The sequence below is a fragment of the Cupressus sempervirens genome, chromosome 10 (assembly GCF_028749045.1).
Source record: "Cupressus sempervirens isolate cs-2001-9-10 chromosome 10, ASM2874904v1, whole genome shotgun sequence".
Lineage (NCBI taxonomy): Eukaryota > Viridiplantae > Streptophyta > Pinopsida > Cupressales > Cupressaceae > Cupressus > Cupressus sempervirens.
In genome coordinates this window covers 657840865-658129222 of record NC_143127.1, presented here as the reverse complement: position 1 = coordinate 658129222, position 288358 = coordinate 657840865, and the positions used below count along the sequence as shown (strand labels likewise).

The 288358-nt window shown below is 34.0% G+C and overlaps 1 protein-coding gene across 2 annotated transcripts; it reads left to right on the top strand.

Annotated features, from left to right (window-relative positions):
• Positions 1 to 252761: 252761 nt before the first annotated feature.
• On the top strand, positions 252762 to 256062 carry LOC149535549 (uncharacterized). Of its 2 annotated transcripts, none has more exons than XM_089806962.1 (4): positions 252762 to 253276; positions 254633 to 254665; positions 254958 to 255128; positions 255649 to 256062. In XM_089806962.1, exons 1-4 carry the CDS (start codon positions 252943 to 252945, stop codon positions 255876 to 255878), a joined length of 768 nt encoding a protein of 255 aa, XP_089663088.1. In that variant the 5' UTR covers positions 252762 to 252942; the 3' UTR covers positions 255879 to 256062. The 2 variants fall into 2 exon arrangements, with proteins under 2 accessions (XP_089663088.1, XP_089663087.1); XM_089806961.1 differs by having other exon boundaries at positions 255637 to 256062.
• Positions 256063 to 288358: the final 32296 nt, after the last annotated feature.

The following is a 288358-nucleotide window of genomic DNA, read 5'->3' as shown; positions in this document are numbered from 1 at the left end:
TTTTTATCTCAAACTAAGTACACCAAAGAAAGGCTTAAGAAGTTTCATATGAAAGATTGTAATCCGATGGGATCACTAATGGTCACATGTTGTAAACTTACTAAAATTGCTGATTCACCTAATGTTGATCAAATAATATATAGGCCTATGATTGGTAGTTTGCTTTATCTAACTACTTCAAGGCCTAATATTATGGAAGTTGTGTGTCTTGTAGAATGATTTCAATCATCACCCAAGGAATCCCTTATTTATGGTTAAGGAGATTTTTAGATATATTAAAGGTACTAATGATTATGGTCTTTGGTATCTTAAACATGATAATTTTAGATTTGTTGCTTATACTCATTTTGATCGGAATGGATGTCTTGATAACAAGAAGAGTACTTATGGGGATACAATTTTTTTGTGAAATAGGCTTGAGTTTTGCCATAGTAAGAAACATGAAACTACTACTATTTCTACTATAGAGGTTGGATATATTACAACTTGTTCTTATTGTCAACAAGTTCTCTAAATGGTTCAAACATTGTTAGAAATGAATGTGACCATTTCTAAACTTGTTTCTACCTTTTTTTATATTAAAACTACCATCACTATTTCTAGGAATCTAGTTCTGCATTCTCGTATGAAGCATATTGATATTTGTTATCATTTCATAAGGTAGATTTTTTTGAATGGTAACATAGCTTTGGATATTTTTCCTGTTACTAATTAGTTGGTTGATATCTTTATAAAACTTCTACCATTGGATGTTTTTGAAGGTCTAAGAACAAGATTGGGGTTGTTATCCCTCTCTTCTCTTGTATAGTCACCTCATAATGTGATAGGTTATAGGGGAGATTTCATGTATATTATTTTTTGTTTGAAACCTTTGGTAAGTCTCCTTTGTCATTTATGTCAAGGGGGAGAAAACATAATGCTTAAGACACAAGTATGGTGAAACATTCAAGCAAACTTCAAGCATGATAATATTGGTAAGCATTGCTAATGATGTTTTTATATGATATGTGATGAGGAGGTATGAATGTGATGTGATCGACATAGACATATGCAAACGAGTTTTGTGGTTGTCTCTGACTAGGGGAACTTTGCTACAAGAATTGACATCAATGCCAAAGGGGGAGTTTGTTGAACCTTTGATTTTGGTATTTAATTTGATGTCAATAATGCTTAGTTTATGGCCTATTCAAATATGACCTTCATAATGGATAATGCATTTTTCATTGGTTCATTGAATTTTAGAGGAGGTTGAACTTCATGTCACATAAGTAACAAGAACTTTGCTTTGGTAATGGAAAGTTATATAACTAAGCTCTCTGAATATTTTGTTAATCAATAGATATCAACATATATTGAAGACAAATGATTTGCTAAATTGATTTTTTTTAAAGATATGGTTCTACAAAAGAAAATTACGTATTTTCTTTTGGTTGGTTGAAGTAAAATGTTGAAACCAATTCTTTTATGAAGTCTACCGATTTAATGCTAATTTGAAGATTGTTTGGATTATATGAAGCTATTGATTTTTGTCATTCAAGTGCATGAGAAATTAATTTTAGAGTTGGAATTAACAGTCTTAATAATATTAAATTGGTTCAAATGTATTTCCTTTAAACATTATAATATCAATTTAATACTTTTCTTTTTACAATAAGAAATTTTAAAGTTTTTAGAAGAAAAGGTGGTAGTTTTATAATGATCAACATTATTAAGTGTTGGAATATTAGGAGAGGTAGAATGTTGAGAGGGGGGGGGGGGGGTGTGAATTAGTATCCTCTAAAACTTTTAACCTTAAACAAATTTAGTGACACCCTTATCCTTTTCACAAATTGGTAATCTTAATACTTTGTACATAAAATAACTTTATCTAATCTAATTTGCATCAACCAAATAAAATCATAAACATAAAATCATCACACATAAAGTAAATATTTGATCACCCAGAAACCCTTGGTTAGAGGGAAAATTGTGGTAGGGATGGTACCCACAAATCCATCACTACTACAGTAAGAGGGTGACTTGTTAGGGCTACAATGTTGTGTCACTTCTAGTGACTTACCCTATTAGGTGTATGGAAGCAAATCTTCTAAGATCTAGCTTCTTACAACACTATACTATGTGTGTACTTGGTTAAGATATTTTACATAAGAATGTTAAGTCTACCTTCTTCAAGGTTAACAACTTACTATGTGTTTAGATCTCACTTCTTCTCTTTGGATTATCACCTCCTATGACTGATCTTCAATTCTTCTTCACATAGTTTGAATCTTTGACCTTTGATGTCCTCAACACTTCCCTCTATCATAAAATTTTATCAATAGCAAAAGTAACCCTCTTTCTCACTTCATCAATAACTTTAAAATGGTTCCTTATAGGTCCTTTTATAGTTTTATTTTGCCTCTTCAATATTTGACCTAATTAGGGTTCAGGAACTCTTTAGAATATATTATTGATCAAAATCAATGATCTAGAATAAGCCACATTCCATATTTTTCCTTTCTATTTTTATATTGGCCTTTTCCTACCTTGGAATCATACACAATCAAATCACATTCTTCAAGAAATCTTTTCAAGTATTCATCTTGATCTATGGGAATCATGTTTCCTACTTGAGAAAATTGTTACACATTTGATTTTGTGCCAATTCAAACATTTAGATGTTCTCTATTGCACTTAATAAATACTTCTAAACTTTATGTTATCACTCAATTGTACCTTTGCTCGGTGATGTCTTTTGCTCGGTGTATATAAAAATACTTGGTAAGCACTGAGCTTGTGTATAACTATAAAATAATTTTTTCTTCACCTTCATTGAGTGGGCAATGTAGTGACTTAGTTAATATTCTCACCAACTAATATATCCACTTCTTCTATAATCTTTTTGACACTAATTAGCAACATGATTATATATGGGAGTAACTTTCTCCCCCTTTAAAATTAGTGGCAAAAACATTACATACAAAAATATATACAAACTCCCCCTATACATATACTTCCTCGATAGAAACTATTTTTTAAAATTATTTTGTTTGTTGCATTATATCATTTCCTTATAACTCCATAAATAAACATAATCCATACAAACATATCATTTCCCCCTTTTTTGACACTGATGTTAAAACAACTTCAACAATAAAATGAAAATACTTACTTTAAATGCAATCCAAAGTGATCAAAAAACTCTTTGTGATTCTTCACCATAATTTCTAGTGTATTATCCCAATTGGACTTGATCAATTCAATACTCTACTTGTCTATCATCAGTTTGGCCGTGAGATCTATCATGTGATTAGTAATAGATAGGCTCAGGGTGGCTATGAGATGCTGGCAATCTTGATATGATCTTGCATAACCTCAAGATGAGGTAATAAAAAAACTTATATTTAATTGATCTCAACTCTCAAATTACTCTCTTCTTGTAATAATTCATGTTGAAATCATGTGAGAAATCTCACTCGAAAATAGTGCAGTGATGATATGCTTGGATTTGTGTTCAATTCATCTGCACTTGCCTTCATATCATCACTAACCTTTTGTAATTTGTTCTTAAATTCACTTATAAGTAGGGGAATATCACACAATTTTTGAAACAATATTAGACCATTCTTCACAATACTCTCCAACTTGGTAATATGCATAGACAATACCACTTGTTATATAGTAATTTCACTAGCTATTGTCTCCAAAACTTTTCGCTCAAATTTATTCTCTACTTTCTCCACAATATTTGATTAGGTATCAATTTATGGTGCATTAATCTTGTTAATAATTTGTACTAATTTCTCTAAAATTGATGTCTTTTCATTCAATAAAATATTTGGTACAACATCCAACAATATGTCTTTCACATTGTGCAATACTTTCTTTTGCTTATGCTCCTTTCTTAATCTTGCTTGCTCCTCTTTCCTAGCACATACCTCCATGTAGATATTAATTCTTTCTTCATCCAAAGTATTTGGATCCCATGTTGGTATAAAAATCACTTCATCTAGAGTAACAAGATTAGACTTGGTAATTGGTGCACTCTCCTTTTTATTCTTTGATTTCTTTCTCTTGAAATCTATAATATTGGTACTCGACGATACACTTTGTGACATAGGAACTTGTATTTTGAGATTTCTCCATTTAGTTTTAACTTTTTTTTTAATATTTCATCTCATTTATTTTTGACCCTAAAGATAATATAGTATTGTCAGTTAGTGAAAAACACTTAGTCATTTACAAGGCAGAGTTATCCTCTCAAAATTGTGACCGAGTGATTCTATATAGGTCAAGCTATGTAAAGGTGAATACGTATATAATGAGTTATTTCTAAGCATTAGTTATTTCCAAGAAAACCAAGTGTCGTCGAGTACTCTAGTGGTTGTTGAACTTTAAAGGAGGCAACATAAGTTGAGTGATATAAATGATGAGAAAAACAATTGAATCCAAGAATAGCATGAGCCGAGGGACAACATGAAGAACTAGTATGCGTCAAGCATCAAGAATCTATTAGTCTTGAGTAGAATAATTTTGTGTAAATATTTGGAATGGCACAAATATTGATGTAAACTATTTTTTCTGAGTTGGAAGAATTTTGTTATGATCGAGGAGTTAATCAAGGAGTTAATTACACATGTAATTAAGGATCATCAATCCCTATGTGTGGTGATTAATCAATCAAACAATTAGGACTAAAGTACAAAAAGGATGAATCTAGATCATTGGTTGATATCTAGAAGCTTCACCAAACAACTATTTAAGAAGGTTTCTTAGAACTAATTCTTTTTGGTTGCAAGTTAGAAGTTTGGATGCGAAGCTAAAGGTGAATTCAATAAAGTTGAGTGTGGAGAAGTAGTGAGGGGACTGAGCAGTGTAGAGAGAAGCTATTGAAGATTTATCACATATAGGTGATATCAAATTGTAAATAGAAGATCTGTTATCAGTATTTAGAGTGCAAACTTAAGGATCAAGGTACTGATACATTTTAATAGGCATTTTAAGTTAAATATCTTAACAGAGTGGTCCTAATAGGTCTATGTAAATCTCCTAATAGAGTGCTCACTTATTTGTGTAGTTAAAATTAATTAATCAAGGTAGACTGAATAATTCTTGTAAGTTCTTAATAGGGAAGACCCCTCAAAAGGTAAATCATCAGAAGTTATCAAACTTTGTAGCCCTAATAGGCATACTTTATTGTTGCAATAGTGAAGATTTTGTGGGTATCATCCTACCATAGTTTTACCTTATCCTTGGAGGGTTTCTACATTACCAATATTTTTGTTATGTGTTGATTTATTTCTTACATGTTTTATTCATGTTATTAGATGTTATATTTGATATTACATGTTGATATATTATATTGCATGTTAGATTTCAAGGTTAAGGTAGAGATGTGTGTGGTGAATTATGTAGGAACATGGTTTATGTTTGAAGTAGTACTTTTTTTGAAGATTCTAATTTACCCACCCCTGCTCTCATCATCTTAATTTCAAACAATTGGTATTAGAGCCTAGTTCTCTAAGCAGAAGTCTAACCGGTTGAGATTCAAAGATCTTGGAGATGGACGCCTATAATTTGGGAAAGGTTTTTGAGAATCAAAAGATTGATTTGCAGCTTGCATTTGAGCAAGTCAAGGTTGCAAGGGAGGAACTGAGGAAATACCTAAAGAGAAGGAAGGAGAAGAAAATTCAACAAAATGACACCTAATACAAGGAAGAAAGCATTGAGGACTTATGTGATGAAGGTAGATCTAGTGAAATTGATGCAACAATAGTAGATATGTTAGAGAGGAACAACATCCTGAATGAAGAGGTAAGAGCACTAGAAAGAGAACATAAAATAAAATCAGTAAGCCTATGTGAAGTGACTAAATAAAAGAAAAAAGGTTGAAGAAGACAAGGTAATGGCTGGAGAAGACAAAAGGCAGATGGCTACAAGTCTTGATGAAAGGATTAATGAGGTACAAAGGGTGACTCACAATCAATTGGTCAATCAGTTACTAAGTGTCATTCATGAGATTTCCAATTTGAGATCTAAGAAAAATCAACTAAAAATTGAATTGAGAGATGAGAAAGAAATCATGGAAAGAATGAATGGATTTGGAGAGGTTATGAGACAACTTGATGAACAACTAAGAGCACAAAGGAGACCTGATGATACTACTAGACTATGTTATAGTGAGTTCATATAATCTACTGAGCAAGGAGAGTCCTTAAAGCATGGAGAACAAAGGAATGCTAAGAACAAGAAGCCTACATGCTACAATTATGGAAAATTAGGTCACACAACAAACATTTATAGGAGCAAAATTGGTAAGTCAAATATTAAGCCTAAATTCAATGGTACTTGTTTAAATTATAACAAGAATGGACATCAAGCACATGAATGTAGATCAAAGACTGGTAAGAAACAAGCTACAACTAGGTTTGAAGGTTATTGTTACACATGTTAAAGTATGGTCATAGGGAACAAGATTGCAGATCTAAAGCAAAGAACAAATGGACACCTAAAGGTCAAGACAAAGCACCTAGGCAAGGTGATACCATAAATTGGGATTACAATACTTGAGTCAATTATCAATTTTGTGGAAAGCATGGACATCATGTAGAAAATTGTGCAAGGTCAGGAAATTGGAGAAATTTTGGACTAGTATGTTTTAATTGTTAGAAGGTTGGTCACCTAAGCAAAGATTGTATTAATCGAGCACTAGCACCTAATGTTGAAGAGAAAAATGGAAAAGCGAAGGTCAATACTAAAGAAGTGAGAACCCAAATGAATCAAACATGGAATAAGAAAATTGAAGAATAAAACAATTAAAATGGTGAAGTTGTGATCACTGAATCCAATGGATTAGGTGATTCCCCCACCTCAAACTAAACAAAGAGGTATGTATGGAGCTAAATTTCAAATTTCTAGATTATACATTAGCTCCTAAGATTTATTGGATAAAAGGTCCAAATCACAATGTTAGTAGATGCATAATGACAACTATGAGATTTAAACTTTGTAATGTATTTTGGTACTGAGCTAAGGCATTGACTAGGTAAATGGAGTTTGGAAGTATTTTTTCCAAGTTTTATAGAGATGGATGAGATAGTTGTAGTTTACCCACTATATGTACAAAGCAATGATGAGGCCCTAAATATGAATTTTTGTACTATATAGTGAATCTTATGAGTTATTTTGATCACACAACATTTGATATTTCAAGAATAGGAGAGTCCAAGCAAATCCAAAGTAGTTTGAGAAAGTTTGTAGAGGATCTAAAGGCATGCCATCAATATTTGAAGTGACTTGTGAGCAAATTGTAAAGGCCAATGTATGCAAAAGTTTTTTTTATCAAACCCTAGTTTGTTAGAATGACATCAAGTTCATCCACAACTAAGAAGAAGATGGATTATAGGTTACTAAAGCTCAATTATTTAGGAACGATGCATGTTCCCCACGCAAAATTAAAGCTTATCCTAAAATAGTGATGAAGGGTGATTCTTTGGGTGCTTTGTCATCGATCCCACCTAGGGTCATAATAATTCATGATGTGAGAGCATGTTATATGTGTAAGATAGGTGAAGTAGGAGATTTTGAGTTGAGAGTGACATATGATAAGTTAAGTGTGAATGGACAACTAAAGGATGAACATAAGATTGTTGTTGAGAAAAGGTTGACTCATGCCCTAAATTTCCCAAAGAATTTTGAGATATAATAGATTAAGGTTGTTCTGAGTAGAATTCATGGCATAAAGTTATGGTTGGAGAATGAACTAGTGAATATAACTAAGCATATTATTTACTGTGTTATAGGATACCCTATTATGAATAGGGTTAAAACCATTTGCTGCCAAGGAAGAGATGCAATTGAGGCCAACACACTGGCTAAATGGAACAATAGAGAAATGAAAATATCTACCATTGAAGATGCAGATGTAGAATTTATTGTCAGAATCATTTCCCACAAATTTTATCAATCAAGCCAACCTGATAGTGTGCCATATGTTGCAGTAGATTTCAGATGGAAAATTATTAAGAAAGATTACAGTTATAACCTAGCAGACCTCCAACTTACATAGTTAGCAGAGAATTTGGAAAGTGTAAGGAAAGCAAAGAAAAATCTATGTAAGTTTGGATCTCTAATAGTTTGTATTTTCCTTTATGTGCAAAACATGTTTCCCACCATTAGCAATGTATTTTGGGATAAGACCAAGCCACTCATCCAACAAATTAATAAGGGAACAATGTGTAGATAAAGATTCAATAGTTAGAATTAGAAAATTGTCTAAGTATCAACTAAGTTATCTTGCAAAGGAGATACAATTTTGCTATGTATAGTTGACTAAGGCATTATGAGCATGTGCATAGTTAGGTACAAATAGTAAAAGATATCAAGATGACATTTTCAAGTGTGCAAGGTAGTATGGTTACTACAAAAGAAGTTATGACAACTTTACCAGTTGTGGTAGTATATAGATTGAACATAGCATAACAGGAAAATGTTAATTGCGAGTTAAGGATTATTTATTTATTTTATGACTACTTGAATAATTAGGGACAAGATCCTAGATGCAACCCTAAGAGGGCAAGAGTTAATTTTGCATTTTACCAAGCGTGTGAAAGCTTGAAGGTTGACTGAACAATATTTTTGTGACTTACAAAGGTATAAAGGAAGATTGCAATATGTAAAGTTAAGTGTTCTTCTGATGAAGACTATGCAAACTTTATGTGATGCAAATTCTGATGTAAGATTAGAGGATTGCAAGTTTTGTGATGAGCAATAAAGGAAAAGATTAAATATTGAAGATATTAACATTGTGAAGAGGTTTTGTAATTATCTCTTGTAGTGAAGAACTTTATTATATATTGTATGTTAGGGCAGTGGAATCTTCTCGCATACATTTTGTATTTGTATTTAATAACTCCTAATAGGGTTAAGGCTTGTAATAAGGACCAAGACACTATATAGATGTAATAGACTCCTAACAGGGTCAATATATTTAACCAGATACTTTTGATTAGTGGAACATTTTGTGGGTACCATTCGCACCAGGGTTTTCCCTTGGCTAGGGTTTCCCTAGTTAACAAAATATGGATTTATGAGTTCTCTTATTGTATGGTTATGTTTAATGTTCTGTATAATTATTTTTCTTTCATATGTAAGTTATAAGACAATTAATAAGATCTAGTTTTGGGCTAAAGTTTGTAGAATACTGATTCACCCCTTCTTAGTATTCCTTATTTCTAACAATTGGTATCAGAGCACAGTTACTCAGAAGAGGCCAAATAGCTTGAGTAAGATCCATATGGATATGGAACAATCTAGAAGAATCTAGAAGAATCTCTTGAGCAAATTAGTATCTTACTAAAGAAAGAGATAACCGAAAAGAAAGATATGAAGATGTAAAAGACTACATTAGGAAGTTGAAAGACAAGATTGATCATTTTAAATCTAGAAAGGAACCTAAAGATCAAACAAAAGATAGTGATGAACTTTCAAGATTGATGAAAGAAAATGAGATTCTGAAACATGAGTTGAAGATTACTGAACTTAAGCTAAGCTCAAGGAAAGATAATTGGAAAGTTGAGTTAGGTCTAAAATCTGAAAATATAGATCTAAGATCTCATCTTACAAAAGTGACATTTGAACTTGAATCCATCAAGTTAGAACATGCAAAAATTGAGAAGTATAATATGACTATGAAAGGAGATTTAACCTAGACTAAGAAATAATTAGAGAAGTTATATTCTAGTAGTGAGAAAATTGATGAGCAACTATATTTTCAAAGACCTTCCTATGATAAGACCGGTCTTGTATATTTTATTGGAGAAAAGTTAGCCAATAAATTTAAAGCAAGAAAGGAACTAGATCTAGTTGTTGAGCATCCTAAACATAAGAAAGATGAACAAAATAATGTTGAATCTAGTCAATCTAAAGATTCATTAAAGGAAGTTGAGCAAGCAAATCAACTTGAGAAAATTGATGAACCTGAGCAAACTGAGCAAGCTGAATTACCAAGGAAGTGATGTATGAATTTAAAGGTAGATGCTTTACATGGAATAAATTAGTCATATGAAAAGAGATTGTATAGGTTTTGGTCATAGAGAAGTTGATTGTAAGAAATCTAAATTTGATAGTAATAATAGTAATAGTAGAATGTTTAGAGGTACTAACCCTGTAGGAGAAAGAAGGATATCCAATGAAGGAGCTAATGGAACAAAGAACAACATTATTTGTTATAGATGTAACAACCTCAAGGACACATTTCCAAAAATTCTAGAGCACCCGTTAACCAACTTGGACCTAATTATAGGAACAATGCACTCGTATGCTAGCTATGTAATAACTTTGGTCATATAGCAAAATTTTATAGAATGGATATGAGGAACATCAATAGGAACCCAAACTGCAAAAGGAACAACAACCCAAATGTCAGAAGGAATGATAGAAACAATAACAGTCAAAAAGATGAGTTGAGAGAACATGTGGAAGACTTCAAAGAAGTATTTGTCAAAGAAAAAGATCCATCAAACTCACATGTAGTATTGGAAGAACAATCATTTGATGCACCTAAAGGGAGACTAAAGTCACCAATCATTTGTGATTTATCCTATTTGAATTGAGCATCTTTTATAATTGAATTAACATTAGAAAGACATAAAAGGTAGTAGAAGTGGAATTATGACTTGCACAATTGGTATGAGGCATTTCATGATCCATTGAAGCTATGGCTAAGAGCACATGTGATTTGGAGATCGTATGCATATGTACAAAAGAAATCAAGTCGAGTGGTAATCAGTAATAACTTTTTACGTATTACATAAGTGTGCAATTAATGTAAAGATTGATTTGGTAAGATTTAAGGGTTGTGAATAAGATCTTGAGTATCATTTGATCATGCAAAGAGTTAAGGAATAGTAAAGAGTGAATTGAGAGAAAATTGAGAGCAATTGAAAGCGATTTGAAGTGTGAAGTTTAGAGAACCCTACATTTTGCGTAATCAAGGTATTTTTCTATTTTCAAGAGTTTGTTTGTGAAGTTGAAATCAGAATTTTGATAAACATGGATAAGTATTGTATTCATAATATTGAGGAATGAGCAATACCTAAATTAAAAGTCAATCCAATGAAACCCATAGTGGATGACCCTAGTGTCATATTTTGAAAAGTTCAAGAGAAAGTTATTTACTTGGAAGATATAAGTAGCTATACTAGAAGTAAATTTGAGTTTGTAGGAGAAGAATATGTTTCCAAGTAGTTCAACCTAATCTATAATTAGGATATGAGCTTTAAGAAAGAGTTTGATCATTTGAAGAGCAATGACTTAGTGAAGATTTCTCATTTTTCTACGAGTTTGACAATGAAGAATGGACTAAAATCATACTTAGCAGAATTCATGATGGAAAGTTTTTATTAGGGGATAATATAATTGAAATATCATCTAACCTAATTCATGAAGTTACTAGTTTATGCAATGAGGGTAGTATACTAGTAAATGAGAAAAATGCCAAGAATATGGTACTTGACAACACTAAATCTGTCTATAATGGAAGAGGGATAGTGATAAGCAAAATCAACCAAGATGATGTTAGATTTTTCAGTATAATTATTGTAACAAAGATATTCTCTAATTCAAGAAGTGATCACATGGCATCATGATTCATTCAAGTAGCCTACAAAGTTTATAATGAAAGAGAAAAGGTTAATATGAGTGAGATCCTAAGAGTGTAGTTCATTGAGAACCTTGAAAGGATCAAGAAAGTTAAAGGTAGTCAATTTAGATTCCAATCATTAATAACTCAAATGTTTTTCCATCTGATTACTTAGTGGTAATAAGTGTACCATGGAAAAGATATCTAAAATAATGCATAACAAGTATCCTATTGATAAGATTGTTGACACTGTAAACCTTATTATGAAAACCTTTTGAAATAAAATGAAGGGAAGATACAAAATACCAACCACTATAGTGGAGAAGTACAACAATGATATTTATTTCATGATTGATTATGATTATACATATATTGAGGTAGTTAAGCCTAGAATGTTGTATGTTGAGCCACATGGCTATGAAGTGATAGAAGAGGAAATGTAGAGATAATCCTCAAATCTAATAAAGATGAAGACTTTGATAGGCTTGGAACATATGATAAATTGATGCAATCAGTCAACCAAGCATAGATTGAGAAGACAACAAAGAAAAAGGTTGAAACAATGATGAAAAAGGTCATGTAGTAAGCAAGAATGACAATAGAAGAGGTGAGTGTAGTAAGGCAGACCATCATAGGTATGATATAGATAGGTCAGCAAGGGATGATGCATGTATCACCCTTGTCTGCATCAGGACCATCTAAGGGAGTCACAATAGCATCACCATCTACAACAACACCTATAGCACCATATGCAACATTATCTTAGGATCAACCACCTATTACAGCTGTAATTCCACTATCTAAAGCATCAAAAGAAGAAGAAGAAGTGGAGGTAGTTGAAGTGAAAATAAAATTAGTCAGATTTGCTGAAGTAAAACAAGAATCCCCTGATTCTCTTAGAAAGAAAAGAATGAAAGCTATGACTAAAGGACCTAGAAAGATGTACAAGGAAATAATGCCCAATATACCTAAGAAGAAGATGTGGGGTCAGACAAAGCCTGAGAAACCAGTGGAGAAGCAACTAGAAGTTGCGACCACAAGAAGGAAGGCATGGAAGCCTAATATTGAAAAGCTAAACAACACAATCATTGATGAGGGTAATTTTGTGCAATTAAACAAGTTTTATCATCTTTACACCAAAATTGATAGGTTGGAGCTTGAGAATGCCATTATTAGACACATGATATTGTTTAATAAAAAATTTAAAGACGTTAAGGATGAGATACCTAAGGATCTTTATGAGTGGATAATGAATAAAAGAAAGAGAGTAGTTGATGAAAATAAAGGCATAAGAGAAAACTAGACTAGAAAACTATGCCAAATTGATAGTGGTGAAAACCTAGCCATCCTAATGAAAAGTATTGAACCTTATCTCAGGAACAAGACAAGAGCCATATTGATAATGTAAGGCAATTATGAGGAAGTCAATGGAGAGACATAAAAGGCCATTGTGCAAATGATGATACATTTGAATAAGGCAATATTAGCATCACCTCAAATTACTTTATCTAGCATTGTAAAGAGGTTTTGTAATCATCTCTTGTATTAAATAACTTTATTGTATATTCCATTTTAGGGTAGTGGAATCTTCTTGCACACATTCTATATTTGTATATAACAACTCCTAACAGTATTGAGGCTTCTAACAAGGCCTAAGTCCTCTTACAAGGACCAAGACACTATAAGTATGTAATAGACTCCTAACAAGGTTAATATCTTTAACTAGATACTTTTGATTAGTGGATCACTTTGTGGGTATCATCCCCATTGGGGTTTTCTCTTGGCTAGGGTTTTCCTAGTTAACAAAATATGGTGTTATGAGTTCTCTTATTGTATGGTTATGTTTATTGTTCAATATAATTACTTTTCTTTCATATGCAAGTTATAAGGCAATTAATAATATCCAATTTTGGGCTAAATTTTTTAGAATACTGATTCACCCCCCACCTCTCAGTATTCCCTATTTCTAACAGATCTATAGAAAGATGGAATTTTGTTTTGCATGGATCCTAGCTCCAACTCAATTTATTATTCACATATCAAATTCTTACAAGGGAAGCAGTTAGAACTTTAACAAGAAGAGTGTCATTTAAGAAATGAGGTGAATGAAATTCAAGTAAGGTTACTACCTCATATGGAAGTCATGCAAAGGCACATACAAATTGCTAAGGATCCTATGAAGGATCTTCACTTATCTATTATAGATAATATGGTGAATCTAGTAGCCAAGATATAAATTGAAAAATAAGTACTTTACACTTTGAAGGCCAATTGGGACAACACAATATCAATTATTATTAGATTGCACCATCCATTTCTAAAGGTATTTGGAATCCTCTTGGAACCCCAATTGAAAATTTGGTCAAAGTCACAAGTGACAAAAACAAGGGGGAAATAAGACCATTGCATGATCAAGTAAGAAAGTGTATGTGTATATGAAAAATACTGATCATGTATGTATGCGTGTATTTATTTTTGGAGTAATAAGGAATTAGTTTTTCTGATGCTCAGATGTGATATATATATTTGAAGTTTTGGAATGACAAGTTTTGATCATGACAAAGTGTTTTTGCCACTAATGCCAAAGGGGGAAATTTTTGACCCTAAAGGAAATCTAGTATTGTTAGTTAGTGCATAACACTTAGTCATTTACAAGGCAAAGTTATTCGGTCAACACTATGACTGAGTGATTCTATATAGGCCGAACTATGTAAAGGAAAAGATGTATATAATTAGTTGTTACCAAGCATTAGTTACTACTAAGAAAACCAAGTGTCACCAAGTATTCTAGTGGTTGCTAAGCTTTACATGAGGAAACATAAGCTGAGTGATACAAAGTTTGAAAAAAATACTTGAAGCGAAGAATAGCATGAGTCGAGGGATAGCAAGAAGAACCAATATGCGTCAAGCATTAGGAAACTATTGTTGAGTAACACAGTTTTGTAAAAATATTTGGAATGACACAAAAATTGATTCAAACCATTTTTTTAGAGATGGAAGAATGTTTTTTTTATTGAGGTGATAATCAAAAAGTTATTACACATGTAATTAAGGATCATCAATCCCTATGTGAGGTGATTAACCAATCCAAAAATTAGAAGGACTAAATAGAACAAAGAATGAATGTAGATCATTGGTTGAGATTTATAAGCTTTACCAAAAAAAAAATTTAAGGAGGTTTTTAAAACCTAATTCTTGTTGGTTATGAGTTAGAAGTTTGGATGCGAAGCTAAACGTGAATTTAGTGAAGTTAAGTGTTTAGAAGTAGTGAGGTGATGGAGTAGTGCAAAGAGAAGCAATTGAAGATTTATCATAGAGAGGTGATATCATAATATAAAGAGAAGATATGTTATCACCATTTAAAGTGAAAACCAAAGGATCAATATACTAATACATTTCAACAGGCATTTCAGGGTAAGCCTCTTATCAGAGTGGTCCTAACAGGCCTACACAAATCTCCTAACAGAGTGTTCACTTAATTATGGAGTTAAAATCCTTTAACTAAGGTAGATTGAATAAGTCTCATAAGCTCTTAATAGGGTAAACCTCTCATAGGGTATATCATTATAAGTGATAAAACTTTGTAGTCCTAACATGCACACGGTGTCATCTCCAGCACAATTTTACCTTCACCTTGGAGGGTTTTTGTGTTACCAAATCTTTGTTTTATGTGTTGATTTATTACTTAAATATTTTATTAATTTTATTAGATATTATATATGATATTACATGTTGATATATGATATTGCATGTTAAAGTTAAAGTTTAAGGCAGAGATGTGTGTGGTGAATTATGTATGAACATGGGTTATGTTTGAAGTAGTAAAAGTTTTGAAAATTATGATTCACCCCCCCTCTCAGCATCTTACTTTCCCTATTAGATTTATAACATTACTATGTGGATCATCTATAGAGACTACCATGGGTTGTACACATGGCACTACATCCATGCTTTGTAAAGTACTAGCAACTTCATCTTTCTTTAGTTCTTCACATACTACATTTCGAATCAATGTCGCATAATTTACATTTATTTTTTTCTTTATGGTTGTATAACTTGAAGCCATTGTTGAAAATTAGGGTTTTATTAAATAAGCACTCACACTTTTCTTGATTGTGTTCAAATTCACTTTCGCACTTGTAATTCTTTAATAGATTTGCACTTACAAGCTCTAAAATTCAATTTTTCTCATAGACAGCTCAAATTCACTCTTTTGTAATTGAAAATATAGATGTACTGTAGCCAAACGAATTAATTTTTCCCTATTTAATACACAAACTATATCTTTTAATGCTCATTGGGGAATAATAAATATTGTGTACCTCATACTCAGTTATGCATCAATTATTAGAGCGGGGTTGCCGTTGCACCAAAAGATTGATCTGTTAATACCCGATACAACCACTCAACTTATAGTACATAGGAGGCAGTTAAGTCCTTGTCACCAATCCCAAGGGGAGCATTAAACAATTTTCCAACAATCTCCCCCTCAACGTTACTCGAGGGTCTAAGGATTAAAACTTGTGACCAAGCTTTGATACTACTTGTTAGAGTGGGGTTGCCATTGCACCAAAAGACTGATTTGTCAATGCCCAATACAAGCACTCAACTTATAGTACACAAAATGTGGTTAAGCCCTTGTCATGAATTTGAGGGGAGTGTTGAACAAATTTCCAACATCAATTTTGTCACTTTCTTGATTAAACTCAAACTTGGTTAACAATCCAATTTTACCAACAATTTCACTAGCTTGGTTAACATTCTACCTTCAGTTATCATCCATCTTAGTGTAACTTGTCAACTTCTAAACTCCATGAGTTGTTCTTGTGCATAATTCATCATGCCAATATGGAATTCCTTCCATTTTATATTAGGAATTAATGTTAGATATATCAATGATAATCCAATTCCATACCTTCTTCCAAGGTCTAGTTGGAAGTAGAGGTTTCATCTAATCCATTAGATGAGGTGTTACCATTTATTGAATTGGATGTTTCATTCTCTTCTATCTTCCTTATCCACTTATTGTTCAATTTTTCACAAACTTCATCTACATTGACTTTTCCTTTTCCTTTTGGATCTTCCTCCTTAGGTGCTGACACTAGGTACTTGTAGTTCTTTCTTAGGTGACCAACCTTGTGGAAATGATAACATGCCATTCCAAGATTCTTCCAATTACTAGATCTTCCTTCAAAATGTAATCTTATGTAGTTAGAATAATTGTGACCATATTTTCCCTATGTAGTGCAAGAATACCATGTATTATAATCCCAGTTGATTGTATTGCTCTATTTTCTTGGTGATCAATTACACTTCTTTTGTGATATGCAATCTTGATACTTATGTCCAAATTTATTGTAAGTATGAAAATATCCATTGAATGCATACTTCTTAGGTGAATGATTGAACTTAGATCTACACTTATATGCTTGGCGACCATGCTTATTTCAATGATAATAGTAACCATCAAACTTGGGAGTAACATTGGACTTACTAGTTTTGCTCCTGCAAACATTTCTTGTGTGTCAAGGATTTCCACAATTATATCATGTAGGTTTCTTTAGCTTTGGATTGGTGTACATACTCCTTTGTTCAACTTTCTCTGATGATTTTCCTTTCTCTCTAGTGGAATTCTTGATATAGCCTAGTCTAGATGTATCTCTTGGTCTCCTCTGTCCTCTAAGTTGTTCTTCCAGTATCTTGATAATTTCCTTTGATCCCTTTAGTGTCTCATTTTTTTCTTTCTTAGATTTCAATTCACTCTTCATCTTTTCATTCTCAGTTCTTAATTCCACAATCTCTTCCATCTTTCTACCAATCTCATGATTTATACTGAGAAGCTAATTTACCATATCATAATGGTTCTGAGTTAACCTTGAGATTTCTTCATCCTTAGCATCTAGTCTTATAGTGATTTGTCTCTTTTCTTCTTCCATCATTTTCTTTTCATCCTCAGCTTTTCTCTTTTGTTCCATTACTTCACACATCATGGTAGATTTTAATTCTTGTTCTCTTTTCAGTGCTTTTATTTGCTTGGTAAGGTTGTGATTTTTCTCTGGTAGATCAACTATAGTAGCATCAGATTCATTAGACACATTTCCATCAGATAGTTCTTCAATCACTTCTTGATAATTTGTTTCATTAATTTTTTGATAATTTTCCTTCCTTCTAGTTAGTGATTTCTTAAGTCTGTCTTTCATCTTATTGATTTGGTCCATGATCATCCTTAATTTCAATTTTTGATTCTCAATGGTTTTGTCAAGTCTATACCTCTCCATGTGGTAAAACCTTCAACAAGAGAACCTATACTCTGATACCAATTGTTGGAATACTAGGAAAGGTAGGATGCTGGGGGGGGGGTGTTGAATTAGTATCCTCTAAAACTTTTGACCTTAAACAAATTCAGTGATTCCCTTATCCTTTTCACAACTCCGTAAGCTCATAATCTTAATACTTTGTAAATGAAATATCTTTATGTAATCTAATTTTCATTAATATGTAAACTCACTCATAAACATAAAATCATAACACATAATACAAATATTTGGTCACATAGATGTTATAATGAATTAGAATAATTGAGAGAGGTGGGGGGGGGGGGGGTGTGAATCAATTATCCTTAGGTCTAGATGTACCAATTCAACTTTTGGACACATCGAACAACATAAAAAAACTCATATATTTATTCGATCTCTATAACATATGCTCAATAATTTAAAATTTCATGCATTTACTTAACTCTCTGTTTCTATTATGTGTGGACTACCAATAAATAACTTACTATAAAATATAGCATGTGAAACAATAACATCCACATTTGAAAATAACACTTTTGACACCAATATTCAACATAGAAACCTAATTTGGGAAAAACCACTAAGTAACATGCTACCAATTTTTTACTCTTATGAAGTGAGCTTGGTTAAGAGCCAACCTTATTAAAGGTTATACAACACATAGTTAAATGTGACCCCGTTAAAAGATTTAATCACCCTTTTAGGAGTGGCCTTGTTAGAGGACTTTGGAATATTCCATTATAATGTCACCTTGATTAAAGGATTTACAAAATGACTGTTAGGTTAACCTTGATTAAAGGATTTTGGACTAATACAATGGTTGGAATGTAATAGTAGGTTTGATTTGTTAAGTATGACTTGTTGATTTGGTGGTCAGCACCTCCTTCAGGGTTCACAACATGGCTTAACCACCTCTCATGGATCTAGGTAAGTCTTGTGTTTGTGACGTTCATTGAAAGCTTGAGCTTTTGGTGCAATGACAAACATATCAACAATTGGTATCATATCCTTGGGTCAAGAGTTCACATCTTGGGAGGTCCCCTTCATTCTATTGGTGTATAACCTTTAGTGCTAAGGGGGAGATTGTTGACTTGGTGGTCAACACCTCATTTAAGGTTTGCAACATGGCTTCACTACCTCTTGTGGATCTAGGTAAGTCTAGTGGTTGTGACATTCGTTGAAAGCTTAAGATTTTGGTGCAACGACAAGCATACCCACTTTGCAAATTCAGATCTCTGTTCACTCATTTGCTAGTTCATTAACTAACCTTCATTTAAATCTTCATCAATGATATGCTTGGCACCTCCTCAAGAACTTAGACTTCAAAAAATCTTCACACTTCACCTCTATTATTTTTCTCTCCACATCTTCTCACAACTTCTCCTTAAGATCACTAATCGACCATGACCCAACCTTCCAATTTATTCCTTATGCCTCCTTAAATAGTTAATTTTGATCTTTTTCCATGTAAACATCATAGTCGATCCTAGGGTTGGGTCATATTCATCGAATCCTTCCATCTTTTTGTTCTCCTTCTTCTTTTAGAAACTTTTGATCAAATCCTTGCCTTTGATCATGTAACAAAATCTCTTCACACATTAAATATGTGAACTCATCAATCCTTATCTTTCATGTTCTTTGACTAATTCAAAATTCCAACTATGTTAGCCTCAAAATAAAATCTTTCTCAAACTATAACTCTTGTTGTCACTTGACAATCACTATTTTCTCTAGCTCGATCATCACTATGTAGCTCAACAATCACAATACTTTCTTACTCGACATCAACATGCTCGCTCGACCAATACTACACTCAGTCACAACTACACTTTCTTGGAAATAACTAGCACTTAGCTTGAACTATTTTGCTTTACCTTTACTTAGGTTCCTTAATCTTCTTCTTCAATTCCTTTATTGACCGTGTAATAATGATACTTGATCAAGCTTATCCTTATGAATTGTTTCAACTCTTAGCTTGATCTAATTGTCTTCTATACTCCATGTATTTATTGGACAATGCATTATCTTGTCAAGGAATAACTTATCAAGTACCCATTATATTTTCATGATACTTAACACATCTCAACTCAACATTTCACTAGGTCATCTCATGATCTCTTCAGTTTGACACTATGTCTCACCAATAGATTTGACATCAATGAGAACATAATAATTTGTCCAATTGTAGTTTCCAACAATCTCCCTCTTTGGCATTGATGGTAACACCTACACCTCATATACTTCTCTTACTGTACTAGTTACCATGCAATCCAAAAAGCTTCAACACTGTATAATGTTTGATTCCTCTGTGTTTATTTTCTCTCTTTCCTAGTTTCATTCTAATTCTCATTCAATTAATCTCAGTATGCTTCTTTTATCAATTCAACACATATACTTCTTTGTATCAACCTCAACACATACAAAAATTATTCTCAATGATCTTCTTAGTAAGACTCTCCCTCTTTGATCTTATCAATGTCATACTCATCTCCCTCTTTGTATGATAACTGTATATATCTCCCTCTTTATGTCTACTATATGGTAACTCAATAGTATTTATCCTCCTCTTTGAAAACAATACCAAAGGCATACCATACACACATCTTCATGTTGCTATGTTGACTAATACAACAACATCATTTCTCCTTATACTCCTTGTAGCTTCTACTACTGATAGTTTAGTGTCTTCCATTTCACACCTTTAGGTAGCTCCTAAAGTGTGGCCACCTACATCAATATTCATGATATTCTAATTCCTATAGATTGATACAAAAAAACATATATGCTTATTTTTCTTCAGGTAGGGGGATGACCCCTAAATTTCCTCTTAGATACTAAAAAATATCCTTAGGTAGTGCCTTAGTAAATATGTCAGCTAACTGTTCCTTTGTGTTCACATATTCCCGTCTCACTTCTTTCTCTTGTATCAACTCTCTCAAGTAATGATACTTGATCTCAATATGATTAGTCTTTGTATGCATCACAGGGTTCTTAAATATGTTTATAGCACACTGTTATGACAATAAATCACAATAGGTTCAATTATCTCTTCCATCATGCCTTAAAATAATTGGTTGATCTATACAATGTTTGAACTATTCATTGCTACAATAACATACTTAACCTCTGTTGTAGATTGTGAAATACAGTTCTACTTCTTACTTGTCCATGAAATTAATCTTCTACCCAAGAATAAAGCTCCTCCACTTGTGCTCTTTTTGTCATCAACATTTCCTACCCAATCAACATCTGTGTAAACTTTTAGTTCAAATTTATCACTCCTCTTGTACCATAGGCCATGGTCTTTTGTTCCTTTTAGGTATCTCACTATCCTTTTTATTGCAATCATATTATTTTCTCTGGGATTAGGTAATAATCTAGCAACAATTCCAATAGCTCATGTAATGTCAACTCTAAAAATACAACATATTGTAGTTTCCCAATCATAGACCTGTATAATGTTTGATTCACCTCAGCAGAATCATCATTCTTTGACAATTTATGTCTAGTCACTATTGGAGTTCCAACTAGTCTTGAGTCTTCCATACCAAAGGTCTCCAAAATTTTGTTGATTTACTTTGATTGAGTAATGAAAATACCTTTATTCATCTGATAAACTTGCAAACCAACAAATAATTTAATCTCTCCAAACATTGACATTTCAAACTCTTTTTTCATTTGATTAGAAAATGAATTGCTCAATCAATCCCTTCCTCCAAATATGATATCATCAACAATTTTTTTAGTTAGCAATATCTTGTTTTCAGCTTCACTTTTTAGATACAAATTGCTATTGTCATTTGCTCTTGCAAAACCAATATTTACCAAGTAATTGTGTAACCTTTAATACCATGCCCTAGGGGATTTCTTTAAACCATATAAATATTTGTGTAACTTACATACCATATTCCTTTTGTTTGGATCAACAAATCCTTTAGGTTGTTCATTGTAAACTTCTTCCTCAAGAATTCCATTAAAAAATGTAGATTTTACATCCATTTCGTACACTTTGAATTTTTTGTAAGCAACATATGCAAGAAAATTTCTCACTCCTTCTAATCATGTGACTAAGGGAAAAGTTTAAACATAGTCAACACCTTCCTCTTTTGCACACCCCTTATAAACTATGCTTGCCTTGTCCCTTATGACTTCACCTTTCTCATTCAGCTTGTTTCTGAACACCCCCTTAGTACCAATCACATTTTTATCTTTAGGTCTAGGTACTAATGTCCTTGTTTTGTTCTTCTCAATCAGTTCAATTCATTCATTCATTGCCTTGATCCAATCTTCATTTTCCAAAGCATCTTTAACAGATTTGGGCTCAAATTCACATAATACACATGTGTCATTCTTCAATCTTCTTCTTGTCATAACTCCTAAATCTTTATCTCCATTAATTTATTCTAGTGCATGATGTCTCCTTACATAATTTTCAACTATAGGTTCAAATCTTGGTTCCTCTTGTTGTTGTTCACTAGATTCTTCTTATTTAGTATCTCTTATTCTCTCTGGTTGTAACTCAACTTCCTCTATCTTTTCTTTGACAATTCATCAAATCTAACATTTAAACTTTACATAATTTTGTTTGTTTTATAATTCAAACACTTAGAAGCTTTTCTATTAGTGGAACAACCTAGGAACATGACTTCATCACTTTTAGCATCAATTTCTTCTTTTCTTACATCTTTCAATATGTGACATTGCTTCAAAAGACTTTAAAATTATTCACATTTGGTGTATATCCATACCATATTTTCTTTACTTGAACTTGGTTTAGAGTATAGATTGCAGTACTAATAGCCTCTCTCTATTACTTCTATGAAACATCCTTCTCCATCATCAATGTTCTTGTATAATCCATATTATATTTGTTCCTTCTTTTTGCTATACCATTTTGTGGTGGTGTACCTATTGCACTCATTTTCCTCTTGATTCCTTTGTCATTGAAAAACATGTTGAACTCATTTGACATGAACTCAACACCTCTGTTTGATCTCTGACATTTCAAAAAAATTCCCCTTTCTTTTTCAACTCTAGTAGGATACCACTTAAACATTTGAAATGCATCAGATTTTTCCTTAAGAAACATCATATTGAAAAATAATCAACAAATAGAATAAAGTATTTATCACCATAATAGTTCTATATTCTAGTAGGATCACACATATCAGTATGAACCAAATCCAAAATCTCATCAAAAGAATATGTCTTTCTCTTGAAAATAGACTTTGTCATTTTACCCATTTGACATTGTCTGCACAACATTTTATCAAGTTTTCTTAATCTTGGTAACCCTCTATCTCTTCTCATTTTACTAATGCTTACCAAGTTGTCAAAATTAACATGACATAGTCTCTTATTCCATAACCAAACATCTTTACATTGTGCAAATAGACAAGTATCTTTAGATAGGACTAGATAGAACAAGTTACCTCTTGTTTTATCTCCACTCACAACTAGTTCACCAGTTGCATCTTATATCTTTGCCTTTTTTTTCTAGAAATCAACTATGTAGCCTAAACTTATCAACTGTGCTACACTCAACAAGTTATACTTCAAACCATCAACCCATTATGCATTATTAGACTTGATCTTTTCATCTAGTTTAATTGATCATTTACCTTTTACATAACATGGTGCATCATTACCAAACTCAACAGTACTTGTTAGCTTAAAGAATAAATTTGACAACTGAGTGTCAATACACTTAACCAAGATCAAGAGTAAGTGTTGAGTAAGATAAAGTGCCAAGCTATAACAAGTGCCGAGTGTAATAGATGCCGAGTGTTAACAAGTGTCGAGTATAACAGATGCCGAGTGTTAACAAGTGTCGAGTGTAACAGATGCCGAGCTATAACAAGTGCCAATTGTAACAGATGCCGAGTGTTAACAAGTGCCGAGTGTAACAGATGCCGAGTGTTAACAAGTGCTGAGAGAAACAGGTGTCGAGTGATACAATTTTGTTTAGGTGCCGAGCTATCTAGGAAATAGCATGTGCCGAGTATCAGCAATACTTCAGGAGCCGAGTAACTCAGTAGATCAGCATAAAAGTTTGAAATTGCACAAACTATGATGCAAACAAAAATTTTTTTTTTGCAGCCGACATAAGGTAAACTTCGAGGTATTCAATGATAAAATTGAATCTTTTATTTTTCTCGTGCAATTCACATGCAACCAATAAGAAAAATGATAAAGGCATGCAACCAATCAGTAAAAGACAAGTATTGAGCAAGAAATTGAGATTCAATATGGATCGTAGATCCAAATCAAACCCTAAGTCTTTGAAGTCTTTATAAGGAAGATGAAATTTCATTGTAAATATATGAAAGGACATACAAGGGTTCATAAGCAAATATGATTTCAGAAGCAAGAGTTATCAGATCACAAAGGATCAAGATCAAGAGAAGGCAAAAAAGGAGCCTGCATTCAACAATCAAGGATTGTAATCTATCAGGTTTATTGTATCTAATACTCTCTATCAATTGTATTAGAATGAAAATCCTATGGTGATAGGTTAGCTTTACAGCTATTTTGTAAGATCCTTTTGATTAGGTGATTAAAATCCTTTAACAGGGTGACACTTCATGTTAAGTTTTTGTAAATCCTCTAACTAGGTCACTATTAATACAGTGTAAAGCCTTTAACAGGGCAAACCATCAGAAGTGGTTGAACAATATTGCTGCAGTAAATTTTTGTGGGTATCATCCCCACCCCAGTTTTACCTTCTTATTCCTGGAGGGTTTCTGGGTTACCAAATTCCAGTGTTATGAGTTATTGATGCATGAGTTTTGTTACATGTTTATTTAATGTATTTACATGCATGCAATTTACTTTAGGTCAAAAGTTTTATTGTCTAAAGTGTGATACTTATGATTCACCCCCCCCTCTCATAAGTACTCTTTCCATATTTGAATATTCCAACAATTGGTATCAGAGCTATCCAGGTTCTCACAAGGAAAAGCCTAACAGCTTGGAGGAAAAGATCTAAAGATGGAAGCTTTCAAACTCGAAAAGATCATTGAAAATCAGGTGATAGATGTGCAACTTGCTCTGCATAGCTTGGAAGAATTCAGAAACAAATTGAGAAACTCATTAAAAAAGAGGAAGGATCTAGCCATAGCTGAAAATGATATACACTACAAGGAGATTGATACCACCAACATATTTTCCAGTGGAGACACTAAAGAGTTTGATACAGCAATAGCAGAACTGATGGAGAAAAATAAAATTCAAGCAGATGAGATAAGATCTCTAAAGATGGAACATGAATCACAGGCTATAATGATATGTGAAATTACTGAACAAAAGAAAAGAGCAGTTGATGATAAGGTCATGATGGAAAATGACAAAAGGAATCTTGCAAACAGACTTGAAGAAAAATGTACCGAATTGACTAGGATCTCAAACATGCAGATGGATACACTTGCTCAAATGATGAATCTTCATCATGAACTCAATATGAAAGATATTGAGATCTCTACTTTGAAGATGCAGAAGGAACAAATGCAAAATGAATTGAACAGAGAAAGAGAGGTGGCAGAAAATCTCAACAAATCAAGTGAAGCCATCAAATATTTTGAGCAAATACTGAAATCTCCAAGATCAATCCATGATACAACAGGTCTTGGATATAACAGCACTGAAGTAGGAGAATCATCAAAGAGTACAGAACAAAGAAGTGAAAAAGGTAAAGATGTTAAACCTACATGTCATTTCTGTGGAAAGAAAGGACATACATCTAATGTCTGTAGAAGCAAGAATGCCCATCAGCATGACAAACCCAAAAGCACAAATCATTGTCATAAATGCAAGAAGCAAGGTCATCAAGCATATGAATGTAGAACCCAAACTATCAAGACATCAAGATTTGATGGACATTGTTATAATTGAAAAAAGTATGGACATAGAGCTTTTGAATGTAGATCAAAGTCTATGTGGACAGTAAATCAACCAGCAAAGACATCAAACCATGAATTTTGGGATTACAACACCAGGTACAGCTGTCACTATTGTCAAGAATATGGACATATCCCATAGAACTGCATAAGAACGCATTTTAGAGGGAACTACAAAAGATGGTTGAGTCAAACTACATGTTTTAGTTGCTTAAAAATTGGTCATGTCAGTAGGAATTGCCCAACAAGGTCAAAGGCATCAAGTTCTGAGTTCAGCAATGGAAAGGCAAAGATAGATGTTGGACATATCAGAAGTGAAATGAATAAGACATGGAGAAAAAAATATGAGTATAGCACATCAAGTACAAAGATCACTTCACCTAATGGGTCAAGTGATCACACTTCATCAAATTAAGCAAAGAATAAGTGTGTGGGATTGATAAACAAAGTTACATCATAAATCAGTCCCAAGACATATAAGAACTGCAAAAGTGAAATCAGCATAAGCAAAGATGCTAAGTCAAAATTGAGAACTTTTAAAGTTGCCTTCAGGAGCTGAGTTGCTAACAACGACCGAGTTGATAGTTGATGCCGAGCTATGAAATATCAATAGGAGCCGAGTAAAGTAAAACACAATGGGAGCCGAGTCATGACAAAACTTTTCAGGTAACAAGTAGACAGTTGGCAGCGTACTATGCATTTATTACTCTATTTTGAAGGGTACATAAATCTGATTTTTGATCATTTTCCCACCATTCGAACAAGAAGCAAAGCCGAGAAGAGCGAAGAAGATCAAGATCAGCTCAGAAGCCATTTGTGAAGATTTCAACGGTGATTCAAGACAAGTTTCATCGATTAAAGGTATTTTTACTTAAGTGCCAAGCTATGTAGGACTTATAAACTTGTTTAAATCATAAACCCTAGTTTGGAAAACAATGGCATCTAGGTCAGGAACCACTAAGGGTACAGAGAGTCATGAAGTACAGTTGGTCAGCAACGAAGTTAAACAACCTGAATTTAAGCCCATTCTAGAAGTAGCATACAAGAATGATCCTACATGGGCATTATCAGTTATTCTGGATAAAGTTGTTATGGTCCAAGATATTCGCAGATGTTATAATTGCAAAATTGGTGCCATAGGAGACTTAGAAATCCATAATGCATATGACAAACTATGTGAAAACAAAGTACTGAAAAATGAGTTTTCAATAATAGAAAGAAAAGGATTAACCAAAACCCTAGCATTTCTGATTGTTTTCAAAACTGAATGGGTACGGATAGTTCTGAGCCGAATACATGATGGAGCTTTTTGGTTAGAGTCAGGGCTAGTAAAATTTACCAAGAAAACTGTTCATAGGGTTACTGGTATTCCAACCCTAGATCGGCCAAAGACCCTACAAAGTGACAAAAGGGAAGTAATAGAGAAAAATACAGGTGCCAAATGGAACAATAGAGGAATGATTATTGACATAGTCATAGATCCCCTACTAGATTTTTCTGTAAGAATCATTTCACATAAATTCTATCAATCAAGCAGGTTAAACAGTGTACCTTGTATAGTAGTTGATGTTGCATACAAGATAATCAAAAGGGATCACACTTATGATTTGGCAGAGCTCATGTTTCAATAGATTAATGAAAATCTAGGAGCTATAAGTAAGAGCAAGGGAGCTCAATGCAAATTTGGATCAGTTTTGATGTGCATGTTTTTCTATTTGATGAAAGAATTTCCTTCTATGGGTAAGGTAAGATGGAATCTAGAGAAAACAATTGTTGAACAAATTAATGGATACATTGAATAGATGGGTGAAAATTTTGATGCCCAAATGACTGGTTATTTTGAGGACTTCAAAAAGTCCATGAAACAAAGAATGAGAATTCCAGTCTCATTGACTAAGAAATATGAAAAGGACATTTGTTTTCTTGTAGATGTAGATTATACCTACATACAAGCAGTTATACCTAGAGTAAGATGGCTTAGGCCACTAGGTTATGAAATTGATGTTGATCAAGCCTCTGTAGCAATAACAACCCTACTTGTAGAAGAAGCTGATAAAAATGCAAATTTTTTTGGAACCTATGATGTTGTCAAATCAAAGGTGATAATAGATTTGAAGACTGCTTCAACAGTAAAGAAGAAAGAGAAAATGGTGAGACAAATCAAGAGAAAATTTGGTGTGGAAGAAGAAGGAACAATAGAAGAAGAGGGAGAAGACATTGAAGAAGAAGGAGATAAACTTCAAGGTCTGACTCAAGGGTTAGGAGAAGATAAAGAGGAAAGTGCTGAGGTAGAAGAAGCCAAGAAAGCACCAGTTAAGAGAAAGGCCACAACTCCTTCTGCTCCTAAATCCAAGGGGAAGAAAGTAGCTGCTCTTGCACCAAAGAGACCTACCACAAGGGCTGTAGCACAAAAAGCCTAAGAAGAGGCAAAAGGAAAGAAGAAAGACTCAAAGAAGACTGCTGCTGAGTCAAAGAAAAGGAAATTTATTCCCTAGCCTGAAACAGATGAGGAGAAAACAGAGTCAGAGGACAATAGTCAATTTCAAGTGGTAAGACACAAACCTTAGACTGCTGTTGATAAATTATGTTTAAAAATTAGGAATAATGATTTAAAAGGTTTAAAGAACCTGAATTTTTCTAAGCTCACCAAAGAAGAGCAAAATAAATTAGAGGAATCTGTGTATGCTATGATGGCTGAATATAAGCACACACCTCTAGAATTAGATGAATCTATGCCAAGAGAATTGTATAAAATTGTAGAGGATAAATGGCATTTTTGTTTACAAATGGAAAAAGAAATAAGGGAGTCGACATTAGCCAGATTGTTTCCTGATTTGACTAAAGATCAAGTAATAAATGCAGTAAAAAGGCATAATAACAGATTCACTCCCAAGTATAGAGCATTCAACATATTGCAGAATAAAATTGAAGAGGTAGTTACTAAATCCACAAGATTGTGGAAAATTGTTTATAAGAAAATATAAGATGTATATAATGAAGAATATAAGGCAGAGGCAAGTGCCAAGACAAAGGAAAAGAAAGTATTAGAAACCAAAGAAAAAGAGAAGGAACTAGTGGAGAAAAAGAGTAAAGAAGAAAAGGAAGAAGAGGCTCATAATGAGGAGAAAGAGGAAGAGAAAGATACAACTGAGCCACAAGATCAAAGTATGCAAGACATATAGGTATCTCCTCCTAGTCCTCCTCATGCCACCATCACACCTGTAGATAACATAAAAATAAAAGATGTTACAGACACTTCAAATCCAAACATCAATCCATTAACTGCAGAGGATTTGGAAATCCTTGACCAATCATCACTAGTAGCAAAATTAAGCTCAAATCCTATATTGGTCAGTGTTGATGAATTACAGAATCCAGAAGTTAAAATAGAGATAGTCAAGGTAAAAGCACAAGTGCCACCTTTGACCATACAAACTACTGGTATTCTATTTCTTCCACCACCACCTCCACCAAGCATAGTCACTTATACACTCCAAATGCCGAGTACAGCAGCAGGGGAAATAAAAGAAACATTAGAACAACCAACAAGTTCAACCCCACCTAGCAATAAAAAAAGGGATATTCAAGTTGAAGAAAAGGATGAGACAAAGAAGAAGGAGGAGACTGCAATACAAACACTGGTTGCATTACCAAAATTTGGTACTCCAACACAGACTCTTCAGCAGCCGAGCACAGATGGATTACAACTGCAAATCAGGACACTAGGCTCGAGCTCATCAAAGGTAGTCAGGAAACTTCACTATGGAGTTCCTGAGCTTGATGAAGAAATAAAGATCCCATATTATGAATCTAGCACTCTTACTGAAGAAAAGATTAATGAAATTCAGAGTGCATTGGACAAAAGAAGGAGACAAGAAGCACTAAGAAAAGAATACAAGCATAAGCTTACCTTGAATGAAATTAAAGATATATTCACGGAAGCCTTTTTCTTACAATCTCCAGATGAGTCAAGACCAATTATAGAGCAACTATTTGATATAGTTGACTAGGTGACTAATGAAGACCAGGAAACAAATGCCAGATTGCTTGAATGGTAAGAAAGGAAGTTCCAAGGTAAAATAAATAGTAAAATATCCGGTGATATAGCACTATCACAAGAAGAACTAGAAAAGAAAGTTATAACAGTCAAAATTGTACTAGGAAACATCTTTTCCCTGTACAACAAGTTGTGTGATTTTTCCACATTCACACAGGACACTAGCCAGAAAATACTAAGCTTGGAAAACAATCTGAAAATTTCTAGCATGCAACTCCCCACAAATCCAGCTCAGAGTGAGAAGCATTTTGTCCAATCGCTTCACACATAAAGAGAGTTAGCTATCTTAGCAGCAGAGGAGGCAACCACAAAAGCTAAATTGATGCAAATTCAATCATCAATAACTCCTCATTTGGAACTACTTCACAAGGAGCAGATAAATGCAGAGACAATCCTCAGGAAAGACCCCAATCTTTCTTCATCTGATGGACTTGTACACCTAGCAGCAGAGATTGCCATCCAGCATAAGACATTGGATGTCGCATTAGCAAATTGGGATGTAGCTCTGAAGGTACTCCTTGAAGTAAATAGCACATTTTTGGCTAATTATGGTATTTCATTATAAGACCCTTGACATAAGTGTCAAAAAGGGGGAGAATAAGTAATAAGAGAGTAATAAGAAGTGATTAAGTAAGGGAGAGTTAAGTACAAGAATGAACTGATAAATATGATAAAAGGGGGAGATAGAAAATTTTGAGATAGCAAATTTTGAGGTAGCAAATTTTGAGATAGCAAATTTTGAATGTAGGATAAATTAATGAGTCACAAGGATCTTAATTAAGTGTTTTTTCCACTCATGTCAAAGGGGGAGATTGTTAGCTTAAATAATAAATTTGACAATTGAGTGTCAATACACTTAACCAATATCAAGAGTAAGTGTCGAGTAAGATAAAGTGCCGAGCTATAACAAGTGCCGAGTGTAACAGATGCCGAGTGTTAACAAGTGCTGAGTATAACAGATGCTGAGTGTTAACAAGTGCCGAGTGTAACAGATGCCAAGCTATAACAAGTGCCGAGTGTAATAGATGCCGAGTGTTAACAAGTACTGAGTGTAACAAATGCCGAGTGTTAACAAGTGCCGAGAGCAACAGGTGCCGAGTGATACAATTTTGTTTAGGTGCCGAGCTATCCAAGAAATAGCATGTGCCAAGTATCAGCAATACTTCAGGAGCCGAGTAACTCAGTAGATCAGCATAAAAGTTTGAAATTGCACAAACTATGATGCAAACAATTTTTTTTTGCAGCCAACATAAGGTAAACTTCGAGGGATTCAATGATAAAATTGAATCTTTTATTTTTCCCATGTAATTCACAAGCAGCCAATAAGAAAAATGATAAAGGCATGCAACCAATCAGTAAAAGACAAGTATTGAGTGGGAAATTGAGATTTAATATGGATCGTAGATCCAAATCAAACCCTAAGTCTTTGAAGTCTTTATAAGGAAGATGAAATTTCATTGTAAATATATGAAAGGACATACAAGGGTGCATAAGCAAATCTATTTTTAGAAGAAAGAGTTATCAGATCACAAAGGATCAAGATCAAGAGAAGGCAGAAAATGAGCCTGCATTCAACAATCAAGGATTGTAATCTATCAGGTTTATTGTATCTAATACTCTCTATCAATTGTATTAGAATGAAAATCCTATGGTGATAGGTTAGCTTTACAGCTATTTTGTAAGATCCTTTTGATTAGGTGATTAAAATCCTTTAACAGGGTGACACTTCATGTTAAGTGTTTGTAAATCCTCTAACCAGGTCACTATTAATACAGTGTAAAGCCTTTAACAGGGAAAACCATCAGAAGTGGTTGAACAATATTGCTACAGTAAATTTTTGTGGGTATCATCCCCACCCTAGTTTTACCTTCTTATTCCTGGAGGGTTTCTGGGTTACCAAATTCTAGTGTTATGAGTTATTGATGCATGAGTTTTGTTACATGTTTATTTAATGTATTTACATGCATGCAATTTACTTTAGGTTAAAAGTTTTATTGTCTAAAGTGTGATACTTATGATTCACCCCTCCTCTCATAAGTACTCTTTCCATATTTGAATATTTCAACAGTACTTCCATTATAATATTCTAGCTTATCAAACTTACTTGTATCACTAGTCATATGATGTGAGCAACCACTATCAATTATCCATCTATCATTCTTATTTACATTTAAGATCAATGGAGTTTTCTCATCTTCATCAAAATCATCTTTCATTGAAACATAAATAACTTCTTCATCATGGTCATTAGAATTATTGTCAAAACCATACTCTTCAACAATATACAAAGAATTCTTACCTGTATCCTTGCAGTCTCTTTTATCTTGTTTGCTCCTTTCATCTCTCCTTCCTTTTTAATTGAAATCTTTCCTATTATCATTTTTGTTAGGGCATATAGCTTCAATATGACCAACTTTTTTACATGTAAATTAAATAATAGGAAGTTTACCTTTGTATTTACCTTTTCCTCTAGGAAGTCTTCTTTCCAATAATGCTTCAAGCTCATCAAGGTCATCATCCAATCCATTGTCGCTCACTACATACTTTTGTTTCTTCTTATTCTTAGATCCATCAAGGGTTAGTTGGGTTTTAAATGTAGATTCAATGTTAGTAGGGGAGTAATTATAAAACTTTGATAATTCAAATGCAGTAAGTCTACCAATCAAACCATCAAAGGTAAGATCATTACCAGGTGTGCATCTCAATTCTTAAATTGTAGATACTTTGATTACATAGATAGGATGTGATGTCCTTAATACCTTACTTATTACAGTCTCATTAGTTATATGTCCTTTAGATCCTCTAATAGAATTCACCACTTCTTTGATTCAAGTACAATATTATTGAATATTCTCACCTTACTACATTCTCATGTCATCAAAATTTCCTCTTAAGCTTTATGTCTTAGCTCTAAACACATTCTTTTCTCCAGCATGGATTTTTACTTGTCTCACATTTTCATAGCAGTAGCGAATTCCTTTACATAATCAAATTATGTATAACCGAGTGCTGTTGAAAGTTCAATCATCATTTGGTTGTGCTCCTACTTCTCTTTCATTGTTCAACTATCATAGGTCTTGGCGCCTCAATGTAGTCATTGTCCAATTAGAAAGATGTGGAATCTCAAATTCTAGATAAGTGCAATCTCATTAGCCTTTTCCATGCTGGGAATTTGTCCTTGTTTGGCTTAGGTATCTCTCTCTTATATATCTTGATCTTTGGCTTGAGTTCCTTCAAACTTTCCTAACAAGAACCAAAGCTCTTATGCTAGTTGTTAAAATGATTTAGAATAAAGGGGGGGAGGGGGTGGATGAATCAATTATACTCAAGACCACATTTACTAATTCAAATTTTAAAAACTTCAAACAACTTCATCAAACTCAGATACCCACTTAGTCTCTATAACATATCATCAACAATTTAACATTTCGTGCAATATCTTAACTCACTGTCTTTATATATGTCGACTACCGGTAAATAAACTACTATAAAATATAGTATGAAAAATGATAACATCCACACATGATAATAACATTTTTGACATCAAGATTTAAGGTGGAAACCTAATTTGGGAAAAACCACCAAGTAACATGCTACCAATTTTTTACTCTTTTGAAGTGAGCTCGGTTAAGAACAAACCCTGTTAAAGGTTATACAACACACTGTTAAATGTGACCTTGTTAAAGGATTTAATCACCATGTTAGGAGTGGCATAGTTAGAGGAATTTATAACATTCCATTAGAATGTTTCCTTGATTAAAGGATTTATAAAATTATTGCTAGGTCTATATCACTTACAAATCATTAGTGTCAATGGAATACAATGATCGGACAAAACACTCAACACAAATAATAAGGTTAACTCCTATGAATGGACAAAAGGAAACAAGGTAAAAGAGAATGCAAACCACATGATCAATATTACAAGCCTCCTTTGATGAGTAGATTCATCCAAGATGGTGATATGTGTGCTCAAGATTTCTTCAAGCCTTCAATGGATGGGAGCCTTCCAGGTATGAAACATGGTGTATGAGGTAAGTATGGATTCTTGCATGGTAAGGGTGTGATTTAGTGATTTTTCCTCCAAAGGGGCATTATAATTTTGAGTAAGAGTTGATGATGATTTGTGATGGGAGAGGGGTTCATTTATAGGCTTAGGATGTGAGGATGGAGGTCTAAGATGCAAAGATGGAGGAATGCAGAGGGAGGGCTAGGATGCAAAGAGAGGGAGGCACATGGATTGTGCTTCTTCAAATCCATAGCCTTGTGACAAGTGTCAAAAGGGGATTGAATGTGAGGGGATGGTCAAAATGGATGGTTAAAGGAGTTATGAGGGAGAATGAGATAGAAGAGGGATGTAAGAGGCTTTAAATGCTTTGTACGAGCATTTAATTCCTTTGTATAGGAATGTAAGAGGGATGGGATGGAAGTTTGACCTTGGTTTGGCTTAGGAGTTCTTAAGCCTTTGCTTAAAGTTGTTCACATGTTTAGGAAATGGATTAGGCTTAGCTTAGGAGGGGATTAGGAGGCAAGTGACATGTTAGAGGGGTGCTAGTGGGTTGGCATTAATGAGGTGGGTTAATTAGTTGGCTAAGAGAGGTTAGCATGCGTGAATGGGTTGGATTTAGCTAATGATAAGGATTTAGGAATAGTTAGAGGTTGGGGATTTAATTTATTAAATTATTTATTTAATAAAAAGGAGATGTGGAATTAAATAAAATAGGCATGGTGCAATTGTTTAATTGAATAGGTGAATAGGGATATAATTGATAATTAGACTTTTTATTTGTCATTCAATTTTATCAATTGGACTATAGTTAATTAAATAAATAAATAAACTAGGGGATGACATTGAATTAATTAAATATTAAATACTTAATCAATGATGTCTTTAGAGATGACTAAATATGGTTACTTAATTGATGTAATTAGATTTAAGTCTCTACATTTTGCCCCTTTTTGACATAGTGTTGGAACAATACTATTTCAAAGAAGTTTGAAGATAGATGACACAAAGAATATTTTTAAAGAAACAAAGTTTTCCTAGCCTCAATAAGATAGAGGAGAGACTAGACTGTGTGATGCCCCCTCAAGAAGGTGGAGGGAGATGATGTGGCCCGATGGCTTCTTGAAAAGTATGAGAATTTGGGGCAAGAGGGAGGACTCAGATTGGTGAAGAGAGGATTAAAAGGGACTCAAAATCTCACTATGGGAGAATGAGACTAAGGAGAACCATGTGCATAAGAATGACCATGGGTTAAGGAATCAAGTTGGGGATGGAGGGGGATTAGCTTTGTGAAATGAAACCAGGGGGGAGTGACTATGGGAAAAAGGGATTTTTGGAGACTTTGGATAGTCGGGGGACTGATGGATTTGCTAGACCATGGTTGTAGGACTGATGGGATTGGATGGTTGGATAGGGTTTTCTCTAGGAGCTGGCAGGATTTTGAAAAGTGACTTGTCTCTATGGAATTGGAGGAGAGGGCGGGATGAAATCCATTGAAGCTTGAGCATGGGGGTGTTCCAAAGGGGAATACCACCATATAGTTGAGAATTGAGTTTGATATAGAAATATTCTAGACATGCCAAGGTTATAAAGAACATCAAGGACTTTTCACCAATATTACATAGGACTGACTCAAAACAAACACACAAGGATTGCCCTAGCATCACACATGTATCCTGGAGGAATCATAGTGGAAACAACACTGTGTAATCCAAAAACAAGCAATATTTCCCAAGTACATCATGCAACCACAAGTGATCACATGTTTGGAATATGCAAGGGTCACGTCCAACTGACTCACAAGCAAGCAAGAAAGAGACAAAAAGACCTTGCTCTCAAATTGCTCTATTTGTAGCACACCATGATATAAAGTGATTATGGTGAATTTGAGGAGGAAACAACACAAATCACTTGGAAAAAATACTTTAAGAACCAAACTGGAAATCCCAAAAGTAAAATAAATTGAAAGAAAATGCAAATCTATAAAAAGAGAACCTTTTACCAAAGAGATTGGTAGGACTGGATATTGACGGACCAAGGTCAAACATGAGGAAGGATGCATCTTGTAAGGACCTATTGTTAGTATCTAGGACTATGATAACATGAGATGGGCAATTAGAACCTTTAGGATAACACTTTGATGACAAAGGATCTCTTATAAGGATGCGTTAAAGCACCTAACCAGTAGAACTACAAGGTGTGACTAGACATGAATTGACATGAAAATTGAGACATAAAATGGAACTAAGCTAAGGACTAACTCTAGGATATATAGAAAACTAACCAAGATATTTACAAGGATCATTGTACAAAAGTTCAGTATGATAGGATAACATGATGGATATGCTAGAGTACAATGTGAAACAACTCAGGATGAGGAGAACATAAATGAGATATGGTACACATATTATAATACAAGGGGTATGATACATGAGATAGGATACATAGATATGATACACATGAGAATTCCATGATATAACACACTGCTATGATTTTGTCCACTACTCAAGAATTGGAATAGTGGGATTGATAATGTTGTGATGCTAGAACATCATGGGAACATGGGGAGATGGATGAGTGGATCAGGCAAGAGGGTGGGAGGGTGTGGATCTTTGATAGATAATGGTAAGGCCAAGTACACATGGTGCCTATTGCTATGCTTTCACTAAGGTACCTATCCAAGGTACTTGAATTGCCAAGTTTGCACCATTGGATGCTTATTTTTCTTTATTATTTTCTTGCTTTTTTCAAGATTACCAGATACACTAAGGGGCTTAGGCATATAATTTCTTGAGCTGAATGATATTGGTGGGATAATTCAAAGTTTCACCTTCTAGTGTTGATAGATGATATGCTCCTGAGCCAAAAGATGTTGTGACAACATATGGACCAAGCGATGTGGGCTCAAACTTGCCCTCTGCTTGGACTTTCATGTTTTCTTTGAGGACCATGTCATCAACTTGAAATTTTCATGGGTGAATTTTTTTCTTTTGAAGTTATGCCTAAGGAAATTCTAATAAACTATGGGGTGGTCATAGGCCTATGACCTTCTTTCATCTAGTAGGTCTAGCTGGGCGAGTCTAGCGACTCTGTAGTCCTCATCTGATATTTGTCCTCATAAAGATATGTGCAAGAATGAAAGTCCAACCTGAATAGAAAAGATTGCTTTGGAACCATAGAAAATGGAGTATGGAGTTGCATCTATGGATGTATGGAATGAGGTTTAGTAATCCCATAAGGCTGATTTGATTTGTAGTTGCCAATCGTGACCAGAATCATTGACAACTTTCTTGAGGATTTTGAGTAGAATTTTGTTAGTTACCTCAGTCTAGCTATTACATTGTGGAAAGTATGGGCTAGATAAATGGTGATGAATGTAGATGGAGGTGCACAACTCTTCCATATTGAGGTTTTCAAAGTTACCTCTGTGGTCTATAAAAATCATAGCAAGGATACCAAAGTGGCATATAATATGGTAGAGGATGAATTTAGAGACCTAAACTCCTATAGTAGTAATAAGTGGGACAACCTTAACCCACTTGGTAAAATAATCTATAGAAATGATGATCCATTTGTGGCCTTCTGAAGATATAGGTGTAATGACATCAACAAGGTCGAACCCCCAACATACAAATGACCATGGTGGTGCGATAAATTGGAGATCTTGAGTTGGAACTTGTATCAAATTTGCATGTTGCTAACATTGTAGATGCCATTTGAAAAATTCACAAGCATCATGTTCAATAGTAGGCCAATAGTAACCTGCTCTCAAGATTTGTTGTGCTAGGACTATATCGCTCATGTGAGCATCACAAAGTCTAGAATGTACCTCTTTTAATGCCATAGCAACCTCACTTTGGTCTAAACACCTAGAGAGAGTATCATGATAAAATTGATGATATAGGGTGTTGGCTATGATAGTGTAGTGAGATAAACATGAATTTTGTTGTACCATGGGGAATGGGGATCAACTAAGACACATACTTGTGTTGATTCATCATTTTGATATGTAGGCTCGTGTAGCTACTTGACTAAGAACTCATATTGTGTAGCTTCCTAAGGAATTTTCAAGATCGAACTGATAGTGGCCATTGCATCTACAACCTTATTTTATAACCTTAATACCTACATAAATTTGATCTTTGTGAAATATTGCTTCAATTGATCAACCAATTCTTTGTAGGGTAGTAGCTTGTCATCTTTTATTTGGTATTTATGAAGCACCTATTTGATAATTAGTTGCGAGTCTCCAAAGACCTATAGCTTTATTATGTTCCATTCAACTATTTTTTTGAGCATTGCAATGAGAGCCTAATACTTTGAGATGTTATTGGTGCATTGGAATCATAGTTTTAATACTTTGGGAATGTAGTCACCTTGAGGGGTAAGAAATAGTATTCTTGGTCTTGACCCATGGGAGGTATAGGATCCATCAAAGTATAGCTTCCATGATGGTTGTTCTTCTATCATGTAGAGATGTTCATCTGGAAACTCCATAACGAGAGGATAAGTATTAGCTAATAGTGTATCAGCCAAGTGATCTGCTATAGCTTGTCCCTTAATTGCCTTCATATTGATATATTGGATGTCAAATTCACTAAGGAGCATGACCCATTTTGGTAGGTGGCCTATGAGTGTTGTGCATCATAACATGTATTTTAAAGTGTCAATTTGGAGATGAATTGTATAGTATGACTCAACATGTAGTGAAAGAGCTTCTGAGTGGCAAAAACCATAGCTTGATAAGCTTTTACCATAGGAGAGCAATCAAGCTCGTAGCCACCTAGAGTGTGACTGATGTAGTAGAGGGCTATTTCTTTGTCCTTGTCACCAAGTTGTGCTAGAAGTGTGCTCAATGCTATTGGAGTAGCTATTATGTATAGTATCAATGGTCACCTAGCAACTGGAAAAACTAAGATTGGTGGATTAGCCAAGTATTGCTTGATCTATTCAAAGTTTTGCTGACATATAGGATCCCATCTAGAAAATTTTGATATTTCTTGAGAAGATGTGTAAACAACTGGTATTTATCTTCTAGCTGTGAGATAAACCATCCTACTAATTGTAACTTACCCTGGAGAGTCCAAAGGTCCCATATTGTGATACAATAAATCCTAGGAGCTTCTTAGATGTGATTCCAAAAATACATTTCTTGGGGTTAAGCATGAGGTGGTACTTTTCTAACTAATCAAACACTTCTTCAAGGTGAGATAGGTGATCCATGGCATCAACAAATTTGACCAAGATGTCATCTACATAATCTTCAAGGGTTTTATGGATGAGGTCATGGAAGATGACTATCATAGCTTGTTGATAGGTTGCTCATGTGTTCTTTAACCCAAAAGACATCATGTTGTAGCAAAAGGTTCCCCATGGGGTGGTGAATTATGTTGATCTTTTTCAGCTATCTATATTTGATTACACCCAACCAATCCATCCATGAGGGATACTAGTTCGTGAATAGTTGTGAAATCCATAATCATGTTGATATTTGGCAAAGGGAAACCATCTTTGGGACAAACCTTATTGAGGTCCCTAAAATTTGTACATATTGTGATATCACCAGAGGGTTTGGTGATGGGTACCATGTTGGAGACCTAATCTAAGTAGTCAATTGGACGGATGATCTTTGCTTCTAGAATCTTTTCTAATTCTACTTTGACTCATAGAGTGACCTTGGGATGCATCTTTTGGAGTTTCTTCTTGACAGGCTTGACCTTTGGAGCTACTACCAAATTGTGTACCACTAATTTAGGATCTAGTCCTGGCATGTCCTGATAAGACCATACAAATTGACCAATGTTTTTTCAAAGTACCTCAATGAGAAGGTTTGCTTGATCAGATGGTAAGGATGCTGCAATATATGTAATCTTAGGTGTCTTTGTAAGACTGATATTGACTGGCTTGGTGTCCTTAGTTAGGATTGATAGTACTGTAGACTTGTGATCTTGTGGGGGAAGGAGGAAATCTCTAGCTTTAGGTGCCTCTGAGAGGTTTTCACTATCAGATACATCCTTTATTTTTATTTTAGTTTTGATTCATTCGATGGTGCTCCAGAGGAGTTTTCACCAAGGGATACCTTTGTTTAAATTTTTTTAATTTTGATTTTCTTTATTTTTATCACTTTTGTGAATGGAGATCTCATCCTCCCCAAAGTAGCCCTTTGGGTCCAATTTGTAGAAATAAGGAGATGGCAGTGGTGGCTTTTGTGTGGTATTTCAGCTCCTATTAATTTGAGGAGTGTATGCTTTGTAGACAACTTGTCAACATGGATTACACTTAGTTGTTCCCAATTAATGAGTTCAAGATAAGTGAGGGGAAGGTCTATTAGGTTGATGGATAGTTCATAGAGTACATAGGCTCCTAGGATAATTTTGTCAAGGAAAATATCATCATAGAATTTCTTTTCAACTTCTTTAGAGATGTCTTCAAATTGTACAAGGTCCTTCTGGATGTTTAAGAAGGCTTGACCATCCTTAGTAGTTTCCCTAGTCTTGGGGAGTCCATAGCCTAGACCTTTCTTCTTCTCTTCTTTGTATGCTTCTAATGGTTGTCTAATACCTGATTCTTTGTGTCCTAAGATGCCTCCTTGATAATCACACTATTCTGTAGTAAGTCAGTGTGAGTGTGGATATTTCAATTTGAAGTAGTCAAGGAGATGTTTATCTTTTGGAGGTAGATCTTTGTATAACTATGTATTGATATCAGGGGCCATTTCTTTCCCATTGAGGATCCCATTGGAAACAAATATGGTGGGCTCTATTTGTTTGAGTTTAAGAGTTGTGTCTTTTTTATGGTCCTTGATAGGTTGGTTCCCTCAAGTATGTGGGTCAAGAGGTAAAATACCTACAAAAATGCATCTACGAGACTATATTCACCACAACCTTGGTATTTGATCTTAACAATGGAGAGTGTGGAGGCTATGATGGTGTCAGGATCATGGTAGGTATTGGAAGAGTTAGTGATGCTGGTGCCAATCACAATTCCAAGTATCACATTGCAATATATAAAGGGTTCTAGATTGATGTGGATGGTTATCTTAGTACAATGACATGAAAATTTGACACACTGATGATAAGTGGATGGAATTAACTTCATTGTGTGAATATATGATTGATTGAGGATGATATTAAAGGGTAGGTTAGGATCAACTGCATGGAAAAAAAATTCTTGAGTAATGGTTCTAACTCTAATAGGTAGCAAGATGGTTCCTTCGGTGGTTCACTGCAAGTTGTCATAAGCTTTGATGGTGATGACTTCATTTATGATGTCTTCCTCAGTGTAGCCTCCTTTTTTGATGAATTTTAACATACATAGGTTTAAGGCCAATCCATTATCTATCATGACCCTCTTGATGACAAATTTGGAAACCATGATGACTATGCCCAGCGAGAGGATGTGATCTAGTTCAACTGGTGGGATATCAGAGGGTTTGAAGGACAATGCACATGAGGCAGAGAGATGGCCTACCAAATCTCAAAATTTTGTAGCATTGATATTAGCAAGGACACAAGATTCGTGAAGTGCACTATCAAGGATTTCTTTGTAAAGTGGGTTAGTGTGGAGTAAATCTAGGATGGAGATTTGGGCTAGCATATTTCCAAGATGTTCCAAAATATTGTATTGTGTTGCTGAAGGAGTGAGCCTAGGTGTAGGTGGCCTGAAAATGTTGAGTCAAGTTCTTCATGTAGTGACTACACATTTATTATCAAGGCTTTTGATGTTGATTACATTAATAGAAGGTTCCATCTAGGATAGGAAGCTAATCAAGCTGCCATAGTCTAGATATGTAGAAGTGTAGTCTTGTGATCTGCCATGATTGTCACCTTGCTTGGTTTGGGTATTATTTGTTTGGTTGGTGTTATTGTTTTGTACAGGTGTGTTGCCCACATTTTTGTTATTGTGTGGTGGGAATGCATTTTGATAGATCAATAGTCTTTCATTAAGAGAGGTTTGTTCTCCCATTGTGATTTTCTTACGATCGATTAGATCTTGCACGTAATGCATATGAGGGCGAGATACCCTTTCACATGATAAAATTTGCAAAACTCTTTCTCTCTATACCACGGTGCTTTAGATTGGTTTGGGTCTAGCGATTGTGTTTGTGGGTAGTGGATGAGATTATCTTTTGCCAATTGTTTTAAAAATAACATCTAGCAATTCTCCCAAGGGAGTGTATACTTGGGGTTGTCTTGGGACCCATGGTTTTGGTTTAGCTATGATATTGAGAGCATTGGTTTGATTTTTTGGTCCCATATAAGTGGGTGCTGGTGTGTTATGTTGATATTGATGTTGCAAAGGTTGTTGATTTTTTTTGATAGCATGTGTTTGGTTAATATGATGGTTGTTTTTGTTGGGGCATTGGTTGGTAAGGAGTGTTTGATGTGCTAGGTGTGTACCGACCACTTGGACATCTCACGTGTCAATGGAACCATCTGTGACAATATTCTTGTTTTTTTTCTAGCATCATGGTTTGTCATTAGAGTGTCCTCACTCTTGGTTATTTTCTTTATAGAGCTTTATGATTCCATCATTAAAAAACCCTTGCTCGAAGTCCATGCCTTTCTCCTTGATCTCTTTGTATGTTTATAGGTAGTTCATGATCATGTGGTGAGAGAGTCTAGGATGTGCATTGTCAATGAACATTTTGACAAGGTGAAACTTTGATATTTTATAAGAAATTTGTGTTGTGAGAGTTTTCTACCTTTGCAAGTAACCAATGAGGCTTTCACCCTCTTTTTGTTTGGTGTGGACTAAGTTGACCAGAAATGACTCAGTTTCAACAAGATGGGCATATTGTGCCATAAAGGATTCTAAAAGATCAACAAATGTATTTATTATGCCCTGGAGTATTTGATAGAACCATTCAAGAGTAGGACCTCGTAGACTTTTAGGAAAGAGGTGCATGGGGAAGACATCATTATAGGCCACTTCTTAGAAATACATGTAAAATTCCTTGACATGCATGATGGGATCTCCTTTCCCCCTAAATTTATCAAACTCAGGGATCTTGAAGTGCTTAGGGAAAAGTGTCATTGTGATAGCTCCATCAAATGGGTATGGACAAACATCTTAAAATTTGAAGGTCTTGGATTCAGTTCCGTCTTTGATGCCTTCTGGGCATTCTTCATTTCTTCCCATTTAGGGTTAATAGGTTTTATTATTGATGGCCCCATTCCTAGTGTCCTTGATGCAAGATATGTGTCAGATTGGGCAGGTGAATATGGATAGTTTTGATGGGTGTACTATGGTCGGTGGAATGTAGATTGAACTATTGTTTGAATGGGATTTAATGGTTGTTGCAGTGGTGGTTAGACATACTACTACATATGCTGGGTAAAATTGTTGATATCATGGTTTTTGTTAGGGTGGATAGGCATGGGAATACTGTCTAGATGGAATACTTTGCATAGGTTCTTGTGCATATTGCTATTGAGGTGGTTACTGTTGGATAGGTGTGGTGGATATATTGGTGCTATGCATTGAGATTGCACATTCTATCTAATGTATGTTGGTTGTGCTCCTACTTGAGAGGGAAACTAAGTGTTGAGAGGTGCTAAATAGTTGATGTAGAGAATTGTCCCCATTGTCAGTTGTTGTTTCCATGGTATCATTTAGCTACTTCCTAAGGGTGGCATAGAAAATTAATTGGTGATTTGTGGTAGCAGATTGGTTGGTGGTGGTGGTGGTTGGTGCACTTGGAAGGTTAGCATGAATGAATTATTATTTGGGAGGTTTGTGGTCATCCCATGTGATTGTCCAAAACTTAAAGGACCGAGTGGCAATGAAGTGGTGGTGTTTGGCATAGATGCAAATGGACTAGGGGTGATGAAAGGTTGGTTGATAGGACCTATTGGTGGAATCCCTACAGTGAATTTCAATGTTTATTGGGTGTTCTATTGGAATGTGTTAGGTGCACTACTGGTTGGTACGTATGAAGTGGAAGCAACAATTTGGGAGGTGGAAAGTCCTATAATGTTGAATGGAATGGATGTGAGTTGTGAAGTGGTAGAAACAACAGTGATGGAAGTGGTTGTAGGTGAGGGTTGTATGATGGTAGGTTGCTGAGATGTTGTGTCGACCAATGACTATGTGATGGTGGGTTGGTTACTTTGTGGGATGAGAGCACTGAGCTGGGTAGAGGGTACATTTGGATCTAGAAGTTCTGGTTGTGCTATTTGATATCTTCTTTTTGGTATGAATAAGGGTTTTTTTGGATCAAATAGACCAATGGGTGGTGGTAGTCTTCCAAATAAGGGATGGGTAGGACTTGATATGTCCAAAAGTGGTGGTCTCCCAAAGCTAAAAGCGCCAACATTATCTCTTTGAAAATTTGGCATGATGGTATCTCTATTTTTGTCTAAATAGCATTGATAAGGGTTGCATGCCCATGTTGATTCATAAAGGCATATATGGCTGCTAGTGAGGGACCCAAATCTTCTATATTTTGTCGTGGTGGGTCATGTGTGATCACAGATACCCTCGGGTCTGGTTGTGTACTAGTCGGGCGACCGCTAAGACTAGGGTCCATGTCCTACTTCTTCCTTTTTTTCTTGAAAAAAAGCGTGGTAGGTGGCATGAAATGATAATTATCCTAAGGATGAGATGCAAGATGCTATGAAAATGGGTGAAAATATGTGAGGAGGTGTTTGCTAAGCTTCCTAAGGATGTGACAACTATAAGGCAAGGATTTGCTAGGATTTAGAGATGTATGATAGATGTTGGAGGATCTTACTTCTAATGATATAATATCTAGGGGACCTAAAGGATTAGTGATGTGATGTCAAAGTAAAATAGATGTTTTCCCTACTTGTAATCTCAAGATATGATGATAATGTCAACTCTAGGATGGACTTGTGACCCTTCAGAAGACAAATGATGATCAAGTGTGGAGCCCAACTTTTAGCTCAAGGTGATGCGGGATACAAGTGAAAAAGATAGACTACCCTAGAAAATTCTTTAGTCAAAGGGATAATTGTAATGGGATGATGGATGTAGGATGTAGGATAGACAACTCTAACAAAGTGATACCAAATGTTTAAGGATTGGGAAGATGATCGAGAATTTTGATCTATGATAGGATTTGGACGGTGATGGGTTTTTTAAAGAATGATCTAAGGATGATGGATCTAAAAATTCATAAGGGGGATAATAACCTATATGATAACCCTAAGGGATAAATATATGATGTGATAAGTGCAAAGTGTGTGTGGAAGAAAAGGGACCTAATCAAAGTGGGTGTAGCTAGTGTAGTTAATGCGGCTTTGATTGACTCAACATCTCAAGGTTATGTTTTGAATCTTTTGGTCCACTTGGTTTGTAGGGAAACCTCAATACCTTGTTTCCCAATTCTATCTAGTTTCACAAGTCTTGGATCTAGTGTGTGTTTCTTGCGTTCTGCTTCAATCATGCTATATATTGCCAATTGCTTAAGTTTGACCTTTTTAAACTTGGGTTTTGGTTGGTTTGATATGAGCTTTCCACTAGGTTTATCTCAACTTTGGTTTAAGGTAGTGACTACACTAATTATGCCTTTTACTTAGGTTAGAAAACATGAATCATTAGATAGAAAATGAGTCTAAGTGGGTAAAAAAAATGATCTTATCAATGAAAGATATAATTGTTTAGTTTAGAAATGCAAGAGGTAAAATGGAACAAACTAGACTTAGGGTTGTTGCAAATAGACTTGCTAATAACCTTCCAAAAAATAATGGTAAGACTCTTTGATAATATATAGGATGAGTGAGAAAACAATCTTTCAAAGGGAAAAGCAACTTTGAAAGTGACAAGTAGATGATCTCTTTAGCAAAAGGAGTTTGATATAACCAAATGTGTATGTTTTGATAAATGTTTTTCATGAGGTCATTTCAAAAATAAGATAGTTCAAGCATGCTTTATCCCTATGGCCAATTTGGTTTCAATGTGTTACTCATTAGACCTGCTGAGAGGAGCCCATCTTAATGTTTTTTGTATCTAGTGTGATATTTCCCTCTAATTGTAGAGGTAAGTTGATACAAGAGTCAATTAGAAAACTTACACATAAATGATACTTCAAGGTATGACAAATAGAAGTCCCCCTTCTATGGGAACAATGACTCTTGGGGATAAAATCCAAGTAGCCTTATGCCTCTACCAAGGAAAACACATATGTCAGGTAACTTTAGAGAAGCCTTATATTCTCTGGCACCATGAGTAACACACAAAGGATAAAAGAGTAGCTACTAATTGGTTTTTAATAAGATCTATGGAGTTAGGTCAAATGGTTGTTATGCACATGATTCACTTAAGAATCAACTCCAACCATGCTGAAATCATGGGAAAGTTTTCCCACCTTAGGCTACCATTAGAAACACATCACCCAAACTTGTCTAGATGGAGAAAAAATATTACCTTTCTTCCCATTTATATACCAATTGGAGGGGTTTACCGGTTTGAGCTTCTGTCCAAGGGGAAGACGCTTCCCAAAGGATGATGAACTCACTAGAAGCACTCCTAGATTGTCATAAATGATCTTGCTGATAACTCTTAGCACATGCATCATGTATTTTAAGGGTTTATACTTTGCAAAAGAAAGAAAGATAGCTTTAAATCACACAAAACACTTGGTTTATTCCAATATTTGAAGCTTTCAAGTTTTTTTATCTATTTTTGAAAACACTTGTGATTAGCATAAAATGTTTATTCCAACTTGATAATGATGGTCAACAAAGTAAAACGAGTCAACATAATAATCTGTTCATGAAAAGATTTTGGAAAAGGATGATAATAAGAGTGATTTTCCTTTAGGGCATTTGAGACTTTGTGATTTTTTATTAAGCCCAAAATTGAAATCTGTTGATTTATTGATGCTTCGCATTGATGTTTTTTGGTTTAGGTAAGGTGCTAGGTTCACCTTCATATATATAGACAACTTTCTATAATCTTCATGTTATTTCTTGCATTCTTCTTCATTTTTCTCGACAAATTCATCAACTCTAACATTTTCACTTTCCACAATTTTTTTTTAAAAATAATTCAAACACTTATAAGCTTTCTTCTTAGTGGAATAGCCTAGGAATATGACTTCATCACTTTTAACATCAAGTTTTCCTTTTCTTACATCTTTCAATATATAACATTTTCTTCCAAAGACTAAAATAATTTAGATTTTGTGTATATCCATACAAGATCTCAAAAGGTATTTTTTTCCCTTTCTTCACTTGAACTCAGTTTAGAGTATAGACTATAGTTAATAGCCTCTCTCCATTACTTCTATCAAAAATCCTTCTCCATCATTAGTGTTCTTGCACAATCCATATTATATCTATTCCTTTTTTTCTATACCATTCTATGGTGGTGTCCTTGGTGCACTCATTTGCCTCTTGATTCCTTTGTCATTAAAAAATATGGTGAACTCATCTAAGATGAATTCAACACCTACACTTGTGCTCTTTCTATCATCTAAATTTCCCACCCAATAAACATCTATGTAAATTTTTAGTTCAAATTTGTCACTCCTCTTGTACCATAGGCCATGGTCTTTTGTTCCATTCAGGTATCTCAGTATCCTTTTTACTGCTATCATATGATTTTCTCTAGGATGAACTGAGAATCTAGCAATAGGTCCAACAACTCATGCAATTTTAAGTCTTCTATCTACAAAATATTGTAGTTTCCCAATCATAGACTTGTACAATGTTTGATTCACCTCAATAGAATCATCATTCTTTGACAATTTATGTCTAGTTAGCATTGGCATCCCAAGTAATCTTGAGTCTTCCATACCAAAGGTCTCTAAAATTTCTTTGATATACTTTGATTGATCAATAAAATAAATTTACTCATTTGATAAACTTGCAAATCAACAAAGAATTTAATCTCTCCAAACATTGACATTTCAAAATCTTTTTTTATTTGATTAGCAAATGACTTTATCAATCAATCCTTTCCTCCAAATATGATGCCATCAACACAAATTTCAGTTAGCAATATCTTGTTTTCAACTTTACTATTTAGATACAAATTTCTATTGTCATTAGTTCTTACAAAACCAATCTTTATCAAGTAATTGTGTAACCTTTAATACCATGCCCCAAGGGCTTGCTTTAAACCATATAAATCTTTGTATAACTTACATACCATATTCCATTTGTTTGGATCAACAAATCCTTCAGGTTGTTCAATGTAGACTTCTCCCTCAAGAATTCCATTCAAAAATGTAGATTTTACATTCATTTGGTACACTTTGAATTCTTTGTAAGCATCATATGCAAGAAAATTTCTCACTCCTTCTAACCTTGTGACTAAGCAAAAAGTTTCACCATAGTCAACACCTTCCTCTTGTGCATACCCCTTACAAAATAGTCTTTCCTTATTCCTTGTGACTTCACCTTTCTCATTTAGCTTATTTCTAAACACCCACTTAGTACCAATCACATTTTAATCTTTAGGTCTAGGTACCAATGCCTTGTTTTGTTATTCTTAATTTGCTCAATTTCTTCATTCATTTCCTTGATTCAATCTTCATTTTCCAAAGCATCTTTGATGGATTTGGGATGAAACTCACACAATAAACATGTGTCATTCTAAAATTTTCTTGTTGTCATAACTCCTAAATATTTATCTCCAATAATTTTTTCTAGTGCATGATGTCTCCTTACTTTTCTAATATAGGTTTAGATCCTAGTTCCTCTTGCTGTTGTTCACTAGATTATGCTTGTTTAGTATCTCCTATTCTCTCTGGTTGTAACTTGACTTCCTCTATCTGTTGTTTGATAGTAACATTCTGTGACTTGGCTCCTATAACTTGATGCTCGATAGACTATTAATGCTTAGTAGAGCTCTTATGCAAAACCTTAACAGTGCCTAGTTGTTGATTCTTGCTAGGCATCTTTTCTATTTTAGGTAGGGTGATAGGTTCACCTTCATAGATATATACAACTTTTTATAATATTCAAGTTCTTTCTTGGATTCTTCTTCTTTTTTCTCTGCAAAATCATCAACTCTAACATTTACACTTTCCACAATTTTGTTTGTTTTATAATTCAAACACTTATAAGATTTTCTATTAGTGGAATAATCTAGGAATATGACTTCATCACTTTTAGTATCAAGTTTATCTTTTTTTACATCTTTCAATATATAAAATTTTCTTCCAAAAGACTTTAAAATAATTCATATTTGGTGTATATCCATACCATATTTCAAAAGGAGTTTTTTCCCCCTTTCTTCACTTGAACTCAGTTTAGAGTATATACTGCAGTACTAATAGCCTCTCTCCATTACTTCTGTGAAACATCCTTCTCCATAATCAATGTTCTTGCACAATCCATATTAGATGTATTCCTTCTTTTTGCTATACCATTCTATAGTGGTGTCCTTAATGCACTCATTTTCCTCTTGATTCCTTTATCATTGAAAAATGTGTTGAACTCATCTGAGATTAATTCAACACCTCTATTTTACCTTAGACATTTCAAACTCTTTTCTGTTTCTTTCTCAACTCTAGAAAGATGCCACTTAAACATTTGAAATGCATCAGATTTTTCCTTAAGAAACATCATATTGAAAAATCATCGATAAATAGAACAAATTATTTATCACCATAATAGCTTTTTATTGTAGTAGGACCACACAAATCAATATGAACCAAATGCAAAACCTCATTAAAAGAACATGTCTTGCTCTTGAAACTAGACTTTGTCATTTTACCCATTTGACATTGTTTGCACATCTCTTTATCAAGTTTACTTAATCTTGGTAACCCTCTAACTCTTCTCATTTTACTATTTTCTCATTTTACTAATGCTTACCAAGTTGTCAAAATTTACATGACATAGCCTCTTATGCAGTAACCAAACATATTCACATTATACAAATAGACAGGTATGTTTAGATAGGTCTAGATAGATCAAGTTACCTCTTGTTTTCTCTCCACTTCCAACTAGTTCACCAGTTGCATCATATATATTTGCCTTTTTGTTCTAGAAATTAACTATGTAACGTAAATTTATCAACTATGCTACACTGAACAAGTTATACTTCAAACCATCAACCCAATATACATTATTACACTTGATGTTTTCATCCAGTTTAATTGATCATTTACCTTTCACATAACATGGTGTATCATTACCACACTCAACACTACTTCCATTATAATGTTCTAGCTTATCAAACTTACTTGTATCACTAGTCATATGATGTGTGCAATCGCTATCAATTATCCATCTATCATTCTTACTCACATGTGAGATCAATGGCATTTTCTTGTCTTCATCAATATAATCTTTCATTATAACATAAATAACTTTTTCATCATGATCATTAGAATTACTATCGAAACCATCCTCTTCCGAAATATAGCAAGATTTATCACCTTTGTCTTGTAGTCTCTTTTATCTCTATTGCTCCTTTCATCTCTCCTTCCTTTTTACTTGAAATCTTTTCTATCCTATTTATCATCTTTGTCAGGGCATCTAGCTTCAATATGACCAACTTTGTTACATGTAAATTAAATAATAGTAAGTTTACCTTTGTATTTTCCCTTTCCTCTGGGAAGTCTTCTTCCAATAATGCTTCAAGTTCATCAAGGTCATCATCAAATCCACTGTCACTTGCTACATACTTGATTTTCTTCTTTTTCTTAGATCCATCAAGGGTTAGTTGGGGTTTGAATATAGATTCAATGTTAGCAGTGGAGTAATTATAAAAATTTGATAATTTAAATGCAATAAGTCTACCGATCAGACCCTTACTAGGTGTGCATCTCAATTCTTAAATTGTAGATACTCTAATTGCATAGATAGGAAGTAAAGTCCTCAATATATTACTTGTTATAGTTTCATCAGTTATATGTCCTTCAGATCCTCTAATAGAGTTCACCACTTCTTTGATTCAACTCCAGTACTATGCAATATTCTCACCTTCTTTCATTCTCATGTCATCAAACTTTCCTCTTAAGCTTTATGCCTTAGTTCTAAATACATCCTTTTCTCCACCATGAATTTTTGTCAACTCGTCCCACATTTGCATAGCAATAGTGCATTCCTTCACATATATTGAGTGCTACAAAAAGTTCAATCATCATTTGGTCGTGCTCCTACTTCTCTTTCATTTGTTCAACTATGATAGGTTTGGCACCTCAATGTAGTCATTGTCTAAGTAGTAAGATGTGAAATCTCAAATTCTAGATAAGTGCAATCTCATTAGGCTTTTCCATGCTGGGAATTTCTCCTTGTTTAGCTTAGGTATCTCTCTCTTATATATCTTGACCTTTGGCTTGAGTCCCTTCAAACTTTCCTAACAAACACTAGAGATTTGATACCAATTGTTAAAATAATTTAGAATAACTGAGAGGGGGAGGGGAATCAATTATCCTCAAGTCCATATGTACTAATTGAACTTTTAAACACTTCAAACAACTTAATCAAACTTAGATACCCACTTGGTTTCTATAGAATATCATCAACAATTTAACATTTCATGCAATATCTTAACTCAGTATCTCTATATCTGTTAATTGTGGGTAAATAAACTACTATAAAATATAGTATGAAAAACAATAACATTCATACATGATAATAACACTTTTGACATCGAGATTTAAGGTGGAAACCTAATTTTGGAAAAACCACCAAGTAACATGCTACCAATTTTTTACTCTTCTGAAGTGAGCTCGGTTAAGAGCCAACCCTGTTAAAGTTTATATAACACATTATTAAATGTGACCTTTTTAAAGGATTTAATCACCTTATTAAGAGCTTCCTAGTCAAAGGAATTTAGAACATTCCATTATAATGTCACCTTGATTAAACAGTTTACAAAATGAATGTTAATTCTATATCACCTATAAATCATTAGTGTCAATAGAATACAATGATCAGACAAAACAATCAACACAATTAACAAGGTTAACACCTATGAATGGATAAAAGGAAACCAGGTAAAAGAGAATGAAGACCACATGATCAATATTCCAAGCCTCCTTTGATGACTAGATGCATCCAAGATGGTGATATGTGTGCTCAAGCTTGCTTCAAGCCTTCAATGGATGGGAGCCTTCAAGAGACGGAACATGGTGTATTAGGTAAGTATGGATTTCTATATGGTAAGGGTGTGATTTAGTGATGTTTTCTCCAAGGTGGCATTATAAGTTTGAGTAAGAGTTGATGATGAATTATGAAGGGAGAGGGGCTCATTTATAGGCCAAGGATGTGAGGATGGAGGCCCAAGATGCAAAGATGGAGGAAGAATGAGGGAGGGATATGATGTAAGGAGAGGGAAGCACATGGATTGTGTTTCTTCAAATCCATAGCCTTTTGACAAGTGTAACAAGGGGATTGGATGTGAGGGGATGGTTAAAGGAGTTATGAGGGAGAAGGAGTGTGGAAGAGGGATGTAATAGGTTTTAAATTGTTTGTAAGAGCATTTAATGCATTTGGATAGGAATGTAAGAGGGATGGGATGGAAGTTTAACTTTGGTTTGGCTTAGGAGTTCTTAAGCCTTCCTTATAGTTGTGCATATGTTTAGGGAAGGGATTAGGCTTAGCTTAGGAGGGTATTAGGAGGAAAGTGACATGTTAGAGGGGTGTAAGTGGGCTAGCATTAACGAGGTGGGTTAATTAGTTGGCTAAGATAGGTTAGCATGGGTGAATGGGTTAGATTTAGCTAATGATAGGGATTTAGGAATAGTTAGAGATTGGGGATTTAATTTAAAAAAAAAAGAGTTGTGGAATTAAATAAAATAGGCATGGTGCAATTGTTTAATTTAATAGGAGAATAGGGATATAATTGATAATTAGACTTTTGATCTATCATTCATTTTTATCACTTGGAATATAGTTAATTAAATGAATTAATTAACTAGGGTATGATATTGAATTATTTAAATATTAAATACTTAATCAATGATGTATTAGGAGATGACTAAATAAGATTACATAAATGATGTAATCAGATTTAGGTGTCTACAAGGTGAATCTTGATTAAATAATTTTAGGTGTCTACAAGGTGAATCTTGATTAAATAATTTTGGACTGATAGAATGGTTAGAATATAAAAGTAGGTTTGATATATAAAAGAACAACTCACTTTTCAAATTTAGATCTTCATTCACTTATCTATTGGTTCATTGACTATCCTAATTCACATCTCTATCACTGATCTGCTTAGCACCTCTTCAAGAAATCACACTTCACAAACTCTTCACACTTCACCTCTTCACAATTTCTCCTTAAGATCACTAATCAACCATGAAAAAACCTTACAAATCATTCCTTATGTCTCTTTAAATAGGTAATTTGATCTTTTTTTGCTTAAACATCACTGTCAATCTTAGGATTAGGTCAACATTATCAAATCCTTTCTTATTTTTGTTCTCCTTCTTCTAGAAACTAATTCTAATTAAATCCTTGCCTTAGATCATGTAACAAACCATCCTTATGTATTAAATATTCCAACTCATCAATCCTTATATTCCACACTCTTTGACTAACTTAAAATTCTAACTGTGTTAGCCTCAAGATGAAATCTTTCTCAAACTTTAACTTTTGTTGTCACTCAACAATCACTATATTCTTTAGCTCAGTCATCACTGTGTAGCTCAACAATCACTATACTATCTCGCTCAACATCAACATGCTCGCTCACCCATCACTATGCTTGGCCACATCTACACTTGCTCATACATTTTCTTGGTAATAATTAATGCTTTTCTTGAACTATTTCAATCAACTTCGATTGAAGTTCCTTAATCTTTTTCTTTAGCTTCTTCATTTACCATGCAATACTAAGACTTAGTCAAGCTTAGCATTTTGAATTGCTTCAACTTTTAGATTCATCAAATTTTCTTCTACACTTCATGTATTGATTTAAAAACATATTATCTTGTCAAGGATTAACTTGTCAAGTGCCCATTGTATTTCCATCATACTTAACACATTTCTACTTTAACCTTTCACTAGGTCATCTCATCATCTCTTATTTTCAAATCCTATTCATCAATCAAATGACATGGAACTCTAAACTATTAGTAAATTTCTCTCCAATAGGTTTGATACTTTATCTTACCAATAGGTTTGACATCAATGAAAACATAATAATTTCTCCAATTTTAGTTTCCAACACCCTCTTTCTGTCTTTGTGAGGGCTTGAACCTGTGACTACATTTGATCTTGGGTTTGTAAAATTACACACAAACCTCTTTAACAAGTGTCACAACATCCCAATTTAATATTGCACCTTTCCTTGGTCATTTCTTTATTATGCATTCCATGGTGTCCATTAATCTAAGAAATCAGAAAAAACAACAACAATAGAAGCTTACTAAGATTTGGCAAAAACTTGACCTTTTATAACGAGCTTGAATACTATGTCAACAAAGTTTTTGAGGAGTTGAAAATTTTTCAGATTAGGCAAATGGGTTGAATAGTTCTAACCAGTATAAAATAAAGAGACTTAAATTCCAATGGAAGAGTTCATTGGTTCATAATTTAATGACTCTCTATGAATGGCTCTTTGAATCATTCATCTTTTCTATGATGTGTGATCCCCATATTGATTCGATGCAAGATAAATTTAATTTGTTTACATCCTTATTCTAATGGATTCCTTGTTTCTAATAGATCTTGTCATTTATTTTCATTTCTTCCATTTGTAGCTTGGCTCTGATACTATGTTGAATTTCTGGGAGGAGCACTACAAATATAATGGCACTGCCATGTTTTTGGTTTTCATTTTTCAAATGCAGCCTCCCCTTATATTTATAAGAGAGTAAGAGAATAGAGATGCCCCTTCATGGGACATGTTTAGTAATTATCATAATTAAACTCTTACACACACACACACACACACACACACACACACACACACACACACACACACACACACATCTTGATGCAATTTATCCAAGTAAAGCTACAAAAAATCAACAAAAACAAAAAATAGTGTGTTGTTGCCCAAATTTTTGGGCATGACACTCAAACTAACCCATGTATACATACTAAAACTACTTGATTAACTAGTAAACCTAGTTTATTGAAGTAACCATTTTTATTTTTCTAATATCCCCACTTTCCTCCTAATCACTCCCTAATCTAAACCTAATCTCAGCCTAATCATTTGCACAACCTTAAGAATGAGGATTAACCCAACTCAACTCTTGCCACATCCTCCCACTCCCCAACCCAAGATCATTAATGTCTACCTTAAATGCACTAATACATCCTCTACACGTACCAAATCCCTCATACACCTTTGTCACCTTTACAATCCCCAAAATGGTTACATTCCCTCCAAAACCATTATCCTCTCACATAAATTCTCCTTGTGACACTTGTCACAAGGCTATTCATTTGACAAAGCACAATCCATGTGATCCATTTCTATTGCATCTTGGCCACTCATAAGAATCTCCCAAGTTTGCATCTTGAGCATTCATTTCCATCTTGTTTTGCCTATATATTGAACCCTTCACCCTTCACAAATAATATACCTTCATATGCACTATTATCATGCCCATTTGAGAACAAAAATCATCACTCATACCATTATAATGCCAAAATCCTCTCACATGTATACATTGAAATATTTAATCCTCCATCATAGTTGATCTTAATCCAATCCTTTAAGCATTGAGCATCCATTGAGCATACAATCCTTCACTTGGACTAAACCCACATATCAAAGGAATTACAATACTCTGTGAGGTATTCATTTTGGTTATTTGAAGCTCTTTTATGGACTTTTTAGTATATGTTTGAATTTAGTTTTTTTCTTAAATATTTAGATTAGATAGAAGTATATTATTAAAACTCACATTCATTGCATAATGAACACACAATTAAAATTCCTATCAAGATCTCAATGTCATTCCCTTGGTTCAAATCAAGTAGGAGGAGAAACAATGTATTTAAGAGGATAGTATTGAATTCAAATGTAAGGGAGGGTATTCCTTTCAAAGAAATTTGTTACAAAAGGAAAATGTAGAAACATGAATACAGGAAATAAAATGTCTCAGGCTTGAATGGGGTTTTTCTTCCTCATTCTATTTCCCCCAGTGCCTATACTCTAAACAGAGATGTAAATTTCAATTTGAATAATAATGTATATAGGGGAATTTTCCTTTTACCGATAAAAAAAAAAAATCTTTCCCTTGGAAAAATTTGGGCTCTAATTTCCTAGGATAGAATTTCAACTTCATTCTTTACTTAGGAAATGAGCTAAAAGCTTGGAGGGGATGCCTGGATGATTGAAAAGAATTAGGGAGTATACTGTCTTAAAATGGATGCACTTTATTTTGAGACCTTTTAGCCTTCCTTAGTGTGGTTTTGGTCTCTTTTTCTCCTCTCCTCTTCCATTTCATGCTTCTTCATCATCTATTTCCTTTTAACATGGTCTTCTAGGTATCATTTTGATACCCCTTTGACCATATCTCATGTTCAGTTCACCATCTTCCAATTTCACCTACACTAGCTCAGAACTTTCTATGATACCTAGGACTAAACCTCCAAGACTAGGTTGACTCAAGTCAACCTAGTCTAGATTGGGTCAACCTAGTCCTCCTAGGTTGACCTAGTCTTGGACTTGGCTAACCTAGGTCAACTTAGTCCTTGACAGTTTCGAAGCTCGGGGCCTGAAACACCTCAACGATTTAATTAGTTTATGACCATTAGCCAGTTAGCCTAAGTTATTTTACCACCCAAAAAGTAGTATAAAAGGATGCTTTGGAGCTTCATTTTCATATCTCATTCTCAATTTATCTCATCTCCACAAGAAATTATTCAAGGTGTTATTCAAGAAAGCATCTTCAAGCATTCAAGTCTAAGCATCTCCTTCTTGCATCAAAATTCATCCTTCAAGGTGGTAGTGGAGTTTGGCTCTAAGGAGAAGATCCATCATTCCAATCCATACAAGTTCCTCTATTATTCATCCATGGCATGTCACATACATTTCCATACATGAGGTTTTGGATTCTTTGATATCTTTATGGTTTCTTTGAGTCAAGGCAATTACACTTACATACTTGATCACATATCAAAGTCAATTGTATCTTCAAAAGTAATTGTATCTTTTACTCACTATTATTCAAATCTACTACATGAAATAATTTAATTTACATTTATATTTGTCAATTATGGTTAATTCCTTAAGCTAGGGATTTACCAAGGAAAGCCCTCATCAAACCCCAACTCCAAACCTTTCTTTTCTACCTTGATTATCAGGTTGGGAGCAAAAAGGATTATAGATCTAGAACCTACTATTTGCAATCTTTTTGGAGTTGTCTGTTGTGCATTGTCAGAATACGTCAACCTAGTTGTAATACATCTTCCCAAGTCGACCAAGTCCTTCAGTCTTAGATTCTAAGGAGATTTCTAGATTTTGTTCCTTTCATCATTTCATTATGAGATCTACAAACATACATTCTAATATAGTTTAGATCTGCAAGTTTTGGAGTGAAAATACATCTTCCTCTACATATTTCGAGGTCAGTCTTTTATATTTGATTTCCTTTTGTTGGTGTTTGAAACTATTGAGCAACAAAATGCTCAATATCATAGTGAAATTACTCACACAATCTAAGGATTAGCCAATTCCTAGTAGCAATTACATGAATAAACCACTTTGACCCAACTTCATCAAAACCAATGGATGGTTTCCTACTCTTTAGGTTCTGCTAAACCAAGGCGGGTATACCTAGGGATGATTCAAAAGCAAACTATGGTATGAAATTATCTTAGTTTCATTCTGATTCTCATCTTCTACCCTCAGGCACATACACAATTTATCACTTTTCTTTAAAAGCTCTCAGATCTATATGCATCCTCTATAAGCAGATCTAGTTATAAATCTCCTATAATTTACAAATATTCCTGGAAATAGCATCTACCTAAGACTCAGGAATTAGATATAAATGAGTAGTGACCATCATTTTATAACTTGTAAACAAATTGGAATGAAATGATTTTGATTTTAAAACTGATTTGATATGTAGCAGCAAAATTCACCCTTGCTCACTTCCGACTTATGTGACCAGTGCTTTATCCATTGGGCAGATCTTAACTATTGGTAGGAGATCTAATTCAAATAACTTGTAAATAAATTAATCAATTGTAATTACCCATTTCCATTCTTATGAAGTATCCTTTTATAAACTCATAAACCCTACCGATTCATTGAAGCATTTCTATAATTCCTTGAATTAAAAGCAACAGTGAAATCAATATACAACCCATCCAGATTACATTCAGCCAAGTTAAACCTTATTTAAATGACTCCAAAGTAGATGAATCCATAAAATAGAGATAGAAATTGATGACACAAATATAGTGTAAATACCCCTTTGTATTATCCTTTTAGATGACTAATACAATGACCAATAGAAATCAATTGAAAGCCCATAACAGATTGCTTTTTCTATCATTTCATTATATTATCAAAGAGTACAATTGGAAGAAAACTCAAAACAACTACATACTATTGGACTGACTGAATATACTTTTCTTGAAAGAAAAAAAAATTCTACAAGTTTTGGACCATCACATTTCCTTGAAAACTCATTTATATAGACATGAGTTGCAACAAGCAAAGGGAAAATGTGATTGATAGGTGTCCCTCAAAAGATACAAAATGCAAATAATAGAAAGGTTAATACATCGAACATTCCTTTGTGGGCCTCTTTTTGTTATTCCACTTGAACAGACAAAAGTGTTACCATCTAATTCTTTAATTACTTTGATTCCTCGAAGTAAGTGGCCATCAAGTTTGAAAGCGACGAGTCATCTCTAATTACCTGCACACTCACTTTAATCTGAGGATTTTCCTTGTCTTCATCATTAACTGTAAGGGTAACTTTTACTTTTGCACCTTATTCCTCCTCATCATCTTCTGCTTCATCATCCTCTTCCATTTGCTCCATAGACATAAATTTATCTTTCCACTCATTCTAGGTAGTGTCCTCTGGCCAATCAAAATTCAGAACCTCTCTTTGTACAGTTATTAAAGAGTTTGCAACTGCCTCTATATCAACAAGGTTTTTCCTAACATCATTATAAAATAACTATACTTTTACCAGCTCCTCATTTTTCCTTGCCCATAAAAAATGACCAGTTTCATTAGTAATTTTATCCATCCTTTCAAAAATAATTTCATCTAATTCTCTTTTTCACTCCTCTTTTTCTTTCACTTTATCAACACTTTTTAGAGCACAGGGAAATAAATCAAATTTCTCTACAAAATAATTGGAAAAAAAAAAGTTAATCTTTTGTGGAAAGAATCTTGCTTATCATCAAAACCTTGCAGCTTATTTAATAAATCAAAGATTTTATCTATCTGATGATATGTTAGTTGAATAATAGATATACACATAACAATGATATCTTCATTTCTCTCTGTCCATTTCTACATAAGGGGTTTGAATGTAGCTTGATTTTTCCTCAATTCATCCCTAATGGTGGAAATCCCTGATAACAAATCAAAAAATGATTTCCATTCAATTCTATCTACCAAATACATGACACCATGCCTCAATTTTTCTTCATACTGGATCATTTAGTTCCACATATAGTGCATACAATTTATTCTTCTCTTCCTCAAAATCCTCTATGGTATAGAATTGAGGCCTTTCTAGGGTATCAGGTATCTCAATAATTGGTGTTGATTTAAAAGGCTCAACAGGTGGCCGTGGGGGGTATGCAATCCTGGGTTTACTAGACTCTCCTAATTTTCTTTTCCCAAGAATCTTCTCCATTTGAGATACTTTGTTTTCTAATGAATGTATCTACATACCCCTCGCCTCATATGCTTTCAAAACTTCTTCAAACCTAGCATTGAGTTGGGAAAATCTTTCTTCTTCCTGACCAGATACAACACTGCCACATTTCAACATTTCTGAGGCCATTCCAATTATCTATTTACTACCAACCTCACCAGCCCTGAATACTGTCAATGCACTAGTATGCTCTGCAGTAGAAATTTCCTACATCCTGGTCTTATCCCTTTTCTCAATAGACCAAATTAAAAGAGCTCGGTGGTCATCACTAAACTTGACTCCTCTATGAGCCTGTAGTACCTCTTCCTTGGTTTTAAATTGGACATCCTTTTGTTTTCTTACCAAATAAAAAACTATGGCATTCAATATATCCCATTTTGGTAATATAAGGACTCCTGACTACTTAACTATTTGCCTTCTGGCCTTAGGTGTAAATTGAGCAAAATCATCGAAAAATTTAGACTTTACCTCCTCCTTAATAGCAGAATCCAATTTACCAAGTTGTTCTGTCTTTATTTTTTCACAAGTTTTCTCAAAATTGCTTATGTTTAGCCTCCACAAAAATTGTGCAAATGCTCTAGACTTCACAAAATTCTCATCATTAACAAACCTCTTAGAGGCTTGGGAAACTATAGGGTCAATTTCCTTACCTTGGTAATCAGCAACAGTTAAATCCAAGGAAGGTGTAGGAGGTTCTTGTGGCTCTACAATCTCCAAGTCTGTAGAAGTAACAATTACATCCCCTTCTCCACCAATTTGTCTAAGCTATTCCTTTAAAGATGCTCCATCATCGATCGGGATTGGGGACTAGCTTGGGGAGTATTGTTCTACTTGAGAAGAAGAAGACCCCTACTCCAATTTTTTCCTTTTTGGAGCACTAGCTGTTGATGGACTTTCTAGTCTTGGCCTCTGATGAAGGGGAGCCTATTGCACACTTTGAATCATCACATGGCCTACCCTTTTCTGCAAGGTATACTGGCCCAGAGCCACTATATTTTTGTTGCTTATCTTCCTTTGCACTTCTGCAGCCTTGTCTGGATATGTCTCAACATATGTGGCTTTCTTTTCATTCATAGTTTGGATGATCACAACAAAATTATTCATCAATGCTTGCATTTTGGCTCCCCAATATTTTTTATCTTTCAATGGGTCATAGTGGGGGTCAAAAGCATTAATAAATTTTAAAGTGTTACTAAATACTATCCATTTTTCTTTTCTCAATTCCTACTCTTGTAAAGAAAAAACATTCCTAATAACATCCTTAGGATACTATACCTGGTGTACTATACAAGCAGCCTTTGTCCTCTCTCTTAAGAGATCATAGAAACCTTCAGGATCAATAAATATGGCATGAGACTCTACCATGTTGTATCTATCCAGGAATAAGTTAAGATGTTTCCATCCTTTCTTCACAAGAAAAAAATCATGCACTATAGCAACAATTGGAAAGAATGTACCCTTCTTTGGCAGATCTCTTTCATCAATAGTGCCTATCTGCCATAATAATTCTGCTATCCCTATTTTCAAAGGCACATGGAAAGGTAGAACATGAGGCTTTCCCAAAAAGCCATATACTCTTATTATTGTTGAAACATTGTAAGGGATTATATCCCCCTAATTATGACTAACCAATAGCCCTTTTGCATGGTCCTTGGGTCTAACCAATTCCAGTAGTGCTTGTGGAATCCTAGGGCTATCTCCTCTCAAGAGTAACCTAAGCTTTGATGCAAAGTATCTATCAAATCTCACATAACTAGCATCTCTACCTTTTGAAGTCATATCTACATTCCACAACTACACTGGATTCCTCTCTCCATCCCTGGTTGTTTCCAGTTCCATACCCTTGGAGAAAAAGGTGAATCTCTTGTACAAGCATACATGCATAAGCAATGAACACCAACAGAATGGTTTGTCCACTTTTCCCCATGCTATCCCCACCAAACCATTGTGAATCTCCTTTGCAAGGAAAGTAGAAAAATCTAGAATAGTGCTCATCCCAAATTGAAGATTTTGAGGCATTATGAGGACGATTGAGCCTCGGATTTGCTTGGCTTTATCCATTCCAAAAATCTTGCAAAGAGAAAAATACAATGCCTGAGCCCTAAGGTTAAAATGCCTTCTTAGTAATGGTTCAGGGATGCTGGTTGTAATCATTGGGAAAGTACCAATTTTAGTAGCATGCTCTTGCAGTGGCCTTGTTCTTATGTAAACCCTTTGTGCATCATACCTCGCTTGAAAGTCATCCATATCAATAGTTTCATGCACAACATGGTTAGGGTTGAGATTGAAAACTTCTCTAATTAATTCAGGGCAAACCCTAAAAAGGTTTACTCTAGCATGGTTATTTACCCACCCCATAATTGGATCATATTTCTTGGCCAAATCCATCAACAAATCACTATCAAAGAAAATTGTGGGGACTGTTAATTTACCAATGTCAAACTCCCATACATTGCTCATAGGAGTGTCCAATTTTTGCTCTGAAAACCATTTTCTAAACAACTCTAGACTTCGCATGGAGACCTAGGCACCTTGTACCCAGTTAGCCTTGTTATAAAAACCCTCTAATATGGCTACCCTAGGGTGTTTAGGAATCAACTCCCTCCCCTTTGTTATTTCATGTACAAATAAAGGAAATTGTTCTAAAAAGTCATCATGTATAGAGCGTTTTAGATAATCAGTCTGTCCAGTAAACTCTTTACGTGGAGGCATTTTGAAATCTTAAAATTTCTATCTCACCAAAATCTTACTACTTAGAAGCTTTAAAAGCACTTACACACAAAATTCTACTTTGCTGTATGAAATTCTTTGCTACAATTCGCTAGATTTCCTTGTGAAATTCTATGCCTTAGCTCCAAATTTTTTTTGTATTCTGATAGCCTTTTGTAATTTGGTGATTCAATAAATGGTGAGATCATGAATTATATTTGAGCATTGAACTCACACGAACGAGCTCTAAACCAAATTAACTTCCATTAGCCATTTTTTCTCAAGTTGCATCAGAATTTCAAATCTCATTTGTCGATTTCACCAGATTGGATGACTTTAATTCAAAAAAGTAATAAGATTTATGTCCTTAGGAGTAGGGCCATGTGTCACATTACCGCTTATCCACATTGCTTAAATTTCTTGCATTTGAAAATAGTAGGTAAGCGCCAATCGTTGATCTTTGAAAGATCAATGGTGACACTGATTTATAGTTGACTAAGGCCCAATCATCCATTTTAACCAATAGGAAGTCTCCATGTGAGTCTATTCCTTCTGACAACCTCCATGCAAGCGGGTCCCATATCACCTCCTGAGCGAATGAATACTTGATGTCATTTTTTCCACATGTCAAGTTGGCACATTTTTGCTTTCCTTATTGAATGAGCATCTCCATATTGTGGGATTGCACTAGCCGTTGATCTTCAAAAGATCAACAGTGACACTGATTATGCCTTTAATCCTTCTGAGTTGGGAATAGTGATGTCACCATGGACATGTGTTTGCATGGTGCATACCCACTTTATTTAAACTTCATTCAAGTTCTCAGTGCAGGCAAGTGCCATCCATTGATCAAGACAAGATCAATGGTGTAAGAAACAATCTACACTTTATGGTCACATCATCCACTTGGACCAATGAAATGAATCTGCTCAACCCTCATGCTCTAACCCACCTAACTATTGCATTAATTTATGAGGTTTTTGTGCCCATAGCATAAGTACTTCTAGCTAAGCACAAGTGGCAGACCACATGGCGTGACTCATCTTTCTTCCATAATTTGGCCCCACGGTGACACGCATCGCAAAGGTGCATACTCGCATTCCTTATTTGACTTGCAACTTCATAATGTGGAATTGTGCTAACCCTCGATCTTTGAAAGATCTATGGCTGACAAGGCTTCACTTCCATTTGGAAAACAAACTTCTTTAGTAGCACATCTGGCAGTACATATCAGTGATCATTTTACAGTGTGGCACACCGCAACATACATCTAGAGATTCTTGACCCCACCTTGCTATGTGTCAAAAAACCACTTACCCACATTATTTATCTCTCATGCAACTTGAAAATGTGGGCATCTGGCCTTAGATCTTTTGACAGATCAACGATTTTAGAATCAGGTGTCTTGAATACCACATTGGTTGAAGTGACGAATAAAAACTTCCATCTATTCCAACTCATTTGACACTTGCCACAAAAGACATATCAACATCATTCTTGGGAATGGTGGGCCCATGGTGTCAAGCTGTGCCACGTGTCCTATACGCTTCCCCACATTATTTAATTCTCGAGCACCTCCTTCTTGCAGGAAAGTGCTAGCCCTTGATTCAAATAAAATTGATGGTTGACGCTTCTTGGTGATAAAGGCATATCTCTGTTAGTAACTCAACTAATGACATCATAGGAAATCCAGAACGTGTACTAAAAGTACTAACAAACTTGCAAAAGTTTCTGATAACTTATGACTCCCCACAAGCTTTACGGTTCACTAAAACTTAAAAAAGGCAAGGGCTACGTGTCACCAAGTCACATGCCCGCATTATTTATCTACCTTGCATCTCGAAATTGTAGGAATGTGATACCCATTGATCTGAATAAGATCAATGGTCACGTGAAATATGTGTTATATAGGATATTCCTCAATAAAATATAGAGCCAAACACAAAAAGAGCATGGTCAATAAGACTTAAAACAAGGCTTTTAATAAAAACATGCTTGCATAAGCCTAACCTTAGGATAGCGTGATATGCCTTAAAATTATTTTTTCTGAAAAAATATTTTCAAAGGTTTTCAAAACTAGGGTAAAATAAGATAAGGCATTAAGGTTCTTACACACTTAGGATTTTTTGAAAAATTTGCAATGACACACCTTGAGAAAATGATAGAATTCAAATAACATTGAGACCAGGACATGAACTAGGGCAATCTAAGGGTTTGAAAAATACAAGGAACAAAACCCTAATTTGCAAGACACAAAGACTCAAATGATTTTTCACTAAAAAATTTCCAAAATTTTTGCATTGTGAAAAATTAGATCAATAGTGGCTCTCTCTGGGGATGATAGACTACTTGAGTCTATGCAAGAATTCAGAATCTTTGGGAGAGCAGACCACATACTTGGTACAGGGATGACAACTTTTTCAAAGAGAACCAGGCAACACACATGAACAAGAAACAAGAAACCAGACTGTATAGAGAGACTATTTACAAGGATTTATAAAATATACAGAATGTATAGTAAAACCAAGAACCCTAAAACTATTGTTCATGGAAAATAGATACCTTTAAGAAAAGTACCTCTTCAAGAATTGTCCATGAACTAGCAATTCAAGAATACTTCCAGTTAAATCCTTCAGAAAATGTGAATCTTCTCCATTTTTATCACAAATGTTATATGGGCCAAGCCAGATTGGGTCAAATTTACCATGCTTTCCTTTATCTTCCAGTCTAGCATTCCACATCAGTACCATGTCACCTATTTCAAATTTCCTGTCACTGGCTCTTTTGTCATACAAATGCTTCATTTGTAATTGTAACTTGGCATTTTGAACAGAAGAATCTCTCCTTGCTTCTTCTAATTGTAAAATATCATCAATTCTGAGTTGCATCTCATCAATGATGTCATCTTCATATAGTTGAACAAATTTATACATCTCCTTAGGTTATTTTGTGGGAGTCTAGCCTGTATACCATAGACTAAATCAAATGGGGCACATCCAATAGCCTTTTTCACGGTAACCCTGTCAGCCCACAGGGCTAATGGCAACTTTGAATCCCAGGCCCTCTTGTTTTCCCCCAAAATCCTCTTGATAATTTTCAATATACTCTTATTACTAGATTCAGCCTAACCATTACCTTGAGGGTGGTAGGGTGATGATGTGTATTCTGTAATACCATACTTTTTACAAAAATATTTATATTCCTCTGATCTGAAACACATGGCATTATCAATTAAAATCTTCTGAGGGCATCCAAACCTAATTATAATATTATTCAGGATGAAATTAATCACCACCTTTCTTGTTGCATTCCTAGTAGGGATTGCCTCAACCCACTTGGTGAAATAATCAGTAGCCACCAAGATCTAAGAATGACCTCCATTGGACTTGTTTAGGATTAATCAACATAGGTTCCTTTTCTTCTTTAGAGGGAAGAAGGGAAGGAACCTCACTAGGTTGAGAGGTATTGTTGGTTAAATTTTTGTAAGATATAGGTAGCAAAATAAAAAATATATAGAGGTTTAGGTGATGTAAGAAAGAGTTTGAGTCAAAGTTAAGGAAATGGAACATCCTTAGTATTAATAAGCTCACAAATATTTAGGATTTTTACTTATTATATGATCAAAATAGATTATCTCTATGATATTATGTTGCTAGAGGTATGGAAAATGAAATTAATCCTAAGGTATTAAAAGCTGATCGATATTATGCATAATAGTCACGTTTTATCTATTACAAGGGAACTTAAAACACTTATGAATTTAGGAGAGGATGCAACTTTAATGGAGGTAAGCCAACAATTTTATTTATTTATTTGAAATTGATTGGAAGTTGGGATGACCAAAAAGATGACTTCTATAGTTTTACCATAGAAGTAATAGAAATGATTAGAAATTATTGAACCATATGTAGGATAAATAAAATTATTGCATGTTTAGAACCATATGTAGGATAAATAAAATTATTGCAAGTTTAGATCATACCATCAAGTTTCTCATAGAAATGATGTTGCAATCACTATTAAAATGTTTAGAATAATTGAAAGGGGGTGAATCTGTTATCCAAGGTCTAGATGTACCAATTGTATAAACAAACACTTAAACTAATTCAGATCTAAACATCCATTAGCTTGATCTCTATAGTAAAATTTCAGTAACATAAACTAGTAGTCCATTGTCATGTATATAATAGACTTGTAGAATGTAAACATTAACAATAAATCATCACAAATAACATTCACACAAGTTTGACAATAGGATTTAATGTGGAAACCCAATTTGGAAGAAACCACCAACAACATGTCACCAATCTTTCACTCTTCTGAAGTGAGCTCTATTAGGAGCCAACCCTGTTAAAGGTTACAAAACACAATATTAAGTATGACCTTGTTAAAGGATTTGATCATCCTATTTGGAGTGGCCTTGATAGAAGACTTTATAACATTCCATTAGAATGCCACCTTGATTAAAGGATTTACATATGACTATTAGGTCAACCTTGATTAAAAGATTTCAATACTGATACAATGGTTATAAAATAACAACAAGTTTTGATCTCGAAAATACAACCCACTTTGCAAATACAGATCTTAGTTTGGCTCAAATGTTGATCCACTGACTAGCCTTTATTGTCATCTCAGTCTCTTATTTGCTTGGAACCCTTCAAGCAATCACTCTTCACCTCTTCTCAACTCTTCTCCACCTTCTACTTAAGTTTTCCAATAAATAACATCAACAACTATCCCAACCTCATTTAGGTTACCCCTTGTACCTCCTTAAATAGGTAATTTTGATCTTTTTCCTCTTAAACACCATCGTAGATATTAGGGTTTGGTTAGATTCATTGAATCCTTCCAAAATTTCATCTCTTCTAGAATATTTTCTCTAAACTTATTCTTGAATCCTTGCATAGAAATGTGTAAACATAGTTTCCCTTGATTTAAATATTGCATGTCATCCATCCTTATCTTCACCATGCTATACATATTCCAAGAAATCAACTCTATCAGCTAGAAATCATGATTTCCTCATAAACTGTCAAAGTGTTGTCCCTCGACCAACACTATGTTATGACACTCGATCATCACTAGATTAATTTTTTGATACTAACTTTATATTTTCTACATATACTAACACTCAGTCAATATTGATGCTCAATCAACACTACTTTTTCTTAGTACATATTGTGGCTCAGTCAACACTAGCATCATTCGATATACATTTCAAGTTCCTTGATCTTCTGCTTTATTGTTTGGTGAAGCCTACGCATTTGGTCAATATTTGATCACTTCTTCAAGGATTCAGTACAACTATCTTTCTTACTTGTAACATGATTAAAAAATCACTTTATCTTGTCAAAGTCTAACTAATAAGGTGCCCATTGTAATTTCTTCTCATAACTCAACCTTTCCTTTGGGTGCTATGACCAACTTCTCAAATCCTCTTCATCAATCATCTAGCTATGGCACTCAAATTAGATAGAAAATTGCCTTACCAATACGGTTTGACATTAGTGAAAGCATAAAAATTGTTCCAAATGTAGTTATACACAATCTCCCTCTTTGACATTAATGGCAACACCTCTAGTTACCATGCAATCCAAAACATGTACTGCATTGAGAAAACTCCCTTTGTGTATAGTATTAGATCTTCATTAATATCCTTAGTTTCATTCTAATTATCATCCATGCAACCCACATAAGATATGATTTCCCTCTTGTTGGTCACTACATAGGTAACTGCTTCAATATTCTCCCTCTTCTTATTTTCAAGACATGGTAACTGAATCTTTGAATTTTCTCCCTCTTTGACAATAATGCCAAAGACACTTTATCTATCTCATGCATCTTTTCCATGTAGAAATATTCATGTCAATACTGAATTCATCATCTATCATCTATGTATGATTGATACAACATTCTATCCTTCTTCCTCCACTACTACTTTAGGAAACTCCTAAAGTAGGACTATTTGCATCAATTTGTAAGATATTTTGATCAACCCATTTGATGCAAAGCACCATTTCAGCTATGATAATCACCCCTAATTTACCTCATATATATTCATGAGTATCCTTAGGTAGTGCCTTATTGAATATATTAGCTATTTGATCCTTAATTTTCACATACTCCAATCTCACTTCTTTATCTTGAACTAGCTCTCTCAAGTAATGATACTTGATGGAAATATGCTTAGTGTTTGTGTGCATGACACAATTATTTGATATGTTTATAACACTAGTATTATCAGAATAGATAAGAAATGGATCAATGATCTCTTCCTTCATACCTTTCAATAACTGCTTGATCCATATGATATTTGAACAATTCACTATTGCTACCACATAGTTAGCTTCAACTGTTGATTGAGAAATGTAGTTCTACTTCTTACTTGTCCATGAAACTAGTCTCTTTCCTAGAAATAATGCTCCTCTACTTATACTTTATGTGTCATCAACATTTCTTGCCCAATCTGAATTAGTAAACAATTTCAGTTCAAACTTATCATTCTTCTTATATACAATCCATAGTCTTTTGTTCCTTTCAGATATCTCAATATCCTTTTCATTGCCATCATGTGATTCTCCTTGGGACTTGTATAAAATCTTGCAACAATCGCAACTGCTAATGTAATATCAGGTCTATAGTGATAACATACTATAGTTTTTCAATCATTGATCTATACAATGTTTGGTTCACATCAATAAAATCACCATTCTTAGATAACTTATGTCTAATGGGCATAGGTGTACTAACTAGTCTTGAATCTTCTATTCCAAAAAATTTCAATATGTCCTTCATATATTTGGATTGAGCAATGAAGATAGCTTTTTTGATTTGATAAACTTGTAAACCAACAAAGAATTTGATCTCACCAAACATAAACATTTCAAATTCCTTCTTCATCTCATTTACAAATGATTTGCATAATGCTTTCTTTCCTTCAAATATGATATCATCAAAAAAGATTGTAGATAACAATACCTCATTGTTACTACTAGTCTTCAAGTACCATGCTCTAGGGGCTTGTTTCAAATAATATAGAGCTTTGTGTAACTTACACACCATGTTTTTCATGATAGGGTCAGTAATTCCTTCAAGCTGCTCTACGTAGACTTCTTCTTGAAGTATTCCATTCAAAAATACAAATTTTACATCCATTTGGTATACCTTAAATCCTTTATAAGTAGGATATGCAAGTAGTGTTCTAACTCCTAATCTTGTAATGAGGGAAAATGTTTCCCCATAGTCAATTCATTTTTCTTATGCATATCATTTGCATACTAGTCTAGCCTTGTTCCTTGTGACTTCACCTTTTTCATTCAGTTTGTTCTTAGAATAACCACTTTATTCCAATAACATTTTTGTCCTTAGGTCTAGGTACTAGTGTCCATGTTTTTTTTTTCTCTCTATCTACTCAATTTCTTCATTCATTGCTTGAATCCAGTTCTCATTTTCCAAAGCATCTTTTAATGATTTGGGCTCAAACTCAAAAAGTAAATATGTATCACTTTCGAGTCTTTTCCTTGTCACAAAACTAGATTCTTTATCTCCAATGATTTTCTCAAGTGCATGATGTATTCTCACATATTTTGTTAGTACAATTCTTTCATTCTATTTTCTTCTATAGGTTCATCTTGAAAAATGATTTCAAGCTCATTTAATCTTTTTGGTTCAGGTTTTGGTTCATGTTCTGCTTTCTTGGTATTGTATTCCTAATGTTTGGCTCCTTTTGCATGTACCTTAGTATTATTTTTCTATTACTTATCACCCACAATTTGTTGTTTGGCAACTTGTTTTTGCAACTCGACGTTCTTATTTTGTTGCTAATTTGTATCTTTGTTCTCTTTCTCAGGTGTGGTTTTGGGACCACCTTCGTTCACATATATAAATGTGTTGTAGTCTTCAAGTTCTATTTTACATTCAACTTCACTCTTTTCTATATATTCATCAACTTTCACATTTGCACTTTCCACAACTTTGTTAGTATTAGAATTTAAACACTTGTAAGATTTTCTCTTAGTGGAATAACCAAGGAATATGCCTTCATCACTTTTAGCATAAAGTTCATCATCAAAAGTATCACTATCACTTTTCACATATTTTCCTTTTCCTTTCTTGCTAAGAACCAATTGTGATTTAAAAACATATTCAATAGTGTTAGGAGTGAAATTATCAAAATTTGACATTTCAAAAGTAGCAAGTCTACCAATCACACCTACTAGAGTTAGGTCATTACCTAGAGTACATCTTAGTTCTTGTATTGAAGAAGCCCTAATAGCATAGATGGGAAGTAGAGTTATCAATACTTTGCTAACAGTTTCATCATCAATATTTCCATTGGCTCCTCTTATATAATTTACAACCTCTTTGATTCTTCCATAATAATGGACTATGTTATCACCTTCTGCTATTCTCATTTCATCAAACTTACCTCTCAAGCTCTCTAATTTTGCTCACAAGACATTCTTGTCTCCTCCATAGATTATTTGCAGTGTATCCCACATTTTCTTAGCAGTCTTGCAATCTTTTATGTCATCAAACTTGGCATAGCTTATGGTTGATGCAATCTCCAACATAGCTTGGTTATGGTCTTGCTTCTCTTTCAACTATTGAGCTGTTAGATGAAGAAATATTATCTCCACATATGAATTTTCCTCAAAATGTATTGCACCATCTCTAATTCTTGCTAGATGCAACATCATCAAACTTTGCCATGGAGGAAAGTTCTCTTTGTTCAACCTTGGCACTTCCTTTTTGTACATCTTGATCTTTAGCTTCAAGCACCTTCAAAATTTTCTCTCCAAGAACCAATGCTTTGATACCAATTGTTAGAATGTTTAGAATAACTAAGAGGGGAGGTGAATCAGTTATCCAAGGTTTAGATGTACCAATTGAACAAACAAACACTTAAACTACTCCAGATTTGAACATCCATTAGCTCGACCACTATAGTAAACTTTTAGTAACATAAACTAGCAGTCCATTGTCCTAAATATAAAATAATTGCACAATGTAAATATTAAGAGTAAATCATCAAAAATAACATCCATACAAGTTTGACACTAGGATTTAACATGGAAACCCAATTCAAGAAAAATCACCAGCAACATGTCACCAATCTTTCACTCTTTTGAAGTGAGCTCTGTTAGGAGCCAATCCTATTAAAGGTTACAAAATAAAATGTTAAATGTGACCTTGTTAAAGGATTTAATTTCCCTATTAGGAGTGGCCTTGTTAGAGGACTTTAGAACATTCCATTTAGTGCCACCTTGATTAAAGGATTTACATATGGCTGTTAGCTCAACCTTGATTAAAGGATTTCAATCTTGATACAATGGTTAGAAAGTAGCAATAGGTTTTGATCTATAAAATAAAACCCACTTTACAAATACAAACCTTAGTTTAGCTAAAATACTGATCCACTGACTAGCCTTCATTGTCATCTCAGTCTCTCATTCACTTGGCAACCCTTCAAGAAATCATTCTTCACCTATTCTCAACTCTTCTCAGCCTTCTGCTTAAGTTTGCTAATCAATAGAATCAATAAATACTCCAACCTCATTTAAGTTACCCCTTATACTTCCTTAAATAGGTAATTTTTATCTTTTTCTACTTAAACACCACCATAGATACTAGGGTTTGGTCAGATTCATCAAATCCTTCCAACAATTCATCTCTTCTTTTCTCTTCTAGAAACTTCTCCAAACTTCTCCTTGAATTCTTGCATAGAAATGCACAAAAATAGTTTCCCTTGATTTAAATGTTCTAGGTCATCCCTAATTATCTTCAACATGCTTTACATATTCCAAGAAAACAACTTTGTTGGTTGGAAATCACAGTTTCCTCCAAAACTATCAAAGTGTTGTCCCTTGGCGAACACTATGTTCTAACACTTGGTCATCACTAGATTACTCAGTCACTACTAACTTCATGTTTGGTATATATACTGATACTTGGTCAATACTAATGCTCAATCAAAAATACTTTTTCTTGGCACATACTATGGCTCGGTTGACACTAGCATCACTTGACATATATTTCAAGTTCCTTGATCTTCTGCTCTATTGCTCGATCAAGCCTATGCATTTGTTATCTTTGATCACTTCTTCAAGGCTTCAGTATAATTGTCTTCATTAATTGTAACATGATTAAACAATAATTTTATCTTGGAAAAGTCTAACTAATCAAGTACCCATTGTAATTTCTTTTCATAACTCAACATTTCCTCGAGGTGCTTTTGTTATGACTAGCTTCTCAAGTCTTCTTCATCAATCATCTAGATATGACACTCAAACCAAATAGAAAACTATCCTACCAATAAGGTTTTTTTGGAAATTTGGATAATTAAAATAATTTGGAATGATTTTAGAGTCATCATTTATGGAAATATATACCTTATTTTAAAGAAGGTACTATGTACAGATGAAGATTTTATAGTTAGACATGAAAAATTGTCTAAGTACAAGTTAGCTAGCTAGCATAAAAGAAATAGTTTTGATGTGTATAGATGATAGAGATATTATTGGTACATGCATAGTTAGGTACAAACTATATAGAGTGTTAGGATGACATATGTAAGTGCACAAGTCAGTATGGTTAGTATGAAAGAAGTTATGGCAGTTTTCTAGTTGAGGTAGTGTACATGCATAACAAAGCATAAAGGTAAATGGGTATTTATGAGTTAAAGAATTATTTTATTTATGAAATCATTACTTGACTAATTAGGGAGGACATCCTAGATATTAACCCTAAGAGAGAAAGAGTTGGTATTGCATTTTTTCGAGCATGTGAAAGCTTGAAGGCTGATTGGACATTTTTTTTGTAAAGTGTAAAGGTGTAAAGGAAAGAATGCAATATGCAAAGTTGTGTGTAAGTTGGAAGTGATATGCAAAATTATGTGAAAGCTATATGTATGATATGCAAACTATATGTGATGCTGATTCTTATGTATCATTAGACGTATGTGAAGAGCAGCAAAGGAAAGATCACATATTGAAGATATCAACATTGTAAAAGAGGTTTTTGTATCTATCTCTTTTGTATCAAGGAACTGTATTGCATATTGAATTTTAGGTAGTGGATTCATCTTGCATACATTTCTAAATTGTACTCCTAATAGGGTTAAAGAAACTCCTAACAAGATTGAGGATCTTAATAGGGCCTAGTCCTCTAACGTGGACCAAGACACTATATAGATGTAATAGACTCCTAATAGGATCAATATCTTTAACCAAATATTTTTGATTAGTGGATCATTTTGTGGGTAGCATCCCCACTAGGGTTTTCCCTTGGCTAGGTTTTCTCTAGTTAACAAAATATGGTGTTATGAGTTCTCTTTATTTATGGTTATTCTTATTGTTCAATATTATTAGTTTAATTTCATATGCAAGTTATAAAGCAATTCATAATATCCAGTTTTGGGCTAAAGTTTGTAGAATACTTATTTACCCCCCCTAGTATTCCCTATTTCTAACAATTGATATTAGATAATAGTTACTCATAAGAGACTTAACGACTTGAGTAAGATCTCTATGGATATGGAATAGTTGCAAAAGAATCTTGAAGAAGCTCTTGAAAAGATTGATATTCTCATTGAAGAAAGAGATAACCTGAAAGAAAGAAATGAAGATGCAAAAAACTACATTGGGAAAGTGAAAGAAAAGATTGATAATCTCAAATCCAGAAAGGAACCTAAAGATCAAACAAATGATAGTGATGAAGAATCAAGATTGAATAAAGAAAATGAGATTATGAAATATGAGTTGAAGATCATTGAATTAAAATTAAGTTTGAAGAAAGATGATAGAAAAGTTGAGTCGGATTTGAAATCTAAGAATGCAGATCTAAGATCCCATCTTACAAAAGTGACATATGAACTTGAATCCATCAAGTTGAAACATGAAAAACTTGATAAATATAATATTATTGTGAAAGGAGAGTTAACCTAGACTAAGAAACAATTAGAAAAGTTATATTCTAGTAGTGAGAAAATTGATGAGCAACTATATTTTTAGAGAACTTCCTATGATAAGAATAGTCTTGGATATTTTATTAGAGAAAAGTTAGCAAAGAAATTTGAAGCAAGGAAGGAACTAGATCTAGTTGTTGATTATGTTGAACATAAGAAGGATGACCATATTGATATTGAACCAAGTCAATCTAAAGATACATCAAAAGAAGTGTAGTAAGCAAGTCAACCTAAGAAAAGTGATGAACCTAAGAAGACAGAGTGAGTTGAATCACCTAAAGAGGCAAGGTATGAATTTAAAGGTAGATGCTTTATATGTATATGAAGAGAGAAAATATAGGTAAGCCATTCAAATCTATTACTTATTTTTGTTGTTATAATTGTCATGGTTTTGGTCATAAAGTAGTTATTATAAGAAACCTAGATTTCATAGTAATAATAGCAATAGTAGAATGTTTAGAGATACTAATCCTATAGGTAATGAAAGAAGAAGATACAATGAAAGGGTATCTAATGAAGGAGAAAATATAATGGAACAATAAGAAAAATTTTGTGTTACAAGTGAATTTTTTTTGGATACATTGCCAAAAATTATAGAGCACCAGTTAACTAGTCTGGACCTAGTTAGAGAAGTACACTAGTATGTTAGCTATGCAACAACTTTGGTCATATAGAAAGTTTGTGTAGAATGGACATGAGGAATATCAATAGGAATCCAAATTTTAGAAGGAACAATAACAAAAATTTAAGAAGGAATGATAACAACAATAATAGTTAGAAAGATGAATTGAGAGAACATGTGGAAGAATTCAAAGAGGTATTTATCAAAGAAAAATATCCATCAAGTTCACTTGTAGTATTAGAAGAATAATATTTTGATGCAAGTAATGAAAGATTGAAGTCAACTATTGTGTGTGATTCATCCTATTTGAATTAAATTCATATTTATTGAAGATTGAGTACTAGAGAGATGAAACTATAGTTAGTGATCAAGTTAAGAGTTGCAAGGTTAATATGAAGTAGAAAAAGACATATGGAAGCTATGGTTAAGTGCATAGATGATTTGGAGATCACATACAGTTATATGAAAGAAAATAAGTCAACTAAAAAATAGAAACAACTTTTTATGGATTGAGTAGTTGCACAATTAATGTGAAGATTGATTTGATGAGATATAAGCCATGCGAGCAAGTTGTATTACCATTTGATCATGTGAAGAATCAAGGAGTAATAAATTGTAAAGTAAAGGTATTTGAAAGCTAATTCAAGGTAATTTGTAGTGTGAAGATCAGAAACCCCTTAGTTACACATTGAAGCGAGGTATTTTACTCTTAAGAAAATATTTGAGCAGTAAATTGTGTTAAGAACCCAAGTATTGAAATGTATAAGTCATTGATTTATAATGTTGAGGAGATAGCAAGACCTAAGATGAAGATAAACACTTTGAAACAAATAGTTGATGACTCGAGCATTGCATTGTCAAAAATGCCTGAGAACGTCATTCACTTAGAGGATGTGAGTATTTAATTAAGATGCAAGTTTGAAACTATAGGAGAAAATATTTATGAGGAATTCAACCAGATTTACAACAATGACATGAATTACCAACAAGGATTTGAATACTTAAAGAAAAATGACCTAGTTAAGTTTTTATTTTATTATGAGTTTGATAATGATGTATGGACTAAAAGGATATTGGGCAGGATCCATGATGGGAAATTTTGGTTAGGAGATAATGTGATTGAAATCTCAACTAACCTTATTCATGAAGTTACTAGATTATGCAATGGAGATAGTATACCAGTCAATGAAAATAATGTTAAGAAGTTGGTTCTTGACAACACTAAATCTATTTATAATGGAAGAGGGATAGTCATTAGAAAAATCAAGAAAGATGATGTTAGATTCTTGAGAAGAATCATTGTAGCAAGGATATGCTATAGCTCTAGAGAGGATGATATGGAAAAAAGTTTTATACAATTAGCTTATAAGATTTCCATTGACAGAGAAAAATTTAATTTGGTAGAGATTCTTAGAGCACAACTAATAGAGAACTTGGAAAGAAGCAAGCAAGTTAAAAACAACTAGTTTAGATTCCAATCCTTGATCACACATATGTTTTTCCACTTGATCAAGAGATTTCCATTTATGTAAGTTTCAAAATTAAATAGTAGTGATAGATGCACCATGGAAAAGACCTTTGATATATATAACAGACACCTTATTGAGAAAGTCAATAACATTGCATATCTGATTGTAAAGACTTTTTAGAATGAGATGAGGGAAAGATTTAGGATCCCACCTTCCATGATAGAGAAGTATAAGAATGATATATGTTTTATGGTGGATAAATATTTCTCATACATTGAAGAAATCATACCCAAAATATTATATGTTGAACCATTGGCCTATGAAATCACTGAGGAAAAAATTGAAGGTTATATGAAGATAATCCTTAAACCTGATAAGGATGAGGAATTTGATAGACTTGGAACTTATGAAGAACTGATTCAATCAACTAGCCAAGTAGAACTAGAGAAGACACCTAAGAATAAAGTTGAGACTGTCATGAAAAGAACTATGCAACAAGATGGAATGACATCAAAAGAAGCAAGTGTTGTAAGAAAAACCATCATAGGAATGAGATAGATTGGTCAACAAGGGATGATGTATATTCCATCCTTGGCATCTGTAGAACCATTTGAAGGAGTGACAATGGGCACACCAACTACTATAATACCAATTGCACCATATGCAATAATGTCTCAATAACAAGCACCTATTACACCGACAATCCCACTTACAGAGTTATGAAAAGAAGAAGAAGAAGCAAACATAGTTGAGGTGAAGACGAAGTTAGTAAGATTAGTCGAGGTAAATCAAGAGTCACCTGACTCTCCTAGAAAAAAGAGAATGGAGGCGATGGCATCTGGATCGAGAAAGAGGCATAAGGAAATTATGCCAAGTTTACCAAAGAAGAAGATGCGAGGTAAGGTAGAGATAGAAAAACTTGAAGTTGTAAGCTTAGGAAGAAAGGCATGAAAGCCTAAGATTGAAAAGCTAAACAACACAATCATTAATGGAGGTAATTTTGGCTAGTTAAATAAGTATTATCACTTATATATAGAAATTGACATATTAGAGCTTGAAAATGCCACATGATACTATCTAATAAGAAGTTTGAAGATGTTAAGGATGAAATCCCAAAAGATCTCTATGAAAGATTGTTAAATAGAAGGAAATGAGTAGCTGATCAAGACAAAGGCATAAGAGAAAATCAGATAAGAAAGCTATGCCAAATTGACAATAATGAACACCTAGCCAACTTGATGAAGATTCTTGAGCCCTATCTTAGGAATAAGGCAAGAGCCATACTAATAATGGGAGATAATTATTAGGAAGCCAATGAAGAGACACAAAAGGCTATTGTAAAAATGATGATAGATCTGAATAAGGAAGCAACAACACCTCAAGTTACCATAGGAAATGACTCAATGCAAGTTGATAGAACAAAAGTGATAGTTGATACAAATGAGGATCCTTTTAAGGATTATGGTACAAATATTGTTGGCAATTTGTCTAGCAATAATGTCACCATAGAGGATGCAAATGAAGAAGAACAAAAAAGAAAGAAGAAGAGGAGAAAAGAAAGAAAGATGAGGAGAATAAGAAGGAAGAAGAAGAGAAGAAGAAGAAGGTAAAATAAGAATAGGAAAGAAAAGAAGAGAAAGAGAAGAAGAAGAAGGAAGAAGAGGAAGAAAGAAGAAAAAGGAAAGAAGAAGGAAGAAGAAGAAAGGAAGAAGAAGGAAGAAGAAGAAAGGAAGAAGAAGGAAGAAGAAGAAGAAAAAGAAAAAGAAAGAAGAAGAAGAAAAGAAAAGAAAAGGAGAGGAAGAGAAGAAAAAAATAGAAGAGGATAAGAAGAAAAGGGAGGTAGTAGAGAAGAAGGTGAGTCTATGTAGCTCATCTAGTACACCCCCAACTCTTATAGCTTTGATAGGATCAGATGATGATGATTAGATTGAGCTGATCTCATCTTTGAGCAAGATAATTGACAAGAACTGAAAGGTGAAGAGTCTGTAAAGTTCTCTTATGGAAGTCATAGGAAAACTTGAAAACACCTTGACTGTGAGATTAAGAGAATTAGATCCAGAAGAAAGAGAAAAAAGTTTTTGTACAAGCTTTTGAAGCGAAGTTTACAAGTTTTTTGATGTTGTAGCCATCCAAGCTCAGACAAAGCATGACACATAGATGTTTGACACTATTTATCAAAATATCAGAAATGACCTTGGAGCTCTTGATTCATGCATCAAGAAGCTAAGAAGGTGTGAATAGGAAGGAAAGACACTATATGCCAAATGAACATTATCATTCAAGTTTACCAAGGATACAAGTGATGAGCTGAAGAAAAAGCATGAAGATCGACAAGCATTGGTAGATCACCTTCAATAGCCTGATAGAAAAATTGAAGATATTAAGGCTCATATAAGGAAGACTTATGATGAGATACGTCTTATAGAGATGAATAGAGAAAGGAAAAAAAGAAGGTTCTCACGTTTAAGAGAACACTTATCCTTAAAGATTAACACACTTGAGTAGCACTTGGAAGAATGTATGAAAGCAAGGACATCTTTTGATAAATTTTTAATTTAGATTTGAATGTTGTGTAAATAGCATCCTATGGGTTGTGTGCTCTGCTCAGTATCTTAAAGGGAGTTAAGGACACATGGGAGAAGAGCTTAAAGAATATGAATGCAAGTTTTGATGAGTACATTTCATGTCTATCTACCTAAATACAGAGGTAAAGATCTACAATTTTGACTTGTATGTAAATTTTGACACCTTTTTCATTGATATCAAAGGGGGAGTAATATAGGAAATTTGTATGAAGTATAATGTAAATGGGAGAGACAAAATAGTTGAATAAGAGTATGATGCATATACAAAGGGGGAGTAGTAATCATTTAAAGTAACATAATAAGAGATATAAGGAAAGATGGTTATAAATGTAATGATCCACAAGTTTTAAAATTTTGTAAAAGTTTTTGAACCAAATTTTGGGACTTAGCCAATTTTCTCATATGTTGCCATAAATGCTAAAGGGGAAGATTGTTGGAAATTTGGCTAAGTAGGATAAGTTGGAATAATTTTACAATTTTCATTTATGGAAACATATACTTTGTGTAAAGAAGGCACTATATATAGAAGAAGATTTTATAGTTAGACATGGAAAATTGTCTAAGTACAAGTTAGCTATCTAGCAAAACAGAAATAGTTTTGATGTGTATCGATGAAAAAGATATTATTGGAGCATACAAAGTTGGCTACATATAGTACATAGTGTCAGGATGATGTATGTAACTGCACAAGTCAGTACGATCAGTACAGAAGAAGTTATGGCAATTTTACTAGTTGAGGCAGTGTATAGGTAAAATAAAGCATAACAATAAATGGGTAATTAAGAGTTAAGGAATTATTTTATTTATGAAATAATTACTTGAATAATTAGGGATGAAATGCTAGATGTTAACCCTAAGAGAGAAAGAGTTAGTATTGCATTTTTCCAAGCGTGTGAAATCTTGAAGGCCGACTAGACAATTTTTTTGTAAAGTGTAAATGTATAAAGGAAAGAATGAAATATGGAAAGTTGTAAGTTGGAAGTGATATGAAAACTTATGTGAAAGATATATGTATGATATGCAAAATATATGTGAAGATAATTCTGATGTACAATCAAAGGTATGTGAAGAGCAAAAAAGGAAAGATTAAATATTGAAGATATCAGTATTATAAAAAAGGCTTTTGTATATATCTCTTTTGTATCAAGGAACTGTATAATTGTATATTGCATGTTTCGGTAGTGGGCTCATCTTGCATACATTTTGTAATTGTACTCCTAATAGGGTTGAAGCATCTTCTAAGAGGGTTGAGGCTTTTAATAGGGCCTAGTGCTCTAACAAGGATCGAGACACTATACAGATGTAATAGATTCCTAACAAGGTCAATATCTTTAACCAAATAATTTTGATTAGTGGATCATTTTGTAGGTACCATCCCCACTGGGGTTTTCCCTTGGCCAGATTTTTCCTAGTTAACAAAATATGGTGTTATGAATTCTCTTTGTGTATGGTTATTCTTACTATTTAGTATTGTTAGTTTACTTTCATATGCAAGTTATAAAGCAATTAGTAATATCCACTTTTAGGCTAAAGTTTGTAGAATACCGATTCACTGCCCCTCTTAGTATTCCCTATTTCTAATAGGTTTGACATCAATGACAACATAAAAATTGTTCCAATTGTAGTTTCCAACAATCATCTACTCTAAAGGTTTTCTTTAGTTATCATATTCACCATGCATGTAGTGCCAAAAAGGTACCCTGAGAATATATTTATTTAAACCTTTAAAAAAATGTAAAGAGGACCATTAGGTGCCTTAATTATCTTACTAGGATCAATGATAATGCAAAGCTTGTGTTTAGATTTGAGTTTTAGTTTGGGTGGAGATTAATCAATGAGGTTAACAACATTATATACTTTAAAACACTTATTACATATTGTCCATTTGTCTATCTATTGTTATTGTTAGAGGACTTCTCTCATTTATATTTTCTCCTATTATGTCTACCTTGTTCAATCTCTCTTTGCATATTTTGGATCTAGTATTTTGTTTTCCTTTTTCTAATAAATCTTGACTCTTATTTTCCTCTTTATTGTTTATTTTTTCCATGTTTAATCATTTTGGGTTGATATATTGATCCTTGATTGCTAATAATTTTTGTGAAGGATCCTTATTGTTTTCCTTTATGTTTGGTAATTACTTTTCTAGATTGTTCTCTTCATCATTATTAGCTTGAATTATGGGTAATGCACTTTATTCCATTTTAGTATTATTTTGATCATAATCAATATCTTGTGTTTACACTATGTTGCTAACCATTTTATCCATGCTCCTTAGATCCTTACTAGTATTTGTTATAGTAGATTGAATCATATGTACTTTGTGTTCCTCTTCCAATAAGATTAATTGATCACTTATATCTTTTTAATTAAGATAATGTGTTGAGCCAAGTGTCTATATTTATTCATGTTTTCTTTGATATCTTAAATATACATATTGTATTGTCTATAATTCTTACATTATTGTAATATACTGATATTCTTTTCAAAGTTGTTTTCCTCATTGGTATTTCTTTCATCCCAACTTAATTTTTTATGAATATTATCTACTAGATCTCTATTGGCATATTGTTACTATCTCAGATTTGTAGTACTATTACAACAAATTTTTTTTATCACGATATGTATTCAGATCTTCCTCAACTATTTCCCCTTCCTCAATATCCTCTTTTGGAAGGCATATTTTACTCACTAAATTGGGTTTACATAAACTAAGGTTATTGTAATGTGACAGTCATGTTATGGGTATAACCTGTAGGTACATACTTTCTTGAGCAAAGTTTATTTCTTTATCCTCTATCATGTTATTTCTTTTTGGGATAATCCAATTTAGGTTATAGTTTTTGCTAGAAAATTTAAAGCTTAAGTCCTTTTGATCCCTATTAGATCCTAATTATTGAAGGTTTATGTTGTGGATATGTCCTTCAAAATTTGAATATCTTATGTTGCATAATGATCTATTTGTTATAATTTTGATCAGTTTTGCCTCTTGTAAATCAAGTTTCATATTTATTAAAATCTTAACTTTATTTGTTTTCTTGAAATTATCTTCAAAACCTATAAACTCACCAATTAAAAACCCTATACACTTCAATATATGAAAATGTAAAAATTCTACTGGTAATGAGCTAATTATTATCCATGTTGGAAGACATATTTTTAATAGAATTTTCATTAAAGTTAGGACTCCACTTAACAAAACTCACACTATAACCTTTGTAAAAATACAGAGGCCATGAAAGAAACTTGTCTTTAATACTCTTACTTTTTCAATAAAGGTAAACTACACAATTAGATAGGGAAGATATTGTTTACCTACTTGTGGAAAAATTTGGTGATCCATTTTGCTAGATCTGCTTCCTTTGTTTCTAGACCATTCCAATGCAAAAATACCCAAATTTTTGTATTGAACCCATCGATCTTTTCTATGCTCATTTCTAATGATTAGGATATTATCCATACCCCTCTAGTTAATGCTCAAATGCTTTGGCTTACAAATTGTTTTACTAATTCCTTTAGTATGTTGTCTTGCATCAATACTATTTTTTACTTGGCCCTCATTTCCTTGTGGTTCTTTACTACTCTTGTAGTTCTATTGTTAATCTTTTTCCTATAATGTAGTAATTTTCCTTGTTCATTTGAATATTATTTTTAAACTGTCAATTGATTGTTTGGTTCTGCATCCCATTTGTTTTTTTTGTATTTATTTTTTACAAAGTGGGATTTGTTCTTCTCAACTAGGGCATCCTTCTCTTGCTTCTGAATGTCATTAATTTTGCATAATTATGATGATTCCTCTCTTTTTTGCACTTCCTTGCTCCTTGCTTTTGGGTCTTTAGTTATTGTTTACAAAATATCAAATTTATTTTCTACCAAAATCATGCTCTAGATTGCATACTTTATTTTATCAAAGTAATTGGGTCAATTGTTTATTTGAAGTTTTCTCTTTTCCTCGGTAGATCCTTTTTTTTGTTCTTCTTACTTTTGCAAATATTGATAGGATGTCTACTACAAAATTAAATTCACTATGCTCTACAAATTTTGTGATATTAAGCTACCTAAATTTCTTATTGTTATTTTCAATCATAATAATTGTAATCTCCCTTATTTGAATATGTTTTGAAGCAACATAATTATTTGGTTTGGATTTGATCTCCTTCATAGATTCTCATTAATCTATGTCTAATTTTTCACATGTTGTTATTTTACTCTCTATTGGTATGAAATTTGAGATTGATGCTTAATAATTTCTACTACAACATGAGGCTTGTTGAACCCCTTGCGAATAAGGGTATAGGATCAAGTCCCATTGAGGAAAGAGTAGATTTGAAAGATCAGCTGAATTTGGATATTCAAATATTTTGTTTGCTTGTATTTTGGCAATTTTTATAATTGCTTCCATCTTTTTGCATTCCTCCAAAATTCAAAATTCAAAATTAGATGATTGATGTGCCAAAATCTAAAAGTTAACAAATCTTCACTTAAAATAGCAATGTTCAAATCTATTAAATTTTTTTAATCTCAAATGAGCCACTTTTAATTTTCCAAGGTCTAAGTTTTTTAAAATTTACCTAGATTTCTCTTTTTTTGTGCACTCTAAATTATAATTTTCTTTGATTTTTGAGTAGGTTTCCCTTCTTTAGTTAATAATCAAGTTACTAAAATCTCAAATAATAAAAAACATCCATTATATATATACTAATTCATAGAAATAACCACAATAATTAATTTCATCATTTTTATTTAATAGATATAGTATTCTTTATATATTATTACATATATAAATTTAAAACATATAGAAGGTTTGAGGAAGATAATTCATAATGATGAAAATGGTGTTAATATTTTGTGTAGTATATCTCATCTCATTGACAAAGTTGTCAAGCCCATTACATGAAAATTATTTTTGTATTTCTACCTTTATTCCTAATGTGTCCATGTATACTCTACCTATCATATCTACTTCCATTAAAATATCAACCCTACACCTGTTACTAGTCCTAACCCTATATTTTCCAATGTCCCTTAAAGTATTCCATGTGTTTCTTTTCCCACTTACAATAGTGTTCTTTTTTTCATATTTTATTGTTCCTCTATTTCTCATAACTCTCAAAACATTTCAAACATATATCCTCCCACTCTTCCTATGGATTTTACTATTAGTATCTCATATTACATTGTGTTTTCCTTACAACAAAAAATAACTTCCATGACCCAAACTAAGTTCGACATTCATATTTGCAACATTTCCAATCCTTTATCTTTAGATATCATCCATGTCATAATTTTGCAATATGTGGATATTCTTCACCTTGAGACTTTTAATAGCTAACACGATCCTTTGATCCATGTCAAAAAAATTCAAACATTGTGAAATGATTTATCACATGAGCATAGTTTAAATATGGATATATTTTTTACCAGAAAAATCTTATGAAAAATCCTTACAATGATATTTTTCTTTCCCTCCATATTATAATTCCTTTCAAAATATTTCTATCACTTCCATTCAATAACTTCAAAAGAATTGTTAGTTGACACAAGGCTGGTAGGGAAAGGAAGCCAGTCTGAGATCTGATCCAATCAGCCAATAACTTGCCAAGAGTATACATAGGAAAAAAACACAAAATTGCATCTAGGAGATAGTAGAATTTATAGATTTATAGATGATAAAATATACCATCAAGTAGCAACCAACATGCTTGACTATAAGGCCTTTCAGGTTGTAGCCATAACAATGAATTTACAACATTAGATCTTAAGGTTCATAATCTTTAGACTTTCTTCTGATTATCTTCTACCATACCAACTTAATTCTACTTTCCTACATCAAATCCAAGTTCTTATATAATCAGCTAGACCACAATTCATCTAGTCAAACATTTAATTATATTACAGGTCCTTTCTTGGAGGTGTAGACTGTAACTCAAGAAATGGGCATCAATGGTTCATGCACTCTTAAAGATAGGTTCAAAGACAAGCAAGGAGTTAACTCCAAACTGCAAAAGATGTAACATCATTATAGGTAGTTGAGAAAAAAGAAATAACATGTCATGCTAGATAAAATTAGAACAAATATAAACTAGAGAAAATGACACATATTTTGGAGCACAATTCATAGAAGCTTATGCACTCTTAGAGTAAGGATCTAAACTAGTTCCTTAACATGATGTCAACCACACTCGACTCAAAACCAAAAGAAGAAACAAATACTCTATGAACACTAGACATGTACAAAAAACAAGCATTATTTTTGGTTGGTGCAATATTTCTCATTGACCCAAGATGTTCCTACACCATTGGTCCTAAAATTTCTTTGACTAGTTTAATGCATTGTAAACAAGTTGTTAAAGAAAAAGTGGTTGATTTCATTGGTATATTTAAGTATTTGCGTGTTCAAATTTATTAACCTATGCAATGCATTATTGATTATAATTTACTAAAAGACCTTAGTAATAATATTTTTCTTTCTTATTCCACTTAATTATGCAATGTTTCATAGTTATCAGATTTGAAAGTGAGTTAGTTTGAGATAAAAAATCTAATAGATTTAATTGATAAGACTGATGTTGCATCCCAAAACTATAAAAACTTTAGAACCCAAAGAATTTCATCAAGATTAATAATTCATCCAAAAATGTTGATATGATAGTGGTAGCAACATCCAAATGTGTGGCTCCTTTGTAATTTACTTTTAGATAGTCACACTATTTTGCTCAGTGTTCTATTGCATAATATGATGCTGAAATTTATTAATGCTAAGTGTTAACTCTTCCTCCTATTAAATTGATTAAGATGTCCAAACCTTTTCCAAAATTCTTTGTTCAAAAAGTCTTTTTTCAATACTATCATCAACCTAGTCATTATACTAAAAGATGTTTCTATTTAAAAAAAATTTATTCAAGAGCTCATTACTTCAAATGCTATATATATTAATAGTGTTGATGATAAAGGAAAAAAAATGGTAGCACCTAATAACCAAAACTTGAAAATATATATCGATGATTTTTCATATCATTCAACCAATAGTATTGAGCTTATCCAATCTTTTTCTTCTTCTTCCACCTAGGTTGTGTACCATTATGAACTCAATCTAATTAGATAAGGGGAAAAGATAAAGAGAATAATAAAAAATTATACAAGTTTTGGCAAACTTCAATAGGAGGAAGAAACCTATTTGAGGATGACAAAAAATCAAGTGAGCATCAAGAGATGGTAGGGAGAAATGAGCAAAATCAAAACTAATTACTAATATAAGTAGAGACTTTGATAACGATCAATGAGGAAATGAATTAGGCTAAAATATGCAATGGATGAAATAAAAATAAAATGAAGAAAATTTAAATAGTTGATACATCCCAATGGTGGGAAGAGTTTGGAGTCCATTTAACACCAGAAAAAATAAAGGACTATATTGATGGTACAAGAAACGAGGATCAAACAAAGCATTTGAATGATACTACTAATAAAAAGGAAGATGAAACTCTAGAATCTTTAATAGGTGATAAAATAATGCAAGAGATACAAGAAGATAATGAAGAAATAGAATACATAACGACATAAAATAGTATACAAAATGTGAGTACTAATATAGACACTATTACATTTTACCACTATTTTTGACCAAAATTCTTGACCAAAGGTCATTTTGGCTTGTAAATTTCATTTTTTTTGTTTATGATCTCAAAAAAGTTAGAATTTTGATGAAACCATAAAATTTAATGTCAAAATTTTGACATTGCTTAAGTTTAGTGTCAAAATTTTGACCAAACCATTTGAATTTTACCTTTTTTGTTAAGATCTCAATTTGGTTGAAAGTTTGATGAATGTGGATTATAAAAAAAGAAAAGGTGAAAAGTGAAACTCATTTTTTAGTGACTAAAGCATTCATGGGAGGGAGGAGGGATCAAGCAATTTCTGCATTGAGAATTTGTTTGTTAAGTGATCACATCCATGTCTCATCTCCATAAATATGCACAAATCAAAGTCTCATCATTTCCACAGCTTTACATGATTTTTGTTCATTGAATCCCTAATTAGAAAAGAAAACCGAGGACTGAAATTTTCCTATCACCAACATTTCATGACCCTTGACTTAATGTTGTGTACAATACACACTACAACCAAACACCCAAGCATTAAAACTCTAAACACAACATCTTCCTATCATTCCAGAGGTTAGACCAAATTTGAACCCCAAATTTTTAACAATTTTAGGTGTTGGGTAACTTCTGGATCAAGGCTTACCTAAGCTGATTCATTCTTTTGGCTTATGGTGAAAATATTTGATGCCCTAAAACAATCAAGCTTAGGTACATCATAATGTTCTTTTGTAACCCATACCAAGATAAAGGACATTGTTAAAACATTAAACTTCTTCTCACATATGGGCATTGTTCATGGGAAAGCCTTTGTCTTTTACATTGCAATGGACAGTTTGGAAGTAATTGACACCAACAAGTAGATGTAACCAAGGATAAATTATGAGACTTATATCACCAGTGATGTGGCATCATTGACTATGTAGATCCCTCCAAGTCATTTATGATATTAGACTAGCATGATGACACATGTAGGATGTTAATTTCGAACAAAGCCAAATACAATGTGTATTCCATGATACATATTAGTGCATATATAATATATATACAACTTATAAATTACAGTAAACATAATTTCATATGAAGCTAATTAATTTAACACTTTTGATTTTCAGTCAAGATTATGTCTCACTGTTAGCATGTTGTGGGTTAAGAAAACATGGGTTTCTTTTTTGGTTTCCCCAATCAATCCTTCCCTAACCATTGACTTTGTTTTTCTCTACCAAGTTACAATTAGACTTGACACACAAGTCACAAATCCCTTTGTATCTTGAATGCACTATGCCTCATTGGCCTTGTAGTGGTGGGGTGAGAGAAACATCTTTTAAGAAGTATCTATAGCCCATGAGATATTTTGGACTTGATAGTTTCTTGTTATACTTGATGTATACTTATGTTTAATTATTTATTTTATGTTGTTAAAAAATAGATGTGAATATTTTGATGCAACTAAATCATTAAACGATGTTTTCTCTTGGAAGATTCATGAAATGTTGTGAAACTATGATGCTTTAGATATTAAGAGATAAATTTATTAAGGAATATTTTGTAATCTTAGATATAGTTACTTTGATCAATGCATTTGATTTGTATTTAAAAAAATCGTACTAATGTAAGAATACAATATGATTACGGATGTGTTCTCATTGAGTTGGGAAGGAAGAATCTCTCTATTGCCATAGATTTAATGTATTTATATAGCATCTATGAGAAGTTTAAGCCAATAGTGGTATACTGTGATGGTTAAGTTGTTAAGTTGTTATCCTTGCCATCAAGGTTCAAATCCAATGGGGATGAGGTCACCCATTTGTGGCCTCACTAGTTCATAGCTCTAGGTCAAAGCATTTACCCCTCTTAAAAACAAAGAGAGAAGTGATCATGGTATGTTTGTCTTGTGGGGTATTTTTTTTAAAATTTGGAAGTCAATTATTGAAATGCTAATATTGTATTACTTTAGAGTATATTTAATTTCTTGCTTCACAATTCCATTACTCTCCTTAGTAGACTTAGGGAGCAGTTTAAGTCTACTTTTGTTAATTTGGGCTTTCATTTTTCTAAAGCATGCATTATTTGACAATGGATTCATTTGTGTGGCTTTTTGAATTTTGTGATTTTCAGTTTAAATGAGTTGGTTTGAAATGATATTGTGGAAACTATAATAACTAGGTTTATTTTAAGATTAGAGGGGGGTCCTAAGCTTGTTTTTGTAGTAGTCAAACCTTTAGAGATAGATAATTTGTTGTACACACATCCTGAATTTCTGATTGTAGAATTCAATTTTGGGTGCTCTTGAATGTTTTAATCTTCATGTTTGACTTATTTTTTAATGAGATTCTGTTTAAGGTAATAAAAATTTTGTTTTATAAGATAAGAGGGGGATCTTAATCTTGTCTTAGTAGTAACCACTTCTACTAGGACAACTAATAAAAATAGGATAACACTGCTCTAAACTTACAAATAGAGGATCACTGCTAAAGTAGTAAGATACACCAACTTGTGCACTCATGACTCACTGTCTCAAGGAAATGATACATACAACTCTTTACAAGGATAAGAAAATATTCTCCTAATAATGTAGTTGAATTGCACAATATTGTTAATGTTAGCAATACTCTATTTCTACTTTTTCTTCTCTACCACTATCATTGACCTTTGTTGACAATAGATCTTCATAGGTTCGCACATTATTCACTTGCTTTGCACCATGAATTTTTCCAAAGCTTAGAGTGTACTCAAATACAAGATTCATTGAAGATTACAATGAGGTCCACTATGTCAAAGGTGTTGGAATTATAAGAGGAAAGGTAAACTTCTGGGGGGGGTGGTGGTGAATCAGTAGTTTAACCTTGGACCCATAAAAATTTCACCATTCATTGATCACATGCATTAATAAGTAAGCTGAAATAACATGTAAATCATATAACCATGTAAGCATTCAGACATATAACACCAGATATGGTTACCCATAAACCCTCCAAGTGAGAAGGTAAAACTAGGGTGAGGATGATACCCACAAATCTTCACTACTATAGTAATAAAGTGTATCCAATGAAGGTTACAATATTTTGACCATGAAACATGATCTACCCTTTGAATGGTCTGCCTTGTTAAATGCTTACAAAGACTATTAGGTCTCACCTTCTTAGAGGATTTCAACACCCTGTTAGAAGTGTGTCTTGTTAGAGGACTTCAACTTACAACTAAGCAAGCACCCTATTAAAGGATTTCATATAACTTGTTAGGACTACTCTGCTTAAGAGATTTAACTGAAATCACCTGTTAAAATGTCTCAGCATAGATCCTACAGTTGGCACTTGCTTGCCTGATAAAAAATCACCTCTAAACAATGCCTTATTGATCCTTCATGATCAGATGTCTCAATGTTGTATCCTTTTCTTTATCCTCTGTTCTTCTCTAACTGATTCTGCAATTCACTCTTTCTACATAACTTTTAAGTCACCTTGAATGCTCTGCATGCAAAACTATCTTGTTTGCTCCATCAATTCTCCTTCATCCATAGATAATTTAGGGTTTCCATCCTCCTCAAGAAGACTTAGGTGGCTTAGGGTTAGGTATGAATTTATGGTTGAGATTCATCCACTTTGCCATTTAATCCTTCCCATTTTCTAATTGGCTACATGTAATAGCATAGGGAATCCAAACAAAGATTCATCCTTATCTTCAAAATATCAAAATACAATCTTAAGTCAAAACCAAAATGGTGTACATAGTTGTTTGTGCCATTACAAACAAATATGTCAAAACTATGTCACTCAGTATATGAAGTCTCTGATGCTCAACATGCACTATTCTATATACTATGACTCGACACCTGCATTACTTGACATCCGCTATTTACTCAGCTCCTAAATCACTTGGCATGGTCTATCTACTCGACATTTGAGTGACTTGGCACTCATTGCAGCTTATGTAGTGCCTGCCCCTAGGTCACATTTTTGTTATCATTGTCGAACTCTGTTAGGACAGTTTAATGATGATGATTATTAGTGATATTATTTTGAGATTATCAAATATTTTTTTAGATTCAGTTGATATATGATGAGATTACTTGGTACTTTATATTTCATGTATGTATGATGATTATTACAGTGTTTGTAGTTATTGATGATGATTAGATTGGATGGTTTATTATCATATGTGTTTTATTATGGATACTTACCCCATACTTGCATGTGTGTGGTGTGCATGTTTGTCCTTGGATGGCATACCTGATGTGGTTAAGGAAGGGAGTCGTAGTCACCTGCTAGTTGGGATCTACACGATGCACCACTTCCTGCCATTGCCTGTTTAGCTTAGTATATATTGTGCTTGTACATGCATGGGTTTTATGCAGGTTACAGGTACCAGGTATCGACTTCCCTGAATTTCCAGGATGAGCGTACCTTATCACACTATCTCAATGGTAAGAGAGGGGAGATAAATTCTCAAGTCCAAATCCCAACCCTTTAAGCCATTTGTCCTAATTGGAAATTAGGACAAGTATCTGAGTTGAGTACCTTCTGAATGCATTAGATGACGTAATTCGTGATATTAACCCTTTTGGTTTGATTTTGTATGTGTTTTGCTATAGTGGGTTTTTTCGTATTTTATTTTGTGTCTTTGGTACATTTTCTATTAATTAAGCCTAATTAAAAGATTTAATTAATGGTTTAATTTAATGGAAAAATTAATATGATATTTTAATATTTATTTTATTTAATTAATTGGGAAATTAATTAAATAGAATTATTAAATTTGAAGATCAAAGTTATAATTTTAAAGTTGGAATGTGATAATATTTATTTAAGTTAATAAATATTTTAGCAATTAAGTTTCAAAAATGAATTTAAAAGTGGAAATATATTAAAATTATTAAAATATTCTAGATTTCACGTGATTAAAATATAAATATATATTAAGATAAAAATAAGTGGAATTATTGAAGTTTTTTGTTTTTGTTTTTGTTTTTTGTTCGATAAACGGCCAAGGCCTTGGATCATATACTAAAATAAAGGCAAATTAAAAGATACAATATGTTACTCCGTTCAAATGGACACTGGTAGGAAAGAACAGAGAAGAAAACCTCCGGTCTAGCCCGGGACTTATGTCCTATATTATTACATTTCCATAGGGGCATACCCCGGATCTCATAAATTACATGAATTTACATAACATTACATAAAAATACACTTGGGCATTCCCATGGAAATTTATCTCAGAGTAGTTTCCTTCTGTCTAAAAGTGGAAGGATCCAATATCAGATACCTGTCTAGAAAAGCTTTCTTCATGAAACTAGGATTGTTAGTAGACAAATGAAAATAATTTCAATAAAAAACATATATATTATCCTTATAAAACCTAGTACTATTATTAAGCAATCTAATTATCATAATCTTATTATAGTCCATTAATCATATTAATTAATTAATTGATCCTTTGCTTAAACTAAGTTGGAGATATTGATCTTACACGAGTGTTCTAAGAACAATGAATTAAGACAAAGACCAGTAATCTTAAAACCCTTATAAGTCAAGGTTCGAGCTTTAATATCTGTCTATTCAGTCTTCACATTAACCAAATTCTACCTTATATTCATTCCTGAATGTTATCAATGACTAAAAATGCCAGCACCTTAGATCTATCAAAATAGTCAAAATTAAGGTCTACATACAATGGAATAAATATAATTTTTGATCACGAGATTATTCCACTGATATATTGAAATCAATATCCTGTCACTAAGGGAGATCTTACTATGATTCCCCTATTCTTTGAAATTTGGAATATCAATTTAGTGATCAGAGATAGATTATCAGATCGAGAAGGAAGCTCGGGTATTCACCATGTTTAAAATATAAAAATAACCAAATGCCAGTGTTCATTATAATTACCATAAATACAGATTTCATAATCTTCTTGACATACCTTCATACCTTGTTAAGAATTAACGAAACTTCCCATCTATTGTAATCTGGTCAAAGCAGGTAACATGGAGTCTACCACATTATATACTGACCCGACGACCTTGAATCAAATAGGGAACGAAAAATAGAGTCTTGACTCCAGGGAGCAAAACAGAGAATGGTGCTCTAAAGAGATTCTGGGACACACCATCAAGGTTCCCGTCTATACAAGTAAAGATCAAATTCCTTTGTTTACTTTAAAAGAAAAGATACCATTTCTTGTTGACACATCCCATATCTGTTATGAAACTACCACTACCAGAGCTATCCTTAAATAGATATTAATGTACCTAGCCACTATATTTCTTAAATCTCTTCCTTAAATAGTCTAACAATGCAGGGCTAAAAATCTAGTCCCTACAATACACCAAACCACTTGGAAATATATTTCTATTATTAGATATTAACATTACAATACTATATTGTCATAGATTTACAATACAATACTCTATGTTGCAATAACAGAGATAGAAATAACACCCTATGTTATACAGAAATTAGAGCCCTATGCAAACCTATAGGCCTACTATATTAGCCCTATTAATCTAGGTACAAAACAAAATTCTAATGCTGGTAACCAAAAAATTGTAGATAGATTCTACTATTTTCATGAGACCATAATCACCTCTGGAACTGAGTCTAGATCATCCATGCCTATGTTAGGAGGGAGTACATAATCGACTCTGCATCTGCTCGATTTTTCCACATTGAGGATGCAAAACTCCAAGGCATTGAGGTTGTTGAACACTACTCCCGGGCTCACATAGGATTTAAACATATTGATATACTTGACCACCCACTCCAGATTCTCTTCAACCCTAACCCCACGCCAACACAGAAGGAAATTAACACTTGCTACCATTCATGGCCATTCCCTAAAAAAGGCCAGATTATCCCTAACCATTAGACACTGACGTTGAGGGGTAGTCCTTAACTCCTTCGGACCCAGGGGAAGGCCCATGTATTTCTTAGGGTAAGGGATTCTGCCCTTGTCATCAATACTGAGAACAACCTTCTCTAACCCTCACCTCCAGAAAGGATTGAAAATGTCTACACAAAGCCTAACAATCTCTTCTCTATCAATCTTTGCCCTTACTATCACCCCAATGAAAGATCCAATTATCGAACTGTTGGTTCTCTAGGTCGTTCTATAGTCAAAAGCATCTTCTCCTATCACCCTACTCATGGAAAAATGTGTCATATCATCTGCATTTCTCAGGAGATGACTCCATCTTTCCAATTTTACCTTCTCGAGAAAGGCCATCGTCCTGATCTCTGTCGCATGATAGACATTCACATTAGTTGCCATCGCAGGGACAAGCAATCCCACAGAGGTAGAAAAATTCTTTCACTCTCAATCAGTGATCCCGCTCAAAACTTCATTTTCATTTAACAAAGGAAACCCATCATTATTCGGCCTAACTTATGTGACCCTTAAACAATAATAAAAGCTTGGTTTGGAAATGACCTCAGCTACTCACTTTTAACATTGAGTATCTAATCACATATTGCAAAACCTTTACTACATGAGCCAAATGGAAAATTTCGAACTCCCTCCAGCCTAATCTCATAATCATAACTTATTATGATATCTTCCTAGATTCTAAATTTGTAGTAATAGTGATTAACACGATCTTAAATTGGAGGACAGTTGGAAAGCATGAAACCGCAGGACCAAATAAATGGTAAGTTTAGGATAAAGACCAATTTGGTAGATAATCTCTATATCTTATCAAATGAGATATGCCTTATGCGATTCTCACTGAGTATAGTCCCTATACTAAATCATACCGCCACCACATAGTATGAAAAAGGTTCCTAAAGGGGAACTATAATGATATAGTTTGGGGCTTCTCCTCCGAACCTGCATTGAGAACTCTGATCTAGAAGACTTTAAATGGGAAATATAACTCAGGTTAATATTATGAATAGCAATAAAGTACCATACTAATAGTATCTTTAATGATTAAGAGTTATTATTAAATATTGATAATAAGGACTTAAAGAATGAAATTTAAAATATATCTTTTAATTATTCTTCTTTCTATCTTTCTTTCTTATTTTATAATTAGATATTAAATTTAAATAGATATAATTTCGAATACTTATAAATTTAAGATTTGAAAGTATTTAAGAATATCTAAATCTATTTATACAAATATATATATATATATATATATATATATATATATATATATATATATATATATATATATATATATATATATATATATATATATATATATATATATATATATATATATATATATATATATATATATATATATATGTATGTATGTATGTATATCTGTATTTATGTGTATGCATACTTATGTATATATGCATTTATATGTGTGTGTGTGTGTGTGTGTGTGTGTGTGTGTGTGTATATTTGAATATATGAGAGAATATATATGAAAATATCTCTAGGAACTACAAAGGAGGAGGAGACTTTAAGTTATATATCAAGAGCGATTCTCCATTAGCACCCTTGTTGGCAAGTTCGTCAGCCATCACATTGCCTTCTCGGTAAATGTGGTTGATCAGGACATCCTCAAAATTTTCCAATGATAGCAACACTTCTTGGAGTTTTGAATTCAAGGCCCAATTAGGAGTCTTTTTTTTCCTAATGGCATTAAGGACTACTTGAGAGTCACCTTCGATGACGATTTTAGATAGACCTAAATTATGACAGAGTTGTAGACCTTTCTCCAATGCTTCAAATTCTGCCACATTATTTGAAACTAGAGGAAGAGGAGAGGCTAACTTTGCTATCCACCAACTATCCTCATCATTGATGATACAACCTACACTAGCTATACCAGGATTCCCTCTCACAGCACCATCAAAGTTTAGTTTATGCTATCCTAGGGGAGGAGGAGCCCATTTGCAGTTGGCCCTTGCCTCCTTATTGCTGGCTGCATATACTAGTGGAGGGTTGATCAGATTGGACCATTGTTTCTTCATTATTCCATCCCAAAATGAGAAAGAGCCTTCTTCATGAGAGGATTTCCTTAGATTAGCATTCATAACTTCAATTATAGATACTTCGAGTTTTAGCATAAAATTGTCCAAATTTCGCTCTTTATTTTTGAAAATCCGATGATTTCTTTCTTTCCATAGTTCCCATACCACTAGGGATGGGCAAATATTCCAAAGTTTTCTATATACCCCACAAACCATATGTGTGGGCCAGGAAATAAGGAGCCCCTTAAGGGAATTCTGAAAGGGGTTTGACCACTTAAGTAGAGATTTAATCCATTCCCAACAATTTTGAGCAAAAGGGAAATTGAGAAAGAGATGGTCTACATCTTCATTGCTCTGTTTACACATGACACACCAATTGGGACCCATGATACCAAATCTAGCTAAGCTATTCACGGTCAGTACTCTATTCTAAAGGGTAATCCATAAAAAGAAACCTACCTTGGGTAGGCAAGATAGATCCCAACACAATTTTAAAAGGATCTCCACATGGTTCCACTCTTGTGAATGAATAATAGATTGATACCCAAGCTTCAAACTGTAAATTCCATCCTTTGATCCAGCCCATATGAGACTATCCAACCTTTCAGATTGTTTAATTTTCCTATTTGAGATGATCTTTTCAAAGGATGCAACTGAATCTGGCTCAAGTTCTAAATCATCTATAGAGTGCCATCTCCATCGCAATTCCCCGTCCAACATCTCTTTAACTTTATAATCTTTAACCTTACTACCCCACAATTATTTCAACTTAGTTATGAGGTTCTCTAAGTTGGGGGATAAATGAATAGGGGGTTGCCTATCCCAAGAATCTTCCTAGAACAAGGCTTTATTCCCTGCCACCACATCCCAAGTTAGATATTTGCTAATAATCCTCTAGCATTTTGACATGAAATTCCAACACTCCGACCCTTTAGGTAATTTTTCCATCTTGAACACCGATTCTAGTTTCGTTAGATCCAGATATTTATAATATAGAATTTTGGCCCATTTATGTTCATTTTCTTGGTATAACCTCCATACAAGTTTAGCTCCTAAAGCCTCATTTTTCCATTGCGGTTTCTTAATTCCTAAACCCCCACATTCCTTGGGTTTGCATAAATTGTCCCACTTAATAAGAGCAAGTTTCTTGTCATTTTCTTTATCTTTTCACCAGAAATTTCTAAGTTTTGATTCAAAATTCTTGGACATCCAATTATTGAGAGGAAGGCATGCCATGGGAAAAATTGGAGTGGCTGAAAGGACTGCTCAGATCTTGGTAATCTTCCTAGCCTTAGAGATCCACTTATTCTTCCAGCTACCAATCCGCTTATCCACCTTATTGATCGTGTCCATTCAAAATTTGGTGTACCTTGAGTTCTTTTCCAGGGAGATATCCAAATATTTGCATGGGAACATTCCCTTTTTGTAACCCATAATTCCACATATCCTATTTTCCATTTCAAGAGAGGTATTCAAGAAGAAAATTTTGGATTTTTCTTTATTAACCTTTTGACCTGACGCATCCATGTATTGCTGAATTATGCTTTGAATACCCATAGCCTCTTGGATGGAGCTCTTGCCAGGTAAAATGGTGTCATCTGCATACTGTTGATGTGTAATATTAGGAAGATTCCTGGTAACAAAAATACCAAAGATCCTCCTTTCCAGATAAGCGGAGGAGACTGCTCTCCCGAAAGCTTCAGCCATTAGGATGAAGAGAGAGGGAGATAGTGGGTCTCCCTACCTAATACCCCTAGAAATTTCAAAAAAACCTTTCGGCGTCCCATTAATGAGAACTGAAATCTTCGGAGTAGAAATAAACTTAAATATTAGGTTTACCCATTGATGAGAAAAACCAAATGCGTCTAAGACTTTATAGAGAAAATTCCAATCAACCATATCGTAAGCCTTTTGTATGTCTAATTTCATAGACATACATGCTTCTTTATCTATGATAGCCAAGTGGATGATTTCTTGAATTATGATTATACCATCCAAAATAGATCTTCCTGGAACAAAACTTGTCTGTTCTTCAGAAATCAATTTTGGCATGAAAACCTTGAGTCTATTAGCTATAACTTTTGAAAATATTTTATATATAGTGTTGCATAGGGCTATAGGACAGAAGTCTCTAGGATGTTATGGAAAATCCTTCTTAGGGATAAGTGTGAAGAAGGAATAGTTGATTTCAGCCAGCAAGGATCCACCATTCCTTAACGCTTCAATTGCTCTCCATAAATCTTCCCCTAGTATATCCCAACATTTTTGAAAAAAGAAGGCTTGAAACCCATTAGGTCCTGGAGATTTATTTGGACTCATATTAAAGACACATTCCTTACCTCTTCCAGAGTTATTGGTCTATTTAGATTTTTGTTGTCTTCTACAGTGACCAGTTTTGGAATAAATTTGAGCATTCGGGATTGTGCCTCCCTATTAGACCCTTCATAATTATTAAGTAAATTTTGATAATGAGACACTATCATGTCTGCTATTTCTAGTTGATTTTCTATGCGAAAACCCTGTGGAGTCGAGATACTAGTAATTTTCTTTAGAGATCAGTTCTGAATAGTTGAATTATGAAAGAACTTTGTGTTCCGATCACCCTCATCCAACCATTTCTCTCTAGATTTTTGTCTCCAGAAGGTTTCTTCTTTGGATAAAATAGCTTACTGTTTCATGAGGAGTTCTTTTTCTAAAGTGTATTTCTCATAATTCATACCATATTTTATAATTTCTTGATTCAAGTTTTTCAGTTTTTCTTCAGTTTCCATTTTTTCTTTAAAAATATTGTTGAAGTGTTCTCTATTCCACCTCAAAATATTTTCTTTCAGTAATTTGAGTTTGGAAATGAAAATGAACATTTTGGACCCAGTGAAATTTGCTTGAGTCCACCATGTCTTAACCAATTCCAGAAATCTTAGATCTTGAAACCACATTTTCTCATACTTAAAAGGATTTTTGGGTGGTTTAGTAGGTTCTGACATTTCCAAACAAACAGGGAAATGATCCGATCTTGCAAAGGGCAGAATGGAGGATTGAAATTCCTTATTATAGGAAGATAGATTACCTACAGTAAAGAATCTATCTAACTTTTCCGCAATATAATCATTATCCTTTCTTCTATTATTCCACGTAAATATTCCATTACTTGATGGAATTTCTAATAAACTAAGTTTGTCAATCCATATTTTGAATTCTATGGATGAGAGTGATAGATGTTTAGTACCCCCTACTTTCTCATCTAAACTCAAAATCGTATTAAAATCACCTCCTAATATAATCGAGCTATCTTATTGCTTTGAAATAACCGTACTTAATTCATCCCAAACAATTTTTTTCCCTATTATACTGTTAGGACCATTCACATTGATAAGAATGAATTTCATATCTAATTTTAGACTCTGTATCCTAACACACAACCAATTATTATTATTTACTAGATATGTTAAAGTTACTTTCCTTGAGTTCCAAATAATTCCTAAGCCACCTAAAGCACCTATTGCCTCTATGAAGTTTGAATCCCACAACCCCAAAATCTTACTAAATTTAACTCCTTCTTCCTTATTAAGTTTTGTTTCTTGAATTAATATTATTTCTGAATTAAAGTGTTTTAAATATTGTTTAAATAACCTTTTTTTGCTAGGGGCATTAAGACTCCTAGCGTTCCAAGATGTTATGCTCATACTGCCTTAGGAAGGTACTTCCCCTTCCCTATGTTAAGAAGCTTGTCAATTTTCCTCTATTCTCTGGCTAGGCCTTTAGTTTCATGTAGTTCCTTCAGTGATCTCCTACCCCTTTTTCCTTTGGGTTTTCCATAATTAGGAAAGGTTAGACCTTCCTGATTCATTTGTATTGATAGCTCTCGCTGAAAAATACCCAGTTCTTGTTCTATTAATGCAAAGCCTTCCTCTGTTCTGTCAAACTCTTCCATTTCCAATTCCGTGCAAATCTAATTCCCAAGACTATCCTCCTCAAATTCTTTATCCTCTATTTCTATCGACTCTCCCATGTTTGTCCTATCCACTTCCTGATTGCCTTTTGATTTAATCCCACTTTGTTTGTCTTGCTTCATTACACTTTCCTCCATCTAGATCTCTATAATATCCCTTTGGAGATCCTCAACTGTATAATCATCTCCTCCTAGTTTGATAATTTTTTGGATCATCTCTTCTTTTTGAGGAGTAGTACTCTTATCTAGGCTATCAAAGTTAAAGACCTGAATAAGTTCTTCTGCTAATTGGTCAAGACTATTATCTTCAAACTTTGACACCCTAGTTTTTGGTATAGATTCTAGATCCTCATTTAAAAAGTGTTGAAGGACTTTTACAATAGAGACTTCTGGGCTCTTGCCATCAATCCATGTTTGTGACTGAACCTCCATTGGGGTGAATAGTGAGGAGGGTTGTCCATCTAGAGTTTACCAAAATTTTGAAGTTCTTTTGTCTCCTTCAAGTCATGGATTGGTTACCTCTGCTTTAGGGAATATATCAGTATTCAACTACTAAGATTCATGTTTTTTTGTTCTTGAAACTGCTTTTTCAATCCTACCCTTGGGTGAAGAGAAAAGCATGTTATTTTCTACTTCACCTATGTCTTGATGAGTCATTGATTCTGTAGTTATATTTTGTATCTCTCCTTGTCGTTCATTTTCTTTATTCTCATGAAGCTCCTTCTGATACTTATGGAAAGAGGACCCCTTTATAGTATTTTTTTCCCATTGGCTCTTTTCATTTCCATCTTCCATATTATAGCTTCCTTTGTACTCTGTAGGAACCTTTTGTATTTTTGTGTCTTGCTTTGAATTTTGGTTTATGATCTTTGTGGACATTGTAACACTCCTCACTGGGGCATCTTTGTCTCTGATTACCAATTATTTTGTTGAGGGATTAGATTTACAAATCTCCTTGTCATGTTCAACTGCAACCTTTTTCTTTTTCCATTTATGTCTTTTTGAGCGAGTTCCATCCAAACCCAATTCTGTATCCTCTTTAGGAATAGTCACTATAATAGATTTAAGTCTTCTATTGTTAGGTAAAACCTTCTCTGAAGCTTTTGTAACTATCCTTTCTTTCTGATTAGCCTAATTTTGGAATGCTGTAGGTGAGATCTATTCTTCCAGTGTTTTGTTCTTCATTGCTCTCAACCAAGAAAATTGACTGCTGATATCCGAGGTAAGGGGAAGGATCTTGGGCATGATTTTATGAAAATCATCAAACCTTAATATGTCAACTATTCTCTTTTTATATGTCTGAAACTTGATGTCATAAGATGTTTTACTAGTTATAATTTTTTTATTAAATTCCAATGGATGATTAAGCTTAACACTGATTAACACCTTAACATTGTTATAGCAGTAGAAAGAAGCATCAATGCCTCTGACCTCTCCTACCTCCAACCCTATGGCTTTAATAATGTCTTCATGACAAAGCTCCGGAGGGAGGGATGACAAAACAAACCAAGAGGGCATCTCACAATCTATATTTTCTAATTTAAAATTATGCGACCAATCTATAAATTTAACACAGTGACCATTAAAAAAACATTCAGATAGTAATAAAAACTCTTTTTTGATAGACTCATCTAAGCATTGTAAAAATAGTGTGCTATTTGAGAAAGTGGAAATACTTACCTGGTTTTCACAATATTCCTCTAGCTAGTTGAGTAACAGAGGGAAATCATCCTGTGGACCATTCCATAAAGAAAAAAGGCCTTCCTTTAAGCATTTATCCCATGTGGATTTGATAGCTTTGCTTGAAATTTTGATAGGTTCCTCCTTTGTGTAATGCAGAGATGATCTAGGAGATGGGCTAGGGTTCACAGGTTTTGATGAATTATGGATTCTATGGTGAGGAGGGATATAAGATCCTAGAGAAGCAAATTTAGGCAATAAACTTTCTGCCTAGGATAAAACTGGTTGATATGGATCCAGAACCATAGCCTTGTATTTCTCTGGGTGGGCATATCTTCTTAAGTTAAAGATGTGAATTTGATTGTCCAGTTGATCTACCATAAAGAACTGGTGAATCAGATACTTTTTTACCTCCGAGCGGATTAGAGAGTTCTACGGAAGAGGATTTTGGACACAATTCCTATGATCTTTATTTCCTCTATTATGTCGCTAGCTGCGAGGTTCCTCTGCATTATTTTTAAATATTTCAAACCTATTCGCTTTGTTTGCTGAATATTGCTTATCAAATGTACTTTGTGATTTCTTCTACTACCAATTCGTGACATCCATTGTTGAAGTCTTCTACCAAATCGACCTGAGGCCTCTTGAGTTTGCATGTTTTCACAAGAATTTCCTTCGAGACTTCGCAGGTAAGGAAGGGATTGACATTTTCGCAGAATGGTAGAATTATTAAAGTTAGTGCATGAGATTTAATGAATAAATAAATAAATGAGTAAAGTAAATATTATATTAATTAATGTACATTATTTTAATGTTTTCTCACATATGAGTTTGCAAATTCTTGAGAGTTGTCATGTAGACAACACAGGAGTTTGCACTCTAAGAATGTACAAGTTGTCTACACTTAGGAGTTAGCATATTATTTGAGCACATGGTGTCTACAACCTTATGACTCATCTAGAAGGTTGGAGAAGACTCATGCTTAGTTCTCATGCTTATCTTCTAGTTGTTTCTAGAGACATTCTAGATGCATCTTAGAGGCCTTTAAATAGAGGCTCTCCTAGTGTGTTTGAACAAGCTTCAAAGCTTACATGCATTTGAGAAGCTCATATGCTTCTACATGCTCATATGTTTCTACACGCTCCTATGCTTCTTCAAGCACTTCTAGTCACGTGGAAATTTTGGTTGGCTTGGATCTTGGAGGAATTGCGAAGGTTGGAAAAGGAAGGGATTTTTCTATGGACTTCTGAGGGATGGAAAATTAGCATCAGTGTCCAGGTACACTCGTGATATTCACATGTTCTAATTACACTCTTTCTCTTCCTATTTTCATCGTGTCTGTTATGTGTGTTTGAATATATTCCATGAACGAATCTTTAATTTTGAAATTGGAATCTAGATATGTATGTTAATTTTATTTGGTTGAGAAGAAAACATTAGAAAACCCTAGCTTCCATTCATGAAAAGAAATTAGTTTTAAATCGAGTTTGGGTTCGAATTGTATTAGAATCAAGGATTTGATTAGATAAGGATTTTTAGATGCGTATGAATAGACCCTTTTTATTAATGGATAAATTAGAGAACAATTATTTTTAGGAAAATTCTTATGATTTAGAAAGCCCTTTTTATTTAAAAAAAAAATAAAATAAATTATTATGTATTTGTTCTTTACACGTATATATATATATCCATTATAAAAATGCAGTAATACTTGTTAACAAACTGTGTGTGTACACACACACACACACACACACACACACACACACACACACACACACACACACACACACACACACACATATGTATACATTTGTTAAAAGCGCAGTTGTAATATATGTTGGAAAAAAATATAATACCGTATCGCATGTGAAAGAAACATTTTAAGAAAAATGTTATAAAATAAAATAAAAATAAAGCTTGGGGCGGATATACCAACCGCTACCTCGACTGTCAAATGTGCGTGGTTCTGTGTGCACGGTACCTAGGCCTTGCAGTGTACCGGCACTATGTGCCACATGGAATGATTAGGGCCATCAGAGCAAGGCTCCATCGCTGCATTAGCGATGGTACACACGGGCCGCAGGTATATAAAAATACACTGTTTTTTATATTGGCGCAGGTTAAAGGATGTGATGCGTTTTTAGTTGTATTCGTTTCCAATTGTGATATTATAAATTGTTATATATATATGTATATATATGTATATATATATATATACATATATATGTATATATATATATATGTATGTATATATATATATACATATATATGTATATATATATATGTATGTATATATATATATACATATATATGTATATATATATGTATGTATACATATGTATACATATATATGTATATATATATACATATATATACATACATATATATATATATACATATATATACATATATATATATATGTGTATATATATATATATGTATATATATGTATACATACATATATATATATACATATATATATATACATATATATATACATATATATGTATATATATGTATATATATATATATACATATATATATACATATATATATATGTATGTATATATATATATACATACATATGTATATATACATATATATATATATGTATACATATGTATATATACATATATATATATGTATATATATATGTATATATATATGTATATATATACATATATATATACATATATATGTATGTATATATATATACATATATATGTATGTATATATATATATATATATGTACGTATATATGTATGTATATATATATACATATATATATAAATAATTGTAGTATATATAATATTAATGAAATTTTTAATATTTCAGATTTTAAATAAATATAGTTTTATATAGTTGACTTTTAATATTAATTATTTAATGTATATTAAATATTATTTAATATATATTAAATAATTAAGAGATGGTAATTTTATAGTACATTAATAATAGTTGTTTAATGAAGATGATTTTAAATTAGGAGATTTTAATGATAATGGATTAAGATTTAATTGACAAGGAGTCATTGTTATAACATTGCTACGATTTGAGTTATTATGTTATTAATAATACATTTTGTATTATTATTGGTACACCTTAATTGTGCTAAGAGTTAGTTAAATATTAACCAATGAAGTTTTGTAAGGTTTCTTTAAGATCGATTATCTATAGTTTTGATGAGTTTATTATTTATTAATGTTTGTTGGGTCTAAAAAACTATTAATAAATTTTGATAAAGCTTCTGGTCCTGATGGTTTTCCCATGTTTTTCTTTCAGAAATTTTGGAAACTTGTTGGAAAAGATGTTTGTGATGTGGTGAAGGAATTCTTTGGGGCAAAACAAATGCTGAAGGAAGTTAATTCCACCTTCCTGTGCCTGATCCCTAAGAAAATTGGAGCTGATTTTCTTGACTAGTTTAGGCCGATTAGTCTTTGTAATTCTCTATATAAAATCATCTCCAAAGTTCTTACTTCAAGACTGCTTCTGGTGACCCCTTTGCTCATTGCTGACCAACAAAATGGCTTCACTCCAGGTAGACAAATCCTCAATTCTATTATTTCAGCTCATGAGAATATTCATTCCTTATCTTGTTCTAACAATCAAGGATTTGTAATGAAAGTGGACATTGCTAAGGCTTATGATAGAGTTGATTGGTCTTTCCTCTCTAATACTTTGCTTGCCTTTGGCTTTGATAAGAAGGTTGTTAGACTGATTCATCAGTTAATTTCTTCTTCTTCTATTGCTGTCCTGGTTAATGGTAGCTCTTCTCTTTTTTTTAATCCCTCTCGAGGATTGAGACAAGGGGACCCTCTTTCCCCTATCCTTTTTGTTATTATGGCTAATTTTTTGGGGAGGTACATTGGGGATCTTGTGTGTAGAGGAGTCATCAAGGGTTTGCAACCCTCTTCCCATCCGCTTATTTGTTCTCATGGCCAATTTGTTGATGATACCATTTTTATGGGGAAATCCAAAGTCAAGGAAGCCAGAAATTTGAAGCAAGCTTTAAATCTTTTTTCCTCTGCTTCTGGTCAATTGGTTAACTGGAATAAAAGTGCTGTGTTTTTTCTCAATACCCCCATTCTTAGACAACATAAAATTGCCAAAATCCTTGGATGTTCGATTGGTTCTTTTCCTTCTTCCTATCTGGGTCTTCCTTTAGGCTTAAGGGTTCTGGATTCCTTCTGGGAAGACCTCATTAACAAATTCAGTAAGAAGTTGGTAGGTTGGAAAGGGAACTTTTTAAGTCAGGCTGGTAAATTAATTCTTCTTAGAGCTTCTCTCCAAAGTATACCAACTTTTGCCTTAAGTCTCTTCAAAATCCCCACTAAATTTGCTAAGGCTATTGATAAAATTCAAAGGGATTTTTTATGGACTGGTTCAGAGGAAAAAAAGAGAATACCTTTAATTTCCTGGGATCATGTTTGTAAACTGGTCAGGGAAGGTGGTCTGGGTATCCGAAAAATCAGAAGCATGAATCAAGCTCTTCTAGCTAAACAAGGATGGCGTGTGTTCCATGAGAAGAAAGAATGGAGTACCATTTGGAAACACAAGTACCTCTCTAACTATGCTTCTCTTCCTGATTTCTTCTCCTCTGCTGATGTTATTCATCCCTCCTCAATTTGGGGAGCTGTGCAGGGTACTAAGAAAATGCTTGGAGAAGGATGCTCTTGGAAAATTGGCAATGGGTCTAGGGTGAGTTTTTGGGAAGATGTCTGGCTTAAGGATCATCCCTTGATTGAAGATGTTCAAGATCTAAATCAAGTTGACTTATGCAAGCAGGGATATGGCACTCTTGTTAGTCATTATTGGCAGAATGATTCCTGGGTTAACTTGAAGGACATTGATCAAAGTTTCTATCACATCCAATTATCTCTCAATGCTGTTTCTCTCCACCCTTCTTTTGAGGATGAGATTATTTGGTATGCTGATCCTAATGGGAAATACAAGGTTTCTTCTCTCTTTGTTTCAAAGGAGAAGGAAAATCATCCTTTGTGGTCTCAGGCTTGTATTAAGGGTCTCATTCCTAAAATTAATTTCTTCTTTTGGGTCTTGCTTCAAAATAAAATTCTGACCCTTGATAACTTGCAGAAAAGAGGTATAAATTTGGTGAATAGGTGTATTTTATGTAAGAATGGTTTTGAAGATAGAGATCACCTATTTCTGAATTGCTCTTATTCCCAGATGGTTTGGACTGAGATCCTAAGGTATTGGAACTTGACTTCGGTTCATCATAATAATGTGGAATCTTCTTTTAAAAGCTAGAAATGCCCATCCAAGAATTTTGACGTTCAATTTCTATGGAAAATTACTCTACCTCATCTCTGTTGGGGTATTTGGAAAGAAAGGAATAATAGAATTGTTAGAAACAGAGAGGTCCTTGGATGGGTGATTGGTCAGAATATTATTAGAGCTTGTAAGGAGAATTTCAGATCTCAATTTTTTTTTGATCAAACCTTTCCTATTGATAATCCTATGTTTCCTGAAAACCCTAAGACTCAAACTGATAACCCAAGATTGAATGTCACCTGGAGTTCCCCTCCGAATGGTTGGATAAAAGGAAACTTTGATGGTGCTGCTAAGGGAAATCCGGGGAGTGCGGGTTGTGGAGGTGTGTTGAGAGATCATATGGGAATAGTTAAAGATGCTATAGCTATCCCTATAGGTCAAACTAATAGTCACATTGCTGAAGCTACGACGACCCTTTATACTATGAAAATTGCAGTGGATTTGGGATGTCCAAAATTATGGTTGGAAGGTGACTCTTTAAATATTATCAATATCCTTAATAATAAAAGTGCTATCTCATGGTCGATTGATGCCACTATCAAGGAGATTAAATACCTTATTCAAAAATTTGAAAAAGTTGTCATATCTCATACCTTTTGGGAGGCCAACGGTGCTGCTGATTGGGTTGCCAACTATGCTATCCTAACGAGGCAAATGGTGAGGTGGACCGATGAACTAACTAATCAAGTTGATCTCAAAGCAATTACTCATTATGAAGCTATTCATGCGAAGGTGGGTAAGATTTGAAAAGATTGGAAAGTTAATGATTTCGTGGAGTGATAAAATTATTGCCAGATTTTCTTCCCCTATGAAGTACACTCAAATGAATGTGATGTGGTGTTCGCACGTTTCTCCAAACAAAGGTGTTTCTTTTGGTGGGAAGAAAAACAAATTTCTTTCTAACCCTCTCATTCTCTGCATCTGTTTTTTTGGTTTGAATGTGTTTATTATTCTCTGCTGATGGGGGGCGAACCGCGTAAACAAGAACCAAAAAACTGTGAGGCATGGAAGGCTCACAAGGATGTTTGGAAAATTTTGCAGAAAGGAAATGTGACTCGTTACATGGAGCGACTCAATGGTTTTAAGCCACACATCACTACGACTTTCTTTAAGAATTGGTCCAATGACAAAGTCACTCTCCATGGTGTGACTGTGAAACTTACGGAGGAGTTTATTGCTTTGATCACAGGGCTTCCTATGATGGGCATAAAATTCACCAAGAAAACTAGCATTTCAAATGCTGCCTACAAAAAGTTTCTGAAAATGGAAGAAGAGGAGAAGCTTCTGGAAAAGAATGGTGATTTCTTTGATGTGAACCAGATAAAGGAGATTTGGAGGGATGTTCTTTGTTGCATCCGTGAGTATTTCATACTTGATGGAAGAAATAAAAGAGTTCATAAATGTCATTTTGTTTTTTTAAATCATTTCTGATATAAAGATAGAATTTCTTTCCCCTTCTTTTTGCGGTTTTCTTTACTTAATAGTTTAGAAGCCCATAAGAAAAAGGAATCTAGGCCCATTCTTCATGAAGGTCTGATCCTTCTTATTGAGGGATATTGTAAAAACAAGCACATTGCCTCTACTCCCTCTAAGGACAAGAAGAAAGAGCCCATTAAGATTAAGAAGGGTGACTTTGTTAAAGGGAAAGAAAATGCCCTAAATTTGAAACCCTCTGCCTCTCAAGTTCTTGAGGATGAGGAGTCTGAGACTAAGAATTTGGAAAGCTGTGAGAATTGGAAACCTGAGGATGAGGATAATACTAAAACTAGAGAGTTAAGTTCTAATTTGGACGAGTATCCAGAGACTGAAGATAATAATGAAAAAGGAAAAGAGGAAAACAATAGTGAAGGTAATTTTGAACAGAGTAAATCTAATAATGAGGGTAACCAGGTTATTTCTAGTGGGGGTAATAAAGTGGAAGATAACAATGTCGAGAATCCTGCTAAGAAGAATAAGGAGGACCATATGGATATTACTACTTCTCCTATTAAGGGGATAGAGGAAGAAAAAAGGAAGGACTCTGCTCATCCAGAGGACTATGCCGAGGGTCGAAAGGAGGATCAAATGGATATGGAGGATATCAATGACAATATCTGCTCCCCCCCATACGTGACTTCTGAAGATGATTGTGATGATATGCAGAGGGACACCGTGCTTACCTTGTTGGTTCTTGGATCTACAATGAAATAATGGGTTTGAAGAAAAAGGTGGAAATTCTGCAACATAACCTGGATACTATCAATGCTAAACTTAGTCATATGGAAGGACAGATGGGAGACATCCCTAACAAACTTAATAACTATGAGCAAAACCTCACAATGTTAATCAAGGAGAGTAGTACTAAAATGGAACAGGTCACCTCGAGTATTTGGGCAGCCGCTGCTAACCTGGGCAAAAGGGCGAATGAAGATATCATTTCGGCTGAGGGTCTGAGCAAAAGAACAAGGTAGAGCTCGAGGAAGAGTGCTATGAAATCTGTTGCTACTATGGATGCTATTTCCACTCAAGAGACTGATGCTATTGGTAAGGAAGTAGCTAAAATGATTTTGGAGCTGCAATAGTGGCACTAGGGTGGGTTCTCTGGTTTGGTGCCTGTCTGGTTTTGGTCGCTGGTTGGGGTCTCTGGTCTTGGTTTCTAGTTTTTTATAGTTTAGACTATTTGTGGTTCCAGGTCCTTGTAAAACTTGGGTTAGTTTGTTCTTGGACTTTTCTAGTGGTTTCAGGTCCCTGTAAAACCTGATTTTGATATTGTTCTTTAGTTTGTTGCAGGTTTTTTCCTGGTTGGGCTGTATTGCTTTATCTTTCTATTTTTTGTTAAAGGGTTTCGGGGTCCCTTCAAAACCTGCTTTTACCATAATCTAAAACAAACTATTAATAAATAATAGTATAAATAGTTTAAATAGTTATCAGTTAATCTGATTAGAGTTAATCTAGTGGAGATTATTTAATGATTGAAGTTTTGTAAAAGATATTAATTTTTGGATTTGGAGTATAGTTGATTTTTAATCAATTGATATTCATTGAGTTGTTATTATAACTATGATATTAATAATTAAGTTGTGCAATAGAGTCTTAATAGAAATAATTATCGATAATACGAATTTGTTAAGGAAATATTAGTGATCATAAGAGTGACGAATGTGATCATTATAGATTTATTAATAAGATTCCCAATATAGCTTGTTATTAAATATTAACAAGTTATTATTATTGAACTATGAATATGAATATTTGTGTATTGGATTATGGCTGACTTTTAACGTACAAATTATAGTTAGTTATTAGTCAATTGATATTCATTGGGTTGTTGGTATGGTTATGTAATTATTAATTAAATTAATTAATTAGAGATTAAGTTATGTATAGAGTTTTAATTGATATGCTAATATCGATTCCTCTAGCGAAGTTGTGAAGTATTTACATTGAAGTTGACAAGTCGTACTCTCATGACTTGAATAATGACCTTAGATATTTTAATGGTGAGACTTAGTAATATTTAATTAAGAACTATTAGAATGTTAAAAAGGTCATGGATTGTGTACCTATGTTAATTGATTGATTTAATTGATCATTTTAATAAAGTTATAATCTTCTTATTCAAAGATTGATAACTGGCTCTCTTATAATATAACGAATAATGATCCTTGATTTATGTTGAAAGTTGAAGTAACATTAAAGAAGAGTCAATCAATTAGAATATGGATCGTAGTTAAATAAAGAGAACAATTTAATTAAAGGTCAATGATGATCAGTTTAATGAGTAAAGTATTTACCCTTAAGTTATTTGTAGAATTTAATTTTAAATAATGGAAGGATATTGTTATCGAGGGAACAAAACGGGTTGACTTGTAGGTCAAATGATAAAAAAAAATTGAAACCTCTACACTCAATTCAACTATGTGTTTTTAGTAAACCAAAACATGTGTTTGCATTGTGTTTTCTCTATGCTATCTGTTTTGGGTTTTTAGGTTGACTAGTGTTGACCAGTCTTAGGTTGTTACCAGAGGCTCGGGGGTTATGAGATGTGATGGCATGATGATTTCTTTTGATTTTGATCTTTGTAAAACCAACCATGGTTATGTGATGGAATGCTCTATGAGATGTTTGTATTTACTGATTGTTATTGCTCATCAGTCTTCTTGAGTGAAGCTGAGTTATATGTATCTGAGACACTTGAATTAACCATTTTTAAGTCATTGATCAATTATCCTTGGATTACTTTCTAGTCGCCATGATGGGACTGAAGTGTTGATTTATTTCTTGATGATTTCATGTTGTGACATGTTTTGACTCAACCATTTTGGAGTCTTCGATCAGTATGATTTTGAGATATATTTTGGTTATTGAGAACCAATGGATACTTTTGATTATCAGTGATACCTTCAGTTGCCAATAGAGAACTATTGTGGTCATGATTATCTATGGATGCTTTTCATCTGCTCATGGAGATTTGATTCTTTTATTATGGATATTTAATGCTCTTATTATGGATTATTCTTTTGGTATTTTTTCCAGTTGCTTGTACAGGACTGTGGTGATTTTGTGATTTACGATTCCATGAGCTTAGGGTAGGTTATCTACATGTAGTGTCGGGAAGTGGCTTGCAATGAGGGCCTGGGCCCTAAGTGGCTACCAAGGTAACTCATTGTAAGTTTTATTAATAAGTGATAAAATTTACACTAAATGGGGATTAAATGAGCCTAAAAAGATAATTGTTTTGTTCTTGCCCATGCCTCAAGTGCTTGTATAGACTAGGATGGGAGCAGAGAGAACACTTGGTTACGACCTTGCATTCCATAGTATGCCTTGTTAGTATGAGAGGATACTAATGGCCACATAATGATTAGTAGGGACCAATGGAGTTGTAATCTAATTGCCAGGGTAACTTCTATATGATATATGCGATGACACTTTCCCGCTTGCATAGTAGGTTTCCTACATGTCTTTGTTGTGCCTCTGGGATTAGATGTCATTTTGTGATTGGAACCTTTGAGTTAGTATACTTTTAGGATTCTTGGACTTAGAGAGTACTTTTATTTCTTTATCTTGTGTTATGTGATTTGATATCCTATTTGGGACTTGAGATTATCTCCTCAGCACGGTGGGAGTGAACCATTTAGGTTCTACGTGGTCAAGTGGTAGTGCTTTATCACTCTTACCATTTGAGATCCGTCTGAGACACTGTGGCTGATGCATTCTTTGTTGACATCTATCTTCATGGATTATGATGGTGGACATGTATCCTCACATTGATGATTTGCATATGTTAGATGATGTTATCTTATGCTTTACTTTGCATGTTAGATTACTTACTGCATATGATGTAGTATGATTTAGGAGTGACATTCCTACTATATTAATACTGATGATCTCTTTAGTGATTTGGAATGTTAAGCATGGAGGGATGGCTAGGATCCATGATGGTCTAATGATGCTATTTACGGTTGGGAGGAACCGTGCACTTAGTTAATTATGTTTGTGAAAAAAGGTTATCTATTATGATGTTTATATCTTTTATGATAATGTATCATGTATGATTTGTGGTTTCATTTATGTTATTGCATCATGGATTAGAGTTAGTATGATGATGTAGTTTATTTCACATATGTATGTTCTTTTAAGCCTTTCATACCCTGTGACATGTGCAGTGGATGATTGAGCAATCAAAAATCTAATTTAAGAACGTTGGACTTTTTAGTATTATATCATGTGGATGTAGTATTAGATGGAAACATAAATAGTTATGATTAGATGTGATTCAACATTAAGGGATCCTTAAAGAATGTAACCTGTTATGTATGTTATGTTTACTTTTATTCGAGTTTTTGCTATTGCTTCCGTTATTAAGTATAAATTGTCAATGGTTTATCTTTCTTGTTAAATTAAAAAAATAAAATAAAATTGTTTGGCAAACTTAGTGAAATTTTAAGTTAATTCTTTGGATCCTTTGGTGGGGCATGATAGCTCGACATGGTCAAATATTTACATGTTGTACTCAACATGTACTAGTTTGGCATGAACTAAGTAAATGGCTTAAGTGTATTGACACTCACTTGTCAAAACCAATATCAGATTAACAATCTCCCCCTTTGACATGAGTATAAAAAACACTTGAATATACAATATTATCCTTAATTTATCGAGCATAACATATTCATGACTTGGCTTAAATACAAAATTTCAAAATTTCAAAAATGTTACACTAACTTGTCTACCTCAAAATTTGATAACTCCCCCTGAATTAATATGTCTATTTTGTATCCAAAATATGTGCTCCTTTCTGAGTAAATATGTCTCTACTAATACTCTTTGACTTCAATACATTGTGTTACTGATACTCTTTCATCTGATATGCTCTCCCTTAGCTGATATTTGCTCCCTTTTGCTCTTTCTCCCCCAAAAACGTATATCTCCCCAATGATATATCTCTACTTTTTTGTATTCTCCTGCTGCTATGCTCCCCCTTTCTTATTTCTCTCCTTTTTGTTCATACTCCCCCAATGATATATCTTTGCTCTGTTGTATCCTTCCTACTGCTATGCTCCCCCTTTCTTATTTGTCTCCCTTTTGTTCATACTCCCCCATATTATATGTCTCCCCCTTTTTGACGCTTATGTCAAATGGGCTATACACCTATGGTGTGTTTGTACAAAAAAGATTTATGGACATCCAGTATTATCCTTAGGGATGCATCCCAATTATCACATGCAACAACCAATGACTTAATTTGGATTTCAAGCTCGGTAGCAAGTTGTACTAGACCATCTAAAGTAGAAAGATTGGGGTCTTTCTTCAATAGAGCTTCAGTATAGCCTAGCTTCTTGTGCATTATCTCCATATGTGGGGTGAGGGTAGCTTGTATGCTAGTTAGTTTGGCTCTAATGTTAGCCACATCTACTGTTAAGATAGCTAACTGACTCTGTGTCTAAAGCAATGTCCTAAAATGCTTCTCACTCTAAGCTAGATTTGTAGGTAGTCTTGCACTTGATGCAGATATTTGGCTTTTTAAGCTCAGAATGTGACTTTTGGTCTCTTGGGTGAAGAGTGTAGGATTGCATAGTTTTGTGTATAATGAGAATATATTCTCAAGTACCTTCTTCACATCCTCAACCTTGGTTGCCAATGCAATTTGTTGTAGTGCTATCTTACTAGATATTTTCTTATTTACCTTGCTTTGAAACTTCTTTTCAAACCATTCTAATTGTTTTGCATTGGTATCAAGGTCTTCATTATTGATCTTCTCCTCTATATCTATCAGTTGTTCTATTGGTGGCTTGGTCTCTTTGGGAGTTGGTAGACTAAATGCATCTAGAAAGATTTCCTTGATGTCTTGAAGTGCTTGCTTCTACCTATGTTCTCTCCTAAGCATTTCTTGATGCTTTTTCCTTTCTAAGGCTTGTTGTAAAATGCCTATTTGTTCTAATGTCATAGTATCATAATCATACTTTGGAATAATAATTTCTTCATCAAGGCTTATATCTCCATAATGGATTACCTTTTCTAGCTTTGATGAACTTGGGCTTGGCACTAAGATCTACAATGGAGTAGCATCTGTGCTCAGCTTCTAAAGAGTTTGTGTAGAAGGAGTGCCAGATGCTGGTAAAGCTACAAGTGCTTGGATGGCCACTTGTTCCTTCACCTTTGGTTCTATCTCTTTCGGCTTGCCTTGGTATATCACTATGACTTGGCTTGCACCTTTTTCTTGTGTTGTAGCTACAGATGAATCTATCTGTCCTATTTTTTGCTATTGTCCTGTAGTGGTGTCTTTTTCTTCTACTTTCTTCTCAATTGTAACAACCTTGGCAGATGTATCTATTTTCATTTGGATCAAAGGTTTTACATTAGTAATTAAAGGGATGATGGAAGGTGGTTCTTTTGGATTCACCTTTTCCCTTGTGACATCAGTTTTTGCCTTTTGTAGTTCTTCTACACTAACCAAAATTGGATTGCCACATAGTTTGACTTACAATGTAGATTGATCTAAGATCTTCTTTAAATATCCTATAGTAAGAGGATTGATGTTTTGAACTGATGGATCAGAGACATCCTTAACAATTATAGTTTCAATGGTTTTTTTTGTGTCATGGGGAGGACTGAGACTCAAAAATTATGTGTCATGCACACTTTATTCTTCTTGCTGTTGCTCAGTTGTTGCCTTGTCATCTTCTTGCTTTTTTGTCTCTCCTCCAACTATATTATCTTTATCATCATCTTCCTTATCATCATCTTTATCATCATTTTTATCATCATATTTACCCTTTGAAGGGTAACCTTCCCCTTCCTTGACAGTGGTTAACCCATAAATGAGTTTCCATATTTGTGTTGATTTCTTAACAACATATTCAATATTATTTTGGAGAATGATAAAGGCTCTGTATTTAGGTGTGAACCTAACTACATATTTCTTTACTACCTTAGTAATTTGTGCCTTTTTCAACTTTGGCATTACTTGGGCTAGTGTTAATTCCCTAATTTGTCTTTCCAAATTTAGACAATAATGACATTTTATCTCAACAATATCATATAGGCTTTTAGGTATTGAGTTGGAAAATTCTAGTGGTGTGTTCTTGAACTTTGATATCATGGTATATAATGTCTCTTACACTTGGTTTTTCTCCTCTTTACTCAATTTATCAAAATCAACATAACTAAAACCTAATAAATCTGCATTGCTCTTGACATTTTCACATAAGTTCTCAAGATCTAAGAGAGGATTGTGACTTACCACCTTGAATTGGTTGTCATTATCTAATTCTATTTTCTCTTTATCAAAATATAGTTGAGCCACATACTTCCTTCTTTGTCTTTTCTACTCTTGGTCTCCTTGCTCTATTTGCTTGGTCTTTTCCTTGGCCTTTTGGGTAGTTGCATGTTTGGTGGCCCTTGTATTAGGTGTAGTAGGCATTGGCTGACTTGGTTTTACAATTTTCTTTGCCCTTGCCATGGATTGTGCCTTGTCCTTCCTCTTCTTTGACTCAACAAGAGTAGGTGCTTCCTCAACTTCTTCTCCCTCGGCACCTTTATTCTCCTCCTCGTCTTTGTCTTCTCCCATGCCTTGAGTGAAAGCTAGAGGTTCTTGAACTTGTACTTTTTCTTCCTCTTCATCCTCTTCTTCTTTTTATTCTTCCTCCTCGACACCCTTTCCAAATTTTTCTTTCAATTTCTTTACCAACTTGTCCTTCTTCTTGATTGTAGAGGCAGTTTTCAGGTTCCATGGCAATCTTTGATTTCACCATCTTATTATTTCCAAATTTTTTTGCACTCTTATCTACTTCTTCTGCAAGTAGAGCTATTATGGCTACTGAGGTTTCATCTACATCGACCTCATAACCTAAGGGTCACAACCATCTTACCCTTGGTGTGGCGGCTTGTACAAATGTGTAGTCAACATCAATAAGAAAACATAAATCATTATAGTGTTTCTCAACTAAGAAAACTGGTATTTTGAGTCTCTGCTTCATTGACTTCTTGAAGTCTTCAAAGTAACTAGTCATTAAGGATTCAAAGTTTTCTCCTAGTTGCTCAATGTACTCCCCAATTTGTGTTGCAACTGATTTGTTAGTCTTCCATCCTATTGTTCTGAATGAGGGAAATGTGTTCTGTACACAAAAGAATATGCAAACTAGTATAGAACCAAACTTGCATTGTGCACTCTTGGTTTTCCTTATTGCTCCAAGGTTCTCCATAAGTTGTTGTAATTGAAGGGTTTCTAGATCATATGTATGATCTTTCTTAATAATTTTATAACCAACATCTACAACTATGCAGGGTACACTATTCAATCTACTAAATTGATAGAATTTATGTGAGATTACCCTCACAAGAAAATTGACAAGAGGATCTATGATTGTATCTATAGTCATACCTCTCTTATTCTAGATTTCTTTAGAATTCTTCTCAATCATTTTTTTGGAATCACTTCTGAGTGCTTTGGGCCAATCTAGGGTGGGGTAGCTAGTAACCCTATGAATTATTCTCTTAGTTATTTTGATTGGTCCTCCTTCCAGCCACAGGGAACCATCATGAATTTGACTCAGTACAATTTTTATCCACTCTATTTTAAATATATTTCGAAAATCTAGGGCTCGTGTTAAACTCTTTTTCTCAACAATTTTGTATTCTTCCTTCAAAACACCATTTTCACACAACTTATTGTATGCACCTTTTATTTCCATGTCACCTATGCTTCCTATCTTGCAATTGTAGCATTTCCTCACATCTTGTTCCATTATCACATTTGGCATGATTATAGATAATGCATCAAAAGAGGTCTTGTTTATAAGTGATGTAAGGAATGGCTTTAAATATAGGTTACTTAACTTCATTACTAACTAGCTTAATGTTTAAAACTTCCTTTCCTTCAACATTTTTTGAACTTGATGCTATTGTGACAGGCTAGGGTTTATGAAAATTTAAACTGCATAGCTCAAATCTTGATCAATACTTTAGAAAATTTGATGAACTGGTAATAAATTGTTGCACAAATCTTCTACAATTGCTTCTAACAAATTTCCAAATTGCCTCTAGCTCTTCTTGCTCTTTCTCGATTTTGAAATGATGAAAAATGAGCTGAAATCAATCATATACCCTTTGAAAGCTTTACATTTAATGCTAAGTGCTCACATAGCTATAAGCTCCACAATAACCAATTTTGGGTTCATTCGACATCCATTGATATTTCCATCACTTGACAACTACTATAAGCTCAACATCACCTAACTAGTCTGATAGCTCAACTTTAACTAACATTCCACTCGACACATATAGGAAAATTTTCATACTCGGCAACAACATGAAAAAATTAAAGTTTTTTTTTGAATTTCTAATAGCATCTTGCATCTTTTTTCATGCTAATGAATTCTTTTTAGTATTATCTCCTTTTGGAATTGATGCATGATTTAACCTTTAAATATCAGTTCCACATACCTCTTGTTTGCCTAGTTTGATGATCATCTCTCCATTTAATGTGCTGAAAACATCTTTCTTTTTCCATGTCTTGTTCATCTCATCTCTGATGTGTTCAACATCTACCTTGCCTTTACCTTTATCAAATTCACAACTTGGTGCCTTTGACCTAGTGGGACAATAGTTACTGATGTGACCAGTCTTCAAATAGCTAAAACATGTAGTTTGACTTAACCATCTTTTGTAATTACCACTAAAGTGTGTCCTAATATAATTCTCAGGAACATTTTGATATTCTTGACAATAATGACAACTACATATTGTATTATAATCCCAATAATAAGACTTCCCATTGTTTCTTACCTTTGTTGGCTTGTTTCATGACCACATGGATTTGGATTTTCATTCAAAAGCTCTATGTCCATACTTCTGACAATTGTAGCAACATCCTTCAAATCTTTGTGTATGCATGGTCCTAGTTTTGCATTCATGTGCCTGATGACTTTGCTTGTTGCACTTATGACAATGAGTCATGTTCTTAGGCTTGACATCCTACTTTTTAGTTTTTCTCTTGCACACATTAGCAGTATGTCCTTTCTTACTACAATTATGACAAGTAGGTTTGGATTTCTTATCTTTGATGTTCCTTTCTTATGCAACTTTGGATGATTCTCCTTCTTCAGTGCTTGTGTAGCCTAGTCCTGATGTATCATTGTTGAATCTAGGGGATTTCAATAATTACTCAAAGTATTTGATGGCTTCATTTGGCTTGTTGAAACTTTTAGCAAATTCTTTTTCTCTCTTTAGGTCACTCTGCAATTTTTCATTCTGGAACTTCAATGTAGTTATCTCAATGTCCTTAACATTCAATTCATAGCTGGCATTCATCATTTGACTTAGAGTATCTAATTGCATGTTATAAATCTTGGTTAGCTCTGTTGACTTCTCTTCTAATTTTTTGGCCAGAATTCTTTTGTCTTCTTCAATCATGGATTTGTCTTCTAAAGCTTTCTTCTTTTGTTCAGTCACCTCACATAGCAGTATAGTTTGTGATTCTTGTTCTATCTTGAGATTTTTGATTTCCTCAGCTTGGACTCTATTCTTTTCCATTAGATCTACAACTGCTACATCAAATTCATTAGAGTCACCATATACAAATAGCCTGGTAGTGTCTATCTCTTTGTATAGTGTGTCATTCTCTACAATAGCAATCTCTTTCCTTCTCTTCAAGGATCTCATTAGTTCCTTTCTTGCTTCATTTAGTTGATGTAGTATGAGATGGATTTCAATCTTCTAATTTTCAATAGTCTTTCCTAACTTGTAGACTTCCATTTCAAGATCTTTCCTCAAAGCTACAAAGCTTCTCTTTTAGAGAACAAGCCTTTGATACCAATTGTTGGAATTACAAGAGGAAAGATAAACTTCTAAGTGGGAGGGGAGGGGGGAATCAATAGTTTAACCTTGGACCCATAAAAATTTCACCATTCATTCATCACATGCATTAATAAGTAAGTTGAAATAACATGTAAATTATATGCCTCTAAATCATATAACCATGTAAGCAGTCACACAAATAACACCATATATGATTACCCAGAAACCCTCCAAGTGAGAAGGTAAAACTGGGGTGGGGATGACACCTACAAATCTTCATTGCTATAGTGATAAAGTGTATCTAATGAAGGTTACAATGTTTTGACCATGAAACATGATCTACCCTATTAAAGGCTTACAAAGACTATTAGGTCTCACCTTGTTAGAGGATTTCAACACCTTGTTAGAAGTGTGCCTTGTTAGAGGACTTCAACTTACAACTAAGTAAGCACCCTATTAAAGGATTTCATATAGCCTATTAGGACTACTCTGCTTAAGAGATTTAATTGAAATCACCTATTAAAATGTCTTAGCATAGATCTTGTGGTTGGCACTTGCTTGCTTGATAATAGATCACCTCTAAACAATGTCTTATTGATCCTTCACAATTAGATCACCTAAACATAGAATAGACCCAACTGGATAAGAGAGAAACATTACATGCATGACCCCATATAGCACAAACTCATTTGGATACAAGATAATCATTAAATACATAACCTAGACATAAATCAAGAAACATGATCCAATCTAGGAGAGAGAGATCACAAACATACTACACAAGCTTCGTTATCTCAAATGTGTAGAAAAAAACTAGCCAACAAATCACTAAATATGCAAAATTTATTCAGACCTCCACACATCATGGTGAGATCCATACACCACATAGAAAATATTGGCACATGCCAACAATCCATGTTAGAAATTATCACAACACATTTTTTGACCAGGATGAGGACACCAATTGAACAAAATTGCAACACTGGTCACATGGTTTGCAAAACACCACAAATATTTTTTTGGATCATTAGTGAATGCCACAACGAAGACCAATGTATGAATTAATTTACATAAGTATCAAAAAAATTCAACCTCAATTTCTAGAGCAAAGACCTTGTGAAAAGCACAAATGAAGCACCATTAACTACACTTGTAAAACTATTTCTTTATTTATTGAACCGCATACATTGAGACCACAAAGACTATTGGATATAGGAGCATAAAAATGAAAAATTGTTACAAATAATCATCTTCACATGATCATAGGATACATATATGTCTTCCACTATAATAAGGTTTAGTACACAAACTTACTTCAGTAAGTAACAAACTTCTAGACCACAGTGTTTGAGAAACTATATATACCTCTAGAACACAATGTTTGACATCAATGAAGACATATAGATTAACATATGTTTCCAATTTTTTTGACCCAAATGCAAGAGATGAAGAACTCAATAGTGATATTAATGCCACTATCAACTTTCACCCTCAAAATGTTATGTGGATCAACATGGAAAAATAAGTATAAACTTGAATAAAGAGTCCATGCACTCTATGTTACAAGTTGTAACCCTTGCTATATCAACCATTTTAGCATGCTTACCATTATGAAAATATTTTTTATGTAGCATAAGAGGAAAAATATCTTAAATTTGATCATCATCTTCATACCTTAGGCTATGAACAAGGAGCTCACATTCCTTTGTTAGAGTAGGAATTAGAGAGATTCTCTCAATGTATCATCCATGTGATTAATTTTTTTATATACATCCACATTACTACTCAAAAAATCAATCATTTTGTGTGCCTCCATCTATCTTAATAGGAACACTATGCATTAACTCATGATAATACTCTACTGAATTAATATCTTGCAAATTCAAGTACCATGCAATGCTAGTCCATACTAGGCCAGTTATAACCACCAAATGAAGATATCTCACCTAGATCCATGATATATAAAATCATCACATACTTTGAATCCATTCACAAGTGTTAGAATTTGTTCCTTCAAGATCCAAGGAAGGGTGAAGCCATTTTGTATCTTCTCATTCTTCTTGAATTGACCATCACCCATTCAAAGGGGAAAGCATGTACGTAGCTTGACTCAAACAATACCATACTATGCTTAGTCAAATAATCACGATCATTCAATTACCATTTATTTTGATTTCTACCTACTCACATTGAGTATACAATGGTGACTATCCTCATTTAGCCACCACTATCTTCTTGTTAATGTGTGGTATTTAGCTTCTTGGAGTGATATAGAATTGTGAATATTGATCCTTCAAAATGTGCTTAGGATACAAAACCAACTTGATATGATCCCTCATAAGCTTCCTTACAATCCAAATGCAAGTATTGAAGGAATCAATAGTGATATCAATTCCTTTTTCCACTTTGATCCTCAAAAGGTTATGTGCATCTAATTTGCAAAAAATAATTATAAACTTGTGATGTACCCTTTTCCCAAAAACAAATTTTATAAATAATATCATAATAATAAATAAATAATAATCATAATAATAAAATATAAATAGTAGAAATAAATAATAATAAGTAAATTAATTAATGAATTATAATAACTTATAATTAGAATTTATATGTAATGTAATGATCAAATAATGTTAAGGGATTGATCCTTTTACATATGAAGTTTCCTGAATTACAAGACAAATACTTATTATTAAAACATTGCAATCAAATATTGGAAATAGGACTTTATTTAATGTTAAGGAAGGCAACAACCAAATAAACAATAAATACAAATATTGCTAATATTTAAAACACATATGTTGATATCACTATACATAGTGATAAATTGTTTTGGGAAAAAAGATAATATGATAAGCAAATACTCATGTACGTAACACCAAATGCAACAAATAAATTGTTGGAAATATAAGAGGAGTAATTGAGAGGGGAGGGGTGAATTAGTTACCACTAAAATAAATCCTAGATTTCTTAGATGTCAACACAAAACACAAACTTCCATAAAAATACTATTGCTCAACAAACACACAGACAATCGGTTAATACTGATAATATGCTATAACTCGGTAACCACTTGAATAACAAATACAACTCAGTAAATGCTTAACATAAAAATCTTAAGATATTATCTATGATTAACATTACTTAACTTAGTTGCATACACACAAAAGAAATAGCATGAACACAAGTGACACCAAGATTTAACGTGGAAACCCAATTTGGGAAAAACCACCAATTGTAACTAGTTACTAATTTTCACTCTTCTAAAGTGAGCCTTATTAGGATCAAACCTTGTGAAAGGTTACAAAACACATTGTTAGGTGTGACCCTGTTAGAAGATTTAATCACCTTGTTAGGAGTGGCCTTGTTAGAGGTCTTTAGACACTTCAATCTAGAAATGACACATTGTTAGAGGATTTACAAATAGCTATTAAGCCACCTTTTCTAAGAGATTTAGTTCACTGCTACAATGGTTAGAGAGTAACAATGAGATGACCTAATTTTTGATGCAACTAAATTATTGACTATAGATCTCAATTCTGGATTGAATACTTGATCCTTCTTGATTGAATGTATCTTTGCAACTCCACAAGGATATTCTACTTACCTTCATCATTTGCTTCGTTTAAGCATCTTCTATTCTTCCATACACTTGCACACACTCAATCCTCAACTTGACCTTATACTTATACCTTATGCATTGTCAAGTAAGCTTGAACACAACTTAGAATAATTAATATTCATCTCCCCAGTCGGCTAGAACCAATAGACAAATCCATAAAACTAAATATACCAAAACAAGAAAATCCTTCGTTAGACAAAACTACTCGGTAGACAATAACTCAGGAATGATTTTCCTATGTTAACCAAGTGAAATCAGTTAACACTACCTTTTCATAAAATTCCTTTGGTATCCAAGTGAGCTTAGTTAACATTGGTTCCATCCAAATTTTTCTTCATTAACCGAGTGAGCTCAGTTAACACTCAACTTCTACAAGGTTCTCTTTGTAGCTTGAGTGAACTTGGTAGACACTATCTTTTGGACTTGGCAAACATTAGAATGCTCAATAGACATAGGAAACTATCTTCATCACCCAAGTGATCTCGGCACACACTGAGAGGTAAAGATATGACATTTGTGTAACATCAAAGATAATACACAATTGAGCAATTGTTTTCAAAAAAAATATTTTATTCCCAACAGATCAAATTCAAGAGGTAAAGACATGGCATATATAGTTGGAAATGTTACGAGAGATTTGTGAAAGGTAAGAGAGAAAATACAACTATGTGGGAAGTGATCATATTGGTTTCCACCATGCATACTACCACATCATTTCTTGGCTCAAATTTGGGTAGCTATAATCTTTGATATCAATGGTGGTCTATGATTGGTGCAATCATAAACACCATTAGCGGTGAAGTAAACACATATCGTAATACAATTCAAATATTTGGATGCTTGACATTAAAAATAAGTAGATCATTAATATATCTATGTGCCACCATATATTTAGCATCACAACCACAATATTTACTAGTTTCCTCCCATTCTATGCAAGATAGAAGCATTCTGGATGCTAAACTAGAGTAATTGAGGAATGCACATACATTGACAAGGGTTTAAGAGATTGTAAAAATAGAGACAAAGTTATTTGACTACAACCAACAACTGTAGACATCAAGCATGAAATACACAATGGAAGGGAAGATGCCAATGAATAGAAAACTAATCAATATTACTACATAAATCAATTATAGAGACACAATTAAGTCTGAAGGAATCTATTTAGTCAAGACTATTGAACCATTTGTTAGTATAAAATAATCAATAGGGTTATGATGGGAAATGAGGTTCATCATTGATGAAGAGTTTCCATATTTTCAAATTAAAGTTTAAGAAGACATTCAATCCCATTTCATTTAGGGGGTAACTTTTTGGAATTTATCTCTTAATATCCTCTACAACTGTACTCTATATATGGGGAAATATATTGACATCATTGGTGATAGAGACACACCATCAGATTATAGTCAACACCTTTCCCCAAAAAGAAACATAACATATTGGCTGTTGCAACATCTTCAAAATTAAATAAACATACTGACATATCAGACTAGCGATTATTGATTTAAACCATAAGTGGAATTAATGGCAAGGATCAAAAAATACTTTAAAAACCAAAACTATTTCCCTCTAAGAAATTATTAAGGGTCATGGTTGTACTAGAATAACATATAACATTTTCTACGTATTCATCTTCCTATTGACCATTATTGCAAAATCAGAGAATTAAAGTAATTGTCCCATATATATTAATAATCCTAATTGAGAACATTACAAAACTTGAATATAAGAGTCCATGTGCTCTGTACTACAAGTTGACTCCCTTTCTCTATCAACCATTTCAACATGCTTTAATGATGACAATAATTTTGCTGTAACATATGAGGCAACAAATTTAAAGTTTGATCATCATCTTCATATTTTATGCTACCAACTGGGAGCTTACCCATTTTGTTGGAGTAGGAACTATAGATATACTCTTAATTTATCATCCTTGTGAAAATATTTACTTGAAATGCATTTCCATAGACAATATTTCTCTAAAAATCAATCAATGGCTCACACTTCAGAAATTCAAACTATATTGAATGTTCCTCCTCCTTGAGCTCTTTGCATTTGTTAGAAGTCAATAAAACATCTTCAATCACCAAATAATTTTTACATTCAACATGTATGTTGTTTCATTTTCCGTTCATGCTTAGGGCTTCTTTGTGATTGAAATTTTCTTTTCTTTTTACTTCTTTCTAAAAATTTGTCCAAACATATTTTCATCTATGGCTCACTATATTTTAAGCATTGTTTTGTGTTTTTGTGTATTCATTCTAAAATGCAATTGAAGCTAACCTAAGTGAATTTGTAGATCATCCTCTATGATTTTCCATTGCACTGCCTTGTGTTAAGGTTATAGCTTCCGTTGGATTGATTTTATCTTGAGATACCTTGTTGATGGTAAATATTTATATACATAATATATATTATACATTATATATTATCATATAATAATATAATACATATTATATATAATTAAAGAATAATATATTACATACATAATTAACATATTAATATTACATGTATGTATTTTTTTGTTTTTTGTTTTGGTCAGTAATAATTTTTCATTATATTAATATAAAAGTTTTTACAAAAGTCCTTACAAAGGATTTCTTGATTTGCCTTACAATCCCTTTTACAATATAGAAATCAACAACTATCCAATAAAATTTATACCCTATATAACTACTACCCCTTTCCACAGGCTATACATCAATTACATAGCTGATTTTTCTTATGCAACATTACACAAAAAACCTTATAATATTTTTCACTAGCTATCCTTTCTTTTTTTCTTTCGACATCTACACACACTTACTGCTGCACATAATCACCACTTTAGCCTTTTCCAATTTCTTGATTTCAATTCATAGCATCGCCATCTATTAACCTCATCCCAACAGCATCTCCAATTTACCCAAAATCTTCCCTTAATCATTCATCTTTGCAAAATTGGGACTGTCAAATTTTATTTACTTAGTTTTTCCTTTGGATCCTTTTATAAAAATGCATTTCAGAGTCTTTTCCTAACTTTATCATTGAAAAAAAAAAAAAAAAACCAAAAACTACATGACATTCCCTCTGTAATGTAATCTTCCACATTTAATGGGAATCAAACCCTCATCATTTGATATTTCCTCCCCCAAACACATCCATGCCACTTTGGTCTTTTTTTTGTAAACTTCTTTATCTATCCTAGTTGGCCACCAGACAAAACCAATTTTTTCTTGAGTCTTGCCTTTCTCTTCATTTTTTAAAAATTCACTATAATCAAATCCATGTCCTCATCATGCCCATTCCAACAAAGATTGTATCCCTATAATCAAATCTAAAGGGAATACACTTCTCATCACCCATTCCACCTCCTCTACTAGGAACACCAGTTCTAGACCCCATGCCATTATCATTGCCACTATATCAACATTTATTTCCCAATGGTGGGTAAAGTTTTGAAATGATTCCCCCATTGTTTCTTTTACTACCTCCAAGACTCCTTGCATTGGGCACTTCAACAACAACCTCAACCTTTGATTTTGAACCGGACCTTACAATGCCTTTTGTTGTCTTGGTGTTTTGAATGTGAAGGTAACATCCATCTTCTTCTCACTTTTTTCTTTTAGTCACTTTCACCAAATTAAAAAAATTATTGTTCATCTTTGTTAAAATTTCCATTTCAGCTACTATATTTATAGCATGTCAGTTGCCTCCTTTTTGCACTTCTTCTAGTCGCCAAAAAGATCAATCATTCCATCTTCTTTTTGCACATCTTTTCATCATATGAGCATTAATAACAAATCTCCCAAATCTTAGAACTTATCTTGTGCTGACAGTCCTTGTTTATGTCATTTTCCATTCACTCATTTCCCCCATTATTTAAACCCCACTATACTTTACATCAGTCATTATCAAACACTCCCTCGCAACAACTACCCTATTCAAAACAAAATGTACCTTCTACCAAACACTCAACTGCCCATTTTGAAAGTTTATTAGCTTCCTTATTGGCTTCTCAATAAACATGGCAGCCTTTAAAGTCCTCCAATGTTTTTAACTCTTCATTGACATACAATAATAAATTTCCTAAGTGCCAAGCCAAGATCATATTGTTTCTTAAAGCTTGAATCACAACCATAGATTCACCTTCCATAATTACTTTAACTCTGCCCACCTTCTTGGTACATTGAATTCCTAATAGTGCAGCTTGAAATTCAGCTTCATTATTGGTGCCATCAAGTAATCTTTTTGCACCTATAGCTAATGTCTCCCCAAAATGATCTCTAACTATGCATCAACTCCCGATTTCCCTAGATTACACCTTGTAACTCCATCAAATTTTACTTTAATCCATCCTTCCTCAAGAGGTTCCCACCTTGCTTTTTCCCTCCGATTTACCTTTTCAAAACTCTTTCCCTTTGCTCCAGCCTGTCCAATTTTAATCCCAAACCATTCCTTCTAGATTGCTCTATCATTTCTCATAACACACTTTTAACAAATCTTTCCTAAACACTATTGCACTAACCACTTCTTCTATTGGATGATCAATCCTTTGAAAGAGACGTTCAAATATTTTTGTCTTCTCCTAAAATATTCTTCTATTTCTCTCCTTCCACATTTCCCAAATAACAATTGAAGGGATTACCCTCTACACACATTCCAACATATTTATCCTACCCATCCTTGGCCATGAAATGAAGAAAGCTAAAATAGAGGGGCACCAAGGTCATTTTCATCCCAATTTTCTCTAAATATGACTCCAACATTTTGTTGCTACTTCACAGTTTAGTAATAGATGATCAACATTCTCTTCCTCTTTACCACACATAACACATTTTTTTGGTCCTTGAAAACCTAATTTCCTCCTTCTCTCCCCTATCAAGATTATAACCTGAATAGCTAACCATGAGAAAATCCCAGCCTTTGGCATAATTTCTTTATTCTAGCATAAGTCCCCAACATCAAAAACTGCATCTTCTCTATTTTCTATTAATTCATAGCCGAGTTTTACTAAGAACTTACCTGAGCTTGTAGCACATCGACTTATCTTATCTTTTCTTTCAATAATACAAACTTTCCTTCTCATGAAAATCTCCTTAAGAGATTGTTGTTTCCTCTGTGAGAAGCCATCCACCCTTCAATCCTTCGATTCCCACACTTTACCTAGGAATCCATCCTTCTCAATTACATAATCTCTAACTTTCCTTCCCCATAAACTATAAAGTTTCTATTTCAAATCTCTATCTAGAAATTCTACATCTAAAGTTTTATAACCATTCTAGGAATCCTCCCAAAACTTTGCTTGATTTCCATCTCCATCACCCATGAGATGTGGTCTACTTTGACATGTCTACATGATAAATTAAAGTTCCAAATTGCTAAACCCTTCATCAGGTTTTGAATTGTTAAAATCCTAGTTTCTTCATTTGAGTCCAAATATTTTTCCATTAGAATTTTTTTCCAAATCTGATCAACATCAGTTACCATCTGCCAAACTAGTTTTTCTCCTAGGGCAATATTCTTAAGATTCTAATCTCTTATTCTAGCTCCCCCATATTTCTTTGGTCTACAATTTTTTTCCTGTTTTAACAAAAGCCATTTTTTATAGTCCCCTACACCACTCCAAAATAATATTCTCATCTATCTTTCCACACTATTAATAACCATTTTTGGAATTTTTAAGCACATCATTAAAAAAATTGGAACTATAGAAACTACTAATTTTAACATCAGGATTCTCCCAATCGAAGACAACCATTTACCTGTCCAACCTTCCATTTTTTTATAACACTTTTCAGCTAAACCTTTCTACACATCACTTTTATTTCTTCTCTGAAATAATGGCATCCCCAGATATCTACTAGGAAGTGAACCTTGCTTTATATTTAGATTTTGCATATTGCCATTCTTTTACTAGCAAGGGTATTGTGTAATGCCCCACCTAGAGATCCTTGATAAAGATCATAAAGATCGCAACAGAAGACTGACAATCATCGAAACACCAACAGATCTCCAAATGCCACTACTAACTAAAAACACAAACAAGAAAACATAAGAGATCAACCAAGCTAAAAGACAAAAGCTAACTCCTGAAAATTGGCCAAGTCTAAATTTTTGAATCCCTTAAATTTCCTAGAATCTTTATCTTAGCCCATAGAGGTCTGGAACCTATCTCAAATGAATCATCACATATATCAAAATATATCTTAAGTATAAGGAATTAACTTATACTTAAACAATATATTTTAAACCCCAAAAGGATTGACTACAGAAGGCACACAACTAGAATCAAAATGCAACACCAAAGAATTGAAGAACACTGAAGGGGGTATCCAAAACAACTCCCAAAAAGTACCTGCTGCCTAGCCACATAGGTTTTTGCAAAAATCTGGGCAATACTTTAAATCAACTCTGGGCGATACTTCTAAGGAAGCAAGGGAATACTTTTTGGAATTGAGTGATACTTCTCTCAAGGACGTGTGATAATTTTTCAATATCATACAATAGTTCTTAAAAGGGGGTGTGATACTTTTTAGTATCACACAATAGAATCCTAATAGGCATGTAATACTTTATTGTATCACACCATACTGACACATGGTCACCTAGGTAAAATAAGAAACACTAAGAAGACAAGGAAGAAGGTAAAAGAAAGTATAAAACCTCCACACTGGGGAGTGCCAGATCCACATTTTGAGGCAAGAACACTCAAACCAAATCTAAAAGATGGAAAGAACAACAAAAAACCATCTAACAAATAGTAAGAAGTAAACGTATGGAAGGAAACATCACCATGTATTGAAAACAACATCACAATGAACAAAACAACTCTCAAGTATGTGGTTCCTCCCAACCGTCAACAAAATCAGAAGACCATAGTGGGCCCTAGCTATCCCCCATGTGTAACATCCCAAGCCATTGACTAGATCATCGGTACTATCATAATAGGGATGTTACTACTAAACATACTACAACATAAGCATAAGGAAATCTAACATGCTAGCAACAAAGCATAAGATGATCCTACAAGTAGATAACATCACCTATCATATGCTAATCATCATAATAAGGAAATGCGTTGGTAACTAACATCATCAAAATGTGATATACAAGCATCCCAATGAAAGCATAAGTCACTAGAAAGCATACTCTGAAAATTGAAGTACCAAGTGAAACATCTAGCCATGGTCGTGCTAGAACAATAGACCATCTCTATACACTGGTCCCTAGCAATGGTGAAGGTAGCTACACCTCCCAACCATGTGGTACTTGTAGGTCCACACCCACTGTGCTGATGGAAATAATGATCCAACCACAACTACATGCAGAACAACATCCATGGCTAACACACATGCCAAGCAATATGATAACTGAATCCAAGACATAAATAATGCATAAACTATAGGTCCTAGTCAGACATCTCAAAGGGCTACTACGTAGGGTCTGACATCATGGAGAGTCACTTGGCATCAACAAGCCCAAGCTAGTATTGGCAGCTACTTTTCTCAACAAAAGGTGCATAACCTATGAAACAACTCTTCTCAATGAAAGGCGCACATCCCAAAAATTTTATTATCTTATAATTATTATCATCCAAATGTTTTAATTTATTTAAAACTTCTTCTACTAACCAACAAGAAATAGTCACCAGGTTGCAGGATAGAAGCCCCTCCATATGCTACCCTACCCTACCCATGCTTATCCAATGATGAGTGCCCGTAGGCATGCAAATTCCCAACCCAACCCCAATGATCATGACTTCCGAAAATACCATGGAAGATCAGGCCCCACTTGTCATTGGAAAAATGTATGTGTATGTACTTGTGTGTGGTGCACCACCATCACAAAGATCAACACAAGGAATAGATGAGAACACAAAGCAGAAAGTCACTCAACCAAAAATAGAATTGAGAGGACGGATGCAACACACATCCCAATGCAACATAGAAATACAATAAGGGTTTGACTAATATCTAAATGGATAATCCAGGTCCACAAACCACATTGTGCCTAGAAAACCCAAGAAAATAGGGTGACATGCAAAATGAGGTAAAAACCCAAAAATTTGGAAAAATAAAAAAATTAAAACCCATTTGGGCTTTGGGCACAAAAACCCCAAAAATTCAAAAATAAATGAATTAGGACACCGTATGAAAAAATGGCTAGCATAATGGCTCAAAATCCCAAACCCCATCCCAAAAATAGGGAAAACATTCATACCTGACTAACTGAGCAGAACCAACAAATAGAAATGAAGGGAAACACTAGTTCTCAGCCTCCTAACATACTACTATAAGAAATGAAGAACAAACAATAAAATAGGAAGTCCCTACCTAATAGTAAAAAGGGAATAACCTGAAACCCACGCAATAAAATAAATAACCCACCAAATCTATTGAAAGTGATGGCAAAGCAATTCTCATAAGAATTCAAATCCTTCAGAAGAGGATTCTCATAAGCTCTCCAAATTTTAAAATCCAAATTAGAAAAATATGAGGAATTAAAATTCATTTTTCAACACTTATTCACTTTTTGAGTGAATAGTCGATTAAGGAAAATAGCCAAGTATAACAACTAGACTCTGAATCAACCCAAATGAAAATAGGTTATTCTCTGTAATGGAAATTTACCTAAGGCAAAGCTTCCAAAAATTAAATCCGAAAAGATTTAAAACCTAAAAACCCAAAATCATAGAAAAAAACTTAACACTTTCGTGATAGAGCGAACCTCTAAATGCACAGACACACTCGCTAGTCTATTCACATAATGTAGATGAGTTCAGATACACTAATCATCAAAATGTTTTAATTTAAACAATTAAAATAAGGATACATCAATCATACGAGGATGACATTAGTAAAATATGAACAACTGAATTACTAACTCCATGTGCCACTACTAGGGATATAAATCCTGCACACTAAAATACATGATCAAGTTCAATTGCATATAATATAATAGCTGAAGCAATTAATGCATTAAATAACTAATTAATCCATTTACACCACTCATGTTCGCAGAAAGCATAAAGATACATGAATGAAGTAAATGACCATAGCATAAAATCTAACTCAAACATAATCAGAAAATATGACCAAATAAACCATAGAACTAGATATCATCATAGATCCATTGTCATCTCAAAATAGCATCAACATGCAAATATGATAAACTAAATAGCATAGCAATAAAGCATCTATGGTACTAAATCAAAGTATAACATCTGACCCTTAGGTCATCTCAAAATACATATAATAAGAGTATCAAGTATCTCTCGAATAAAAATGGACAAGGTATAGACTGCAAACATGAGAGGCACTACATCCTCCCCCAGTAGCATAGGCTTACTCCTAGAAGCTGACAAAAAGATAGGGGTACAATCCCCTCAGTCATGTAGCATCCTCCCAAGTCATAGAGGTCTCATTGCTCAGGTCCCATTGGACCCTTACTTGCTCTGTCCCAACCTCACAAGGTTAGCCTCTAGTGCTATAGGATATGAATGGGCTCCAAAGTAAACTACCCATCCACTACCTACAAAGCATCCCAATCAAGAACATGGGTCACATCTAGAATATACTGCCTCAAAATAGAAACATGAAAAACATCATGGATGTGCAATAGGCTAGGTGGCAACACTAGTCGATAAGAAATAAGAGCAATCCTCTTGAGGATCTCAAAAGGTCTGACAAAATGTGGCACCAACTTAGAGCCTTTCCCATAATGGATGGAGCTCTTCCTTGGACACACTCTCAAAAATACCCTGTCACCAATAGAAAAGTGATGATCCAACCTATGGGCATCTACATACTTCTTTTGCCTATCCTAAGTAGTAACCAAATGCTCCCTAATGTGAACAACCTACTGCTCCATGTCCTAAAGCAGCTCTGAACCCAAAAGAACTTTTTCCTCTAAATAATCCCAATTAAAGGGGTACGACATGGCCTACCGTACAAGGCCTGAAAAGGTGACATGCCAAGAGAACTATGATACCCGTTGTTTTATGCAAACTTAATAAGGTATAAATAATCCTCCTACTTCACTTGCCTATCCATAACATACATGTGAAGCATATCCTCCAAGACCTAATTCGCTCTCTCAGTCTAACCATTGATCTCTGGGTGATAAGCTGAATTGAAATTGAGCTACATGCCCAAAGCATGTTGGAGAGATGCCCATAGTGTAAAAGTAAACATTGGATCTCTAATTGAAATAATCTAATGAGGAATCCCATGCAAATGAATAATATCTGCCAAGAAAACATGCACTATAGAAGAAGCTGTGTAGGATGCTCTCATGGGTCAAAAATGTGCTACCTTGGACAACTTTTCCACTGTCACCATGATACAATCATGTCTCTGCAATGGCATAGGCAACATTGTGATAAAATCAATAGATATCATATCCCACTTCCACTCTAGAATGGTATGTGGCTGAAAAATACCCACCAAATGTTGATGCTCTGCCTTCACTCTCTGGCACTCAAGGAATCTAGCAAAAAAATCAGCATCATCATGCCTCATCCCTACCCAAAAGTATAGCTGTTTGAGATCAACATGCATTTTCTTAACTCTGGGATGTGCAGAGTACAGTGCACGATGTGCTTTCGACAAAACTAGGGTACAAAGATCACCCGACATGGGTACATAGGTACGCCCCATGTGACACAGTAGCCCATCAGACTTAAACACATAACCTAAAAATATCCCCTCAAGGGTATGTCCAAACTCAATCTCCACCCTCACCTCTTGATACCAAGTGTCACTAGGCAAAGCCTCCAAAATACAACCTCACAAATCCACTCCCAATGACATCATTGATACCTCATGTCGCCTTTTTCTCAAAGCATCCATGATGACATTCTCCTTTCCTTTAATGTAATGAACATCAAAGTCATACTCACACGAGAACTCCATCCAACAACACTTTCATGCATTCAAGTTTGGTTGATTAAAGATATACTGCAAGCTCCTATGATCGCTATGCAACTCAAACCTGTGTCCCAAAAGAAAATGCCTCCAATGGACAAGGACATGCACTATGGCCACGAGTTCCAAATCATGAGTGAGGTAGTTAAACTCATGGTCCTTTAGTTTTCTAGACTCAAATGCAATTACTTGACCATCCTGCATTAACACCACACCCACACCTTCCAAAGAAGAATCTATACAAACCATGAAATCACCTAGAGGATTAGACACTGCAAGGACTGGTGCACTGGTCAAAAACTCGTTAAGAGCATTAAATGCTACCTTGCACTAGTTTGACCAAACAAAATTCTTCCCTTTCCTCTATAGAGAAGTGATGGGATGAGCTACTTGTGAGAAATCCTTCACAAAGCGATAGTAGTAACCCACTAATCCCATAAAACTACAAACTTCTGAGACATTAGTGGGTATCGACCAATCCATGATAGCAAAAATCTTCTCTGAATCCACTACAATTCCATCACTAATGATGATGTGTCCCAAATAATTCACCTTTGACTGGAAGAACCCACATTTACTCAAGTTTCCATACAACTAATGGTCTCTCAAGCACTACAATACCTGACATAAATGGACTTCATGCTCCTCCATAGTCTTTGAGTAGATCAATATGTAATCCAAGAATACAATGATACACTAATCAAGGTAAGTGCAAAATACACCATTTATCAAACTCATAAATACTAATGGTGCATTGGTTAACCTAAAGGGTACAACTGTGAACTCATAATGCCCATACCATGTACAAAATGTTGTTTGATGAATATTAGCCTCCTAGATACAATGTTGATGGTATCCCAACTTAAGATTAATCTTTGAGAACACTCATGCTCCCTTCATCTGATCAAACAAGTTATCTATCCTTGGTAAAGGATAATGGTTCTTCACCGTCACTTTATTCAACTATCGGTAGTCGATGCACAACCACAAAGAACCATCCTTCTTCATGAAGATGATTGGTGCAACCCATGGGGATACATTGGGACAAATATGGCCCTTAGCCAACAATTCCTCCAATTGCAATTTGAGCTCACTCAACTCTTGATTAGTCATGTGGTAAGGAGCTTGTGAAATTGGCTCTACTCTTGGTACACGATCAATCTAAATATCAATGTCACACTATGGAGCATACCCGAAATCTCATTAGGAAACACATCAGAATACTCATGAATGAGTGGGTGATCATTAAGAGTCATCATATAGCTCTTGACTTCCTTGAGATCACTGAGAGACACAAGAAACAATTGGCAACCTTTTTGCACACTATGCTTCAGTTGATTAGCTAAGATCATACAAAGTGAGATTGGTCTCTGAACTCCAAAAAGTTCCACCTATCCACCTATGTCATACACACAATATACCACCTTATAATGGCAATTGATATTTGCCTAATGGGTGGCTAACCAATCCATGCCTGACACAATGTCATATGATCCCAAAGGTAGAATGTGTAGATCCACTATGGTGGTGAAGGTTCCAAAATTTAAAACACAACTCCTAACCAAGGAGTGAACAACCACCTTGGAACTCGTGGCTAACTCAACCTTCCACCTATCGATCTGATGTACTACCACTATCCCACATTGCTAAACAAGAGATGGTGATATAAAAGAATTAGAAGCACCAGAGTCAAACAAAATTGAAGTTGAAATACCATGCAATGTACCTATAGCCTCGACTACCATACTCTGATGATCTGCTTGATGGTTATCAACTGCCACAAAGACTCTATGATTCCTACCTGCATCTCGGATAGTAGGCTTAGATCTTACTGTGCCCTTACCTAATCCTGAAGATGGTTTGATGGAGCACTCAAAAGATTTATGGCTAGGTTGGCCACAACAATAACAGTTCCTAAAAAAGTTGGGTCCTGTGCCATGACCACCTTGGGTAGCACTAGGATAAGGTGCACTACCCTTGCTAGAATTCTATTGAGCACTCTGAGGAGGATGATCCTGCTGAGATTTATGCCCTCAATTCTAATTATCTACTTTCTTTCTAGAGGTACCAGAATATTGCCCCCCTTTAGCCCTATGTTGATAATAGCCTTTCTTACCACCATGAGGGGGTTCTGATTGGGCTTGACCCTTCCTAATGGATTAAGAATACTGAGTATCTTGCCCTAAATTCCTTATACTTTGGTTGTGAGAACTAGATCTACTACTAAAACCCCTAGCCAGATTCTCCTCTATAATTCATGCCTTCTCAACAGTGTGAACAAGAGTCCTAGGTTGATGCATGCAGACTTCTCCAATGAGGGAATCCTTAAGGCCTTGAATGAAATGATGAGCTAAGAGTAAATTGTCATTTTTGTAGCATGAATATTGCCTAAGCTCAAAGAATCAAATTTCATACTAATCCACTAACATGTTACCTTGCCAGATTGCATGGAACTCATTAGTATGGGCCTCTCTAAACTGAGGAGATAAGAATCTCTCTTGGAACCTTTCCTCAAAGATCTCCTATGTGAGATCTGCAACACTAACGTCTTCTAACTCTCAATATTCCACCAAATGGATGCATGGTCCCTCAACTGCATAATTGCACAACAAGCCCTCATGTTGGTTGAATATGGATACATGGTGAAGCATCGCTCCATGTCTAACAACCAAGTCTCAACCTTGAGGCTCCTTCCCTTGCCATCATACACTGGCAGTTTGGATTACTGAAGAGACTTTATGATATCCAACCTAATGGAATCTTCACTATTGTAGTCCCTACCACCTTAATGGTGCCCTTTGTCACCTAGTGGAGTATGAGAATGTTCTCATTCATGTTCCTCTTCTCTATGCTCTGAATGATGGGAATCTCCATGATGTGATTCTTGATCATGATCTTGTTGGTGCTCCTCAACATGAGGCCCCAATTGAGCAAGAATTTCCTGAAGCACTAGCATCAGTGCTCCCATGGCATTATAATTAGCATTACCCTATCCTACATCTCCTTCCTACTATCCCTCCTCATGGTGTTCATTTCCATGATTACCACTATGGGTACCACCATGGCTACTAGGTCTACATGCAGGAGGCATCACTATGGGAACAACAAGATAATGTCAAAAAAAAAGGATCATAAGCATACAAGTCAAAACCATGAACAACAAGATATCAAAATAACAACATAATATAATAGTACACAATAGAAAAAAAAACCATAGTGGAAGCATAACACAAAGATCCCAATGTTTTAACATGGGCTCTGATACCAGATGTAATGCCTTGCTCAAAGATCCTTGGAAACAAGGATGAAATACAAACAAGAATTTTATTTTTTTGAACAAGTGTAAGTGCACAAGACAACAACATACACATATCATAAAGATTGCAATGGAAGACTGACAATCATCCAAACACCAACGGATCTCCAAATGCCACTACTAACCAAAAAAACAAACAAGAAAGCATAAGAGATCAACCAAGATAAAAGACAAAAGTTGACTCCTGAAAATTGGCTAAGTCCAAATTTTTGAAGCCTTGAAATTTCCTAGAATCTTTATCTTAGCCCATAGAGGTTTGGAATGTATCTGAAATGAATTGTTGCATATATTAAAATATATCTTAAGTATAAGTTCAACTTATACTTAAACAATATATTTTAAACCCCAAAGGACTAACTACAAAAGACACACAACCAGAATCAAAATGCAACACCAAAGGATTGAAGATCACCAAAGAGGGTATCTGAAACAACTCCCAAAAAGTTTGGGTCTTACCAAAAAGTGCCCACTATTTGCCCACATAGGTTTTTGCAAAAATCCAAGAAATACTTTAAATTAGTACTGGGCAATACTTTCCAGTATCACACGATATTTCTAAGGAAGCAAGGCAATACTTTTTGAAATTGAGTGATACTTCTCTTAAGGACGTGCAAGACTTTTCCAATATCATATGATAGTTCTTAAAGGGGGTACAATACTTTATAGTATCACATGAAAGAATCCTAATGGGCATGTGATACTTTATTGTATCACACCATGCTAACACATGGTCACCCAGGTAAAACCAGAAACACTAAAAAGACAAGAAAGCAGGTAAAACAAAGTATAAAATCTCCACACCAGGGAGTAGTGGATCCACATTTCAAGGCAAGAACACTCAAACTAAATCTGAAAGATGGAAAGAACAACTAACCATCTAATAAACTGTAAGAAGTAAAAGTACGAAAGGAAACATCACAGTGTCCTAAAAACAACATTGCGATGAACAAAATAACTATCAAGTACGTGGTCCATCCCAACTGTTAATAGTGTCATAAGACCATCATGGACCCTAGCCATTCCTGTGCCTAGCATCTCAAGCCACCAACCAGATCATCGGTACTATCGTAATAGGGACATTACTACTAAACATACTACAACATAAGCATAAGGAAATCTAACATGCTAGCAACAAAGCACAAGATAATATTACAAGTACATAACATCACCTATAATATGCTAATAATCATAATAAGGAAATGTTTCAGTAACTAACATCATCAAAACATGATATACAAGCATCCCAATGAAAGCATAAGTACTAGAAAGCATACTTAAAAAACTGAAGTACCAAGTGAAACATCTAGCCACAGTTGCGCTACAACAATAGACCATCTCTGTACACTAGTCCCTAGCAGTGGTGAAGGTAGCTATGCCTCCCAATCATGTGGCACCTATAGGTCCACACTTGCCATACTGACAGAGATAATGATCCAACCACAACCACACACAGAACAACATCCATGGCTAATACACATGCCAAGCAATATGATGACTGAATCCAAGCCATAGACAATGCATAAACTATAGGTCCTGGTTAGAGATCTCAAAGGGCTAAGCCCAAGCTAGTATTGGTAGCTACTCTTCTCAACGGAAGGTGCACAACCCAAACATTTTATTATCTTATAATTATTACCACCCAAATGTTTTAATTTAGTTATAATTTATTTAAAACTTCTTCTACCAACCAACGAGAAATAGTCACTAGGTTGCAAGATGGAAGCCCCTCCATATGCTACCCTACCCTACCCATGCTCATCCAATGATGAGTACTCATAGGCATACAAACTCCCAACCCAACCCTAATGATCATTACTTTCAAAAATACCACAAATGATCGGTCCCCACAAGTCACCCGATAAATGTACGTGTATGTACTCATGTGTGCTACACCACTATCACAAAGATCAACACAAGGACTAGATGAGAACACAAAGTAGAAAGTCCCTCAACCAAAAATAGAATCGAGACGATGAACACAACACACATGCCAATGCAACATAGAAATGCAATAGTGGTCTGACTGATATCCAAATGGATCATTCAGGTTGACAAACCACATTGTGCTGAGAAAATCTAAGAAAATAGGGCAGCATACAAAATGAGGTAAAAACCCCAAAATTTGGAAAAAATTCAAAATTAAAACCCATTTGGGCTTTGGGCACAAAAACCCCAAAAATCCAAAAAAATGAATTAGGACATCGTATGCAAAAATAGCTAGGATAATGGCTCAAAATCCCAAACCCCAATCTCGAAAATAGGGAAAATGTTCATACTCAACCAATTAGGCAGAACCAACAAATAGAAATGGAGGGGAACACTAGTTCTTAGCCTCCTAACATACTACTGCAAGAAATAGAAGCTAAAATGGAGCACACACAATAAAATGAGAAGGCCCTACGTGATAGCAAAAAGGGCAAAAACCAAAACCCATGCAATAAAATAAATAACCTACCAAATCTATTGAAAGTGATGGCAAAGCATAAACTCCTCGAGCTGAATCCAACGAGACTAACCTCACAAAAAACCCATGCTCACAGCTCCCAAAATGAACATAATTTGAATCCTTCAGAAGAGGATTCTCAAAAGCTCTCCAAATTAGAAAAAATTGAGGAATTAAAATTCCTTTTTCAACACTTATTCACTTTTTGAGTGAACAGTCAATTAGGGCAAATAGCCAACTATAGTAGCTAGACACCAAATTGGCCCAAACAAAAATAGATTATTCTCTATAACATAAATTTACCTAAGGCAAAGCTACCAAAAATTAAATCCAAAAAGATTTAAAACTAAAAAATCCAAAATCATAGAAAAACACTTAACACTTTTGTGATAGAGCGAACCTCTAAATGCACTGACACGCTCACTGATCTATTCACATAATGTATATGACTTTAGATTTACTAATCAATAAAAGGTTTTAATTTAAATAATTAAAATAAGGATACATCGACCATACAAGGACGACATTGGTAAAATATGAATGGCCAAAGTAATTAATGCATCAATTAACTAATTAATCCATTTACACCACTCATGTTCACAGAAAGTATGTGAAGAACCTCCTTATAGCAATATCGTGAGAATGCTCGAAATAACAGAATACAAAGTGATAGCAGAACTCAGAATGAATCTACTGATCGCAGGCCACTTCGAGGGGGTAACCTCCTTTGAGCAAGCTCAATACAATAAATTCGTCCGTGCCCATCAAGGGCCTCAACCTATTCTTATATACTGAGTACGATCTAGAAAAGTAATACTACCTATGCATGTGGGATAATAAAATATACTCACGGGACGACTTACAAAGCATATGCGTCCAACAACACTACTCTAACAAAATAAACAGAAGGAACACACAGGTTCCTAACATCCCCTCTCCCTTAGAAAAAAGCTTTGTCCTCAAAGCTTAAGGTGTGGAAATTGTTGTTGAATCTGAAGAAGGGGTTCCCAGGTAGCATCCTCTGGTTGCATGCCATGCCACTGAATCAAGACCTCAGAGATGGAGCGAGAGCGAAGCTGGCGAGTGCGCTGGTCAATGATTGCCACCGGCTCCAGGATAATGGATCCTTCCGTATCCATTTCAGGGAGAGTAGTTTGTGCTCTGACAGTGGTACCCAGAACTTTCTTTAGACAAGAAACATGAAAGACTGGATGAATGCGGGAAGAAGGAGGAAGTTCTAGTTTATAAGCAACTGAACCAATCTTCTGCAGAACCTTATAAGGCCCATAAAATTTTGGGGCCAGCTTATGACGCCCTTTCAGCTTTAGGGAGGATTGTTTGTATGGCTGTAGACGAAGAAAAACCATATCCCCAACTTGAAATGAGCGCTCAGAACGGTGTTGATCTGCTTGCTGTTTCATCCGATTACGGGCCATGTGAAGATTATCCTGTAAGGTACGAAGAATCTGATCCCTGCTGCAGAGAACTATGTCAACTGCCTGGACTGGTGAGCTGTAGGGAGTGTAGGGAAGGAGCACGGGAGGTGCCTGACCATAGACTTCTTCATATGGAGTCATTTTAGAGGCAGTGTGGTAAGAGGTATTGTACCACCATTCAGCTAAAGGGAGCCACTTGGCCCACTGATGTTGCTGTTCGGAAGTGAAGCAACGAAGATAAGTTTCCAAGCATTTATTGACAATTTCAGTTTGACCATCAGTTTGTGGGTGATAGCCCGAACTCATCTTCAGTTTGGTGCCAGTTTTCTGAAACAGTTCAGTCCAAAAATGACTGGTAAAAGTTGCATCACGATCAGAGACAATGGAAGAAGGGAGTCCATGAAGACGAAATATCTGGTCCATGAAGATTTGTGCAACAGAGGAGGCAGTATAGGGGTGGCTGAGGGCACAAAAATGACTATATTTTGAGAGACGATCAACCACAACCAAGATCACTGTCTTGCCACCGGATTTAGGAAGCCCTTCAATGAAATCCATAGAAATATCAATCCAAATCCGTGTAGGGATGGGCAATGGTTCGAGCAAGCCAGGAAGGAGGGTCGTTTCACCCTTGTGGCGTTGGCAAGTATCACATTCAGCCACCATCTATTGAATCGTCTGTTTCATCCCTTTCCAAAAGAAGTTTCTCCTTGCTCGCTCATAAGTTTTGAGGAAGCCTGAGTGCCCTGCTGAAGGAGAAGCATGGAGTTCATAAAAAATAGCCTGATGTAGAGCTGGGTTCTAAGGAAGCACTAGCCGACCCTTGTATCGAAGAGAAGCACCATCCCAAGAGTAATGTGGTATAGCAGAAGGATTATTGGCTAGCTGGTGAATGATTTGAGATAAAGAAGAGTCACTGTCATAGCCCTGCTGAACAGACGCTAACCAATTGGGAATGGGCATAGAAATAGTGGAAAGGGAAGCTTGATTATCAAATGTGCGAGAAAGAGCATCTGCCACAATATTATCCTTACCCTTCTTGTAGGTGATCTCATAATCATACCCCATGAGTTTGCTGACCCATTTCTGTTGTGTAGGAGAGGATACCCGTTGTTCCAGGAAGTATTTCAGACTTTGGTGATCGGTTCTGATGCAAAAATGAATCCCTAAGAGGTATGGCCGCCACTTCTGTACAGCATGCAAAATAGCCATCATTTCTTTTTCATAAGTAGAGAGGGCTAGATTCTTACCAGAGAGGGCTTTGCTAGTGAACGCAATAGGATGGTCATCTTGCAAGAGAATAGCACCCAATCCATTGCCGCAAGCATCACTCTCAATAGTGAAGGGTTTGGAAAAATCTGGCATCGCGAGAACAGGTGTACTGCACATAGCCTGTTTCAGTTGTTCAAATGCAGTCTCAGCAACAGGGGTCCAGGAGAAGGCATCCTTTTTTAACAGAGCTGTCAATGGTGCTGCAATTTTCTCGTAATCTTTGACAAACTTGCGGTAGTAGCCAGTCAACCCCAAAAAACCCCGAAGGCTCTTGAGAGTTTTAGGATGCGGCCAAGTTTTCATGGCATCTATTTTTGTAGGATCCACCCGCACTCCATGGTGTGCAACAATATGCCCGAGATACTCCACTTCCTCCTGGCCAAACACACATTTAGATAGTTTTGCACAGAGTAGATGATCAGAGAGAAGTTGCAAGACAAGCTCCAGATGATGGAGATGCTCAGCCCAAGTTTTGCTATATATGAGGATATCATCAAAGAAGACCAGAATGAATTTCCGGAGGTATGGTCGAAATATGTTATTCATCACTGCCTGAAATGTTGAAGGAGCATTCGTGAGGCCAAAGGGCATGACTAAAAATTCATAGTGACCATCATGTGTGCGGAAGGCAGTTTTAGGTATATCCTCCTCATTAACCCGAATTTGATGATACCTAGAACGAAGATCTAACTTGGAGAAAAAATAAGCCCCATGAAGTTCATCAAGAAGTTCATCAACAACTGGAATGGGAAACTTGTCCTTTATAGTGAGATGATTAAGTGCTCGGAAATCAATGCAGAGTCGCCATGACCCATCTTTTTTGCGAACAAGCAGAACTGGAGAAGAAAAGGAACTGGTACTAGGGCGAATAATACCTTGCTTCAGTAAGTCACGGACAAGTATCTCGATTTCGGTCTTCTGATGAAATGGGTAGCGGTAGGGCCTGATGTTGGGCGGAACACTGCCAGGAAGGAGCTGAATACGGTGGTCCTCTAGACGAGAAGGAGGTAATCCCACAGGTTCAGCAAATACACCAGAATACTTGTCCAAAATGTGTTGGAGATCGGCAGGAGTGCTAGAGACTGCTGATGGCTGCATCTGAATGGAATGGAGCTGAGCGATGACACCATGTGAATTCTTCTTAAGAAGTTTTTCCATACGGTGTGAACTGATGATGCTGAGAGACCCTGGTTGTAAGCCTTTCAAAGTGTGTTGGTGCCCCTCGGCTGAAAACTGCATCCAAAGTTCAGCAAAATCCCAGAGAATGGGGCCAAGAGTGCGTAACCATTGGGCACCCAAAACCACATCACAGCCACCTAAGGGTAAGGCAAATATGTCAGAGCGCATGTTATAATCTCCAATAGAGAGACGCACATTACGACATTTCCCTTTACAAGGTAAAGTGCCCCCATTGGCAATCATGACTTCAAAGCTAGAGCAGGGATGGATAAAGCAATCAGCCTGTTTGGCTATTCGTGGATCAATGAAGTTATGAGTGCTACCAGAATCAATGAGTATAGTAAGAGGGATCTTCTTGAAGAAACCCTGGACCCGCATGGTTTGTGGAGTAGTGACTCCTGCCAAAGCATGGACAGATATCTCTGGTGGAGCTTCTGGTGAAGGAGGTTCAGGCTGGTGAGGCTCAACCTCATCATCCACTGTTTCCTGAGCATCTACATATTCTTCCAGTTCCGGTGGAGAATCCACATCCAAGAGATAGAGCTTTTGCTGAACACATCTATGGCCCCGAGACCATTTCTCATCACAATTATAACAAAGCCCTTTGTCTCGCCTGACTCGCATCTCTGTTTCAGACAAGTGCTTGATCGGAGTAGTTCTGGGAGCTGGTATGACTGGAGGGTTGTGAGAACCTGTATTTCTGAATGGAACAAAATTAGATCTGGAGCGTTGTAGAGCACTAATCTTGTCTTCCGCTAACTTAGCCAATCCAAGGGCTTCCATCATTGTAGTAGGTCGAAACATTTTGACTTCTGAGCGAAGTGCATCCTTCAGACCACTGACAAAACAACTACGGAAGAATTCATCAGACAAGCCCTCTGTGTAATTAGCTAATTTTTCAAACTCTGTCTGGTATTCTCTTACAGTGCCTGTTTGACGCAGTTTAGTGAGTGCTCCTGTGAAATCATCAAAGGAACTAGGGCCAAAGCGCTCCAAAATGAGGGTGCACAATTCTCTCCACGTTGGGTCTACATTAGCCTTGATGTACCAACGGAACCATTGAAGAGCTTCATGTTCCAAATGAAAAGATGCAAGGGGGACTTTGTGGTTATCCAAAGTATTATGCAAGCTGAAATACTGCTCTGCCCTATAGATCCATCCAGTCGGATCAGAACCATCGAAGCGTGGAAAATCAAGCTTTGGTCCACGGAAATTGCCAGAAGAGGACCCAGTATCTCCTGAATGGTTTCGGCTCATGGCTGACTGCTGAAAGTTAAGACCCAGAATTTTGTCATCCAGATCTTGAAGTTTGGTTTTGAGGGATGCAATTTCCTCTTCCATGATTTTTGCTCCTGTACGCGTAACAACCATAAAGCAAGGTTTTTTTTTTTTTTTTTTTTTGGAATGGGTAGAAGATGAGAAACAAAAACTTTTTTAGTTACAACAAACTTGGATTTGGGTAAAACTCATATAGGAAATGGGTGTTCGACGGGTGGTGGGAGACTATCTGGGGACAAGGGAAAAAGAAAAATGAGGGTTTCAAGGGTAGGGAGGCGAAATGAGGCGAACAGTCCAAGAGGGATAAGGGAGCAAAATGAGGAATTGAATCTTGTGGCTCAGTTTGGTGGCGATTGGATGAGAGGTGAAAAAGATAGGGCAAACCCTAAAATTAAATAAATGAGGGATTTAGGGCTTTGATATGTAAAATTTGGGGTTGGGTCGCCAAGGAAGGAAGTATGCGAAATGATATTGCAGACGTTCTGCGGAAGTATGAGCAGAAACAGAAAGCAAACAAGGAAGCTACGACTAAAAAACAGAAAAATTTTTACTCTTTTTTTTTTTTTTTTTAAATTTTTTTTTTGAACAGTCGACTTAGAAAAATTCACTCACAGACAGAACAACTGAAAAGAGTTATTGCAATAACAAGAGATATTAGAAGTGAGAGGAACCTGAAGGCCACGACAGAAAAAAAAAATTTGATGTAATTTCCACCCAGCGAGCCCAAGAGAGTGCTCTGATACCAGATGTGAAGAACCTCCTTATAGCAATATCGTGAGAATGCTCGAAATAACAGAATACAAAGTGATAGCAGAACTCAGAATGAATCTACTGATCGCAGGCCACTTCGAGGGGGTAACCTCCTTTGAGCAAGCTCAATACAATAAATTCGTCCGTGCCCATCAAGGGCCTCAACCTATTCTTATATACTGAGTACGATCTAGAAAAGTAATACTACCTATGCATGTGGGATAATAAAATATACTCACGGGACGACTTACAAAGCATATGCGTCCAACAACACTACTCTAACAAAATAAACAGAAGGAACACACAGGTTCCTAACAAAGTATAAAGACACATGAATGAAGTAAATAACCATAACATAAAATCTAGCTCAAAAATAATCAGCAAATATGACCAAATAAACCATATAACTAGATATCATCATAGATCCACTATCATCTCAAAATAGCATCAACATGCAAATATGATAAATTGAACAACATAGCAATAAAGCACCTATGGTACTGCATCAAAGTATAACATCTGACCCTCAGGTCATCTCAAAATACATATAATAAGAGTATCAAGTATCTCTCGAATGAAAAATGGACAAGGTATAGACTGCAAACATGAGAGGCACTACATATTAAAAAATAAGATTTCTAATTTTTCCCAATTAATCTTCTATCCCAAGACTTTACCATAAATCTTCAAAGTATTTTTCATCAATCTGGCTCCTTGCTCAGATGCTTCCCTTGTTAGAAAGGTGTCATCCATAAATTGAAGATGAGAAATAGGATCCACTCCCCTTGCCACTTTTACACCTTTCCACAAACCTCTAATTCTTTTTCTCAGATCAATCTTCCCAAAACTTCTGCTAGAATGATAAAGAGAAAAGGGAATAATGGGTCCCCCTGTCTTATGCCTTTTTCTAATTCAAAGAAACCTTGAGGATTTCCATTTACTAGAGCTAAGAATTTGACCAAACTTAAACACCCTTTAACCCATCTAATCTATTCATCATTAAATCCAAACTTATTCAAAACTTTGAACAAAAACCCCCCCATTCACCTCATCATAGGCTCTCCTCATATCTAGTTTCACCATCATTTTACTAAGTTTCTTAACTCTTATGGAATGAATCATTTCATGTGCTATTATCATCCCTTCAAAAATTGATCTCCACAGTGCAAAACCACTATGTTCCTTTGAGATTACACCTTTAGAACCAACTTTAACCAATTTTCAATTACATTAGAGATCATTTTATACAAAATATTACATAAAGAGATAGGCCTAAAATATTCAAAAGTCCTATATTCTTCTTTCTTTGGCACTAGAGGAATAAAAATATTGTTTATATCTTTGAAAACAAAACCCCCTATCCTAGATTCCTCTACCATCTCCTAGACATCATCCCCTATGCAATCCCACAAAAACTTGAAAAAACTTCCAGTGAATCCATCCAAACCTAGGCTTTTATCCTTTTCTAAATGCCTTAGATCCACTTTTACCTCTTCTTTTGTTACTTCTACACTTAGCATTACATTCTTCCTCTGTGTGACACACTTCGAATCACACTCCAAAACTTCCCCTTCTAAATCCCCTCCTTCATCCTCAAGCCTTCCTCTATCTTTTAAAAACTCTAAAACCTCTCTTTTAATAATCTTTTGATCATTTACCACTATTCCTACCAATTTTTTTATACAAAAATTCCTATTAAGTGCTCTTCTAACTTTTACTAAATTATGAAAGAACTTGGTATTCCTATCTCCTTCTTTTAGCCATGTTTCTCTTGATTTTTTTACCTCCAAAACACTTCTTCTCTTAATATAATTTCTTCATATTCTTTTTTAACTTCTTTTCTTCTTGGAAATCCTCCTCATTCATTCCCTATTGAATAATTTCTTCATTCAAATTTTTTAAGGAAAGTTCCAAATCTTCTTTTCTCTTAAAAATATTTTGGAAAGATTCCCTATTCCAAACCTTCAGCTTTCATTTGATATGTTGTAATTTAAATTTTTTTTGAAAGCTTTATTCTCTCCCCCCCCCCAAATAGGGGTATTTTTCCACCATTGTTCAACCATCTCTTTAAAACCATCCACATTCAGCCACATTACTTCAAATTTGAAAGGGCATCTATTAGGGGCACACTCTTCTTAAATTCTCAAACCAATTGGAAAGTGGTCTGACTCATGGATTGGTAAAATTTCAACTTCTATCGTCCACTCCACCTGTGTCCAGTCTCCTCCCAAAAGGAACATGTCCAACTTTTCAAATATATTCACAAAACTTGGTCTTCTATTATTCTAGGTAAATTAAACTTCTTAAACAAGATGTTCACTAATCTATTATTAGTCACAAAAATTGAGAAGTCTTCCTATTTAGCCATTCTCTAGCCCCTCACTCCTTTTTTCTCCTTCGGATAAAGAATGACATTGTAATCCCCTCCCAAAATTGTAATTTCACTTTGTAAAATCTCTAAAACTTCTATTAAAGTTTTCCATAACTCTCTATTCTCTCTAGTTTGAACAAACCCATACACATTGATCACATTAAATTCAGTCCCTAATTATTTTGAAGTTACCTTGATCCATTGTCAATTTTTTTCCTTCTGCAACACTACACTAATCACTAAATCCCCATCCCATAAAACTCTTATTCCACCTGATGCTCCTTCTGTAGCTATCCAACCACTTTTCCATTTCCCAAACCTCCTTTTCACACCTTCCAAATCATCTATTTTTATCTTTGTTTCCTAAAATAGAACCACATCTAATTTTACTTGATCAAGGCCTCTATTGGTCAACCAGAGCTTGTCAGGGGCGTTACAACCCCTGGCATTCCATGATAAGATCTTCATCACTTCTAGGAGGGGTTTTTCCCCCTTCTCATCTTTAGATTACTTTGGCCTCTTACACTTGCAATTTGAATAAGAGCATTTAGTGTTCTTCCTCTTTTTTGGCTCTCCGTCCTCTCCTTCATAAGACCCATATCTAGCACCACCCTTTCGACTGTGCATCTTACCATTTTCCATTCCTCTATCATTTGCTTCTCCTAGTTCACCACTAGTGGTTTCCTTAAACACTTTGAAATATCTTAAAAATCCACCTTACCCCCCAGATTGAAAGATGTGATCCTTTGAATTGGATGGCTTCTATGTCCATTAAAACTATTTCTCTCTCCCTCATTTTTCCATGTTCTCCATTTTTGCTAATCCACTTTTTTCCACTGAGTCCTTTTTTGAAAATTCTTCTCTCCCCCTACCATCTCCAATTATTATTTCCCAAAAAGCCTTCAAGCCTTCTGAATGGTTCAAACCTTCCAAAGTGCTAAAAGTTTTGACCATGTTTACTATAACCATTCTCAAACCTGCTCGAAAACCTTGCTATCCACCGTTCAACCATTTCACAAATATGTTGCCTTTGGGATTTTTTAATATATTCTTAAGATGAGTAATATTTATGGTTATTTATATTATTATTAATATGTTAACTAGTGATGTTTAAGCATAGAGACATGTCTCTTCATGGGACATGTCTCCTCCTCTCATATTTATGAGTCCTCAAATATGCATTTGGAGATAATCAATCAATGACATTATTAGTACTTTTGCAAAAAATTCCTAGAAATAACATGGTATCATAGTAGGTTGCAAATGTACTACAATAAATAAAGACCAATAATTTTTCATGAGGAGAATGCTAGGTTTGAATGGTTTAGAGAAGGATAGAATAATCAACTTGCAAGTTGGTCATGCTTTGTAGTGGAAATGTTGAAAAGTTTGGTCATTTGAAAGAGGAACCATCAGACATAATAAGCAGCAACAGTCAAATCAAGATGGATGCATTGTACCACTAGATGAAGTAGCAAGAAACCAAGACACGACATCCACACAATATGGGGAGGACATGAACATGAATGAATAAGACAAACCCCATATCCCACACATCACATGCTTCAAAAGTTAGAATTATATATAAAGTGTGGTTCATATCAAATCAGGTGGAATAGAAACATGGCCCTCACATATAATATAAGATTAATAGTCAACTCAAGTCCTTAAAGTTGTTATTACCAATGTATCATAATCAACAATAAAGTAGGGAAACAACACCTATTCTATCGAGACCATGGAAAGAAAATAAAAAAATTGGTGCGAATCTCCTATGCTATGAATGACTTTATAATCAACTCACCCAAGTCTCCAGGCAATAACATCTACAACACTTTTGGAGAAGCAATTTCATCTTGAAGCACATGAATAAGGGGGTTAGGATTCTCACCGCCTGACAATTTGATATACAAATTCAATCTTCTCATGGATCAGGAAATTAATGCCAATCCAATTTCCAAGTGGTGAAAAGGCTTTTCCAAGCAGTGAAAGGGCATGAAAATAACTAAGAAACCTAATCCAAGTTCTACCACCCGTGATTTAGTCTCTCTTATGTGGGAATAAAAATAGACTAAAGACATATAATAAATACAAGGGGGACCTGCCTTCAAGGTAAGGGGAGGTAAGGTTCATTCCAAATATTATAAAGTAATTTATGTATATTATTATTATATTGGTATAAGTGTTTTAAGATGGTTAAGATACCAATCCCTTTGATTCCATTAAGGTAAAACTAATAAGATATATTATGTTAACTTCTCTTCTTCACATTTATATATATTAGTATATGATGACTACATATATATGTGTGTGTGTGTGTGTGTGTGTGTGTGAGAGAGAGAGAGAGAGAGAGAGAGAGAGAGAGAGAGAGAGAGAGAGAGAGAGAGAGAGATTTTTGTAAAAGAATAATAAATATTAGTAATTTATACTTTTAAGGACAATATATATTTAAATTAGATATTCATCTATCTTATATTGGATTGATGAAAATTATTATTATTGAGAATTATATTAGTCTCTCTTTCCTATATTATTATTGAGAAGATGATTTTTATAATCTATTTGAATGGAATATATGTATAATTATGTTGTAGGAGATATTTTTCCTTGATCTTTCTTTCGTGAATGTTCTTTTAGGAAAAAGAGAGAGATTAAGAATCATGGACGAGTTTAAGAAAATGGAAGGACATGTTTGCTTCTACTATTAAGCTTAATGAATGCTTGGAGTTTCAATGGATGAAAAGAGCAAGTTAGAACTTAGAAAGATGTCATCAAAATTGATGTGATGTAAAAGTGTTCAAAGATATAAGAGTGGGAATTTTACATTGTGGGGGGAATAATAACCAATGTTTCATTCCCACTTGAACCATCTTTAGTAAGGAGATGTTCCATGACCCTCATGGGTAGATAAGTACTCCTCTAAGGATGTTCTTGCAAGAAAATAAGGTTGGTACTTTACATATGCTATCAAATATTGTGTAGATGAGAATTCATTAGTCATTCAATGATTAGGATAAAGTGAGGATCTTGAAGTGAATATCTTTAATGATTGAGATTATGAGTATCCTTCTACATTAAGAGGGAGTATGACACTTATTCAAAGGCAACATAGGAGCTTAGAAGATTAATACTTAGAGGGAGTCTAAAAATACATGTGTGACTACATGATTTTGATGGACCTACTCTTGAGCACATCATGAGGAAGTATTGACTTATTACTAGAAAATCAAAAGATTAATATAATATTTAGAGTGAGTTCAATAGGCATCCTTGGGTGAAGAGATTTTCTAACAAAGTAACTATAGGACCTGAATTCCCAGGATCATTGTTTAGAAGGAGAAATTTTGAGATGCAATCCCTTGTGGATGATATTTTCTCTATGAGGAGAAGTTCTAAGTGAAATTCCTTGTAATGTGCTCTCCTCTACAAGAGAGAAGTTTGAGGTGAAAATCCTTGTTCCACCCTCTAGTAGCAGCTATGGTGGTTCATGGTGGATATCATGTAAGTTACTACATGATGTTGTTATGATATGTAATGAAAGGTGATAATATTTAATTTACATATATAAATAGAAGGTAACCATTATGAGATGATGATCTTATAAATGGTAGACCTGTTATCATGACATAATTCATTAAATCGTTGTCCTAGAGTGTTGGATATCATGATAACGAACAAATAGAAGGTAACCATTGTAAGGTAGGGATCTTATAAATCATAGACCCGCTATCATGGTTCTTTGGGCCAAATTTTGTTGAACACCATGATAACCAACTTGCTATAGTTCTTTGGGCTAGATCTTTCCAAACACCATATAGACCATACTTAAAGTGCTATTTTTAAAGTTATGAAAATTGCTTCTATTGTGTGTTATTGTTAGTGCTTATAATTTCTCTTGCACTTTAATATGTTGTTAGTCCCAAGTTTTTTTTCCTTTCTTGAAGTTGAACTTGAAGTTCTAGTTTACCTCAACTTCAAGTTCAGGTCTGCCTCAGTCTTTGTGTGTCAAGTCCAATCTCTTTCCTCGAGTTGGTCTTAGTTTAAGTAAAAGTCGAATTTGAAACCCGGTCACCTAATTCTTCAACTTCAACTTTAGTGTCAATGTTGTACACAAATGAAAGTTGTATGCAGGTTTTAAATCTTCAAACCAAATCAAGGTGGGTCCCAGTGCAACATTTCCCAGACATGTGAAGTTATGAGTGAAAGGATTTAAGGCAGTATGTGTTTGGCTATGGAAAGATTTGGTTGAGGGATAAAATTGTCATGTCATGATCACCTAACGTAGCAGCATACGTGCGGATTTGATATAGTATTTAAAACAAAGCACATGCGACATCTTTTCAAACCCATGCCACATGAGTGGGTAATTAGTGCACTTACTTGCCAAATCTATTCTTACGATCTTCCACACAAATCGTTCCTTAAATGCATTCATTTTAGCCCTTTTCTGCTCATTCCATTTTCTTCAAAGATATTCCTAGTATTATCGGGTAAGAAGGGCGAGTAGCAGGCTTTGTCTCTGCTAAATTGTAAGTACATCTTCATACCCCTTTGCATTTCAAATTGTGTTTGCTTTTTTTTGAGGTATTTCAAGCCATATATTGTAAAGCCTATCTTTATAAGCAGTCATGACACTTTTTCACCCAAAATTGCCTAAGCTAGAGAAACCTTCTTTGCTTAGTTCCCTGCTTGAAATTCGTGACACATTCATGGTAAATAAAAGTTTATTTGAGTTAAGTGAACGAGCCAAGAATACCTAGTCAAGCCCCATTTATTAGAGGTTAGTCGATAGTGGATTATTAGAAGCTGACACTTTTCCCGCTGCTATCACATATCTAGAACTTGTCCTTGAATGTGCAAGCCATTATGACCCTATTTCTAGATGTATCAAAAAAGCCTCAGATGAAGTGATTGTTAGAATCAATAGAACCAGTGTCCATTCGGTCTTTAGGATTCCCCACAAGGGAACTTATGAGCCATGGATGTTTGAAGAAGTTGAGCACCTGTATGCCGAAAATAAAAATAGCTATGATAACAAGATAGCTCAATCTTGGCTCTTGAAACCAGTAGAGGGAGGTTCTAGATTTCATAAGCCATTGACTATTGAGCATTTTATAAAAGAAATTGCGGACATGGTTCTTTTGCTGAATAGGATCAAAGGAAATGAGCATGCATTCCACTGGGAATTTTGGATGTACTTTTTCATACAGAAGATCGTTGAAGGGGTTAAATTCATTGATTGGTCTGATCTCATAGCAGAAAACCTGCATAGGGGTTTAATGGCTGTTAACAACTGTGGCCCATTTTTTTTGTCTTCTTATCTAATTTACATCCTAGCTGCATCGAAAGAATGGGACTATCTTCCACATGCACCTTGGGTTAATGACATATCCATTTACCAATATTACGAAGATCTTCAAGAAGCTACAATATGCAAAGAGTTCAAGGGGTCAATGATGTCTTTCTAGGGAAATTGGTATTTGAACTTCGAGGCCAGGAGAATGATAGGATGACAGAAGAAGCTATGCAAGTTGTGAAAATCTATGGTTGCTATTACATTCAATTTCCTAGATTTACATATATCAGAGTGGGTGGTTTTTCTGATGAACCTTTAAAGTTGCCACGCTATTGTTCAGATTCTATAGTGTTGTCTGAGATGTGTAGGCAATTTGTTTCTGTGATTGAGTCTTTTCAGATTTCAAAAAGATCATCTTCAGCATTCTCCCCAATTGAGATTGGACACTATAGATGCCCTAGTCTAAAAGAATCCATATTGTTAGCAAAATCGTTAACCTGTTTATGCTTTAAACCTTTCATTTTTTGGTTAGATTTTGACTACACTGGCTTTGTCAGAAACCATGTTAAGAATGCAGTATCCTTGGTTCACTCCCCACAATTAGAGGATTTTTGGGTAAACTTCCTTAATGAACTCGAGGTAAGGAAAAGACTATGGTCTAGCTTGACCATTAAACAAATCACTATGTTTAATGTGGAGTTGGATACTTATGGATTAAAAGATGATGATTCTAGGGAAGTGCTTGATCAGTTTTACATTGACCAGATTGAATGCATGCCTATTCTTGAAATTGATTGGGAAAAGAAGGAAGAAAATGATGTCTATTCCCATACTAAAGATGTAATAGCTAGAACTGCCAAGTGGATAAAGTTAAAGGCCATGGCTACTTCAGATCTTTCTGGGAAGTTTTCAAAAAGAAAAGATAAAAGGAATGCCAGGAAGCAAACTAATCGAGGTGTTCCTGATTCTGTTGCAGGTCTAGCTGAAGTTGAAGTTGAAGCAATTCCTAAAACACTTCAAGTTCAAGTTCAAGAAGAAACTCCAAAAGGAAGGAGAGTAACTTGCTCAAGCAAGAAGAAGGCATCAGCCGTCAAAAGCAAGAACACCATAACTATGGACTTGGAGACAACAAAAGACCTACCTATGGCGGATAATGTACTTGAATCCTAGAATTTTCCAATGGCTACCGAGAACCAGGAAAGTAATCTCTCCTTAGTTAAATGTTCCCTTGCTACCATAAAAGATCAAGCTATGCCTAAATGGCTGGAGACATCAATGGAGAAGAAAAGGAGCATAGTCCCAATATCTATGCCTATTGACGATCTAGTTAGTAAGTGACTTGGTAAAGCACCTAAAGTAAAAAAAGCAAGGATCGAAGCAAGAATTAATTTTGACAAAAGTTTAGGTCGATGGGCAGTAGAGATAGCTACACCACCAGATGGAAGCTCTCGTGATTTTGTAGTGCCTCAAGACTTCCAAATAACAAAGGTTGATTTGGGAAAAGGGAACCGTGAAGTAGATATGGAATTCTTTGAAGTTTCTAATAAAAAGATCGCGCACAGAGTATGGAAAGATGGGCAAGATAAGCAAGAAATGAAGGAAACGATAAAAAATATTGCGCAGTACATTAACGCTATCTTGCACCCTAAAGCAAAGCTAATCCGTGAGATGTTAGCCATTATTGATGTATCCTCTGTGACCAATCAACAATCATTGGAGAATCTGCATAAGTGCAAAGCAATAGCTAAAGTAGCAGGTGAATAGGTTCAAGATGTACTACATGATACCATAAAGCACATAAGTCACTTGGACCATGCTTCAAAGGAGATATCAAACATTACCAAAAAGGTGGAATCAAGTAAAGAAGGATATGAAAAATAAAAGAACAACTGGGGAAAAGTGGTGATGTGGTTGGAAGACATGCAAGAGCTTGGCCTACAAAAATTCCAGGCCAAATGTCCTGTAGTTGGTCTAGATGAAAAGGCCATGTACGTCATGAAAGATTGCATTGAATGGAGAAATGAGGCACTCACACAAGGAGTAACTATAATTAAAGAAGCGTTGCAAGAGCTTAGGGTCATACACCAGATCATCCAAAATGATCTTAAGTGGTTTGCCAAACAGTTCATGGGAAAAGAAGATGACTCTATTGCCTAATCAGATGAAATAATCAAAGAGGTTCAGAAGAAGTTTTAGGAGTGGCAAGAAAAAAAGGCACCAAGTAAGCAGGACTTTTCCAACGTGGCGCATACAGAGGCTAAGTTAATCATTAATCTGAAATATTTGGAAATGCATGAGGAAAAGGTTGCCGAACTGAAGAAGATGAAAGAAATTTGGAAGCAAAGGTTCGCCTACATTGGTTTGCCACATCAATCTGTTATCTTGGCCTTTTCAACTACCTATGAAACATGGAAGATGGTGAAAGGAATGGCAACAGGGGACAACACTATCTGATTAGGATAGGCGGTTACACTTAATCACTTAGTTACTTTTTCTTTTCAGTTTCATGTTTCTTGCATTTCAGTTATTAGTTACTTTGGCAAAAACCAATTAACTCCTGGCAGGGTAGTTTTGGCAATGGTCCAGCCCCATGCCTATATATATGTAATAATTAATATGTTAAGAGGGTTAGAATTCTCCAGTAGATCGATAGACAAAACTATTTTTGTTTGTGATTTTATTCCAAGTTAGAAGTAACATTTCAGAATTTTTGCAGATATAATGAAACTCTATAGTTTGATTTATGGTTAAAAGCTTTGTAAGTGGATACTATTATTTGCCTATTTAAATTAGTGTTTCTAAAGATACTGTTTAAGCTTTTAGCTGTGTTTGTTATTTATTTTGAAATTGCCACTTCATACTTGGATGCTGTGAGAAATTAGTTTTATTAATTTGCCTACTCGATGGTTTTAATTTTCAAATATGTGGATCATCTTGATAGTTAAAATCGAGTGGTTCTTTTCAATTAAAGTTTATTTTGTATTGATGACATACAATAAGTTGATTCAACATTTTCAGTAGATTGTTTTCTTGAAAAGGTCTTTCTGTTGAGTTATTAGATTAGAAAATCTCATTGCAATAAAGGTAGCTGCGCCTGTTTTCAGTGAAGAAATATCAAGCAAAGAATTCCTCAATCTCTTCTATAGGAATTCATTTTAGTTTACATGCTTTTTCTCTATTTTTACATATGAATATATGTGGGAAAAATTGTTTACTAACAGTTTTTGGTGACTCTGCTGGGGAACGATAAAATGGTTTTGCCTCATTATGAAGTGTTCCCAGTACTTCAACCAGGCTTAGGGTTTGGTAATACACAAGAAGATATCATTTCTGATTTAAGCACACATGCCTAGAAACTTAGAACAAGCCTAGAACAATTTACACAAGTTAACCAAGTGCTTGAAAGAGAAGAAGAAAGAGCTGAACTCATTAGGCGCATACCTATTGCTAACGAAGAAGCAATAGTTGATAGACTAATCCCAATAGTTGATAGACTAATCCCAAGGCCTTTCTGAGTGTTGAATGTCAGTCTATTTAGTGATAAACTGGCTAGTAGAAGGTACACTTAGAGTGAAGAAAGAAAGGGGTTCATTGATGGTCTTATGAATTTGTAAAAAACCTTAACTTTGCCCTTGATCTCTCCTAGAGACGGAAGAAGCTAGTCAAGACTAAAAGTAGTTCAACTTCCCCTAGAAAATCCACCCCAATAGCTGTGAACCTTCAAGCCTTAATATTACTAGGGACATTAATACCTTTCCATTTAAACATCCAACCTTTGAATTTCGTCCTCCCTAGAATGGCTGCTAATCCTTGGGGTGCACAAGTAGGTCCTTTGGCTCTTGGGGGTAATCTTAATCCACTTCCTAAAGGTGCTAGAGAAGTGTTGCCCAAATTCTATGGTGATGGAAAGAAGTGAACTGACGAGCACCTCAATGCCTTCAATAACACATGTGTTGTCCTTGCTATTGCACATGAAGATGTGGCTGTGAGGTTATTTGTGCAGACTTTGATTGATGATGTAGCAGACTGGTTTCATCATCTTCCTCAAGGGTCCATTACTGATTGGAATCATATGCGTGCTACTTTCGAGGACAGATTTAAATCCTCTAAAGATGAACATACCTTACTACTCCAGTTAACTCAGTTGAAGAAAGAAGTACATGAACCTATGAGAGATTTTCTAGCAAAATTCAATAAAATAATTCATAAAATTCCTGCTACCAAGAGACCTAATGATGAAAATCATAAAGGGTTCTTTGTTAATGCAATGCCCCTAGACATCAGTTTTCACTTAAGAAGGAACAGAGTAGCAGATGTTGAAGCTACCTAGAGACTGGCAATTGAAATAGAAGATGACCTTTTGGCCGTAGGTAAATGGAAGAAAGAGATGCAAAACTCTAAAACTCAATCACCTTCATCAGAAAAATTAGACCCATTGGTTCAGAAGCTCATTAATGACATGATGACTATTAAGAAACAACTCCCTAAAATGAACACTCATTAGCAAGATATTCCAAGGAAATTCTCGGGCCAAAGTAATTTTCAGGGAAAAAAATTGAATTTACCCTCAAGTCAACAAAGATTATAGATTGAAGCTCCACCTAGCAAAAAAACCATGTGTGTGTTTCATCTGACAAATGATTATGAAGGAACTTCTTGTCCTGAAAATATTAGATATCAATAGCTTGAAGCAGAAAAAGTGGCTTCCACTAATATAATAACAGAAGAAGAATCTTCTGATGAACTTGGTGACTCCATAAATTATTACCTTGAATATGAATCTAATTCTGATAGGGGTAATGACATTTTATTGACCTTAGAAGAGGCTTCAAGTTTAGTCTTGACCCGAGGGAAAAGAGCTGAAGTAGTTGATATTCATGATAAAAATAAATCAACCCCCACTCAGGCCAAGGAGCAAAAGCCGAAAGGAGAAAGTGAAGATAAGTCATCACCTATTTCAATAGCTACTCCTCAAATCCTAAAGAAAGTGGCTGCTTCTGATTCCACATTTGACATTGTTGAGTTTTGTAAGACATCAATGATACAAATCTCTCCTGCAAAATATTTGACAATGAACCCCAGTGAACTTAACAAGTTGATTGAGTATGTTAATCAGTCGCCTCCTGACAAAGCAGCCAAATAGATCAATGAGGTCAAAGTCTTAGATGGAAATGAAACAGTTGCTCATCAGAAGAAAGAATTTTCAAAGGAAAAGAAGTCAGAAACACAAAAATCTCATAATCAGGAAGAGGTAATTCAACCAGACCCAATCAGTCCTAAACCCTCTTATAATCACAAGCTTGATCCATTCTATGTTTCTCTCTTCTTACATGGCTTTAAGCTCAATAAATGTATCATAGATTTAGGGGCTTCAGATAATATAATGCCAGCAGCAATAGAAAAAGCTTTGGATCTTCCTTTAACCAAAACATTTGGCAAATGTTACTCCATGGATTCAAAACAAGTACCCTTGGTGGGTCAAATAAAAGATGTCCAAGTATCACTAGTGGCTTACCCTGAGAAAAGATTTAAGCTCACCATCCTGGTAGCAAATATCCCCACAAGCTATGGCATGCTTCTTAGTCGAACTTTCTATCGAGATCTAGGAGGGGAAGTTAAGATGGATTGGTCTCAAGCTGTGATACCTATTGGGAAGGAAAAAGTAACTTTATTACCTGAAACAAAATCTAAGTACATAGTCTTCCCATCTGATGATCCTAAATCTCAAATTCTTTATCAAGAAATTGATTTTGCTAATTATTTGATTCTGTCTGAAGATGAGAAAACAGCTGAGAAATCATTGGAAGGTGATCTGCTATGGACCCTCAAGTTTGATGGGAGCTATTGTTCGAATGGATCTAGAGCCAGAGTAGTTCTCATATCACCTGATGATTAGAAATTCCCCTTTTCTTATAAGCTGACCTTTGAAAATACCAACAATATAGCTGAATATGAGGCCCTACTTCTAGGCATAGAGGAAGCCAAAAGAAGGAACATCAGGCTATTAAAAGAAAGAGGAGATGCTGAATTAATAGTGAAATAGGTTAAAGGTATGTTTTCAATTAAAAACTAGAGACTAAAGCATTACAGGAACCGAGTATGGGATTAAATAGAAGGTTTTGATGCATTTGCAATTGAAGCAATCCCTCGAGAGCTAAAATGACAAGGCAGACTCATAGTAGTATCAGCTTCTTTGTTAATTCCTCATCCCAATTTCATAAATAAGAAGTATTCAGTTGAAATCATTCACAGACTGAGTGTCCCTAATAATAATAATTCTTGGCAACTATTTAAAAATGATGCTCATATTAATGCTTTCTTGCAAAATGTAGAGAAATTCTCCATGAACTACTTTGAAGGCTCAAATGTGGAATGTAGGGAATTTTTCCTTGACTTTCCTGATGAGAATGATGTATTACAATTAAAAGGAAATGTGATACCTAAAGGCCTAGTTGAGCTTGAGAAATTTTTTGATAGGTGAGATACTTTCTTAGCTCAAGATGTAACACCTAAAGAGAATCCGAATGTTGATTATGAAAAAGTGAATCTGGGAGGTAAACATAATCCCAAAATTATCAATTTGGGAACTTGTTGTGATGAAGTAGAGAGAATTAGATTCACTAAGCTCCTGTCAGAATATGTTGATGTTTTTGCTTGGTCTTATGATGATTTGAAGACTTTTAGAAATGGTAAATTCAAACACCACATTACTCTGAAACTAGGAACTTCCCCTTTTAGGAAAAAGTTGAGGACATATAATCCAAAAGTTTCTGATGCAATTTTTAGGGAAATAGACAAGATGTTAAAAGCTCACATTATTTTTCTGATTCATCATTCCACGTGGGTGGTGAACATAGTACCAGTGAGGAAAAAGAACAGAGAGATAAGGATTTGTGTTGATTTTAGAAACTTTAATCAAGCAAGTTTGAAAGACAATTTGGCTTTTCCGATAATGGATCAAGTCCTTCAAATAGTTGCTGGTTTAGAAATGATGTCTTTTCTAGATGGTTTCTCAGGTTATAACCAAATAGAAGTTGCTGAAGATGATCAACACAAAATGACATTTACAACACCATGGGGAACCTTTGCCTACAAAAGAATGCCTTTTGGCTTAATAAATGTCGGTGCCACCTTCCAACGAGCTATGAATTCAACCTTCGGTAACTTATTGGACAAATGTATCATAGTGTACCTTTATGAATTGACAGTGTTTTCCAGAAGATGGAAGAAACACCTCAAATATTTGAGAAAGGTACTCTAGAAGTGTAGAGATCACAAAATATCATTGAATCCCAAGAAATCAATTTTTACTGTGACAGAGGGAAAGTTACTTGGACACATGGTCTCAAAAGAAGGTATCAAAATTGACCCAGAAAGAGTGAAGGCTATTCAACAACTATGTCTTCCTATTAATCAAAATGGTGTTAAATCCTTCTTTGGACAAATCAATTTCTTGAGAAAATTTGTACTTGATTTTGCAGAAATTGTTAAACCTATGGCCAAATTACTCAGTGAGAAGCAGAATTTCAAATGGGATGAGCTAGCGTCAAAAGCATTCAAGGAAGTAAAAGGAGCTATTATTAAAGCCCCAACGCTTTTTCGCCCTGATTTTAAAAAAGATTTTATAATGTATTGTTATGCATCTGAGCATACCATGTCAGGCATACTGCTCCAAAAGAATGACAAAAGGGAAGAAATGCCTATCTCTTTTATGAGTGTACCTCTGAAGAAACATGAGCTTAATTACTCTTTATCTAAAAAGCAAGATTTCGCTGTTGTAAAAGCAGTAAAATATTTTAGATACTATATTTTAGAGCCATATCCCTTGGTATGGAAGTATGCTCTCAATCTTGGGTGTGGACAGGTCTACAATCAACTCCAACCAATCATGAATTCCCTAATTTTTATTCGTGATCATATCTAAATTATACAAGATTCTTTAGACTTGTTAAATGCTTTGATTCTTATCAAATTTCTTGTACTTTTTCCCATGTAAGATGGAAAAAATGATTTTTGATTTCCTTGTTGATATGGTACAAGTAATAATGATAGGTGGATTAGCTAACATCCGACCTACTGCTAAAAGATGGTGTGAAGTAGGTGTTGGTAAATAATAAATTATACCATGCAGTATAGGCACTGAACTTCAAATCCATGACTTCCAAGAGCTACTACTTCATTTGACCTTCTTTGTGTAATTGTGAGATGGAAAAACCTTAGATTACCCCTATAATAGATGCAACCTTCTAGATATGGATGTAATATACTATGGATGATTAATGAATCCTAAAAAAAGAAGTAAATGCTGAAACCATCTATGGTGCCCTTGGTAGAGTTATTACAAATTGATTTGCCAAGATGCAATTTGATGCAAACTATAAAACAAATTAGGAGCATCCTTGAGAAGGAAATGAGGGTTTTTTTCCTAAATTAAGTTCAAGATGGGTTTTGTCCTCCCAAACCTTTGAATAGACAAGAGTTTTTGTCCTTGGTTGTAGAATGTGAATGCTTCAAATTGACAAAGTCAAATAAAATCTTTCTTCCAAATGTAGATCAATGCCCTCTTTTTATACACAACCAATGTGTTTAAAAATAGTTCTGCTGAATTTTCTCTTTTGGAAGAATTTGTAGCTATTTTCATGTTTTTTTCATTGATTTTAATTTTTATATTGCTATCATGACCTTCTTCCAATAGTTTGTGCTTAGGTTTCCCTAAAGATTAGAAGAAAAGGTTTATGAAGACAAAATAGTACTTATATGATAAGAGTAACATCAATATTTAATTAGGTAAGGTTGGCTTCTACCAACATCAAGATGACACAATTGTAGCTCATCCTAGAAATCACTAGCATTGGAATTAACAACATGATTTAATGATACTAGTTTTGAAATTAAAAAACTTTGAAGCTGATTTTCAAAAAAAAAATAAAAATTTCAAGAATGCTTGATGTATCATTATCTTACAAATTAAAAAACTATGAATCAAAATTTTAAAGAAAAATAGTTTTTAAAGATTGCTTGTTGTAAAATTATCTTTTGTTTTACTATAAATTTCTTAGTTTTCAATTATTGGGTCATTATAGTATTTTAACATATTAGTAAACAACACGAGTTTATGTTACCCTTGGCATACAAAACAATAAGTCAATCTATGGGGTGGGAGGGCCTGTTAAAATTTCCTCATCGGACTAGAGTGTTGGTATTGATTGGATGTAACAATGTATCAAAAAGTAACTATACTTGCATAATAAACATAGTTAAACAAATGAAATTTTTCTATTTACAATTAGATGAGAACTTTATAGCTTACATTAAGTCATCTAGATTTGTATCTCCTATAGACATATAATAATTGGCTCTGATCAACCATTCCTAACTAGTAAGGACTTGCCTTAGGATCACCCTCTATAATCCTTGGCCAATACTAGTTAGGGATGGTTGGTAAGGAATGATGTAACATTAAGGGAAATTCTAGGGAGGTGGTAGGTGGGAGTTTGAAGAATTTATCTCCATTTCCATGTACTTCTCATCCAACATACTTCAATATAAGAACCTAAGAATCAATGGAAGGAAGCTGATTGTCATGAAAAATCATATCAATGATGGTTTAGTTGAAGGTTAGTTAAAATAGTTAACATCTTTCCTTTCTGAGTGAGTTTATTTTAACTATTTGCAATTTATTTTCTGTTCAAATATCCTTTACATTAGTCCATGGTTTAGAATCATATGGTGAGAATAGATTAATTTTTAAAAGCAATTCAAAATGAAAAAAGTTTATCTTATACACACCTTTTAATTTATTTTTCACAATTTATCAAAATAATTTATATGCCACCCTTATTGATTAGATAGTAATATTTTATTATTTTATTATTTTTATTACATACAAGATACAACTAATGCTTGTATGTTTGTATTTGATATAATTTTATAGCTCGAATATTTGCCTTTGAAGAAAGATCGTGCTTGGAAATATGAACCGAAAACAAAATAAGGAGATAATTGCTAGATTTTGGTCTCAGTTCAAAACAAAAGGTGATGGAAAATGTTATTGTCTCTACAAAAATTGTAAGGGCTTAAACAATTGAAGACTTCTAATTAAAACTGCTGAGAGACATTGTAGACAACATGGTCACATTGAAGGGGGAAATGATTTTTGTCCATTAGTGAATGTGGATTTCTAATTGGGGGAATATGGAGGTGTAAATATAAAATTAGAAGGTAATTCTATTAGAAATAGACAATAATGGGAAGGGGGGCAGGGGGGTTGAATCAGTATTCTACAAACTTTTGCCGACAACTAGATATTATTAATTACTTTGCAATGTGCATAAGGAATTAAAACAATGATGCTGAACAATAAATATAACCATAAACAAGGAGAACTCATAAAACCATTATTTGTTAACTAGGGAAACCCTGGCCAAGGGAAAACCTTAGTGGGGATGCTACCCACAAGATGATCCACTAAAAGAAAGAATTAGGTTAAGGATATTGACCCTGTGAGGAGTATATTAAGTATAGATAATGTCTTGAGTCCTTATTAGAGGACTAGGCCCTATTAAAAGACTCAACCCTATTAGGAGTTGCTTCAACCCTATTAGGAGTTGGTAGAACAATTACAATGTATGCAAGATGATCCCACTGCCCAAACATGCAATATATAATTAAACTTCTTTACAAAAATTGATATACATATAATATTGTCTCACTTTTATAATTTGAAATTCCTCTGATCATAAACTAGATCTTGCATCATACAAGGTTCACAAATTATATATACATCCTTTACATTAGTTTTCATGTCATTCTATATCATGCTTAGCTACACAAGATATGATCTTTACTTATACCTTGCATTTAGTAAAAACTATGTCCTATCAGCCTTGATGCTTTCACACGTCTAGCTAATTATTAAATAAAATCAGGGTTAACATCTAGGATTTCATCCCATCATAGTTAAGTAATTATTTTATTACCAAAATCATTCCTTAAGTTGCAATACTCAATCTTCTATCATGCTCTATTTTGTCTTGCTAATTGCTTGTACTACTAAATACTTTGTAACTATCACCACACAGTCCATACACATCTGTAGATTGGAATACATCATCATGACACTATCAAACATACTTCCTTAACTACACATGAGTCAACTTTGACTCTATCATCCATACTCGCAGAATCTATCTCTGTGCTGATGCAAACTATCTAACACTTAGACAATTTTTTGTCTCTGATCACACAATGAAATACCAAAATATATGTTTCCATAAATGACAACATCAAATTGACTAAGTACTCAACTAACTTAACTATATTTCCAAAAATTACCCCCTTTGGAATTGATGACAACATATGCAAAAATTGGCTAAGTCCCAAAATGTTGAATAAAAAATTGTGGCTTAACAAAACTTCAAAAATTTTATTCAAAAAATTGGATCATTACATATTACCATCTTCCTTTATCTCTCCTATTACAATGATTTCCTATATACATAGATAAGCCCCCCTTACATATATAAGCATTTTTTTCATTCCTTCTTTACATATATCAACTATACAATTTTGCTTTACATTCTTCTCCCCCTTTGACATCAATGAAAAAGGTGTTCAAAATAATATGTACAAGAAAAATTGTGTTACCTTCCCTTGTTTTAATTAGAGATTCTTGATAGGCAATCTACAAAATTGAGTTTCAGCCTCTCAAGTTATTCTCTAGGTTTCTTTTACTACATCTGATATGCTGATAAGTGCCCATAATGCATATGATGCCATCTCCATTGTACTCAAATATGTGTAGGTAAATTTTTCATAGGATTCCTTTCTATAAGACACTCCTCCAATTGCCTCTGTAAAATTCTAACCTTAGGAGATAAATATTCTCTAAGGATAAAGGATCTCTTTGTTACCTTCTCCTTTTCAAATTCAATGCCTCTTATAGCATTGTGACCTACCTCCATTTTTTCTTTAGTGTATTCAATGCTCACATCTGGCTACTACAATATGATAGTGAGTGTTTGAAGCTCCCTCATTCTTCCTTTGATCTAGTCATCAAATTTTGTTAAGTAATTATATGACATTGCACATTAGCCATACAATGTCTTTCCTTCATCTATGCTCTTCCTCAGTTCCTTGATGGAAACATTCAAGGTCTGCAAATCATATTTGACATTTGTGCATATTGTATCAAATCGTGTTGCATCATGCTTAGTCTGAGTTTGTATTGAAGCAATATCAAACAAAATAGAGAACTCTACATCAAAGGTTCTCATCATTTCCTTAGCCTTCTTCTGAATATCTGGCTTAGCAATACTTGTCTACATTGTCTTTTGCATCCTCTCTAGAAATTCTACCAAAGTTCTTTCTAAAGTCTTGATAGACTTGTTCTTTTCCAACAATTTACTCAATGAATTTATAAGATACTATAGGCAATGTAGAAATTCATGTTGCTAGGGTAACTGTTGGAATATGTGTAATCTATGGTGCAACATAAGGTATGTTAGCCTCATGCCATAAGTCTACCTTACCAAATTATGTCTCCACATGTTTCAAATTAGGCAAAAATGTTGATTCTTGCATCACAATTTTCCAAGTATTCTTCAACTTGTCCTCTTTTGCCTCTACTACAACTATCCTTCTTCTTCCTTCTTTCTATCTTCCTCTTCTTTCTTTCATTTCTCTTCTTTTGCAATCTTCCTTTATCCTTCATCCTCAACTTTTCTCTTTTCTTCTTCCTCATCATTCTGTCAATATCTTTATCTTTGAAATCTTCAAGTTTGGCCCTGTAATACTGAGTGATCAACTTCATGGTGCACTCATTACTATTCCAACTTTTTCTTTTCAACAACCATCACATATGCTGCATGTACAAATCTTGCTGGCATATAATTTACTCTTGAACTATGATTGAGCTTATATCCAATAATTTTTCTCAAAACTCTAACTCTAGTATCTTTGATTAGGTTAATTTTCATATTTTTGCGATCAAACTTCGTCTTTAGATTAGTTTCAACAACTTTCTTGACATTTTTATCATTGACTGGGTTACAACCTTCATTGCTTGGTCTTATGATCTCATGAATTAGGTCATTATCAAATATGATAGTTATATCTCCTACCCAAAACATCTCTTCATGTGCTCTACTCAAGATAATCCTACTCCATTCATGATTATCAAATTCTGTATAGAACATATACTTGATCAGGTTCAACTCATTCAAGTATGTGAACTCAAGTTTCAAGGTTAGGATTCCATTGAATATAATACCTAAATGCTTATAAATGTCTTCGTCTCCAATACTTTTGAATTTACAGTGAATGTAGCTCCTAACATCTTCTAATACATTTGATGGAATTTTTGAAAATGCTCCCAAGGGGTCATCAGTTAGAGAAACACATGGGTTCTTCTTGAATTTATACCTTGGTCTCTCACTAAAATCACAAATAGACTAGCTTTCCATTATGCTAACTGATGATGCTGAAAAATTCAACTGAAAGCTTTGTAAAATACCTTAATTATCACGTATGAGGGCTTCTTCAACTTCACACTTTCAAACACTTCAATCTATTCTGAATTCACTATCAAATTGCTTAGAAATTCTCTAGGAATCTTCACATGATAATATGGTACTCAAGATCTTGTTCACAATCCTTAAATCATTTCAAAATTAACTTCACATTAAATGCACACATAATTCATTCATAAAAGTTGTTCCTAATTACGAGTAAGATGGTTTTCTTCTGCATGACTTACTGTGATCATGAAAATGTTTGTACACTCAAGCATAACTTGCTCATTATGTCTTCTACCTTCTACTAACTACACAAATTCTAATTTGACATCTAACTTTAGTTTTGACCAACTGATGCTCTATCTTTTCTAGAAATACTTTATTCAAATATGACGAGTCACAAGTAATTGCTAATTTCAATCTTCCATCAGGTGTATCAAAGAATTCTTCTTCTAATACTGTATGTTAACTTGATGGTTCCTTTTCTTTGACAAATACTTCCTTGAAGTTTTCTACATGCTCTTTAAGTGTTTCCTTCTGACTATAAGTGCTGCCATTATCATTTCTTCTGTCATTTTTGTTATTGTTTCTTTTGTAGTTAGGATTTCTATTCAAATTCCTTCTATCCATTTTACAAAATCTCATTTTGTGTTCAAAGTTATTGCATAAATGACATATAGGTGCATTCCTTCTTTGATTGGTTACATTTTGATTATCTGGTGCTTCATAATTTCTTGCAATATGTCCAAGGTTGTTACATTTGTAACACACGATATGGTTCCTTTCTCCATTAGGTATTTCTCCATCATTAGATCTTCTCTGTGATCTCCTTTCATTTCCTACAGGGTTAGTATTCTTAAACATTCTATTATTTCCATTATTACTATCAAACTTAGGTTTCTTACAATCTACTACTTTATGTCCAAAACCATGAAAATTATAGCAATAGAAATTAGTGATAGGTTTGAACGACTTACCTATGCAATATCTATTCATATGACCAACTTCATTTCATGTAAAACATCTATCTCTGAATTCATGTCTGCCCTCTTTAATTGATTTAACTTGCTCTATTTTCTTAGGTTTATCATATTTCTTAGATAGATCAACTTGCTTAATTACTTTAGATACATCTATAGATATGCTTGATTCAATCCTACTCTAATTAGTTTCCTTAGGCTTAGGGGTTTCAACAACTGGATATGGTTCCTTCCTAACTTCACTTTTCTTAGCTAATTTCTCTCCAATAAGATATCTAAGACTTGTCTTATCATAAGAAGATCTCTGAAAAAGTAATTGTTCATCAATTTTCTCACTACTAGAATAAAGCTCTTCTAATTGTTATTTAGCTTGTATTAATTCTCCTTTCATAGGGAATCGTGGGACAGCTATTGATGATCCATTTGCCCCAACTATCAACAAGGTGGGCCCCTCTGTTTATGCTATAGTTGGGGTGGAATGGTATTGCACTTTTCTAATTCTGCATACTCTGTCCTTATTGCATCTAATTCAGATGTTTATTGAGTCAGATGAGATTTTAGGTCTACATTCTTAGATTTCATATCTAGTTCAGTCTTACTATCATCGTTCTTAAGACTCAACTTTAGTTCAACGATTTTCAACTCATGTTTCAAGATCTCACTTACTTTCTTGAGGGTTCCTACTTCATCACTGTCACTAATCTAGTCTTTTGATTCCTTTCTAGATTTTAGGTGATCAATCATATCTTATAGTTTACCAATGTAATCTTTTGTGTCTTCATACCTATCTTTCAGGTTGTCTCTTTCTTCTATAAGAATATCAATTTTCTCAAGAGCTTCTTCAAGATTTCTCTTTAACTGTTCCATATCTATAGGGATCTTACTCAAGATGTTAAGCCTCTTTTGAGCAACTGTGCTCTGATACCAATTGTTAGAAATTGATAATACTAAGACAAGGGGGAATCAATATTCTACAAACTTTTGCCCACAACTAGATATTATTAATTACTTTGCAACATGCATAAGAAATTAAACCAATGATGCTAAACAATAAATATAACCACACACAAAGAGAACTCATAACACCATTATTTGTTTACTAGGGAAACCATGGCCAAGGGAAAACCCCAGTGGAGATGGTACCCACAAGATGATTCACTAAAAAAATGAATTTGGTTAAGGATATTGACCCTATTAGGAGTTGCAAATTACAATCATACAATTAAGCTTCTTTACAAAAATAGATATACATACAATACTATCTCACTATTGTAATTGACAATTCCTCTGATCATACACTAGATCTTGCATCATACAAGGCTCACAAATCACATATACATCCTTCACATTAGTTTTCATATCATTCTATATCATGCTTAGCTGAGCAAGATATGATCTTTACTTATACCTTGCATTTAGCAAAAACTCTGTCATGTCAACCTTAATGCTTTCAAACATTTGGATAATTATAAAATTAACTCAAGGTTAACATCTAGAATGTCATTCCATCATATTTAAGTAATTATTTTATTACCAAAATAATTCCTTAAGTCATAATACTCAATCTCCTATTTTGTTCTATTCTGCCTTGCTAATTACCTATATCGGTAAATCCTTTGTAATAATCATTGTACTATCCATACACATCTATGCATTCGCACATGTCATCATGAAACTATCAATCTTCCTCAACTATGCATGAGTCAACTCTGACTTTGTCACCCATACTCACAAAATCTATCTCTGTGCTAATGCAAGCTGTCTAACACTTAGATGAATTTCTATCTTTGATCACACAATGAAATACCAAAATATATTTTATCATAAATGAAAACACCAAATCACCTAAGTACCTAATATAATTAACCATATTGCCAAAAAATTATCCCATAGAAGAAAATGGTCTTGAGGTAGAGAACACAATTAAAAATGTTGGTATTAGCATATTTGATTACATGTTAGAGAACATGATTAAAGAAGATGTTACTAGTGCAACTAATGAAGATAACCTTGATATACCTATAATTGAAAAGGCATATGAGCCCCTATACTAAGGCCCCTAAATAACTCTTCTCTCTGATGTATTTTTGTTGGTGAACTTCAAGGTTATGAATGGTATATCCAATGTAGCAATCTCACATATGCTAGGCTATATTGTCATTTTTGTCATCTTCTATGTTAGCATACCATTAATGTTCTTTATATTAACAATTTTTTTTCCATAAGTTGATAGGTGATTGATTTTTACCACCATCAAACACTCTACCTTGATCTTACTTATAATTATTAACCATTATGAAAGATATTGGAATGGAGTATCAAAGATTACATGCATGTACCAATGATCATATTATACATATTTCATAAATAACAAGAATTTGCAATAGAATGGCTTGATTTTTAAATTAGTATATATCAATAAGTTCAAATAACAAAAATGATTCCTCCCAAGGTTCTTTGATATATTCCCATTATTCCACATCTACAACGATTATTCAGGTGCACTATCTTGGTACAATTTATGGATTACCATGCACACAATATAAGTCAAGATGACATTATGTGAATTACTGTAGATGGTTCTACATTTAAGGACATAAAAGATATGTGGCCACTCTTTAAAGAAGAACATTGTAAGTTGAAGCTTTCATTGGCAGCAGGCGGTGTCAATCCATTTGGAAGATAAGATCTATTTACTTGGTCTGGCTTATTTTTGTTGTTAACAATAATATTCCTTGTTGGATGTCCATAAAAAGGGAGAACATAATATTGGCAATGATTGTACCAGGTATTCTTCCATTTAATTGTCATCTAAATTAATTTATAATCACCACATCAAAATAACCATAATAATTATGTTTTTGGTTTATGTCCATTCAACTGGGTAAGTACCAAGTGAAAGATAACAATGTATATATTAAGCCCCTTATTGATAGGTTATTGGAGTTATGGAATGGGGTGACTATGTATGACATCTCTAGACCAATAGGACAAAGACAATTTTAATTTCATATAATGCTTGTATGGACAATACATAATGCCCTTGGGCTAACACATTTTTGTAGTATGTAAAACTATTAACACATAATTTGGTATGTAATAGTGATAACACATTTTCATTGTATGTTTAAGTTGTGCATGATAATTGTAAATATCAAATTAACACATGTCATGCAATTATACATGATCTTGTAGGTCTTCAAACAAAGTGAAAGTTTGCATGTCCAGTTTGTGGTCTAAAGATGACATTATTAGGAAAGAAGGTGTTCGATGAGCATAGGCATTTTCTCCAATTAAATTATTTTTTTCAATGGGAAAAAAGAGACAACATCAAAGTTGTGAAGAATGACACCTCACCTATGGAAGTCAGAATATAATAGAATGAATCGTCAAGGTAATGTGATTCTATCTAATGGTTTTTGTATGAAATTTATATTTGGATATTGTTTTTTTAGTAATGATATAAATGATTTTCATGAAGGTTGTCAAGGCATTGTTGGGAAACTTCCAAAAGGACTAAATAACTATCCTAGATAATTTAGTAGGTTTTCGTACTACGAGCACTTCCCAATTGTGCATTTGTTTGATGTTATGGATATTGGAAAGAATGTAACATAGACACTATTGAAAATATTGGGTGGAAGGCATGAAAAAGAAAAAAATGATCAAAATTTGTAATGACATTCATAAATCCAATCATGCATTGAAGTTTTTCATTGAATCAAATAGCAATGGAAACCAAATTAATATGAGTGCCCTTCCTTGGTTATTAATGCAACAACAAACTAATGCCATAAAAGAAGTCATGCAACAAACTAAGTTTCCCACAAGATTTGCTACAAATACAAGCAGTTCCATATCAAAGAAAGGTGATTTTAGGTTAGGGTTGAAAATGCATGATTGGCATACCTTCATCAAGGTAAGTCACATTCTTCTCTATTTACAATATATTTGTAAAACTTCTTGTAATTTTTATTATATTATTTTATAATATATTGAAAATATTGTTTTATTATTATTGTAGTACATTCTACCTCTATATCTCCCACACAACTTCACAACATGAGGTTAGAAGTGTTATTTATTTATCTTGGAAATATATTATTTTTCATCTTGCTTTTCTTTTTTTGTAATTTTTTTTTTGTAGAGTCTCATTAATATGTTTATACGTGATGAACATCTTCTAGGTGGTTTTCATCTAAAGAAATAAATAAAAAAGACAGAAAATATTGGAAGAGAAAAATTCCTCAACTTTCATTTGAAATGAAAATGTGTCTACCTTCAACTTTTTTGAATGTGCAAGAACACTACCTCATACATCTAGTTGAGGAGATTGAATTGTGTGAACCTGTACCAACTAGGTCAATGTGGATGGTTAAGAGACACTTGAAATTTTTGTAGGGCTCAGTTTGACAAAGAGCATGTCCTGAGGGTTCCATGGTAGAGGGATACCAGGCATACCAAACCATGGTATACTTTAGTGAATATCTTCCCAAGTTTGCAACAAAGATCCATGTAGATCACATTTGGGATCCCAATTCCATTAATAGATTTGAAGGGGAGTACTTGATGGGGAAAGGTAGATTGAGAAAAGTGAGAGGTAATTATAATGTGTTGTTTTAGTTAATTAATTCTTATCCATCATCAATATAAGTTATTTCTAACTAGTCTATTTATTTTATATGGGCCCTCATTAACATGGGGAGATATTGCTTCATTAGTTAAAGAAACTCATCATAATGGAGATTCCAATGTTAAGCCAATGGTAACTAATCTAAAAAATAGTTTAAGAGGTAGAAAGGTACATATAAGTTTATTTATCATGACCCATATGTTTAATATCAAGTCACGAATGGATGAAAAATTTTGACATGTTTGAAAAATAGCAGGTCAAGCACCATAAAGACATGTACTACTATGGCCGTAAATTTTACATAAAAAAGGTGGATGACACGAAGAGAACTTGTGATTCTAGGATAACTGCAATCATTGAGGTCACTAATATTTTGTCTAGAAATAAAATGCATCCTCAACAATGTAAAAAAACATACTATGACATTTTAGATGATATAATTGAGTGTGACTTTAGTTCCTTCAAACCAATTCTATTCATTGTCAAATGGTATAGGCTATGACTAAATCAAAATGATCTCGATAGAAATATTATTGAACATGATAATGGATCTACAATGATTAATATAAGGTCATTTGAGCCATATGGAAATGATCCCTATGTTCTTCCAAGACAATGTAAGCAAGTGTTTTACTTTGGTATTCCACATAAACCAGGTTGTTTATTTTTTGTTAGACACAATCCAGGAGGAATAACAGTAAAGTATAATATGATTAAAGAAGAAGATACCAAAGAAGTGGAAGATGAAGTAGATGATGATCACGAATGACAATTAGTGGACAATGTCGAAGAAGAAGATGACAATGATGATGATGACAATGATGGTGATGGTAATGGTGATGGTGATGATGATGATGATGATGATGGTGATGATGATGACAATGATGGTAGTGGTGATGATGGTGAGGATGATGATGATGATGGCGATTATGATGATGGTGATGATGGTGTTGATGATGATGAAGATGATGACGATGACAATGGTGGTCATAGTGATGACGACGACGATGATGGTCATAATGATGAGATGGATAAATAAGATGATTAATGACATGATCAATGGAAGTGTATGGGGTATGATCAATGAAATGTAAGAGGTATTTGTATATTCATTGAAAATTTAATGTTTAAGTTATGATAGAATAGATACTAGTACTGGTGATAATTTACCATCTTTTTTTTGGATCAGCCCATGTTGCTTGTACTGGATCATTAGATGCATCATTGTTGTTGGCCAAGAAAGATATGATTCCATTAAAACTACCTAAGCTTCCAAGTACTTTAAAATTGTTATTATTTAGAGTGTAATTGTAGTCTACTTATTCATAACTCATTTTTGACTAATGATGCCATGATGATTTTGCAGGAAACAATATTTTTTATGAAACTCTTTATGATTTAACATTAAAGCTATTTGGGCCCACATTATGTAAAAGGTACATAGCTTCATATAATTGGTACACTATTTTTTTTGTTCATCCATTTGTTATAATATATTTAAGGTACATAGCTTGAGCTAATTTTTTAATCTAACAATTTTTTTTTTGTTAAAAGGTGGAATGACCAAGGTCCTGAATTAAAAGATCAACTCATAAACTCTCTAGAGAATCTCTTTGGTCAAAATATTTTTAACAGAGCCAAAATACTTTAAAAAGCTAAAGATTGTGAGAGACCAATATAGAAGGGCCCTAAAAGACAACCCAAAGTACAATCATCCTCATATGGTTCTAGAGATGGAGTGGAATGAAATGATTGAAGATGCAAAAGAGAAAAGACTCAAAGGTAAAGGAGTTCAACCACCACCCGACAAAAATGGGTATGTGATAGTATTAATGTAGTTATGTAGAAATTAGTGATCTTTATATTTATATAATCTAACACATTTCAAACTTTACATATATAGGCTATAGGACACACAAAGGCTACACAGGCTAGAAAAGATAAGGTTGGCCAACACCATCTTGGCTCTGGTGGATATATGAAACTTCATGCACAACTTGTAAGTAGAAATAATTAAAATTTTGTATAAATTTTTTAATATAAATTTACAAAAAAGAAATAAAATATTAAAAATATTATGAAAAATTGAATTTAATGTGGCACCAATGGAAGAGGACAAACAAATAATCTTCAAGCAAGGCTTTAAAGTTGTGGTTTCCCACCATCACAAAGATTATAGTGGCCAAAAAGAAGATTCTGGTGCATTAGCTCACATATAGGTAAATAGGCCTAATGAATCATAATTCAAATGGAGTACTTGAGAAATGATCTATTTGATGTTAATTTCCAAGAATGATAATAATGCACATGACATTTTACTGCAACCTTCTAATCTCGCCATAGATCCTACACATGACGAAGGCCCTGATGTGCATCACCATGATAGAGGTATATATTCAATTTCTATTAAAAATTAATCATGTAATTATTAATAAAATTTAACATCTTAAATTGCAATTGGTGTAACCCTTTTGTGAATATTTTAGAATATGTAGAATGTCATGATGATGTAGTGGAGTGTGATGTTAGTGTTGATCATGTTGAGGTTGAGGCTAAACAAATTGTGATTGAAGATGATGTGGCACTATCAGGTAAATAAACTATTATATTCTTTTGATTAATGAAATAGTTGTAACATTAATAAAAAAATGTTTTGAATTAAATCCATTTATTTGTTATTACAGGGGAACCCACTTTAGTGCATCATCCTCGTGCTCGAAAAAAGATGACGAAGCATCATGTCATAAGATCATAACCACAAGAGCTAGAGGAGAATGCCAAAGATAGTCATGATGTTCCAATTAGACTTTACCTTCAAAAATCAAAGAAAAAGCATAAGATCAAATGACTGTTAAAAACCTTGTTTGATGATGCAACAACATTGTCATAATGATGTTAATAATGAATTTTATGTCATGTTATTGAATATTGTAATGTATTATAATGATTGACGTGTTCATGAATTATTGATGAATGTTATGGATTAATGAATTTTATGTCATGTTAATGAATGTTATATGATTATAATGATTCAATGTTATAGTTATTAAATGAATGAAATATTTAATTAGATGTTAATGGAGAATTTAGAGTGATTATAGGGGGGAGAGGCAAAATGAGCTTCCACCTTCACATGGTTGGCCTAATTAAGTAGAGAATGTTAAAGTATTCTCGAAAGCAAGTGAAGCTCAAACTAAACCAATCAACACTTGCGCAAAGAGATATTGTTGTTTTACTTATTAACCACAACTTAGCCTCACCATAGGATATCAACCAATATCAAGTCAAAATGATATATATCAATAAGTCCATGAAATATTAACTATCAAGACATTTCTAAGAATATCAAGTCAACATGATATTCATTATGATAATAAGCATTGTAAAGTCGTCACCTTACAATACTAAATTTACAAGTGTATATTATCAGAAAGATCATCACTTTCAATAATGTACATAGGGGGTAGGATCATTAAGTTCATGGAGTAACATAAATGATATCAAATTTTTTATATGAAATCACCACAAATTCTCTAACATGGTGTTGTCATGGTGTCAAAAACATAACATCCACCATGAACCATATTAGAGGATAAGGGTTTTCATGTCAAACTTATCTCTCATAGAAAATAATGTATTACAAAGGATTTCCTCTAAATTAGATATTAACTTCCTAAATTCCTCATACTAGGTTTCCTGTGATGGATTTTCAAACTCCCTTTGAATGTTGTAGCAGGTTATTTCTTCATTCTTCAAGATGCATCAAGATCTTATCTTGAATGCTCCTTTAAAAGGCATCCATCTATGAACATTACAACCTAGATATACAAATAAAGGCCTTCCAGTCTACATGCATGGAACTTCACCCCATGAATCTTGGTCTTCATGACTTATCACTAGAGAAATTATCTTAACGTAGTTGGCTTCCCTCTCAAAAATAGCCAAGATCTTCTAATGTCAACTAAAGTAGATCATCTAGTTACTCACTCTATCATGGAAGTTTACATGATGTAAAATGTGGAAGATATCTTTCTCCAAGAGACTCTTATCATCTATCATGATTCACATTCAATTGAAAGTGTTAAATCCAATAATACCTTGTACTTATTGTCACAAGACCATCTGAATGACCATCTTGAGAAAAATTGCATCATAGATTTCTCCCTCTCAATGGAAGAGCCCCTTGTCTTGAATTTATTTCATAATCTTGGATGTTATCATTGGCAAGGTCATCTTCATCCAAATAAGGACATTAACATTTTAGACACATTCATTTTCCACAATTCTTGCACTCATTTCTTTGCATAAAACTATTGGAAATATAAGAGTAACTAAGAGGGGAGGGGTGAATCATTTACTAGAAAAATAAATCAAAAATCCCTTAGATGTCAATTTAAAACATGAACTCTGCTGAAACTATTGTTACCTGGTTAACACATAGGAGCTCAGTTAACACTAAAAATATGTTGTAACTCGACAAGCACTGTAATAACAAATTTTACTCGGTAAATATAGAACATGAAAAACTTAAGATATTATCTATGATTGACCTTAATTTAAATTTAGTTTCATACACATGAAATAAATAGCATGAACACAAGTGACAAAAGGATTTAATGTGGAAACCCAATTTGGGAAAAACCACTAATTGCAACTAGTTAGTGTTTTTCACTCTTATGAAGTAAGCCCTATTAGAGCCAACCCTGTTAAAGGTTAAAAAACACACTATTAGGTGTGACCCTATTAGAGGATTAATCACCTTCTTAGGAGTGGCCTTGTTAGAGGTCTTTAGATACTTCAATCTAGAAATGACACCTTGTTAGAGGAATTAAAAAATAGTTGTTAAGACAACTCTCTTAAGAGATTTGATACACTACTATAATGGTTAGAGAGTAATGATGATATGATCTGATTTTTTATGCAACTATTTTTCTAATTTTAGATCTCAATTCTGGCTCAAATACTTGATCCTTCCTGATTGAATGCATCTTTGTAGCTCCTCAAGGATATTCTTCTTATCCTTCTAATTCACTTCCTCTAAGCATCTTCTTTTCTTCTACACATTCACACTCATTCTATCCTCAACTTGACCTTATACTTATAGCTTATACATTATCAAGTCAGCTTGAATACAACTTTGAATAATTAATATTCATCTCCTCAGTTGGCTATAACCAACAAACAAACTCATTAAACTCAATATGCCAAAACAAGAAAATCCTTCGTTGGCTGACCCAACTCGGTAGACACTAACTCAAAAATGATTTTTCTATGTTAACCAAGTGAACTTAGCTAGCATTGCATCTTCACAAAATTTCTTTGGTAACCGAGTGAGCTCAGTTAGCACTAGTTCCATCCAAATTTCCTTCGTTAACCAAGTGAGCTTGGTTAACACTCAACTTCTGCTAACTTTTCTTTGATGCTTGAGTGGACTTGGTAGACACTATCTTCTAATCTTGGCAAACACTAGAATGCTTGGCAGACATAGGAAACTATCTTCATTGCCCGAGTAAGCTTGACATACATTGACTGGTAAAGATATGACATGTAGTGTAACATCAAAGATAATATACAATTGACCAATTATTTTCAACAATATCCCTCTTTGGCATTGATGGACACACATCTCATAATACAATGAAATTTTAGATCAAAATAATAGTAAGGATAATATCCATAGTTTCATTTTGATTCTCATCCATGAGAACTCCCTCTATCAATGTGAACTCCCTCTTACTTTAATTTCTCTCTTTGTTAGAAAACTGTGTCTTCAACATATTCTTCTGATAGCAAACTCATTCTTTTTGATATTAGACCAAGTTCTTCTCCCTCTTTGACATCTCTGACATATAAAAGAATATTTATGATATATGAAAACAAACTCTCCTTAACAGACATAAAATTTTGGTGTTACACAAAATGCCATATCTTTACCAGTTAGTGTATGCTAAGCTCACTTAGGTGATGAAGACAATTTCCTATGTTTTCCAAGCATTCTAGTGTTTGCCAAGATTAGAAGACAATATACAATTGACCCATTATTTTCAACAATCTCTCTCTTTGGCATTGATGGCAACACAACATATCATAATACAATGAAATTTCATAGAAAAATAATATCCTTAGTTTCACTCTGATTCTCATCGATGAGAACTCCCTCTAACTTCAATTTCTCCCTCTGTTAGAAAACTCTTTCTTTTTTATATTAGATCAAGTTCATTCCCCCTCCTTGACATCTCTGGCATATAAAAGAATATTTCTGATATATGACAAAATATTTTTCTTAATAGACATAAAATTTATTTGATGTATGACATAACTCTCCCTCTTTGACATCTTATGCCAAAGAAAATATTCAATGAATATCAATGTACCTCATGTACTAATTCATATGCAACCTACCCTTTCAATACTACATCAACTTGAATGATCTGCAACATGCTCTAGTTGATGCATCACTAAACTTCATTTAGTAAGCTTCAGATAGGGGAATAACGCCTAACTTACCTCTTAAATACATAAATGCATCCTTAAGTAATGGCTTTGTGAATATGTCTACAATTTATTCTTTAGTATTCACATATTCCAATCTCACCTCTTTGTCTTGCACTAATTCCCTTAGAAAATGATATTTTATTGTAATGTGTTTGGTCTTGGTATGCATCATAGGATTCTTTGATATATTAATTGCACTGGTGTTATCATAGAAAATAATAGCTAGATCCTTGCTTTCTACCTTCATGCCTGCCAATAGTTGCTTGAACCAAACAAAATTGGAACAATTAACTGCTATAGCAACATACTTTACCTCTATTGTAGACTAAGAAATGCAATTTTGCTTCTTACTTGTCCAAGACACTATTATTTTACCAAGAAAGAATGCTCCACCACTGGTGCTCTCCTTGTCATCAACACTTCTTGCCCAATCAACATCAGTGAAGGCTATCAAATCTAAATTGCCTCCTTTCTTGTACCATAATCCATAGTCTTTAGTACCCTTCAGATATCTCATGATTCTCTTTATTTCCATCATATGATTTTCTTTAGGATTAGCTAAAAATCTTGCCACCATACCAACTGCTAGAGTAATATTAGGTCTTGTATGCACTACATATTGTAGTTTTCCAATCATTGATATGTATGTGGTCTGATCTACCTCCTTGGAATCATCATTTTTTGGAAAGCCTATGTCTAGTAGACATAGGTGTTCCAATTAGTCTTGAATCCTCCATTCCAAACTTCTACAATATCTCCTTGATATACTTAGATTGAGTAATGTAAATACTATCTTTCTTCTATTGAATTTGTAATTCAAAAAAGATTTTTATCTCTCCAAACATGGAAATCTCAAATTCCTTGCTCATTTCCTCTGAAAAATCTTTGCACAAATTATCATTTCTAGTAAATAATGTGCCATCCACAAAGATTTCTGCCAAGACAATCTTCTTGTCTAGTCCTTCTTTGATGTACAGGCTATTGTTATCATTTATCCTTTAAAAACCAATCTTCATCAAATTTAGGATACTAGTGATGATGATGAAATGGTCTATATTGCTGTAAAAGATGAATCCGATGATGAAGAAGATAAAATGGCACTTATCTCTCATGTTAGCTAAAATGATACATGGATTATTGATAGTGGTTGTTCTCATCATATGTTTTGTGACAACATAAATTTTGAACATATGAAACACTATGATGGTGGAAGTGTAAGATTTAGAAACAATAAATCATGTTGCATAAAGGGAAAAGGTTGTATCTCACTAACCAGTGAACTTAGATGTGATAATTCTTATTGGGTTGAAGCACTAAAGCATAATCTACTGAGTGTGTCACAGTTGAATAACATTATATTCAAGGTAGAACTCATGAATGGAAAGGCCAAGCTACTAGATGGTAAAGGGAATCTAGTTGGGTTTGTTAACCAAACAAAAGGTAACTTATTCTACCTAGATCTTAGTGAAAGTTCATGTTTCATTGCTCAAGTAGAAGAAAGCTGGTTATGACATAAAAGGTTGTTTCATGTGAACTTTGACAACTTGATCAAGATAAGAAAAAACAAAAGAGCGAGAGGTATTCCAAGTTTGAGGAAACTTGATATAGGCCTATGCAAAAATTATCAAATTGGTAAGAGGGGGAAGACAAGTTTCAAGAGCAAGAACTATCATTCTGAAGAAGTCTTGGAGCTAGTTCATATAGACCTTTGTGGACCTATTGGTGTCAAGAGCTACAATGGAGACAAGTACTTTATTTTATTTGTTGATGATTATTCTAGAATGATGACTATAATGTATCTGAAAGATAAGCCTAAAGATGGTATTTGGAAAGAGTAGAATATGAAATAGGAAAGAAGCTAAAATGTTTGAGATTAGATAGAGGTGGTGAATTCATTTCTAATGAATTCAATGAATTATGTACTAAAAGAGGAACCAAAGGACAAGTATCATCCCCTGGTACACCCTAGAAGAATGGTATACCAGAAAGAAGGAACAGATCAATCATGGATTGTGCAAGAACCATGATGATAGAAAAGAATGTTGCAATCAAATGCTGGAAGTAAGCAATCAGTAAAATAGTTCATACCTTGAACATAGTATAGTTGAAGAAAGACTCAAATCAAACTCCTTATGAACTATGGTATGACTATAAACCTATTGTAAGTTAATTGAAAGTATTTGGTAGCAAATGGTATATTTTGAAAGATACTAGGAAGGGTAAATTTGATGTCAAAAGTGATGAAGGAATATTCCAAGGGTACTCCAACAGAAGTAAAGAATATAAGTGTTTGAATCTAACCATTCATAAGATCATAGAAAGTGCAAATAAGAAGATTGATGAGTTTGCAGAAAAGAGTGAAGAAGAGAGCAAAAAAGAACCTAAAGATTACAAAAAGTTAATTTACTTTGAACTTGATACATTGCCAAATCCCACTGGATGTTAGTAAACTTCACCTCTTGAGTCCCCAAAATCTCCGAAAGCACTCCAGTTGGAGCAAGTGCAACCTGAGTCATAGTCTGAAGGACCTGAGTCATAGTCAAAGGCTACTAAGTTGTAGATAGTGCAAACTAAGTTTGCATCTGAAGGACTTGATTCACAAATAGTGGGACTTGAGCATGATGCATAAGATCATGATGAGGAAAATGGAACAAATTCTAAATCCAAAGGACTTGTATTAGCAAGATATATTAGAAGGCACCATGCACTTGAGTAGATCATTGGAGACAAGTTAGATGGTACAATAATAAGGAACAAACTGAAAGGTACATGTTTTCTTATTGATTTTGAATCTAGATTAGTTAAAGATGCTTTGGATAATGAAAGCTAGATTGAAGCAATGAATGAAGAGATAGAATAGATACAAAGGAATAAGATCTAGACTCTTATTCCTAGACCTAAGGATAAAAATGCAATTGGCAAAAAATGGGTTTTCAAAAATAAGCTAAATGAAGATGTAGAAGTTTCAAGAAACAAAGCCAGGTTAGTATGTAAAGGCTATTCTTAAAAAGAAGGTATTGATTATGGTGAAACTTTCACTCCTATTTCAAGATTAGAAGGTTTTAGGACCTTACTTTCTTATACTACACATAAAGGATTTACAGTTTATTAGATGGATGTGAAATTTGCATTCTTAAATGGAATTCTAGAAAAAGAAGTTTACATAAAGAAACCTAAAGGTTTTGTTGATCTGAGCAAAAAGGATATGGTTTGTAAACTACACAAAGCATTGTATGGTCTCGAGCAAGCTCCCAGAGCTTGGTATGAAAGACTTCATAACTATTTGATCATTTGTTTGCAACAAAAACAACACTATGTCAAACATTTCTAGGGACTTCATTTGTGTTTCTATATTGTGTATGCATTTCTTTCAAAACCTTTCAACAAATACATCTTGTGCATATTTATTCTTCAATCTTCTCATAGACTGCTCAGTTATCTTCATGATGTTTTCCATCACAACTTAATTTTTTTTGCCTTGGCAAATATAATCTCTTTTATTACTTATTCACAATATTATCATTCACAACAAACATCAAATGCATTTATTTTTTAATTTTTTAAAATCTTTTTAATAGCAATTGTTACACCTTCTTGCATATTTACGCCAAAGGCATATCCTTTCTCAACAATCTCAGTTTAGTTTCCCCATTTATGGTTGTAGATGCTTCTTACACATGCAAGATGATTATGACCATCATTGCCGTCCATTCCCTCCCATCTTTGGTATTTCTTTTTCTAAGGCCTTTAGAGTAGGACTTTTTCTTTTTCCTTTTGAATTTACCATTGCATATTGTCATCAAACTTTGTTTCCTAAATCTTCTTTGGTTCATTCTTTATTTTCCCTTAAGAGCTAAGGGTAACAATTTGTTTCACATTTTTTTCAAATTATTGGCCAAAACTCAAATGAATACTAAACCATGCTTTTGTGGAGAGATGTCTTTTTATCTAGGATAATGGCCATTTTCTTCCTATAAAACCATTTGATTTTATATAAATTTATATATCTATGACTGTGCTTACTAAACCTAACATGTTACAATGTTTACTGAACTATTTTTTTTTTTTGAAGTTTAAACAACATCAAGATAACATTAATGCGGAAGCAATAAGAACATACACAACAAATACACATTTGCAATTACAGATATAGTTTCAATTCCTCAAAGGTTCCTTTACGTTGAGTCACATTTAATAATTTTAAATTAATTAGTTTAAGTTTCCAAGTACAATGTCTCATGATCATAAAGAAATAATCGATACAAGATCGCATAAGCAAATGCATAAGTATAAACAATACAATGAAAGTACATCCAATCAATAACATCCACTGCACATGTTGTAGGGTATGTGAGAATAGATATAATACATGATAACATATATACATCATCAGAAAAGAAGTCTCCAAGATAAGAAATAAGAATGATATAGGTACATCTTCTGCAACGAACATCCAACAGCTAGCAATGTGAAGGGGGGCCCAAATGGTAAGAAGGCACTACCTCCCGACCGCGTGGTTACCTAGTCAGGCTTCCACTCCCACCATGCAGGGAAGATAATGAACGATCCACATATGGTAAAACAAACATAAAACATTCCTAGGCAAGGTACCCCTAATAGCCAAAACTACCTCAAAGGTAACACATGCTACTTAAAAAGATAAAATAATCCAAAAGTAAGAACACTCAATCCAATACTGACACCACATAACCAAACATCATACACGAACCAAGTATAAACCAAATACCTAGATCATAAAATAAAGTCAACGAAAGATAATCATCTCAAGTCAAAAGTCACATGTCAAAAGTACAACATCCATGAATCACCAATCATCATTAATGAAAGTAAATAACCATAATAAACACATCCAACAATAGATACACCACCATACAATAAGTACACCACCAGAGATACACAAAGTCCACAAGATCTATAGAGGAGACTCAGGCTACATACTAGGGAGTGTCATCACATGGCTGCTTGAGTTACCCTGGACTGATCTCTTAATAGACCCCGGACCCTCAAGCATTGAGTTACCCAGGACTGGTTACTTTGAACCCCGGACCCTCAACATCACACATATGGAAAACTAGAAAGCCCTCTCAAGAAGACGAGGCACTCATCTCATTCCCATCCTTAGTCTATACAAGCACTAAAGGCATGGGTAGATCAAATATCTCTAACTTATCTTTTTAGTGTGTTTTTCCCCCCCATAAATTTTAGTTACTAGATTATCACTTATTACATAACTTGCATTAGGTTACCCTGGTACTGACCACTTTGGGTCCCGGACCCCTATGCAAGCCACTCCCAAGTCACATACCTAGACAACCTCTCTTAAGCACATAAAAGCACAGTTGTGTCCCATACCACAACACCCATAAAGATCAAACTTGGTTCCTTAACAGGCAACCTGATAACAAGATGGATCAAACTAAATCCAAATACACATAAATGCTCACAAAACAAATCTCATAAGTATAAACTCCAATTTGAATCACAACAATCATCATGACAACTAGCCACATAATTGGTATAACAGAAATCCCACAAAACCTCTGGTGTACGTCCTAGACTAGTCAACACCTACTCGACTCCAAAATCCGAAAGCACAGATATTACAAATAAACAATACAGTTCATAGTTGAGTTTGATTTGAAAAGACATAATAGAGTTAAAAATAACGTTTTCAATTTGTATTTGAATGAATGTTTTAAGTGTATAAGATTCTCAGTATTACTCATACAATACACCCGTGTATTTGTTTGAATTAAGGTTTTAAATTTCTAGTTTAATACATGTTTTCAAGTAAGTAAGTTTTTCAGTTAACCTTCATAATTAACCCTTGCAATTAAACTCATTCTTGTTCATATAATAACATATCAAGACTTAGAAGTAATATTAATCATTTATTAAATTATTCGATTACTAAATAGAAATATTTCCCAATTCCATTAATAATTCAAATGGTTAAATAGTAAATATTATTAACCATACCACTGCTGTCGTAGCCTGCGTCAGTAGCGTACGGCGCCGGCAGGGGTTATAAAAAATTTTGTTTTTTTATTTTTATTTTTATTTTTAATTTCTTTTTTTAAAATTAATTTTTTTTTTCTTTTTAAATTTATTTATTTTATTATTATTATTATTATTATTATTATTATTTTTAAATTTAATTTAATTTAATTTAATTTTATTTTATTTTTTTAACTAAGTCAAATTTCAATAATTTTGTTTATTAGAAGAACAACCCTTCTAATAAATTTAGATAAATTATTATATATGAAAATTTTAAGAATTGTATTATAATTCTATATTCTTTATTTTATAATATTTTTCTCAACGAACTTCATAACAATATTATTGTAATATATACATATTTTAATAACATTTATGATATTAATCTAATAGGAAAAAATAAATTGAACCCTTCGAATTTTCAATCCTAAGATTTTCATTTCCAAAAACAAACCCCTTCCAAATTTAAATTTCTTAATTCCATTTTAATTCAAAACCCAAATTTCAATTTAATACTAAATTTCTTTCAGAAGTAAAACAAGGTTTTCTAAATAGTTTTTCAATCCCGATTCCTAGAAGAAATCAAATCGCAAAAGATTCAGAAGAAAGGTAGCAAGATTCATTCAATAAAATTTGAGAAAGCAATTTCCAACAAGCATGAAGAAGACAAAGATCCGAAAGTGTTTCTAGAATGGTTCACAAACCCTACCTTGATCTGATGCTAATAATCTGGTGAAACCCTTGCTAATCCGAACCCTTCCAAGCTTCCAAAGATTTCTTTGCTCCCCTTTCCAAAAGTGTGTTCCCTGAAAACCTGTCCCCCTAATAATGACCCCAAAACCCTCTAATATAGAATTTAATTACCTTTAGGGTTTCTGTCTCCACAACTCTAAAATAATAATAATTTTATTTAATTAATTCTTCATGCACAATTAATTCGCTTTTAATTAAAATATTATTTTATTTTTCCTTCATGCACTTTAAGTGAACTGTTAAATTACTTTATTTAACTAGCCACTTGACTTCTATTTTAATCAATTTATAACTTATAAATCTCATGCGTACTTAATGCGATTAAATATCTTTATTAATTTCACATGTTTAATCTTTTCAATTAATTTCCTTTATTTTCATCTCATGCATAAATCATGCGAACTATAATCTTTATGATAATTAAATATCTTTTCACTTTTGATTTCATTTTTTAGAAACTTAATTGATAAAATATTTATTAACTTAAATAACAATAATATTTAGCATTTATTTAAAAATGCACTCTAAATATATTATTATTAAATTAAATAAATATAATCAATCACGTTCTAAATTTAAACTTTAACTTTTATCTCCAATATTTAATTCTCTCTCATTTAATTAATTAATTCATGCACAATTAATTTCCTTTTTAAATTAAAATATTCTTTTATTATTCCTTCATGCACTTTAAGTGAATTGTTAAATTACTTTATTTAACTTTCCACTTTACTTTACTTTAATAAATTTAATAACCTTTTAAAATCTCATGCACACTTTCTTAGAATATCTTTATTAAGTTCACATGTTTTTTTTAATCTTTTAAATTAATCTCTTATATTTAAAACTCATTCATGCGAACTTAAATCTTTTCCATAAATTAATATCTTTTCCTTTTTAATATATTTTGAATTTTTAATTTGATAAATATTTATTAACTTAAATAACAATAATATTTAGCATTTATTTAAAAATGAACTCTAAATATATTATTATTAAATTAAATAAATATTATCATGTTCTAAATTTAATCTTAAAACTTTTATCCTCCAATTCAATTCTTTATATTTAATTAATTTCTCAATTAATTAAATATAATTAAATATTCAAAAAGTCATAATAATTTTCCATTAAATTAAATTATTAAATTAATCTATTAATTAGACTTAATTAATAGAAACTCATCAAAGACTCACAAAACAACATACGCACAAAATACTCATGGGTTTAAAAAGGGTAGACAGTCTATTACGAGTCCTCCTTGCAAGACAAGTATTATAGGCTTAAGGCTAGGATTGGACCTGATCATTATCTTCCCATTCTGACCATTTGAGTATTTGTAATAGGGCACGCTCATCCTGGCAATTCAGGGAAGTCGATGCCCGGTACCTGCATCCTGCATAAAAGACGAGCATGTACATGTATATAATATATCTAAACTAAATAGACAATGGCGGGGAGTGGTTCATCGTGTAGATCCCGACTAGCAGGTGACTACGACTCCCTCCCTTAACCACATCAAACACTTCAAACAGAAAGATAAAATAAACACGCGCACCATACACATGCAAGTATGGGGTAAGTATTGTAAAAATCACAAGTCTAACATCAAATGCGTACATATAATAATGCATCTCTATCAATACAACATAATCATCATTAAAGGCATCATGTTAACATTTTTATGAAAGAACCCACATTTACTAACTAGGATCATCAAAATATCATTAACAACACATGAATGAAATCAACTAAGCAATAATAACTGATACATTTGTAATTCAAGACATGAAATAATATCATAATATTATAAATCCAGTATCTCTAAAACTAATCAATGCATAAAATCAGCCTAAGGAATTTGACAATGATAACAGAAATGCGAACTAGGGGCAGGCACTACATAATCATTCTATTTTCCTTGCATAGACCTGTTGTTTCATTCTTAAAAAAACATGTCTATACGCTTCACTTGGTATCTCAATTGCACTAGGCTTTACATCTTATAGCTTCTATTTAAAAAAGAAAAAATTACAAATTCCATTGTATCTACTTTGGTTCCATGCAATCTTAAAAAATTAACCCATGTAATTATCGTGGGCTTTCTATGAATTCTATTCATTGCAAATGTTTAACTTTCATATTATGAAGATCTTCCTCAAAGATGACAATCATTTCTTTATTTCATTTGATGTGTGTAATATTTTCCCATGATTGTAGGTTCATTTTTTTGGCTATGTTATTTGTTGTTGGATTCTTAGATACTTGCATTGTTACAATGCAATTACTCCTTTAGCAGTAGAAACCATCACCTTTTCTTTTCTTACTTGATAATAACTCCTTAAATGCCTTTCCTTGCACTCCTCCAAGAGATCTTTGTTTGTTGTTTATAAGACTGATCTGATCATTCACTCTAAAAATATTAATAATAGTCTCCCTTCTATTATGCATTGAAACTTTTCTACATAAAACATGAAACTCTACTATTTAAATAATCTTATACTAATTTTGCCTATGCTAATGTAATCATTGTTGGTGTTTTAAACCTATTAGGCTACAAAGGACCTAAAACTAGGATGTAGAAGATAAAGATCTCAATCTAAGGGTAGCTACGTCCTATACTCAATTGGAAAATCTTCAGCTCTAGAGGAGCTTCAACAAAATCGCAAGGATTCTCTACTCTTTTGGCTCTGTAGGACCAAGGCGGGTGCACCTTAGGGATAAATTTACAAGTTATTTGGACATTTATCTTCAAATCTCACTAATTCATACTATTTTCTCCAATCTATCCCCTATAGAAGATAATGGTCACAATTCTTCTTGGATTTATAATGAACTCTTGACTTCAATAGCTAACCATAAATCAGAGGGAACAATTACAAACCATATGAACTTTTCAATATGAACTTTTCAATATGCATTTGAACTAATGATCATTGCCTTATCCATTGCTACACAAAGTCTCACTAGCAAAATTTGGCCTATTTAATTGCCTTACAATTAAATCATTAGTAATTAACCCTAAACCCCATTCTTATGAATATCCCTTTCATATGATTGGAAACCCTATCAACTTATTGAAGCACTTAATTCCTTGAAATAAAAGAAACAAAAAATTGATATACAACCCATCCTAGTTGCATTAAATTGTATGAATCTTGTTCATTCAATCTCAACATAACCAACATATAAAATGGAGACAGAATTTAGAGACACAGATATATCTGAACTTTCCTTTTTATTAATTTTCCTTGAAAAACAATACATTTACTGGTATAACTCAAAAATAACTCAGAAAATGGCAAAATGTCATTCAAGATTCACTAGTATTCTTGGTTTGCAAAATCGAATACAACATATAACATTGACACAAAAGATAACTAGACTGACTATAAAAAGAATAACACTAAAAATTATACAGATTTCAGACCTCAACTCCACATCTTGAAAATCCTTTTATAAGAAGAATTGAAAAAAGCTTTAGATGGGAGGACACATGTAAAAAATTGATTGGAAATAAAATACAAAGATGTTTTTATCTTCTGTTACAATACAAACAATCTTTGTACTTGATCAAAAACTGGATGTAGTTGCAAAACTGGCAGGTGGCATTTTTCAGCAAGTGTCTGGAGCATCTTTCTATTGGTCTTCAAGCTCTCGTCACTTTCTTTGCCTTTTCTTTATTCCCTTTTGCCTCTAACTACAACTTAACTACATGCTAGCACTACCTAATCACTGTCACCAAATGGTAGGGCCTTGATGTTTACAATGACTTCCCATATGACAATATTTGTATCTATGACAGGCCAGGTGGCATCCCTAACCGCATCCAATTCCTCAAGGCATTTGTTCCATTTGGCATCAATTATTGCCTTCACCTCTACAGTTATCTTTAACATCTCTGATTCTAATTTGTAGAGCATGTCAATTAAGTCATAAACCACTACTACATCTGCCTCATCATTGCAGTATGCATGAAATCTAGGATGGTTCAAAGTGCCATCAAAAGAGCCTGACCATTCCACCTAGTCCTTAAATCTTCCATTAGTCTCCAAAATTGCAAGTACAAAATTTTAAGTACAAAATTTTGTGTTCCTGTAGCAAATGTCTTCATCTTATTCTGGATTACTTGTAGTTTGCCACCAAAGAAACCATTTAGATCTCTTGCCTTATTAATCATTTTTTTGGTATTTATGACAGTTACCTTGGGTAGATCTTTCTTTTGTGCCAACAAAGGTACCAAACTATCAAAAAATGGAGTATAAGGACCCCATGTGGTGAAGAGTAGAGATAAGAGGGTAACTGCATCTAAACACCTATATTCTCCTCCTTGCAACACAAGATAGTTGCTATGCACATTCTAGGAAACTAGTTTCAATGCATTTATTTTATGAACCAACAAGTTCTTAATAGTTTTGATTTCTATTTACTTTTTCTTTGGAATTTCTCCCTTCTCTTTATGGGACATAGGGATATGTCTTGTCATTTCCCTACCCATATAGAAACTCTTTTGGCTCTTGAAATTCTCAGTCAAGTCATCAATGTCAATAGGAAATGACATCAACTCCCAAATCAAATACCTCTATCAGTGTTTCTTTGTCTAGGGACAAGAAAATGCTTTTGTCTCTCTAGTGGAATGATTTACTGATTGTATTTTAACACTTGATTAAGGCCTTCACCAAGTCCATGTCCACAAAAACTTTTTCCATGATCAGTTTATCCAAATTCCTAACCCAAGGGTTACAAACTAGAACCTTTTTTTTTTCTGTTCTTGTACAAGAACCAGAACAACTCATATCCATTTCTATCTGGGACCTCTACATCTCTATAGGATGCATATTGATCTCTAAAAGTATGATCATTTGTATCTTGTGCATTAGTAGAACTAGGTAAAATATGTATCCATTCTTCAATAAATGAACTAGGGCTTTTCGTTTGTGATGCAAGTTCTTCAATTACTGCTTGTGCAATCAATTCTCCTTCTTTCTTAGCTATTTCTTCAAAAAATTCAATCAACTCTATATGCTATATGCTGAATAATCACTAAAAATCACTCTACAACTCAAAATTTACTCAAAAAACTCAAACAATTATGAAACTGGTAATGAAAAATTCCATATCTTTTAGAATTTATCTATCTATGCAATAGGAACTTGGCATTGATGGAATTTAAAATTAGCACACTTCAAAACCTATCAATACTCAAAAAGTTTTCAAAATCTTCACTTTTTCATATTTCGTACATCCAACTCATCCCTTTTTTATTCAGCGCAAACATGGCCATTGAAAACTATTTTATGCTTTCACAACTAAGAGTTGCGATGATGTAATCACCACCTTTCCACTGCTTTGCCAGTTTTTCTTCTCTCTCTTTATTTCTAGTTGTGACTATGTGAATAGGACTATTCTTATTGTTTTTCAACCTCATACCTCTATTCTTTAATTGTTAAGCCTGGACTGTAATGATGCAATTTATTTTGTTTTATGCTTTGTTGCAACCTCATGACCTTTCAACACTTCATCTTTCCAACTTCTGTGATCTGGAAATGACCTTTTTATTCCTTACTTTGCACATTCATCATGATTTAGGCCCTAACTTCTTGCATGCCTGCAATGATGCAATACTTTATATTTTTACCTTGTCGCTTCCTTACAACTGCTAGCCATGATGCTTACTTTAATTGTGCAATGTTGGGCTGGGCATTTTTCTCAACATTTTCTTTATCTTGCAACATTGCAACTTTACATCCTGAATATCTTTGAAATCTTGCAAAAAAGCGCTCATCTATTCTTTGCCACTTCACAAATTAAGATGTTGAAAACAATTTAAACCATGTGAAGACACAATGATCTTCTTTAATTGTAACATTTTGATTATTCACAAGCTCGTAATTCCATTTCTTAGCTATAGCTTTTGATCCACAAAGATGTGATTGCTACTTTGTCTGACCGTTATCTCTTTTTGAAACTTTGCAAAAAATATCTTAGCTGTTGCTAAAAACCTAGTGATCTTGCACTAACCTCCAACTTTAACTATTTTGAGTTCATTTCACAGTGTTGCAACATCAAAAATGTAATTGCAGCCAAACCTTGTGACAGTGTGATCTTAAGCGTTTGTCACTTTGCAACTTTGACTCTAAGTCAATCATCACAAATCTTAGCAATGTTGTGACTATCTAAAACTTAATTGTCAAATTATTTAATCAATCCATCATAACTTAATTTGTCACTTTGCTTCAATCCTTGCAAAAGAGTGATAAGCATTTCTCTTGTCTATCAGATATCTTTTGTGACTTCGCAACTTATAATCTTTCTTCATGGTTTAGCTGTGCAACCATGCGATAACCCTTTAACTTGACTATTTGTTGCTTATCACTACTTCATGACTTAGATTCTTAACTCAAAAAGTAACCCTATGAAGGTTCAATTATAATATTTCACAGCCTTGCTACTTTGACCTAGGTTTTCTCTAAACCTCCTATGAGTATGCACTAGTCTTAACTCTTAACCACTGCTACCTTTTTGCATCCTCACAACTTTGTCATCATAGTTTATCTAACTACTTGTGATCATGTTTTGATTCACTTTTAGACTATTGTTTATGTCTTTTGCACAATTGCATCTTTAGCTATATTCAATGCTTTCCGACATGTGACCTTACGATGACTGTTTGAAGGTGACTATTTCCTTTCATTGCAACCTCACGATTGCAAAATTTGACATGTTATCTAGCCTAATGATGTTGTAATAATCACCTTGCTAACCACTTCCATCTAGTCACAACATCACAACTTAAATTTTTTAAGTTCTTATTTGACCTACGATCATGTGCTTTCCAAGCCATCAATCTTTTGCAACTCCAAATTGCATCATTGCACTAACTGCTCCGATGCTGTGATGAACTATTTAGAAACCATCTCGTACCTTCACATTATTTAACAAGGTTAGTGATCAAAGAGTAGCAATGTTGTGCTTAATAGTTCTTCGCAACATCACAACTTAAGAGAAAATAAAAGCATGAAAAATAATAAGACAATGAATTCAAAGCTTAGGGATATAAACATATGAGTCAAATAAATTTCAGATATCCCTATATAATTATTGCAAATCAATTTCAAATGAAATCCATTGAAACATAAAACATAAAATTTCCTTAGGGTCTTTATGAGGGTTAACACAATTTTAAGAAACCCTAAGCATGACAAACAAAATTCTACCCAATTTTTACAAGTTTTGATAAAATTCTTGCTAGGTGAAAATTCAGGCCATCAATCATCATTAGTAATTATATAAAATCAGTATACTTACTCTAAGTTGATCTTCAGATATGATGTTTATAAAATGTAATTACTATTATTAACCTTCATTTATGGAAGTTGACATTATAGAAGCATCCAAGCTCAATAGATATACATTTAATTAAGTTCTATTAATATATTTGCACAAGGAAACAATGATGGTTTCAGAACTCATGTTCACCATAGTTAGTGACCTTATGCATGCTCTCTTATACACAATCACTACTCTATTTTTGGAAGGTAATATAAAAGTGTTATTTCATTATTTTCTCAAAAGAATAATTTCTTGTAAAGTGTAAGAAATATGTGGATGCTGAAAAGATTCTATAAGATACAACCCATTGTAATGTATCATTGATTGCAATCAATAAAATTTGGGAGGTTTTTTGGGTTCTATGCATTCTGTTGTAGTAGAACAATAAGAAATTTTATTTTTGTCCTATGTAAAGGTTTGTGGAAACCTTAATAGCAACATTAACAATGTATAAGACACCATCAAATATTAAAAATTTAGTTCTAATTACCAAAAGGTATAAAGGCAGTATATTAAGTTGAGAGTTGTTTATATTACAAAGCCATTGGAAAACCATTTAAATGTGATGGAGCATTAGGCATGGATCGAAAAGATTTACATGGGTTCCTAGATACAATATGTAGAAGTTGATTTTGATTGACATAGGTGAATTTCCATATGAACATAACATTGGTTATTGTTAGCATTGGTTCTCTAAAAGGTTTTTATATTGCTAATTATTGGTGACTACTTGCTCCATCATGTTATGCAGAGATTTTCCACAATATTAATGATGTAAAAGAAAGCATCAGGTTACAATCCCACTTCTAATTACAAAATGGTACACAAGCAATATATCTACTTGATATTTGTTTATGCTACAAAGGAATTTGAAAATTATTCAGAAATACACCATATACCAAGTGAAGTATGGTACCAACCAGCCTCAATACCATCAGAGGTGGAATCAATCAACCTCATACAAGGGACGTGATAGTTGTGGATGGATAAGATGCTTCACATGCCACAAGAGAATATCATTAGGCACCAACACTTGCACTACCATGGATGCATCTACCATTTATAATTTGCATTTGAATCTTACACCCTATGGAACCAATCGATTATACAAAGATGGGGCCCATAAGGCACATTCCTAACATTGCCATTATACGAATGACTCAACATATTTTTTCAAGATCAGCTACCAACATGGACCCAAAGCAATTGTACTTTCCACCCCCTATGACATAATGTAACAAGCCACTATGGTGTCTAACATAGGACATTTGAGCATCTCTATTGGTTCAACATTCTTGAACCCACCATTTCTCTATAAGATGATATATAGTAAATGAAAAAACACAAAATAAATTACATATATGATCTACTATGATGGTATTCATAATTATTATTTTATCTACACCTCCTCCTCTCTCATTAAGTATCCATAGGAATGTACAAACAATATTTATGGAATGAATGTTACAATTGTGTGGAAAATATATGTGAGTAATAAATCTCATTTTAAATAGTGACCTGCACTAATGATTTTACACTAACTATTCTATTACTTTTCTCTCAAAAATCACAATGAACACATAACATCCATATACATGTCTACATACACTTCGACATACCCATTGTACCCCATGGTGTTATCACTAGTTATATACTCTTCTCACTATATTTTGTAGAGACAATACATGGTTCTAATGTTGTCTTTAATTTAAGAGACATGATACTCTAAAAAATAGTAGACATTTTGTGAGACTCACATATAGTTTTCCTAAAAAATCATTTTATCAATCACTATTATAATGTTATTACCTTGTTTAAACACATGGTTCATAAGCCAATGTGTGAAAGATGCACACACTTCCCAGTGTATTTATGTAATACTCCTTCCATTGCACATGAAAACTCTTGACTTCATCTTCCCTAGAATTATTTAGGAATTAATCACTAGTAATATGATCATGCACTATTTCACAAAGTCCATCTTGTTAGAAAACATGGATCGGTTTCTACAAATATAATTACACTGCCATGGTTATTGGTATGTTCAAAATGCAGATCCCAATCTCTTATAAATATAATATTAGGAGACATGTTTCATTAAGAGACATGTCTCTATGATTAACCATTATTATTTAACAATATAAATCACAATATAACACACACACACACACACACACACACACACACACACACACACACACAATATTATTATATATACAATTTATATTATATCAACATTGTATCTTATGATTAAATCAATCTAATTATAGCTATAATATTAACACTCCCTCTTAGCTAGGGAGGATTTGTAATTGAACACATTATGCTCTCAAGTATATGCAAAGACATCATCTCAATATGATATTCAATTCACTATAAGGCTAAATTTCTCAACACTCCCTCTTTAGCAAAAATAATTGAAGCAATTATAATACAAGATTTAAACACCACTTTACCACTTTAAGTGTGGTCTATGACATATTTAAGTTATGGCGTCTAGTAAGATCTAGCCTGAAGAACCACAAAAATTGATTTACATGGTTTCTAGCAAAATTTGGCCTGAAGAACCATGATGAGTTGATTATCAAGGTGTCTAAAAAATTTTGGCCCAAAGAACCATGAAAAGTTGGTTATTAAGATGTCTAGAAAAATATGGCCCGAAGAACCATGATAACACTTGCTCCAACACATTTTGGTGTTAGGAGATAGATCAACTATTTATAAAGTTATCACCTTATAATAGTGACTTCACACATATGAAAGATCATCACCTTTCATAACACACAAGTGCAAAAATTTAATCTTTTTGTGACAACAACTTAATGAAGTCTATTATGATACATTCGTTATCACAACTTTGAACACTCTAGGACAAAAACTTAATGAAGTCTATCGTTATAACATGTCTACCATTTATAAGATTGTTATCTTACAATGATTATCTTCTATTTATATATGTCAATAAAATATTGTCACCTCCATTACATATCATATGTGAAATACTAACCACCATGAACCAAGTCAGAGGGTGGTACAGAGGTTTTCACCACAATTATCTTATACAGAGACGAATGCATTTCAAGGAATCTCACTTAGAACTTCTCCTCATAGAGAAGATATAATTTACAAAGGATTGCACCTCAAAATTCTCCCTCTGAACATTGATCTTAGGAAGTTAGTTCCTCTAGTTACTTTCTCAAAATATCTCTTCACCCAAGGATGCTTGTCAAACTCACTATGAATCTAATATCATACACATGTATTTCTAGTTACCCTCTAAGTATTAATCTTCTAAGATCTTGCATTTCCTTAGAAGAAGTGTCATACTCCCTCTTAATGTAGAAGAATCTCATGATCTCAATCATCAAAGATGTTTTCTTCAAGAGCATCACTTTACCCATCTTGATCATCAAGGTCTTTAGAGATACTATCATTAGATTGAGCATGCACAATATTTGGTAGCATATGTAAAGTACCAACCTTCTTTTCCTATAAGAATATCCTCAACCATAAAGAAAAAGATCAAGGCAAATAACCCTTATGGTATGTATAGAATTACAAATAAGAGAGAGAGAGAGAGTACAAAGAGTAGATAAATGTAAAAGATAAGAATACTTATCTATACATGAAGATTCATAAATTGTCTTCTTAGATTACTTGAGAATGGAACATCTCCCCTCTACATAAGGTTCAAGTGGGAATGGAACATTGACTATTATTCCCCCCACAATATAAAATTTCCACTCATTCTTACATTATTGAATAATTGTGTATCAAATATGACAACTCCTTTCCAAGTTCCAACTTTCTCTTTTCATCTATTGAAGGTCCAAACATTCACTTAGCTTAACAATAGAAGTGAATATTTCCTTCCATTTTCTCAAACTCATCCACAATACACCAATATTTTGATTGAGTATGATTGTGCCACATGTATGAATGTACAACTCATATGTCGAGTTTCATTCATCAAAGAGAGACTTGTAGATGGTTCAAATGAATTCTTAAAAGCTTCATTAATGTCTCACAACAATTCAAATTTTCTTAGTTCATGCAAAGGTATTTGTTTGATCTTTTGATTAAACCTATATTATGCACATCTTGCAATCTGTGTATCCAAATTTATATCATTAGTGAATATATTACAATGTGGTTTACTCTCTCTAAACTAATATAATCACGATCATGAAAGGTTAACTGAATCATATCCTCTGTATGATCCCTCTCTTTTAAGGTTCCGTCAAATGTTAGTCTCCCTTTGAATTTCAATCTTTCTCTTCCTGTAGTAACATTCTCGAAAAAGATCAAGGTAACATTTTTTGAATACAAATACAAGATATTTACAATAGAATAATTTGAAAGTTTACTCAAAAGAAAATTTATCTTATAGGGACAAGTCCACTAGATTGGATTTATACGAGTCCCTTCTCAATATCATTAAATTCTTCTAATCATATTATTTGGTATGTGTTTCCCAATTGAATTGACCTCTTATTTAAATTCAAAATAAGCTACAAAGAGACATGTCCCATGAGTGGAACATGTCTATTCATTAAATACAAACTTAATCATTGTTATAAGTGTTAATTCCCATTTTATCATATTTATATATTTATTTCATTATAAATATCTATTATACATACATACATACATACATACATACATACATACATACATACATACATACATATATATATATATATATATATATTGGTATATCTATATACCTTAGTCCCATTAATCAATGACAATATGCTTGATTGGTAGATGAGTTTTAACCTTCATATATACTCTCTTTTGCTAATTGTATTAATTATTGATCATGGGGTCTTTAAATTAATCCATATCCTATGGATCTATATATGAGGTTGCTAAATAATTCTACCCCTATCATTGCACACTAGTAGAATTTATATGTGGATCCTCTTATCGCCTAGGTTGTGTGAGGTAAATGGTAGAATTTTTTCATGCAAATCATGGTCGAGATTTATGGGATGCTATTCTTAATTTCTCTTGGTTCGCTTACTGGTAATATAGTTATTTCTTGCTTGATGGCACAGGCGTTATATTGTTATTGGAACAAATAGTACTCTACCCAATAATTATCTGGTGATGTGGGTCTTCCCTTGACTATCAACTCACCTCTTTTTGTCCCACAATGTACTCTTCCTTTATGACTTGCTGATTTTTGATCACATGGAGTTATTAATCATGTTGTGTTTGCCGCTCATTGCCAACTTCATTACTCTCTCAGCTCGATTCCTTCTTCAGTATATTTTCCACCAGAGTGGCTATAATCAAATGTGGACTTGCAAATCATGTAGCATTTATTATTCTTTCTTCTTTGGTTGCTGCTTAACATTGCACTCAGTTTGTAGCCAATGATCTATGCCTTCTTAGGTTATCCGCTCGCTTCCTTTGTGTTACTTTTTTGGACTTCACACTTGGGTGGAGAATAATCATTTTCCAAAACTACAATAAGTGCTCTTGGTTTATCAAAATGATATGATCGATCATAAACCCTTGTAGTCATGGTGATGTAGCTCCAAAGCTCTGGCTCCTTATTATTCATATGCTAGCTCCATGTATATATGATTGAAGGTATCATGGAGATCTTTGATATTATAGGTTGTTTATTGATTGAATATTGCAATCAGTAGTATGTCAATATGAAATACTATGGCATTAATATCATTAGTGCCAATATCATTTTGGCCAACATCTTGTTTACTATATTTGTATATTATGTCTTCCATATTCTTTATACTTAATCGTGCCTTTCATTTATTTGAAGTCAAACTTTATCATTGTTCAAGTATTGTCTATATGTTTGCTATTAAAACAAATCTTCAAATGTTCGTTGTGAAATGATAACGGAGATCCATCTGCAATAGTATTTGTTTGATGCTTTCAAACTTCATGACACCCTATCACTACTCCCTGTTGATAATGTTTTTCCCTTCCATATTATAAGACAAATATATTTGTGTGCTTTTGGTGTGGCTTGACCTTTTCATTATCCACAGTGGCAATTTACTTGAGACATAAACCATGATGGCTATGTATAAGCATTCTCTTCTCTTTATCGCTGGTAGTCCCTAATATTTTAATATTACCATGCATGCAGGAGGCTTCATTTCATGCTATCAAAAATCTCCATTACCGTATAAGCTTATGGTCTTTATTTGTAGGCTTTGATATTACCATTGATATATATGACATGTCGGTATTGACTTTTTCACTGTGTACAATATACAATTACTTGCACAATACAAGAAATATCGCTAACTCATATGTAGTATCTATCAGATTCAGATAGGTCTTTTGCAGCCGTGTGGAGTCACATTGTTATTGACATGCAGCTTCCATATTCTATGTGACTTCAAGGATTATTAACGTATGATAAATTACAAAAAGGATTTGAGTTATTTAATATTCTAGTGTTTATATATGATAATTATTCATGCCATATTTCTATTCATAGAAGATATATCCTACAACCACAATCTTCAACAATCAGTTCACAAGGAAATTTTGTTTCTCATTTTATCTTTTATTTCTTATTAGTACTTGCTGGTAGGCTAAGTACTATTGTGATACATTTTGAATTTTATACTTTAACCAATGATTAATTTATTTTTATTTCGACATGTTGGAATTAAACATTTTTAAAAATTTCTTTATCAAACTATTACATTGCATATTATACATGCAAGATTTTTAACTTAAAATTTTTTTGAAAATATTTTTCTACAATTTGATTGGGTGAACTCATTTATCTCTTATATTGGTCCAATGGATTTTAATTCTAATACTTTTTAAGACTAGTTTTTTTATTAACCTAATATGATTCATATTTGTTTAATAATTTTGTGAATGTAAGTACGTTGATTTAGATTTTAATATTTTAATATTGTATTTTTTTATTATATAATTTTTGCTGTTCAAAAATATTAAAATATTAATATTATTTATTTTATATAATTATTTAAGAATTATTATTATGAAAACATTACTATTTTCATATTATAATTTATTTATAATATATAAATAATTATATTTATTCATGATTTTTAAAACATATTATAATAAATTTATTAAATTAAAATTAGATTTATATAAAAACTAAAGGCAAGTACTAAGCCACTATGTGGCACTTGTTTTACATTTGCAAGTATGTAATTACATTCCCATGGTTATTGGTATGTTGCAAATGCAAATCCCAAATCTCTTATAAATATAAGAGTAAGAGACATGTCTCTATGATTAATCATTATTATTTAACAATACAAATCACAATATAACATATGTATTACATATAATATAATAATTATAATATTATACAATATATATTATATCAACATTGTATCTTATGATTAAATCAATCCGACTGTAGCTATAATCTTAACACATCTATCTATTTAATTTAATTAGATATCTCAAGTTTAATTTGGATCTTCCTTAACCTGGCTATTATATCATGTAAATGAAAATTAAACTTATGATTAGACTATAATGATTAAGACTTATTTCTGATTTCTTAATACTGGTATGATCAGAAGTTCAATATGTTGATGAAAAGGATAGATGTTTAGTCTATATATATTATTTTATATGTATGCATGTATATTAGTTTTAAGTGGAATTCATCAATTTCATTAGAAACATATTTGAAGTATTAAACTTTTCTTTGTGGGCAAATGAAAGTAAGATGGATTAGTGCGAACAATATAACACAATATGTTTGGTATGGCCTGATTAGACAAAGTGATGTGTTCTTGAGGTAGCTAGATCTGACAAGGAAGTAAGTCTTATGTGTGCTTGTCAAGGCTTTAGATTCAATTTCTCACATCCAACATAAATAATTTTTTTAATGTAATTTTAATGAGTTTATGATTCTTTTTCTTTTACTCTATATTTTGTTAATATATTTTAATTAAGAAACATTATTATGGATTATAAATTTAATAGCTTCTTGTTTTAACAATGATTTTTTTTTTTTGGTTCTATAGTAAGGTGTGCAAAGTCATTCAATCAACAAGTCTAGGGTGTTCATCTGTAGGATATGGATGGGGCATGGTGTGATGTACTAGAGTAGTTGGGAATTGAACAAGGAAATTAGCTAATGGCCCATTTTAAAAATTGGATGACAGAATATGACGAGGGTATCACCATAGACCAACTCTTGCTCCACTCATAGGCAACCCAAGACTCCAATTGTGCCAATTTCTTGAATCCCAACATGAATGTCTTCATTAGGCTTCAAGAAATCAACATAGCCAGAGTTGAGGGCTGCACTTGAGTGGAGCTTGAGTTGGTCTATGGTGATACCCTCGTCCTACTTTGTTGTCTGATTTTCAAAATGGGTCATCAAATTCCTCGTTCAATTCCTAGCTGCTCCACATCGAACCATACCTAATCCACATATGGGTCCACTTCAACTCCTACCATAGCATCTTGATTCACCTTTGTTGCATGGAAATAACCCAAAGGACTAAACTGCAGGTATAACAATGTGACTGACATTTCACTGCAACCTTGAAATCTTGTCACACCTATACATGATGAAGGCCATGATGTGCATCACAATGATAGAGGTATTAATGAAATACTTGTAATAGTAATATAAAATGTTTTGAATTTAACCCATTTACTTGTTATTGTAGTGGACCCCCCTTTATGTTTGCACTCCTACCATCATTGTTACAAACGTGCCCTATTCACATCATTTGTTGCAATCTACACTTCAGAACTACATTCATACATACATCAAGGTAATGGCTTTGTGCATTTATCTACAAAATTTAGTTTTCCTCATTGTTTATATGCAAACTTTATCCATCGCCAATCTAATCTGGTTGATAAAATTGAATGATGCTACCTTGCAGGTTGGTATGAGTATCTTGAATAACTTGTAAGTATGTTTGAATTATCCTTCAATGTAATTTGCAAGTTTGATAGTGGTTGTTGAGAATATAAGGTAAGCCATATAATTTGTATGGAAGAGAAGTAGATCATTGTAATGTAATGGTACTATATTTCAAATCTATATTAGAAATGTTATCTACATTTTGAGTCTATGTTTATGAGTGCAACTGTACTTATAGATTCTAGAAAACATTTTAATTTTCTTATGCTACTATAGTTTCCTTCGCCACTTTTTACAAGTTTCATCAAAGTACAAACTATAAGGAAAATGAATGGCAACATCCAAAACCTCTAACTTTACATGTTGAGAAACAATAGCGTCAGTCAAAATTTAGTGAAATTTGCAAATGTAAGAATATAAAAGAATATACATATATACATGAAAAGTTTAACTAGTAGTTATATCATTCAACATGTAATTATAAAATAAAAAGAATAACACTTGAACATAAATAAGGATAGGGTTTCCCCTTATAGGGCCATGCTTATTTGCTTGGAATAATGCAAAGTACCCAAGTTGAAGGGGAACTGTTGCATCAACTAAGACACAATTAAATCTTGACGATATATAGGGTTAGCTTTCACAAGATAAATACATATGTCATAACCCTTGTTAGACATCTTCATTCTCTTTCTAGAAGATAGTTATTTCTATACTAACTTGAAAGCTTTCAATATATCCTTTTTGTTGGATTGAAAAAAGAACCAACAATGATTAGTGTTCCTTGTTTATAAACCTCTCAATTAATTATAAACAAGTTATAGCTACTTAGAAAAGAAACTTACATAGAAACTCTTAGGCTTTCATAGAAACTCTTAGGATCTTATGGCAGTGTCATAGCTATCCAACCATGACATATATTTTTCCCAACTTTTGATAAAAATCTAAGTATTCTCTTTTGTAAGACAAACCAATTTGGTGTCATTATGCATGTCACTCTAAAATTAAAATTGGGACCTTTGGCTTCAAAAAGGAACTAAAGTCACTTATTAGCTGATAGGCTACTTCACTAGGAAGATTTTAGCCAAATTGTTTGGATAATCTGGTAGTCTTGCACCAAGAATAGTGGGCTAACACAATTTTTTGCCAAACTTATCCCTATCTACATGGAGACTGTTGATTTGGTGTCTCCACCTGTTGAATTTTAGATTTGAAAAAATATATTTTGCATTCATCTAACTTTCAACAAATATTTGATGTTAGTTTCAACCAAATTAGCTTCAAATGTATGGCATTCTTCTCGAAACTTACTTTTAGTTGGTCAAAATATTGACCAACATTTCAATGACAGTTTCAACCAATTTGGCATCACATGCTTGGCATTTTCATTGAAACTTACTTTTAGTTGGTCAAACTTTTGCCCAACATTTTGATGATAATTTTAGCCAATCTGGCATCGAATGGTTGGCATTCTCATCAAAACTTACTTTTAGTTGGTCAAACTTTTGACCAACATTTTGATGACAATTTCAGCCAATCTAGCATCAAATGCTTGACATTCTCATTAAAGCTTACTTTAGGTTGGTCAAAATTTCAAACAATATTTTGACAATAGTTTTGACAAATCTAGCATAGAATGCTTGGCATTCTTGTTGAAACTTATTTTATGAACTAGTCAAAATTTTGACCAATAGTTTATGACAGTTTCAACCAATTTGGCATCAAATGCTTGGCATTCTCATTCTCATTGAAACTTTCTTTGCATTGGTCAAATTTTTTCCCAACATTCAACACATATCACCCAATTTCTATGGCTTTATTTTTGACCATTTTCTTTCAAAATTTTGACCAAACTTGTCGATCATCAAAGTTTTGACCAAAATACTCTGACGAGAGGTTTGGTCAAAGTTTTGACCAATCTTTGTTGAAGATTCAACCAATTAGCGTAAAAAAGTAGGGACAACTTTACTAGTGAGATAATTTAGGTATTGCAACAAATATAGAACATATAGACCATCCAAAGTATGGTAAAAAAAGAAAAAGATGTGGAAGGAAATCTCATGTGGAGATTAGAAAAACCATAGGTATGGTTGGGAAACAAAAAAAAAGATTAATGATTTATTTAATGCAGGGAAGGGGAAGTTCATTCCCATGGAGGCATAAAAATTACATCATGGAATGTTAGGGGCCTAAAATATCCTAAGAAAAAGTGCTTGCTTAAGTACTATTTATCATTATTTGAATAAAAAATCATCCTAATACAAGAAACCAAACTAAATAAAGAAGAGGGAGAGAAACTTAGAAAGAAAGTGGGACTTTCGAAAACATGAATGATAGAATAAGTTGGGGCCTCTAGAGGAATTGGAATCATGTGAGATTCAAGGAAGATTTATTAAATGTCACCGATAACCAACACTAACTAAATGGGGGGCGGGTGGCGGCGGGATTAGAAGTTTGAAAAGTGAAATTCAAGTAATAGTTATAAATGTCTATGGTTTAATACCAAGAACAAAAAAGAAAGTAATATGGAATGAAATCAGTATCTTTATGGAGACTGATTCAATAGAAAATATCTTCATAGAAGGATATTTCAATGCCATTTTAAATTTAGAATAAAAATATGGTGGCATTCAATCAATAACACAGGTTATGAAAAGTTTTAGAGAATGGTTTTCAAAAGATAATCTAATTGGCATCCTTGCCTCCAGTAAGATATATACATGGAATAATAGAAGAATAGCTTTTTGCCATATAGCAGAAAGACTAGACAAGTTTATTTATAAAGGTGATCTAAGCACATTCAACTTCTTTTCCAACACAATAATACTCCCTAATGTAGGATCTAACCATTTTTCGATTAGGTTATAACTAGTATAACAACATAAACTAGCTAGGAATTGCTTCAAGTCTAAGAAAATATGGTTCTTAGATGACAATTTCCTAAAAAGTATAGAAAAATGGTGACTAAAGGATAAATTTGAAGGTTCTAAAATTTTCTATTTTGTTACAAATTGAAGTTAATAAAAGAAAAAATAATAAAATGGCATAAAGAACATTTTAACATTATTTTCAAAGAAAAACTAGTTAACCAAGAAGACTAAAAAAGATTAATGAAGAAGTAATAAAAGATGGAATGGATAACAATAAATATATAAGGGGAAAAAAACTACTAGCAAAATAGAATGTATTTTAGCCAAAAAAGAAATATTTTGGAAACAAAAATCACATGAAACATGGTTAAAAAAGGGGACATAAACATAATTTTTTTCATAATAGCACTCTTAATAGAAGAAATATTATTAGAATAGTAAAAATTAAGGAGAATGTTTGAAATGAAACAAATAACCCAAGTCAAATAACATATATTTTCATTGATTATTACACCAATATTTTAAATAATTATGATTCCTCTAATCTAATATCTCAGAAATAAGATGAAAAATAGTATTCCCAAATTACTAACCATGCATTGCCAAACTTTTAGTCTATCCCTTTTAAGCTTCTAGCTTGAGAAGTTTTCAATGCAATTATGTTCAAATTCTTGTCTATATATCCCATAGCTAGCTCTCTTCTCATCAAACATCCTAAGGTTTCCATTTTGCCTTCTTTCTAGGGTTTCCTTGCTCCCCTTCTCCCTTATGTCTCTATGTGGGATCCTTGTTGTTCCACTACATTAAAGTCTTAGGTGATCTAGGATTGGGAGAGTTGATTGATTGAGCGATTTCTCGACAAGAAGAAAGTCCTACTTTGATTTTGCAATTCAGTTCCTACCACAACCAAGCATTTTCTGTGGATTCTATCCATTTCTATATGTTTTTCGTCTTTGGCAAACTTCATCAGGTGAGGTCATAAAGAATGAGAAACAATGACATCTATAAGAATATATCTAATTGATTCATGATGAAAGGACCAAGAGAAGCAAAAATATGAAGCTAAGAAACTCTCAAATTGAAGATCTGAAGCTAGAGTTCATTTCTATGCAGAGAAATGAAACTTTATTTTTCAATTACTCACCCTTTGGAAGTGAACAACTTCAAGTGTGTTTTTAAAGATTAAGATCATATTCTAATCATTTATGCTATCTCAGATCAAAGGTTGTGATTTAAAAATGAATAGTTATGGGTATAAAGAAAGATAATTCGTGCCCCATTCAAAAGATTCCATGTGTCTAGTGGACCCAGGTGCAGTGTTATGAAGAAGGTAATCTAGGCCCTTGATATGCATTACTAAATGATGAATCCATAGTCAGTGATCCATCTTCGGAATATATAAGGAAATGTGGCCAAAGTAAAGAGAAATGTTTCTAAGTGCTTCTCTCTTCAGGATGTGAAGGTCTCAATGGTGCTTTTCCATCTAATGGAAACATTTAAGGTTTCTTTTCTGGAAGATAAGGAAGGTACAAATAATTCTTAAACTTAATATAGGGATATTCTACGGAGATGCCAGAAAGATGTTTTTGATGGAGTCAGTTACAAAGAAGAGACTGATACAAATGAAATCAAGTGTTCACGTGCTCAAGGTGGAGAATTCTTTTCACAACTTCTCCAAGAAAAGTTTAGAAATCAAGAGAAAAATCCTTGTGCAGAAAAGAAATAGGCAAAAAAATCAAGGCACAAAAGAGTAGTTCACTCATTGCACCCCTAAACCAAAGGAAATCAAAGGAAGATGTAACTCTATGAAAAAAAAAGGTAATACCTATTTCCCTGCACTTAAAGGATTTAAGCCCAAGCCTCTACTCTAGATTCTCAAGTAAAGAGGGTAGTGCTCAATAAACTTAAGTAAAAGGATCTAGAAATGAAATAACCTCGCTACTATAGGAGATTAAAGTGAATTTTATGATGGCCAAATTTATGAGTTATCATGTGGGTGGAAATATATTTCAAATAGTTATTGATCTACCTAATTTATTACAAATTTGACCATTATGGCTGTTAATTATGACTTACTTTGTTTGTGTGGCTCCAAAAATCCAATTTCTAAATCTATATGATTAAATGAGGTCCCTCATTCGACAACAACTACGTAGTTGAAAAAATTTCTTTCTCTATGTGAATTTATAAGCTAATGGTAGTTAGAGCTATTGGGTATGATCTTTGATTGTATTAGAGAGTGAACTAAATAAATTTTCTGATACCTCTTTCAAGTTTTATGATCTTGGTAATTTGCATAGAAGATTAAACATCAAGCCCCTCCATCAAATCACATAGAAGTTGAAGAAAAGTAGTTTAGTCAAAGCTGTCAATTTTCCCATGGCTTTGCATGCACCAGAATTAATGAAGGAATAAATTGTAAGGTTTAACACTGAAACCAAGTAAATCTTGTTCCCTGACCAATCTATCCTTCTTTCAATAGATAGAGAATTGATGCAGTCTATATTTAGAATTCCAATGGAACAATACTGTGACATATACTTTTCTTCCTCTACATCAATGTTCAATTAAAATAAGACTCAGAGAAGAGAGGACATGCATAAAAATTGGTTCTAGACTCCTCATTCAAAAAAGAGTAAAATGCCACGGACTCTCTTTGGAACCACTCTGAAGAGGGAAATTGTTGATATCTTAGCCCTACTTCTAAGCTTAAAGGGTAAAGAAGAAGTCCTAGATTTCATTGAGCATCACTTCTATGTAGTTCAAGTCATTTGTGTTGATAAACTACAAGTTGATTGGGCCCAAATCGTAAGTGAAGAGCGAACCTCTTGGCTAAATTCGGTGAAAACATTCAAGCAATTTTACATGTCATCATATCTAATATATGCTTTAGCCACACATCATCTATGGCCTAGTCTTCCTAGTATTGAAGATTATGATGGGAACACTAAAATGTATGAATTTTATCCTCATCTATAGGTAGAAAAGAGCTTTGAAGAATACACAGAGGTAAATGATGCCTTCACAATGAGGTTATACTGGGAGCTACAAGGTGTTGTAAGCAAAGATTCTCACCTAAAGCTATATCAGCATTGAGCCAGTTTGGATGTTGTTTTATTCAATTTCCATCATTCTCATACCTCAGGATTGAAGCATTTGATGGGTTTCCAAAAAGACTCCCCCAATATCCTGAAGATATAGTAGTGCTTCTTGAATTATGCAAGTAGATTCTAGATGTGAATACCCTATGTTTCGATGTAAAGAAGATAGCCGACATCCCCTTCCTAATTGTGGTAGGACCTTATTCTTGTGCATCTAGGTCCGATGCTCAAAATTTAGTGAAATCAAGTTAGAAGGCCCCAATATGATCATATTAGTTTTGTCAAAGACCATCTAAAGCTAGGATATGCTTATAGACATGTTCCAGATATCAAGAATTATTGTATCAGATGTTATAATGAGTACCAAACTAGAGAGAGGTACTGGGCTAGGCTAACTATTGATGAAATCAAGTTATATAATGATAAAATTGATGTTAGTGATATTGCAAATGATGGTTCTTATATGCGGTTGTCCACTTATGAACAAATAGAGGACACTACTATATTGTCAATTATGCCTGATGGTCCTATCATATAAATAATGGAAATTATTATGGCTAACATTGTGAAAAGGACATAAAAGTGGGTAGAATAGACCTGAGCAAGGAGGAAGAGAATTGGAGCCACTAGTTCTACCAGTGGAGTAGCATCTAGAACTGCTCAATCATCACCAACCACTACTTTCACCACTGCTGCCACATAAACATCAACTGGACTAGATAAATCTATTGGTGGACGAGGAGATCAACCTCTTAAAAAGAACATACAAGTCCCTCCAACATGTGGAGAAGGATCTCTTCCAGACACTGGAAAAGTGGGAGATAAAGAAGTAGAGAAAGATAAAGATAAAGAGAAGGAGAAATTAGTAGTCAAGGATTCCTCCTCTATACTAGTCATCAATGTAGATGGTGACAAAAATCCTTTGGATGGATAGGAGAAAGATGCATCTCAACAAGGTAAAACTCTAGCCCTTTTAGTTACTAAAGCATCTACCTTTCTATTTTCTAGTAGGAGCAAAGTGACACCCCCAATGGTGAGGAAGCTCTTCGATCTTACAACCCTACAGTTAGCACTTAATGTCCTTTCAACAAAGTCTTGGTTGGAAGAGACCATTGATATAAATAACAGGTTATATGAGGAGAATGCTCCATATAAATATCTCATCATGCAAGAAACTTAGTCCCAACCCATGTCAAAGAAAGCAAAGAAGTAGAAGACTATTGTAGTGTTGGAAACAAACTCAATTTCTAGACACTTGCTTATGGAGATTGTAAAACCCCAAATGAAGGGAAAGTTTCACAAATTAATTCCTAATGATTTTGAGATAAAAATTGTTGACTTGGGAATTCTAGTGCATGATTCTATGGTAAACATTTAGAAATCAACTAATAAAATGATATAAGATAATCTAGAGGAGCTAAGGTATGAGAAAGAGGTGTTGAAAGTCTCAAATAGAAAATTGATGAATTACATTAGGGCTACACTTCAAAGCATACCTTCAAGAATATTTGATCCAAGTGCAGAGGAGAATAAGAACGTATTGCTTAAGCTACAAAAAGAGAGATAATTTGGTCAAATTGGTCATGCTTGGATAAATGAACTCAAGGCCTAAGGTCCTCCCCTCATTAAGAACTTAGGAAATATGTTTTTAGATGCATATAGATTGAAAGAAGTAGTGTCAAAGCACCATGATTCAATGAAGAAGGAATAAAAAATTTTAATAGAGCAATTGGCTTTGTTACGAGAGGTGATTGACATGAAGACCAACATAGTTGTTTATCATGGGATACTTAGATCTGGACAAGAGCCATTACTTCATTGGAAGCAATCTTTGGAATTTAAATATGAAAGTTTAATGAAGTCTGAGAATGAATTGTAAGTGTTTCTGTAATTTAGTTTAAAAGGAAATGGATAAAATATTTGAATATTTAAAGGTCTTGAATATTGAATCTTATGTCACCAATAACCATTAGCTCATGGACATTAACCAAATAAGGAAATTTTTTTTGGAATTCATTGAAGAAACTTCTAATCCAACAAACTTCCAAGCGGGAAAGCTTCCATAACTCATAGTAGTAGACTGCATTCTAAAGCATGCAACAGAGAAGCTCCAATCAAAGATTTCTAGAGTGGAAGAACTGATAGAAATGGACAACTATTGGATGTTGAGAGTTGACAATATCCTTATCCCAAGTGTCATGGAGTTGAAGAATCTAAGTGAAGCAATGAAAGCCTATAGAGCTAAATCCATAACTACAAAGAAGAACTAATCCTCTCTCAAAAACATTACATATATCCTCTCTACAATGTGACAAGTGTCTTCCCCCCTTCTCTCTCTTTTCTAATATTGTAGCCATATTTGGAATTCTCCTCATAGGTTTAGACTTTGTAACATATAATAACTTAGTCAATTCTATTTTTAGCATTCATCTATTTAGAGATGCTTTGCAATGTAATCATTAAATGTAACTAGCAATTTCTAAGAAGGCCTATAAATGTAACTTTTTGAAGAGTAGATAAGATCAAAAAAATTATTATGTGGGAAAACCCCTATAGCTGGGACTACTATGTAAGAATCTACCTTTGCATTTTGATTTTTTTGTTCATTTAAGTCTTGTATCATGCTTGGACTGAAACATGTTGTTAATGAAAGCTCCGAGATTGCAAATAAACTAGGTTTTCTTTCTTTCTTTTTAGTAGTTGTAAGCTTTACTTTCCTTATTTACAACATTATCTCAATTCCTCTATTCTATGCAAGTTAGTTCATATGCATTTCATTGCCATGTGAGAAGTCTAGGATTTGGTTAATGAAAGGGACTGAATAGGAAGCAATCTAAGTATTGTCAAATCTTAATAACTAGGGAAATCTGGGTGTTGTCTAGTTGACCATACTTTCTCTTCTTATGCAATGTGGATTGGTAGATAGTTTTTCATTGTTACATATTGCATTCATAAGCTAGAATAGATTGCATTTTAGGTGTTAGATGAGCTTAACAATGACTTACATACGTTCATATCTATGGAGGTTGTGAGTTGTAATGTGAAATTGGCCTAGATTGCTTGAGGTTCTTAGGAAATATAGTTATACCTCTTTTGCTCTCTATTTAAGAGCATACCCCCAAAAAATTATTTTCAAATATTTGCACTATAAGGGAGTTGTACCTTTCAATTCAGGGGTCTTTGATAGATTACTATATTGACCCATTCTATCATTAACTATTTTGTCTTCCACCAAATTGAGTGCATTAAGAGTCAATGTATAAACCAAATCCAAGGAAGAAAAAATGTTAACAAATAGTTTTTGGTGACTCTACTAGGGAGATGTTCTGGAAACTCTAAATCACACCTTTCCTTGTTTTGAAGATAAAATCATGTGCATGTTCTTCATTATCTAAGTTATCCATAGCAAGTCTATCTTTAGCTTCACTAGAATAACTTTGAATTCCATCCTTATCAACACTCAAACATTCATCGAGTCATTCCTATTGACCCATGAGGAAAATGGTATTGCCTCATGAAGGTCAAATCCAAGTAATTCAGCCCAACCTTGGCTTTCAAGATGAACAAGAATATACAATCAAGTAGTTGAATACACTCACTTGGAGAAATAGAAAATACCTGGATGAGTATAGAAGAGTTAGCTTTGCATTAAAAAGAGAGGAAGCCAACATTGAGTATTGGGAAGGTGTGTTGCAACAAAGAAGATTGAGACAAGCACACCAATTGTGAATAGTTTTAGTTAGTTCACCCTAAATCCCAAGTATTCCAAGAGTGTTCGTGATTGAGGATAAATTGATCTAGCATTTGAAGAACTCAATAAAATTGATTTTCCAATATTAGAATATCTCCTAAGAAGAGGGAGAGCGTGCTTAAGGAACCTAGTGTTTTAAGGTACCTGTGGGGCTTTATTTCCACCACCCCATCCTGCTTCCTAGAGACGTAGTCATTCCTCTTCTCCTCCTATCTTTCACACTCAAATCCCATCATTATGTAACATTATCACCTTACTTAGATTTTTAGCCCCCATTTTTGTTACCTTCCAGCCATTACCAGTTATTCTTCCCGCATTAATGGTTGTGCCCTGGGGTAATGCTATTGGCCCTCTATGAATTGTTGCTATCAATGAATTACCAAGAGCCTCTTGAAAGAACTTCCCTAAATTCAATGGTGATGGGAAAATATTTGTAGATGAACATATTGTTGCCTTCTTTGTAGCTTGTAGCATTGTATATCCTCAACACAAAGATTTGGTCCTAAGAATGTTTGTTGAGATATTAGTTGAAACTGTGGCTGATTGGTTCCAAAATCTCCTTATGGGATGCATCAAAACATGTGATGACATGCAAAATTAATTTGAGGTCCACTATAAAAACATAGAAGATGAACATACCTTATTGTCTCAAATCACTCAAATCAAGAAGGAACCAAGTGTTCCCATGAGAGACTTCATTGTGAGATTCAACAAGTTGGTTAACTGAATCCTTGTTGCAAGTAGGCCAATTGTGGATAATTAGAAGATTTTCTTCATCAATTCTATGCCTCTAGATACTAGATTTTAAATCAGAAGAGCACATGTGGAAAATCTCCAAGCTGCTTAGACTTTGGCAATATAACTAGAAGATGATTTGATAGAAAATAGAAAATGGAAGAGAGAAGTGCAAAGTAGAACTTCCACAAACACTACTACTAGTACAACCAATAACATAGAAGAAATGCTTCAAAAGTTGTCAAATGAGATGATTTCCATGAAAAGGAAAATGGGTAAGCTAGTTCCTTCATTCTAGCAACCTTACTAGGATGTATCAAGAAGACAACATGAAGGAAAAACTTGACAACTACCACCTGCTCAACATAAGCTTTCCATTGAGGAAATCCCTAAGAATTAGAACATATTTATATTCCACTTAAGAGAAGATCATGATGGTGATTCTTGTCCTAAAATGAATAGATACAAGCAACTCAATGCAAGTAATGAGATAACAGTGGAATACCCTAAAAGTGAAGATGGTTTTGCTCCCCCTAGCAACTCTAAAACTTTTTACTCAGAGTATGAATCATATTTGAAGATAGGAGGTGACTGTTTCACTACCTTGGACAGAGTACAAATTATTGTAGCAACAAGAAGCCAAAAGAAAAAAATTCTAGCAAGCTTAGTACCTTTTTGGAATAATGCTCTTGCCACTTCACTAGCCATGATTAGTATATCCACCCCTCTACTTCAAGGAGAGAAAAATAAAAAGTAGAGCCAAGTGGTAAGTCTGACCCCTCATTTGATATCATCCAATATTGCAAGGATGCTCATATTCAAGTTTCTCCCCTAGATTTCTTGAAGTCTAATCCCATTGAACTGCAAAAATTAGTGGATTATTGCAAAGGAGAGATTAGTAATAAAAATCTTCCCCAATGTCAATACTACCATCAGTAATGATCAACCTAATACTCGTACTTGTTCTCCTTCTGATGAAGAACTAGTCCTACCCATGCTATTCAAGGAAGAAGAATCTTTAGTCTTAGCTACCTCTCCTAGCCAAATACCCGATCCATTCTAGGTGTCCTTATATGTAAATAGTCACAAGTTGAGTAATTGCATAATTGACTTGGGTGCCTTAGATAATGTCATGCCTTCAACTATTTCTTATGCTTTAGGCTTTCCCTTGAATAAGACCTTTAGGCATTTTTATTTTATGGATGCAAAACAAGTCCCACTATTAGGTCAAGTACAAGATTCCCAAGTAGCCTTAGTTGCACACCCAACAAAAAGAATGAAATTGATCATCCTTGAGGCTAACATCCCTGCCATTTAGTGCATGCTATTAACTAGGATTTTATGTAGGGATATGGGAGGTGAAATTAAAATAGATTGATCTTATGCTATTATACATGTTGGCAATAAAAAGATCAATCTTGAACCTGAGGAGAAAGCTAAGTTTATTGTAATGAAATTTGATGATCCTAAAGCCTAAATTTTGTATCAAGAAATGAAGTTTGGGAGCTACATGATGTTTGCTAACTTCAATGCTCTAGAAGAAGAAGTAGACCCTCCTGATGATCAAAGGATTTGGACCTTAGAGTTTGATGGCAATTGTGCAACTACTAGGTCTAGAGCAGGTGTGGTGCTCATTTCCCTAGAGGAAGACTTGACACAACTTTCTTACAAGACGCAGTTCAAAAAAACAAATAATACTGCAAAGTATGCAGCATTACTAATGGATAACACTGTTGCAAAAAAAGAGGTCTTAAAACCCTAATAGCCCAAGGTGATGTAGAACTAATAGTAAGACAAGTCTGAAGTCAATATACTGTGAAGAACCCAAGACTTCAGAACTATGAAGACTTGGATGCCTTCTCTATACAAGATGTTCCAAGGGAGAAAAATGTAAGGGAATGCATGGTAGTTTCCTCCTCATCCCTTCTTCTACCTCATCTAGAATTCAAAGATAAAAAATATAAGGTTGAAGTCCTCTTTAGACCTAATGTACCTAACAATGCTAAATCATGACAAGTCTTCACCAATGATAACCATATCTAATGTTTCCTATAAGGAGCCAAGCCTTTCCCTGACCATGACTTTGAAGGAAGTGAAATCCCTTGCTAATACTTCTCCCATAATAGCAAGAAAGATTTGAAGCTTGGTGCTAAGCAGCTAAAAGGTGAAAAAATTCCTAGACATCTAATCTCTTTAGGAAATTTGTTTAATAGACATGATGCATATATTGGAAGAGAAAGAGGTAGGAAAGGTGTGTTGGCTCCTGATTTAATAGTGATTTCAACTACCTTTTATGATGTGAGAAAACCTAGGAATTAGCTAGAAACCATGATAGGCAATCTACAAATAAAAAAGGGCCAACTAACAAGACATCAAATTATTCTTCTCTTTAAATTCTACAAGATTCAGGCAAGTTTACCTCAAGAATTCAACTTCGTATATTCTTCAAATAAAGATTTAGAACATGAATCCCAATGACAATAGATTATTAAGCCTTATTTCTTCTAATTCAATGATATTGAGATATGACAACTAGCTATTTTACCAAACCCTATACATTATGAATCAAGTACAGGCTGACATTTTCACACTTAGTTAACAAAAATATAATAGATTGATTGATCATAGTATTTTACATTATGCAAAATATTCCATTCAGATTAAGTCACAAAGATGGCCAATGCCTTATCCATTGGGCTAAACTCATAGAGACAAAACAACTATTATTGGATCTTATCTATATACTTTGTGTAAAGATTTATCTATATTCACTTCTAGATCTCATACTTATCATATCTTTACCCAAAACCATAATGTTCTTTCAATTTACACTAAGCATTTACATAATCCATTAGATCATTAGAAAAAGCAACAACTAGATTTATCTATATTCACTTCCAAATCTCATACTTATCATATCTTTACCCAAAACCATAATGCTCGTACAACAGAAACTCAATAAACTTAGCTATCAGAATTTCAAAGAACAAGAAAAAGACAAGGAAAGAGACAAGGTTTGGAATGAATTTAACTTTAAATATTTGTATTCAAATTTTTTGAAAATGTATACAATTCAATAGTCATCTCCATTAAAATAACACAATATACCAATAACTATAACTTTGCATTCAATTTTGGAAATGATTTATAGTATGCATGGACTAACTTAAAAATTACAAAGACTTATGCAAAGAAAGAAAATCATACCATCCTCTAGCCTTGGGAACTCACTTATATAGCATGAGTTGCAACAAGCTTCAGGCATTAAGGGAAAAGGACAACTATCCTTAGCACAAAAAGATTTACATAAGATAAAACTATCATTATTATAAAGATTCTCAAGAAAAGATAAAATTTGTGTTTGTTTTCTTTTTGTAACATAATGGCTTTCTCATTGATTTTCTTGTGGTGGGGCCAACTCTATTATAGCAACTTTTCATTGATCTACTGCATCTAATGATTCATCTTGCTCCATATGTTGCTCTCTAGACTATGGGACCATTTGGCTTGCATGTGATGTATCATGCTCAGATATCTAGATTTTTATAACAACTGGTTGCTCTTCTGCTAGATCATCAGTTTTAGTGGCCATGTCTACTGTTGTACTTTCTTGCTTCTTTTCCATCTATTCTATTTGAACTACTACATCAACTAACTACACCATTTCTATGGCAATTGATTTGTCCATATTTTCTTTTTCAACTTCCATTTGCAACAATTGTGTTGCTAGTGAATAGTTAACTATCCACTTGTCAAAAAGTACATCATTAGTCTAATTGAAACTTAATATTTCTTGCTCTATTTTTAGATATCTTTTCCCATCTTTTTTATCTCAATGAAGTCTTGTTTGAAAGAGTTAAAAAATATTTGTACCTATACATCTTCTTTAGTAGTCCTAGAAAACTAGATGTAATTTTCTTTTTTTACTACCTTATTTAACCTGATGCTCATTAGTTCCTTCAACTCATTAGCCCGTTCTTCTTTCTCTCTTGTTTTACCTATGCCTCTAAGTGCATGAGGAAAAAGATAATTTATTTTGCCAAGATACTTCACAAAATAATTATTTATTCTTTATTGGAGCATGTCCCTCTTGTGACAAAATTCTATGAGATCATTGAATTGATCAAAAAAATTTCAATCTGTTCATTAGAAAAATCAATGATAGAACAACAAAGGGTTGTGATAGCGTTATCCCTGTTAATCTATTTGTTCAAAATAGGCCTTAAGGTTGCTTCATTATTAATCAATCCATTCCATATCTCTACTAATGTTGACAATTCCAAGTAAAATAAGTGCCAACCTATCCTATCTACTAGATACAAAATTGTATCTTTGACTCTATCCTCCTATTAAATGCCCAGTTCAACATGTAATGACCATATTTTGGCCTTTTCTTCTTGAAGTTCCTTAATTGTTTAAACATATGGATTTTTATGTGTGCTAGGAATTTCCAAAATTGTTACTATGTTGAAAGGTGGCACAGGGGGAGGAGGGGAAACAATTACGAGTTGGCTTGATTGTTTGCCTATTTTTCTCTTTCTAAATTACCTTTCATATTGTGTAACTTTATTCTCCAACTGGTAGATTTTTCTACCCCTTTGATCATAGGCTTCCAAAAAAATTTCAAAATTTTCATTTAGTTCCAAGAATTTTTTTAAATCTTTGGTTGCTACAACTACACCAAAGTCAGTCATTTGTTTGTTTATTAAGGCCATCTTTTCACTGTCTACCTCTTCAACTTTGTAGACCATGAGACTGGCTATATGCTTAGAATTTGAGACTTCTTGACACTTGGCCTTGTCTCTCTTGTGAATAGACGACATAAGCAAGGCTTTGTGATAATCACTTTATTTAACCCCTTTATGGGCTTGCAAAACCTCATCCTTAGTTTTAAACTGGGTCTCCTTTTCCTTTCTGACTGCAACCAAAGCCATTGCATTAGCAATGTCCCATTTAGGTAATATCATGATTCCTGGATCCTTTAATAATTTCCTTCTCCCTTCATAGGTTATCTATCCAAAATAGTCTATGATGATGGCCTTCACCTCCTCTCAATGTCAGAGTCCTATCTATCAGGTTGCTCTATTTTGATCTTCTTACACCTTACCTCAAAATTGTCTATATTGTACCTCCACAAAAATTGGACGAGTGCTCTTGAATTAACAAAGCTTTCATCATCCAAAATTTTCTTTGATGCTAGCTCCACCATTGGATCAATTTCTCTTCCTCTAAAATCCTCTACAGTGAGAGCTAGTGATGGTATGGGGGCCTCTATAGGAACTCCCTCTTCTACTATTGCTGTAGTGATGACAATATTCCCTTTGCCATCCATATGTTTTAGTTGCTCCCTCAAGGATTCTTCATCTTCTATACATATGGGGGTTTGGGAAGGGGACTATTCCTCAAACTTGGATGAGGAGCCCTACTCTAATTTTTGCTTCTTTGCATTAGGTGCAATAGGTGGACTTTCTAAAAGTTGTCTCTTGTAGAGAGGCACTACTTGTACACTTCTTGCCACAATATACTCAACCCTTTTCTACAACGTGTATTGCCCTAGGTTTATGATGGTTCTTCTAACCAACCCTTTCTCTATCTCAATAGCCTAGTCTAGATAGGCTTGAACCAAAATTGCCTTCTTCTCATTTAGGGTTTGCATAAACCCAAAAAAATTATTCATAAGCATGTTAATTTTATTACCCCAATATTTTATATCAACTAGGGGATTATACTTAAGCTCTAGAGCATCAATAAATTCAAGAATTCTGCTATATATTTTCCATTTTTCTTTCCTAATCTCCTGCTCTTGCAATTAGAATTTGTTCCTAATTATTTCCTTAGGATTTACCTTTAGTCCTATCCTTGAAAATATCATAGAAACCCTTAGAATCAATAAAACAAGGGTGGGATTGGGCCATCTGGTATTTATCCAAAAAAATTCCTAACTGCCTCCAACCTCCCTTAGTAAAAAATAATTGTGGATTATAGTAAACTAAGGAAAGAATGTACCTTTGGATCTGCCCATTAGTTCCTTTTCTTCTAATCCACCTACCTACAACAAGAATTTTGCAATCCCAACTTTCAATGACACTTGATATGGCAATACATGGGGTTTCCCTTGGAAACCATACACCCTGAATATAGTTGAGACTGATTATGGGATGATATCCCCCCAATTGTGGCTTACCTTCATCCCTTGGCATGATTTTTGGGCCTAATCAATTCTAGAAATTATTGAGGTATCCTAGGATTATCTCCAGTTAATAAAATCCTCAACTTGGAAGAAAAGTATCTATCAAATCTCATGAAGTTGGCATCAATGACTTCCCAAGTCATATCTACACTCCAAAACTAAATAGACAATTTGTCTTCGTCCGTCTCTAACTCCAATTTCATCTCCTTGGAGAAAATAGAAATGCCTTTGTACAAACATATGTACATTAGTATGGAATACAAGCAGAAAGGTTCCTCCAATTTTTCTTTGTTGATACCTATCAATCCATTGTGGATTTCCTCTGCTAAGTATGTGGAAAAGTCAAAAATTGAGCTCATACCATACTATAATGTTTGGGCAATGATGAAAACTATAGACCCTTCGATGTGATCTTGCTAGTCCATCCCAAAAAGTCTACAGAGGGAAATGTTTAGCGCTTGAGCCCTAGGATTGAAATATTTTCTTAGTAGTGGCTCCAGGGTATTTGTTGTCACCAATGGCCTTTTGTTAGAAACAACAACAACTACCAATAAAAACATGCCATTTGGACCTTATTCTGACACATTTCCTTTTGTAGCCCATAACAAGACATAGACCCACAATCTCCATGTGGTAGCTTGTCACTTCCCTGCTTTAGTTGAAATTTAGACATTTGTAAAATGCAGGAATGTGACAAGTGTTGATCTTTATTTGATCAATGGTAAGGAACATGCATGATCTTACACCGCTTTAAAACCAAAAGGAAATGGGGTCTGCATGGACAAATATCAAAATGTCATATTCCCTCTTTGTTTAAACATCACACAACTTCAAAATGCGGGAATATGACAATTGTTGATTTTCACTTGATCAACGATCATGAAAACAAACTCACCTAGGGTTAAGAACTTCAACAAAACAATGGGCGAGCTAACCCAAGGCAAAGCTAAGGTTGAAAAGGATTCATGCACTGGGGTAAAATAGTTTTTTGGGAAAATAATAAAGGACTGCACAAAAATTATATATTAAAAGATTTTTTCAAAGGCTTTTAGGGCTTTATAAAAATCTTCCTGTGCACATTTTGAAAATACGAACAATGTGAACCCAACTTTTGAAACCTAGGGCACAAAAGACATTAGTGAAACAATAAATTAGGGATTTTTATAGGGCATAATCAATTAAAAGATACACAATCCCTAATTTCAATTGGATTTTTTACTATAAATTTACAAAGTTTTTAGCATGTAAAAACTAGGCGAACAAGGTGGAACCTCTAGAGATTTTGAGGGAATGAATATAGGCACTAACTTTAAGCCTAAAATGATTAATATTGGTAGTAGTTGTTCTAACGAAGAAAGATCAAGGGCTAAAGGTTTTCTTTTGGAATATCAAGATGTTTTTTCTTGGGGGTATGAGGATTTAAAGACTTTAAAAAATGGTGATTTTAAACATAAGATTCCCCTTAAGCCTAATGCAATCCCTTTTAAACAAAAGCAATACAACTACAACCCAATGATCTCAGATGTCATCTTCAAAGAAATCCATAAGATGTTAGAAGCAAGGACCATATATCCTATACACCATTCAACTTGGATAGATAATAATATCCATGTCTGGAAAAAGAGTCGAGAGATCAGAATTTGTGTTGACTTTAGAAATTTGAATCAAGCTTCTCTTAAAGACAACTATACTCTCCCTAACATGGATCATTTACTACAAACAATGGTAGGATCTGAAATGATGTCTATGTTGGATGGTTTCTCAAGCTTCAATCAAATTGAAGTAGATCCAGATGATCAATTTAAAACAATGTTCACCACTCCTTGGAGAACCTTTGCTTATAACAGAATGTCCTTTGGAATAATTAATGCTAGAGTTACTTTTTAGAGAGCCATGAATTCATCCTTTGTATATTTAAAGGATAAGATTATTGTAATCTATTTGGATGATTTAATAGTCTTCTCCAAGAAAAGAGAAAGTCATTTGAAGGACTTCAATAAAGTGTCGATGAGATGTAGGGAACATAGAATCTCCCTTAACCCCAAGAAATCTATCTTCTGTGTTATAGAGGGGAAGTTGTTGGGTCACATAGTATCTCAAGTAGACATTAAGATTGATCTTGAACATGTCAAAGCTATCCAGTAGCTCAATTTACCATCAATAAAATCTAGAATTAAGTCCTTCTTTAGTTAGCTAAATTTATTGAGAAGTTTTGATCTCGATTTCTTTGAAATTACCAAGTATACAATTAACATGATGAAGGGTAGTTAGACATTCAAGTGGAATGACTTTGAAAGGAAGGCTTTTGATGAAATCAAAGCTGCCATAGCCAATGCTCTTGTCCTAGTTCATCCAGATTATACTAAAGATTTTATTTTGTACTGTTATGCATCAGCCCATAAATTATCTGCCATACTCATGCAATAAAACAAGGAAGGTATTCAAGCACCTATTTCTTTCATGAGAACCCCTCCTAAGGAGCATGAATTGAGGTACTCTTAGATGGAGAAGCATGCTTATGTTGTGGTGAGAGCACTTAAATATTTTAGATTCTATGTCCCACTTTCACATTCTATTGTGTATGTTCCTGATAGGATGCAATACCAGAGGATCTTGGATAGCTAAAATCTAGAAATATGGAATTGAGTTAAATCCAACAAAACTGGTTTGAGGTAATGGTTTGTGTAGAACAATTGCAAAAAAATAGGAGGCAAGTAAACAAGAAGAAACCTCAAGAGTTTTGATGGTAAGCCTCCAAGATCCTTGGTTTTCAAATATTTCTTATTTCCTTACTTATGAAGACTGTCCCAACGGATTGACATACAAGAAGAGAAGAGATCTTAGGACTAAGTCAAGAAAGCATGTTATTTATGATGATTACTTGTATAAAAGGGTAATTGATGGAACCTTCCTAAGGTGTGTGGATAAGCCTTAGCAAGAGAGGTTTCTCCAAGAATTTCATGATGAAGCTTGCAGTAAGCACTTCTCTTCTATAGTAACAACTTTTAAAATTTTGAGGCAATGCTATTACTGGTCTGGTATGTTCAAAGATGCCTATAAGTGGGTAGCTCAATGTGACAAGTGTAAGATGTTTTCTAGAAAACCTCAGTTGAATGCCTTACCTTTGAAACTGGTAGTAATAGAAGGCCCCTTTTAGCAGTGGGGAATTGATTTTATTGGTCCAATTAATCCCTCTTCTTCTTCTACTCATTTATACATTATAACTACTATAGACTACTTTACTAAGTGGGTGAAAGAAAAGCCTACCAAAAGAACCACCTCTAAGTCATCTATGAATTTATTAAGGAGAACATCCTTATGAGATTTAGTGTCCCATTGAAGTTGGTTATGGACAATGCTACACACTTTTCTTCAATGGAGATTGTGGAATTCTGCTACAAAAATAGTATCCACTTGAGTCATTCTTAAGACTATTTCCCCCAAGAAAATAGCCAGGAAAAATCAAGCAATAAGAATTTAGTCAACATATGAAAAATCTTGTCTCTGATAATCAAAAGGATTGGCATAAGAAGCTACATGGAGCTCTATGGGAAGACAGGGTAACACCAAAAAAGACCATTGGTATTTCTCCATTTGAGCTAGTATATGGAGTTGAGGCTAGCCTTCCCCTTCTATTGGAGCTATATGTTTGCAAGTTGCATCAAGTGATTGAGGATCTAGTATTTTAGAATGGTCTGGAAAAGAGAATCATGTGCTTAACCAAATTAGAGGAGGAGTGTATAGATTTGGTTGACCATATCACTGAACATCAAAAGCATGTGAAGAGCTTCTTTGACAAGAAAGAGAGACCAAGAAGATTCATAAAAGATGATTTGGTCTTATTGTGGGATACGAGACATGAACCCAAAGTCATGCACCATAAGTTTCACTCTCTTTGGGAAGGCCCTTTCAAAATTGTGCCAGTAAACTAGAACAATTCTTTTATTTTGGCCTATCCCACTGGTGAGGTTCTTCCATTTTCCTACAATGGACAAGACCTGAAGTTGTTTCAATCTCACAATTTAAAGTAGGTAACCCCTATAGTTAATGGTTGGTCTAGGTAGAATTTAATTTTCTACTTTCTTAGTTTAGTTTCCTTTTTTCCTAGTTTAGTTTTCTTTCTGTTGTGTTCTTCACTTAGTGTTTCCCCCCCTCAAGTTTTTCATCCTGGCTATATGAAACTAGAGATGCTAGGTCCCTTCTTAGGAATTTGCATGCCTAAGTACCCAACTAGAGGTAATTTTTGCCAGGATTTCAATCTATCCCTTTTAATCTTCTAGCTTGAGAAGTTTTCAATGCAATTATGTTCAAGTTCTTGTCTAGATAGCCCCTAGGTGGCTCTCTTCTCATCAAACATCCTAAGGTTTCCCTTTTGCGTTCTTTCTAGGTTTTCCCTGCTCCACTTTTTCCTTATGCCTCCATGTGGGATTTTGTTGTTCCACTACATTAAACTCTTAGGTGATCTAGGATTGGGAGGGTTGATTGGTTGAGAGATTTCATGAGGAGAAGAAAGTCCTACTTTGATTCTATAGTTTGGTTCCTACCAAAAGTAATATTTTTCTCTAGATTCCATCCATTTTTGCTTGTTTTTGTCTTTTCCAAGCTTCATCAAGTGAGGCCATGAAGAATGAGAAAATGGCATCTGCAAGAGTATACTGAGACCACTCATGATGCAATGACCAAGAAAAGCAAAAATATGAAACTAAGAAACTCTCAAATTGAAGATCTGAAGCCGTAGTTCATTTCTATGTAGAGAAATGAAACTTCATGTTTTTAGTTACTCACCCGAGCTGGAAGTGAACAACTTCTAGTGTGTTTCCAAAGATTAAGATCATATCCTAATTGTTGATGCTATCTCAGATCAATGACTATCATTTAAAAATGAATAGTTATGGGTATAAAGCAAGACAATTCGTGCTCCATTTAGAAGATTCCACATGTCTAGTGGACCCAGGTGTGGTATTATAAAGAAGTTAATTTGGGACCTTGATATACATTACTAAATGATGAATCCACGGTCAGTGATCCATCTTTAGGATTTATAAGGAAAAGTGGCCAAAGTAAAGAGAAATGTTTCTAAGTGCTTCTCTCTTTAGGAAGCGAAGGTCTCAATGGTGCTTTTTTGCCTACTGGAAACATTCAAGGTTTCTTTTCTAAAAGAAAAGGAAGGTAAACAATTCTTAAACTTAATATAGGGATATTCTACAAAGATGCAAGAAAGATGCTTCTGATGGAGTCAGTGCAGGATTTGAGCAAATAAGCCAATCAAATCCACAAAGCCTTTGAATCCCTGCATGCAAAAACTTGTCACAAAAGAAAAAGACAAGAAGAGGCAAGGGTTTTGCTAAAAAATGGAGACAGAAGAAAAGTTGCTCTCAAATGAAAAATGAATAAGAGATAATGAGAAAAGTACAAGGCTCAACCTTATAAAGGTGAGATAGAAACCCTAAACTAAAAAACTAGGTTGCACATTATTAATTAATAATTAATTAATAATGCACCTAAATAAAGCTTAAGTAACTAGAGTAATAGAAACTTATATAATTAAATCAATATGATTTAATTAATAAGTATAAATGAAAAAATACTCTAATACCCCCCCTTAAGCTGAAAGCAAGGAGTAAGCTTACCTAGCAAAGAAAGGCTATGAAAGCAAAAACAAGTGGGTCCTGGAAACAAGGCCTGATTAGGTACCCAGTACAATGAAAACTCTATAAACCAGAACAAAGGAGAAAACCCAGTGGGAAAAAAATCCTCTCCAAAAAGAGATGTAAAAGCAAGCAAAGACAAAAAATAATGACTTCAAGAGACTCTATCAAAGTCATAAGTACAATGCATGCTACCAAACCCCCCGTGAGAGAGGGTCAAGGCTCCAAAGCCCCCTCGAAATGAAAGAACCCCTAGATCAATGAACAAACCACTATGACTCTAATGCAGAGGAGTGAAAGGTAGTGGAAACTGTAGAGGGAACCTCGAAAGTTGAGGTGTCACTAAGGCCGAGTTGATGCTCAAAGGAGTAGACACGAGGATCCTGAAAGGGAATCCCCAATGTAAGTGGTATGATAGGTGTGTTGACACTGTCATCAAAGAGGAGATGAATGTCCTCTGTAGAATCCTCAACAACTGAACCTAGTGGATCGATGAATGGAGTTGGAGGATCAAGTAGTGTTGAAGAAGAACTCTACTGAATAGAAAAGAGCTAAAGAGGAGGTGGCAAGGCAGTCACAATAGTAGTCTTAGGAACCACACAGAGGTTCAAGAATCCTGACTGTACCACATGATGATCTCTTAAAGGAGGAGAGTCATGCTTTGGAAAAGGTGGACCAAAGTGTGAAATAGAGTAGAGACAGGTGGAAAGATCAATTGTCCCTGTAGCAACAATACATCCTGTCATACTATCTCGAATGAAAATTGAATCTAGAGTGAACTCAACTGTCTTCCTGGACCCACTGTGAGAAATCTAATAAACTAAGAGAAGGTTTGCAGATAGAGATGGAACATACAACACATCATTGAATGTGTCATCTTGAATGCATAGAGTGCCTTTCCCGCAGACTGTCATAATAGTGCTATTCCCAATGATAATATGGGGAATAAGAGAAGCTTCAAAAGAAGAGAAGATCTCTCAAGAAGATGCCATATGGTGAGAAGCACCTGAATCCAGTATCCAAGGGACCTGTGAAGGGGATGTGAAAGAAGCTCGTAATGCATGACCCTTTCCAAGATCCCGTCCAGCTGTAGAATTGATAGAAGAAGACTGATAAGCAGACCCCTGTGAGCCAGAAGAGGATGGAGAGGAAAGATTGCTCTTCTAAAGAAGAGCTTGCAAATCTGCTATTTGTTTCTCATAACCATCAAACTTCTTCTGATAAAAAAGTGACTCATCATGTGTTCCCTTCTAACAATAGGAACACGTAGGTCTCTTAGTCTTCTGTTTCTCCTTCTTAGAAGAAGATGGTGGGCTAGTAGAGTGCTAAGAAAAGGAATATGATAACTGCTTCGGCTTTTGTGTGCTCTGAGGTGGCTTGGCAATCAATGCCTGTGACTGTGAACTTGTAAGAGAATCCATTTGAGTGAGCTTTGATTGCTCACGAGTCAACCAGTCACAAAAGGTCTCAAAAGAGGGCATAACATGTCGTGCACCTAGAGCATCCATAGTGGAGTAGAAGGTAGAAGTGAAAATCTGATAAGGTCCTCGAAGCTTGGACAGTATCAGAAAGATACACTCATTATCAGATTTTGTCTTTCCTGCAACTTGTAACATAGATCAAAGAGACTTGAATTTTGTCAAGAAATCCTCAATGTTGGGGAATGATTCAAGAATAAAGGAGGTAAACTCTGCATCTATCTGTAGAATCCTAAACTGATTCATTGTGCCAAACAAGGTTAAAAACTTGTCCCACATAGCCTTGGGTGTATTCAAACCATCCAGGTGAAACAGTAACCCCTCTGAAATATTCATTGCAATGAGGCCCATTGCCTCATCCATTTTATAATGCTACATAAGAAGCTCATAAGGCCTCTGTAGAACTGGCTAAGCTACATTGAGACATGACCATAATCCCTTTGCCATTAGCAATCTGGTCATCTATCTTTTCCAAGTATGATAGTTGTGTGGTGTAAGGTAGGCGACATAGGAGTCCGCCATTGAGAGAAGAAGACGGAAGTAGAAGGGTTTTATTCTGAATTAAAGTATAAAAAAGAAAAATCCCCCGCACAATAGATAGTGATTCCCTCAAATACCAAAGAAAACAACTATAGAAAGCATACAAATTGAGAAAGGAACCTGGATTTCGGATGTAGAGAAGAGAGAAATAGAAGCCTCTACTTCAATGCCAAAATTGGAAGCTCAAACAAACTTGAAATCAAACAAAACCAACACCATTGTCTCTGTCTCTAAACTAGATTTCTAGCGCTTCTTTTGGATCAAAAAGAGACCTCCGTATGCCTAAGTTATGGCCAAAAAACCAACTACAGGTCCAAGAAAGGAGCTCTCTAGAAAAATACAGGCACGGGAAAAAATTTGACGACCGTATGGCCATCAACAGCCAGTCGCTAGAAAAAAAACCAGTTGCTAGATTGATGATGTCAGCCAATGGAATGATGATGTCACTCTTAGAAAAAATGACGTCAGCTGGGGAATGATGTAATCCTCCAAAATGATGATGTCACTGTCAGCAAAGTGAGGTTAGCAATCGTTAAACTGACATCAATTGTCAAAAAGATAACGTCAAATGTAAGCATGACAGGTGGTGGCACCACTTCAGAGGTGGCACTAGGGAAGTGGCGCTATTGGTTGAGCTGAGCCATGGTGACAGCATGGCAAAAGGCCGTACAGCCTGTTGGGTAAAAAATTTTTGCTTCCCAGAGAAATGTTGTCCAAATTGGACAAATTTTATATGGAAATAGGGGTTTTGATGCCTTCTGGATCCATTCGTGACGTCCATTTGGCCTCAACCTACTCCAAAAAATAGTGAACCCCCTGTTTTCTCAAAAAATACCCAAAAAATTCTAGATCTGATCCGCCAAACCCTTATTCTCCCTTTTTCTCCAAATCATGAACAAGCTATAGCAGATCTGGCTCTAATGCCATGTAGGATTTGAGCAAATAAGCCAATCAAATCCACAAAGCCTTCGAATCCCTGCATGCAAAAACCTGTCACAGAAGAAAAAAGACAAGAAGAGGTTGGGGTTTTGCTAAGAAATGGAGACAGAAGAAAAGTTGCTCTCAAATGAAAAATGCATTAGAGATAATGAGAAAAGTACAAGGCTCAACCTTATAAAGGTGAGATAGAAACCCTAAACTAAAAAAATAGGTTGCACATTATTAATTAATAATTAATTAATAATGCACCTAAATGAAGCTTAAGTAACGAGAGTAATAGAAACTTATATAATTAAATCAATATGATTTAATTAATAAGTATAAATGAAAAAATACTCTAACAGTTAGTACAAAGGAAATAAAGTGTTCACGTGCTCAAGGTGGAGAATTCTTTTTGTGGCTTCTCCATGCTAAGTTTAAAAATCAAGAGAAAAAGCCTTATGCGGAAAAGAAATAGGTAAAGAACTCAAGGTATGAAAGATTAGTTTGCACATTGTACCCTCGAAATTGAAGGAAAAGTATGTCTACAGAAAAGAAAGGTAATACCTCTTTCTCCACACTTAAGGGATTTAAGTGCAAGCCTTTGCTCTAGATTCTAAATTAAAGAGGGTAGTTCTTAGTAAACTTAACTAAAAGGATTCAGATAGGAAATAATCTTGCTACTATAGGAGATTAAAGTGAATTTTATGGTGGTCAGATTTATGAGTTATCATGTGGGTGAGAATATGTTTCAAATAGTCATTGATTTGCCTAATTTATTATAAATTTGACCTTTATGGATGTTAGTTATGAGTTACTTCATTTGTATGGCACCAAAGATCCAATTTATGAATGTATATGATCAGAATTTTTCCAAATGAGGTCCCTCATTCTATAACAACTATTTAGTTGAAAAAATTGCTTTCTCTGTGTCAAGTGAAAATCTAATGGTTGTGCATGCACCAAAATTTGTGAAGGAATGCATTGAAAGTATAACCCAAAAACCAAACAAATCTTTTGCCCTGACCAATCTATTCTGCTTTTAGTAAATAGAGAATTGATGCAGTATGCATTTGGAATTCTAGTGAAGGAGCAGTACTGTGACATAGACTTTTCTTCTTTTGCATCAATGTTCAATGAAAAGAAGACTCCAAGAAGAGAGGACATGCAGAGAACTTAATTGGTTCTAGATTCCTCATTCCAAAAAGAGTAAAATGTTGAGGACTCCCTTTGGAACCAATATGAGGAGGGAAATTGTGGATATGTTAGCCCTATTGCTAAGATTAAAGGGTAAAGAAGAAGCCCTAGATTTCATTAAGCATCACTTCTAAGTAGTTTAGGTCATCTATGCTAATGGAAGTTGATTGGGCCCAAATCATATGTGAAGAGCTAGCTTCCTGGCTAAATTTGACAAAAGAATTCAATCAATTTTACATGTCATCATATCTAATATAGGCTTTAGCCATGCATCATCTATGGCCTGGTCTTCCCATCATTGAAGATTATGATGAGAAAACTAAGGTGTACAAATTTTATCCTCATCTACAACTAGAGAAGAACTTTGAAGAATACATAAAGGTGAATGATACCTTCACAATGAGGCTATGCCAAGAGTTTCAAGGGTGCCCTGAGTGAAGATTCTCACCTAAAGCTATATCAGCAGTGAACCAATTTGGATGTTGTTTTATTCAATTTTCATCATTGTCATACCTAAGGATTGAAGCATTCGATGGTTTTTCAAAAGGACTCCCCGAGTATCCTGAGGATAAAGTAGTGCTTGTTGAATTATGCAGGTAGATTCTAGATGTGAATACCCTATATTCAAATGTAAAGAAGATAGATGACATCCCCTTTCCAATTGTGGTAGGACCTTATTCTTGTGATTTGATGCTCAGAATTTGGTGAAAGCCTTTGAGAACAAGGTCAAATTGATTGACTATGAAGTTCTAAGGCCCCAATATGATCCTATTAGTTTTGACAAACATCACCTAAAGTACGATATGCTTATAGGCATGTTCAAGATATTGAGGATTATTGTGTTAGATTTTATAATTAGTACCAAACCAAAGTGAGGTATTGGTCTAGGATAGCTATTGATAAAATGAAGTTATATAATTATAAAATTGATGTTAGTGATATTGCAGGTGATGGTTCTTATATGTGAGTCTCCACTTATGAAAAAATCAAGGACGCTCCTATACAGTCAATTTTGCCTAATGGTCCTGTAATTGATACAATGGCATTTCTAATGATTGACATCATCAAAAGGATAGACAAGTGGGTAGAATGGACCCAAGCAAGGAGGAAAGAAATGGAGCTACTAGTTTTTCCAATCGAGTAGCATATGGAACTGCTCAGTCATCACCAACTGCTACTTCCACCACTTCTGCCACATCAACATCAACTGCACTAGCTCAATCTATTGGTGGTGGAGGAGATCAACCTTGTGAAAAGAACATACAAGTCCCTCCAACCTATGGAGGAGGATCTCTTGAAGACATCAAAAAAGTGGGATATAAAGAGGTAGAGAAAGATAAAGATAAAGAGAAGAAGAAATTAGTAGTCAAGGGTTCCTCCTTTGTACTAGTCATCAACCTAGATGGTGACAAAAATCATTTGTATGGAGAGGAACAAGATGCATCTCAACAAGGTAAAACACTAGCCTTTTCAGTCACTAAAGCAACTGCCTTTACATTTTCTAGTAGGAGAAAAGTGACACCCCCTATGGCAAGGAAGCTCTTTGATCCTAAAACCCTATAGTCAACACTCAATGTCCTTTCAACTAAGTCTTGGTCAAAAGAGACCATTGATAGAAAAAAGAGGAGATGTGAGGAGAGTACTCCATCTAAAGAGATCATTGTGCAAGCAACTCAGTCCAAACCCATGTTAAAGAAAGAAAGAAGTAGAAGACTGTTGCAACATTGGCAATAGACCCAATTTCTAGACACTTGCTTATGGAGATTGCAGAACATCAAAAGGAGGGAAAGTTTCATGCATTAACTCCTAATGGTTTTTAGATCAAAACTGTCAACATGGGAATTCCAGTGCTTGACACTATGGTCAACATCTGGAAATCAACTAATACACAAATAGAAGATAAGATAGAAGAGTTAAGGTTTAAGAAAGAGGTACTAAAAGCATCAAACAAAGAATTGATGGATTACATTAGGGATGCACTTGGAAGAACACCTTCAAGCACATTTGATCCAAGTGTAGAAGAGAATAAGAACCTATTGCTTAAGCTACAACAAGAGATGCAATTTGATCAAATTGGTTGTGCCTGGATAGATGAGCTCAAGGCACTAGGACTAGGATGGATAGATTGAGAGAAGTAATGTCAAAGCACCAGGACTCAATGAAGAAGGAATCAAAAATTTTAACAGAGCGCTTTGTTACAAGAGGTGATTGGCACGAAGATCAACATGGTTATGAATCATGGCATACTTAAATCCAAACAAGAGCCATTGCTTTATTGGAAGCAATCTTTGGAATTTAAATATGATAGTTCAATGAAGTATGAGACTGAATTGAAGTGTTTATGTGATTTAGTCAAAAGGGAAATGGATAAAATATTTGAATTTTTAAAGGTCTTGGATATTGAATCTTATGTCACCACTAACCATCAACTAGTGGACGTTGAGTGAATGAAGACTAAGTTTCTAGTATTCATTGAAGAAACTTCTAATTCAAAAAAATTCCAAGTGGCAAAGCTTCTGGAACTCATAGTAGTAGACTGTTTCCTAAAGTGTGCAACAAAGAAGCTCCAATCAAAGATTTCCAGAGTGGAAGAACTCACAAAAATGCATGACTATTGGATGGTCAGAGTTGGCAACATCCTTATCCCAAGTGTCATGGAGTTGAAGAATGTAATTGAAGCAATGGAAGCCTACAAATCTAAATCCATAACTACAAAGAAGAACTAATACTCTGTCAAAAGGGTGAGTGCACCAAGATGGTGTACAAAATGGGGCATATAAATGGACACCTTTTTTCTGAAATTAGGTAAATCTGAACTTGGATGAGACATTTGAGGTTCATCCACTCAAATGACAATATGCGTAAAATATATAAATTGTAGTGCTTTGAATCTACTTTCTAAACTACTAGAGTTTTTACAAAATCAATAAGATTAGGTGGGTCAAACCCTATGCACACGAAAAATAGTTCCTAATTTTTTAAGAAAACATAACATAGCTATATTTGTGTGCAACACAAAAAACATATTTATATTTAGTATTTTGTATAACCCTTTGGTAGGATGATAATCAAGAGTCATATCTATAATTTGTGTACTTTTTTGTAATTTTTTTATGACTATTTTTTTATATATAATTATTGAACTGACTACATCCTTAAATTTTGGTGTGTGTTTGTGTGCTGGGCATAACTTACATCAAAATAATCAAAAATTGAAACTATTGTTTTTAAAAGTGCATAGAATCAAGTGTAGAACAATAATATATAATTTATTTTGAATTTGGTTAAATATATCAAAATTTATTTAAAAATGGTAAACATATGTTTGTGAGGAATGTGAAGGCATTGGTAAAAGTAATTAAACTTTACATTGTTAATATTGTCCAAAAGTAGAAAATTTATATGGTTAGAAAGCTAAGAAGAAGTGTTATATTATGGTAGTAATTTTAGAGATACCCACTTCACCATTAGTAAATCCAATGAAGGAAAAGATAAAAATTCATCTTAGAAGATGAAAAAAAAAATTGAAGGAAAAGAATTGGAGGGAAAATAGTTTCCCAAGACTTTGGGGTGTTTCCCTATGATATTACTAAGCCATAACCCATTCAGGAGAGAGAGAGAGAGAGAGAGAGAGAGAGAGAGAGAGAGAGAGAGAGAGAGAGAGAGAGAGAGAGCGAGAGAGAGAGAGAGAGAGAGAGAGAGAGATTAGGGATTACTCATAGAGAAACAATACTTAAGAGTAGCAAGAGAGAGAGAGAGAGAGAGGTTAGGAGTTAGAGATATGTCTTAGGAGTTATTTAGTTAGTGAGTGTGTGTATATGTGTTTGAGAGAGAGAGAATTAAAAATATGTTAGCATTTGTGTTTACCTATTGATTACGCATTTGGAAAACAATGACTACATGTTTTAGATTATGCTTAATCAAAATTAATGGAAAATAAATTTTGATGAGATATGACTTATCTATCTACATCATATTGGAGGTCTCTTCAATATATTTCCAATGCATTTTGAATGGAGTCAATCAGACTTTGTATGTGAAAGCTATGGCCTTCAGAGTAAAGCCTACTTTTATTTCTTCAAAAACTAATCGAGTTTTGAACAAGTAATTTTACTTCTTTAACCCAATTGGGTTTTCCATAACCCGATTGGGTTTTGAAGAGGTTTTTCATCCTAGAACCCGATCGAGTTTCAAAACCAGATTAGGTCTTGTTTTTAATGTATTTTTGCTAGGCTTGGTAATCAAGCCTAGCCACTTTTTGAAATTTCATATAACCCATTCAGGTTATCAATAACCTAATCAAGTTATTGACATTTTAAGTTTTTTATTGGGATGTGTCCAATAAATTGTACACCATCTTGGTGCACACACCCAAAAGTGTTACATATATCCTCTCTACAATGCGATAAGTTTCTTCCCCCCTTCTCTCTCTTTTCTAAATTTTTAGCCATATTTAGCATTCTCCTCATAGGTTTAGAATTTGTAATGGATGATAAATCAGTTAATCCTATTTTTAGCATTCATTTGTTTAGAGATGCTCTGCAATGTAATCATCAAATGTAACTAGCCATTTATAAGAAGGCCTGTAAATGTAACTTTTTGAAGAGTAAATAAGATCGGCAAAATTATTATGTGGGAAAGCCCCTGTAGTTGGGACTTCTATGTGAGACTCTGCATCTGCATTTTGATTTTTTTGTTCATTTAAGTCTTGTATCGTTCTTGGAATAAAATGTGTTATTAATGAAAGCTGTGGGATTGCAAATAAACCATGTTTTGTTTCTTTCTTCTCAGTGGTTGTAAGATTTAATTTCCTCATTTATAACATTATCTCAATTCCCCTATTCTGTGCAAGTTAGTTCATATGCATTTCATTGTTGTATGAGAAGTTTTGGATTTGGTTAATAAAAGGGATGTAACAGGAAGCAATCTGAGTATTGTCAAATCTCAGTAATTGGGGCAATTTGGGTGTTGTATAGTTGATCATACTTTCTTTTCTTATGTAGTGTGCATTGGTTGATAGTTTTACATTGTTACAACTTGCATTCAGAAGGTAGAATAGATTGCATTTTAGGTGTTATATGAGCTTAACAATGAGTTACATACATTCATATCTGTGGAGGTTGTGATTTATAATATGAAATTGGCCTAGATTACTTGAGGTGCTTGGGCAATCTGGTTATACCTCTTTTGCTCTCTAGTTAAGAGCATACCCCCAAATTAGCCAATCTACTAAAAACAAACTCTTTGCAAATCTTTACACTATAAGGGAGTTGTACCTTTCAATTTAGGGGTCTTTGATAGATTACTACATTGACCCATTCTGTCTTTAAATGTTTTGTTTTCTACCATACTAGGCGCATTAAGAGTCAAGGTGTAAACCAAATCCAAGGAAGACAAATTGTTAACCAACACCATAGAAGATAACAAATATTTAAATAAAAAATTATCATCAAAAGAAATTAAAGAAGCATTTTTTAGTCTTAATCTAGATAAGTCTCCATGACTAGATGACTTCCAAGCCTTTTTCTTTCAAAAATGTTGGAATACTCTAGGATACGACTTATGGGAAGCCATTGAGGCAACTAGAAAAATGAGAACTTTCTTATCTGAAATCAATAATATATTTCTAGCATTAATACAAAAAAAAGAAGAACACAAGGAACTAGGGGATTTTAGGCCTATAGCATTATGTAATACAATTTATAAAATTATGTCTAAAGTATTAGCTAACAGGAAAAAAAAAGTCCTATCAAAATTGATCTTAGGAAAACAAAATAGCTTTGTCCTAAGTAGGCCAACCTTTGATGGCATACAAATAATCCAAGAGCCAATACATTCAACTCAAATTAATAAGTAACCTTGCATGTTAATGAAGTTAGACATTCAAAAAGCTTATGATAAGGTTGACTGACATTTTTTATGCAAGATTGTGGAAGCCTTTGGTTTTCCTCATCAATGGATTAACTTAATATATAATTAGATTTTAATTCCCAAAATATCCCTTCTTATTAATGACATGCCTGAAGTTTTCTTTAGTATATCTAGAGGTATCAGTCATGGAGACCCAATCTCTCATTTTCTATTTATTAAAATGGTAGAAGCATTGTGCAGAGCAATAAAAGAGGCTCAATTAGATGGGAAAATCAAAGGTATCATAGTAACAAATGAAGTTCCTAAAATAATTCATCAACAATTTACATATGATACAATCCTTCTGGAAGAAATCACAATGGAGGAGGTTTGAAACTTTAATCAAAGTATTAATACCTATATCAAAGCATTAGGAAAAAAGTAAATCCCTATAAGTAAGAGATATTTTCTCTTAATCCTTCTCCTGAATTAGAAATAAATATATGTAATACAATGGGGTATAGGAAAGGAAAATTTCCTTGTAAATATCTTGGTATCCATTTAGAAAAAAAGGTGTACAAGAAAGTAAAACATGGAAACTCATTTCAGAAAAGATAGATAAAAATTTGGAAAGTTGAAAAGGTAAATGACTATCTAAAGTTGGAAGAACGACTATGATTAAATCAATCTTATCAGCCAATCCTACATATCAGATGTCATGTCTACTACTCCTAAAAGGAGTGAAAAGACACTTAGATAGTAGATTAAGGAAGTTCTTTTGGCAAGGATGGGAAGGAAAATAGAAACAAGCCTTAATAAAATAGAATAAAATATGCAAGCCTAAAGAGTGTGGAGGTCTTGGAATTAAAAATTGGATTTGAAAAAATGAAGCTTTAGGAGAAAAATTAAATTCGAGAATGTTTCAAGAATGTGAAAAAAATGGGTAATTTTTTAATACCATAAGTATTTGAATAATGAAAATCCATTATCATTATTTAGAACCAGAAACCTGCCAAAATGATCTAGAATTTGGAACTTCATGAGGCAATGTCATCCTCTTATAACAAACAATCTCACTTGAGATATTGGTCAAGGTCAGGATGGATGGACTTCCTCCACTTGGTAGCTATAACCTCCTAGCTAATATTAAAAGCACTTTAATTGGCTTGCGGGGTTATCATGTAAGTGATTATAAACAAGTAAGCAATGCTGACCAATATGAAGACTGGAAGTGGAAATCTGTTGAAGAAACTAATTTGTCAAATTAGGATAAATAATATTTTGAACAATTTCTGAAAAATAGATAAGCTAATCATAAAGATGAGAAGGATAAATTAATTTGAGGTGCTTTAAAAATTTGGAATTATAGTGTTAAAAAGGGATATGAAATTATTATTAACTCATGACAGTGGGAAAAGATAAATATCCCTCTAAATCTTTGTTGGGATGCAACATGTCTACCCAAGATTGGAAATTTTCTTTGGGCAACTCTATCAAAGAGAATTATAATAATGGATAGGCTTACCAAGATGGGATTTGAGGAACCCTCAAGATGATCTTTATGTGAAAACAAATCTAAGATGGCTGAACATTTGTTGTTCCAATCTCTCTTTTATAGGAAGTGTTGGCAATGGTTATGCCAAAAACTTAGTTGGTCAATTACATTCATAGATAATTTAAGAGTTTTTCCTAAATAGTTAGCCCAAAAATAGGCATTCCAAGGTCTAAATAACTTATGAAAAGTATCTCCATCCATAATTATATGGGAAAATTGGAAGTAATGAAATAAAATAATATTTACGAATGAAAGTATGGACTTAAATTTTTTTTCTCAGTAAAGTAGAATGATGCAACAGAGCCTAGTGGGACTGATCATAAGGTGATCAACTGGTCCAAAAACCCTCTACATTGATGTCCTTCAACCAAATCTCTTGGTAAAGATGATCAAATGTGCAAGAACCAATCACAAGTTCTACAAGGATGATACCAGGTTATCACAAACCTACACCCAAACAAGGAAAATCCTAATCACTAGGGAACCCTATGAACAAGACAACTTACCACATGTTGCTTACAATGCACAATTTGACCAATTTTGTGAAAACAACCTTAAACTTATTCAAATGACCAAGGAAGACTCCTACTCATGGTGATAGTATATTTAGGTCACCAATAACGTGAAACAATTGTTAAAACCAAACTATGTAAGTTTTCCACATAGTTGCTTCATTAAGCCATCCAAAAGGCTAGTAGCCCTTTTTGATGAAAATCAAATTTTAAAGGAAATATCTCCACACAACCTAGGAATAAAAATTAATTTCTGGACACACTTTTGGGACTTAAAAAACATGCTAAGACACCAAGGTTTGATGACACAAAAAAATGGGCTTTTGTTCACTTTCTCACTTAGGCAACTAGGGCAATTAGGCCTCCGTTTATAAAGGAAGTACATGTTCTAGGACTCCATCCTTAGGAAAAATGATGGGAAAATGTGAGGACAACCATAGAAAAGTTAAAAACTTGATTTCAAGCCTTGATACCAAGTCTGGTTGGAGTTGTGGAAGATGTTGCATCCTTTTTCTAGCATGCACATGGGACTTGCATGCCTAGGGCATTAAATTTTTCAAAGATCCCTACAAGTACAAAATTAAAACCACTTGAATCTTAAATTACATATCCAATAAAAAGATTTCACTAGAGGTTGTTAAATTCTCATTGTGAAATCCCCCTCTATTCTGAAAAATGCTTCAAAACCCTAGGTTAGCAAGAAATTCAGACCTACTTACACAAAAATGTGAATATCTTGAGTTAGGGAATAGATGGAAACTTCAAACCAGAATAATTGTAAAGTTACTTCATCCACCTATCCAAAAATGTGGGTTTTAAACTACGGATGAATCCGTACAAATCCATACAACACAAGACAACAGGTTGTTTGTAGTAAAAATAAGGTATTTTATTGATTGAAAGTTGAAATTACATTATCTCTACCTATCACCCACCTAAAAGGGCTTATTATAGGCCTTCCAATGGTCATAAAAACATGTCAAACTTTTTATGGCCATTGGGGAAGTTTTTTCTCTGATTTACAAAAAGTTGCTTAGAAGTTGCTTGACAACTTTTCAAGCAATTTTTGCACTTCTAAAGAAATGTTATGAAAACTTAAATATAAAGAACTAAATAGGTCCTAAACATGATAAAACATGAAATAATCCAAAATCCTAATATTCTAGGCCCTTTGACCATCTTTGACCAGAGTTGACCAAGGGCTTATAATAGTGCCAATCTTGGAACTAGGTCATACAATTTTGTCAAGATGCCTATTTGATTAATCTTTTTGAGGTTTTATTTTGGGATCCAAGGTTTTATATTAGGATCTAAGGTTTTCTGAGGTTTGTGAACTAGTGTGCAAGGATTGGATTCATTATGAGTGCTCCTGCACCATAGAAACATGCATTATAGAAATAGGAAATAACAACTTGAGAAAATCTAACAAAGAAGAAGGTTGTTTTTTTTGAATAGGATGCGTAAATGCGCAATAATTGGTTTAAGTTCATTAACCCACCTATGACCTATTTAAAATATAATAAATAAGATAGGGCTATATGCAAATGGGAACCTCCCCCAAAAGGATAGACTCAAGTAAGACTAGAATGTATTAACCACTTTGATAAAGGCTTATGGTTAATAAAATGATCCAAGCCTCTAAGGGTGCTATCAAATAATATAGTAGAATTAGATGCTTTGATCAAAGGATTAATCCTTAGTTTGGAATTATGTATAAGAAAGCTAGTTATCAAAAGATACTCACAAAACATTTTAAATACACTAAGGAAAAGAAGTGTGCCAAATTGGATATTAAACTCTAAACTTGAATATGCACTAAATATAGTTGACAAATTTGAAGAAATGAGCATCAAAAAAATATATCAAGAAGGAAATAAGGAAGTAGATACATCAAAAAATAAAGGAGTAGAGTGTGAAGATTCTCTAATAAAGAACAATCAAATTAGCCAATAACTCAATAATTGTAAAAGTCCTTGACATAATAATAAAAGATAAAAGATTTGTGATCAAATATATTTCAGATATCGATTTGACAATAGGGTACCTTAATATTCAAGTAGTTTACTCATCAATCTAGGATGGACAATCATTTGATAGGTTCTATGTGATAAGTAGGATTTTTGATGTCAAATTATGGTGTCTTTTTCTGTTTTTCTTTTAGGCCTTCTCTTTAAATAGCTTCTCACTATTAATTTGATTGTAATTTGTTTCTATATTATCATATTACATAGATGTGTATTTCCTCTTCTAGATTCAAGTTGTCTAGGATTCTTAGTGCCTCTTAGTATGAGACATTGCTAATAGTAACCTTCCTAATAACTCAACATTTACTCTATCATAAAATAAATTCAAATTTCAAAAGTGGCTAAAGAAAAAAGATACTTTCTCTAATTATTAAGAAAAAAACTATTTATATAAATGTTTGGATTCAATGTCATTTTTATGATTCACTACTACTAACAAGGATCTTAGCCAAAATAAAGTATGTAGGAAAAAAAATCTAGTGACTTGAATTTCAAACTTTAGAATCATGAGGACATAATAAAGAGGGAAATCTAAAAAGCATTCAAGCTTCAAAAAGAAGTTTAATAATGAGAGTGCAAGTCAAATTTTAGTAATGTAAAAAGGAGATAGATCAAAGATGTAATAATGATGTACTAAGTTTTGTCTCTCATGTAAGAGAAGGTATGCCTTCTCAAATCCCTTTGCTAAAAAATAGAGCCAATTATATCATAAAATAGACAAGATGTCCACTTCTTGAGCTAGATTCGAGGTTTTCTTCTATGTTCTTTCCCCCAGTGCCTACACTTTAAACGACAATAAACACCAATGTTAAATTTAAAAATCAATAAATATTGGAAAAGGCCCTTTACCTATATTTATAAATAAGAAGGGAAACCTACTTCTATTTTGCAACATAGTGAGCATTAAAGAATAATTTATATTGAGTAAAATGTCCACTAATTGTGTATTAGATTTTAATGATTTTTGTTTACCATGTTCATGAAATTGCATGATAAATAAGTGAATTTATTAATGGAACCCTTAGATTTTTTAATGAGATAGAGGTCTAGATCCATATGGCTCGAAGAAGGAGATAGGAATACGAAATTGTTCCATTTGTCAACTCTAAAATACAAAGCCAAAAATTGTATTTCTAGTCTCACAAAAGGAAGTCATCAAATCACTAACAAAAAGGAAATTTTTGATGAATTGGTTTCTTTTTTTCTTCCCTATTGTGTTTAGACCCTGATATTGATCAAACTAAATAGGTTGAGTTGTTAGAGGCTATCCCCTCTTTGGTCACTAACAAGCAGAACAAATTGTTGTGTGCAATCCCCAAGGGAGAGGAAATATATAAAGTTGTCTTCTTTCTTGAAGGAGATAAATCCCCAAGGCCAGATGGTTTCCCTATGATTTTCTTTCAAAAAGAATGGAAATTGGTTGGTAAAGATGTATGTGAGGTTGTCGAAGAATTCTTTGGGGCAAAAAGAATGCTAAAGGAAATTAACTCTACCTTCCTTTGTTTGATTCCAAAGAAGATTTGAGTTGATTCTCAGAACCAGTTCATACCTATTAGTCTTTGCAACTCAATTTATAAAATCATCTCAAAATTCCTTACTTTGAGATTGTTGAACATTCTTCCAAATTTGATTTCAGAACAACAAAATTGTTTTATTCCTAGTAGACAAATTCTTAACTGTATTATTTTTGTGCATGAAAATATCCATTCCTTATCTCTTTCTAACAATCAGGGTTTTATTATGAATGTTGATATAGCCAAATCCTATGATAGAGTTGAATGGTTTTTTCTCCATAAGATCCTAATGTCTTTTGGCTTTAGTATCACTGTGATTAAGCTTATTATGCAGATGGTTTATACTACTTTGGGTGCTATACTAGTTAATGACAGATCTACTAAAATTTTTAAACCATCTAGGGGGCTAAGGCAGGGTGATCCCTTATCTCCAATTATCTTTACTATTATGGTTGATTGTTTGGGTAGATATATTGGGAAGTTGGTGTTAAAATGGGAAAGTCAAGGGTTAAAAATTTCATCTCATCCTCTTGTTTGTTCACACGGACAATTTTTGGATGATACCATCTTCCTTGGAAAAGCTGATGTTAGGGAGGTGAGAAATCTTAAAAAGGCTCTTAATCTTTATTCCTCTGTTGCTAGTCAGCTGATTAATTGGAACAAGATCTCCTTATTTTTTATTAACACTCTAGTTGTTAGACGAGGAAAGATTGCAAATATTCTTGGTTGCTCAATAGGATCTTTTTCGTGTACTTATCTTGGATTACCCTTGGGACCGAGTCCTTCAAAAAGTTTTTGGGAGGATCTTGTTAAGAAATTCAATAAGGAATTGGTGGGGTAGAAAGGTAATATGCTGAGTCAAGTTGGTAAACTTACTCTACTCAATGCATGTCTTCAAAGTATCCCTACTTATGCTTTGAGCCTCTTTAGCATTCTAGCTAAATTTGCTAACATAATTGATGAAATTCAAAGGAATTTCCTTTGGTCTAGAATAGAGGAAAAGAAGAGAATGACTTTAATTGCCTGGGAAAATATTTGTAAACTTAAGTCGGAAGGTGGTTTGGGTGTAAGATCCGTTAGAGGTATGAACAAATCATTATTAGCTAAACAAGGATGGAGAATTTATCATGATAATAAGGAATGTAGTTCTATCTAGAAACATAAGTACCTTTATGAGGCTCCTTCTTTTTTTAATTTTCTTTCCTATTTGATTGTTCCTTCTTCTTCTTCTATTTGGAATGTGTTCTAGGGAGCTAAACACATTTTAAATAAAGGTTGTAAATGGAAAGTAGGTAATGGGAGAAAGATCATGTTTTGGGAGGATGAATGGCTTTTGGATCACCCTATGATTGAGGATTTTGAGGATAGGAATTTTGTTGATAGACGTAAATAGGTGTATGGTGATTTAGTGGAGAATTACTAGATTTACAATGAATGGGTTGATCTTGCTGATATTAATCATGAGTTTTCTAGAATCCAGTTAGCCTTGAATGTTGTTAGCCTTTACCCTGAAAAAGAGGATATTTTGGTTCGGGGGATTGAACCAAGAGGATGTTTCAATGTCTCTTCTATTTTCATATTGGAGGACAAAGGAAATACTCCTATGTGTGCTAAAGCATGGATTAAAGTGCTTATTCCTAAAATCAATATCTTTTTTTGGACAATGCTCCAAACAAAATTTTAACTCTGGATAATTTGCAAAGGAGAGGGGTTTACTTGGTTAACAAATGTTGTTTCTATAAGATGGACTTTGAAGATAGGAATCACCTTTTTTTAAACTGTAGTTTAAGCTAGAATGTAAGGAGTCTTCTCTTTATCTACTAGAATTTAGCTTGGGTTCATCATAATAACAATGATGAGTATTTTCAGAGCTGGACTTGCCCAACTAAGGATGCTGATATTGGTTTTCTTTGGAAGATTTCTCTCCCTCATCTCTGGTGGGGTATCTAGAAGGAGAGGAACAATAGAATTATTAGAAACAAGGAGACTCCTGCTTGGGTTTTGGGTCAAAATATTATCAAAGATATCAAAGAGAACTTCAAATCTCAAAGGAAAATGTCTGATGAGACTCAAATCAGTAATCCTATGAATGCCAAAGGTACTAAAATAAAATAAGAGGATTAGAGACAAAATGTAAAGTGAAGATCTCGACTAATGGGATGCATCAAAGGTAATTTTGATGGTTTAGCTAAAAGGAATTTGGGAAAAGATGGATGTGGAGGTGTTTTGAGAGACCGTTACAATAGGTGGATGCTATTGCTATACCTATAGGCAAGTTTACTAGTCATAAAGCAGAGGAAAAAACTGCTTTGTTCACTATGAGGATGGCAGTAGAATCTGGATTTCAAAATCTTTGGTTGGAAGGAGACTCCCTTAATATTATTAACATGTTGAATAATAAGAGTCTGATAACCTGGAGTATTGAGGGAAGTATTTTGCAAATTAAAGGCCTTATGAATAACTTTGATAATGTTTTTACTTCTCATATTTTTTGGGAGGGCAACAAAGCTCTTGACTAGACTATGAATCAAGTGATCTATAGGGAAACTAAGTTGAGCTTGCAAGATGACCTAAGAAAGGAAGTCAAGATGACGATAATTGTTAATTATGATATGATACATGCTAATGAAGGAAAGATTGTGCAAGATTGAGGAATTTATTAAGAGAAGTGATAAATTTATGGCAGATTTTCTAAGTATCCCAAGGTGGAACCTTAGTATAATTATGGATCGTACTTGGCATGTATGCAAGGTTAAAGGCTTCTTGGAAATCAATTATACTTTACTTTTCTTTCAAGTTTCCATTTATCAGACTACTTGTAGGTACAGAGCCGAATTCGAGATGGGAGGGGAACCAAGAAAGCAATAGCCAAATAATTGTAAAGAATGGAAAGAAAATTTGGATGTATGGGATATCTTGAAAAAAGGGAAAGTCATGACTTATATTGAGATTCTTCATGGGTATAAGCCCGACATTACAAAATATTTCTTCAAAAATTGGATTGAAGATAGGGTAACGCTGCATGGGGTCACTATGAAGCTATTGGAGGAATTTATTGCTAAGATTACAGGTCTTCGTATGGAGGGTCTTAAATTTAGGAAAGAGACTAGTATTTTGAATTTGGCCTTCAAAAAATTCCCTAAAATTGATGAAGAGGAGAAAAAGCTTGAGAAGAATGGCAATTTCTATGACCTAAGCTAGATTAAGGTTATTTGGAAGGATGTTTTATTATGCATTTGTGAGTATTTTATCCTTGATGGTAGAGCTAAGAGAGTCCACAAGTTTTAGTTTGTGTTCCTAAATCATTTTAGGTATAAAGATAGATTATCTTTTCCATTTTATTTGAAATACTCTTTGATTCAAAGCCTCCAAGCCCATAGCAAGAAGGAGTCACGTCCTGTGCTCCATGAGGGTTTAATATTACTTATTGAAAAATAAAGGTTTTTAAACCCTCTTCGACCGTGGGGAAAAAGTAGAAAGTGATTGGTAATGAACCTCACTCTAAGAAAGTTAAAAGTGAGGAAGGCACTAGTTATAACAAGAGTACCAAATAGGGTAATAAATGTGAGATTAAAAAAAAGAATGTGGAGGAAGTATTGGATTTTGAGAACTTTGTTGAGGATGATAATAAAATGGAAATGGGGGACCTCAATTCAAACCTGGAAGGTTATTCTAGGAGCAAAGGAATGTCAATTGGCAAAGATCATGTGGACGGTAGTAAAGACAGGAAAACTGAGTCTAACGCAAGGTCTAAAGCTTTAGGGTATGAAGGGGGGGAACAAAGCGTTCACCCTTCTCCTTTTAAAAGAAATTCTAGTGAGGAGAAAATGGATATGCACACTTGAAATAATAACGAGGGTAATGTCCTTGTCATGAAAGAGCATAGTCCGAGTAAGGAGAATAAAGATGAGCTCAATGAGATGCAGGATGCAAACATCGAGATCCAAGTCAATATAGAAAATAAGGAAATGAAATGTCCCTTTTCTGATTTTTGTATGATATTTCCAACCTTTAATCAGATCTTTAAGATCAAACAACTAATATCACAAAGATCCTCCAGATTTCTCAAGAAACCCCAAATCGGGTATGCCAGAAATGGTGCCAAAAGCTTCACAGCTTCACCTATTATTAATAAATCTGAAAATGGGAATTTTTACAGAAATTTCAGCAGCATAACAGCCTACAAAATGAAATTTCTAGATCTATATAGCCTTTACACAACAGCTCACAAATGTAGGACAAAAACTATGCTCATCGGGCTCCCGAAATTAACACAAAAATGCTCGGAAACACCACAAAAACACTAATAAACTATCTCAGAAGTTTAATCACGTCCCAATACATAAATTCAGCTCTATTTTAACAGCTTAAAGTCTGAAATACAGTAGCAACCAAAACTGATATGAAATGCTCAACTGAAAACACCAAACTCATGCAAAAAACACACCCAAAAACCCACAAATCTACACTGTTCAGCACAAAGGCAAACTTTGTATGAGCATGCACATGGAATGGCTTCAAACTCCCATCCTTAGCCTTCCTAGAAACCTGCAAACTCCCATTCTTGGGTCTCCCTAGAAACCTGCAAACTCTCGTTCTTGGGTCTCCCTAGAAACCTGCAAACTCCCGTTCTTGGGTCTCCTTCTCCACAGGTTTGGCAGCCTCTGAAGAATAACAAAGAAATCAGCAAAATCAAGTTCTGGAATGAGCCCAAAATGCCTCCAAAACCCCTTAAAAGAGGGCATAACTGTAACTCACGTCCAAGAGAGGTTAATGAAACATATTTTAATAATAATTTTCATTTATTAGTCCAACGGTTTCCAAAGATTAACCCCCTTTTTCCGAAACTTCACTTTCTTGGGCCTACCTGCCTTAGCAAAGATTATTATTTTTTAATTATTCGAAAAGGGGACATGACAAGTCCTCCCCTCCCAAACATTGCTTGTCCTCAAGCAATGGCTGAACAATAAACCAATCAATCCACGTGGATCCCAAATGTAGTCATGAACTATATTACTACCAATTAACACAGGCTCCTGCAATATCCTCTGCAATATGACCAAGATGAATCCATAATCAAACTGACAATTATAGCTCAACCAAACTCCAAAATCACCACTACCACAGTCAAAAACCCATGAGACACAAACTCTTAGAACATTAGAACCCAAGTAAAGTGGACAAATCAAACTGCCAACACAATAAATACCATCAACGCATCCCACTGGCCTATACAAAATGTACAATCCAACTCTGCAACAATGGTGAATGCTCTCATATGAAACTATACCAAGTATGGAGAATCCACACACTGTACAATTCCTGCAATCAACACAACTCTGTAGATCATCGGCCACTGTCTCATAACCATAACTCCCATGCACCCCTGATGGTGAAAAGCCATCACAAGATGAACAACAAGAAATGGAACCCAAACCAAATTTTCCTACCATCAACTCCTCAACACAAGGATCAATTACTAACTGATGTACATACCCTGCTGAAGCATCACTCCAAAACTCCTGCTCTAAGTCATGTATTATCAAGCTATCAACTGCAGGACCTATCACCATGTCGTGCCCATCACAACTCTCATCCCGAGGCATCAAACTATTCCATAACTGATGATAAGAACTAGGAACCAAAGTACATCTCTGTATCAAAATCTCATTAACATGGTCATCAAAGGTAAATTGATGAGCGTACCTCACAGTGTAATGCTGATAGAATGCGCCAATCTCAGTCAGTGGCTCAGACTGTAATCCAGATGAAACTAACTGCAATTGATCATTAACCATGTTGGAATTGACTACTATCTCTGAAGATATCACCAAGGGAGTAGTATTACTAGTAGGAACCATGCCAACTGTCGACTCACCAACATCACACATGCTCTTTGATACATCTCTAGTCTCTGTGCCATCAGTACTAGAGGCCACCACCATGTCAAGCATACAACAATCTGCTACAAAACCCAACTCAACTGAACCTGACTCTAGTGGGAATGAACCTGATATGCCAATGTTAGTATCAAGGATGGATGCATCCCCATCTCCACTGTCTCTGAAAATCTCGGCCATGGACATCCTCGGATGACCAAACACCATAGCTTGTGACTGTATAGAATCAGGTAAAGACTCTAGCCACTCTAACTCCATGGTCGCCTTAGCCAAATGAAACTGTGACTCCTTGAAAGCCAACTGTGTACTCTCAAGAATCTCAGAAGTCACCTCAAGTTGCTCAGTAAGCTCACTCACCTCATCTTCCTTGGCCAACAATGCATCATATGCTGTACTGCCCCACTCCATAAGATAATCTCTGTCAGCTACCAACTGCATATAATTCTGTCTCAAAATCTGAATAGCCTCCCATAAAGAGTGGATCTCTATCAAGGAAAGATAATTGCCTTCCTGCTCATCACTAGTAGGAGAACCCCATCCATAAACTGCTAACAACTGACGAGCAGCATCAAAATGCTGGCAAGCGATAACAATGTCTCGGTCACTAACTCTTAACTGATTAGGCACATGATGGCACTGGCTTGACTGTCTCCTACAAACCTCCTCTGATGCACTGTCTAAAGGAGTATCCTCAAAGTCACTAGTCTCTAGAGTATTACAATCCATACCCTGTGAATTAAATCTAAAGCTCATATCAACATACGAAGTATCAAAAACATTAGCACTGCTGTCCAACTCCTTTGTACCCAAGGAAACTAAATCTTCAAAACTGCCCACTACATCCTTCTGGATGTCATCAATGCCAATATGATCCTGGGACTCATTTGTACACACTACCAAATATGAAATATCATCAACACATTCCAGCAAGTATGGTCGACTAGATATATGAACAAAGCCCAACACCGGTGTATACAAACTAATACAAACATCGGATAAGCTCCTGGCACAAGAAAAGACAACACCGTGCAATCTGCTAATCAAATCCATGGTAGCACCCAAACAATCACTGCTACCAAAAAGTGTTAATGATTTATAGTCAACTGAACCCCAAATGCCAATATAAGAATCTCAAGTCCATATCTGTAAACTAGAATTAGCTGGTAACTCAAGCAAAATCCTGACTTGAGTAATATGACCAATACCAACTAACTCCACATACCTGTCATGATGAGATAATGTAGTGACAATACTGTCTTCACACACCTTCAGCTGGCGGGATAAATCATGTGAAGTACTACTAGCCTCAACCTCATGTGACGAAGCATCTAACTGTGCCTGGTACTCTCTCTCAGAAAAGTCATGAATGCTCAATGTCTGCTCATCTACACTAGGTATCTCACCATCATGCACAACAACATCCTCATAATCATCATCCTTGAGGTCAAATCTATCTATCACTCTTTGACTAAAATCATCAAATGTAGTTACCTGATCATGACCTTGAGTAGTCATTCCATGATACCACCAATCATAGGCTGCATCTTCCAAGTGTAGACTTGCAATTTGAACAACATCACTCTCCTTCATGGGGTTAAGTGTGAAGAAGGTCTGTAATTTTTGTAGCCATGCTCTAGCTGAAATTTTATTTGTTCCATCAAAAGTAGGTGCTATAAACTTGCTTATTTTATTTTTGAGCTCTCTTCCACTTATGTCATGCTCCCTTCTGTATTCTTTCTTGGGCATCAAAGTGTTCATCATATCCACATATTCTCTAAAAGGAACTGAACTACGCAAGTCATCATCTAAGCCATTATAAGTAGCTCTTAATGTAATCAAGTTACCTGTAACCTCTTCCATAGGATTAATGGCTAGATTTGGTACTGGTGGCTCATCTGCAGGCAAGAAAATAGTTTTGGTTGATTTAGATGGTGTGGATTTCAGATTTCTTGGCTCCTCTGAAGTGCTCCCTTTCTCATTAATAGATGCAACTCCTTGTAGTTTTTCTATCAATATTCGCAAAGCCTCTCTAGTTTCTGCCAAACTATCCACTGTTTGCTTCTGAGTGTTTTGGATGTCTTGGAAGAATTTCTTTGCCATCTCATCTGGATCAGCCATACTTTTCCCTTCCTTGGATTTTGTACTTTTACTTTCAACTGGAGGTTTGATCAAAATTTCTTTATTCTTTTCTCGCTGCAAATATCTTTTTTCTCTTTCACTTAGTTGCATGCAACCATAAATTTTGACATGCAGCTGATTAGAAGCAACATACAACCACCAAATTCACCAAGAATTAACATGCATATGATTAGAAGTAGAATGCAACCATAAATTTTGACATGCAAGATTTGGGTAGTTATCAAAACTGACATGCAAGATCTGGGTAGTTGTCAAAACTAACATGCAAGATCTGGGTAGTTGTCAAAACTGACATGCAAGATCTGGGTAGTTGTCAAAACTGACATGCAAACTTCTACAACCACCAAATTCACCAAGAACTAACATGAAAATGATTAGAAGTAGAATGTAACCATAAATTTTAACATGCAGCTGATTAGAAGAAACATGCAACCATAAATTATGACATGCAAAATCTGGGTAGTTGTCAAAACTGACATGCAAGATCTGGGTAGTTGTCAAAACTGACCTGCAACTTCTACAAACCCTCAGGCTGGCAAGATCATGGCTCTGATACCACTGAAATGTCCCTTTTCTGATTTTTGTATGATATTTCCAACCTTTAATCAGATTTTTAAGATCAAACAACTAATATCACAAAGATCCTCCAGATTTCTCAAGAAACCCCAAATCGGGTATGCCAGAAATGGTGCCAAAAGCTTCACAGCTTCACCTATTATTAATAAATCTGAAAATGGGCATTTTTACAAAAATTTCAGCAGCATAACAACCTACAAAATGAAATTTTCAGATCTATATAGCCTTTACACAGCAGCTCACAAATGTAGGACAAAAACTATGCTCATCGGGCTCCCGAAATTAACACAAAAATGCCCGGAAACACCACAAAAACACTAATAAACTATCTCAGAAGTTTAATCACGTCCCAATACATATATTCAGCTCTATTTTAACAACTTAAAGTCTGAAATACAGCAGCAACCAAAACTGATATGAAATGCTCAACTGAAAACACCAAACTCATGCAAAAAACACACCAAAAAACCCACAAATCTACACTGTTCAGCACAAAGGCAAACTCTATATGAGCATGCACATGGAATGGCTTCAAACTCCCATCTTTAGCCTTCCTGGAAACCTGCAAACTCCCGTTCTTGGGTCTCCCTAGAAACCTGCAAACTCCCGTTCTTGGGTCTCCTTCTCCACAGGTTTGGCAGCCTCTGAAGAATAACAAAGAAATCAGCAAAATCAAGTTCTGGAATGAGCCCAAAATGCCTCCAAAACCCCTTAAAAGAGGGCATAACTGTAACTCACGTCCAAGAGAGGTTAATGAAACATATTTTAATAATAATTTTCATTTATTAGTCCAACGGTTTCCAAAGATTAACCCCCTTTTTCCGAAACTTCACTTTCTTGGGCCTGCCTGCCTTAGCAAAGATTATTATTTTTTAATTATTCGAAAAGGGGACATGACAGGAAACCACTATTGACATGGAGAATAGGGCCGATGAAGGGTGCATGGATGAATCTCCAAAGTTTTCTTTCCTTCATACTACCAAACTTAAAGCTGAGGTGTCCCTTCAAGGTGACTCATGGCTCTACAATGAGATCATGGTGCTCAAGAAAAAAATTGGGGTAATTCAGAAAGATCTAGATCATGAACGTGCCATGAGAGTCCATCTAGAAAGATAAGTTGGTAACATTCCTATCATATTAAGAAGTATGAGCTAGAACTTCATCAATTAATAAAGGATAACATGCAAAGAATGGAGTAGGTTACCTCTAGTTTGTGTGTTGCAGCAAATAATCTGGGCAAGAAAAGCAATGAGGAAATTATGTCTCCAGATATTGTTGGGGTGAGGAGTCTAGGAGGGCCAAGCAAGAGAATGAGGCAGAGTATGAGAAAAAAGATTATTGAAGCACCTAAAGATTCTGGTTCTACCCCGGTAGATATTATACAGAGTACTGTAGAAGTAGGCAAGGAGGTGGAGAAGAACATTAAAGAGCTACTGTAGGTGTTGGTGTGCTGGTTGCTGGTCCGTGTGGTTTTGTTGGTTTTTATTTTTATTTTTTCTAGCTTTTATTTAAACTTTAGGTTCCAGGTCCTTCTAAAACCTGGGTGTGTTTCATTTAAACTTGTGGTTTCAGGTCCTTGTAAAACCTGGTTTTATGTGTTTTTTGATAAACTTTAGGTTCTAGGTCCTTGTAAAACTTGGTGGTGCTTATTGCTGATCTTTTGATTTTGTTAGAGGGCTTCATGTCCTTTCAAAACTTGTTTTTACCTTAATCTAAAACCCTTAGATTTTCCTTGTTGCAAGTATTGATCACAATGGTTTTAATGTCTAGTATCCTTGTAAGACCTATGACTTCCTATTATTTGCTAGAGACTCTTAGATTCAATGTGATTATCTTGGAATGTTATATTAAGCCATTTTTTTTTAATGTTTCCATATGTACTAATGGTTGATGAAAATGATAAAGTGTGGATTCTTATATGACACCTTTACCAAATTCTGATGTATTCTAAATCTTGACATTTGTAGTGAGTTTTATTTCCTAATTGTGTCTTGAGTACCCTATATGATAATGTAAATATTTTGGGGTGAACTTGAGAACATGTTACTTAATAGGTTCCCTTTTAAATATTCTTGGTGAAATGTTGTGGAGTAGGGTTAGGTGTTCTGGGTGAGTGGTTTAGCATATGTGTTGAGACCCAAAAGTGGTCGTTGGAGGACCCTGTGCAATAGAGACCGGGGCCTTGAGTAGGTTGGTTCTACATGTGAGTTTGTAATCAAATGGAAACATTAATTAAATAAATGGGTTTTGGGGGTTCTGATTAACACATTAATCAGATAAGAGATATTTGAGGCACACTTATCCTATTGGAGTACAAGGACTAAATGTCATTTTGTATAAGGCCTTGATGTGGCAAGGTGATAATAGTTCAGGAGGTTGATCCTAATATTAAGGAAAGTGTGATAAGGTTGTATATGCTCTGTTGGAGTATTGGGATCATATGTCATTCTATATAAGACCTAGATACAAAATGATGACAATGGCTCAGGAGATTGATCTCAATATTTGAGGGGCATGCAATGACACTCAGCTAGTTGCATTAAGCCCTCACTCTTTTTTGGTTGTCTCTGGAAGTTTCTGTGAATGTTTTCCCTTGTATGGTTAATGTTTGGTTGGGTGGAAACTACATTTTAGATTGCCTTAGAACCTATGTGGATCATGGTCTCATCTACTAGCTCAAGAAGTGGACCATTCATGGTTCAAGTGGTTGGATGGTAAATAATTTTGAGGTAATGTTCGTGTCTCAAGTCAAGCTTGGATGAAGATGAAGATCTCTATCTGTTACTTCAAATATGATGTAAAAGAAATGTAAATTTGAGGGCCAAAATGTATAATATTGCATATGTAAATTTAAACAAAATTGATGTAATTTGGGAGGGTAGTTTAAGTAGGAGAAAAAAGAAAATTGTATTATGAACATGTATATGATGTATATTTCATTCCTCTCTTATGTTAAGAAGTTTGATAGAAAAAGTTGTTACTCATCTTATTTTTTAAAGGTTTCTTACGTAAAAATGAAGTTAAAATCACATTTCGTATGGTTTTCATTAGTGTGAAACAACTAAACCTATATTAAAATAAAAATGATGTTTCCATTCAAGTATATGAAATATTTCTCTATGGAATTTGAAAAAGATAACTAGAATGTAAATGTTTTCCTTTCTAATGTGATAAGTGATTAATTAGACAATTGACATCAATCCAAAGAGTTAGATGAATGGATTTAGTTATTGAAATATGAAGAACATTTTAGGGGACCTACTAGGACTCTTAAAATCATTATCATGAAAACAATGTAAACTAGATGTTGCATAAAATTAAAATAAAAAAATTGTTCACTAACACTTAGTAACTTTTAGAGTTGTCCTCCTAGGTTCCCAGGTAGGGCATGACATAATTTTTTTGCATGTTGTCCTGATTGACAATTAAATGCCCTCCATTATATTTTGATTATTAGAATAAACTAGAGTGATGTCCTTAAACATAAGCCTTACAATTGTAATTCATAACTTTTGATGCGTCAATCAATGGGTAAAAACCATAATTTAAAAGAGTTTATTCAAAATAATTGCATTCAAATTTGAAGACAAAAAGATAGAAGGGGCATTTACAATTTAGTCTAGAAAAAAAATAGTAAACACAATTTCAGCTAAAACAGAAAAATAAAACTTTGAGATATGTATCAAGGATATTTTAAACTTATGTAATGCAAAATAAATAAAACTAAAGTATGAAATCTCTGTAGTCTATAATAACAATGGAACACCTTTTTTTTTTTTTGGCTATGATGATTTTTCTAAGATTAAGCATTTGTATCAAACTTCATGATTCATCATTTGTATGAGATAAGAAAGAAGAGAGAAATGAAGAATCCTCTAAATAAAGGAAGGGAGTGGGTGTCATCTCTAAGATACTAAAGAGAACAAGAAGATAAGAAAGTTGTGATATTGCTATTAGGATAAAACTGTGCCAATCTCATTTGACAAAAACCCATCTCTCATGAGAATAAATGGAACACTTAAGACACTCATTTCCTCTAGGTTTTACCACTCATTGTCTTGTTGAGGTTCAACTATTATTGAAGCTTTATCATGCTATTAAAATTTACTATTAAAGAAGTGTGTGTTACTAAAACGCACCACCTAGATGCAACGAGTGCTAAGTGTTCCATTTATTCTCATGAGAGATGGGTTCTTATGAACCACTACTCATAAAACATGGGTCAATGAGTTGAGTTCTAATTGCAATTTCATAAATTATGATGCTCACCTAGATGCAATGAGTGCTAAGTGTTCCATTTATTCTCACGAAAGATGGGTTCTTGTGAATCACTGCTCATGAAACATAGATTAATGAATTTGACTAAAAAACTACACACTCGAATCACAATTTGACTAGTTCTGAAAACTATCTCCTACTTATAAATATAAAAAATGCCAAGCCAAAATAGAAATTCATATCTCATAAGATAAAAAATTAAATTTAGAACCACATATTAAAGATGCCCCTACAAAGTGGAAAGCGCTATAAGAACGTTCCATCACTAAACAAGTCATTTAACTTTAATTTAAATGACTTCTTCCAAATCCGAGTCAATGATCAATCACTAAAATAGGAGTCAGTAATATTAAATGTTATATTTAAATTCATTTAAAAAGACCCAACACCGTATCAAACAAGTTGCATACTATTAAAAATTAAATAACAATATATTCAACCCCAAATAACACGCCCGTGAGAACGCAAGTCCTCTGGGTAGGAATATATCTTAAAAAAACAAAGTCGAATCGTCCGTATTATGGACCGAGTGACGTGGCAGCAGAGTCCGTTGTCCTAGACAATTCTATAAAGAAGCGGCCAAAACGCCTTTAATAAAAGTCTTTTTGAAGTCTTTGTTACCGAGAAATATAAAGGAGTTATCATTTAAGCGAAGAACTTTTGTTGTGTTGTGGGAAGCCGCATTCACCCGCCGACGTATCGAAACCGCCCGCGTGTATAAATGGAAATCGTATGCGGTCTTAATGCGTCAGGGGTCCACTCTTGAAATGTATCTCCATTTGACTCCCTACTCGAACTGCTTCACACGCGATCCTCAAACCAGCTCTTTTTCTCCTCTCAGCTTAGTGCTCGGAGCAAAACCCCTGGTTTCTTTATAAACCCTCCGTGTTTTAACTCCTCTACCGTACCTCACCACCTTATCGAGGGTTGAAGGGGATTCGATCCCGCGACTTCTGACCTGCGTTTTCGTTTGTGAATCGTGCGGAAAATGGCGAGAGTTGCTGTGATTTGCTTTGCGGCAATGGCGTTGTTCGGAAGCGTTGTTGCACAGAGTCCTGCGCCCTCTCCTACCTCGGATTGTGTGAGCTACATCACAACGCTTGCGCCTTGTTTGAAGTTTGTCACGACGCCGACTAATCAGACTAAGCCGGATAAGGATTGCTGTACCGCGCTTTCGACTGTTGTTTCGACCAAGGTGGCTTGCCTGTGCTTGCTGCTAAATCCTAGTAATTCTCTCGGGTTGCAGATCAATATGACGCAGGCTTTGGCTCTTCCTGCTGCTTGCAATGTCAAGACCCCGTCTGTCAGTCAGTGTAAGGCAGGTAAGTGATTCTTCTTTAAACGCGGTGTGGAATCTGAGTGCTTTTTATTTCGCAGATTAACGAATTTGAGCTGCAATTAACCTGCTTGATAATTCGTATTTATGAGAGCGGACCCCCTTTGCCTTCGTTTAAAGACGGGATTTTCACACGGTGAACTTTCTAAGTTAGATTATGTAAAATTTTTCCCTTACGGCGGCGTTTCATTTCCTTTTCCTTTTCATGCTATTTCGTTTCGAAGATACAGTATTAAATATGATGAGAATTTTCATTTAATGGAAAAGGAAATCATTCTTTCTGCTTTTCACTCAAACAGCCTCAAGTTTAAACCCTGGACTATCATTACCTTCATTTGAATTTTCACAAACACAGAGTATTTTTCCAATTGAGATTATTTAAATTTTCCCGTTCATCAACAATTCAGCGGACTCTCTTTGCTTTCGTTTAAAGATGGTATTTTCATGAGCTCAATCTCTTTGCCTTCGTTTAAAGACATGATTTTCATACGGTCAATTTTTCCAAAGTTAGATTATGCAAAATTTTCCCTTTCGTCGGGATTTCATTACATGATCTTCCCTTTCGGCGGGATTTCATTTCATTTTCCTTTTCGTGCTATTTCGTCATGAAGTTACGGTATTAAATATGATATCAATTTTCATTTAATGGAAAAGAAAATTCATTGTATCCGCCTTTCCCTCAAAGAGCCTCAGGTTTAAACCCTGACTATCCTTCCCTTATTTAAAATCAGGATTTTAACACTCTGGAATATTTTTCGAAATTAGATTATGCAAATTTTCCCTTTCAACAACAATTCATTTCATTTTCCCTTTTTCCTTTTTCATCCTGAAGATAAATCATTAAATATCCATAATAATTTACATTAAATCTAAAAGAATGTTCATTCTATTTGCCTTTCAGTCAAAGACCTTCAAGTTTAAGCACTGGATCCACCAATTACTGTCTTGAATTAATGTTTTAAAATGCTGCCTTGTAGCCTGTTCGTTCTGGTCTATTAGGCCCTGTCGTTCGCTTTTCAAGGGGTTTTCTCCCTGTTTACTCTGTTTCTTTGACGATCTGTATAGGATTACCAGTAGACCGTTATTCCAATTGTTCGAAAATTAGGGTGTCAGTTTAGAGCTTTGAATGTTAGGCTGCGTTTAAGACCATTTTGCGGCTTTAGTAGTATGTACTGTCTGTCGGTGCATTTAGTAGCCCCCGAAATATACTAATCCTTGTTTAGTGAATTCATTAATCGAGGCCTTTAAATTTGTTTTATAACATATTTTAAATTTATCTTTTTGTTTAGTGTAAGCTCAATATTCTGGGTTTTAACAAGGGGTTTCATTGTGTTAACTGCAGCTGCGCCTGGCAGTTCTTCTGCTATGACACCAGGTAGGCTCTCTGATAGAAATCTGAATTTGTTTTTTATCGAAGCTATTGTTAGATAAATATTAGTCACTGCTTAAGTCTCCAAGTATGCTCTTTGCGTACTAGTCCTGCTACCGGTCCTCTGATCCTTTGTCCGATAGAAATAATTTCAGTGATTAAATTTGTTTCTTAATTAGGTTAATAGTTCTATGACCAGTTTCTCTGAGACATGAGCGTCGGTGGAGGGATTCGATGCTCTCATCTAACTTGAAATATATGTATTTGGTGATTATGTTTTTCGTATTTTATTTTGCAGCGTCTTCTCCAACAGCGATGTCTCCAGCAAAATCACCAGCAATGTCTCCAGCAAAATCACCAGCAATGTCTCCACCTTTATCTCCGGCAATGGCTCCACCTTTATCTCCGGCCACATCGCCGCTTGGGTCACCGACTGCGTCTCCCGCTGCATCACCACCGACTTCACTAGGTAACTCCCTATCATTCGCCATGCCTCCCACACGGTAAGGTAGCTGAAACAAATTTCCATATTATCCATATTTATCAGTAAATTAAGACTTTCTCACTTAATAAAGGGGCTTTAGGCGAGCATTAAGGAAAAAGCAGCTACAGTCCGATTTAGCCTTCAATCATTTCTTTTAATTCCAGCCCTGCATTTTTTCAATTCCCTGCAAGAATCAAAATAATACTCGAGCTCCTTCCCATGACCCGCATCTTTCGCTGCAATTAGGGTTCAACAGACCATCTGCATATGGAAAACAGATGCTCGAATTCGTTAAGGATCCTATCCCTGACACGGGCGAAAACATAAAACAGACTATATAGCTGTAGCAAAATCAAAAAATCGAAAAAAATATATACATACCGCATTGTTCTAACTAGATTGTACAAGAATTTTTAAAAATGTATATATGTTTTAAATTGTGGGCGAAATTAGTAATTGTTAATTTTTGTATTTTGTGCAACTTCATCTCCAGCCCCTGTTTCAGGTGCACCCTCACCAGCGCCATTCACAGGTGGAACAGCGCCAGCACCAGCATCAGGGACTGCCCCAACTGGAATGGGTCCATCATCTACATCAACTTCCCCTCCCCCAAAATCTCCCGCTCCCGCTCCTGCTGCCGAAAATAGTGAAAATAGTGCGGTGACTATTTTTGCGCCTTCTGCTGGATTTGCGTTTGTGGGATTCGTACTGGCGACCTTCCAGTTGGGAATATAATTAACTGCGGCCTTTTCTGGTCAGATTCACATGCTAGAATCTTCTGAGAGAGACATAGAGGTTAATAAAATTTATTCGTATACTAGGATCTCCATTCGATCTGACTACATGTAGTAGTGTACAGATTATTATTATGGATTACTATTAATATTTAATATTATTCACACCCATTTAGTTTCAGCCAGTACAATGTTTCATGTAATTATTGTCAGCTGTAATTTTTCCCCAGATTTTTAACGGAGTCCTGCACCATTGATTACTTTATCAAGTATAACTTTTTGAAAGAAATTTGGATTTTAAGAAATATGATATAGAATTTTGTGGGATTTGACTCGGATGTGTCTTCTATATTTTAAAAGAGTATTGTTGTAGAGGAGGAAAGTCATAACGATTTCTAAGTTGTATACGTGTCCCACCTTTATGTTTTATGGATTTTGATGTATGATTGTAGAATCTATTCTGGTATATTAGGGGATTACAAATTTGAGTACACTTTTTCTCTAAGCATTTAAGATATGTGATTTAATTTATTATTAGTGAGACTTATGTTTTGGCTTCATTTTGTTTGTCTGAATTTTAAAATATTAAATTACATTTGTAATGTTTTAAATTTTTTCATATTTTTATATTTTAATTTTTAAAGGCTTTTTTTTTTTTTTTCATTGGTTCTTCTTATTTTTGCTAGTGGTTTTTAATTTTTATTTTTCTTTTTAAAAATTCAAAATATTTGTTGTGCTACTAATTTTCTACTATTAATTTTCCTCTATTTGTATTGTTTCACAATTATCTTGTTTTTATTTTTATTTTTTAAGATCTATTTATTTTTGCTAATTAGTTCTTCATTTTTGTTTTAGTATTTTTAAATTTTTCTTCTAAAAAATTCAAAATGTTTCTTCTAAAAAATTCAAAATGTTTCTTATGCTACCAATAAAAATAAGCAAATGAAATATTTTTACATTTCTTTAAAAATTTCCAAAATAAATATTTCTACAATTCTAAAAAAAAATTCTTATACATATTTTAGATTTTTTACATTAATATAACTCCATAAACTTAGAAACACTAGCACATTATTTGTATCTAAAGTTAATAGGAAAGAACTAAGACTGAAAAAATAAAATGAAAAAAATTCTTATATACTTTAATTTTTTTTATGTTATATGACTGCCCTAAAAAAACTATTGATAAACCAAGGTATGTATTGTATATCTATTATTTTATTGGTAAAACTTGTACAAAGTACATATTTTCGTAAAGTTATGCCACAATTTCTCAAAGTTATAAGTACATTTGATTTTTCTCTTTTTACATTAGGTGGGACTCAAGTTGTATCACAACTTTTGTTTAAAAATAAAATTTATAGTTAAGTGGTATAATTTGTATTAATTGGTTTGAGTATGTAAAAACTCGAAATTGTAGATGGGTAGTTGTATATTTGACATTTATCATTGATATATGTAAAAATAAATAAAGTATAGTCATTTTTTATGCTAATAGATATCAACAATCTACAAACTTCTAGTTATTTCTTTTGAAAATGATTCTTTATAGCCAAAAGCAATAACTAGATTGACATTCTTTGTGAATCAATTTGTTGATCAAATAAACAAGATTGACAAATGAGTGTCAACACACTTAACCATTTTCACTATACATGTCGAGTCATAGATAGTGCAAAGCGAACTACAGTTGTTGCCGAACACAACTTATTACAGTATATGCCGAGCTATATAGAATTTAACATGTGCCGAGTAATTTAGAATCCAATAGGTGTCGAGCAAAGCAGAGAACTAACAGGTGCCGAGTAACGCAGAAACTACAGTAGATGCTGAGCAATCTAGAATAGATGGTGTCGAGCATCAGTATTACTTCATGTGCCGAGCAATGTAAGATCAGCATAAAAGTTTGTGCAATCGCAAGCCAAGATGTAAAACGGTTATGCATGACTCATTGATAGGATAAAAGGATAAGATCAAATCCTCACAACCACCTATGTGATCCTCATGCAACCAATCAAAAAATTGGAAACTGCATGCAACCAATAGGTGAATTTCAAGGGTTTGAGTGGGAACATTTTAATCAAGGATGCATGACGAACCACTACTCTTTATAAGGGAGTCTTGACGCCATTGAACGTAGAAGTGAGAAGTGCGAAAAGAAGAAGGAAAAGCAGAGCCTGTTATTGCAGAACATTGGTGTCAAAGATTAAGAGGAAAGCACAACATTTACACATCTAGTTGATTAGAACAAAACAAGGAACACAATCAACAGATCAAATCTAGTAGAGATCAAGGGATAGAAGAGCAGATCAAGAGCCTGAGATCAGCATTAGAGATTGCATTAGTTTAGGTGTATTATTCTAATACTCTCTCACAATTGTATTAGGAATTTGGAAATCCTATTGAGTTAGGTAGGTTTAATAGCCTTATGTAAATCCTTTAACAGGGTGGCATTCTAAGTTGACTGTTCTTAAGTCCTTTAACAAGGCACACTCCTAACAGGGTGTAGAAATCCTTTAACAGGGTCACATTTAACAGTGTGTTGTAGCCTTTAACAAGGAAAACCATTAGAAGTGGTTGAAATCAATTGTTGTAGTAATTTTGTGAGTATCATCCTCACCCTAGTTTTACCTTCTTATTCCTGGAGGGTTTTTGGGTTACCAAAATCTCAAGTGTTATGAGGTGATGCATGTTTGTTTCTCATGATTGTTTAATGTTTATATGCATGCATGTTCCAACAATTGGTATCAGAGCCAAGTTCTCTCAAAAAGAAGCCTAACAGCTTGGAGGAAAAGATCTGAAGATGGAAGTATTCAAACTTGGAAAGATCATTGAGAACCAGGTGATAGATGTGCATCTTGCTCTACACAAGGTAGAGGAAGCTAGAGAGGAATTAAGAAAATCCTTGAAAAGAAGGAAGGAAATAGCTATAGTTGAAAATGATATTCACTACAAGGAGATTGACACCACACAAGTATTAACCAAATAAGATTCCAAAGAATTTGATGCAGCAATAGCAGAACTGATGGAGAAAAATAGAATTCAAACAGAAGAGATAAGAACTCTTAAGATGGAGCATGAATCACAGGCCATGATGCTATGTGAAATCACTGAACAAAAGAAAAGAGCAGTTGAGGATAGAATCATGATGGAAGATGACAAAAGAAATCTTGCAAACAGACTTGAAGAAAAATGTATTGAATTAACAAGGATCTCAAACATGCAAATGGATACACTTGCCCAAATGATGAACCTTCATCATGAACTCAATATGAAAGATATTGAGATCTCTACTTTAAAGATGCAGAATGAACAACTGTAGAATGAATGGAATAGAGAAAAAGAAGCAACAGAGAATCTCAACAAGTTAAGTGAAGCTATCAAGTACTTTGAATTGTTGCTGAAATCCCCAAGGTCAGCCCATGATACATCGAGACTTGGATACTCCAGCACTGAAGTTGGGGAATCATCAAAGAGTGCTGAGCAAAGAAGTGACAAAGGTAAGGATTCTAAACCCACTTTTCATTACTGTAATAAAAAGGGGCATACTGCTAATGTTTGCAGGAGTAGAAGGATCAATAAGCCAAACAAACCCAAAAGCAAGGGTTACTATCACAAGTGCAACATGCAAGGACATATGACACAAGACTGCAGGTCTAAAGTCACAAGGACACAAAGATTTGATGGACATTGCCATAATTGCAAGAAGTATGGACACAGAGCCTTTTAGTGTAGATCAAAGCCTATGTGGACACCAAATCAGCACGTAAGAAGGGACAATTATGTACATCATTACAATTGGGATTACAATACAAGGCAAAGGTGTCACTATTGTCAAGAGTATGGACATATACCCCAGAACTGCATAAGAACACACTTCAAGGGGAACTATAAAAGATGGTTGAACCAAACTACTTGCTTCAGTTGCTTGAAAACTAGACATGTTAGCAGGAATTGTCCAACAAAGGCCAAGGCACCCAAGACTGAAGTAAATAAGGGCAAAGGAAAGGTTGATGTGGAACACATTAGAACAGACATGAAGAAGACATGGCAGAAAAAGGATGGACCAAGTACATGCAATGGAAGGGTCACTTCACCCACGAGGTCAAGTGATCATTTCTCATCCAACTAATCACAAGATGAGCCTATGGGGTTGATACATATAAGGAAATATCATACATAAGCCCTAAACCATGATGAAGCACTACAAAGTATAAATTTGCATGAGACAAGATGCTAAGACAAAACTTGAATGATGATGTCGAGCTATCTTTGGATGCCGAGTAAAACTGTAGTGGTGGCCAAGTTATTAACAAAGTTAGTATATGTCGAGTTGAAAAACCTTTGGAAGCCAAGTGACAGGTGAAGGTACAAAAATGCATTAAATGCAAGGTTTTTGAGCTGCTTAAAAGTAAAAATTGACTCATTTTTGAGCCATGCAAACGAAGAGTGATTACCAGGAGCACGACTGGGCGATTTTCGAGTATTCAACCAACGATTTGCAACGATTCAGCATCTACCCAAGCGATTTAAGCGTTTAACCAGGTATTTCCTTCAGGTGTTGAGTTTTACAATTTGTGAAGTTTTCTTTAAAACCCTAGTTCAGTTAAATAATGGCGTCTAGTTCAAAATCGACCCAAAGGGAAGAAAGCCATGAAATTCAACTTGTCAACAACAAGGTTAAGCAACCTGAGTTTAGGCCCATCCCAGAAGTTGCATATAAAAATGATCCCGCTGGTGCCCTATCTGCCATCCCTGAAAAAGTTGTTATGGTTCAAGATGTGCGAAAGTGTTACAACTACAAAATAGGAGCCATAAGAGACTTGGAAATTTTTAATGCCTTTGACAAACTCTGTGATAATGATATATTGAAAGATGAGTTTTCTATCATAGAGAAGAAGGGTTTAACCAAAGCCCTAGTTTTTCCAATCGTATTCAAAATTGAGTTGATACGCATAATACTTAGCAGAATTCATGATGGAGCATTCTGGTTAGAGCAAGGACTAGTTAAAATAACCAAGAAAATGTTTCATAGGGTTACAAGATTTCCAACCCTAGATCGGCCCAAGACACTGAGAAGTGATAAAAAGGAAACAATTGAGAAAACACAGGAGCAAAGTGGAACAATAGAGGCATGACCATAGACACCATAATTGATTCCCTTCTAGACTTTGCTGTAAGGATCATATCACACAAATTTTATCAATCCAGCAGGTTGAATAGTGTACCCTGCATAGCAGTGGATGTGGTATATAAGCTTGTAAAGAAAGACCACACCTATGTCTTTGCAGAGCTCATGTTGCAGCAGATTAATGAAAATCTTGGAGCTATTAGAAATTCCAAGGGAGCACAATGCAAATTTAGGCCAGTGCTAGTTTGTATGTTCTTCTATGTGATGAAGGAATTCCCTTCATTTGGCAAAGTCAACTGGAGTCAAAACAAAACAATTGTTGATCAAATAAATGATTTTATTGCACAAATGAGAGATAGCTTTGATGATCAAATGTCTATCTATTTTGATGATTTCAAGAATGCAATGAAGAAAAGAATGAGGATACCAATTTCACTGGTGGAAAAGGATGTAAATGATATATGCTTTCTTGTTGATATTCACTATACTTATATCCAAGCAGTCCTTCCAAGAGCAAGATGGCTTAGACCATTGGGATATGAGCTTGATGTTGATCAAGCTTCTGCAACCATCACAACATTACTTGCAGAGGAAATGGACAAATCTGCCAAGGCATTTGGAACGTATGACACTGTCAAATCAAGAGTTGTTACAGAACTCAAGACAACCACAATAGTAAAGAAGAAGGACAAGCTAGCGAAGAAGATAAAGAATAAATTTGGTGTTGAAGAAACAAGTGCAGCAGGAGAAGCAGAGGAGATTAGTGAAGAGGAGCTAGAACAAGGGCCACTTGAATTGTCACAAGGCCAAGGTGCAGACAAAGATGAGAGTGCCGAGGAAGAAGGAGTCAAGGAAGCACCCATCAAAGGAAAAGCTATCAAAAGGAAGGAAACGACACCTCTTGCTTCTCAGCCTACACCAAAGAAAGCTGCCATGCCAACACCTAAGAAGCCAACAACCAGAGCTACAACAAGGGCCTCCACACAAAAAGACAAAGAGGAAGCTACAAAGAAGAAGAAAACAATCAAGAAGGCACAGGAAGAGCCAAGGAAAAGGAAAAGATATGTGGCTCAACCTAATATTGATGAAGAAGATCAGTCTAAAAAAGTAAGTCATCCTTCTAAGTCTTCAATTGATACATTATGTGAAAAGATTAGGAATGGAGACTTAAGTGATATAAAAAAGATTGATTTCAATAAGTTCAGTAAAGAGGAACAGAATAGCATAGAAGAATCAATCGATGCATTAATGGCACAGTTCAAGTATACACCTCTTGAACTTGATGGGCAATTGTCAAAGGAATTGTCTAAAATTGTAGAGGACAGATGGCATTTCTGTCTAATGATGGAGAAGGAGATGAGCGAATCAACCCTAGCAAGCATATTGCCTGATTTGACAAGGGAACAGGTAACTAAAGCAATCAAAATGAATAACACTAGGTTTACACCTAAGTATAGGGCATTCTCCATTCTCCAAAACAAAATTGAAGAAGTTGTATGGAAAACCACAAGATCGTGGAAGAATTTATGTAAGAAAACTGAAGAGGTCCTTGAAGAGGAATACAAAGAAGCTATTGCTAAACCAGAGGAAAGAAGGAAGAGGAGAGAAGAGAAGACAAGAGTAGAGAAAAAGGTTGAAGAGGAGGAAAGAAAAGGTATTGATGAGCAGCAAAGTGTACAAGACACACAACTACCACCTCATAGTCCTCCTCACTCTACTATCACACCTGCAGAAATCATAAAGATTAAGGATGTTGTTGACACCTCAAGTCAAAACATCAATCCACTAACCACAGAGGATCTCACTAAGATCCTTGACCAAACAACTCTTCAAGCACAGTTGTGTACAAGTCCCATATTGGTCAGTGTAGATGAGCTTCAAAAGGCAGTAGATAAACTCAAAGAAGCCAAGGTGTCACCACAAGAACCACCTCAGATCACTCAAACTACTGGATTCCCATTTCTACTACCTCCTACCAAGAATAGCCATGCAAGTTCATCAGGAGCTGAGTGCAACAACAGGGGAAGTCACAAGTACACCAATATAGAAAACAAGTACACCCCCATCAACAGTGACACAAAAAGAAGATAAGGAAGAAACACAGGATAAGAAGGAGGCTACAATACAAACTTTGGTTGAATTACCAAGAATAGGAATTCCTACCAAATCTGTTCAGCGGCCGAGTACTAACAACTTAACCTTACAAGTCAGTACACCAAGCTCAAGTTCTACTAGGGTAGCCAGGACCATTCATTATGTTATTCCTGAGCTTGATGAAGAAATTAAAATACCCTATTATGATTCAAGCACTTTAACTAAAGAAAAGATGAATGAAATACAGAGTGCATTGGACAAAAGGAGGCAAGAGACAATGAATGAGATCAAAGATATATTCATGGATGCCTTCAGCCTACAACCTCCATATTCAACTAGACCAATCCTTGAGCAACTATCTAATATAGTTGACCAAGTGAATAATGAAGACCATGATACAAATGTAAAACTCATGGAATGGTCAGAGAAGAAGTTTCTAGGAAAAGTCAACCAAAAGATAGCCAATAACATTATTTTGGGACAGGTTGATCTAGCCAAGAAATTGGATAAGGTAAAGATTGTACTAGGGAACATCTTTTCCCTTTATAGCAAATTGTGTGATTTTTCTAGGTTCACAGAAGAAATAAATCAGAGAATTTTGAACCTTGAGAGCAACCTTAAGATCTCCAGTATGCAACTACCCTCAAATCTTGCACAGAGTGAGAAGCATTTTTCTCAAACGCTTCACATTCAGAGGGAATTAGCTACATTATCAGTAGAAGAGGCTATTGTTAAAGAAAAGCTGATGCAAATGCAAGCCTCTATCACTCCTCACTTGGAAGTATTACACAAGGAGCAAACGTATGCAGAAACAGTCCTGTAGAAGGATCCAAATATTTATACACATGAAAGACTTGTTGATCTAGCAACAGAGCTTTCAATCCAACACAAGTCATTGGATATTGCATTGAATAACTGGGATGTAGCTCTCAAAATTCTCCTTGAGGTAAATAAGACATTTTTGGCCAAACATGGCATTACTGTTTAGAACCCTTTGACATCAATGTCAAAAAGGGGGAGATCATATAATGGTTGAGATAATATTCTAAGGGGGAGATATATTAAAGGAGGAGAAATGGATATAGCAAGAAAGATAAGGAGATAACGGGATAAAAAGGCAAGAACAGGACAAAAACAGAGAACATCAGGAACAATGGCACAATATATCAGAATTCATGACATGATAAGACATAATCAACTCAGGGGGAGTCATAAGGTATATTGTTGTTCACAATATCTTTTTGAAATTTTGTAAGTGAAGAATGCACATAAGGATTGGATCATGAATGATTAGTTAAGTGTTTTTGACACTCATGTCAAAGGGGGAGATTGTTGATCAAATAAATAAGATTGACAAATGAGTGTCAACACACTTAACCATTTTCACTATACATGCCGAGTCACAAATAGTGCCGAGCAAACTACAGTTGCTACCGAGCACAACTTATTATAGTATATGCCGAGCTATATAGAATTCAACATGTGCCGAGTAATTCAGAATCCAATAGGTGCCAAGGAAAGCAGAAAACTAACAGGTGCCGAGCAACGCAAAAACTACAGTAGATGTTGAGTAATCCAGAATAGATGGTGCTGAGCATTAGTATTACTTCATGTGTCGAGCAATGCAGGATCAACATAAAAGTTTGTGCAATCGCAAGCCAAGATGTAAAACGGTTATGCATGACTCATTGACAGGATAAAAGGATAAGATCAAATTCTCACAACCACCTATGCGATCCTCATGCAACCAATCATAAAATTGGAAACTGCATGCAGCCAATAGGTGAATTTCAAGGGTTTGAGTGGGATCATTTTAATTAAGGATGCATGATGGACCCCTACTCTTTATAAGGGAGTCTTGACGCCATTGAATGTAGAAGTGAGAAGTGCGAAAAGAAGAAGGAAAATCAGAGCTTGTTATTGCAAAACATTGGTGTCAAAGATTAAGAGGAAAGGACAACATTTACACATCTAGTTGATTAGAACAGAACAAGGAACACAATCAGCAAATTAGATCTAGCAGAGATCAAGGGATAGAAGAGCCGATCAAGAGCCTGAGATCAACATTAGAGATTGCATTAGTTCAAGTGTATTATTCTAATACTCTCTCACAATTGTATTAGGAATTTGGAAATCCTAACAGGGCAGGCCTTTGACAGGGCAAACCATCAGAAGTGGTTGAAATCAATTGCTGTAGTAATTTTGTGGGTATCATCCCCACCCTAGTTTTACCTTCTTATTCTTGGAGGGTTTCTGGGTTACCAAAATCTCAATTGTTATGAGGTGATGCATGTTTTTTTCTCATGATTGTTTAATGTTTATATGCATGCATGTTGATTTCAATTATATGTTATTAAGGGTATAAAAGTGGTTAAAAGACCAGTACTTCTAATTCACTCCCCTCCCCCTCTCAGAAGCATTCTTCCCATTAAGACATTCCAACACAATTTATATTAGTGTTAATTTTCATTAAATATAATTTAACATAATCTTAATTTAATATAAGATTATCAATTATCAATTATATTATGACATATATTCAACTTGTATTAGACATTTGTTCTTTAACATTCATATTATTCACAATGCTACTAATGCCAATATAACCTATGGGATTGATTACTAGTGAGGAATATCCATTCATCTTTCTATTTATGATATGCTTTCAATAAACATTCTTTAGTATTTCCTTGGTTTTCATAACCAAATAAATTTTTAGGTTCCTGTGAAGATGAAAAGTGCTTTTGTCAAACATTTTTCCTTGTTCAACTCTCACTAAAAATACTTTTGTTTAAAAACCACTTTAACGACTCTTTGTAACTATTTGACTCACTAATTGTAATATGTGTCTTGTGTAACATTCACCCCTTTTTATCCCTAAACACCCTAGTTTATTTCATTCTCTTATTTAGACAGTACATGACATGGTCAAATCCTTTTCATGCTATTGTGTCTCTGGCTCCTTCAAAATTATTGTTTTATACTAATATCTTAGTTTTCACTTCACTCTACATGCTTATCTTTTCCCACCTTTGAAGTCTAATTAAAAAATAGTCATATAACACATATTAGCTAAAGAATTAGATCATTGGATGCATTAAAAAAATATTAGTAGAGTAGAAATACAATAATATATCAATAGTTTAAAATCATTTTCCTAGCTTATGCCATCAATTTAATGTACACACCTTGAGTGTGTTCTAGACCTATATAGCATAAACTAGTTTATATTCTAAGAAATAAAACTATAATAAAAAATAAGAGCTATATAGCATAAACAACTAGTTTATATTCTAAGAAATGCCACTATACTAAAAAATAAGAGACACATGACAAGAATGAATTGTTTAATTATTCTTTGAATGTGTAATGTTTTAGTTCAAACATGTTGTTAGTGAAATAACCGCTAAGGTTCAACCCTTCCTGGGCCATTGTGCTTGCAAGGCATAATGCCTTTGTTGGGTTGTTGAACTTATAGGTTTCAACAATTGAAATATGTGGATGAGATTCTTAGTTTGTGGCCTCATCAATTCATAGCTCTAGGTTAACAGAATTACATTTGGAGTTGGAGGGGTGTCATTCTAGGATCATTGATCAATTAAAGTTAACCAAACGTTAAAAAAATAGAAGGTTTAATTATTCCATGCTTTAAATTTTTTTTCCTACCTTATTCCTTAGAGCCCATCTTTAATGTGATTCTTCATTGTGTCTGTATTGCAAATTCAATTGATAGAGACATCTAACTATGAAAGTTTATCAAAACACCAAAACTCTAGAGGTTAGAGATAGTGATGAACCTTCATTTCATTAGTGACAAGTTCGATAATTGTGGTAATATAGGGTTATTTACCTAACTTGAACATGAGATGTCATACTACAAAAGTTTACCCAAACACCAAAATACATTTTGAATATAGTAACGAACCTTCATTTCATTGGCAACAAGATTGATATATTCGATAATGTAGGGTTATTGACCTGATTCAAACATGAGACATCATACTATGAAAGTTTAACACAAAACTCCAAAGATAGGAGAAATTATCAGACCTTCGTTTCATTGGTGACAAGCTCAACAACTGTGGCAATGCAGGGTTATCAACCTAATTCAAACATGAGACATATTACTATGAAATTTTATCTAAACACAAAAACTCTAGAGGTTGGAGATAGTGATGGACATTTGTTTTCATTCGTGACAAGCTCAACAATTGTGACAATGCAGTTTTATTGACCCAATTTGAACATAAGACATCTTACTCTGAAAGTTTATCCAAAAACCAAAACTCCATAGGCTAGAGATAGTGATGGACCTTAGTTTCATTGGTGACAAGTTTGACAACTATGACAATGCATTGTTATCAACTTGATTCAAGTATGAGACATCTTGCTACAAAATTTTATCCAAACATGTTAGAGATGGTAATGGGCATTCGTCATCATTGGTGATGAGATCAATGATAATGACAATGAAGGGTTGTTAACTCGATTCGAACATGAGACACTTGAATAAGAAAGTTTATCCAAACACCAAAACTCCAAAGGTTGAAGATAGTTATGAACCTTCATTTCATTGGTGACAAGCTCAAAAATTGTGGTAATGCAGGGTTATCATGGAGATAGTGATAGACCTTCATTTCATTGGTGACAACCTCAATAGCTATGGAAATGTAAGGTTATTAACACAATTTGAAAATGAGATGTCTTACTACAAAAGATTATTTGAACACCAAAACTCCAAAGATTGGGGATAGCACATACCTTTATTTTATTGGTGAAAAGCTTGACAACTATGGTGATGCAGGGTTGTTGACCTGATTCAAACATGAGATGTCTTTCTATGAGATTTTATCCACACACCAAAACTCCAAAGGCCAAAAATAGTGATGGAGCTTTATTTCATTGGTGACAAGTTGAAAAACTGTGGTAATGTAGGGTTATCGACCTGCTTCAACTATTAGACATCTTACAACAATTGTTATCTAAAAACCAAAAAAATAGAGGCTAGAGATAGTGATAAACCATTGTTTCATTGGTGAAAAGCTTCATAATTATGGCGATGTATGGTTATCGACCCGATCTGAACATGATACATCTTCCTATGAATTTTTATCCAAACACCAACTCTCTAGAGGCCAAATATAGTGATGGACCTTCATTTCGTTGGTGAAAAGCTTGACACTATGGTAATGCAGGGTTATATATCAGATTCAAACATGAGACATCATAATACAAAATATTTTAGCATGAATTTTGATGATTTTCCTATTTGAAACTATGTTAGCAATGTTGGAGACTTAATTTAGATCTTATGCATTGCATTCATAATAGTGTTTTTCATTTATGTCAACATACTTGTTATTTTGTGAAGACTAGCAGAGTTACAAAGGAAGAAGTGCTTAGCGCAGTTTTAGGATTGAATGTCAGTGTATGTGCACTTGAGGATATGTTCATCAATATATCTAGATTCTATAGCTATGAGTGCATATAGAAATATGAAGATTGGTTCGTGTAATGAAGAACTTACTAAAGACATCTTTGAAATAACATTTCTGGAAAGAGGGTGTTTGATGTTTTGATTCTATCTCCTCATAGGGATGGAATTATCTTAAGTGGACTTAGAAAAAGGTTGAAGACATGAAATAAATGCCTTGGTTAAGAGGGCATAATCAAATGATCAACTTGTGTAAATTTTTGAAGACTGTGAGCCAACAATTTGTTGATAATCTTGAAAAAGTGTATAATCATAATGAAACATGTGTTATAATATCTTGAGGATGTCCTATATTATAATTGTAAATTGGGAAAGCCTCAAGGATGACTTAATAACTTGTTTAGGACTTCATATAAAGGAAAGGCTAGTTCCTTGTGGTAGTGTGTGAATAATGAGATCTGTGAGATCATATGAGGTCAAGTTTTGGGATGCGTAATTCTAAGGTATCCCTTTTCTCCAAGTTTGTGTAAAGATATATAAAGAAAAGATATACAAGTAAAGTGAACATATAGTGACAGACATCAAGAGATCTAATATATTGTTTTAGGGAAAGTTTTATGAAATAAAAAAGACATAAATATACTCACGATGAGGGCTAGAAGAGGACACAACTTTAGATTTGAAGAAACCTTGTTAGATTGTGTCAAAAATAGAAATAAATAAAGATCTAAAAATCTAAAAATTGCAACTTATGACTATGAAAATATCAAAATTCTAGGAACATGTTGACTTGGGGTGACATATACAAGTATAGGTTCTCTTAGGGAGAAATATGTCAAAGAAATCTGAAAAATAGAGGTCTCAAGACTGTGATTGGAACTATATCTTCAGATCTACTTTTTAAAATTTTGAATTTTTTGAATCTCCACTTGCACATATAGGAAGGGATTTTTTTCTAGGGGGGTGGGTTTCCTTGGTCAAGCCACTATATAGAAATAAATATTTAAATGGAGTGAATAAAGCATGTAAAGAAAGACAAATGCAAGTATGCCTCACTTATCAAACCTTCATGGATGGATCTAGATTTGTTATATCCAGAAAGATGTGTGCTTGTATGTGTATGTAGGAATGTAAGAATATAAGACTTCTCCACTTATTCAATAGATCAACACTTACCCAACTCATTGAGAATGGATGCATGAATGATTGATATGAAAAAAAAAGAATGAAGGATGTAGATCTCCTCCCTTGATGGCCAAACTCTTTTGCTTACTATGAAGAAAGAAACTAGATCTATAGAATGAAATGTTTCAATTCTTAATAGATGGATGAAATGAATGCATGTCTATAATGAATCCTTTCTTGCTTGAACTCCTTGAATGCATACTAGCTCGCTCCTAGATGGATTTCTTGCAAATTATGAATTTTGCATGTGAAAATAAAGAAATGAAACCTCATTTTATAACAATATTAGAAAATAAAGATATGAAACCTCATTTTATAACAATATTAGAAATAGTCATGGGTATGGTGTTGTGGTGGTTACTTTCCCCTAGGGATACCAAACAAATCATTATGCAGAGGCTTGTGCCGCCCTTCAAACAACTAAATTGGCTAAAGATATAGGGGTCAAATGCCTTTGGTTGGAGGGGGACTCAAATAATATTATTAAATGCCTAAAGGGAGAACACCCTCCATCATGGAGTATTAAGAATATGATGAGGAAACAAATTTTTTTTCTTTCCTTCGAAAGGGTCTTTGTGTCACATGTTTATTGTGAGGGAAACTTCCCTCATGGCTGCTGATTAGATGACTAATGAGGCAGTAAGGAGGGACATGCCACATATATTGTTTGCTGGAGAGGGATTTTCCAGTGGCTACTAAAAGTATAATTGAGCTGGAGAGAATCCAGGGGAGGATGGGCAACATAAAGTGTAATTATGGTAGTTAATGCTGTCAATCAAATGTGTAAAGTGATGAAAGCTTGACACGGGCCAATTCAAAGGCATCATAATTGGGGGGATTTTTGGCACATTTTAAGGACAATCTTATGGGCTACTAGTAATTACTATTTTTATTTCTTTTCTGAGGTTGGAGGAAAGTACAGGTATTGTGAAATATACTAGGGTTCGGCTCACGGTGCCTAGAGACCACAGAGTTTTTGTTTTTCTTTCTGCAACATAATGGTTGGGGAGAGGCATTGTAGAGAGCCAGAGGGAGAAGTTGAGAAGTGGAAGAGGCATTCAAAAGTGTGGGAGAAGTTGAGGGAAGGTGACATCTCATCATTCATTGAAAAACCTCATAGTTGGGATCCGAAGATTATTGACCTTATGGTGAAGTCATGGAGAGATGGGAAGCTGAAGATTGATGGGGTCAACTTCTAGGTCAATGAAGGGGTTATCATTGAGGTCATTAACTTCCCCAATAAAGGCATGAAATTCTATAGGGATAAGAAAATATCCCTTAATGCGGTGAAAGATTTTACAAAGGACATGAAGGAGACAAAGGATCTTGTGAAGACTAGTGCCTACTATGAACCCACATCTATTAAGAAACTGTGGAGGTTTTTCCTAAGGGCTATTATTTTCTATATTACACTTGACACAAGGTTTGATAGGATTTGAACCCACCATTTCATTATCCTAAACCATTTTGGATATGAAGCTAAAATTTCCATCCCCTTCTACCTATTTTTCTTTGCAAATAAGAGTATTATGGATTATAAGAAGAAAGTGTACACTAATCCAACCTTCCATGAGGGTTTTTTATTACTCATCTATGAGAATTTTAAAGCTCAAACTTGCGGAAGAGTTGTTGTCTAGAAGGCAGATTGTTTGGAGGAGACAAAGAGCTCCTACCTCCCATTGGATACAAAGGGTAGTGTTGGTATGCACTCAGAAGATGAAGAGGAACTTGGCTAAAATCATGAAGGATATGGGTAGGAAGAAGAAAAAGATACCAGGGAAAGGAATGGAGAGAAGGATAAAGGAGGAGGAAAACTTGGAGGAGGATTATAATGATGAGGAAGAGGGGATGGATATAGATAAGGAGGGAAATGTGAGAGAGGAGGGCACTAGTAAGGCACAAATAAGTAGGAAGGTGATAGCTCAGTCAAAAGGAAAAGAGGATGGGAGAAGGAAGTTGAGAAGGCTCATGATAAGGGTAAGGATAGCACTAATGAAGCTTTGGAAGAGAGAAAAGAGGAAGAGGGCTTGGCTAATACTATTGTTACTCTAGATGCAAAGGGAAGGAAAACTACATGGAGGAATTTTCATGCCAACACAACGAAAATGGGTCTAGTTAGAGAACATATCCATCTGGAGGTTTTGGAGGGAAGGGATGACAAAATTTAGCTAGAAGAGCTCATTTATCCAGCTTTGGTGATTCTTAGTGACAATGCTCGAGAGATGGGGATGAACCTCCTAAACAATGCTCGCAATAGTTTGGTAGACAATTTCTAGTCCATTAAATGGATCTTCCATGAAATTGAGGAGATTAAGTTTAGGATGCAGGGGCAGGAAAAGCCAAAGGGGGGATGAGAATGTTAGAATAACCAAGCTGAACACAAGGGTTTCTGAGATTGAAAAAAGAGTGGAAAGGATGGAGAGCTCTCTCCATAGCTCGACTAACTAAAGCCTTAACATTATTAAAGGTCTTAATGATAACATCATCCAACTGCACGGGATAATGGAGGAAAGCAAAAAGGGGAAGGAGGAAAATGACAAAGAGGAAACTAGGGTGATTGATGAGGATGCTCCTTTGCAGGGTGAGAGCCCAAGTAAAAGAAGGAGAGCGGAAAATAGGAAGAGGGTAGAGGAGGTATCATCAGACGATAGCCAAGTGAAGACAAACGAGGCTAAGGCCATGGAAGAGCTGGAGCTCAAGAAAGTGGACCTAGCTAAAGAATTAGTGCCTTGATAATTTCTCTTGGTTTATGTCTATTCCTTGGCTTTTGGCCTTTTGTTTTTTGTTTTAGTTTATTGGCTGGGTTAGGCCTGTTGTTTTTTCTGTTGCTTGGTTGCTAGTCCTGAAATTTTAGTAGTTTTTATGTTGTTAACTAGTGGGTTTCGAGAACCCCTATAAAAATCTATTTTACTTAATCAAAAATAATATTAGGACTAATTTTCATGAATTTTGACTCTACTAGAAGAGAAAATGAAAATAATTGGCTTTTGGCCTAGAAACCCTTCAAAATGAGAGCTTCAGGGTACAAGTCACCCCAAGGTGACCTATACTCAAGAATATTACTTTTGAGGTAAAAGGTGTGAGGTTTGAGAATTCTTTTAAACTTGTAGGAAAATTAGACAAATAATTAGGAAAATCAAGTGCAAATATATCCAAGAGTGCTAAAATGGGGTTCAATTTTTCCCAGAGCTTCCAAATTAGTGAGTGCTAACTTTGTAGGATGATACACCTTTGTACGAGTCATGATTACACTTCTAATGCTCATAGGTTTAATCTATTCCTTGATACTTTCAATGAATCAACATTAAGATGGTTTATGGGCCTAGTGATATATCTTGTGATTACTCAAGATGAGAAAAAAATACCATTATAGAAAAGTATAAAGAATATTGTATGGGAAATGATATGAGAGAAGATGTCATCTTAAGAATAGAGAAAAATGAATGAATGTATGTATGTATGTTTACATTACTTGTAGTGGCTACAAAGGAAGATACATCCATGCCTTTTTCATACATAAATGAACCTATTTAACATGTTTGCACTTAACAAAATGGAATATCTTCAATACTAAGATTGAACACTCAATTAGAAGTTTAGAGGAAAATAGATTTGGGTAGCATGTATACACTTATGTAGCATGGAAATTCTATTATAGTAAACTTTGGCAACATGTTGAAGCTTCACGTATGTTAAACTTTGACACGAGTAACCCAAATATGAACTTTGACACTATGTTTGTATTTTAATAACACACAATTTTCTTTAGTAGTAAATTTTAATAGCATGATGAAACTTCAATAAAATATAAACCTTCACAACATATTTGCACTTAAAAGACATAACATATAAACCTCAACAACATATTTTCACTTAAATGACATAGAAGTTCTATAATACTAAAATTTAACACTTTGTTAGAATTGTAGTGGAAAATAAAATTGAGTGCATGTTTACACTTTCGTAGCATAGAAATTCTATTATACTAAACTTTGGCAACATGATGAAACTTTGAGTATATTAAACTTTGACAATATTTTTGAAACTTTGTTACATACTAAACTTCGTGCTAGTATGTTGAGACATCAACAATAGTTTGAGCTTTGATAGCATGTTGAAACTTTGGTTGTGAGTATTATTAGCAATAAAAAATATTTGCAGCAAACAAGTGCTTTTATGAGGACTTGTGAACTTAAATTTGACACAAAATGTTGAGAATAAGAAGTATATTTAACAATATATGTTTACATTACATAATAGTATATTTAGCAAGTTAAGTACATAATTAATTGTAATCATTATTTGATTATAAGTACTAATGTAGTGCAAGGCCTAGAGAATCCCCAAAAGAGATGTCTAAGCCCCCAACAATAACCACACAACATAAACATAAGATTTGATACCAAACCTAACTCTTTATTTATAAAAAAACTAATTGCATGCAATGTGTCAACCTGTAAAGCCTTCCTCGTTATGACCAAATACAAAGCAAGTAATAGTTCTGCAAGATCCCTCAAGATCCAACCCAAACCCTAGCTAGCCCATATTTGTATCAGCACAACAATTTGGTAGAAATCCCAAGACAAATCTAAACTTGTGCTCACAAGCCACCAAGTAACCTCCTTGTTTCCTAAGCCCACACTTTTCTACTAGCTTTGCTCACAATTCACAACTCCAGATTCCTTCCTAAATCTCTACTCCCTACCTAAACACTACCCAAACCCCTCCTTATATACTTCCACACCCACAAGTTGACTTGTTTTAAATAGAATCATCTAGAACCCAAATAAACATAATATGCTATAGTTACCTTACGTTAATCATTCCATGTCACAATCATACAAAACACACATTAAAACCACCAAGTCGGCCGATCAAATCTCCCAAGAACACCATTTGGTGAGCTAAACCATCGAGCACCAGCAACAATGAATGAGTAAACCAAGCAAACACATTCACTAAGATCCCACAAGCGTCAAAAAGCACATGTTCCATTGAACAAATGATCAAACGAGTGCATTTTAAACTTAATCAAGTTTGTTTAGTCACCGAGCTACTCAAGCAAAACTACAACCAAATACTCCCTAATAATGATCGAGCATCACCTCCTTTCAATTGAGTTTTCCAAATCTAAGGCCTAAAGCCACTCCATATAAAAGACTTCCAACTACCCCAGGATGCTCCTGCATCAAATACACATACAACAATTACTATTACCAAAATGAAAATGTGACACTTGCTATGCTATGAGTTTGAGCTAGATCAATAGTAAAACACTTAGAATTCATTTCCTTTTGTATTATAATTCGACAAGCTAGACTGCTAACAATAAATAAGATTCAACAAGTAGTTAGAATTTCAACAATAAATAAAATTTGATATGTTGGTACTTTAGTAGAATCAAAGTTCTTTTTTAGTCAATTTGGAACTATGTTTAATCTTTATCCACAAGTGAACTTTGACAATATGTATTTTAGCAACACATAATTTTTTAATAGTAGATTTTAATAGCATGATGTAACTTTGATATTAGACGAACCTAAATAACATGTTTTCACTTAAACAACATAAAAATTTGATATTACTCAAATTTAACATTGTGTAAAATTTTTGGCGATAGATAAAGTTTTGCAACAAACTAGTCATTTTATAAGAACTAGTGGACATAAATTTGACACAACATGTTGACAATAAAAGTGTATCTCATTGAATAATGTTATATTTATATCTAATAGAATACATAGTATATTATGATAAACACTAGGGAAAAGTTAGAAAACTATGCGTTCACTAGAACATGGTTATCAAACTATGCATTTGAACTAGATCAGTAGTTAAAAAAAATTATATACTTATAAAACTATGCCTTTAAACTAGATCAGTAGTTAAAAAAAATTATATACTTATAAAACCATGCCTTTGATCTAGATTAGCAGTAAAACACTTAATATTTGTTAAAAAGGGTATTCAAACATCTTTCTTATTACGACATAACAAATACCATTTCCATATTTTCATTTGCCTCAAATATTGAAAGAGAAAAATAAACAAGATTGATTAATTGTGTTATTGCTATCAAGATTTAATTGTGTGGTTTTTAGTCAAACTCATTGACCCATGCTTCATGAGTAGTGATTCAACATGAATCCATCTTTCATGAGAATAAATAGAACACTTAGCACTCATTGGTTCTAGGTTGTTGGTGTTTTGAAACAACATGGTTTCAAATTACCCCGATGAGAACAAGATACATCTAGGGGCAGCTACTTCCCATCCTCAACATACCCTTTTAGGAACCAGGCCGACTATAAGGCTAGACTCTTCTTCTAGTTCAAGCTTTGCAAAACCTAGACGGGTGGACCTATAGATTCTTTATATGACACCAGTTGTCAAAAGCATACATTGAATCTAAATAAAGCAGATCAAAACCCTTAATCTTTTAACACTTACATAGAGATCTTAGACATGGAATAGCTAATAACATGACCAAAGAAATTGCTAAGCTAAGTGAGGGCATCCTTTTCAATTCTTCAATTTTAAAGGGAAAGATATTTGGTTAATGATGTTGATTTCAACTAAACCCCAAATATGCACTAGTAAGAACAAGTTGATCTTGTAGCTGATCAGTGCCTTATCTATTGGAAAATTCCATGAATCAAACACATACATCTGTGATACCAATAACATATTCCATACATCAAGATATTAGATCTGTCCTATCACCTTGTGAATCAGGCATTGGTGTTTATAAAGACCTCATTCTTATTAAGTATCCTTCTCAATGAACTAGTAACCCTGTCAAACACATCAAGCATTTACTTGGCCCTTTGTTCCAATAGCAAAATATATCGGACATACAACCTTAAGGGGATGTAAATGGGTCTTAGTTCTTTATCCCTACACCACATAAGATTGCAGATTACAAAGATGGGAGACGAGAATCAAAATGAAACTAAAGACATTCTTGATCAATTGTATTCATTTCCTTGAAACTACACTCTCAAATGCATGAAATTAAAACATATAAATGCTTAACAAATTAGAACTATCTATATTATCTTAACTATACTACTATTCATACAAGAGAGAATATGTTGAAGAATGTGGTATCACAGTGATGAAAACAAATCAAGACTGGAACCCTGGTTTCACAAATATGAGAAAACTCAAGATTGGAACACACATGGTATCACAATAGTAACTTTTTCCAAAACTAGAATCAACTGTTACAATGGATGAGAAAGAGAAAAATATAGAAGAAGAATGGAATCCTAGATTTGATATGAAGGTGACATGTGTCCACTTGAATCTCTATTCCTTGCTATTGTAAAACCTCTCTCATCTTTCTACCCATGAGATCTGATTTGGTTTTCATCATTTTTTGTAACAAACCCGAAATATCTCTCCTTTAATGATGAAAAACCTTTTGCTATTAAAATATCTGTAATGCATCATAAAATGCTGATGATACCTCCATTTAACTGACTTAAATGTGAAAAATCTCACTCATAATTGCATTTGTATTTCCTTTTATGCTTACTCAGTTCATCATTTCACTAGAAATAAGATTTGAACCGCCTCAACTGAATCAAACTAAAAACTAGACACCTGAGACAAATCCTTGCATAGCTCTAACTAGTGACCTCCTATACAAAAACAAACTCTAGAAATGGAAAGTTCATCTTCACCCGATTCCAACGATATATAATACTCCTATATGGGCATATCAGAAACTCCCAAGGTCTTGCTTTGAAAATCAAACCCCTTCTATGGCTTCAGACAACATTTCATTTTAAATTTTAAAGACAAAAATTAAAAATTTCCCAAAGTTTTGACTATAGGTTTAAAATCAAATTTATTTAAACCTCTGGCACATGATTTTATAGAGAAAATATTTAAAAAATTATTTTTTTATGCATGCTTTATTTTCCCTCCAATTTCCATTCATGTCAAACCTGGTTGATCGGGCCTGCCATGTGTTGACATGTGATTGGCTAGATTTTTGCTTCGTCATCTGACATAGCCACCTGGGTGTCATGTGTCACCACCTCATTGGTCCTCTGCTTTGCCACATCAGTGAGCCATGTCATTTTTCCATGTCACTGCCACATTATTGGTCACTATGTTGCTATCCCAGTCAGTAATTTGCCACATCATCATGACAACGACCACATGACACGTATCACTTTCCACCATGTTAGTGCCTCAATTTGCATGCCACATCTGAAGCCTCCACCACATGTCAATTTTTGACTCATCTGACTTACTGCCAGTTGGTGCTAACTCATTGCCACATGTCAAGTTTTGATTTGTCCATAGATCCACATCATCGTTGACATTACTGGTTGCCATGTTGCATGGTTATCCTCCTTGCAACTTTCCTTTGGTGACATGACTACCACTATCAGATTTACCACGTGTTGCCATCTTGTGCATCGTGAGATCTGTGCCACATCACTACCTGATTCGTCATGCTTGGTCCACCTCTTGCCACTTGTCATCACATGGTTGGTTCTCAAGTCCACATCATGCTGATGCCATCTTTATGCATCAAAATTTGTTTCCCTCCAAATCTGACCAATTGGGGTCCATGGGAGCAACTTGCGGCTTCCCAAAAGGGTCGTGTCTTGTAGACATTTTAATGAATGAGTGATTTGGGTTTTCAACACATAAACTCCTCCTGTGACAATCATGTGGGATAAATCCCCTTTGCAAATTTTTGCATTTTGCTTCATATTTTACGCTTTCAACGGTTCTGCACACTCCTTGATAGCAATTGGCAACCATCTCCCACATTTTGATCATCTTTCCCCAATTGTGGGTGTATAAAACAATAAATTCTTCATTCAATAACTCCCCTATTTTAGCGCAATGCTTTGAATGTATCAGGCTCTTTGACTTCTCATGGTAGCACATTTGAAACTCATCCAAATGTCACAACTATCAAAATGCGTCTGTCCTTCCGTATTAATCAAGATTTGAAAATTGGCACACTTAAAGAATTTTTAGAGCAGAACATAATGGTACAATCCATTTGACCTCACCTATCATGGATTCGGAGATATGACATCACGAACAGGGGTATCGACCAATCTGCACTTTATGACATGAGTAAAACTTTGCAAATTACATATGGAATCACATTTGAAAACTAATCAAACAGGTTCGTTATAATATCAAAATTGAAATATAATATGCCTCTAGCCTCTAGAATGTAATGCAAAAAGAATTTTCTCATTTTGGTCAATTGGGTCAAAGTTATAACAAGTCAAACAGGGCCTCCCAAAATTCAGAACAATTTACATTAGCATGACAACAATAAATGACCAACTTTGAAGGATTCAAAACATAGTCAAAACATATCAAAATGACTCGAAATTTGAAACATAGGTTCTCTGATATGGACACTAAACACTGCAAAAGTGACGAGTCATGAAATTGAGATATTCAAATGCAAACACAACCTCCTGTCACTATTTGACACTTAGGCAAAAATGTAAATTTGAACATTACTCAAAGCGCAGCTTCACTAAATGACTCAAAATGACAATTTATCTTCATGGAACATATAGCCGTACTGAATGTAAGGTGTTAGAAACATTAAACACCTATTAGGCCTCAAATGGACAACCGGGTACACATGCATTAAAAAAGCACTTATAGGGCTTTTTTTTTGGATGATACTAAAAATCAGGGCTTCATTTTTGAGTCCCAACATAGGTGATGCTCATAAGGGTGAAGCACCGGGACTTCGCGGGAGGTCACCCATCCCAATACTACTCTAGCTTGAGCACGCTTAACTACAAAGTTTCCTCCATGGTTAAACCCAAAGCTTGCAACCCTATTTGCAAAACCTTCACAAAGTGTTGCGTCTTATGAACCATTCATTAGAAAGCCCCTTAAGCTCATCAATTTATAAGTAGGAGATAATTTTCATAGTAAGTCAAATTGTGATATTGCTATTAGGATTTAGCTGTGTTCCATTTATTTTCATGAGAGATGGATTCATGTTGAATCACCACTCATAAAACATGGGTCAATGAGTTTGACCAAAAATCTCACAGTTAAATCGTGATAGCGATATCACAAATTGACATAGTGTGAAAATTATCTCCTACTTCTCAAGATTGATTAAAACAACAAATTATAAAATAATATTTCATAGTACCGTTTTTAATATTATTAAATCCGTGACTCCGGACTTGCCTTATATCTCTGCATGTGACCTGGACAGAACACAATGAAAGTTTAGAATTATTATTATTATAGTTGAGTTTTTGGAACTTTTGCATCCATCTGGAATAGTCAGTAAGACAGGCAGATGGCAGTACATTCGGATCATAGTACAACTAACAACCAGTCTGACTGGTTGTAGAAAGTCGAAACACATTAACAAGTGTCGTTCAAACTCCAAAATTAATTTATGTCCACTACTTGACATTGTTTAGTCATGCTGATATTGACGGCCACTAGAGTGAAAGCTTTTCCCAAAGTACACAGCTGTCAAGACGACGAACATGGTGAATAAGGTGCAGGAGCAACAATTAAACGTTGTTTTCTTACATAAATTCAAATTTATATCTTTACAAATATTTAGTTTTATATTTTGGTAGGGCCATTTTATTTGGTTTTTAAATGTTTCTTTATTTTATTAGATTTTTATGTGATTAGTTTCTGGATTGGACTGTGTCTATTTTAAATATCAACATTAGGAATGAGAGAAAATGATAGTAAAGAAAGAAAGATTATTTTCTTTCATTAAGTACGATCTAAAACGTTGATGCTAAAAAAACAAACAAGCTTATCCAAAAATTAATCATATTACTAATTGGATTGTGGAAATCTGATATTGTTGATTAGATTTTTGGTAAGATGTCATGCTATAGTATTTGAAAAGTCATCGTACATGTCAGCATGGATATTGTAATTAAAATGCCATCAAAATAAACAATGAAACATTCAATTGTAAGCTTATTATGCATGCACGTTAAATAGGGTAAGTAGGGGAGGAGACCGAGTAGGGTCGCTTGAGCTAATTTCACAGACATAGATCTCCTAAACTGTAAGTCAAATTATGCCAATTTTTTCGGTATACTGGTTTCAATAGTTGGGTATTTACAAATCTCTCTATAGAGGTAGTGGAGTACAAAGTGGTCAAAAAGTGTCATTTTAAAACACTCGTCAAATACCAATTATGTTCACCTCCCAAAAGCTTCTCACAAAAAAAAATAGTACTTTTGACACAAATGGACCAATGAACAACCAAGAAAGCTAAAACATGATCAACTATTAGCACATGTGTGATTGGCTATTAGTACATGTGTGATCGGTTATTAGTACATGTGTTATCAGCCATTAGTACATGTGTTATCATTTTTAAACTAAAAAAAATGATAATTAGAAGGTATTTATCACAAAACCCTCATAGTCATTGGACCCCTGACGGTACTGGTCCATTCCCTAGATTATTTCAAGAGTTTCTTTTCAATATTTAGAAATTAAGAAAGTAGACTATATGACTGTAATGTTAGAAGAAAATATAGCATCATTATAGGCATTTAGTTTTATTTTTACAAAAATCTCAGAATTGATAATATAACAGTTCTAGTTTTACATAATATTATAATAGCTATTATAGAATGAAACTAAACACAAATACTTTTTACGTAACAATTTGCTACCGATGTAATCCCTTGCATGAAGTTTTCCCTTATTATAAGCATATAGTGAATAATAAAGTTGAACAAAATCTTTCAATAGAAAAGAAACAATATGAATTGTATAACTTGATAAGAGTATAATAAAGAAATTTGATGGTTCACATATGTAGCAGTTGTCAGTTTGGTTGAAGTATTCATATTTAAATATCACACAAGAGCAAATTGAAACAATGGAAGAAGCTTACCTTTTTTTCTTGCATCTATCATCATTAGTTGTGATAAATGCTTGTCTGAATAGGAAAATAGACAATTGAATTAGTTATGTATTAAAATAAGTCTGGCTATTGGCGACTCCTTTTCATAGTGTATTCTCTCATACCTTGAGTACTTTTGGATGGTTTAAATTTAGAATCTGGAAAATAAATAAATTTGGCTTTGTTTTGTCTTTAGTGCATTTTGGATGGAGATTAGTCTATCCCATAACTCCTTTTGAAAGACTACCTAATTCCTTTTGATATTAGTCTTTCGTATATTTGTGTTTTTGTAACTTTTTCTTTTTATAAAAAGATTGCAGATACTTTATTAAAAAGAAACTCAAATAGATTCTCCACTATTTTTTAAAGGAATTTATTCTTGTATATTTCTAAAAAACTAAGCTATCAAAGATGGATTATCCATTATTGATTAGCCAAAGTTACGATCTCTATTTATTAAGAAAACAAGAATTCTTATAGAACACCCCTATAGCAAAAAAAAAACTAAATTTAACAAGAAACTAATTCATTAAAAAAAATATAAAATTTAATTTTCAAAATTCTAATACAAAACAAATTACTCACAAATTAGTGTGGTACAAGATGTTTATTGAAAACTAACTACGAATAAGTCTAAAAATAACCCTATACTTATATATAAACTAGATTGTTACAATATTTATCTCTTATGTAATATGAAAGGTTGAAATATAAAATTAGTCATTTTTGTCATTTAAATAACCTTGATATTATACGATGTTCATATTTATCTTGGAATAAACATTCCAATTGAAGCTAAAGTAAATGCTATTCTATGCAAAATAAGAAAGAGCATATATATGCCTAATTATTTCTAATTTTCTCTGATCCATAGAATAATATTTTAAATTGTATCTAATAAAAGATACTACAATTTTATTAGAAACAATTCAATAAGAGAATGCCTCTTAATCAAACAATATTAAATTCAATTAATTTCTTATATGATAATTTTTTTGGGCATGTAATCATTCAAAAAATATTATTATTCGAATAAATACTAAAAATTTAAAATATACAACTTTTTTTTTTTTATCAAATATATCTACCGATACATATTTAAAAAATTAAAATATAAGGTTTAATTTACCTTTTCAATATAGAATAGCAAATTTCTAAATTCCATATAGATTAAATAAAAATAAGAGCTCGTGCTTGCTTTAAATAAAACTATTTAAATCACTCTCCTCTTGAAAATATATATTTTTATTGCTTAAATATGATCCCAAAACTAGAAAAACTAATGAAAGAGAACCAGAAAAACCATCATTAATATTCAATATTTTCCATTTAATTTAATAGTATCATGTTCCACATCTTATAACAGAATAATCAGTATACAAGGCCACAACCTCTAACCAAAAGAGTAATATATATCTATACAAATAGATCTAAGGAATGCATTTGAATATAAATATATTAGAAACACTGAATTTAGGCTAGTCATGACATAAATTCAACCAAATTAGAGTATTAGGAGGTTGTAAACTTTGTCTAGGTGCTAGTATTAGAGGCCTAACCTTTGAATGTACAAATATTAACATAGTGGATTCAAATGATGAAACTTTTATCAGAAAATCTTATTTGAAAAAATAGTAATTTAATTTTAAAAAACATTAATAAATTCATATAAATTAAAGAAGATTATTAAAGTTTATAAGAATCAAATTAAATAAAAAGATATATTTTTAAGCCATAGACGTGTGATTATTACTTAAAACATTTAAATATTTTGAAGAGTGATCGTATAAAAGAGATTTATAATTCTATAAAAAAAATGATCTAATAAATGAAAAAATAGTCACAAGCAGATTTGAGAAAATTGAGGCTTGTGAAGTAAGGAAAATGGTAGACATAGAAGAGAAAACAAAAATAGTTTAAAAGATTATGGTAAAAACAAGTTTTGAAGGGACTTAGAACCCTTTACAATAAACTAGAGATAAACATTAAGCATCTCCTGGTTTTACAAGGATCTGAAACCTGGAGAAAAGACAAAACCAATACAAAAAACAAGGTTTTTCAGGCACCTGAAACGACAAGTTTAAACCAAATAAAAGCAACTAGGTTTTATAGGGACTTGGAACCTAGAGTTTTAAACAAGCTGAAAAACAAAAACAAAAACTAGTAAAACCAGATGGACCAACAACTAGCACACTAGCACCCACGACCAACACCAACAACAACTCTTTGATGATATTTGCCACCTCTTTACCTACTTCTGCAATAGTCTAGATAATTTCAGCCGAAGATAAAGTAAGAGCCTCAAGAGCCTCAGTGACCTTTTTCCTCATGCTCTACCTAGTTCTCTTACTAGGCCCTCCTGGACTCCCCATCCCAACATTACCTGGAGACATGATCTCCTCATTGCTCTTCTTGCCCAAATTGGTTGCTGCTGCACACAAATTGGATGTAACTTGTTCCATTCTTCCCACTTTCCTTTATTAAGTAACGAAGCTCCTTCTCATATTTCTTGAGCTTTTTAGGGATGTTTCCAATTTGTATTTCCAATTGAGCTCTTATGGTATGTTCATAGTCCAACTCTTTTTGCATAACCCCCATTTTTTTTGTGAGTACCATGATCTCATTGTAAAGCCAAGAATCGCCCTTAAGGGAAGCCTCCACTTTAAGCTTAGCAATATGAAGAAAGGATACTTTTGCTTCATGAGACTCTTCCCTTCCTTCTTCATCAACCCTAATCTCAATATCAATAACAGTAGTAACTGTATTGATCTAGATATCAATGTTGATCTCCTGCTTCTTCATCCTCTCCTCTTTGCCCTCTTTACTTAGGCTATTGTGCCTAGCAGCAAAGTCTTACCCTCATTTTTCCTTATGAGTATTCTTCTCCATTTTCTTCTCATTGTCATTCCTCTTCAAATGGGAGGGGTGAACACTTTCTTTCTCTTCATCCTCCCCTAGAGCTTCTGACCCAACATTAGAATCAGTAATTCTATCCTTGCTACCCTCTACATTATCTTTACCAGTCGACACACCGTTACTCCCAGAATATCCATCTAGGTTGAAACTAAGGTCCCCAATTTCTATTTTTTCATCATTGTCAAAATTCTTAGGCTTCGTGATTTCCTCCACGTATTTCTTATTACTCTCCCATTTGAAACCTTTTCTATACTCTTTCTATCACTAGTTTCCTACTCACTTTTAACCTTAATTCTCTTAGAATGAGGATAATTGCCAAACACTTTCTGCTTCTTCTCCAAAACCGAATCTAGGGTTTAATGACCTTGCTTTTACAAAATTTTTCTATAAGTAAAATTAAACCTTCAGGAAGTATAGGATGGGATTCTTTCTTCCTATGAGCATAGAGGCTTTTAAGTAGAGAATACTTTGAGTAAAACATAAAGGAGATCCCATATTTATGCCTAAAATGATTTAGGAAAACAAAGTGAAATTTATGGACTCTCTTTGCTCTACCATCAAGAATATAATACTCTTAGATACATGAAAACATGTCCCTCCAGATGACCTTAATCTATTTCAGTTTGTAGAAGTCTCCATTTTTCTCCAAGTTTTTCTCTTCAGCTTCTGCCTTTGGGAATTTCTTAAAAGCCACGTTTGAGATACTAGTCTCCTTACTGAATTTTATCCCTTCCATGGGAAGCCCCATAAGCTTAGATACAAACTCTTCAGTCAAGTTCACCATGACCCCATGTAATGTGACCCTTTCTTCAAACCAAATTTTGAAGAAAATCTTAGTAACGTTTGATTTATACCCATGGAGTCTCTTAATGTAAGTCATAACTTTCCCCTTTTGTAGAATCTCCCACACAAAAACATTTTCCTTTCACTACCTACAATTGCTTAGTTCTTGCTTTCTTGGTTCCCCTCCCATCTCGTTTTCTTCTTTACCTCTGCAATTCACCCAAGAAACGAAAACCATAAGAAAGAGTAAAGTTTTTATGATTACCGTGGAACTTTTAACCTTACATACGTCCAAAAAGAAAAAATAGTTACTATAATATAAATTCTTGCAAATATTGATATAAAGAAAGAGAAATGACTATAGAACAACACAAAAAAATGATGAGTGAATGCAATGCATGGTAACATCATATGAATGAAAATTATTTGACTGAGTGCCTCAATGATTTCCACTGAATGAGTGTAGGATGTAAATCTGTGAACAACAGTTGTTCTCATCACCCTTCCTAGGTGAAGTAGATTGGGATCTTTGTATCAAGTCATCAAATGCTTGATAGAACAAAAATCATAGACATTAGTAATTATACTTATACCTAGCTTGACATGCATGCAAATGTAGAACCATGGATAGTGTGGCTTGATCATTCAGCGAAACATCATGCACATACATTATTTACTTGAGAAGGGTTTTACAATACATTTTATATTTTTTTTGAGAGTTTCCCAATTAAAAAATTGCCACCAACAAATCCTAGTAGATGTTTAAAAATCTCTAAAATCTCATGTGAAAATAAGAAACTTACATAATGGGGAAATTTAGGTAAGGAAATAAATAAAAATAAAAAAACATGCATGACAACTAAAAATTTAAAAATAGAATTTGAGGTTATGATTAGAAAAATAAAAAAAGACCAAACTCATACAATTACTCTAGCAGAATTCTTTTTAGGGAGCAAAGCTCCCACATATAGCCTATCGACTAAAATATACAGGGATGGGGAGTACATATGTTTTGTAAGTTCACATTTGCTAGGTTCTTTTTTAGGTTATATTCTTATGTCTTTTTGAACTATGAGTTATTTTGTAATGGTTATTTTATAAAGTTAAATTTGAAGCTTTAGTCTTCTTTTTGTCTAGTCTTAGATAATATTTATTAGATGAGTAATGATTGAGAGTTTTCTTTCTTTTTCTTAAGAGTTCCTTGAACCAATTTATTATTAAAAATATATCTAGTGGTCTTCCACTTTTCTCCTAAAAAATTATATTGAAAGTAAGTTTTTTTGACTTGCAATGAAATAAAATTATAAGAAATGATTATATTCAATGATTTTTTAGTTTTATTTCTTTAAAAACCTTGCAAAGAATTAAAGCCTCCTATCTTCAGCATAAAGTCAAAGTCTTTGTGGAGGTCATGTTTGGAGTATCAACTTCTACAATTAAATCATTTTGTTAAATTGTGAAAATTAATTTTATTTGAAAGTCCCTTAACATAATTCTAGAATTGTCTTTGATCTACACTCTTTATATATTGTACGTGTCTTAGTATATGAATGATATTCTCTCTAAGCCTATTTTTTACAATTTAGGGTAAGATTTTGTTGTTGGAAGCCTTTGACATGTAATACAAATGGTATAAGTGATATAAGTAATTGTATAATTTGTTTTCTTTTATTATAATCAACTACATTTAAATCCAATTTACCAAATCACTAAACAACATGGTTGTATTGGTTACATATAAGTTAAATGGGTGTGAGTACTTATCTATATTTATTAGTGTATCCTAAACCTAATAAAGAAGAAATAATTTATATGTTAGTCTATTTTATTTTACTCTTTATCTATATATGAAATAGTACAAAATGTTTGATTGTCTCATTCCATAGGGAAAGTAATGTGCTAAATTCTTCTCATGTTTTTTTTTTGTAAATTTGGCAACAAACACTTATTGAGATGTGTGAAATATGTAGTAATTATCTTTATATATATTGGAATACTATTTAGGAATAGTCTATTATGTAATATTTTTCTTGACTAGTATCTTTTGTTCAACACATTGATATAGAAATTGATTAGACTAATGTAAATGAAAAAAATTCTACACAAATGGAATACAAAACCAAAAAGGCTACTATACAATTTGATTTTCAAATGTAACTATCCAATGTAGTATAAGTTATGATTGCTTTTTCCTTGTATGAGTTTCCATGATTTAGATGAAAAAAACTTCAAGTGCTGAAAACCTATAATAGGCTATATAGAAAGGCCTCATATGGTCTTGTAGGTTCAAATAGTACAATTTTATGTATCATAAATCCTAAGAAAAACTTGTCAAAGTTTGATAATTTTTTGAGTCTAGGGCTACTACGGTATGTCCCTAGACATTTGAACGATTTGAAAATAAAAATAGGACCATATTTCACATAAATCAATCTACCTATCTACATTTTTGTGGTGATAATTTGTGCACTTGAAAAACATATTTCTTTAACATGATGAAAAAATTCAAAGGTAAAACTTGAACAAGATAGGTGGATTCTTCAAGCCTATCACAAGTTCTATCATAGGGCTATGGGTTGTTAGGATTATTATGTATTGGAGAGGGGGGGGGGGGGAGGGGGTGTGGGTGAATTAGTACAAACTGGTAATGTATAAATTAAACCACTAAGTTGTACAACTATAATATCAACTTCCAAACCATAAAACATGCAACTGATAGAAGAAAGTAAAGGAAAATGATAACAAGAATCCACAAAATCATCACACATGACACATATATTTTTTCATAAAAACCCCAAGTTAAAAGGTGAAACCCACATTCAGGATGACACAAAAAAGCTCACTATTGCAACAAATGAGCTACCTTGTTAGGAGGTACAATAACCCTTTCTAAGGGTTGACCCTATTAGGAGTTATTTCTACCTTGTTAGAAGTACAATAAAATCTTACAAGATGTACCATGCAAGAGGATTTACAACACTTTTAATGAGCTCACTTGGTTAAGGGATTTACAATAACAACCTA

Bases quoted from the DNA above. Each gene is read 5' to 3' on its own strand.
- LOC149535549 (XM_089806961.1), top strand. From the start codon at position 252,943: ATGGCGAGAGTTGCTGTGATTTGCTTTGCGGCAATGGCGTTGTTCGGA. The intron at 253,277-254,632 runs GTAAGTGATTCT...TGTTAACTGCAG, and splicing joins TGTCAGTCAGTGTAAGGCAG to CTGCGCCTGGCAGTTCTTCT. The intron at 254,666-254,957 runs GTAGGCTCTCTG...TTTATTTTGCAG, and splicing joins TTCTTCTGCTATGACACCAG to CGTCTTCTCCAACAGCGATG.